We start from the raw sequence: 257,296 nt of genomic DNA on the forward strand, positions 1-257,296 counted from the left end.
TGTGAGGTCGTTGCTTATATGGCTGGGTTGGTGGCAGTGGTGATGAGGTTCAGTTGCGGGTGTTTAATAGACAGTTTAAATAACAATGAAGTTGAGTTAAATTACATTTTTAAGATCTCTCAACAATATTTGTATTATTATATATAGGTGAAAAATCTATTTATTAAGTAATTTATTATTCACTGCTGCCCTCTGTTGGCTGAAGTCTCACTTTACTCCTACCAGCACTGTACTAAGGAAGAACCATCATGTATTTAAATGCGACAGTGACATTGCAGAAAAGTACTTTATTTCTTTAAATTCGGATGGCAGTTGAGACACCAGTGCAACAAAAGCAGCATCACCCACAAACAAAGTATTGTTTTATCTCATAAACCAACAGTGTCTGAAATGATAGGGGTCTCAATATTTTATGATCTGTTTGTTAGATTAGGGGGGAAACACTTCATTGTGGATCCTTTACTAATAAAACCCAGGATAGAGAGGTTGAGTGAATGTGGTCTGGACTCTGTGGATGAGGGTCATTGTGTCAGAGACGCTGTAGAACGGCAAAATGGAGTAAGAGCAGTACAATCGACTGATCATTACATCCAAACAAACACTCAACAACCCGTCCCTTCCTTATGTCACTGATATGCAAACTCTCTCTACACAACACGTGAAGATAACCATGAAATCTGTCTGGATGATCAGGATACGGGAGGACTGTATTAATGTTAGTAGCTGCTGTGTTTCCATTAGACAGAGGATTGTATTGATTCACTGTGTTTAAATCCAGTTTGAACTGCCTGAAATCTGATGGAGAAATAAATACACAATTATAACAGTTTCACAAAAGTCGTAATTTCAAAAACAGTTTCTATAATTGAATTTTCCTTTTCATTGACTGTTTTCCTCAATGTTTATAATGTTTGATTTTATACAGATTATTCAATGAACAAAGACACATTTACATTTTAAGTCAGACAAATTATCTGTCTCTTATTACATCTTATTTTACAGTATGAGGACTCTGTAGGCATGCCTGAGATTAAACTGCATGACTGTTTGGCTCTGGCTGAAAATCTGTGTGTCTGTGTATGTGTGTATGTGTGATCTGAGCAAGAACAAACTTTCATGAAAACAGTCACATATATTAACATGCTAAAATCACACAGTCCAGTTTGAATGCTAAAAATGGATATTCAGAGCATGACCGTAAAACTTATACAGAGTCCAACAGTACAAGACTTAATTCTGATATCTGATATAAACTGCTTTCGGTCAGTGTCTCTCTCTTAATAAAATTAACATTCATGGTGTTATAATTACCTTTGAGCTCATGGTGACAGAGACGTAGCTGTGTTAGTTTTGTACGGACATGGCATGATTTTCGCCCAGTAGGGTACACTATGAATTAGACTTTATGAACACTAAATCCATGAATGTAGTTTACCAGTAGTCACTCTTGGAAACGTATATTTATCCATTCTCCAGTAAGCTCAGTATGGGAACATTCACTAAACAATATAATGTTATTTTTTATTTTCATTGTTGATTATGGAAAGTGGATAAATAAGGTAGGCTCCTGCCCTTAATTTCCAATGCCCTCAAAAGTTTCGTATTTAACAAAATGACTGCCTATCTCTCACAGCACAACCTTATGGACAGTCAAAAATCTGGCTTCAAGAATGGACATTCTGGATGAAAGCGTATTAAAACCTCTCTGATACAAAACTCCTTGTTATACCCATATTCCCCATATAATACATTTATATTTATGTTTTGTGCCATATTAAACACGCTTGTCAAAATGATTTGTAGCATTCAGGTTACCATGTTTTATTCGTTTTGAGCGGTTATTATCTGCGAATATCAGACCTTGGAATGCAGCGGTTGGACAATCAGAATGAAGTATATAAGAGCGCCAGGTAATAGTAATCAACATAAGAGACTACAGGACATTTCACCTCTGTAGGCTAAATACAAATAATTAGTTGTTAGAAAGGAACACATTACAACTGTAATTTTATATTTTCTTTTAATAAATAAATTCAAAATGGCAATATTGAGCATACCAGAAAAAGGCACTTTAAACCAAACTAATATCTTAAGCTTAGCACATGGGTGTTTTTACAGAGTATTATATCTTTATTCTTCTGGATTTTAAATTAACAACTTACTGTTGCATTCCAATACAATAATACAAAATGCAGGTCGTTTGTACCATTTAGTATTAGATATGAACATCCGCACATCTCCAATTCTTCATTTTCATTATAGATGTTTCCAAGGATCTCTTACTCAAAAGATTTTTGCATCATACAGCATCATTTCTTACTTCATATTTATGAATCATTACCACTTTAGATTGATGTGTATTTTGTTACAAATAATGTAAAGTGTGCCAACTGAAGACGTGAGTTTAACTAAGATTAAAAACCTTCATTTATGGATTTTGCTCCTTTCTGAGCAATTTATGGCGTTTTTCTTCCATACCGGAGAACTTCATACAACAGGATATCACCTGAATACACTAATACTCATCAAGAGCCACATGATAATTCAAAACATAATCCTTTCATAACATTTAAAAAGCACAGACAATATTTTCAGCTTTAACTTCGATCACTACACATGTGCCATTATACAAGTAATATGTTAAGCATTGTCTCAAAGATGTTTTTGGCATGAAATGCGTGATAGAGTCTATAAAAGTGAACAAGTATGCATAGATTATTACCAAACAAGCCACACTTTCTCAGTTTACTGAGAGAGAAGATTTATCCACTAAACTTCAGCATAAGTCTTTCTCTATCAATATATAATAACAGTACTCATAGATACTTCATTTAAACATAATGGGAAAAAAGTTAATATGTTTTCAAACATGACATTTGTTTTGTTGTTTTTTGGAATCTTTTGGGGATCCCTTTGCACCACAGGTTAAAGTCAAATCCTTTAAAGCTTCAAGAAAAGAAACATGTATCTGTTCTGTGTGAAAAGAGAAATGTTAAAATAAACAGATAAAAGTCTATACAAACTGTACACATTTTGCAAAGGATGAGGGGCAGACAGTCCTTGATAAAATACTGCTTACTATAACTACAATATTGTGTTTAAAAGAATAACATGAAAATGTGAAAAACAATGAAAGGGAAAATAAAGAATCTCCCCCCGGCCCATTCCTTCCAAAACACTCTTGAGGTTATCATCAATGTCCATTATTTGCCTTCGTATTTGGGGTTGATGACAGTTGTTACAGCGCTTTTATAAATAGGATTTTCACCCTGAGAAATAAAATAAACATTATATAATTAGAATAAGCAACAAATGTACAGTGCACTTAAACTCAAAACATCAACACATGCAGCTATATGTGTGACATCCTGCTATCTATAGTAAGGAACAAACGTTGAAGTATTGCACAGCACTGTCAAATGCCCATGCAGGAGCCGGTTAGTTGTTTCCACCCAATGCATAAAACTATTGCAAAATTTCGATTCAGGGATGATAAATACATTGTTTTATTAATGGTTGGAAAATATGGAAAAAGGACCTTGGGTACACACACATGCACAAACTGAAAAAGAAAATGCAGAAAGAGGAGAGTTATACAAACTTAAAGAGCAACAGCTTTACGTCCATAGTTTGGATTCTTGAATTTATTAATTGGACTCTTGTAAATTGGATTCTCTGTCTACAGGTAGAAAGGAGGCAGATATGAAGGACAAATAAAGAAATACAAGAGATAAAATGATAAAAAAGAAATATAGGACAAGAAGTACAATAGTTGTGATATTATGGAGAAAAGAAACAGTACGCAGAGCATGGAGAAGAAAAAGAGATATTGTCTGCATGCAAGACAGTGAACGTATACAACCTTCGGATTATACCTTTAGGGACAAAAAATGAATGCTAAGACAATGATCATTTCATTTTTAAGGGTTAATTGGTTAGAAAGAATATTAATTTACCTGTGTAAAGAAATATAACCCCTGCATAAAATATTGTTTTGTGTATAGACTATAAAGGAATATTAGCAAATGAAGCGTGATTAAACATAAAAGGATTATTTACACTTATTCACTATTTACGAAAAATAAATTAAGTTGTTTTTCATCTTTTGTGAGAAGATTTTGCATTGTGTTTGACTAAAACACAGCGTTTCAAACAGCAGGGGGCGGCAGTGAACCATCCTCACTGACCACAAAAGGTCCAGGCCACACCCAGACAAATGAGGCCTTGAAAATCCAGAAGCCTTTTCTCCCAGCTCCACATTTGCCTACAATCCGTACAGCTCCCTCAAAACACATTCTTTCAGCTCATTAATACCAAAACAACTAATAATGAAATAATCTGTCAATTCTTCAGATATCTTGATCCTATGAAATACAGACTATTTGCTTTTCGAACTCATCAAATAAATCTGTTTTTTTTCTAGCTAAATGTGAGCTTTCATACCGTGTCCCACTTGGCGTTCATCTTCTCTTTCTCAAATTTGGCAAATTCGCGTCGGTCGTGAATGATCATGAGCAGCTTCCAGATCAGCAGCAGGGCTAAACCAATCAGAACGATGCCTGCGACCACACCGGCCACAATGGGGATGATGTCAGGACCAGCTGGACACTCTGATGAAACAAAAACAACAAACATAAAAAAATACCAATTAAAATCTGTTTTAATTAGGATGTACACTCTTAAAAAAAGGTGCTTCAAAAGGATCTTCGATGCCATGAAAAACCTTTAACATCCGAAGAACCGTTCTGTTGGTTCCTTGTGGTGAAAAAGGTTCTTTACAGAAACTTGGACTGAATGGTTCTTTGTGGAACCAAAAATTGTTCTTCCATGGCATCGCTGTGAAGAACCGTTAAAGCACCTTTATTTTTAAGAGTGTAGAGCTGTTGTAGGATATCCACAATGTAACTACAGTATGAATACATGAAATATATTTTCCACAACCCCACCTAAATCCTCCACCACATGGACTTCCTTCTCAGTGTTGTTGTTAACGGCGTAGGTGTAGTAGAACCAGCAGTCATTGGCGTCTCTCTCCTTGCAGTGCATAAGGGGGAAAGCCTGGACGGGCTGAGGGAGCTTGTCTCTGTCCTTCACTTTGATGAGGTTAAAGTAACTACAATCTCTCTCGCAAGTGTCTTTCTTCTCTCCTGTGCCGAATGCCCGACACTGCACGCATTCCCTGTGACAGAAATGTGTTGTTAATGCATCCGGACAGCATGAAACTCACTTGGAATATCGTCACTTACTTATGCTCAGTGCAGACTCCAGGACAGGTGGGGCAGATCTCACAGGTGGGCCCCTGGAATTTAGGGTCCGTGCACCTGCAGGTCCCACACTCGCAGGTCCCTCTGCCGTTACAGATCTGCTTGTTAGAGGCTAAACATGTAGATGTGTCCAAAGAGCAGTCACAGGCACTTCCAGTGTAGTTAGCGTCGCATATGCACACTCTGCACTCACAACGGCCATGTCCTACAGGAAGGAGATAAGATTAATTGAATCAACATAAACACATTTGAGCTATTCACAGGTACTTTCTGTTAAAGGCTTGTCGAGTAATGCAGCGTCAACACTCGTGTCCTATTGCGCAAAAAACTTCCTGTACCTCCGCAGAGTTTATTGTTGGAACGGTCGCAGTTGAAGTTGTCGCACTCGCAGTATTTGCCGCTGTAACGTTCCTCGGGATTGTCCCTCTTCTTGCACTCGCAGGTGCCGCACACGCACTCGCCGTTGTTGCTGCAGATGTCTGTGCCGTTGTCCTTGCGGCAGTTCTTGTCCAGGTCCTCTGTGGACACCTCGTCTTTACGACATTCACACTGTCGGCCAACGCGTCCCTTATTGCACCTGAAAGGAACCCAGTAGAGAACTGTGAGTTTATTGTGCGTTTTTACCCATTCGGAAAATCTACATTACAACTGATAAACAGTTTTATATTCTACTCGAAATCTGTGTGGATATAAATGATCAAACTAGTGGTATCCAAAAAAACTGGTATTGAAAATGATCATGATATTAAAAAAACAATGATTTTTTATATTGTAGTACCCTAATACTACACATATAATAATATTGTAAACTAGATAGTAAAGTTTGAGAATAAACTAATACTACACATATAACTACACATATCATTTTGGAAAAAAGAAACAGTACGCAGAGCATGGAGATGAAAAAGAGAAATTGTCTGAATGCAACACAGTGAACGTATACAACCTTCCAATTACAAATTTATTAATGCTAAGAAAATTATCATTTAATTTTTTTAATTGACAAAGCCTGGCCTGAAGAGATTAAAATAGTTTGAAAGGTTTTAGGTTAAACATTTTCCAGCATGAAAGAATGAAATAATATGACCCGCGAATTATGCTTGTTTAGACAAAGTCGGGTCAAACTTGTAGCCAATCAGCAGTAAGGTGCACAGTGACCAGGACGGGCATTAGACGAGCGGAGCACTAACAAAAGCGAAAGATGGGGTAGGGGAGTGTTTGTTTTGGTGATTTGAACATCAACAACGGCTAAGAGAAATCGGACACCCCGCCTTTAAGAAAACCAGGCTTAGTATGTTGTTAGCTTTAATTAGCATGTCGTGAGCATGATGCTAACACCATTAGCATGTTGCTAGCATGACGTTTACACAATAATAACATGATGCTAGTCTTAAAAGCCACAATGGTAACAAACTCTTTGTCTGTCCGTATACCCACTTGAAGTGTGATTCATTGGCCCAAAAACACAAAATGAACAAGATTATAATTCAATATCAATTATATATAAAGACTAAACTAACACTGCAATTGTTATGTGAACACTCTCACCTGCAGGCTCCACACTCAAATGTTCCATTGCCGTTATGGCACAGGTCGCTGTTTTTAATGCCTTGTTTGTGACACTCACACTCGCAGATAAAGTAGAGCACAATCTCGACCTCCTCGGTAAAGCCCAAGGGTTTGATCTTAATGGTTTCTGACTTGCCTTGTCTCGGGCAGCCCTGAGCTGTGATATTAATGCTGAAGGATACCTAGGAAACATTTGAAATAAAAGTATGTATTGTATTTCTATTTCATGCACACATGAAAATGAGAACTTGCTTGAGAATTTGAGTATGTGGCAGATTTGTTCTCACCTCATCTCCAATGGAAATGTTGGAGCATCTCCTTCCATTTTCACCATCATTCACAATACCATTTTTGCAGTGTGATTGATAGGTGATGGTCACGCCTTCAGGAAGTTTACTGTTCTCTAGAATGACCTCTGAGGAGAGAGACTGACAGAGAGCCAGTTTTAGTGAGACGCTGTATATGGTCAAATTTCTTCAAAACACTGTTGATGGTTCTGATGTACTCACATTGTAGGCATCGATAATAAGATTGATAACATTGCTGGAGTTTGCCGACAGCGTGCCCACTGCAGACTTGGGAATGAGGTTTTTAAGTTCCTGTGGAAAGGGGAAACAAGAAAAACATTCAAAAACATTCATGGACCTCAGGCACAGAGACTTTGTGTTTGTTTTACAGCATTCCTACGGACAAGAAGGTTAAATTATGACTTTGTCTTTTCCAAGTTTGGAGGTAGAAACTATTTTGGGGGTTGTGGCTTTTCCAAATATAGAGAAGTGGGATTCAAACTGTTCAGATGCCTGAAACACATTGTACGTGGTACTGTTTTACCAATAATATCTGAAATATGTCAGATGCTTTTGTTATTTGAAGTTACCCATTTGGAAAGTCTTTCAAATCTACACAGAAAAACACTTTTCTGGAGAAAAAGCGACTTACAAAAGAGAGAGCATTTAATATTTTGTCAAATGGTGCAAAACGGTGATCCTGTCCTTGGCAAACCCCATAAGTAAATAAAGGTTTTATAAGTTTTGAGAAAAGTTTGAGGCATAGACAACAAGGCTGGTGGAAAATTTAAAATCTTATGGCTTAGTAGAAAAAAGACAAAATGATCTTCCTCGGTACACATAGTTTCCAAACACACGATTAAGATAGTGATCTATGTAAACCTACTTTGTAAACAGGCTGAAACTCTTCTGTGACGGCAAATATGGTCTGAATGTTGTTTTCGCTCAGTTTCTGAACCAAGTGGGCGATGGAGGGATAATCCTGGTAATGAACAAAAGACAGAAATTAAACCTCTGTTGACTTGAAAAACAAACCATCTGTCTGACAAACCAGAGAATGTCATATACATACATAATAATGGCTCATTGTGTACATGTTGTTTTCCAGGTGGCATTTCCCATCGTTGGGTAGAACGATTCCACCTAGTTTTCCATCTCCGGCAAAGTGGAAACCTGCGTCCGTAGAGAACACCAACAAACGAGTGACGTTTCTCCAGCCTATGTGCTCCTGAGAAAGTTAAAAAAGAAAAGAGCCTCAAGTCTGGATTCAAGTCATAGTACACCATCTCCCTGAACAAATTAAATAATGATGTAAAAGAACAGCACTTTAAAACAAACCAAATGATGGATTAATTTAGTTTTTCACTCACCCCACAAACAGCCACCTGCATGATAGCATCAAATCCTCCCTCAGGTGAGTCAAGATTTCCAGATATCTGTTGCTTGCCCACCAGAGTATTGAACTGCTGCCCATTGCTGGTGAGTCTCAGCACATTTTTGTAGCTGAAGGGACTGGTGCAGTTTTGGTCCCCAGTACAAGGGTTAAGAAGTTTGGCTGGAGTGGTGCTAATATAAGGCATGACAGTCTTCTCCACAAAAGATCCAAAACCTGACAGAAATTGAGTAATTTAATTTTTAAAGTAATCTAGCCTGTCTAAATACAGTTCATAATTATTTTAAATTAAAAGATGTCAAAAGATGTTTTACACACTTGTTTAAAGGCTTCTCCTAGATTTAACAATGTGAGAGGTCCTCATACAGTAGATATGCACATTAGGGCTGTCACAATATACCGATATGGTCAATAACCGCAATATTAAAAACCAAGATTGATAAAGACAAGATCGATATTGTGTTAATTGTACACATATTGCAATATCGTAAATATATTTCTCAGCATCCATAAGTAGCTTTAAGAGTTACAGTGGTTACAAAGTCTTTCTCTTTGCCTCCATACACTCCAGTATTATGAGTGTGATTTGTTGACCAAATAACAACATCTGATATCGAGAAGTTTTTACACTATACAGTACACTGTAAAATACATACATTGTATTGACATACATAACATTTTTAAATATATATTTACAGTAATTGCAAAATGCTGCCAAGGTTTTAAAGTAACCCTTACAAAATATATAGGAATGTACTAATAATGCCATGTATCAAAGTAATATAATAAAAAATAAATAAAATATTTCTTACATTTTTAATGTTTTCAATACATGAAACGCAACTATTTATTATGTATTATTCAATATATTATATTAACAATGTACTACAATTGATTTAATATTGTCTGTAAATATATAAAAATATGTTTTCTTTGAGGAAAGTATTGTTTTTCAGAAGTATTTCAAAAGACTCTCACCAATTCTGAAATCTGAGGTAATTTTGGACATCTCCAGCATCAAACTAGTTCCCAGGTTTTTGACATTCTCCAAATCATCCTTCATAGAGTAGGACAGGTCCATAAGGTAATACAGGTCAATGGGATAGTCCTCAGCCCTCTTGAACTTCAGTTTAATATTCTGAGGCTCACCTACAGGAATAACATCCATTTAACTTCCAATAAGGGATAAAAACAGTCTTTCTACCCAGAATTCTCAGCAAGGATCAGTAAAGATTAAATTAAAGGATCAATGACTCATAATAAAAATGTTACAGGTACCAGATCTGAGTTTCAAGCTGAGTTTTTGGGGCTGGATCTGTGTGATGTCCTCAGGTCGGAGTTTGTCGGCTCCTTTCTTGCGATTGGTCACTGGCTTGTTATGGGTGGTCCTTTGACTTCCACGAGGGTTCTCCACTTTGGAGACCACACAGCCTCTCTTTAGGAGTGACTCCAGCTCATCACAGCGGGCCGATGTGGGTTCTCCCTGTTTAAGAAAATCCTGTTGAAGACAGAGGGCGAAAACTGTTGGTACTGCACAAAGCTAAATTAAATTTGAAATCTGTTAAAAATACGTAGACGATCAGTGTTCAAAACTGTAAAGATTCGTTTGTTAAGTAATTTTTATTTAACGGTAAGAAAAGGGCGACTATTAATAATATATATGCATAAAAGCACTGTTTGTTTTGGTTTATTTGTGTCTTAATTCCATTGCTTGTCATTTGTTTCTTTGTTCTTATTTTGCAATAATTTGTTTACTTTATTAATTGCTTGGGAACTTAAAAGAATGTTAGAAATTTAGATAAAGGAACAAGTATTAGATTTTTCTGTAGTATTGAAATCAACATTGACTGGTAACAATCTTAACAGTGCAAAACATGCCTACACATAACAAAAAACATTAAATAAGAAGTTTAGTAGTGCACAATTTTATTTTTGCTAACAAATGAGTTACGCTCTCTCTCATAGTCCCCAAATGATGCAAATGTTCCAATGCAATATGATATTTTGGAGTCCTGTGCTATTTTCCACAACAAGCATTCCTAAGATGTACCTTGTTGTTCCAGTCTGGAAGCACGGTGGAATGTCAATCGTCTTATGTCATAAGTGTTATTGACGTTATTACACATATCTCATTTTTATTTGCCAACATGGCAGCTGAAATATCATGACAGTAGAGAGTGAACAAAAATGTGTCATCCAGAATGAATATGACCCTTGACATAACACAGGCTGGTTTGTTGGGAAAATTACTTTAAAAAAATGACAAAACTGGAATTCATGTGCCGTCAAAAGAAATGCAGTTTTATTACAGTGAGTAAAGAATATTCTTCCTCAAAAGAATACTCTCTCTCTCTCTAGCCAGGTTTCCATTACCCTTCAAAATGCTCAAGTGAAACACGCTAATTTCGCAAAAAAAACATATATCGCAAAAACTTTCTCACGCTCGCACAAGGTGTTTTTTTAGGGCAAAACGATAAAGGCATATTTCTCAAAACTCCAATAGAAACACTTTTGGTTGTGTTTACAAGCCTTATAAAAAAGTCACATGACAGTTCGCGGTACGTTTTGGCATAGTTTGGCATAGGACTCCAAAGATAGGATGTAAGGAATTCACATTAAGTAATATCTGAAATGATGGCCCAATTCAAGAAAACAAGTGAGTGAAGTATGGAGATTTATTAAGAGCAGTGAGGTTATTTGAAAATATATAAGGAAATATATAGACATTTCTCTTCACTCTTTCATCACAGTAGGTGGCACTATGCACAAAAGTTTGTTCGCAACCTGCCATTAAATGTACAAAGAAGTACGGCCAGAATTACTTATCGAGAGAAATATTAAAATACACTTTAATCTCATTACATCACTTAATGGAAACGCAGTCATTCCGCGATATCTAGAACAAAACGCTTAAATTTTGCGCAAATCTGTAATGGAAATCCGGCTTCTTTCTCTCTCTCTCTCAAAATAATTAATAAATCAATATATTTGGTTAGTGAATGTTCGCTTTAAATGTGTTTAAGAAAAAAAGGAGATCACTGTATTGGAATGCTACTTACTGTATCAGTGCACCATCCACATTTAGCCCCCACTTGTATGCACTCTCCACAGGATAATGCATTGGCTTTGATGCACTCATTGCCCTCTGCAGAAACAAGAGCCGCAGTCACATCCCATCATGCATTGCAAAGGCATAAAGTCAGCGTGCAGCACTCTACCGATGAACGAGAATTCATTTACATCACTCTGTCACACTGTAATTAATGCCAGCGATGAGTACTCCATGTTTTCCATTATGGGTAAAAGCTGGGTGGAGTGACGTCTGAGAAATGACATCAGTATTTAACCATGAACAATAGCCTTACTCACTTGAGTCAGGGCAGTTAGTTATCCTTCCTATAAATGACCCTATATTAATTCTGATTTAATTACAAAGTAGCTTTATAAAAGTGAGTGACTTGAATCGACTGAAACAAAAACACATCACATTACCTTGCTGTGCGCTGCTGTAACAAATAATGCCTAATAATGTTGATATGAAGAGTAGCTTCAGGTCCATCTGAAACGAGACAAAAAAAGAAGCATAAACATAACAACAACAGCATGATATTTGAACGTTGTAACGCATGGTAACAACTTGTTTTTTACATACCGATTATAGAAAAGTGCCATGTATACACACAACCTAGGTATCAATATACCACGGTATTAACCAAACATCCAACTCATCCCCCAAGTACTGCCTTGGTAGGGAAAATAAATAGTGTCAATGAGGGATGATATGAATGTTTGGTCACTGACATTCTTACAAATATCTTCCTATGTGTTAAGGCGAACAAAGAAATGTATGCCGGTTTGGAACAATCTGAGGGGTGAGTAAATGATGACAGAATTTTCATTCTGGGGTGAACTATCCCCTCAATAAAATAAACTTTACTTATAAAATAAAGTTTACTTATTTTGTAATGGAAGACAAATGCATATATCTGACAGAAACGTCATACAGATGTACACATCTTTACTGAGTGATGCCCTTGAGTAGCCCGAAGGTCAGAAACCTGCGCCCAGCATGGCTTGTCTATTCTCAGCCCCTGGAAGAGGAACCGCTGGCTGGGCTAATTTAAACCTCCTCTCGAATGCCCTTTCTGGATAAAAGTGACGGTCATTCAGCAGTCAGGTCATTTCCTCATAGCTCTATCCTCTGCCAGAAATAACACCGGTTCAATTCAGGTCGATTGGGACTATTTTGACATTGAGATGAATGTCACAGAACTATAACAGAACTGGGGTTCATGACTATAAACGACACGCTGTATAGAGACCATGAACACAACTGTGCTGTTTTATCCACAGTACTACACCACATTGACATTGAACTGACTCATAATGTTGTTTCATGACATATATTGCTATATCAAAAATCATTTTGTGCAGAAAGAAGTTCCTGTGAAATTGGCCAGTGATCTCTCACTTCTGAGCACTTTTGCCTGCTGAAAGCACAATTGGCTGTTCGCCATCCTGCCAGGTAAAGCATTATTGATTGGTGTGTCCCACGAGACTTTGTTGTGTCTGGTTAATAAATAATCCCTCTGTTTGGCTTCAAAGCACTTTGGACAGTTTAGCCGGGACAGCGGCGTCTACTTTAAAGGGAATTACTTAAAATGATCAGTAGCAGAAAACATTCAAATCAAGTTATCAGAATCATTTGCATTGACATTTTAGAAGATAACCCTTTTCTGATTCTTTTTTTAAACATTTCCTTCCAGGTTAAAGGCGTTGAACAAATCACATTACATTAATTTATCATTACATCACCAACTATTGAAATATTATAATTAGAGATGCACCGATACAAAATGTATCCACCGATACTGATTATTCAAAGTGATATCTGCCGATATCGATTCCGAAGATTAAAAAAATATTTCTAAACTTTAGTACGTTATTAATTCATATAATGACTATTAACATTGAACATCAGACTGTTGACGTTTCTTAACCTTTTTTATACACAGAGCACAAATTCATTCATTCAGTGTGAGTCTGAAACGGTATATTTCTCCTCCACCCGATGTAGTGCATGTGGTTTCCATTAGGCTCAATGGGCAGAGATGAGGTGGCTTTAGAGAAATTCCACTCTGTTGAACACGAAAGCGGGCCACTGTGGGAACTGTGGCAGTGGAGATTAAATCATAAGTAACCTTATAAAAGATTGTTACACTCAATCTTTCAACAAGCAAAGTCCAGAGTAACTCAGTCACTGGGAGTAAATGTGTGTGCTTTTTATACACACAGCGTGCAGACAGCATGTCGGACAGAAAGACCAGATTAGCCCGTGTGTCACCAAGAGTTTGCTGTAACTTGGTGAAGCCACGCTGGAGTTAAACTCGGAGGCAAGTCAGTCCTACAGCTTCCAGTTACACACTGAACTAGTCAGTGCCAGTAAAATCACTCGCTTTATCTGGACGATTTTACGCATATAGATGAAGCCATATTCAGATGTAAGTTTCTGAGTCTTGACTGTTTCATTGATTTGTCCATTTATTTGACCATTATGAGTTTAAAGGGATAGTTCACCCAAAAATGAAAATTCTGTCATCATTTACTCACCCTCAGATTGGGCATACATTTCTTTGTTCTGCTTAACACAATGGAAGATATTTTGAAGAATGTCAGTAAGCAAACAGATCTCTTCTCCCATTGACTCCCATAGTATGTATTTTCCCTACTATGGCAGTAAATGGGGCATGTGATCTCTTTAGCTATTGACAATCTTCCTAATATCTTCCTTTGTGTTTAACAAAACAAGTACATTTATACAGGTTTGGAACAATCTGAGGGAGAGTAAATGATGACAGAATTTTCATTTTGGGATGAACTATCCCTTTAACAAATGGAATGGAAAAGTCAAAGCAAGTTTATCTATTCACTCAGACAATAAATTATGACAATTTCTTGGACCCTAGTTAGGAGCTATAAGCCTATGAAGCACCGCGTGTCATCATTTTCGAACGTCTCTGTTTTCATAGTCCACACTGCAATGTAAAAACAGTGTTTTCAAATGTATCCACTTTGGAGTAAAAGCTTTGTTTTCATCAACAAAGTCTCAGTGCAAACAGAAGGTCAAAGCGAAGAGAAAATTATGCATTTTCAAACTAAATGTAGTGTGGACTAAGGAATAAGGTGTTGCGCAGAAAACAACACTATCTGTTTCTGTTCAGAGGTTTCACAGCTGGACACAGGAATGCAGGGGGGAGGTCACAAAAAGCATCATGGGAATGATATCGCCATCCACACAGTGTTGAAATGCCTGGTAGAGTTGTGGGGCCTAGTTGCATAGCAGATTGTGACCCACTGGTTGTTGAGAACATCGAAGACATTAATGTCGTGAATTAAAAGAAATGAAAATAAATCAGATCTCTTTTAGATCGTTTCGAACTGTTTTTGAACTTTCTTCTAGTTGTTTTCTTTGGCACATTCACAAACAGCGAGACTTAAGTCCCATTACAGTGAAAGCATATTTTGTCCTAAACACAAAAAAGGAAAGAAGATAAAATAACAGGAAGCCCTCCGCTCTGGGACACTGAGATCCCACCTTCAGTCCAGACAGACTTCAAATCCCCAAACTGCTCTGTGGAAAGATCTCTCTCTCTCTCTTCTTCACTTTCATCCTTTTTCTACTCTGGACTGGGAAAGAGGAATCAGACCGAATGCCCACAAATGCTCAGTTCATCCTCTTTCCTTAGAAGTGGGCCAAACACAACCATGACATAATATTCCTTAAAAAGTGGGGGAGTGTGTAATGAAGCCCAGGTTTAACAATCTGCCTGCAGCGTAGAGGAAAGTCTCCCTTTCCTCCCTCTCTTGCTCATTTAAAGATCTATTTTTCATTTTCTTATCACACCTTTTTGGTAACAATATCTAAACAATATATTTGGCTTTTAACGCGACTACGACTTTATTAGAGAGAATTCTTGAAGTTTCATTTTCTTATCATATCTTGATTTTAGTGAATGTAATAAAAATGTGTTAATTTAATTTTAATATTACCAAATTGTCCTCAACATTCCCCTAACAGGGATACGTTTAAGACAGGACTAGGCCTTGGCTAAATTGGGATATTTAAGTCGTTTTGAAAAACATACATTACAGAAAGGATTACTAGTCAAAAACAAAACAACTGCTTTGATATATTGTAAGACATAACATCGTCTGATAAAATCTCTACACACACATGTTAAAGAGCGGAAGCCAGGGCAATAGCATTAGCCATTACGCTTTTCAAGGTTGTAGGCTTTCCATTTAGTGTCTTTGGCTTCTCCCTGCAGTCTGCCGCTCACTCACAGACGCGTTTCCAGCACCAGGAAAGTGAGACTTTGCAGAGGCCATTTTCCCATTGAATGAGCGGTTTATCCAAAAAGATGCTTGGTTTGTCGTTATACGCATCTTCTGAACAAAAGCCGGGTCGAAAAAAAGTCACTAAATCTAGTGAAAGAGGTGCAAATTTAGCAAAACAAATTATGAATGGGAAACTGTAGCATCACTGTAGTCATGGCGGGGCAGATTTTTGGTGTGGTGGCCAGCAACGGCGAAATGAATGTGGTGGAAACACTGTCTTAATTTAGACTGGGATAAAATGTAATCTCTGTCTGGGAAACCGCCCCTTTATTATCCATATAAAGTATCAAGACAATTTGCTCTTGACTGCAGAGGTCAGTACCAGCTGACCGGTACCACTCCACACTATAGTGGACCAATCCAAAATCCATTTAGCATTACTAATTTGTTGAATTTTTGATTGACACTGTAATAACATGCTTTACAAGCTAAACTACAGTAAAATAAGACCATTGGAAGCATGTTTATTGGTGTAATAAGACAATTCTTGTTGATGACGAAAGAATTTTTTATTTTTGGGTGAACTGTTTCTTTAAGTTGCTACAAAAGGTTTCTTTACAGCGAAGAATAATTTCTTTCTTGCCTTTTTTATGAATAAAACCGTTTTAATAAAAAACAGAATGTTTCTGCAGATGTTGAATGGGTCACCCAAACATTTTTTAAATAAAAGATATTTTGAAAAATGTATTTGGTTTTGTTCATATACAATAGAAGTGAATGGGGTCCAGTGCTGTTCGGCTACAAACTTTCCTCAAAATATCTTCTTTTGTGTTCTGTGAGTAAATGATGGCAGAATTTTCATTTTTGGGTGAACTATCACTGTAAAGGTTCTTTATGGAAGTAAAGCAGTGAATATGGCTTTTGCTTTCTAAATGTCTATTAAAGGAACATTTAGGGAAATATTGATCATGCTAAAGCTAATGCCCATCCCTCAAAGTCAAACACTTTCTGCAGCATTGGACATTAAATACCCTGCCACAATTCAACATCGACATCAACAAAACTGTGTCTAAACATAATGAATGTTACAGTGTGTAAACAAGAAACTAGATTTTTACATTTGCTAACTATATCAATGATGGGTTGGAATGCTGTTGCAAAGGTTTTATGACAGTTTTTTAGTGGAGCAGTGGTGTCCTGGGCTGATGTTTACTGGCTCAAAGAAAAAATAATCTACGATTTTACTATCCCGCTTTAATATATGCCACACTGTAACCTGTGATCAGTCTACAGTGGTCCTATGTCAAGATTACATAATAGTAAAGTTGATATTTAAAACTGAAGTATAACTAAACTCCCACTCTTTATCCCTCCGTTTGCAATCTTGGTCCCACCCTGAGCACCACTCCTTTATTTCATCTGTAGCTAACCACAACATCAACCAAAAAATCCTGGAATCCATGAGAACAACGGATTGTAACCCCTCATTCCCAGCATCTCCACCAGTGCCAACAAACCATACTCAACTGAAATGAATCCAATTGAAGGCTGGATGGTTAGAATCAACCCCCATAAATGCTACCTCACATATAATGCATACAATACGCTGGCCGTGATTTATTATGCTTTTGAGACCGGTGGCAGACATTACAGGCTACATTACTGCCTGAGAAGTCCCTTTAAAACGTTGCATTGGCTTTAATTCTCTTGCTTTGCAGGAATCTTCCCCTAGGATCACACAGGAAAGCAGCATGTAGTCTGGCTAAAAGCCAGAGGCCCCCTTCTGTGAAACCTTGCCCATAAAACAAGACACGACCAGTTTTTTTCAAGGCACATACAAAGAACTTTGTGTCAATGGGACGTTCTAAATAATATCTATCCAACCGTCTGTCTGTCTGTCTGTCTATCTATCTAGCCAATAGATTATTAGATGACAGTGGAAATGAGCATATACTATTAAATTTTTAAAAAAAATAACGGTGCATGAAAGTTCTTCCCAGCGATGCCATTTGAAAACCATTTTTGGCTCCACAAAGAACAATTCGGTCAAAGATTCTTTAAAAAACTCTCTTTCTTACCTTTTTATAATCTGCAGAACATTTTTGTATTTACAGTATATTCAATGCAATGCACAAAGGAAACATGATTTTTGATCATTTTTTACACATTTGGGAACCAAACTCTTTAAATATATATATTTTTTAATTGAAATAAATTAAATTGAACTGAATGCAGTTTACATGAGGGTAACTTCCAGTCACTTGTTTGGTAACAATTCAACCATTAAAGTAAAGTTTATATAAGGTTAATGGGGCTGTACTTCAGCTGGCAAATAAAACTGTGTGAATATATAACATGCGAGAATTTTATTTGAGAAAGATTATATAACACAAATATATTATGTGTTATACAATATTAAAAAAGATATTGTTTTCTTGAGGTTAGTGTATGAGATTGACATGGCAGTCATTTAAACAGCAGAGAGTTTACACAATACTGCATTTACCACATGCCATCACAGGTCAATTTCAAGCTAATTTACTATGTGACCTTGGTGGGCCCGCGTGAATAGTGCTCACATTGTACACTACCGAATAGGGGTTCTTTTTCATTGGCTGATCGGTATAGAGCAACGAGAAAAGAAATCATGCAGGAGCGGACCGCTTACAGGAAACAGGGAGGGGACAAACAAGATCAGATTAGAAGGGGCCTGTTTTCTATGTATTCAACTGAACCTTCAACAGGGGTTGAATGAGATACGTACAGACTGTAGCACGGAGACAGCTCACTTTTAACCCACAAAACAAAATAAAATGTATACTTTTTAGAGAAAATAGTGATACAATAATCTATTAATATACATCGCATGAAGCACTCTAAAAACTAAAACACCAATAAGCTAACCTTCATTAGCTAAAACATATATTAATTCATTATTAAAACCAATGCATTCTCCTTATATAATAGTCTTTCACACACGTTTTAAGATTTACATTGGACAGCTTATAAAAGACCCACACAGACTACAATGTCTTTTATCAAAATAAATGTATTGAAATCATATACGTATATATGGTCATTAGAAAACCATTCCAGTTACATTATTTAACAGAATATCAACATATTACACTGTAAACCACATGGTATAACCATATTTCATTGGTGACTTGAGTGAGAATTAAACTTTGGTTTCAACTGTTTCAGATACTTCCATAAGTAGCCCTGCTGTTGAGAGTCCCTAAATATTGATGAAGGCATCACAATAGATGCTTAAGTTGAGCAACCTTTGATCAAAGCTCCTTTCAAAATGACTGCCAAACATTGTTTTTAATCTTTTTGCACTGTAATCTGACCTGCCAGGAAAACAATGTTTGGATCAGTTCCTATAAATATTTCTGCTGAGAGTTCAATAAATGCATAGGGAAAATTCTCCATAGATTTCCAGACTAAATAATGTTTACCGGGCTACATTCACTTTACTGAATTGACTTATGTTTCTCCTGATCTTTTGATATAAAGGTCTATGGTTATATCACACAATATATGACTACATTTATTTGATGTTATTTTAATTTTTTTACCATTTGAATCTTATTCTAAAATGTAAATAGTACTAATAAGAATGCATATCCAAACTGTTGCTGTAAAAGACACACTAATCTTAAACTTCACTTAACTATTAGTGTGGTATACTCTCTAAACGCTCCAGTCTGAAAATAAACGTTGGATCTCAGTTTGTTTATAAATTCCTTTTCACCCCAACAAAAACAAACTTCTTGTAAGAAAAACAAACCACTCACGAGTGACACTATCACGTGTATTTAAAGCTTTTCAGGAACAGTGAGACATTTTTGAATGACCAACTAAGTATAAATGAAAGCAGGACACATCTGCTCTGTTAAATGTCCAAGAATAGTTTTTTTTCTGTCCGTCAGCTGTCGTTAAGGTTAAAAGTCATGTATAGTCAGCTAACAGATGCAACTGACCACACAGCAAAATACACCTGATTTATTCTACCTACTAGAGTCCAACCGTCCACTTACATGATTAAAAAATCTCCTCTCCTGTCAGATGCACGCTTGTCCTACAGGACAAAGGAAGCAGACGTCCTTTTGAGATTAAAACGGGTACAAGGGTATAACTGAATCCAATGAATCAATGCAGTTTGTGCCTTGACATTACAAAGGATCCTGAGAGCTTTAGTGAGACTAAAATACCACTTTGGGATCTGCTTTGGTCCTATGTTAGAAACAGATTGTAAACAAATACATCAAATGTTTTCGCTTGTCCAACACATTCTAAATTCTGGCACCAGTCAACAAGAATAACAACTGGGTAGACCATATTTTACTATCTGGACAGTTAAGGATAAAAAGACATTTAGTAAGGCTTAGCAGGAATATTTAATGACTTATTAAGTCCAAATCAATACCACAGAACGTGTTTAACATACAAACACTTCAAAGCATTTCCCTGGGAAACTAATGACCAAATTCATTAGCTAACCAATTGAAGTCAATAGAAGCCTCAGTTTTGTTGCATTAGCTGGTTATTTATCATATAATTTATTGTTTTTTTATTGTTTTTATTAACAACAAAGTTCTTTACAAACATTCGTGTATACAATGAAATACAACATAACAAAACTTTGGGTCAAGCTAATGATTAAAACCTGTTTAATTTGCTGCATGACGTAAGCACTAGTTTATTGATACGTTAAATGACGTCATACACACGTTCAATAAGTGGATAAGTCACAGCTACTTTTTCGTATTAGGCCTACGTCATAAATAATACAAACAAATGAAGTAATGACAATTATTGTTAAAAATGTTAATTAAGGCCAGTTAAATGGACGTGAGATGGGTCAACACAATAAAAAATAAACATTGCCCTTAGCAACAAGTGTGGTTGTGCTACAGTATTGATGGTGAAAACAGATGAGACCTAAAACAATACAAAAAATAAAAAGTAGTCGGTCGATTTAGCCATTTGCAAGAAAAGCTAAATACATCCGAGACAAACGACGAAGCTGGACGTCTTTTTATAAACCCACCCAAAAATATCTGTAACGCGGACCGTTATTCACGCCTGCGCAGCGACACGAGCAACTTCACACACATTTGTCTCTTTACATCACGTAAACATGTATTTTACGCACCACTTTAGCGTTTTCTTTGGACGAATTCAAATTAAACGCGAAGAAAACGGTGTCATTCCAACTTTACCTTGTGGCTTTTTTTCCCCTCTTCACTTTCGAAGCCTCATAGGCGTCTTTTGTCAACGTGTAGGCTATCCGTCTTCTTATCCTCAACTAAAACAGCTCGTCATAAATCCTTCAGTGAAAACAAATCACACGAAACAATCCATTTTATACCCGTCCGCTTTAAAATACTCCACAAAGTTAAAAGGGCGCGTTTGATCGTCCGCGCGTATGCATTGGAAAAGAATACTTGATAAACGTCTGGATGAAAAAGTATGAGGTCGGCAGACCGGCGAGAGAGAGAGAGAAAGAGACAGAGAGAGCGAGAGAGAGAGAGAAAGAGAGAGAGAGAGAGAGAGGAGCCCCTCTTGCAGAGACCGCCCCTACAGGAAATACCTCACTGCGTCATCAGCTCTTCTTTATGACGTCACGCCCTCATTTTTTTCCAGAACTATAAAAACGTAGGAATTGTTCTGTTATTTGTTTGTTTCAGTTTGCTATATTGTATCCTTTATACATATTGTTTGTCGATTGTACTGATTATTACGTTCTATTTTTTCCTTCAGTAAAGAAGATACATTTTTTTTTCCCCAAACTGTTCCTATTTAACTTCAGTAAAAAAATGTTTTAACTAAGTCTAAATAATCAGCACATAAGCACAATATAGGCTAAATTCCTATCTTTTCTGTTGCTACGCCAGCCCACCTTTTCATTTACTGACCAACAAAGAGGCCATTTAGATCAATCAGCAGCATTCTCCATTCCTGCTTCCATTTGTTTATTTACGTAACATTTATCTTCTGTTCTGGTGTTTGAGCAGCAAATGGAAACAAGTCCGTATTGGCTTTACCATTACAAGGGAATTCATTCTTAGTTCATTCATGGAATTAAGACACGGTCCAGAACCAGATGCTTAACACATTGAACGACAACAAGTGCAAATGAAGCCTTTACATATTATGAATGACCAGCAGAAACATGAACATATAAAGTGGCCTCAAAAAGAAAGACCAAAGCCACATTTTATGAATTAGAAAAAAATACAACTTAACCACACTTAACATTACCACTTTTGAATTTATCCCACTGGAGATATTAGAGGAAATAAGTGCTATATTTCCGTGAATTAAATGCCACCTGGATTAAAATGTATTTTTACGCAGCCCATCATGACATTATTGCATTGTTCGATTTAAATGTTCAATGTCAAAGACATTGAGTGTCAAAATAATTGTAAAAATCAAGCAGAAGCAGAAGACAGAGACAGAACTGAAATAAAGAGGTGCTAAAAAGATAACTGACATCAGACCTGTTCAGTAAACCTGAGAGAACATTTTTTAAATAGCGAAGCTGAGCATCCTGATGACAGTATCGGGTGGATTCATTTTAAAGAGGAGAAACAGAAACAGATACAGTTGCTATGATTACTAAAGCAGAAGTAAAAACGCCCAAATGAGGCAATGTAGTTTTCACAATGAATGTCTGCATGAATACAGAAAAACATTTTAGTGTCTATGCAAGGGAGTCAGTTCAAACTCAGACTCAGTTAACAAGAAATAACGTTGGTATTTATTTTCCTACATAATTTCCCATTTTGTTTAACTTTTTAGGCTGATGATATTTTCCAGGAGCTAATACAAGCCTATAGAGCGCAAACTTCACAGACCAACATTACATGGTTTCAGATAGACTTTGTCATTATGTTCACTATACTGCCATCTTGTGTTCATATATGCGTCCCAAGAAAAGAGCTGCAATTAAATGTCTGTTAGAATATTAATCCCGGAGTAGTTAATAATAATGTCTAAATAAATAACTATATAAAGGTTAATAATTAAACAAAAAAGCATACGTTTTTTGTTAATTGAAGTTGTTTTAACTAAAAGTTTGATTTGAGTTATCGATTTGCAACCCAACCCGCTGTTCTTTATCCTCGCAATGGTTTTTGTCTTGATCAATAGCCTTTAGGAGCGCAGGGGCGGAGCCAGACGTAGACATTAGGGGCTTAGCCCAAATCAACGGGCATTTATGGAAGCTATATTACATTGTTTAAAATGTAATTGTTATTTGTATTATGATTTTGAAACCATAACAAAACAAATGTTCGCAATGACATTTTCTCTTCTCTAAACAGGCAAAATATGTCTGCTGTTACTATATAAGAAAGGTCCATTAGGAATTTGTGAAAAACAGCTTTACTAATATAGAACCTTGAAACCTGTTAAGTATTTTTATTGTCTGAATCTTACCATTTCACATTTTATTGTTAACCGTTGGCTTTGTTATATCTGCTTTCTTACGTTTCACCAGTCATCTCCGCACTGGAATCACGCATTGTTTCTTTTAAACGCCTGCTGCCGATTGGCTGAAGCTAGGTCTTCTTCAATCTGATTGGCTGACATTCTGCTTGGCCTCTGTAATTTGATTGGCTGGAATTGCGTAAACTCTGTCATTTTCGTTTGATTGGACGAGCGCTAGCCGTCCCGCTTCACCAAGTTATAGGGCACATAAGTCTCGGGAAAAGGTAGTCGGTAAAAAACGCTCACTGTTATTATATATTTATACATTGAGCAACATAGAATATTCGCCTAGTGTTAACATTAGCCATTAACCGGTAATATATGCATCAGCTTACATAACTATAAATTAGACACTGAAGCCACTAATGACCGATTTGTTTACTGTCAGTCTGTCAAAAGATTCAGCATCTTAATTTACATACATGTCATTTACCTTTGTTTTAATTCTGGAGTGGAGTTTAGCGCTGAATGATGCACCCAGCGTACTTTAAGAATTCGGAGCTTTTAAAGAAACATTCGTGGATTGAGCCCCTAAGCTTCCGCTCCGCCCCTGATGTTCTGTTGTGAGATAAATGCTTTTGTTATTTATTTACTTATTTGTACATGTAAACGCAACCTTAGTGGCATTATTGTGTTTTTAAAAGTGGATTTTGTTGTAAAATAGTTTTCTTCCAAACATCTTTTAAGAGTGCTTTCAATTGGAACATGGGTAACACAATAATGTTGTTTATGTTGTTTGCCCTTATTTCGTGTCTTACCTTTCTTATTTTATAGGCTATATGTCTACATTTGATATATGTGTATATATTGCATGATAAGATTGAGTTATAACAGCTCATCTAAAGGATATGTTGGTTTAAAAAAAGGTAAAGTTTAGTCTCTGAACGTCCTACGCAAATATTTGCATACTAGCTCAATATCGCCGCCTGCTGTTTTCCCGCAGTTATACACCTACTTACTGACTGTTCACTGTCCAAAGCTTAGTGCAGCTCACAGATGGTCAATACACTCTTACAGTGATTTCTACTTTTTATTTAAAATCTTAAAATTTTCTGAAACATTTCTAGATTTTTATTTTTTTGTGACGCAGATGTTCAAAAACACAAAACACTGCTGTCCATTTTTAAGGCCTTGCTGTTTTTATTCATTTTTTCCTTCCTACAACAGCAAATTACAGAGGCAGTATTGAAAATAAAAGTTTTTCTTTTCTTCCTCACCTTCTCGTAAAAAAAATCAGCACAAAATTTGAACGACAGTACAAAAACGAAAAGATAATCAGTCAGGTAAATGGGAACTTTACTATAGGAAATCTGTATACCTTTTTCAATAATGAAAACATCTTGATATTTGACCATTTCAGAATCGTATCACATATTCTGAAACTATTTAAAAAAATGAACACTGTCTTTTTTTATTTCCATTTTCTTTTTTACAAATGAATGCTATAAACACATAAACTTCATCAAATATATTGATCAGTGCAACATTGTTTCTTTTAGTTAATGCTACAGTACGCTTTCTCACAGAATCCTGACTGAAGCCAGTCGCCTTTATAGTTTCAGCTGACACACACGTAGCATCGACACGTGGATTCATGTATCTACCGGAAATAAAAGAAAAAGTGTGTTCGCCACAGTATACAACACAGTACAAGAACATAGCAAGAAACCTGTAGAAAACATTAGTATTGTCAGCAGTGAAGCCCTGTTACATGTGTAAGCCATTGCCAAGTACGAATTCTACTGCCAGGCCTCTCCCTTCTGAATCAAACAGTGAGTGATAAAGTCATGTAAACATATTAATGGATGTCAAATGTGTCCTTATTAGCTTGACCCCTTTCCAAATGCCGTCTTGAGATGCCTGGAGATATATGGGTGGTGACTGGACCCTGCATTTTGAGGCAACAGTCCTTTGGTACAGACACAAGGCCAATAAAAGATCTCCACTATGACATCACTCGTCCAACAATCATCAGATGATGTCACAAGCAAATGAATAGTAGGCAATGCATGATGTTCTGAAATGCTTTCAGCGGATATAACTTAAATAGCACCACTCTTAAAATTACAGTTCCCGCTGATACAAGAGTTTTATTCAAGACGGACTGATGGACAAATGAGCTCTTTGAAGAGAGGCAGATGAAATATTCTGGGATCATTTACTTTAAATCAAAGCAAGGCAATGATGATGGGTTTATTTTTTCGCTTTTTGGTATGCTGGTTGGACAGACAGACATTCTGGGTGTGATTATCTTACTATCGTTGTGCATGAGAGGCTTGAATGTTAAGATCCGATGTCCACCCACAAATCTGCATTCCAGGTAAATGGACCAGAAAATTGACCTTCTCTCTGATATTACAAAAAAAATCGCTGCAAGGTTTGAATGAAATGTTTGAGAGTATAAGATGATGTTCCCATCCTGAAATGGGATGTGAATGTGCACTAGATTTGTATTAACACCTGTTTTGAACAAGAGCTGCATCTTTTGGGAATGTAGCAAAAGTAACCAAACTGGACGAAATAAAGCACACAATTTTCACTTTCACAAAACAGTCAAACGATTGTATTTACAACATACAACCCAAGAAAAAAGGGATACTGCAGCTTCTTTTTTGTCCTTTTACTCATTTCTTTGAAAAGGGCATTAAAATATATTAAAACTTATATACAATATGCAGGATCTTTAACATTAAAGCGCTATGAATTTACTGGATCCGTTTCGCAGATTTGACCAACATCCTTTTTTAGGAACTAAAGGGTTAAAAACAACAAAAATCAACAGAGGAGGCCAAAAAAGATGTACCAAAGGCACTGACCGAACCATACCCAGAATGCAACAGGGCTGGATGATATTCCACCCCCTTTGATCCTTTTTCCCTACCGTGGGGTATTTGCCTTCTGTTACCCACGTATGGTTCATTTGGGGTTTTTACACATCTCCTTAAAGCGCAAAACAATCTTTTAAAATAAAAATAAATGATTTTTCCTCCTAGAAAAAACAAGATAAATACTTTATAACATTATTATATATTGGTCTCAACACCAGCATCCGATTGTAAAAACGATCAACTCAAATAATACAAAACCAATAAAATAAAAATTTAAAATAATCATTTCAATCATCTGTACATATGCTTATGGTTCATTTTTGATTTTTTTCTTTGAAATCCTTGTACTCAATGTTTTGTACACAGTGTCCCCTACTGGTAGGTTCTGTTCACTGCAGCTCCTGAGAAAAGCATGGCTCAGTCCCAGACGTCCACCCATCGGTTCCCTGAACCACAGAGCCTTGTCCTCCTCCAATCGGGTGGCGTCGGCAGTCCATTTAAAGCCCCGCCCTCCCTGAAGAGAGGTTCCCTCTCATTGGTTAGCGCGTTACGCTTCCGAGTACGAGTTCTGTGAGTTGAGCTTGTCCTTCTTTAACTTGACACCATCCACTAGCTCAAAGTTATAGTTCTCCAGGGCGGATAAGTTCCTGTCGGACATGCTGCTGTGGGAGCAGGCGCAGTAGAGAACCACGCCGCATATGGCGCCGAGGAAGACTCCCAGAGCGCTCATAGCGATGATGGTGATGAGTATGGGGTCCAACGTCTTCAGCATGTTCCCTGCTCCGTTGATCTCGTGGTTTTCAACAATCTCAGGGAAATCTGTGATGTCCACGACTAAACAGGAAATAAACCGTGAGTTATGAAAACAAGTCTGTTTCAGGCCTGACTAATAATTATATTATTAGGTTATTGGATTCCATTTGTGATGGATTATATTCAGCGTCTTTTAACTGATTGGTGTAGCGAATTTTGGAATGTGACTTACTGATTTCATTAAAGTCTTCTTCAGGTAGAATTGGTTCTGCTGGGACAGCTGGGTCTAACAAAAAACATAAAACAATAAGCCAACTAAGTCCAATGTAATGATCATAACAGTATGCTTGAAGTATAACTGAAGAATGCTATATGGCAGACCCTTTAATATAAAGCACTTACAATGCATTATAAAATGTATAGCATTCAAGCTATACATTTTGCTTTCTTCTCATTGAGCTACAAGAATGACAAATGCAATTTAACTCTGTAGTAGACTGATTGACTGACCTTTACAGTCATTAATGTTCAGATTTTCTAAGATTTTGATGTCGTCCACTGCAATGTCTCCCCAACTTTTCCTTTCCACTACACCTTCAATTACCACCTGAAACAACAACACAAAGAGTCAAATTCAATGTAAAACATTTTAAACTGCTGGACCAAAATACAGACCAACCACTACTATATACCTAAGCATATACATAAATTATTATATAGTATACACCAGTTCCACTCAAACTGTGGGCCGTGGCCCCCTGGTGGACACAAGATGGCCACAAATTTTGTAGCGTTGTATGAAATATAGACATTTATTATAGATTTTAATGAATAAGACCACCAACCAAAAGAATTGATATTGCAGCATTGAATAACTGAATATATGAATATGTGATATCTTTAATATTAACTGAATATGGCATTTTTGGGCAAAACAATAAAACAGTATCAATAAAATCATTTTAATATTTAAAATAATTTATTTACGTATTATACATGAAAATGTAAGAGCTGTTTCTCAAAATATGTCTTTATATATATTTATATGTATATATATATTTTGTTTAAGTACTCAAAATCTCATAAATAAGTTACATATAAAACTTACACTGGATGCATTTTACAGACAAAGTCACAATTTTCATCACACAATAACAACCAATTAAAACATATTTTATGTTTATGTGAAGGCACATTTTAAACCAATGAAATGTCATTGTGGGCGGTACTACCCAGCCTATATGACAAAACCCCTATTTTCATACCTGGTAGGGTTTATTAGAGTGCGGTATCAGCACTCGCCCCTCCCTCCAACGGTTGCCTTGGTGACCGCTGACAGTCCATAGCAGCACATCAGCTGTGCCCTTACTGCTCTCTCTGCGCTGCTTAATGTGCAGCGTGCCGATGCGGGCGCCGAACATGTGGTACCAGAAGGACAGGCACAGATCCGAGTCCTGTCCCGACACTGATGGACTCACTAACCGAGCCACCTCCGTCTCCTGTGCACCTGTTGCCAGCGTGTAGATGAAGTTTCCTGATCCGCCTTAGAGGAAAGAGTAAATGTGAGCTTTGGAAGCGCTGGATATCGGTAAGTTAATGATGCGCATCTTTTGCACGATGTTTGTCTCACCTGTGTGGTCCATGTTGGGGCCAGTGTTTAGAGTTGGAGTTCCGCTGGATTGGATCTGCCACCTGAACCCGCTGTCCTCTGATATCCAACCACAAAACGAGGGATCGTTCGCCCAGCCGAAGTCACAGGCAAACCACAAGAAGGCTGCAGAGAGATCATGTCCAGGTTAAGACATGGGAGTATTGTGGCAGTGTGACATTGCTCAACTAGCAACATAAATGCATTTTTTGTATATTGTGACTTTTCTTTCTGAAACCTCTTAAGTCCAAGTGAACTGTTTATAAAAGAAATAAATAAAAACACTGTACTTTTCAAAAGATTCAATACTGTTAGGGTCAAAGTAGACGAGCACTTTTAATATCTTTTATTGGTTTAATACCTTTATGACAAACATAAAGGGTGACTAAAAATAAGGGTTTATGTCATACTATGACCTAATATTTTTGAGGGAAAAAGCATATTTCTTAATTGACAGAGTTTGCATGCAACATATACATTTTGACATTTTCATTACATTATAGTAAATGTTTTGCCATAGAATGTTTTTGTAGGGCCTTATAAGCATCAAAAGGGGCCTTATAAGCATCATTATAAGCTTTATATATATTTGTTTCTGTCTGATGCTTTTCACATCACAGTGACACCCATTGAGATGAATGGGAACGCTTACTCCTTTTATTCACTTTACCTCCTTTATTCGACTTCTTGGGTCCAACAATACTTTTTTATAGATATAATGTCCACTGGGTGGCAGTAGAGAGTTACTTTACGAATTGACTAGTAAACGTTCACTCTATTGCACTTAAGCCAAACGCATTGAGGAAAATGTATCATATATATGCAAACGGAGGTTCTTAAGAAAAAATGCAAGAAATAAGAAACAGTGAAGCTTTAAAATTGAGAGTGATGGTGAAGAAATGAGGGAGGGATTTAACGGCGTTACACTGAGTGAGTGCCAGAGAGAGAGAGAGAGAGAGAGAGAGAGAGAGAATTGAGACGGACAGAGAAGCAGAAGCACATCTAGGATGTCAGTTACGCCAGCGTCTGCTCAGCATCATCGCTGCTCCTCCAGACAGTTTAATAAAGCTGAAGGCTGTGCGCCTTAAATAATGCCAGAACTCTCCGAGAGTTTCCGACGGTATTTGGGGAGGAAAGAATTTCCCATTAAAAGCCGCAGCTCGGGCACTCGGCCATCGCTGCAGCGTAAATGCCCGTTTCCAATTAAAAGTTACATTTTCCATCTTTTCGCATATCGGGGCTTCTCCAGTGAAAGGCAGCACGTGGATGCGATTGACCGCAGCCCGAAACGTTGAGCCGGTTTAATATGCTTATGATAGCAACGAAACCACATCCAATAAGCGCACGCGTCCAATCGACGCTGACCAGAAATGACCACACGCACGCAAGGTCACGTGCTCATTAGGAGCACGATTCTATTCCGTAGTTTTGATGGCGTGATGAGACAGACGCACGCACACACGCCGCCTAATTAGTCAAGGTCAGTTTAGGGGCATTTCTCATTTGCTCATTAGTGAGCAGTCTTGAATGGCTAATCATTCATTATGCTGAGTGAGCGAATTAAAACGCCTCCTTATAGACTTTCATGAGAACACTTTCATACTCATCTTTGAGTTTACGCACTGACCGATGTCAATCCGATATCATCACCAACTAGAGCACAAAATAAGTGTTTTTCTTAAAGGGCGAAGCGTCTCCTTTCGGTGCCATTAGCGGCACTTTGGAGTGAACTTGCGGCCGTGACTCCAGGGTGTTGTGGTGGGTTGCCAGATCGTAAATTCTAACTTTAAGTAAGTTCAAGGCACAGCTGGAGGTTTCCTACTCTAAAAATAAGAGACTAAATGCATCACCAACGGTTGTCGTGCATTCACCACTAATAAATGTTTAGCAAACAGAAAGTCCCACACCACTCACACTATTGAGGTCAAGCATTGAAAACACGTTGAACCAATGTTTTGAAAGTCAACTCATGATTCATGAATGACCCACTTATACTGTAGTATTAGCACCTCAAACTAGTATAGCAGTAGTAAACATTGAAATAACAACACACTTTGCTGTTACTTAAGCGTTTCCATTAGACATTCCAATATAATTACACAAATTACACATGCTGTGTGCAGAGAGAAGGTAAATAGTGTGAGCGAATATCTTTCTCACCTGGACCGGTGCTCAGCTCCGTGGTCATCTCTGGCACAGTGGTCCCACCTATAGTGTGGACACAGTGAAGGCCATTAGATTGAAAGTTGAAATAGGGGAATGTTTTATTTGGATAATTATCAAGAGGCGCGGATTTCTGACTGCCTTAATTCTCAAATGCTTTTTTTAATTAAGCTTTGAGACATGAAAAAAACATCTTGTTTATAAGGAAGGTTTACTTTGAACATTTTTAGACTGTAATTCTGCGCAACACACACACTGTGAGACTGCACTGAAGAGATTAAAGACAGAGTTTAGATACTAGCGTTAGCAGCTGAAGAACACAAGAAGCGTTTGTATTCAAATAGATGTAATGTGCAGATCAAGGTTTAGTGCAGAGGATTAGTACTAAGGCCATAGCTGTGTTTTGAGATGGAATACTGGTGTACGGTTTACTACATCCTATCTTCACAAAACAGGTTATTTTTATGTAAAGCATGTGAAACGATATGAATTATACAAAGATAAACTTTAGTAGTAGTGGCATGCTATTTTGTTATATAAAATCTCTGCAGCCTTATTTAATCCCATGATGATCCTCTGTGCTCATAGCTCTTTGATATAAGCCTCAGTGTGACTGTGCCTGGGTTTGGCCACAATATCCATTAAAAAACTCACTAATGTTCAAAATGGAATACCTCATAAAGCATGCTACCTACTAAATAATATATACTGCATACTACAAAGTATGAAGTATATGAAACAGTTTATATCTAAAAATTTATATTTTACATCGGAGTCACATGACGTTGCTAATATTGCAATTGTAAGTGCAATTCTATAAATTACTCAATTAAGATGGCATTTAATACTGCTTTTGGTTCATTTGTCTCTGTGACTGGGATTAATAGAAATGCAAGTGTGTTTGAAGAAATGCATTTGGCAAGGGTAATGTGTTTGCTAGATGCATGTAGAAGATCAGCATACTGTGCACAGTAAACATACTGTACATCACAGTGTATCAGTACTGTGCCAGTGTGCCATTCCGAACATTGTGTGAGCATGGTGAGGATTAGGATGGTGTGATTAGCAAAGCAGAAGGTGCAAGGTGCAGTAAAGAAGGGTGCAGTCTCTGCAGGCGGGTGTTAGCACCTGTCTGGTCGTAGTCATCACCTGTGCCGCTGTGGCAGTTGGCCTGCTCGTCATCACACTCATCTGATGGGGTGGTGGAGGGAGCGGGGGTAGTCGGGGGCACTGTGGGCACTGTGAGAGTGAAAGAGAGAGAAAAAGAGAGGAAAGATGAAAATGGGGTACATGTTGGACATTCTCTACATATTAAATTTCTCCACCGTTGATGACATTTTCTTTACACTGTTAAAAACCTGTGCATTGTGGCGCCAGAAAAACTATTGTGAAATAACTTTTTCACATGAAATAACATGATTTTCATGTTTTGATTGTAAGTTTGCAGTATTTTCTGATATTGGACGTTTAAACCGTATTTTAAATAGTAAAAAGCTGTAAAAAATTAACAGTTATTTCACGAGGCAACGCTTCCCCGTCATAGACTGAAATTTCTGTCAATTCATCTTTTCATGTCTCACATTTATTTGGTAGGGGCACTGTTACACACTTTCTGAAAGAGTACATCATGTACAGATCCAAAGAGAGAAAATACAAAAGTTTTTATTATAAATCTGAATCTGCACGATTGCCTCAGCTTTTTGTTGAAAATGTTGCATTTCTAAAGAAACTTACCTACAATTCACAATGTGTTCATTTTTTTATAATAAAATAAAATAGTTTATTTGTTTAAAAGAGAGGTTCTGGATATTAATATAGGATTTTTATATGGGGTCATTTTCATATTTTGTAAATGTTATAAAAATGCTGGTGCTGACTGACAACTTAAAAAAACCACTGGCGGTAAAAAAAGTTCATTAGAAAGTCACAAGATTTATTTTAGTCAAGGTTGTTTTAAATTTGATTGTGCCTTGCTGGGTGACCCCACCCACAGTGAAATCTCATTTGTCCAGAGTCCCTCTCCATACAGTTGTGTATTAAACATTAGGTTATAAGATTTCTTACAAAAAGCAAAAGCAGATCCTTTACAAATCTCTTTTAACACTAAAAAAGTACTATGGTAGTACCATGGTAGAGTTATGGTAGTCGTGAATGATATTCATATAGCAGGGTCTTCAAATGGTATCTTCACTGAATAACATTTCATTAGCATAGCGCTTAAAAACATGGTAAAACTATGGTAGATGTATATTGGTGCTATGACAAATCATCTTAATGATGATCCTCTGTGCTCATAGCTCTTTGATATAAGCCTCAGTGTGACTGTGCCTGGGTTTGGCTGTAGATGTTATGCTCCACCCTGGGCCGGCACAGCACGCAGAAACTGCAGTGTCCTCTCATTATAGCTGCTTGTGCCCCTTTGGATGTGGCCTTTGGCTGCATCTGCCTGAAACTCTGTGTTTACTCTCGGCTTGTAATGAGCTGCCTTTAAGCCTAGATGGCTTTCCCGGGACAGATAGACAAAAATGTGCGGGGGACAAGAGAGGGGTGGAAAAGGGGGAAACGGGAGCTGTCGCAGAGGTATCATGAGCGAACCAGGGGCAGAATCCCTTGAAGCCGAAGGGTCGTAGAAAGGTCATTGTGCAGGACTTTGGACAGCCCTGTTGACTCCAGACGTCTGCTAGGACTTAGCACCCTGCTGTTAGGAGCGTGTACATGTGTGTGGGGTCACTTGTTTGATTGAGTTTCAGCAGAGACAGAAAAGAAAATGAGTGCATGTTTCGGCATTAAAAGCGAAAACAAGCATTATCATCTGACTAAAGCTCCCGGTGGGACGCTGCGGCTTACACAAGCAAGTCTTCCGGTTTCGCAGAAATCCAATATGTAAATCCACTTAACGCTGCCTCGACAGAACACAAGCACCCCATCGGAGCTAAACTAATTCAGAGAGAGAAGTGAGATAGGGGAGCACATCAAGGACCTCTTCCTAATCCTTCAAGGCAGGTGGGGCAAAGATGATCTCCAGCTGTGAGGGGCCCTGTTATTTAGAAGCATTGAAGGCACATGGCTTTCTAGGTAGGAGATATCCTTTGAAGCGTCATCTGCTGGGCAACTAATTATGAAGAAAGCTAAACCGAGCCCTGTCCTGTTATCTTCCGTAGAGAAGTCCAAATTTAATCAAATAGCATCTGTGCCGTAAGACCACACGCTTGAGGATCCACAAGTGCCTTTTTCGATCAAAGGGCTATAATTTCATTTGTCTTGAGTTTACATTACTTTGGCTTTGGATGATGTCTTTGGATTTCAGCAAGATTGACCATTACAGGCATGAATCAGTGTCCATGTGGGAACTAGAAGCTACATTAAAAGCTACTCAAGAAAACTTGATGAATAGAAATTTAAGCGAATCATTTGTGAAAATAATCACAATGAAACTATAATAAACATAATTATAATGTACACTACTGTTTAGGGTCACATTACTGACATTTTTCTTAAAATATTTTAATTTGAATCTTTAAAAAAAATCTTTTATTTGGTACATTAACACATGATATCAAACAAAATGGTATCCAATTTCTTTTGTGGCATTCTAGCAAACTGTGATTGATGTCAGAGGACCATTCCAAGATGGCGGATGCATCTATGCCTGGAGCGCTTGAATGAGGCATCTAGTTATTTAAACCTTTGGGTGAAGCGGTCACAGCTGTGCTTTATCATGAATAAAACACCATCAGAATCAAGGTCTGGAACAAACTGTTTATATAATTCCCATAGTAACACTTATACCATTTAACACTTTTCCATAAGTTTGCTATTATTCTAAAATGTAGAAAAACATTATTAAAATAAAGTAAGTGAGTCGCTACTTGGTACTGTATTACCGTGTGGTTATGTACTTAAGTGTGTGGAAGAGTTTTTAACTTACCTTCCATTTCACAGCCCAGGATTTCCAATCTAAGTCCCATACCAGCAGGAGTGGCTCTGTCTGGATATACTCTAATATAGCGTGTCAATATAGGCTCCACGGTACTCAGCGCTGGTGTGTCGTAGTTCAAATTCCCCTCGAAAATCTGCCAAGATTAACAACAGGAGAAAAACAGTAGTTATCGGGCGAGCAGTGAGAACGAACTGAAAAATGGCAAGCTTTATTAGGAGCAGCTCGACGTGAGAAACTAAAGCACAGAGCTTTAATGATAGAACAAGCGCGAGGGCACCGAGCGCACACCTCTCTCGACTTCATTTCTAATGCAACAAAGCACCAGAGGAAAGAAAGCCTTCGACTTTACTTCTGACATCGTACAGCTGAGCTAGAGCAGAAAAGAACGGCTGTGGGCTAACACGGCCGTCTGCAACAGCAGGATACCCGGACCTTCAAAAGCATCAGCCTTTGACTTCACACTTCTGAAGTGCTCCAAACCAGACACAAGGTACCACAGGAGACCGACAGAAAAGACACGAGGATGGAATGATATTTGCCAGAGGTAAGAATGGTACAGGACGGAGAATTATGAAGGAATGTTAATGGCCATCAGCTAATGTGTATCTCCTTTAGTCCTTCAAGTGAAGAATATAAAAAAGAAAAGGTTTTGAGACACCTGGTACTTATATATTTTAACTCAGCTTTGATGGAGGATGAGGTGCATCACTTTATGCTCTCTTCCTCCTTACACAAAGAAATAAATGAACCTCCAATCAATATTTATCACCCTTTTATTTATTTATTTATTTGGTAGATAAGTAATAAGTATGATAATGTATAGTCATCATGTCTGCTTTGCATAAATTCTTGATCACTCTGTCAGGGTTTATTTTTATAACAATGATTGTCTGACTGTACATTTTCACTTACATAATATATCAAATTGTTTTGCATTATGACTGCTATTAGCTGTATAATAATTAGTAATACTGATGAATGTATTCGGAGGCCTCTAAGTGTTGTGCTCACAGCGTGCCCAGCTATATGCCGGGGGAAGAATACATTATACATCCATTTTCAACTTCCTTAAACTCATCAAAAACATCATAATAAACAAACCAAAGCTGATCTGGAACCAACAAAACACAACCATCGTGAATAAACATCCATATTTCCCAAATTGACATTCAACATTAATTATTTGTATCTCACCTTGGGTTTATTGCCAGTGTCGTCCATCACCATTTTCCAGTCGGATATGTTGTTAGTGTAGCCCAGTCGAAACTTCTTCATGAAGACCTTGTTATCTCGATATTTGCCTCCCTGGATGATCAAACCTCGGACCAGTTTCTCCTCACCCAAATCCAACTGCAGCCACTCATCCGCGTAGGGTTGAGGCTGTGGCAACAGCGTCCAACCGGAGCGGCTGGTCAGCAGACGGGCGTTCTCCGGCACCCATGTGCGCTCTGTGTGGGAGGAGACTGTGATCTGGGCATCTGTGATGAGGCCTGAGACCATTCCCAACATGCCTGAACATGGGTACTCTGTGGAGGGATGAAGGTGTAGTGTTAGACTCAAACCTATCAATGGGACTTGGCAACACAAACTGACAGATGTTTAGCTCAAAAACTGTTGTGAAACAGTCGTGTTTTGATGATGAGCTGTTTATGGATCATCTCAGATCAGCAACCAACTACAAAACCATACTAGTTTAATGTGATCAGTGGTTCTCAACAGGAGGGCCTCAGGATGACTAATCATTTAAAATGAGACAAAATGAGCATTGGAATACTATTTAAAACAAATAAAAACTGTGAAAAGGATGAATAAAGTGAAGGCCTTGGAGTCAAAAAGGTTGAGAACCCCTGATATAGTTTTTTGGACATGGTGGCTATAGCCAAAAAGCTATTGATCATCTTAGACGCAGTTTCCATCTTAAACTGGATTATTGAAGTGGAAGAATTAAACAATAACTTTGCTTTGTTGTGTGTGGCTGGGTCTGAGGAGACGAGAGAAGATAGAGTTGATGTTTTCACACCTCAGTGAACTGTAAATCCTTTTAGCAACAACCCAAAAAAGAACAGAAACAGGATAAAAAAAAGTGATGAACAGATATTCACGGCACAGGAAAGACGGATGAGGTGCACAAAAAAATGATAAGAAACGCTGGTTCTCTTATTGTCTTTCTTTCTCTCCATCTTTCTTTTACCACTGACCTTACATTTACTCTTTTTTTTCAAGCTATCTAATTAAAACCCCTCTCCGGTGCTTTTGAATGCTTTCTTGCTTTCGTCCTTGATCACTACTACTTTTTCCTTCTTTTTCGCCTGCTTTCATATTGGCAGCATCATTCCCGCATCCACTTTGTAATCTTTATCTCTCCAAGCTCACTTCCTTCAACAGACGTAATATGATTTTTCACGCTCTGCTTCTTTTCTGTAAAGGCAGGTTTGCTTTAAAATTATCGGATATATACGTTTCACTGCCTGTTTGTTGGCTGTCACAATTTTTGTACCTTCTCCGACTCTTGGGAATTCGTGACCTGTCACCAATACAGTAATCTACAATCGGCACCCGTGAAGCAAGGAAGCAATGATTTCGGGTTCTTCACAGATGGACCTAATGTCCCGTGAAATACCACCAGAACAGAGTTTTCATTCACAACGCTGCCTTTATACTGATGGAGGGAACTTCCTCTGCAGTTGTGGAACAGAAAGACCACTTGTCTGTGACCCCTTCACGAGTCCAAATGTGAGATCCAGACTCATAAAACAACAAATGCTTGAGTCTTTGTTTTTTCCACTGTTTATTTGTGGGTACGGTCACGGTTGTATTTTATTTACCCTGCCAGATTTGGAAAACACATTTGTGTATAATTTCTCGTACGAGCATGTTAAATTGTTTCAGGACTTCGATGAAACAGATCTAAACTGAGGTGGTTGGACCTCAGCGGCTTGGAAGTACACCAAGTTTATTTTCAATCTTTTGGCAGCCACTGTCATCGGGTCCTGTTTATGGGTCTCAGATGTGATTTGGGGATGTTTGGTGAAAGCTCCTGGTGTGGTAGACCCTGGTGGACACGCCCGTAGGGTGGACAGGGTCACGTGTATGGCATGTTGGGTTGTTTTGGGCGCAGCACATAGAAGCTGGGCGGCCACACACTCGCAGATGGTTTTATTTACAAACAGAGGGAGGAAGTTTATTAATGGCTGTGGGGATGTGGACAGCCTATCAGGACTGAAATGTGTGCGAGACCACCTCCTAACTGCCAGCCGGCTTATCTAAAGTGGGTAGTGTCACTGTCTGGTACAGTTGTGATAAACATCTATTAGCATCTTCTAATGATATCTGTGGTGATACCATAGTACAGTGATTAGTTAAAATTGGTAATACCATGGTACTGCTTACAAACAATAATCATTAATTTGGTTACCAAAGTCAAACCCATAGTCAAACATGAACGGTGACCAATAATTTATTAAAATACAAATATACGTGAAGTTATAAAATATGGAGATACAATGTTTCCACTCAACAGCTACAAAAAGTTTTTGTTTGGTATTGGAACTATAAAGGCTTCTCTAATCAGCCGCCAGCCTTTGCCGCATCACCATAAGGGAGCCCGATGTACACTGGTGATGTCATGGGGAGGCCCTCGCTCTTGTGATGTGTTTGAAATGCGGTCTGTTCTCTCGTCCAAAACACGACTGCAACAGCTGCGCTCCAGATCTGCGGCGAACCGCACACATACAAACAACCCGAGCTAAATCTGTGTATGCACACGGATTCCAAAAATAAGCCTCCTATGGATGTTGTGCATTAAGCAGATAGACCATGCATGATGGCAAACACACGCTCTCCTCCTACACATGCAGAAATTGACTCAGCGGGAGGCGCATTATGATACGAATGCATTTGCAATCAAAGCTCTTTGGGGTGGAGCCGAGTCAAAACATCTAGATGAATATGCAAATGAGGCCAGGGCCAGCTGGGGCTGAGTGCCGCTAGTTGGTGTGGATCTCGGCATATGTAATGTGTGCATCTGTGAGTGTGCGAGAGAGGTGGAGAGGTTAGGGCTCAGGGGAGGGGGATAGAATGAGAATTTGTGTTGAAGAAGAGAGGTTGGGAGAGCAACAGTAGCACATGCTGTTCATGGCATTCATGTTGAATGAAGTAAATTCAAACGGGAGGTTACACGAAAGCACAGATCTTTTTGTTGGCTTGCACACTTGTATACAACGCAAGAGCCTCTCGGCGCACACAGGACTCACAAAAGGCTTTCGGCGGCATGAATAAACACTTTTGCAAAAAGTAAACCATCTAATTGAGCGCTCATGCTGGAGTGGTGTGTTGACAAAACAAGACTTCTGTTTGGAGCTTTTTAGAGAATGTAAATTAACAATTTGCTTCTAAACTAAATATACGACAAATCGAACATGCGCCAGCGAATACCAACCAGAAATAAGCCTGATTTATTTGTAACCAACCTGAGATTTTGCATCCGTACACTTCAATACGCAGTGCGATGCCGGTCTCCCAGGCGTAGGGGCGGATCCTGAGGTATCGTGTCAATGTGGGCTTGGGAAGTTTGGCTTTAACCACATCTGTAGGGTTGGTGTTCCCCTGGAAAACCTGGCAAACAGAGAGCAAACATTAATTATTTACACTGTTTCTTTAAAGAAACCGCCAAGTGGAGACCTTTGAGGTCAGCAATCCAACAATCCGCTTCAGAAACCGAAAAAACGTCAGGAATGCGCTTAGATTAGCGTCATCAAAAGTGACAACGTTAATATAGAGACTGAGCTGAATTATCTCTGGAGCCAACTGTGTACAATACAAAAGCCACTTTATGATGTCAGAGTCTGGTTTACGTTGAACGTTTTGAACGATTCGGTTATACAATACAATGGCCTCTGTTGTTGCAGAAAGCAAACGTAGCAGACACTATGAATCAGCTATGAATTAGACAGTGTTATGTCCATGCTGCTGATTCTTGCTGACAGCTACAACATGTTCTCCCTAACAGAGCTTTGTCGAAGAAACAAGAAATAGCACCAAGAACTCAAAACTTTCTCTATCATAGCACATCTTGTTTCAGAAGTCCCAATACAAAGGTCAGCTGTGGAATTTTGAGTTTAAGGTTCTTGAAGTTTCTCTCTTTCTATTCCTTGATCCTCCTTTCACTTTCTAACTGAGATTCACTGGGGTATATTTTGATATTTTTAAGAACGTTGATAACCAAACAACATTAGCCTTAAACACAGAACCACTGAGACAAAATACAAAATATCTTCTTTTGTGTCACACAGAAGAAAAAGTAATATACAGGTTTTAAATTACATGAAGGTGAGTAAATGATGACAAAGCTTTTATTTTGAACTATATATATATAGATTTTTATATATGAACTATAACATGTTTTATATATGAACTATAACAATTGTAATGCTCCCACGATTCTAACCATACAGGTCAAACTATAATCCGTAAAGGAAGTGCATCCAGTATGTTGCTAAGCACCAGGCACGCAGCATCCGTCTATCCCAGAATCCATGCTGGTAATCGTGTCCCTAGGCAGTACTTTTCAAATGCATGTGTCTGGACGGGAGACACATGATGAGCCGTCCACTATCTTTAAATGTCACACCAATGCTCTGCTCTACTGCTCTAAGTAGTCAAAAGGCTTTCCTTTGTGCAACAACCATGCAGCCGAACTGCTGTTTCAGCAGTCTGGAAATGGGCCCTTTACCTCACAAAAGCACTTTAGAGCCCAGCAGACAGAAACAAGGCACTGCATCTTAAAACGCACGCTCTAAAAAGAGAAAGGTGTACTTTAGTTGAGGGTCGGAGGAGAAATTGGACCTCTGGGTATATTTAAGTCCAATCTTACTCCCAGGCATGAAGATGTGTCTGCACATACTGTAGACACACAAATACTCGGAAGCATCTAATTGGCTTGCTTAGCTTGACAGGTCGGTTTCAAAAAGGTTAGAGATGGCACGCAAAGGCGACAAACGTATAAACACATATAAATGAGTATTGCTACGACTCTGCTGTGAACCTAGTGCATTAAAAAATGGTCCACCCTAAAATAAAATTCTGCCATCATTTATTTTCAAACCTCTATATGACTCTTCTTTCAGTGAAACACAAAAGGAGATATTTTGGAAGTGCAACTCAACAGGGATCGATGTTGTTTGGTTAGCAACATTCTTCAAAATATCTTTTGTGTTAAAGAAAGTCATACAGGTTCGGAATGACTTGAGGGTGAATAAATAATAAAAGGATTAAAATTTAAAAACGCAACGTATATATACTGTATGTTGCTAAGCTAAAACAATTGCATGAAACGCACATACAAATTGAATAACATAATTATTAGTAAAAAAAAATGTATTGATGTATTCTTATTATTACCATCGACCAGCTTGGATTTACTGAGTTTGCTGCAATGCATTGTGGGATTGCCTTTCCTATCCAAGACACAACGTATTAGTATTAAACTTACCTATAGCCGCTGTGTCCACTGTAACAGGTCCATCTTTGTTAACCGTTCCATGCTGAAGGAGACATTAGCGAGAGCTCACCTGATGGCTAATCGATCAACATCTTCTCGGCCCTCATTCAATCCATCACAGGCTCAAGTGCGATCGACCAGCTGTTCAAAGACTCTAAACCCTCTAAACCTTCCCAGAATTCCTCATTCTCTCACCCTCTTCGTTTGCCACTCTCTGTTTATTAATTCCTTTGTTCTCTCCTTTCATCCCGTAAGGAAAAATCCCTACCACAAATGTTGACATCATTCTTTAAAGGAAAAACGAAAACCAGTCAAGACTACTGTGGTGGCTTTGGAGCTGCAGTTCGGTTTCTTTTTACAGAGCTCGCAAATTCAGTCTTTTAAGAGGGAAGATTAGCATACCACGCTGGGCACATAATGGAGTCGGAGAAACACAAGCCCTGCAGAACACAAGAGCGTGGCATTCCCATCTGGAGCTGGAGCTTGGATTGGTGTAATGGACGCGTGCATACAGTGCATAGCTACAATGTGAGGAGATGTTTACTGGGCTACCTGCCAAGAAGCTCTAGAAACGGACCTAGTTATAGATTACCTTTATGTTGGACTGACTAAAATAAAAGTTTTTTTTACCTGAGCTCCAACCAAGATTTCAATGTTTAAATATCACATGTTTTATGACCAAAAATATAAACCAAATCACCTTCTGTTTTGGGCCATCCTTAATAGTGATCCAGTCCTCCCCGTTTGAACTCACATCCACCTTATAGGACTTCACATAGTACTTCTTCTTGGTCTCTTGTGAGATGGCTCCCTGCGTGCCGATTGCAGATACAAAGCGCAAGAACCCGAGATCAACCTGCAGAGAAAGAAAACCTTATTACTTCTATATTACTCAGAACTGAGGGAGTATCACTTTAAAAGTAGCTTATCGGGTGTCAAATATTGAGCTCAGAAGAGCTCAGGTGAGTATTAGAATAAAAGATTAATTTTAATGAATCTCAATTTAATAAAGCATAGTCGATGTGACGATTTAATTTCCTGAATGGGAGACAAGAGATTATTGGATGAGGAAGGATATCTAACCACACAGATCATGTGTTAGGAAAAAAGTAATAGAAAAAGGCACGGAAAAGGAAACAGAATTTCATATGTGTGCTGTGTTGAAAAATGAATGCTTCATAAAAAAATCATGAGTTGTGATGTCATCCCCTCGAGCCTGGAAGGAGAGGGCTCGTTAGAGAATGGTCAAGGGTTAGTGAAAAGGAATAGATTGCGTCTATAAACAAAATTCCTATATTTTGATTCGGTCACAGCTGTAATACACTGTGCTCTGTGTTTTTTTGGTGTGTACTGTATATGTGCCTGCAGGAAAGAACAATGATAAATGAGATCTCTTTACTAGTTCAATTGTCTCTCCTAGACAGCAATAAGTGGAAATGAAAAGCATATTCCAGTATTGTATATTTGTCATCCAAAAAAAACACCTGCATTTCACATATTCTTTAAGAGTTTCAAAGGGGACTAAAAAAATTAAGACATATTTGTTGGGTGTGCAGTTGGTCTGCTGGACACCCTGTTTCCAACATGATGTACTGTCTCTTCTTGGACTTCTCCTGTCTTACATTATTTATTCCCTGGACATGGACAAGAGACTTTATTTTGAAGCTTGCCTGTTTGGCATGTGCATTTTTAAATCAGCACCTTTTATTACACACAGAAGTGTCAACAATTGAATGTAGTTGCATATAAGCAGCACAGGACACATTGATTCAGAAAAAGAAAAACACTTTTTAGGGAATGTGTTTTTTTTTACCAAAAGGAAAAAATTAAATAAAAACCTACTGGATGAGATTCTAAAGATTCCCAAGTGTGCACAACGTGTATTTAAAAACAGTCTTACCAATATTGAAAAAATTGTTCTTTGTTTCATATGTTTTCAGTACGGACTTTAGCATTGATTCTATGGACGTGCTAAAATATGCATGGAGAAGATGAAAGCTGCCGAATGGCCAAACATCAGAGATCATAAAGCCTGGCTGAAGAAGAGAGATATTGGATCAGTTTCACTCACATCAGCTGATCACAGATCAGAAATAATGAGTGTCTCATGAGTTATTAATGACTTTCTGCTTCCAACAGAGGAAGCGAAAAAAGGTTAGAGAAAGATGAAACATCCACATTATGGTACTGCTGTAATGTTCTGTAAATGCTAGAAATACATATACAATAAATATACAAGTATGTATATTTGTGTTGCCCCTTTTAACTTTAAAATCAATCCAGTATGAATTCATCTTAAAGGGATACAGGAGAAACAAGAGATTACGGGGAAGCTCCAGTTCCTCATGGGAAATCCCTGCTTGACAGACTTCATATTCTTGCTCCAAGAAAAAATATCCTTTCCAAAAAGCATATCACACTTTCTTATTAGGAAACAAGTACGTTTTCCAGACAGTGAGCCTTTCATCTCACAGATTATGACCACACAAACAACAACACTGAGGTATTTTGTTATTTTTAGAAATAAACCACATTGGACTTAAAACTGAGTTGAACAATATTCATACAGTATTTTGCAGGTTTAAAACAATCAGTCCGGCCTTGAACGTTGCATTAAGAAAGTAAAAATCTATGCGTCCCTGAAGAACAAAGTGTTCTCAAACCATGTTGATGCTACGAACCGTTGCGTGACTGTTTTTATGTTTTTTATTTTAGGGGTTATGTAAGAGTCCAGACTGATGCCATTTAATTTTCATTTACAAATACATTAACATCCCTTCCAATGATATCTACACATTCAATGTGTGTGAGGATTGCAACATGAAACTGTATAAAACCACATTGTTAATTTCCTTGCTGTCAAAAGCCAAAGTGTAGCTCAGGGTTTTAAATTATTTATAATTCTGCTATGGGAAAGTTTTGGTCCATGTTTTCCACACAGTCCATCTGTGAAATACCGACCTCAGTAGATATTTCAGAGCTAATTCAATGAACAGTGTGTTTTTTATTACATTAAAGCCTGTGAGAGAGTGTGTGTTTTAGAAGAAAGCGTTCTTGCCTGAGATATCAAATCTGCTTAAACTCTACTTACTGAACTAACTTACTGAAGTTTCTCATGGTAATTGTACTGAACTAAACAAGCTCAGGTTTGGTGGTCTCCAAAAAATAAAATACATTAAATAGAAAATCTCCAATTTGCTCTCCACAGAACACCTTCTGTCCAGAAGATACAGTATTTATAAGACATTAGACAAAGACAAAGTTGTGATCCTTTTATGAAAAAATTATGTCGTTTTCTTCCTAATTTCACCCTTGTCTTTCATAAAGTGGACAACAAAAATCCACAAATTGCTCAATCATTGAAACCACGACTGCTCTTGTGTATCTAAGGCTCATGCACCATCTGGTGCAGGTTAGCCGAGAGGAACTAAGACATTGAACAGACAGATGCCCAGTCAAAAACAAACACAAATGTGGGACGGCAGGTTTCACAGGGCAAAGTTCTACTTCATCCATCAAATCGCAGTTTCCTCTCCCCAGCCCATAACACGACACCTGGTCGCTCTGAAGGCTCCTCTGAAATTCCATTAACTACAGGTATAATTAATTCACATTTTCATGAAAATTTTATTACTGCCAGCTGAGAGATCTATAGGCTCCTCGAAGACTTCCCATTCATCACCCAATTTACCTGGTGGAATTAGCCCGCGATATTTTTAGCCTTCTAGTGATTTTATTTTTCTAAATTATGCACATGTGCCCGAGTGCTGATCATCTACTTCTTTGTCATGGAGAGAAAACCCAAACCAGCCACTAGTTGAGGAAAATCACCATTATGTTAATAGAGATTTTTAAGTGGGGCTTAAAAATACCATTTTGCCAAAGTCAGATAGGATGGACTCAACCTAATTATTATCATTAAAACGAGAAAAGAACATGTATTTTAGATATATATTAATATTTAAATATACCGTATGTACTATTTATAAATATTTAAATACTATAAATAATAAGTAAACTACTCATGTTAACAAAACAACCACAACATAATAATAAGAATAAGAATAATGCATCCATTACATATGAAATCATATTTACATTTACATAAAAATGACTGTTGATTATTATTCAAAAAGAAATAAGAGTTAAATCAAAATTCAAAGATCCTGGTCTTGTTAGCAATTCGTCTGTCATGTGTTCCTAAAATCTTTCTTTAAACCTCTAAAGTAAAGTTTTATTTTCATATGTTTTCATCAAGCCTTCTTATTTTCCAACCCCTCCCCTAAAACGTCTCATCCTACAGTGACCACTTTCATTACCCAATCAATTTCAAAGGCATATAATCATGTCCCGCCCTTCTTTTTTAACAATAATCTGATGGATAACTAATAGACTATTCTGTCCATTTTTAGAAATGGACTTCCTCAGAAAACTATCAGAACACAGACTATGGCCTCTATGGACCTTCATGTTTTAAACGTGCACCTGTATTAATATTTAATCACTAGAATATAATTTCAGATTAATAACTCGCATGAAGATGGTTTAAAATCATGGTTAAACCGTACCTCGTGCAGGTGTGTTGCTAGCAGGGTGGCCTAGCTTGACACCAGCTCTGTGGGCTTCGTCAGTAGAGACTCTCATGTTAATTACAGTCCCCCTGTCTAATTACTCATCAGCTGGCAGGAGAACAGCGTCGGCTCAAAATAGCAGCCGCTTATCCCTTAATTGAAGAAGGAAAAACCTTAGCAAAACAACGGAAAGCGGATGTAGATGACCATCGCTAATAGAAAACAACACATGCAAGACGACACGCAAACGAAAACAGGATACGGCAAATCACGCTGTTACAGGGAAAGACATTTCACCCGACGAACTCTCCCTTTCGGGCTATTTCCCTCTCTTCCCAGATATACTCGGGCTCACGTGGCTGAGAGAAATGTTTTTCTCTGAGGAAGTCTGTAATTAGTATCTGCTTGATAGTTCTGGAATTCCGACCTGTTTTTGTAGAGAAATGGGTCGGCGACGCATTGGCACAGCGAGCAGGAATACGAGGGTGGGGTGGTGGCTTAAAATCATTGTTTTCATCTAGCGACCTGGCACATTCCCTTCTCACCTCCATCAATCAACTTGATGGCTTTCTGTTGAACTGGCTGACACGAAACCCGGCTGGCACTCCACAGTCACGGACTTCGTGGCCCCTTATTGTTTTGGCCGCTCTGCCCTCTTGTCCGGGGTCTTTTAATGAACATGATAAAGGCAAACATCCTTCCTGCGACGTTAAAGACGACGAGCACTCATGTCTCTGGGAATCAAATCATTCAGCCGAACAGCAGGACAAGCGTATGCAGCAGGTTCTTAAATGAACCGCTGTGTATTCAAGGCACCATTGCATATATGCAAATGGTTGACGTGTTTTGGTGAACCCATGGATGAGAGCGTTTGGTAGGCGGCGGTTAATGAAACAAAACACGCTCTATGAAGAGTGACTTCTATGCAACAATGAGGAGCTAGACGGGAGATGCTTTCAAGTATTGACGATTGACTTTTTCCAAGATCTTAATGCATAATTCATAAAAGCTCTTTGATCAGTGGCCGCCATTCGAGTGGATGAGCTCGCATTTATTGCATCTTTTGCAGTATGCGAAATATCCCAGCAGGTCTACCAATCAGAATTCATTTGTTATGCCAGGCTCACCAATGAGCCTTCCAAAAGATTTCTCACAATACAGGTTACGCTCTTCTGTAAATCGGAAGTCTCCTCATGTGAGAGTCATAATGTGTTGTGCAGATGTAAATATCAGTCCCCGTCACGCTTTAACAAAGTCTTCCGATTGAAACCAGGCCATATCCATAAATACAGCACACTGGAAGTCTTCATAGCCAGACGCTTGTGCTTTGGAGGAACGTAGTGTCGGACGACCGGTGGTTGATTGTTGAGTTCATCAAAGCATTCAGAATTCAAACATACTTCGTCTGAAACAAAACTTAAGAAAGCCATGTGATTGTCAGGTACACATGGACAAAGATTACATTTCCTGACCCGGGACTAAATATCAGGAGTGGCATGCTGGGAGCATAGACTGTGATTTAAATTTTAAAAAAGGATTAAGATGCATGGCAAATGCGGCCTTTTTGACACCTTCTAAACGAAACAGTGATATTTAACACAGAAGAACCTTCTGTGAATAATATAAGTGTCCTGTAAATTACATTTGAGAGCGTAAATTTAATAAATAATGAACTGATAATATGCGTAGGACGAGGGAGCGAGTGCCAAGATGTGCGTGCCAAGTGGACTGTGCCATTAGTTGGAGAAAGGCTGTTGTGGAGGCTCGTGTTGCTTAATGAAAGCCAAATGAAGAATTCCACTCTTTTAATAACGCTCGTTATAATTAAACTCCTCCACAAGTGCCGGGCACGCGAGAGGGGGAGATCGAGAGCAGGAATTCTACAAATTATAAGTCATTCATCCTCGGTAGGAATCCGCCTTTGTTCCCTTGGAAACAGATGTGCGAGGTTCAACTTTGACATGTGATTGGCGGAAAGGGATTCACAGGGCACGGCCCGTGAGGGGTGTAACAGAATACGTTTGATTTGCCGAAATCTCTCCAAGTAAAAAAGCACCCTTCCCCTAATCAATACTCTTTGGAGAATTCAAAGCGGTTGTAAAATGGTGCTCTCTCCCGCTCTATACGGCACCGTGGGAGGCAAGTCATTTAGAGTTTCATTAATATCTGTAATGACAAAACAAGTTCAGCAAGCCAAGAGGGTGAACATTTGCAAAGTCTACTTAATTATCCTGAATAAAATATGAAGTGGCAAGTGTGAAATGATGTGGAACCGATTGGTTTGGGTGCTGGAAGAGAGATATTGCTCGGTTTCTCTTCAGGCCACCAGTTAAAAAAACTAATTCGATCCAAACAGATGCAGAATCTACCGACAACTTGCGAATACAAGCAAAAACATTAAGCATGCCGAACAAATATATTTGCCATTGTCTTTCATTTCAAATGATGGGTTGTAAAATGAGTTGGGACCAATTATTGACTGTTTTTCAAAGAACATACATGTAATGGTGGCGTGTTAGTATTGTTCATTGCACAAAACAACATTCCCAATCGATACCACATTGACAAAGACCACTAATCTATAGCTTTACCGAAGAAAAAGACAGAAATAGATTTAAACACAGTAGTCACAATGCTTATCTTGTCTACGTCCTTTGAGCTACACAAAAAGGAATGCGCTATAGTTCCACAAAATGATTTTAAAACCACACATGTATCTCATTCACAAGAGAACCAAGAATTAAACATCCGGATTCCTCTCTGTTGGTGAGGCGAGGCACCTTTCCCTAATTCAATTACGCTCTGAATCAGAACACGAAGTCTGAGACAATATTTTCATAGCAATAAAGAAAATCTGCTTAACAGACCTCCCCTGGCAAATATTTGGCCGTGGGTCACGTCTGTTATTAGCCCCCAGAGGAGACTGTTTGGAGCAAACTTTCCAGTCAGGCAAAGATGATAAAACAAGTCTGGGTTTTGAGGGTACCCCAGAGATATGGGTTACAGAAAAAACCCTGACATAAATGGCCTTTTGAGATGCCGCAATGTTTGTGTAACTAACACAATGACCACTGCCCAGACTTTCTCACAGATTCATGGAACCGAAATAGATGTGCAAATGATCTGTGGAGAGCTGCGTTTAATAGAATATATAGAGAGGGTCATAAAAATAATTTTAATCCTGTCATTCCAAACACTGATAAATTATTGTATACTTCTCTTAAGATTTTTTATCGTCAGTGTCCATTCACTTTTATTGGGTGTAAAAGAGAAACATGAATATTCTGCCATATCTGTTTGGGTTTCCAGTCATTTAAACTGGGAATGACTTGAGAGTGAGTAAATAATGGGTAACACTTAACTACAAATACATTTTTGTTTGTTAACATTACTTAATGCATTAGCTAGCATGAACTAACAATGAACAATACTTCAACAGCATTTAATCATATTTACGTTGTTTATAAATTTTAACAAAACAAATATTGATATAAAATAATATTTAATGAATAAAACTATATTGCCATTTACTTTTTCATATCATTTATTAACAGAAACCCTACCGTAAAGTTTTACTAAATGATGAAAACTACTATGTAAGCAGGAGTGAACCAGTATCCTTGTATCCTTAAACATTTCATAGACAAAGACTAAAAGCACAAGTATTATTGCAGGTCTTTGTTAGAGAATAATGTAGAGTAGAGAAATGTGAAGAGAAAGCCAGTAGCAAGGCCGCTGGATCAACTTTACTTAGATTCTACTTGGAGAAAGTTTCAAACACAGAAAGCAAAAGTGTGGGGGAGTTTTGTTAACTTTTCTTCTGTAGCATCGCTGCTTCTCTATTCTTCCAAAAATACCACAGCAGCGTCTCTTCTCTCTGAAGGACAGATCCCTCTTCCATTACTCATTAATGATAGATAGGTCGTATGAAAGATCTACTGTATATGCGGGCAAGAGACTGCAATTCGTGCGGTACCTGAATCCATTGCTTGTTCGTGTCCTCCGCAGGGGTCCAACCATTTTCAGGGCTGTTTAGTCTAGAACGCTCCGGAGACCAGTGCTGGTTGTACTGGGATGAAGCTGAAATCTGGTCTGAATGGATTTCACCAGTTTCCATGCCCAGGGGCTCAGTGCAGTCAAAGTCTGAGAGAGAGAGAAAGAAAACTGTTAAAATGTCATTTCATGATCTAAATATAGAATACATCAGATCACAACCTAAACCAAGGCCTTCCTCTTGGGAAAGGACCACTTAGCAACAAAGTACCATGAGTCTCCATCGCTTTGCTTGGAATGGCACACTCTATCTCTCTCACTCCTTACAGGAAAAGTCTATTTAATGGAAGCACATTAAGACGCAGAGCTTTATTCATAAAACATTCAGGTTAAGCTCTTAAGTCCAGCATAAAGAGTCATGAGGTACATAAAAGAAATGCCTTTGCAAGGGTTCCCTTTCGCCATGCAGTTGAAACATGGCAGGGCAATTTCTCCACGGTCAGGATTTGGAGAAATGGAAACGCAGAGACGGCTACAGGGTGTCTGTGTTTTCAGAAGCAAGAAACAAGGACCGTACGTCACCCTGCATGCCACGCCACCCACGATGGACTCACGCCTGATTGTTTTGTGACGTTATGGTGCAGTCATCCTGAGGCATGCAGGCCGTGTGTCTGAGACAAGCAGAGTTCATGCTCTGACCCCTGAGGGTCTTCAACCAGACGCTTGGGCACAGAATTTAGGGCTCTGAGACGCTGCAAATTCTGAGACTGAAGTAGAAGACACAGTCATTTATTTGCAAAAGGTCACAGGTAGCAGACAAACACAGATGCGCAAACACAAACTGTAGCTTTGAAAGGAAAAGAAAAGCATGGAGGAACTGGCTGAGCTCACGTTCACTAATATTTAAAGAAAAGTGCAGAGCATGCAGGTCACATACACAATTACAGACAACATGGACCAAATATGCAGGCCTCATGAACACATGTAGCAGATGGAGAAAGCATCTGTGATAGATAGACAAAAATGCTGTAGGGATGTTCCTGTTAAGGGCATTTAAGAAACATTTTCAGTGTTCAAAATGAAAATGTCTAACTATGGGCAAATTCATATGAAACAGGGTCTGAAACTAGACAGGAGGGAATCATATTTGATCTAATACTAAAAAAGGAACTAATTAAAACGGACAATGTACCTATAACCCTTTAAAATGCACAAATGTTAACCACAGTTTATATCAAAATGCAACATTTACAACAGTTATGGTTATTACTAACTCTGACTAGTTGGAATAAATAAATGTAATCAACAAAAGAAAAAAAAATGTCATGCCATGTTTAAACAAGATCCTTTTATTTATTATAGTTAAAGAGAACCGCAGTGATAGCATGTAGGTGGAAACTAGTACTACTATGGTGTAAATTGTAAGGGTATTTGTCCGTTCAATCTTTGTTCTTATTATTGTTAATTCTTATAATGTTTTGTGCTTTAGGCTTATTTTCATTTATATTTTGTCTTTGTTCTGAGAGGAATGGACGAAATAAGAATTTCATTGTACCAAAGTACAGAAGACAATCAAAATCTTGAATTGTATTGAATTGAACGGATAATGTTGTTACTGTAGCTTTTCAACATGCGATAAACAGCTTATTTTAATTGCGTCTTAAGTCTTTTATATCCTTCATATGCTTCTCTCTTTCACCCTTCAAATTTACAGCTCCACTAAATCTTAACACGACGTGCACCTGATCGCTCATTCTCTTCTGCTCTGTTTTATCTCTGTATCTCTCTATTAAGTCATCTATCTGCTCTCCACCCCTTTTGTTCTTCAAAACAATGACTTGAAAACAACCAGATCTCGGGTCTGATAACATCTGGCATCTGTCAATGTTCGGTCCCATTCCACTAAGACCATAAATCTGCAGTTCTCAGACTTGCACTTGAAAAAATCCTTAGCACAAAGACTTATTGCCAATATCTAATCTCCTTCTTTCCTGCAGAGAACAATATAGTGGTAAACACGTTGAGCTGTGAGCACGGCGCCCTCAGAATTTAAATTTATGGGGGCAATAAATAATTGATAGACTGCGACTGTTCGGCAAATTCCCCGCTGAGAACACACTGAAAGTATTCTTGTACACACCTTGTTCTGGGAGCTCAAGCTGAAATATAACATGTTACAGGGCTCTTAGTATTAATGGGCAACATATTTAAAAATGAGGAAACGTTAAAGCAAATCCCATTTCATTGTAAATAAAATCACAGTTTAACCAGAAACAGATTTCTATGTGGATAAAATGCAGCTAGATGTTACTAAAAGAAATACAGCAGATGTTTCTTTTTGATCCAAGTCAGTTTTTAATGATCTTTTGTTCCAGGCTGGTCTACAAATTTGATAGACTGCTCAATTGTAGATCAAGTCTCAACATATAGTGAACCATCTCAGGCAAGCTGGTGAGCGCTGGTAGATCACTACAGACTCAAAACAAACCAACAAACAGACAGGCCGAGACAGACAAACAGACAGTCAGCTGGTTAGAGAGAACAAAATGTCATTCATTCAAGAGATAGTGGTCTGTTCCTAAATGTAATGTTTGCTCAGAGTATTTCTTAAATTAGGGTGAAGAGGTGAACCCTCTGGGATTGGGTAAAAGTGTGTGTGTGTAAAGCGACCTCCATCGGGGAGGGCACATGGGCCATGACTCCTGACACATTCACTTAATGAAAGTGAGCCACAGCTGGGTGTGGCGTATTAATGTAATAACTTCCCACGGCACTTTATATATATGTGTGTGTGTGGGGGGGAGGACATGTTATTTGAGTTTTCAACCATTCACACTCTAATTACTCGCTTAAATTGAAAACACTCATTTATGAATCATACTGTCCTACCATCTGGAGTAAAATACCCAACTACAGTAAACTCACTGAGGTTCTGCATGGACATGTATTTAGACATATTATCCAACTGAATATGGTGGCATAACAAGATCAGTATTCTTTCCCTGATTTACACTGGTCAAATTATTTTTCAGATAATTTGATGAAATTTGGCTTCACAACATATAAAGATAAGTATGTAAATTGACCTGCAATTTTATGTTTCAAACAGAGATGGCGGTATAGCGTCAATAGTTATTGACTGCACCATTAAACAATGCAGTACTGACTTACCATCTGGGACCGTCCTTTCCAAAACAGTGAAATTAGCTGAGAATCCCTCTTTTGCAATGGCACTGTCTGTGTTGATTGTCAAAGCCAAGATCCCGGTGTAGGATATGATCCGTCCGGGTGTATTCTGCCCACAATATCTGCCAATATATGGACCAACTGGAGAAGAAGAAAAAGCAAAGATGAGTCATTGAATTCCTTTTCAATGACTTTAAAAGTTGAATTTTATCAATCAACCAGGTCAAATCAGTAGAATTGTTTAAACTAGAGTGACATCGGTCGACCTTGTACAACTTTGCTGAAAGACCAGAACGTACTCTTTACATCTTGTTGTTAATGGAAATGAAACAGCCACTGTCTGTTAGTTTCTGTGACCTTGGGCTTCTGTTTTCTGCGGTGGTCATAAATTCCAGCACTTATTGTTCAGTCCAGGGTCACTCTGTTGTGACTTCCTAGAAGCCAACCATAACCAGTAAATGGAGATGTATGGAATGCATTCAGCTGAGGATAGTAAACGTATAGAAGCTGTGTTGAGAAATAAGGAGAAAAAGGTTATTATGGCACTTAGTTTACCCTTTGGTTAATATCTTTTATAACCCCAGGTTATGACCACATTTAACTTTTCCACACTTGCGATTCTGAAAGGAGGGTGACATGGTCCACTTTTAACCTTAATGTTCCAAAGCGGTATATAGTGTAAAATAATGCAGTGTCAGAACAGGGAGTTTTTCTCAAACAACCAATCATATGTTACCTTGAACGTATGCTGATGCTGAAAGCCACTAACATTGCATCTAACATTTCCTTTGGTGTAATTAATTTGTACACCGTAAGAGTAAATGGCAGAATTTGTAACAGTTCTTTAATAATGAGAAAGATATTGAAAAGAACGTGCAAGATGTGAGAGTGGGCGACGCAAATAAATTAATTAAAATGAAATTGAAATCTTCTCTCAAGGTCTGTTGTATCTCTGAAGAGGAGCGCCATGATTGGCTTCTCATAAAGAGTCTTTAAGAACATGTCTATTACAGCCCAACAGAGATGAAACAGACCTGCCTGTTTGCGTGTAAACACCCAGAAAGTCGTTCTGTCTTCATTTTAATCATCATAAGTCTCCACAGGATGTAGAAGCTTTCTTGTGGCTCATTGGTTAGAGCATGGCACTAGCAACGTCAAGGTCATGGGTTCAATCACAGGGGATTGTACATTGTCAGAAACAAATGTATAGTACAATGCAATGTAAGGATAAACCATCTGCCAAATGCATAAATGTATATGTAAGCACGTTAACTTCATATAAATGCATGTGCTTCTGTGTATTGGAAGCTGCTGGGTGTGGCGAACCACTCGGATTATCCGCATGACTCAACAGAGCTATGAAATTTTAAAGAGCCCCTCAATGAACCCATCCTGCATGTCGGAGAAGTGTGCGGCCAGTTGGCGATGGAGGGGTGGGCCAGGGGGATTGGCAGTAGATTGAAGTCATAGAAGCCTCATGTCTTTCCACTCTAATGCACTATTGATTGGTGTGGCTCCACAGGTAATGCAGCTTGTGTCTGAACCATAGAGAGAAGTAACATCAAGGCCCTTGAGCACAGAGGCCTTTCAAAGCCTTGCTTGGTGCCAACCTCTAAGCCCTTTCTCTGAACGTGTGCACCAACATCGGTGGCATATTTTTCATGACAGATTCCTTGACATATGTCTATCGAGGCTCTGATGAAGCCTACAGCCTCTGTTCTTTCTGGCCTGCTTAAGAAAACCTAGGGTTTGGTCGAACTTGATAAACAGTTAGTTGTGTTAAATTCTTTTGACTGTATCTAATGAACTCCATTAAAATTCAATTGAAAAACAAACTGATGAGTAAGCTGCGTTTTCCAGATCAAAGGTGTCATTTTATCTCGGCTTCACTTCTCTGGTGAGACAAAAGTCGATAATGAAGTGGAAACAGAACAAAACCTCTCCTCACTTCCTTCCCATTTTGAGCTGGAATTTGCCTGTTGGGCTGCTGGATGTGTTTCTGCAGCCCGAGTACATGCGCACACACAACAAAGTAATTATCTTGAAGAAAATAATATTTTTGGTGGAGTTATGACAACAGTCTGCGTTCCAGACTCCCCCACCCAACCGAAGGAAAACCGCAGTCTTGTGTCCAGTGAGACAAACATGGAAGAGAAAAACTATTAACCGAAAATGATTAAACCACAACTATTAACAGAACAGAAAGCTTCGGGCAACATATTTTCACGAACAGATTCTCCTTTCTTATACAGAAGAGTCACATGTGTATGTGTGTGTCTAAATAAGACTTTTGTCCATAGTTTGGACAATTTGTTTTGCTTATGAAACCAAGAACTATTTTGGGGCATCTATTTTCCCCCAGAGATCAATCACAATGTGTTGTATTCAGAAACAGTATCTGGCTTCTGTGTTAAAGGCCACGTTCACAAGACCAAGACGAGGCCCGCCCGTTCACTTCTGTGTCTGAGGTGAAGTACATTAGTGTTGCTTTTGTAACTTATTTTTAGTTCTTCACTCGTTCCATAAAACATTTGTTGAGAAGCGCATTGTTTACTTGGCAAATGATAACCCGGACAAAAACCATAAGACATACATTGATGGAGGGATACAAACCATATCTTGCTAACTAGTATATCAGAAAGATTTAAGTAACTATGACTCCAAAAGTCACATGACTTGATAGCATAGCACTGCCCTGGCAACTCATTTTCTTCAGAAATTGTATTACATCCATTAGACTCCGTTTCTGTTTGGAATTATCAGACTTTATTATCGCTAGGTCTTTGAGCTGCAATTATTTGAAACAAACATCATCTGCTTCTTTGTTTCATGCATTGATTTTTCTGTTCTGTGCTCTCCGATGACTCACCTCCGGGGAATCCGTCCCAAATCTCCAGGCGGTCGTAGCGGCAGAACACTCCGGCAGGCGGCTGAGGGTCCGGCTCCAGCTCAAAGCTCTCAAACTCCAAAACGATTTCCGACATCTTGGGGGCGAATATCATAAAGGTGCAGTCCAGGTTGTTGGGGTACTTCTCCGGAAAGCCGGGAGACTTGATGACTCCGCCACTGGAGGTGAAGTTCCTGGAACATTCCGGACCTGAGATGGGGAGGAAGAGAAAGAGTACGCAAGTTAGTGTTTTCGATTTGTTGACAGAGACAACGAGACTAAAGGAAAAAACAAACAGAAGGAGAAAACCCGGTGGTCTGTGTTGTGCTTCATGAGTGTATAGTTTATGGGCCGTGGTGGAAGCCCACCCTGCCTGGAATTAGGTTTTTGCCTCCATGAAATAAAAAGACGTACAAGCACATATGAGACTTTACTTATTAAATGTTTTAACTAAAATGTTTAACATCACTGTAAGGTTGATGCATAAAATAACACAAGAAACTGTGGATCATCATCATTCTTATAGTATTCCTTTTACAAATGTGTGCACACACTTTTACATCAGCGAGTCATAACATTGGCAAACTGTCTTTCTGTTGATGTAGTGTATTGTTGAAGTTCACACATACATCACCGCTTTACACTTAACACGACTGCTGCCCCACTAAAGCTGTTGTGTGATGAATAGTCTCCGAGTAATTACGCTCTTGTTACAGAGCAATGCACTGGGGATCACCTTTGGATCAACAACACCCAAATGTCAACATTACGTTATAGTGCCTAATGTAGGGTGGAATCTCATCGTGGTTTATTACAGCAGGTGCAAAAGTTTAAAGTTCGCGAACCAGTCTAGAGATTACACATGATGAATAATGATGTCATCATGGCTTCAGTTTAAATATTAAAAAATAAAACAAATCTGAATTGAATTATTTGGGAATCTTGTTGGGCGCGTAAGCCATCAAAATCTCCATACACACATTTATTTTTCACATGTGCTCTCAAGCAAATGACCAGCATGGGAATTTGAGTCTAAAGTGAGTTGACATTTAGTGCACTTCTTGGTTGCTTTTTAAACAGCAGGACATAAATTCCATACAGCTGTAAAATTCCATGGCTTTAATACCTTTTCTTTTATAAATAAGAATAAAATATCACTTAGTGGATGTGGTCTTCCCAAACCCAACAGGCCTCCATGCTAATGCACTGAAACATGGGACATCTGTGTCTGCACATGGAGAGAAGCAGGACAGGGTAATTGCCTAAACACTTTATCGGGTTAAAAGCTGTTAGCTGAATGATCTGCAATCACAGTTTCCGAAAGCTTTCCAAGTTATCAAAAAGTTTGTAGATTTCCACCAGAACATTTGATTATGGAGTCAAAAATGTTCAACTTAAGTTTTCGTTTTAGCTGTGTCTGTTCCGGCACTAGCAGACAGACGCACTGAATTTCATAAAGAATATATTCAAGATAATCTTCAGAGAGAAACGATAATATCTGTGGCATTTCCACAGGCGAAAAGGAATTGCACTCTGCTTATAACATCATTTTTTTCAGTAAAGCAACTTTCGACAGCTTTCATTTTACGTATATTAGCACTTCTGCTTCTAGCCACACATGCTAGGTTTCATTCACTGTGTTCTGAAATGTCCTGGGTTCTTGTGCAACTTTGCCACGTACTTCAAAATTTCCCTTTCAGGTCAAGTACTTTATGGCAAATTTGAAAGAAACTGAAAAAAATAAAAGAGACCATGTGAATGATTGCAATATAGTTATTAAATAGAAAGAATTTTAGTTCAATAATTTTTGTGTATATATATACATAGCTTCATTCTTGTTTACATATGTGGTAGGATTGTAATCTATTTGTGTGCAATTGTGATTGTGTTTCTCATAAGGGTTCGGAGTCATGCCACTATTATTGCTAACCACAAATGTTTAAAACCTCCACAAATTCCTATGTGACTGGGTTGGTTTCTGTAGGTATTCGCAAGTCGTTGAGAAACTTTACAAGAGAACGACTGAAGAAAACTGAGATGAGAAACAGGAGGAACTTTCAAGCCTGTAAACCTAAATCAAACAAATAAAGCGTTGTAAGAACCCTCCAGCTACTCTCTCCTCTCACAACCCCATATACTTTCACGTCATTCTTTACTACATTTACATTTAAACAGTAGAATTTATGGGTGAATGGTAAAGTGGTACTGAAAGAAACAGACAGTTGATTCACAGATGCTAATCGCTAATTCTGACGTTAATGGCTAGCTTTAGCACGATTTATTTTAAAGGGCTTGATGAACAAATGTATACACAAAAGGCTTGTTTTCAGTAGAGTGAAGTGGCTAAAGCTGTCAACCTCTATGGATTTCCCCAGTTTATTTTACAGGCCAGAGGCAATGCTTAAACAAATCGCTTGCAGGTCCTCGCCTAATAAAAACAAACCTTCCGAAAGTGTAGATTTTAGCTTTCGAATACAAACTTAAGAACGTAGCTTTTCAACAGCACATAAAGGTACTCCTCAGCTGTAATGCTAAAGTTTGTTATATATTAATCTCTATTACAGCGCAGTGTTGAAAACACACACTAACACGGCTATGCTAACATTAAGAGTTTTCTCAGTGAATGGCATTAGAAATGCAACTGATCCCTTGGCACACTACTAAGTTTGTGTAATGCTGAAGCAGGAATAAAATGGCCTAAGGTGTTCTGGGTCTAGTGAGCTAATCGCTGTTGTTTATATTCTATATATCTTCAGGGAAAATAATGAATCTAGACGCATACATCCACACACTTTTCCTCAGCGTTTACCCCCCTGGCTACGCTGAGACAGGTTAATGGCCGCGATGAGAAGCAAAATTTGGCCGCACTTTCCAACAAACATTAATCTGAAATCACAGCTGTGTGGTTACCCGAACACACACTTACACACACATAATCCACAATTGCTGAAACATCATTTAGCCAGCCGGCGTTGCTGACGGTTCCCCTTGAGAATGAGAGTAGGCCTGTAACAGTTTGTGTCTTGGATTTCATTAGACCTGTGTGGTAATATAAAGGTAAAGCTGGGGGAGTATATAGAAGAATGACACGCTTTTGCCAGATGTGACCTATGCCACTGGCCTGTATAAAACAACTAAACTAGTAAGAAACAACTAAACTGGTTACGGACAGGCTGCCCTTTGCATGTGCATGCAATCCTTTCGTGTTGACACAGGTGCCATCGTAAAGATGTTCAGATAACAACTCTGTGATAAATGGCCTAGCATGACATGAGCAACACTGAGGATGACTTTCGGCATGGCATAGCAGGTCAATGTCTTAAGGCAAGTCAGCTTTTCTTAGTGATGATTGCGATTTCCCCTGTTTATTTATTTACAAGTGGTCCTCTCCTGCACTTTCTAGACGAGTTTAATGTCCTTCACTCCCACACCTACAATCCATGCATCTTCCTTCTCAAACATCTGCATCTTACACTTGATGTGGCATGGAAAATTGCAGAGCTGTTAACTAAAGGCATATGCCTCCTTCCTTCCACCCAATGAAAGGCCATTTAGGTGACTCCATGGCAAGACAAGATGACACAATAACTACATACTCCTCGGATGGGATGCACGAGTTTCAAAAACCATCCAAAAGGCTCTTGTTAGGTACGCTGTGAGAGGAACTCTGATATAAAGAATGTCATGTCGGCGAAACTGAAGAGGTATGAAAACCCCAGAGGAATGATCTTCATTAGATAACCATGCTGTCCGGTTCGGGTCAGGCTCGATTGCATTTGTAGATTGTAGCAGTGGTGAGATTCTCATCTCTTATCTTTACTGTATGTGTGTGTGTGTAGTAGCTCTCAGAATTTCTCTCTCTCTCTCTGTCTGTCTCTCTCTCTCTCTCTTCAGTTTCTTTGTCACCTTCACACTTTTTCTGAACAGATTTTTCTCAGCTTCTCCTGTAATCTTCACACGAACCCTCTCCTCGTTTCACATACTCGTTCCTCTACAATCTCTCTGTCTCTCCTCAAGTTCCACATTTCATTATTCCTTACAAAATGGACAGTTCTTACTCTAAAATCTGTTGCCTCTGTTTTTTTAAATCAAAAGACCAGAGGCAGTGTGGTACAGTGATTTTACCACAGCTAAAGTGAACATCGAGTGACATTCACAACCCACTTTCTCAATAGGCTATGTCGTATTTCATAGTGAATCAAAAAAATGAATGACTATCCCTTAAAATACAATGCAATTCATTAAAAATGTCCATATGTTGGAACCAAGTGTTGCTATATATGAAAAGCAGCCATGTATTTTTTACATTGACATTTTAAAATATTAACAATGTATTATTCTACATTCTGCTTTAGTAACATAGAGAAGCAGCAAAAGATTGCCTGTTTTTAAAAGTTTCTTGTTTTGAGATGAGCTTATAAACTCTATAAACGCCCCAAAAAACTTGCATAGCCTTAATGAGATATTCTACTGTATTGCTGCTTCGAGCCATGAAGCCTACACGCTGCGTGAGAGAGAGAAAGCTTGAGAGTGTGTGTGATATCGACTCCAATCCACAGATTACAAGTGCAACAGCAGCCTCGAAATTAGCATTATTTTGATTTAAACGATGTTATATTGTTACATCATCCCTCATTTGAATACTTGAACACCTGCCTCCACACCTGCATGTGCATAATCATACACACACGGATCAGATGCTGATAAGACTCTCTAATCACTCTCCCATTCTTCCCTTTATTCACTACCCCACCACTACCCCACTATTGTTCTCTCGTGCTTTAACTTCTTGTTCTCACTTTCCTTGCTTGTGTTTTTAATTGATAGCAGCGCTTACAGGTTGGCACAGTCATAACAAATTCCCACGGTTTAGTCTCTAAACACACACTGTTTGTCGTCCGGACAGGGTCTAGCGGCCCACCCGTGCTGATAAACTGAAAGTGCTTTTTGGAGAAACACACCCAGCACAAGGGCGCCCACCCTGGCTGAGTGTCTGGTAGACCTCATGACGGCACAGAGAGCGTCGATGTGATTCAGACGTCTTCGCCCCTCTCCAGGGGAACCTTGTTTCCAATCAGACACATCAAGAAGATGAGTTCAAGTAAACCAGGACTGAGATAATGGAAAACTGCGGGAGTTTTATTGATGTTATTGATGAGAGCCAAATTGTGTAGGCTTGTCTATGTCTGTGTGGGGTTGGGGGTCTATTTGGGGGATGGGAACCGGGAGCAGAATGTGTTACTCAGATGTTGCTCTTTTATAGCTCAGTAAAACCGAATGTCTGCGATTTATGACGAAGTATCATATGTGATGATTATGTGAAGTATCAAATTTGTCTCTTTAAATTCCAGCAGTCCAGAATTATTCTGATGTCATTTCTGAAATCATGTTATTCTATATAATGTGATCATTCCTGCTATTGTTTTTTCCCCCATCTATCCTGATAAATCAGAGCACAATTTGAGATCTTGAGATGTTTTCTCAAGCCCTACTACACACAAACACAAAAGATTAAAATAAGCCTGCTGTAACATCAATCTCATCCTGAGGTCACATTCATGGCGGTCCAGGGTCAATGTTTGCCCATGAAGTCTACTGCACCTGTCCGGGTTACACATACACACTCGCTCGCTCTCCCTTTCTCCTCGCCCTACCTCAAACACAGGAAACAGATTTAAACAACAGGAAATTTCTGCTTATTGCTGTGACATCTCCAGATAAGAGCGACGATCCCGGAGCGTGTATCTGTGCATGTTTTTGTAGGCCAGACAGTGCCAGAACAAGAGACCCTGAAGGTTTGAGTCTGTGCTATCATGTGATCTCATCTCCTCAGGCAACTCTCCCACCGGGACTGACTAAGAACAACCAGGACGTTGTTAAAGTGTCTCACTTACTTCACTCCTAGTATCGTCATTCTACACCCCTTCAGTAAATTCTTACCATGCCTGTGACTGTCCTAATAATGTGTTAAAAACCTGAAAGGTTTGATTCTAAAACCTGATTGGATGAGCCAAATTGGAATGTAAAATAGCCAATCGATATCTCGGAATTTAAATAAATGCAATTATTTGTTGAATAACACAGATTTTATTATCAGATGAATATTTGATTCACTATAGTGTAAAAATGACACTTTTAGTACAATAGGGTATTACAGTGATTTTAACACATTCAAATGGGGTTTTACCCTCACGGAAATAATTTTGCTTTATTTTACGGAGTTCTTCAGGATTTACTCACCCGTTTTGAAGATCTCATAGCGGATGGAGAAGCCAGCTCCATGCGTCTCGTAGTCGGACACAAACTTGATGAAGAGCTGGTTCCCAGAGGAGACCACCGGAGAGGGTGCGATCTTTCCGCAGTACTTCCCCACCAGCTGACCGCTCTCATCCACCCCGTCCCTCACTTCCACATAGTCATATCTGCAGAGAGACAGAGATGCTTTAATCTAAACTATTCATTAATAATTAACAGCATGTATTTCACTTGAATGGTTCGTTTCATTAAACCAGTATAAAAAAATCAATTCATTAAAAAAGTGTTCCAAGTAGTCCCTGCATTACATTTTACGGTTTATTTGTTAGAACATTGTTTAGGTTAATGATGCTGTTCCAAGGTTTCCAAATATGTTATTTATATTACACAATATTTATATAAAAAGAACTAGGTTGTTTACGGTTCCAACACATCATCCGCCTCACAGTTTAATAGTTGAACGATTTACGAACACTTTGCAACTCAGCAACAATCCCTTCTCCATGCACAATGGAGCGTGATGTATGTGTGTGTTTATGTGGTAAAAAGTGAAAGAGACACACAGACAGGCCCATATCACTATGACAATGACAGCAGATGGTGGTATTGTTAGTTGATTTTACATGACGATTTGTCAAGTACTTTTAGTGTCAAGTTTGGGGACAGCAGATATAGCACATGTGTTGATTCCACACACATGCACGCTCTACTTCACCTCAAAATAGAATTTCAAGCCTTAAGCAATTGGCTTGTGCCGCCACATAATTGAGTCAGCGACAGTTCAGAAGACTGTTGCACACGCAGCAGCACGTGTGCACGCAAAACACACGCACGCACACACACAAGTGCTAATATAGTTTTTGTAATACTAGACGGGACTGGGTGGGTGGTCCTGCCACAGCTTTAGAATGACACAGAATAAAAAGCCAGAGCCGAAGTAAATGGTAAAACACACAGATATGTGTCTGACTGTACGTTCTGCATACTGATATAATACTGCTGAAATGGGGGAAGGCTCAGCGTGTAGTATGATTGACAGCGGGGTCTTGTTTCCATGGCGTTTAATCACCCCTGACACCCACACAACTGTGAAAGCAGCAGGAAGAGTGGAGCATCATGGGGTTCTGAAACAATCCATTTCATTTCTAGGAATACTAAAAAATATTAGGGATGCATAACCAGAATCTTACGGCATGTTATGTTAAGAAGAGAACAAACACTCACATGTATTATACAAATTAGTAATCTGCGACAGAAAGACCCCCTGCCCTAGAAAATGGTTCGTTCCACCTGCTTCAAGTTATTGGGGGAAATGTGTGAAAATGTAACGAAGAAGTTGAAATGTGTGTCGGTGTGTTAGCTCACGTCTAAGGGGGTTATGGGTGGTGTTACAGTGGGGGTTTGTTGCATATGTATTCAGTGATATAAAGGTTGGTTTCTTTCTCACAGTTGGGGGTGGCATGATACTGTATGTGTGCAAAGGGACGGAATATGAGAAGCGTGCCATTCTCTGAAACTGGGTCCCCCGAGGGCCCGGTAATGTAGAGATGACTTCACCCGTGTCTCTCCGCTTGGCTGGTCTGATGGAGGAGCCTCAGAACTCCATCAGTCACAGCAGAAAACAGTGTCACTGCTTTAATACCACATACACACTGAAAACACATTTAAACTGACACATAAACCTAAAGGAACATTTTATTGCTCAGAGGTTGCACTTTTTATAGCGTGCAGAGTTCTCGCTTATGTTTCGTTTAAGTATCAACTATGTGTTGGATGTTTCACCCGAAATTCCCAAGGGCAAATAAAAAGAAGTCAATTGCTGACATACAGTACGGAGGTAAAACAAAATGAACACAGATCAGATACTTTGGTCTGTCATTATTTATTCAACCTCATGTGGTTCAAAACCTGCATATGACTCTTTCTTCAGTGAAACACAAAAGACGACATTTTCAGTAATGTGGTTGTGTGTTCATACAATGGGAGTTGGTTGTTTGGTTACCAACATTCTTCAAATCGAAATATCTTCTTTTGTGTTCAGCAGAAGAAAGAAAGTCATACAGGTTTGGAATGACATGAAGGTAAGAAAATGGTGACAGAATTTTCTTTTTTGGGTGAATTATCCCTTTGAATTGTACCGGAACGTTATAATCAATACAATACAAACATTCACACTTGCACACATATACACTCTTTGCTGATCACATGACATTTGCCGAGCTATGACATCACTCTGTTTGGCTTGGGTTTGCTATTTTGCGCTTGGTGGCATTTTGGCCATTCTGTTTTTCATTCCCTGCCCTTTTCCTCTCAAGGCCAGCTGTGGAAACAGCATTACTGCACCCGCACAAACAAGCTCTGTTCTCCTGTTCTCCTTTTATCAGTCTGAGCAGGAGAACAGCGTATTCCTTCAGCTCCATCATGGTACATTAACACAGGAATCCAGCCAATGCACTTATGCTTTTATTCTCTGGCTTTACGGCCCGCCGGCTGTAAAAAGTGTCCATTGCCTTTTCAAACATCTTCTTTGTTTTCTGTCATCGTTCTGGCTTGACTTTCTTAAGTTGGGTCAATAGTACAAAGTTCTGAGAGAGTGTTTCGTAAAGATTAAAGAAGACGAACAATTTCATTAGGGATGCTGATGACCATCAACATCTTTACTTTCGTGTGGTTCGGATGTAAACCTCCACAATTAACAACATCTAAACATGTTTCTACATTAAAATCATTTGTTGAACATTTCCATTGAACAAACACACCCTTACCCTTAATCCTCGAAACTACCCCTAAAATCAGAGAATTGGTTGAATGATAAGAATCTTGTTCAGGCCAATTGCTGATCCTAAAACAAAAACTTTAATAGGATTTTAAAGAGAAAGTTGCCATCTACATTACTTATAAGTTGATCTATATCACGGATTCTCATAAGAACTTACAGACAAGAAAACAGAAACACACTAAACAATTGTTGAAATGTAAAAGTAACATGGACGACATGGCCCATATAATATAGTCTTAAAAGAAGAAACATTGTTGATATACAGTATATTGGCTTGCTCATGTTAAGCTAAAGCAAGCATCCAAGAAAAATGTGTAGGTTAAATCATAACCAAATAAACACTTTATCCTTGTAACAAATGTGCAATACTCTTATTTATAAAGGCAAGGACTTAAAAGAGGTTTGGTGCAGCAATGTGTGAAGATCCCTGACAGCTACATCCCAACTCAAAACGGAGAGTAACACTCTTGTTCAGCTCTGTCTGTTCTGTTCTCTTTTTCGGCTGATAATTTCTCTCCTCTCTCATGGCTTGCTACTGATACCTATAGACACACAGAGACACGCACACACACCCTACTTTAAATCCCACCCAGGTAAACCAGAGCACATCCAAACCATGAAAAATGTATGCGGGCATTCTCCCACAGAAGATTTGGGGGAGGGTGAAGGTGGGACGTACGAATCAAAGATGTGTTATCAGATTGCAGAATTACACTCACTGTTGCACAAGCCTACTCACAGCAGAGGTAACTTTATATCGCACTACAATCTCTCCTCAAAACATACTTTTCTGCTCAGTCTCATAAGAACAGCAGGGAGATTTCTGCTTCTTGCATGTAAAATCTTTGCACCTTGAGAAATTCCATGTTTCTGGCATTTTTTAGTAAGGCACTTGCATCCTAACACAGACAGACCTTGTAAAACTTGTAAAGTGGGAGGTATTAGAATAAGAAGCAGACGCAGTAGTGTCCTTAAGGCTAGAGCAGCTCTCCAAAGAAAAAAAGGCATCTTTATGCATTCCAGCCACATTCCTGTTCACGTTTTTTAAACACAACTTGGTACAAGCTGCAAAGAAATCCAAAGCAGAGTTTCATCCCGGCTGTTCTACAAGCTCGGTGGATTTTGAGGACCATTTTAGCCTCCCTAATCATCTGAAGGGCATTATGGGATTGACTGCGAAGACAATTTTACATTCGGGGAATGACTTTCTTCTAGAGAGCGGAGACAACTATGCGGGATGGGATTTGCTAATCTATTTCTTTGGGAACTCACGGGGGTCTGAGAGAACGGGAGATGGAGTTTGCCATTCACCGAGCAAACAGCAGGGAGCGGTTTTAAAATGGACTTTGGCCCCCGAAGCTATTAAGAGAGGTGTACTGCTACCTCATCAAGTACAGAGTCCTAATTTCTCAGACCAGACACCTCTGCACCTGCCCCAGGTCATAAACCTCCTCGTCGCTACAGCCAGCATTCGCCAGCTTTATTTTAAAGCCCCAGAAGAGACAAGGGACAGATTGTTTTTAATGTGCTCCCTCGCTCTCTCCCACACTTTTCTACCTGTGGCCACTTCACATGTGCAAAATCTGTACCCTGCACTGCTGGACTCGTGTCTGAAGTCTTCGAAGCCCCTTCACGCACTCACACACACCATAATAACGGTGAAAATAGCCTGCCAATCCATATGGGGAGTTAAAACAAAAAGGATGAATCTAATTCTCAGAGACCTTCGCTTCGCTGACTCGCAGTATGTTGGCAGACAAGCCTGTCTGGAGGGAGAATATCGAACATGCACTTCAGATAGGTCAAATGGGACCGGTAGCTCCTATTCGCGTGCCTTGGGTTACGACAATAACTTACAAGCTAACAATTTATCTTATACTCAGGGCTTTGAGGACTCTATCCCTACCCGAAAAAAAAACCCTATCTCCATAGTCGGTCAAAGAAATAAAATACACCCACTCTGACGCCAATCTCTGGTCTGATCTACAATACAGCAGTTCACTTTATTTACCACCAAAGGGAAAGATTAGATTTGACGTGACCTTTTCGAAACAATTGCGCTTTTCTCAACTCTTCCTTTGAAATGGAGATGGCTGAGGGACATACAAGAATCACTGTTCACAAGAAAGCGTAAACAAGCATAGCTGTAAACGCTTGTGGTACTCTGACCCAAACGTCGAGTGTTCGTGAAAAAACATCAACAAACTGTCACTTACATGCCACATGCCGGACAAGGGTAGCATTTCCACAAAGCAAGCTGGACTTTTTTGCCATTTTAACAGCTCGAGCCTTCCGGGGACAAGGTAGCAGCTCACTCACCAAAACTGTCTACAGCTCTCTACGGCATGTGACAAGCATTAACCGAGTCTACTGTAATGGGCTCCTGCAGCCGCGAGCTGCGTTTGTAACGATAATAACCTCGCCGCTGTCACTCAAAATGTTGGTTAGACAGAGCCGTAAAGAAGAAGTTGGGGTTTGGGTCCAATGCTACAGTACTCCAGAGAATGAAAAAACTCCCTGATAGAGTTATTAACTTACACGCGACTGTTGCAGCATGTAGGGGTGGAGCCATGACCCCGGGCTATGGGTACAAAGTTGGCTGTGAGTTTTCTGATAACTGTAAAACAGCTTGCCATCTTTTTTTGCAGTATCTTCTATAATAGCTGCTCAAAATTGGTTTAGGAGGCAACCAGCTGTTGAGAAGAGCATCCTTTATGTTTCTCAAGAGAAATGAATATGGTTTATTTGATGAATAAGATACATTAGGAAACGGAAAGTCTATTTGTATCCGGTATGTGTTCAATGCAAATGAGCTTTGTCTCGTAAACTTTTCACTGTTATATTTGCAAACATCAGAATAAAAGGAAAAAAAGAGCTTCATATCGTGTTCCATAGAGATTGGACAGTGTTTGATGTGCCCAACCAAACCAAGGCAACCACCCGATTGCTCTTTCTTCTTCAACCCAAATGATTTCAGCAGCACTGTTAAGGGCTGGTGAAGGGTGTGGACATGTCAAGCGGTTCAATACTTTTCAATTCCGTGAAAGCAAATTACACCCACCCAGTAGCCACAGACGCAGAGAGAGCTCCTGAGCGTCGGAGACATATTTTTAGATGCTAATCAATTCTGAATGGGTGCGGCACAGGAGACCACGCCGCACGCTTTCATAAACAGCAATTATGATTAACATTGATGGATTAAGTGTGTCCGCTTTCATTAGTGCTCCTTATTAGACTGTTTGAAGAGCCACAGATTTCCAACAATCACAGGAATTAATTCCTGTATTTTGAGCACATTGTTGCACGCAACAATATTGGCAGTTTCCCTACATACACAAATATTCACTGTTTAAAGTCCCAGTGAAATAAAAAATCACAATGTCTTTTTTTCATGAAATATTGAGTTTATTGTAAACAGTTTATCAATGTGGGTCATTCTCTTTTTAAAAATCGTGTGCTCTCATAATGTTTCGTTAAAATCTGAAAATGCACTTCCATCTTGTAATGACTATCCATCGTAGATGACATATATTAGATGGTTAATCCCATAACTCCTCCCCTCCAACTGTCAGTCTGCTACCAGTTCTGTTTTAAATTGGAACGGTTGTTTTTATACATCCAATCAAATCGCAGAGAAAGTCAAGAGTCACAGACACTATTTTTCTCATTCAAAATTCGATTTCACTCGGAAATGCGTCAAAATACAGAAGTAAAAACACTGGGACTTTAAGCTTACTAATCGTTCTCTTATTTTGGGAGTGTAACAATACACAAGAGCAAATTATACCACTACATTACAGTTCATCCCAAAAAGTGTATGAAATGTTCTCATTTCAAATCAACACCCTGTTCTCATTGGTGGAAGGACCCAGTGTTATTAATTAGAGTTCTGCCGGGGGGCAAAAACGGCTGATATGCGTTTACTGATTAAGTGAAAGTCGCTGCACTCAATGAGCCGCAGCGTAGATCTTTCAAAGCTACATGAGAGCGCCACGCTTCCTGCTAATGTAAAGAATCCCCAAATGATCTGATATAAACACAGCTGAGGGAGTTTGAGGAAGTTCTGTCATCAGCCGGCAGGGCAGGATGGATATCTGTGGATCATTCACTGACAGGATATGATGAGGAACTGCACTAAATTGGTTTAACTTCACCTCAGAGATTTAGCCTCAATGCAGCGATGACACAGTGAGGGAAACTGCTGCAAACTTGCTATCATTTAAGAAGAGCTGACCAAGTTATGAGTTGGTGCAGAGCCAAGAGGACTTATGGCTATAGCAATCTGAAGTTTAGCTTATGGACTACAACCATGAAGCTTCCAAACATCATTAGCAAAACTGTTGTGAAAAAGATTGAATTCAACATATAATAAATCTGTCCATACTTTTGTTGTTCAAACGCTGTGTATTTAAAGGGATAGTTCACTCAAAAATAATAATTCTGTCATTATTTTTTCAACTTCACGTCGTTCTGTATATGTCTCTTTCTTCTGTGGAACGTAAAATAATTTTTTTTGAGAAAGGTCTCTGTGTTTTTGTGTCCATACAATAGAAGTCAATGGGTTGAATGTTGTTTGTTTACCAACATTCTTCAAAATATCTTCGTTTATGTTCTGAAGACGAAAGAAAGTAATACAGGTTTGTAATCACATGAACGTGAATAAATGATCAAATAAAGGTAGTCTATTACTGTGGTAGGCTATACGAGACCAGTTTTTGATTACACTTACAGTATGCTTTTGGGTTTCCAACTGCTTCCATTGTTTACCTCCTCTGTAAGTCGCTTTGGATAAAAGCGTCTGCCAAATGACTAAATGTAAATGTAATAAAATATATATTCTTAATTTCATTGGGATGAAAATTTCAGTACTATAAACACATCTGATGCAGTGACTTTGACTGGGTCCTCAAGCAACCCAAGAAAGTAACCGCTGATATTAAATCATAATATAAAATGCATCACATAATCACACATCTGTAATATATCTTTGCTATTGTTGTACTGAGAAGAAAGACAGAACAAAAATAAAATCACCGCGGTCCAAGAAAAGGACAATGGAAAAAGAAATTGCGCTTTGAGGTGTATAAGGGACACAGGTCTTCATTCGGTCCGTGTCAGGGACCCATTTCACTGGCCATTACTAAGAGAATAGCCACTATTTGTCCCGCCTTGACATCTGATAGGGGGTATTATTACTGAGACAGAGTGAACCCAGCCCTCTGAAGATGGCTCCATGCTTAAGAAGATGAGAAGTCAAGGTATAAAAGAGGTGGATTGAGTTTCAGGGAAGAAGGTGGTCTGGTGAGGGCATGGGGCAGACGTATACCATCTTCCATTAAAGAAACAACCTCCAAAGTCCACCACCTAGCAGATGACATGTAAGACCTCTCACAGGTCTGTAAATTGCTCTTATAATGAGGACTGGATTCTCGTACATGCAGAGAAAACCAGGGTCAGCCTTTAGGTAATACCTTTAGCTACGCTAATTACAATACTAATTATTTACAGACATTCTACAAGATCCCGCAGGCTGGAATGTCAGACCAGTGTTGCTAGTCAGACAGCAAATAGGAAAGGACAGGCTATAATTAAAGATGTATATCTATAGTGCTTGCGTTATTAAATAATCCAATAATCCAAAAATCCAATTTGGCACAGCCAACATGAAGGGCAGGAACTACTGACAGCAAGCACAGGGTTAAAGTCCAATGATGACTGCTCATGTACAGTATACAAGACAATGACTGAACAGCATGTATGAAGAGAAAAAGATCATTACTATCCTACACCGCTCATGTATTTACTTCAGGCTAATAGTGAGTAATGAACAGAATGCTGAGAGAGGTCAACAAGAGGTAAACCTGTGGGTGGCGTCCATGAGAGAAAGAGGAAGCGAGAAACTGAAAGAGAATGCACTACAGTCCCTCAGGTCTACGTCAGGGGTCACTTAAAGTTCTCTTCATGCATCGTGTGCAGCACATTACATCCTACAGTACATCACATTCCTTCTTAGAAAAACGCCCCTATAAGCGCACAATGAGTAAATCAATTAACTTGCTTTTTTTGACGGTCTTGTCCCAGTTTATCCCATTCGTCTCCTCATCTACCTCACAGAAAGTGGATGGGGGCAGGGAAGTGATATGTAGGGAACATCAATTTACAGCCAGACATTTTCCTCAATACCAAATGTACAACAGAGTTACTGTTTAGGATTAGTTATAGGCTGGTTAATGGTGCAATGTTACTGCTGGGGAAATATGAGCAAACTGTATTCTTAAAGGGATAGTTCATCCAAAAATGAAATTCATTTCAAACCTTTATGACTTTCCACATAAAAATAAATTTTGAAGAATGTTGGTAACTGAACGATGGCAGAACCTATTCAATTCTATTGTTTGGACACAACACCAATGCAAGTCAATGGGTACCACAGTGGTTTGGTTACCAGCATTCTTCAAAATATCCTCTTTTGTGTTCTGCAGAAGAAAGAAAGTCATACAGGTTTGAAATGACAAGAGTACAAGTTAATTATTAAATTTTAACTTAAGCTTAGATGTATGTGGGTCAATGTGACTGTTAAAGCCAAGCTCCATTTTCACTGGTAACAACTGAATCTTTCTCTCTTACACACATAAACACAAACATCTCTCAGAGAACAACAGAAAACTCACAGCTCTGTAAATTCTCCCACATTTGTTTCAACGTCTGAGCATTTGATGAATTGCCTCTTTCTTTGTGAGTCCTGTTCATTATCAGTTATGTTCTTTCTTTATCTCCTATTTCCCGACTGTCTCTTCAAAAGGGGAATGCTGCTTCTGAAATCACACGCTCTTAGAAAGCACACGCTGGGAGAACCAGGTGGCGTGTTGTTGTTCATCCGTTGCATTCTGCTGTAGGCCAGGGGATGTGTATGCGTGTGTTTGTTTCATTGTGTGGTGTCTTGTAGAGTGACAGTTTGATCTAAGTGCCCACGATGCCAGAGTTTGGAGGGCAAACTGACCTCTCCATTCACAAACTCACACCCACTCTGCCAACTTGGAGAGCTCACCAAAGATAATTAGCTCTGTCTGCGTGCCGTGTCTAGAAGACATGCTGGAAATTGGAACTTCCAACAGGATGGGAGAGGAGGGACTCGCAGAGTCATCAAGGCTGTGTTACAAGACCACTAACATCCAATCGAGCAGCTTTGTGACGTGTTCTTTAATGGCAAATTACTGAGTGAGAAAAATACCACATTCGCACACAAACAAACCCCCTATAACAATCACCAATCCGCTGAAAGACGAGACCAAGGGAAAGGCAAACAAAACGGGCTGCGAGCAACGTACCAACCGCCTCGGCTCAATCAGAGAACCCCTGCCCCATTCATCACTGTCTCTTTGCAGCCATCAAACTCACTACCAGCACCGTCGAGGAGAAGACGTAGATGGACGGCCCTCGATTACGCTCAATCCAGAGGGAGGGAGTGAGTGAGATGAAAGTTAAGTTCTCAAAACACAAACCAGAATTTACCACAACATCTTGAATAATACAGCCTGAAAAACTCACTTTGCCAACTTAACGTGGGGCCCAAGTGGAGCTGAACCATGTCTAACCCAAATCCCAGTCCAAACGGTCCCTTAAGCTTAGAGCGGTGTGAGCTGAACCATAGCTGGGCAGGAACCCATCAATCACAAATAAAGGGCCATTTGCGGCTCTGGCAGCAAACTAAACAAGGCCAGCATGTGCAGACATGGTGCATTAGCTCTCCAACAGGACCACATCAATTAAAGTTTAGACCTGTGTGATGTTCTCCAGGGGAGCTTAAAAATCAAGGTTGTCTTGAAGCAGATATTTAACCATTCTTGTAAAGACCTACATCCATCGGTTCCTCAACGGTGGTCATTTCTCTTCATTGACTATTTTTGTCAGTTGTTCTTGTAAAATTCCAGGTTAGGGGTTCTATTGACCTGTTTCTAATGAGGTTGATCTAAACAAACTCCATTTATCTTCCATTGCCTTCTCTTATTGAATTCAAGTTCAAACATGGACAATTTTTGTGTTTTTAAAGACCCAATTAAAGGCCACAGTTTTATTCCCTGTGTTGATGTATTTCCATTAGAAAAATTGTTTGTTGCATGCTATTGCTACAAAGAAGTAGACTTTTGTTATCGTTTTGGAGGTCTCTTTAAAGCTCTTTAAAACAGAAGTCACAGGGTCATCAATAAAATAAAATGAACAAAAAGTTATCAGAGTTCAAAACAGATCCCTAATATTTAGACATCTTTATCCAGTGATAAGATTAGCTACTTGTTCTTTAATCTTTTAATTTGTAAGAACATGAGAGCTGGAACAAAAGCAAAATAAGCAACAGGATTTTCCCAGCTCCTTCGGCTCACAGATAAGACCAAAAACTTCCATATTTGGAAGCTTGTTCTGACTGGAAAATTAAGGAGGGCTTTGCCAAATTCTCTGCAGAAGCTTCAACATTCTTATGTCAGCATAAAGGACTTTTGCTAATGTCTGCTATACTTTAAGTAAAATGGAGGAAGTTTGTTACTCCTCCACTAATTATTTAGCTGATTCCCTTTCTTCAAAGCTCCTCCTTTTTGTCCACTCACTTTCTAACACTCTCTCCCTTTCCTTCTACACGTCTGTACTTCATCAGTCTCTCCTCCCCTCACAGATAAGCTCACGCTGAGTGGCGAAGTGCCTGGTCTTTCTGAGAGAGAGACCGAGAGCGAGAGAACGAGTAGAACATGAATCAAGCCGGTGACAGAACAGCGGGGAGGACGGCAGATGTCACGGAGAGAGAGAGCTTTTCAATCAGCCTGTCCTTCCAACACGCGGGCCAAGGTGAAGCGCTTTAGTGGTGGAAAACTCCTCAACCCGATACGCACACACATGTGGAATGATGCACGCCTCTTTCATCCCCCTCATTAAGCAGACTCCTTTAAGACCTCCAGTTCCTCAGTGTCATGCGAGAGGTTAGAGGGTCGGGGGGAAATGAGGTGATGAAATACATGCCAAACAGTGAGACGGGAATGACCCGAAAGAGAAAAACAAACTTTCAACATCTTTAAAATGAAGCAATTTTTAAGGCCCTGTTCTTTCGCTGTTTTGAGGCTTCGGCTTTTTTGGGGTGTTTAACAAATAATGTTCATGTTTAGTGCATAGCTCAGTCAAATGTTTACAATCTCTGATAACCAAACACTTCACCAGCGGCTCTTCCTCTTCTCTAAGGAAGGCCTCGCCCCTTTTTTGGCATAAATTAAAAGCACTTGGAATAGTGACATCGTGTACCCAGGAAGTAGAGGGCTGTAGTCCAATTCCAGCCATTCTCTGTAGGAAATTCTGTTAAAGACAATATATCGCTTGGCACTGAAATTTGAGCTTTATCATTTTGCAGGTACTGTTTATGCTCTAACAGCAACATTACACACTACTTAAAGGTTGGAAATGCATCGCGGCGAATGGGACGTTTAAGAGTTAATAAAATGATGTGAATAACAGATAATGTGGTAGGGAAAGAATTTGACTCCATCACCTATTTGCTTGGGACTTCTGAGCAATGTTTTTGACCTTGTTGAGAACTCCTTTGAAACTCTTGAGGAGACTGAGAATTCAGCAAGTTCTCTTTAAAGCTTGCTGCCGTTTAGAAGAAACAACTGTTACTAAAGAGATCTTGATGGTCCCACGTCAGCGGTTGAGCCAACGATGCTACATCGGTTGGTCAGGATGGTTAGACAAACAGAGCAATATTTTGATAGCACCACAAAGCCACACTGTTTATTCTTTCAACACTGAAAAATTACCTTTAACTACAGCTCAGTTACGTTTTACCATCTCCCTTCCTTGGCTATACACATTGCTTATGTGGCCACTTATAAGTCTGTTTTCCAATGTTTACGTCTCGTTCCCCATCTGGACTGGCTTTAGTAACACCACCATATGACAGCTGTTGCCTCTTTTCCTCTGTACCCAGAATTCTGTGCACCACCATAACAAATATAATTTACAAGCAGTCAAGGGACAAGAAACAACCTCCAAAAACTGAAAAACTACTCAGAGTTGTAGCTGATGTCTCAGTCTGCTTTCTTTCCCCACTGCAACACAAAGCACATCAACGGTACTGTATTAAAAAAAACGCAACCTTCTTGAGAAGAAGCAGGAGCGGTACACCTGTTTTATTGTTGCAGAGTCAGAAAGAACCCTCTGTCTCTTATCAACAGCTTACGGATGGCCAGGGTCGGATGGTCAGCGCTGCTTTTGATCTGTGATGCCTCCCTGCGAATAGGTCGCCAAGCTCATGTTTGTTAACTGGGGCCATAAGTATTAAAAACAATTTCTGTCAGCCCAAACCTCCTCTACCGTTCAGAGGTCAAAGCATTCCCTGCCTTTAAAACCTCTCGTCGGGTGAGGATGAAAGGAGATGCATTGCATTCCAAACATCTTTAGTTTTCCCCTCCGTGACAACCACTGATGAATGTTCATGTCGTCCTGCTCTTTCACTGTTTACTTGTGATGTGGAGTTGCAGAGAGAGTCACACTAAAGGCAGGGAGAGTTACGGCTGTTCCCAGCACGGCTAGGTTAGTTCTCAGCAGGGTATTGGAGACCCATGTGGCCCCTGCTCCACACAAAACATGAACCAAGACCCTGCGTGAGTTAAGGAGCCGTGTTGATATTTAAATAGCGTACACAAAACAATACTCTTCTCCCCTTCTTCTTTTCATTTCTCAGGATCTCCTGTATTTTCATCTCAACAGCAGGGGATCTGAGAAACTGTATATCTATATGAAATGCACCTAATGCTTCTTTATAAAACAAGTCTTAAGTGAATCAAAGGCATCTGCCGTAAGTGTCTCCGTGACTAATCAGCTTTGTCCTCGTCTCCGAGCAACACAGACACAGGATGTGCGGTTTGTGTGCGGAGCCAAGAGTGTATTTGCTCGCTCTGCAGGATATGTGCTGCTTTGCGGGCTGACCCAGCAGGGCGGCGCTGAAGGTTGGTCACTATGAGGAGGAAAAACTGTGTATTTAAGGCTTAGGGTTTCGGCAGAGACACAGGAGGCGAGCAAGACACCAGGGGCCTTTTAGTGACCTTTCTTGCACCCACAATGGACTATTCTTAAGCAAGAATATTTGCCATCTGGGTTAATTGGAAGCAAACAGACCTTGTAATGCATTCTCAGGCAAGGTGCAGAAGGTACGACTTTAAATGGTAAAGCTTAAGGATTTTCATCCGTCGCTTGCTTTTATCAGCTTAAAAGACAGAAATCTAACAATTTGAAGCAAATGTTTCCAGTTTTCGTTTGGTCAGCGCATCGTGGAGCATCAATGATTCAAAGCGCCGTCAAGTCTGACACAACACAGGACACATACACACAGAGATACACGGTGACCTCACTCAAGTCCATCAGCTTTAATGAGACTAAACTGTGCAAACAACAAGGCAATGGTTGTTTTAAAAAAAACATTTGCATTCAAACCAATCAGCTCTAAAAAAAGAGAGAATCCAATATTTCTTAACAAACTGCTGTTTCTTGTTATAATAATTAAACTAGCTAGCCATAAAAATGCCACAAAGTAGCTATAAACTAAGCAAGCTGTTGTTCTGCCATGAAAGAAGTCAACTTTATTGAAGAAACTTATCATATGAGCAGACCCTGATAGTAATGCTGTGAATTAAATGCACCCATCTGATGTGTTATCATGGCACATTTGTAATTCATAAGCATGCTTTGACACATTTGAACGAAACCGAGTTTGTATATCTAAAATAATCTAAGCTCACATCCTTAGAAGGAATATTATACACAAAACTATTCTCCGGATCATTCACTCTCACTTCACCCAGGCAAAAAATAAACATCGGTGACACAATTACACACATGCAAGTTGCCTCCGATCTGCCGGTTGTTTTTTGTCACCGGCAGACACAATGCATTTCTTGTTTTCTTTGTTGATAACAGACATGTTATGCCGGGCATGTGCGTTCCATTTGCTGCTAATTAGATTGCAAGCGGTGCAGTGAAGCGTGTGTTGTCGCTTCTCTTCTTCCTCTGCAGTCCATCTGATAAAGAAGCCATTTCGACCATCAACAGTTTCCATTATGCAAGAAGACCATAATGTGTGTCCAGCTGAATCTGGGATTCAAGAAAACAGCCCCAATCAGAAACCAGATCCACCAAACAGATGTCTATCTGGTCTCCAAATAGAATTAGCGATTAGGGGGGCTGCTTGGGAAGTCCATCTCTGTCGCTCATAACTTTCAGCCAATCACGAGAGAAAAGAAAATCGACTTTGAATTTGTTTGAATGTTCTCCACAGTCATAAAATTACTGTACAGAGTGGAACGCTGAGTTGCCTGGAGGACCGAAAACAACCACAGCACGTCAGCACATTTTGAGATTGTTCAAAAGTCGATGACATCTCTCAGAGAAAACTCAGCGATGAGCGTTTCTTCAAGTTAGCGCTTAGCATAACTTGTTCTGCTGTTTTATGAACCGTGACCACATGCCCAGTCAAAATGGCTGGGTCATAAAAAGTGGGCTTCTATATAACACAATGGAGAAATATGGAAAATTAAGAGGAAACTGTGAGAATCAGTACAGTTTGATGAAAGATGACAAAGACTTTTTTATAATTTACACCACACTAAGCCATTGTGCACAATCGACCAGAAACGAAAATGTCCGGCACACTTTAAAAAGCCCATGTTCAACTCTGATAAAGTCATCTGTATCCACTGACCGCCTCAGGAGCTAAAATGTGCAATTCTTTAACTTGGCCTGTTCGAACACAAGAAAACAATTGCTGTATAATTTCATTATGTCCTCACTATGTGTCTATCCATACTCCATTCCCTCTCAGTATCCTCTGGTCAAAGTGCGCGCATGTGTGTGTGCGTGATTCTAACAAGACGGGGGTCTGATTATTTCTGGGCAGCGAAACCTGAACTCTCAAAAGAGACGGACCCCCTACGAGCAGACAGTGCGTGGTCATCTGGGGCCATAAATCTATGTTGGTTTACAGGGCCGTAAAAAGGTAAAGATCCTGATAAACGGTGCCATTAATACGAGACGTTCGGCGAACACAAAGAGCTCCAGGCGGAAGACTATCTGGGTGGAGGGGATACAGTAACAGAGCCGGCCACACTCTGACAGTACAATGACGTTCCTCAGACCTGCCAGCACAAACAAAGGAAACAGACGGAAAGAGAAGAAGAGAGAGGGCGAGGGAGAGTGGCACATACTGGAAACAGCCTACACACACCAAACCACAGGTCAACTGTTGAATCATGATGTAATATGAATTTCATCACGGCAAAAGAAACTCCAGCACTTAAGTGTAAATACAAACAATTGTAATTAGTCTTTTTATACACATTTACAGAAACAACACAATGTTATTTTTTATTCTAAACGACATTTCTCCAGCTCAATTGGTAAACCACCTTAACAGCACAAAGGCTGTGGGTTCGATACCCAGGCAACACATCCTGATCAAATGTATAGCTTGAATGCATTAAAAGTCGCTTTGGATAATGTGATGCCATGCACTCTACTCTGACCCAAGCGCATGTGAGACCCTTTCCTTTAAAAGAGCTGGACGTCTTGAACATTCTCTTTGACGGCCAGCAGGTGGCGCACCTCCACACCGAATATAACCAAGGAATACTCACTTGCACTCCCGGTCCTCGAGGTCAAAGTGCGGGTTGAAGTTGATCAGAATCCTCTGGTTCGGTCCGGGCGCTGTAATCACCCATATGCATTTTTGAGACGGGTAGTAAGACACCGGGTAACCGGGTGAGGTGAGGTAATTTGCGCTACTTATTCTTATGTTATCCCCACATTTGTCTGAAAGAAAAGAGAAATATAATAACATCAGCTGTTTGGAAACAAACCATACCAAACATGATTCACGCCAAATAATAATGCAAACATGCTGAATATTACCAATTAGTTCAAATTAGTTTTAACAGAGTTATATGTTTTTGATGCAGTTGTAATTAAATAACCAAATACACTTCATATTTAATGTGACACTAACAGGAAAAATGCTACAGTATCGCGACTTAAGTTTGGCATAAATAAATATTTATCTCAAAATGTTTCCTTGAACAGAAAACTCTCCCAGAACTTTGATCAATTTCCTAGCTCTAAATAAGTGTTGATACTTTCACCTACATGATCTGCCCGGACAGCATGACCTTTAATTCTCTCTTTAATAGTTTTATTCATTTGCTCTGTAATGTATATGCTCCACAGCTGATCATTTTATTCTATAACATTTGTCAACAACAATAAAGCTTGAGGAGTAACACATGGCGCAGTATGCGTTTGCATTTGAACCAGACTTAGTGTTTTTGTTGAATAAACGATATTACAGTCTTACAAAAACGAGACAAACTATGTAAAGATAAGTATGATACATTAACCCTAGGAACTATATATAAAAACAGCTCAATATATTTCTATTGACATCATCCCAATAGATAATTCCCCAGGTTTAAGTTTGGATCAGTGCAGTTTAACCCATTAAAATACAATTTCTACCTTTCTGTTTATTTCCAAATATATTTTAGAGACGGTGAGATTAAAATTGAGGAAATGCTTAGATGGCAAGTTAGAAGGATTACAATATGAATATTATATTCTCCAAAGCTCAGACTTAGGGTCGTGTTATATTTGAATCATTATTTAAATTTATGAATGCATTGGGAGCACTTACATTATTCATCTGTCCATGTGCTTTTAGGTGACTTGGAGAAACACTTGGCGTTCAAATATTCGTGCCAGTGACTCCATGAAATAAAGTTTGAAATAGCTATTCCTTCATGACAAATGTCGTTCATTATTGGGAATATACACAGAAGTTGAGTCGAACAATATAAAACAAACAGATACAAACCCATAAGCACTATTAATTCAAAATGACACTAAAGTTTAACATATATTACCATAATATTATTTTGAAGGACATTTTACACGAGGCAAATGCTAAACGAGAAAAATCGTATACAGAATAATATCATAATACTGTATTGTGTATATTAAAGTATTTTGCCGAGGTTATAGTTGTAGAGACAACGTGCACTTTGGGCGTCAGCATTAGGCAAACATACAACTTTAGTGTCACTTTATTGTTAGTTTACAATAACTTGAATTAATAACCTATTCAATTACAATATAATGCTTTACCGATTAATAAAGGAACGTAGAAATATTGGACTTTCATTGCTGTTTCTAACTATTTGAAACCACAGCTAGAAGTCATTGTAATATAATAATGCTTATTGAGGCAAATTATTATAAAGCGCGAAGAACATCCGGAATTAAACCATAACCAGCGCGCAATAATTATACAGTATAGATTAAGGTTATATAACCAAATTAGTATCAGTTTTGGCACAATAGGTTTGACTGACATGCTCGCGTTAGAAAACCCTCAGCAGGTGAGCGCAGGTGAAAGGTCTTAAAGTCTAAAACCTTCATCGATAGATTTTCTCCAGCTAATCCGAAAAAACATATTTCCTAAAAACCCCACAGTGAATCCGTTTCAGTTAACACTCACCATTTTTTAAAGCATTGACGATGAGAAAGATTCCCGTAAAAAGGATCAACACTAATCCACAATGCATCCTCGACTCCTAGAGTTCAGGGTCTAAAAAATAATAAAAACTGAAAAATGAAGAAAGGGGAAAATCCTTAAGTGATCGTGTATGGATAAATCCTTAAGCAGGTCTCTCGCTTGAAAGGAAGGAAACCAAAAGAACGCGTAAAAAGGCTCGTTGTAGAAATGTGGGGTTTTGTGCGTCTTCAGGTCGCTTGCATCCTGCCATTCAGCTCTGGTTTCCTCTGCTCTCTGCCAGACGCGGTCCTCTCTCCTTTGCCATTTCCTTCAGCCTGTTAAAGAATGACAGAAAAAACGTTGCGGCTCCTCAAAATAGACGACCAAACTGGCGTAATCCTGTGCGTACAGTGAGCAAGAGAGATGGAGCGCAGATCGTTTGTGTACTTAAGCTAAAAGTGGCTTGGATAAGCGAATGAGCCTCCGCGTAGTAACCGGCGTTCTGCTTAGTCTCAAAATCTGAGTTAGAAACACAAACATCTGGCGATTGGCTTGGCCATCACAGCGTCTTAAACAAGGGATACACCCCCTAAATTACAATCGCTTCTCTTCTTTCCAGAGTTTGTTGCGCTGTCTCGCTGCCCGTGTGTCAGACGCGCAAGGGATTCTCATTGGTTTGATTACACATATGCAAAGCCCGACCTATATGGAGCCCAACCTCTTCTATAAAACAGACCAGAGACCCTGCGCTCGCTTGGAGACACGGTTCAACCCTCACTCACCGCAAACCTGCGCGATCGGTGGACGGGTCGTACGGTTGCGCTCTTTTTTTATGAAGTTAAACCACAACGGCTGACAGTTAACCTGCTGGCCAATCGCGTTTACAGTAAACAAAAAAAGAATATGAATAACAACAACTAACATTTACTATGACTTTGATTTATGACATTTATACGATTAGCTGCCCAAAAATATGCACAAAAAGTGCATATTGTAACATGGAAATATTAATGTTTAATCCGGAATTGCAGTGAATATCGTGCAGAATTATGAATCAGGGAATAAATAAAGGCTTCAGACCAAACAATTGTTAACAATCATATTATAAATACAAATGGTTGTCACACTGAAATTAGCACCCATGCTTCTGTCCTTTTACTAAACGATGCCTTTTAATTTCATCCATGAATAAAAATAGGAAATTTACCCAAGAGGATTCCCAGCTTGCGCGGAACGCAGCACGGGGAAAAACACGGATACCATGGATGGATAAATGAATCTTAAAAGAACGATTAAGCTATTTCGTGCGCATCGGTGTCTTGCCAAACGAATGTCTAATTCCAATCTGATAGGACAAACAATCAACACTTGCCTATGAGCTGTCAAACCAGTTTGCTAAATAGTATCCAGAAAAGTACGATCCGGTGCGCGCGCGGTTGCTAAGCCCGGTATTTTCTGCCTCCCCTCCAAGCGATACAAATTCGTGAAATCAGACACAGCACGGATCACCTCTCCCTCTCCAAAGAAGAGTCAGTCTTTCTCAACTCCTTATGTATCATGCATGTCTCTGCTCTGCTTTGCGCCACACCAACCAGCCACCACCGACCTGGAGCGCAGAAAGCCCCGGTGCTATCGTGCAACAACCCGGTCTGGCTGCAGGCGTCCAGGAACGTGGGTTCGCCGATGCAGTTATTCACAGAGTTCGAAATCAAGACACGGTAACGAAGAGAATGTACGGGCACAGTTTGATTCAGTAGGCATCGGAAGTTTTGCGCTCCGCTGCGCGGCTTTGCTAGAGCGCTCCAGAAAAGCGGAGTCCAGCCAGATTCGCGAGGCTGCCCGGAAAACTGACTACAGATACATTTGCACGAGACAAACACATAGCATTGTGTATCAAGATTTCTTAATATCTTAAGTCACATGGTGATGATTTAACTCATTACAAGTAGGGCATACAACATCTGATCCCAATAAATATAATTTCTTACAAAATAAACGTATTATATTTTCTTTTCTTTGGGTCTATTGTTATTTAAGGAAAAGTGCATTACACGCAGGCAGAGAATGGAAAACATTGCCAGCTGAGCTGACACTATTCAGCAGTGTTCTCACGTATTACTGTAAATCAGGGAGAGAAGGTAATTTGGGATTGGTCCAGTCTTTGCCAACTGTCGACCTGATGTTTCTACCTTTCTGTGACTGACAGGTCAATTTAAACCTATGTTTGCCGAACCGATTGAATTGCATAAATGCTAAATGTATCCAGGATTTAACAGAATGAAATTCTCTAGGTAAACTCAATGAAAACAGATTTCCCGAACGCTGGGAAAAATTCACCCGAAATATGTGGTGCTTTGTTACGCGCATTCTTCGCGCTCCGGGCTATTTCTCACATTTGTGAAGTCCTTCCTGACGGCCCCCAGCCGTCAGACTATAACACATAAACGGGCTTCAGTGAATGTAATGACTCGCTGAGGGTAACCACACTGCCGAACAGCGGCTCAACTATGCGCTTTGTCTCCGCGCTGCGCTGCCGACAGAGGACCGACACAAGCAGCGGTCCGTCCTTAGGCGAAATAACCAACTGTACTACGGGAAAGGGTTTAGCTTACGAATAGTAATTAGGTCACGCTGACGTTGCTTGGTAACCGTTCTCGGCGTCCAATCACGTAACCTGATTATCATGAACCGACACCTTCGCCACAGTGTGATTCAGAATGTACGGAATGACGGCGCACTGCATGCATACTACAAGGACAGCAATACATGTGTGCGTTGTACACTAGACACTACACTATACACTACCTAAATACAGATACAAATTACGCGCATAGTACCCATTCTGCTGATTTTATCAAATAAATGCATTACTTTCAGTTGTGTAAAAAATCTTTAAAAGTAAGGAAGAAATCAAGGTTAATATTGCTGGTTGAGGAAAATGTTAAATCGAGGGACACAATGTTTAAGTAATAGTTCAGCTTCAAAATGGCCAGTCAATGGTGCCCAGAACTGTTTGTTTTCCAAAATTCTTCAAAATATCTTATTCTGTGTTCAACAGAACAAAAAAATACAATATTTGTTCCTACTGTGGTGGTGGAAAGTTATTTCTCTGTGTTCATCGGAACAAAGTAATGTGTACATGTTTAAAACAAACTGTGGGGGAATAAATGATGACAGAATTTTTGGGTGAACTATCCCTTTAAGTATTCCTTTGTGTATAGACCTCTTTGGATGACATACAAACAACGCATCATTTCTAACTGAATCATAACGTTAAACAAACACCTTTAAGATTTAATATATGTAGGATTACAAATAATTAAATAAAAACTGAAACCGGGACGTGCTTCTGGACCAGTGTTGCAAAGTGGTCTACACAGCAGCTTACGGCATAAATACTTTGAGTACTTTGGTAGTATGTCGTTACAATAATAAAAACAAAGTCCTCGCCGTAAAAAGTAAACTTTCTTAATTAGGTTTACATATCATTGAAGTCACGCAAATGAACAATATCAGCACGTATTTTAAACAATAAGAATAAAAGAAGCACACGGTGCACTTAGGATACCGTGAGAGGGTTTTATTGATCAGATGTAAATTTCGGCTATTGTATGAGGCAAACAGAAAACTGCTTATCTTGTTTTTTCTTTCCTAAAACATTTTTATTCTTGGTCGATGTTTGGCAGGAGCCGACCTCACTGATTACGCATTACAATGATCACATGTGGCCACATTGTTTTGTTTTACAGAAGGGAAGTGTAAATGCATTGGTCAGCATATGCTAATCATGTACCACTGAAGGGAACTCAGATCTTATAAACAAATCAACCTCCATTGTGATTATGTCAGGGTCATATTGACTGCTTTGTAAAGCAGTTCCTAGCAGAAACCAAACAAGCGTTCGAATATGAAAATATGTGTAAAGATATCCATTTCAGAATGTTCTATAATGAAAATCAAGCAAAGCACTTCAATTTAAACATCGCAAGGCCTCACGTGTTTCTTATTCACTCCATCGGTTTATTACCAATCACTATTAGTAATTCCCGTCACTTTGCAGATAGTACAGAAGGACGGAGACAGCAAGAGCCTTTCTATCAAATTGTATTTGACTTGACTCCATTCTCCGGGGGGTAATAAGGCTCTGTAACAATGAGATTGAGTAATTTCACAGAGTCTTCTGCTGCCATATCTAAAATGGTGCCGGTTCTGTGGGAACAATGGAGAGTCCATTTAACAAATTTGCTCCTTCCTGTCCAGAGTTATCTTTCATACATTCCTGAGGAATAATTAGCAACGAACAAAAGCGCACATTTCGTTTGTCTAAGTGCATTTGGATTCCGTCAATGTGCCTTTTCTTTCATTTCAAAAGGAACCACTCAAAAAGCAAAAAATGGTGTTCGTGCGATAATATAAACCAACTATGACTATAACGTTTTATGTATTAATTGAGCGTGTGGTCAATTGTTTTGGAAAAGTTGGCATTGCAATAAGACGGCCACCCATTTCGAAGCTTTGACTTTCTGATTTCAACCTCCTCATTAGTCACAATAATTTTAGTCTTGCCTCGAAATGAGAGGGTGTGTTTATTCTCATATCCCCTTTGCCGACATTGAAGCCACATGAAAGATTTGGTTTGTTTATTTTTGAGGTTTTGGACCGGTGGTGATAATAAAATAACATTTACCGCATCGAGTCTCTAATGTTCACTTGCATCGGGTATAAAACAGCACTATAAAAGCTTATATAAGTGACTGGCACAGAATATTGGCAGGAACTGCGTATGGATAAGTATGACTGACCTCTGTGTATTCATACACTTGCAAGCTTATTCCAATCACATAATGGCAGGGGTTCAGTTCGGTTAATGAAACAGAACAGAAGATTGATAGAAAAAAAAAGAAATGAGATTTTACACAATATCACAGTGACAACTCAATTACAAATAAGACCAAAGGTATTTTTACTGCACTAAAAATTGTATTACTTTCTATGATCCTGCACATCCTGTCATCCTGCATTTGTTAGGTAAGCAGCGGTTTATAGATTTGTAGATTTTACACGGATTGTGATTTGTCAGATTAAATGAACATGCTCCTTCTGAACTTTGGTTAAAACTCCATAATGTTATCCTAATGACTTTTGTACCAAAGGCCATTTTCCATCTGCACATGCTGTTTTTCAATGTGTGAAAGTTATTATGCATCGAGAATACCAGTCAAAATTTAGCTAAATTAGTTCACACCTTTGCCAGCTGTAGGTAATTATTCGCCTGAAACACTTCGCACAAACACAGACACAGAAACACACTTGCTCAAACATACCCGTCCTCACACACACCAAGGCAAAGTCTGAAAGTCTGTCTATATTAGAGGTGTAGGCATCACTATATGGTTCATACATAGGATTTAAAGGTCCAGTGCACTGCTTCATTATGTAAGGTGCTTATACACCTCTGAACACAAGGATGTGCATATTATATTGCATTTCTTTCAATAGATCATCCAAAAAAATCACATACAGGACCTTTAAACAAACCCCTTAATTGTTTCATATTAGTACCCATGGCTTGGGAAATATGCTTTTTTCTAAGACATCAGCGTCTCAACATTCAGAGAAAAAAATAGGAAAGGAACTTCTGTAGACTACCATTGGAGCATTTTCTAGGTTACTACACAAAATAACCAATAAAACAACCAACTAAAACACCCTGGCAACCAACTAACAACACCCTGGCAACCCGGGTTTCTTTGACTCTCTTGACTGTAGAGTATTTAAATATATACATCTCTCTGATCTAACATATTACACAAACAATGACGAAAACCTCGGTCATTTAATTTCACAAACATACAAGAGGGATTTTAAGGCCTTGTGCTTCAGACCTATCAGTAAAATCCACTCAGTACTTTTTTGCTCTAAGCGCAGATGCAAAGTCTACTGAGAATCCCTTGATTAGATAAAAGAAGAAAAAGAAACTTCCACCCTCTATTGATCCACCGGGACCCCAGCAGAACAAGACAAAGAGCAGTACTAGCAAAATCAGGACATCCTGAGAGAAAACCAGCTAATAATCTGCTTATGCAATGGCTTTGTTTTTGAGTTTTGCACCCTGGATATACTTTACGTGTAAATGACCAAGGCTAATAGTGTGTTTCGCAGTAACGTTCCTGAAATACCGACTCACTTTGCCAAAATTTGGTCTTTAACGCCGAATAAAATGACTCAAGCATGGAATGATCAGGCCTCAAAGGAACCATCCGAGTATCACATTGCACAGGCTTTAGATTTCACTTAATTGGATCTCAGACCCACCAAGCGAAAGCCCCACATGAAAAGTAGGCAGCTTTTCATTTCAACACATTTCAGCATTCTCTTCACCATCTTCTGTATACGTAGAGTCAGAGAGGATGAAATATTCCAGTCATGCATCAATATGCAATGGCAAAAATTCAAAAGGAACTTTGTGAATATCAGAATACGAGAGATGCACCTGACAGAGCAGGCAGAGAGAAACATTATGTAGGTGGATCTGTACCGAGATGAAGTGGTATCTGCTTAGACTGAAGGGATGGTTGAGGTTTTGTTGCAAATCCGTCCGACTCCGAAGATGAAGCATCACTTTTTGAGAATCAGCCTTTGAACGTTTCCCTCATGGCAGAGACAGAGCAGAGCTGCAAATGAGACGGATCTCCTTTTGATCTTTTTGCAAGTGTTATAAGAAAGGAAATGATGAGTTATGAGGAACGCGATGTTCAGAGACAGAAATGCATAACTTAAAATTTTCAATATGTAAAGGAAGTATGCTTGGCTTCAGATCAGAGTCAAAACAAGACTAGAACCAGAGACAAGAACCAGGTGGTCAGATTTATTCAACTACAAAGAGCAATTGCAAATTTATTTTTAAACGCAGAGACAAATGGTAAATGTGGCTAAGTTGTTATGGAAACCAGACAATGAGTAATGAGACAGTCTGGAGAGGTCTTAAGACTTCTCAAGACATCTCAATACCTTTGCATCAGACAGTCAGATAAAAGATCAGATGTGACTAGGGAAAGCATGCACAGCTCCCATTGTCTCAATTTATCTTTTGTTTACTCAATAATTATCTCAACAGGTGGCAATGCTAGGTCCCCCAACCACATCATACAGGAAGGTGGAGGGGGCTGAGAAATTGGGGGTTGCCCGAGACAGAACTCACAGCCAACACAAAGCCTACAGTCTCCGGCATCAAGCACAGGAAAGCCCCTACAACAGAGGCACAGCTAAGATAGTAAAGATTAAGAGATATTGGGAAAGATTCGACCCTGAAATGTGAGACTACAGCCCTCCCGTGGGTGTGTAAAGGGGAGCTGGGCACAAACTGTTACACTTGTAAGTGTGTGTGTTTTAGAGAAGGGATGTTAAGGTCAAAAGTATTGGGCTAATGTTTGATCTCTTCCTGTTGGACTTAAGTCACGGGGTCATATGACCCGGCCACTGTTTCAGTATGGGATCATTTGCACAAGATTGGAAAGATAGCTTGATTAAATTATGGGTTTCAAGGAAACGTGTGTTAGTCAGACAGTGGGTGTGGGCTAAAACTTAAGGCTGGCTTCACACAAACAATATAAACATGGATAGACATGTGGTGAAAAGGGAAGAAAAGTCAATGCACTGAAGTACAGATTAAAATATGTTTAGTTATCAACACTTATCCTTCCTATTGTGCAAATTTGACCAATGGTTTAATATATGATAAATGATCAAATTGAAATTATTTGCATTATTACCTATCTAACATTTGAAATAAAATGATTAGGAGAAAACATTACTAAGATTATTTTTAATGAGTTCTGTGAATTGAGTTCCTGCAGAAACCGAAAGAAGCTGTTGATTCTGATGCTTCAAATTCTTTAAAAACAAAACAAAGCGAAATTGAAAAACAAAACCCTATTTACACTTTATTTTCAGAAGGCATGAGAAAACACATATCACAATTACTAGAAACATTTAATATTATCATACATTTTCTAAGATTATAAATGTTTTTTTTCTTGCTAAATATTTTCATGGCTCAAGGTTTAAAAATACAATAAGGATGCTTTAAAGATGTCAAAGTTGCTTTAAAGATTTTCTGGGTTTAAATGTCTGGGTTCATTTTTCCCAGCTGTTAGGTTCGTCCCTTTTGTTACCCAAAGTTGGGTTGAAAATAACCAATTTTTGGGGGGACCAATTTTTTTTCCTGCATAGTAAAGGCTGCATACAATTACTGTATATGGTCAGAAAAAGAAAAAAGTATATTACATAATAGTCTGACTGTATACAGCATTATTAGACTATTTAAATAACACACAAACTTAAAGTTGCTCAAAACACCAACGCTGTGTCTGCCAATATATCTAATGTTACAGCCACGCAGACTATAAGAAAACAACATCACAAGCATTTCTTTCCCAGCGCTGACAAATAAGACCGGCAAATAGACAAATAAAGACAGACACACCATTCTGTCACTCTGGCCTATAGCTGAGGCGAAACACACACACACACAGGTTATCAGAGAACCACAGAGAGTTCTCAGAGGGCCACCGCGTCTCTCTCAGACGAACAATATCTCCCTCCGTCCGCAGGCTCTCTGTTTGTTGTTTTAAGGCCAGTGCAGATTGGATGCAGCAGCGTAATGTCAGGGCAGTAGAGTTTTAAATATGTTTCTACCGTCTGCCTATTATTTCTCAGCCTCGCTTGACTTCCCACACGGATGGCTTCGCAATACTAATAAGGGCATCTTTAAAAACAGGCCTGAACTGAGGTTGAGAAAGAATAAGCAAGAGAATCAGAGATACCCCATATGAGAAAACAAAAAATGAGAGACAGAAGAGCAGAAAAAGAGCATCGAGCGGAATATGTCTGGTTATGGATAAAGGTCAGACTGTTTGTGTGATTTCCATACTGAAGGCCTCTAGGGCTCATTTCTGCAGCACTGTGTTTCTATCCGTGTCCTGTTTGACTGATTCGTCCGATTCATTCCTTACAGCAGACCCCTGAACCCCAACAAAAAACTCATTACATTTTACGCCTAATTATGACACAAGCAAGGTTGTTTTAGAAATCACTGGGCGGGATAAAAGGAGTCACGTCGTGTCCTTCAAAGCGAAGATGAAAAAAGTTGTACATGTTCTTGGCACGCTGTTGTCGAAGTGATTTTGGCTCAAGTCCCTCTTGTGTTTCTTCCAGAAGTAAAGTCTTTTTTTTAAATAATTCTATGCAGCTTTCTATGCAGTCCTGTTCCGGATGACGCACTTGATGTGGACTTGCGGTGTCGTTGCCTCTGTTTTAGGCGCGTCCAAGAAGTCCACAAGTCCATAAGACCGTAGAGCGTCGGTTAGTTTATGGGTGTGCGTGATTTTGCCAAGCAGGATGTGTATCCAGATCAACTGGATTTTATTGGTCACTGCCATCTGTTGAGTTTTGGATGCTGATCTCCTTGGTAAAATTATGTTCCGGTCTTAACTACAGTCCTAAGTCCATCCAACCTGAAAAAGTATTTGAAAATAGACACAAGGACCTGACTATGTTCAACAAATCACAATCCATACAATCACTAACAAACACATGGTTCAAAAATGGAACATAAGGGTGAATCATGATTGAATCATGTCATGTCTGTTGTGTCACCGAAGGATGTAACTGTCTAGAATACCTCATGCTGGGAATGACACGTTGATGCTGTTGCTCTTCTTGACCCTATTTGTTTAGCTCATCCTTGTTTCAGCGCTGCCTGCTGTATCTGTCTGGACATGCATTCTTCTATCCCGTGTTTGTGTAGTGTAGTGTTTATAAAGCATTGTTAACCGATACCTTATCTTTTCCTTGGGACGCACTTAGAGTCAATGTCACGTTACATCAAGACACCAAATGAAGATAAACATGATCCTTTGTTTTGTGAAGCAGCTGATGTTATGGCCATCACGGAGAAAGTGCAGCTGTGACACTCGCTTAATTTGTCTCTCGCCTTGTCATTCGTGCTCCGGCCATTGAATGACCAAGCAACATGCCTTTTATTGATTACTCATCGTATGGCCCCTGACAGTGACACATGGCACCTCCATTATCATTTTGGCAAAGAGGAAAACACAAAAGCACGGTAATGTATGTCTTACATATGTCTGATGAGCTGCGGACAAACATGATGAATGAAGTGACCTCCATTATGTAGAAACTGACGGCTGCTTCGAATGATGCATGCTTGTTGTGTTTCTCGAGGACGTACGAAAAGATACGCCATATACATTTGTCATTCCTAAACTTGCATTTTTATTTGATAAATGAAAACAGTTGGGAACAGGTATGTTTAGGTATATGTACGTACTAGTATAATTATTGGTAAGTGTAACTAAAAATATTGCTCATATTTCTTATAATAATATATAATAAATTTAATAGCTGGATGTTTTATTGTTAAATAAATTACACTTGAAATAAAAAAATAAGTTTATACAGGATGGAAGAACTTGAGGGTAAATAAATGATGACAGCATTTTCATTTGAGTGAACAATCTTTTTAAAGAAAGGAGTGTGTTATTGAGAAAAAAACGTTTTTGAGCTTAAAGGGATAGTTCACCCAAAAATGTAAATTCTATAATCATTGACTCACCCTTTAGTTTTTCTGAACCTGTGTAAATTACATTGTTAAAAAAAGATATTTAGAAGTGTGTTTTTATCTAATCAGATTTCCTTATAGGAGGGGACAATTGTAGTCAATGGTGACCCAGAACTGTTTGGTTTTCCATTATTATCTTCTTTTGTTTTCAGAAAGAATTTCTAAAGTTTTGGAACAACTTTTTGGAACAACAGAATTTTGGGACAGTTTTGGTGCACCATTGACCACCATGGAAGTTTTTTATACTATGGTGGTCAATCATGCCCCAGAATCGTTTGGTCACAGACATTCTACCAAATATCTTTTTTTGTGTTTAGCAGGACAAATAAATAAATTAGGTTTGGAATAACTTGAGGGTGAGTAAATCATGATTGAATTTTGATTGAACCATCTCTTTAAGATAAAAGATACAAATCCAAATGAAATGTACAACATCACTTTTATAGAAATGTTGCCATGTTATATCATTTTATTCATTTCAACTGGCAATACTACACATGTGTAGCAAGCATATCTTATCATTTGGACAAGGACTCCAAAATGTTCTGACGACAAACAGTTTTTACTAAATAACTAGATTAAAATACTAAAATTGAAAGGAGAAACCACATTGTTCTTTAACAGGCTTTTGGATATGAGAAACAGTCAACATTGTGCTTTGCACAATTAAAAATGACATTTGGGATGTTGACCAAGAATGACTTTTTTAGGGTTTCGAAATATTGGCTATCCAAATGTCAACTGGATGTGTTCCACGCACATTCCAGAAAAATTCACGCGCAGTTACCTGGCACCGACAAATTCTGGAAATGGCAACCCATGGAAGTTATGGATGGTCCAAGAGCTACATTTATTCAGTCATCTTATCTGTTGGACATTTCACCGTGACACTGCCACTGGCCAGTCTGGGGCCTGACTGACAGAAGGCTTTTGTTATTGTCAGCCTTCCGGGGACTAGACCCTGCTTATCTCTTGCCCGACGGTGCCGAAATAAACTCACTGTCAGAAATTGCGCCAGTGAATAACCAGTGGGAGAGGCGAGACCTTCAAGACAGTGTTTTCTCTGGAATTGAAGTCGAAAGGTCATTGAGATTTTCGGCCAAAATATAAATGCATAATTTGGTTCTGATGTAACCTTAGTGGTCTAATTAAGCCTTTATAGTGTGAAATTTATGTAGATGTGTTTGGGGTGATGAATCCAAAGTTGTTTGCTCCCTAAAGATAAATCCCTTAGAATCGAATGTATAGGGAATATCAGGGTCCTGTTCACCCCTTATGAATTTTATAATTTAACATACAATTTTTGTTGTCAATTTGTGTATAGACACATTTCATCTAACCCACAACACAGGAAAAATATATTTAATACACATTAACCTTATAAGCTTGACTTCAGGTGGCCTTTACTTAACTGCAGCTAGACCTTTGAGTGTTGCTAGTGTTGAGTAGTTTAAATGTAATTAAATACAATTATACAATAAAATATTAATATAAATTAAATTTAAAAAAGTTATATTATAACCAAACACAGATCTGAAGTTAACTTCGGGCCAGGTGCATGTATCCGATGCATTAGAGTTGATTTAATCGTTGATTTGCATCATTCATTTAATTTTTCCACTGTGACAACTTGCCCCGGTAAACCCAATGTAGTTTTGCTTTCAAGGCAAAATTGCTATTCACAAGTTAATTTAGGACACTGTAATTTGTAAGAAATCAACAAGAGGTTATTATAAATAATTTAATTTCAAATGAGAATTTTTTATAATGGAGCACAAGAAGGACTTGAACATTTGAAATGATGGTGAAAGGGGGTCGGAATGGTTTGGGGTCAGTACATTTAAAAAAAATTCTCTCAGTGAGAATGTACTTTTATTCACATTGACTAAATTACTTAAGAGTCATAAAATAATACATTAAACAAAAATGGGGTGATAACAGTTATGTTACAGTGTAGCTCAAACTGAATTATGCAAAGGCATGAGTTACTTATTTATACGTTTCAAAGTATTAAAACATCACAGACTTCAATTTCATAAAAAAATGTGTCCAGAATTTTCTGCAGCCCAGCTGGTTTTCCATTACACAGGGACCTCTTCGAGATGAATTCAGCCTTTTTTTATGCAAGTTTTAAAGCTTAAATTCCTAATGCAAGCTTTAGTAATGTTTGCCTGGCATTTACTTAGTAGTGACACAATTCAGTGAGATGTTTTGCTTACTCTATTAAAGTTTGTTTACTTCAACCACACGGCACCAGCGTCTTTGCAATCACAAACATTAGATCCACTATAAAACTGTAAATGGGTTTTGAAAGATAGACAAGATTTGTTAATTGAGTGTGAAAGTCACTCGCTCAACAGTTTACAGTGAAGTTTGTCTCCTTTCAAGTCCTGTTGATGGCGTGGCGTGATACATTTTTACAGCTTACAGTGAATTACCATGCGCTGTCATAATTACTGTACATGACAGAAAATCACCCAGAGCTGTTGCAAACTCATCTAAATCTGACAGATTTCATGTACAAAATAAGTTGAAAACAGCAGATAGACTTGAAATTTTACCCATTCATAACTCACACACTGGAACTAAAATCAGCATGTTTGTTATGATTTCGATGTTTCATGTACAGCAGTTTTTTCTAAACCAAGGGGGTGGGGCTTAAAATAAGCAAAACAAATACAAATCAAGATATTTTTGTGTTTCGATCTAATAATCAACCTATTGGTGGTTCATTTATAGCCACCTTTGCACATGAACCCGTGAAACAAAGTTTTAACATCCCAAAACCTACACACTTCACCTTTAACTTTCAACAACCTGGTTCTTCCAGCAGTGTAGATTAACTTGCATGTATGTGTACGGGCAAATGTGTAGATGTATTTCACGTGGGTAGCGTGTAGACTGACTGTCTCACTCATCCGCCCTGGCTAATGAGTCAGACCACATTATTCTGCGGTGAGTGATTCCTGATGCATTTCAGCATGTGCATTTAGTGTCTGAGACCGAGACGCTGTCAAAGGACCTCGATAAAGTGTGATGCTCTTGTGGGCGAAACCACATTGCTGAAAGAAGCAGATAAAGAGGTGAGGTGGAGGGAGAAACAGATGGGAGGCTGGGGTGAGGGTCAAGGGTGGGTGTGATGCTGTGGGACTCGATCGCATTTAGCTACAAAGTGGTGAGAGATGTTTCAGTTTTTGGCAGATACAAAAATGTGTGCGCTTAGGCGGCAATTAGCTATGAATGTGAGTTAGAATCGGGACAAAAGTGGATTCTGACATAATACTTCAGTGCACAGATTAATATCTACTACAAAAATATATGTTTTATTCATGCAAAGTACTAAATTCACATGAAATATGGCCCACTCTACTGCTCCAGCAGGAAAAAATCTGCCCATCAAATATGTGTGTTTGGATGTCCAAGCATCCTTTATTAAATCTCTATTTACATACATTGTTTTCTTATTGTATTCTCCCCTCTCCTCTGTATATCGTGATATCTTATTCGCTTTAAATGCCACAGCAATAATGACTTTGGCTCTGCAAACACTTTTTAAATAACATTTTTTCCTGTCAAACCACATTAAAGTGCAGCGGTGCTCTTCTGTTTAATAGATGTGGAACCAAATCAAACAGATACAACCTATATTTAAATATCCCTGAGAAATGAATCCGGGAAAAAGGTCACATGAAAATGGCACAGGAGTTTAACGTTATGTTCATGAAATAAAAGAATACTTGCTGTCATTGGCAACGCCGTTACAATGTTGATTACAAGAAGTGAATGTTGTGTAAAAGTCACTCTTTTAGTCAAACATTCAAATTGTGTGTCGTATGTTATTACCGATATTGGGCTGTGGCTGTCACTACTGGAGGTGTTTTTGTTAAGTTCACTCCTGTTCTACATATGGATGATTGATGGAGTGTACCGTACATATACATTTAATATATCAAATAATATACAGGATATAGATTTGGTCAGTTAGCATAGCTGTATATTCTAAACATATTAATTTAATAATGAACAAGAATGAATGATTTTATGTAGAAACAAACACTGGTGAGTGAATCCTATTGCCTACTGTATGAAGAGTTAATTTTAGAAAAGAGTGTATTGTAGATCTAGACTTTATTTTACTACACATTGTTGAAAAAGATAACTCAGTTTAAAATGTCCAAAACTGCAGTTGCGTTGTTTTGATCAAGTAAAAAATACAGCTAACTAACACAATAAAAACATAACTTTAGATTTTTTGGCAAAAAAAAACCTTTTCATACTGTATGTAGTAAAATAAAATCTAGACCTTCAATAAATGATTTCTGAAGGCTTCTTATCACACTTTTCCCTTTACAGAAGAATTATTGCTCTTAACAAAACATTTTGCCTGATAAGATTACAGAAGTTATGCCCTGTTTTAAAATGTTACAGTCAATGAACTCATTCGCATGTGACAGAATTAGTAACACAGTGTGATAACTTTGTTTACGTATTCTGTGTCTGTCCGGTCTGCAAGCAGTGCCTGGTTCCTTATCTGAGGCAAGTCTCAACTTCTGTGAGGAGCCCGTCGGCACTATCTCGTTCTTGTAAACATGTACCGGCGTGTTCCACATCACACAGTCACTAGTTAATGGTTAATGGAGTGTTCCGGAGAGCCCCCTCAGGACACTATTCCCAGTCATAGCTACATTCCAGCAGCCTCTGGGAGAGATCTGGCTTTTTATGGAGGCAAGAGGGCAACACCGTCAGAACCCTGCCTGGGAAAATACCAGAGGAAAGGAAACGGTAACACATTGACTTAACGCAACTGAAACCCCCATTGTGTTCTATTGTAAGAAAAACACTTAACTGTGAATGTTCTCTACAAGTTCTATCTATCTATCCATCCATCCATCCACCCACCCATCCATCCATCCATCCATCCATATATATTTATATATATATATATATATATATATATATATATATATATATATAAAAAAATACATATATAATATATATAGTATATTACAGTAATACATAGTATATACGTATATTAATATACTATCAACACATGGGCTCTTATGGCTTATTTTTCAAATAATGATAACAACATGACACCATTGTTTAATAAATACAAACATGAATAAGAGCTAATAAAATACTGACATTGCATTAGCTGAACTGTCGGCTGTTTACATTCCCCGAGCAACTTGCATTACAGTTTTTCTCAGTCGCTTTGGTGCATTTCTTAGATCAAAAGTGCAATTCTTGATACTACTTGTACAAATTCCAAATCATCTAGTGCACATCATTATAGCAATTTCTTATTCCTTTGAACAAATTACAATTGCTTTTGTACATATTGCAATTGATAATGTACAAGTGTAAGCTTTTTTCCACATTTTCAATTGCTCATGTCATGTTGATCAAAATATAGTAGATGGTTCTCTGTTGAATAGCCTTACCCTTCAAAACATCTAGGCATTAGTTCCTTGCATAAGCCATTACATTGCAAAATTGTTGAACTATTTGTCATAAACTGTCAAGCATAGTTTTATTAATTTCTATTAGACCTTTTGTACATAAACGTGATTTGATGAAATTGACCCTCATTCATGAAGGAATGTAAAGTGTTTGTTCAACCAACAATCAACCAGTTGTCTAAATTGCTCAAAGGTGCATCTCATGAACAAGAAATTGGCAAGCATATATAGACAGACCACAACACAGAGTTGCAATTTTTTCAATAATGGATGGACCAGGAAACGAACAGGGTCAACAGCCAAGAGGAGGAAGAGGAGGAGGAGGAGGAGGAGGAGGAGGAGCAAGGATGCGTGGTGGAAGGCAAAACAGAGGAAGAGGCAGAAGAGGACATAGGCGCATATCTGATGACATAAGGGCCACTATTGTAGACCATGTTGTCAATCATGGCCTTACAATGGCTGAGGCGGGTCGAAGGGTGCAGCCGAATATTGGGAGATCAACCGTGTCCTCAATAGTTCAAACGTTTCGAAGAGAGAACAGGTATGTCCACCAATGTACAGTGCACTGTTACTGTATATAAGCAGTATACTGTATACTTCCTACAATGCTTCATATTATAGTCCACTTATATTTCACAGCATACAGAAATATACTCTATACAGATACATACTGCACCTTACATGCACCCACCTGTATGTTTTACAGTAAAATGTGTGTTTGCATAGTTTTTGTCTATGTGAAAGTGTGCGATGCATCGCTGCATTTTTCCCCACATAGGACTGCAAGATTACCTCAAACCGGTGGCAGAGGATGCCTTTTCACACCTCAACAGGGGGAGGCTATTTGCAACATGGTCCGAGCAAACAATGCCATGAGACTCCGGGAAATACAAAGGACCATTATAGAAGACAACGATGTCCTTGAAAACATCCATACGGTTAGCATCTCAACCATCGACAGGGTGCTTCATAGAAACCAAAGTATGTGGTCATTTGTGATAATGTGAGTCTCCATCGATCAAACATCATAAGGCAATGGTTTGTGAGCCACCCGAGGATGCTCATAGAATTCCTCCCACCTTATTCACCATTCCTTAACCCAATTGAGGAGTTCTTTTCAGCATGGAGGTGGAAGGTGTACGATCGTCAGCCACACACACAGATGACCCTGCTGGCTGCAATGGATGCAGCATGTGAGGACGTCACAGTAGATGCCTGCAGGGGATGGATAAGGCATTCCAAAAGATTCCAGTCTCTTTGAATCAATAACCCACATACAGTAATATGTAAATAGTACTGCTGAAATTGATATATGCCATAGAAGTTCAGCCTTGTGCAGTTTCAATATAGTAACTGTCATCCAAACTGTAGACTAAGTTTACATCAGGTGATACTGTCAAAGTACACACTTACATTGACAACATGCCTAAACATTTTGACGACCTTGTTCGTGAACAATGACTCAATGACTTATTATTCTGATGACACTGACATGATCATTGACATGAATATTTACTTTTGAGAGATGTACTAAGGATTTTTAGTGACTGACTAGCTTTAGAAACGTATCTATTGTATATTGCAGTTTGAACAAATTGTTCTGAGAAATGCACTTATTATTTTGCACATGTTAGGGATGAAAGCGACTGAGAAAAACTATAATACAGAATTCAAATGATATGTGGGCACAAGCGTGTAAGAAAGTAGCTTGTCCAATTAGATTGTAAACCAAGAACCCCTTCATTTATTAAAAAATGAAAGATTTCTGAAATTATTCATAGTGATTAACCACAGTCCTTTGTTTATTATCAATACAAACCTAACTAAATTATTCTGTGTTTACGGTCACAAAAATGAATCAAGGCACACATGTAGCGTGCTGAGATGCACATGCATGTGTATGTGTGTGCACACATTTAAATGAGGAGAAAACAATGGATGGCTGGTAACGTGGGGTCTCATCACTCCAAGAATTCCCATTTGCTTTTGCAACACAAATGACACCCCACCGGCAACTTTGTGATTACGTCAATTTGTTTGTCTTTGTTTTGATGAGCCTGACACACACAAACACGCACACAAAGTCATCATGAGCCGCAGCCCGTGGCACACTCGATCTATCAGCGCTCTGCTGTCTCCACCGTTCTTCCTGAAGAATCCGTTATTCCTCTCTGACACGCACACGAACAACATACCAAAACAAAACTAGGCACATTTTGACAGATTTTACTGTAAAACCAGATTTCTATATTCTGTTTACATTTTTTGGTTCTACGCTACAGTAAGGCAGATGCCAGGGCATTGCTTTGCAGCTTTTCGGGTTGTTTATAACATGTTGCTTTGTAGCTGCTTCAGTGTAATTTTGTCATGGAGCACTTCTCTCAATAACGCCGCAGAAGAGGCACAGCTGGCCTGACCTCCCAGTGCACCCCAGAGATGTTCTCCTCTCGTCTCCCTCCCTCTCGTTGTCTCTCTGCTCGATGGCTCGAGCTGTCAGACAGTGACAGCCCAGGGTTCACCACAGTATGTTCAACATCCAATCAACCGGCAACTAAAGCCGCTACACTTACTCTATGAAAGCAGAGCGAGAGAAAAAATAGCTATCATGCATCTTGTGGAGCCATAACATTTGTGTGCGTAATGCGATGTGCCACTTCCAATAGGACACATCTGTTGACTCCTCTGGGAAGTGTCGCAGGGAGAAAAATGTGTGCTTGATTACAGTATATCTAGCCATCGGCCGTCTCATCTCTAGCTGTGTTTTGCAAATGTATGCATCTTAATGTAGCTTCTATCTTATCAGAGGCAATGGCTCATGATACAACATGCTTTCAAGGGACAATTTACCCAAAATGAAAACTCTGTCATCATTTACTCACTCTTATGTTTTTTCACACCACATTCTGTAGAATGCAAAAGGTGACAGACAGAATGGCTTTTCTAAGCAATGAATGCTGTTGAACTGCATAAAAGTACGCAATACAAAGATATTGCATGCCTTCTGTTCCGGAAGCATGACAGCTTTGAAAGTTAAACAGATCAAAAATGTGGTTCTTCATAAAAAAACAATGAAATTTGGTCCACACATACAGTATTTACAAAATACTCAAAGGCATAACCCAAAACTACCAAAAGTTCACCCAAAAATGAAAATTCTGTCATGAATTACTCAACATCAAGATTTTCTAAACTTGTATAAAATATTTGTTCTGTTGAAAACAAAGATATTTGGAAGAATGTCAGCAACTGAGACACCAAGGATTTCCATAAAAATGGTTATCAAAGGTGTCCCAGAACGGTTTGTTTTTTTAAATTGTTCCAAATATTTCCTTTTGTCTTTAACAGAACGAAAAAACAATATAAATATCTACAATAATTATGTCTGGTAGTCAATGGTGCCCCAGCAACCTCAGTTGCTAACATTCTTCCAAATATCTGTCTTTGTGTTCAACAAAACAAAGCAATTTATGCAAGTTTAGTGGAGAGAGAGAGAGAGAGAGAGAGAGAGAGAGAGAGAGAGAGAGAGAGAGCGAGAGAGAGAGAGAGAGAGAGAGAGAGAGAGAGAGAGAGAGAGAGAGAGAGAGAGAGAGAGAGAGAGAGAGAAGATGAGAGAGATGTTTATAAATAGCCATATTTCTTTCACTGCCAGATGTAATTTAATCGAACAAATAGTAGTCTTTTGTACTGTAAATGCGTTTGATCAAGTTCATTTGTATTTATTTGTGTACTGTTGGCGTTTGATTCTTTAGTAGTTTGATCATTAATATGACATGTCTTTCAATTGCCTTTAATACAAAGTCCATCAAACGTAACGAAGATCTTAGTTGCTGGCAAAAAGGAAGCATTTGGTTTTATTTCATATTATTGCAAATATCTACTTTGAAAAAGAGTCCAATTCTTGCGAAGAGAACGAGTGACAGATCGCTCCAAATGATTCAGTACACAAGTGAATCGATTGAATCGTGAGCGCAATTTGTCAAGTTCATTATTCACCATCTTGATCATCGACTCACACCTGACGTCACTTCTACTACTGATTACACGCGTTGACAAAACAGTGTCGTGGAAATGTAACGTCGAAGGGTTTATCAACGTTTGCCGCTATCTAAAAGGTATAGTATTGAAAACCGACACCACCATGTTTCTTCTTCCCATTGGTGGTCGCGTTTCACCTTTTTATTTGGAAAAATGATCGAAACGAGCAAGATGTTTGCATTTACATAAAACGTTACCTGGAAATACAGTTCCCATTCAAACACGATCATTGATCAAGTTATTACGCAACACAATGACGTAATTCGTCAATTTAGTTTTTAGAGTCACACCTTTTTCTGTGTTGGTGCTTGGCCCATTCATTCATTCTTTCTTTCTCAGATCAGCATGCACTTTCTGTCTAACATAATCTTGTGCATTTTAGGAAAACAAGTCACGAGTTTGGAATGACATAAATAAATAAAAAATAAGAATGTAACTTAAATATTACAGCAGGCTACATAATAACTTAGGATGTGTGTTCGAGTGTTCATTTACTTTGAACTTTGTCTTTCCCCGTAATATGTCTTTTCTTAATGCACCCTATTTGTCTCTCATTCAGAAACAAAGTATAAAAACAGACTGAGATGTAATAATCATTTCCTTATTTCTTATTTCCTTTTCCTTCTCTCTCTCTTCTCCCAGCTGGGTGAGGTGGTGTTGTGATGGAGATAATTTTTCTCGACCCTGGAGGGCTGTTGTGTTGTGGCATTAGGCATGAATTGCGGTTCGTTCCAGCAGATTAGAAAAATTCTTAATCTCTTCTTATTCTGCCGCCTCCCATTCAAATGGGCTCGGATCGTCTGTTAATGTGCAATTCATTTCAAGTTTTTTTTCTCCTCCTGCTCTCCTGAAATAGCTTTACGTAGAATCATTTGAATAAGAGGGATTAAAACGTGTATGTCTTTGTTTCTTTTGAAATGCCTAAAGCGTTTTACCTGCATTTCCAATAGAGAGGTGAAAGCTTCAGCTTTATCATCTCAAGTATTTTTTTGTTTAGAAAGCTGTAGTCTGGAACTTTGTTTAAACTTTTACAGATTATAGAGAATTGTTTTTTCCATGTATTTAGTGTGCAAGAGCGTGCTTGAGGGTGATGCTTGATGCACTATTCACATTTCCTTAAAATAAGTCAAAATCTAGTTTTACTTGGTTTGGTCATCATGGTCATCACACTTTGACAAGGTTTTTCATTACATTGTCATTGAGGAACAGTTGAAAGACACACATACACTTTTTTTTAGACCGACCGGATAAAAGGATGGTTGTGTCATGAGTTTTTAATGAGCACCAGCCCATCTGTACCAGTCTCATGCACACACAGTCAATGCACCTGCTTCCACTTGATGACTACTCCACATTCTCTTCATTCCTCATCCGAGATCTGACTTTCTCTCTAATGTTCCTCAGGTTTGGCCCTCATGCACTGCAGGAATGCTGTATTCCAATAATGAAGCAGAAAACTGAAGATGTTGGTTCTCCACTCACTTTCTTATGCCCGGATCAAGTCAAGCTCAACCACCGCTCCATCTTAACCTCGACCTCCAGACGCAAGCCTCCGCCACTTTCTATTCGCAAGAGAGGGATCTCTGTCTTCATGCTGACCGAGTGTGACCCTCTTGTTCACAGGTATTGTCATTTTGAACCAGAGTTTTAAATGCAGTGTGGTAATTTCACCCATCTGTGCATTATGCTGGTATGCATTAAGGTGATGGAAAGCAGCTTTGGGAAGTGTTCAGTGATGTGCGGAGGTCTTTAGTGGAGGACATTTATCTACCAGAAACAGTCACAAGTTTAAAGCCGGCTAATCCCCGCTTTGATTAGCTTTCAGGCTCTCTGTTTCAGTTCTCACCTGTCCTCTATACATAACATCTGTCTTTACTAAATACTCACAGACTTTCTCAGTAACACTTCAAAACTGTCAAACGTTTTCAAGTGAGTTCAGCTTGTTAGGGAAATGAAGATGCTACCTCAAACAAATTTTTGAATTTTGTTTATTGGCACACAACCAGGTCAGGGGGAATACTATTTCTGTTACTGATGTTAATATGGCACCCTGAGCTCCTTCTTGGGGCAGTTCCTCTGTGGCAAAGTTAAGTGTGTAAATTCTAGAAGCATTTTAATATTGAATTACACACATCACCTTTAACAACTTTGCTCAAAAGCACAATGGTCTTTTGACCAGGATATTTTATATTCAGTCATTTTTTGATGATTGCCGGTGTGTGGCAGCAGTTAACCATGTTTAATGGTCACCTAAATCATTTTTTTTACTTTTTGTAGTTTGATTACTATACCTCAAGCCTTGGTGTTAAACACTGCAGAAGGATTTCTGTGAATTTTTGTCTTGTTTTTCAGTACAGATACTTAATCAAGATACATTGATCTTGGAAATGACAAGATATGAAGGCCCGTTTCAAAGACGATGCTAAAAACTAGACCTATAATAAAATGCATGCTTGAGCTGTCTTAATTTAAAACATCTTGCATTATTTTATAATATATATCCTTGCGATTGTGTTGCCTCAAGATGCACACCAGTACACGGCACAGTTAACAAAGCTTCTTAAAGGTCCAGTGTGTAATTTTGGGATGATCTATTGATAGAAATGCATAAAATACAAAAGTATGTCTTCAGAAGGTGTATAAAGAGCTTAGACAATGAAGTTTTATGTTTTTGTTACCTCGGAATGAGCTATTTATATCTACATACACCGGGGGTCCCCTTGCATGTAATTCGCCATGATCTGTCATCCGTCGTAGTGTTCTAGAACCCTCTTATAATTTCAAAACTTTATGACTTTCTTCCGCAGAACACAAAAGAAGATATTTTGAAGAAAGTTGGTAAGCGAACAGCACTGGGCTGGGTTTCCCGAAACCTTTTTATGGCTTTGTCATTCTTAAGTTATACCTTAGAGTGGTACATTTATATTCTTAAGAACGACGTAGTGATACGAAGGTTTCGGGAACGCCAGCCCTGGAACCCATTGACTTCTATTGTTTGAACACAAAACCAATGAAAGTGAATGGAGTCCAGTTAACCAAATTTTTCTAAATATCTTCTCTGCGGAAGAAAGTCATGCAGCAGGGCTTGTCAACTGGCGGCCAGCGGGCCAAATGCGGCACACCAATCGTCTTCACTGCAGGAAGGGTACACTACTTCAAGGGTTGTCTCCGATAATTGAATTTTTATTTTGTTACTATGTTCATTAAGTATGATTTAAACAGCTATATTTACGAAAAACAAATGTTCATGTCCCTCCAGAACTCGCACTACAAAGGATCTGCCCTTCTTTAGTGCGTGAGGCACACCAATGCTGTCATGATCCTGCCTCTCCTTGTCTTGGTTTTTTGAGTCTTGTGGCAGGATCATGTCAGTCCCATGTGTTTTGTGTGGAGAAAGAGCATTGTTTTGGTTTGAGAAGCCATGCTCTCTCTCCGGTGTCACGTCCTTTAGTCCCGCCCCCTTGTTTCCCTGGTTAGCGGTCCATTAGTGTTAGTCTTGTCTCCAGCCCTGGTCCATCTTTCCCTTAGTGTTTCAGTCCCCTCACCTGCCTCGTGCAATCCTCCTGTTAGCTTTCCCTTAGTGTTTCATCCATGTCACCTGCCTCCACTCTCCCTGTGTCATCAGTCCTTGTTAGTGTTTCCCTTTATCAAGCCCCAGTTTCCCTCTGTCTCTTTTCGGTTAATTTTGCACACTTTGCACATTTACCCTTCGTCTGTCTGGATTACCCGTGTTCCTGTTCCCTGGTCTCAAGTTTGTGGACTTAGTTTGTTATTCTTAAGACCTTGTTTGTTTTGTCCCCCTTGTGGGAAGTTTTAGTTTTCAGTCTTGTTTGTGTTCATGTTTTCCCCATCGAGGGTCTTTGTTTTGAAATAAAGTCTTGTTGTTCGACACATGTCTGCCTGCGCTTGGGTTCTGTCCACAACCATAACAAATGGGATGAATTTCACCGGAAGATGCGATAATCGCGATCAGTTTCTTGCTCAGATCAATCGATTCGCTTTGTATAAGACGTAAGTCACAAGGGGCAGGGATTACTTTTGTGCTGAATGTATTAGCCTTTTTTACTTTCATTGATATGACTTTTAATTCATTCAACTAAATATCTTCATAAATAACGTCTTGAAAACAATGCCACCCACATCTTGGATGTACTGGGGTGAGTAAATTAACAGCAATTTCATTTTTCTCCTTCATCTCTCCTTCAGTGGCATGACAATACACACAAAAGAAACAATTATTTCCTATCTCTCTATTGAAAATTACTTTCCCTGCATTAGCTAATTAACCGCATGCAGCAGGTATTAATGAGTGCATTGTTAAGCGCCATTACAGTGTTGCCACACTAGTGGCTCTTCACTCAATGAAGAGCTGTTCGCTTTTATATCAGCGTAATGGAGCCAATCATTTCAAAATCTGTGAAGTTCATTTCAGATCAGTTACAGTCTCTCTTTAAGCCATAGAGCGGGTTACATAGGCTCACATATAACGACGAATTGTTTAGGCAGAGTTTGGGTACATCCCATAGTGAAAGCTGGCTATGGCGGCGCTTTCTCTTTGTCTCCTTTGCTTAAAGATAATCAGGTATGATGGAGCTCTTCACTCGCCGCACAACAGAAGCAAAACATAGAGGAAATTGGCTCATCTAAAGAGCATGTTCACATGATTACATGATTACTGAATATGTCCTTGTGTCTGTTTGTCATTTAGAAGGAGAGGCAGATCATCAAAGTGAGCTGATTTTGCAGTCAAATGAGATCCTCTAGGCCATAGTTTGATTTATGCATGAGGATGGCGGAGGGAGCACGTACTGTATACAGAAAGCATTCGTTGGTGTGAAATGTATTGCCCTTGAGTTTGCTGTTATCTTTCTGTCTTGTCTCAAACATGCAAAGATACAAGAGAGGAATTTTACACCTCTATTTCACATCCAGAGCTTGTTAATCTGTTACTGTCACTTTTGACTCCTGAAGATTTTCACGGGGAGCGTGACGATGCAGATTTGTGTAAGTCGCCATGGAGACGATCCCTCCATTGGGCATGAGTTAATATGGCATCATTTGACGTGATTCTATACTGACGATCGGTACATGACTCGAGTCACTCTCTGTTGATACCAGCAAATTTTAGGGCACTAGAAAACAGATGGCGAGTTATTCAGTGGGAGGACCTGAATTCCGCCCACAGCTGTGAAAAACTACTATAGGATTGGCCTGAAATATTTTTCTCGCACATTACGCTGCTTGAGATCACAGGGTTAAATGTATTATACGGTTTGCTTATTGTGTCGATCCGACTTCTAGTGATCAGTTTGTTGACCAGGATATGAAATCAGACAATGTTTAGTCATTCTAAAATGAATGGAACGAGGTCAGCAGTAAATGTAACTTCATTAACCATCTTATGGCCTTTTGAAACCTGTTGTTTGATTTCTACTGAACATCTTATCTTATTAACTATAAGCCTGAAAGACTGCCTCAGATATTGACTGTGATAAAAAGGTCCCAGTGTCCGTCTTTGTAAATGATGCAGAAGATACAGGTTGAGGAATAGTTCACCCAAAAACGAAATAAAATTATTTTCATCATTCATATTTTGCAGTTGTTTCACACGGTTTAACTTTATTGTAGGGAACATAAGTACAATTTGACCCTGTCTGGGAAAACCCAGCGTTTTTTTTGCATGAACTGGTTCTTCGTAATGTAGAGAATGTTTTTTGAAAATTAGGTCATCTCAAAAATTGCTATTGTTGTGGTTAAAGTCAAATTTCGATGCTTGTTTTCTCAAAATTAGATTATGAGGCATTGTTATTATAGGCAAGTTTGCCTTTATGCTTTAAATCATGTTCCATCGAATACACTTGCTTTCGGATGAGGAAATTGTTATTTTAATTTATTGCACCATTCGTTTATATTGTTGAAAGGGAGAGAAAGACTAACAAAAGGGGCAGTTATTTTGTATAACCTGTGAAAAGCAAACACATGGAATAGCCTGACTGAGTGTGGTCTGTTCATATCAGTGGTGTTGTAAGATGAGCTTTCAAAGGATGTTTGTCCTTCCCGACATTCACTCCCACAACTAATAAACCTGAACATACACCTACTATCTTTCAACTAAATACTAATAAACCTTAACTTTAATAAGACACATGACCAGAAATCACCTCAAGATTTGACCTCGCTGGAGAACTTAAAGAATCTGTACCAAGTTTGGTTTAGTGTTTATGTTCCTAGTGTTCAGCTCCTTTATTTATTCTTAACCCCAAAATTCGGTTGGTTTAAGATGTTGTTTTGAGCAGGAATACACCACATTTTAATTTATTGTCAATGACTTGTAGGGATGATACTCAAGTGTCTTTGTCTCTTAACCGCAGAGCAGTAGTGTTGAAAGTCTCCATTAAAAAGGCAATAAATCACCAGAGATGGATTCTGACCTCGAGGAAACTCTTTCAGAGACACATTTTCAAAGAACCTCTGGTTAAATGTTCAGTTTGATGTTGTCATTTTATTGTTTCTACGCTTCCACTGAAATTGGCAAAGAATCCCCCCTCGGCCATTCTCATAAAGACGTCCCGTATCTTAATTTCTTACATCAGTGTGCTTGTTAGATATAGATCACAAAAAGGGGGATGGTTTTATTTTGCAGGGTTGTTTTTTGTTCTATTCTTCACCTTTTTCAGCATATTCCTAAAACCGCATTTTGACAACGAGAACTGATAAATAGGAGGCGTCACATCTCACGTCTTTGAATAGAAGTGTGAGAATCTCTATTGGAGTTGTCACATTCATCTTAAAACTGCTCTGTCCTCTGTGTGTTTCCCTGCCGATGCTATCTGAAACAGAACAAATGCAGTTCCCTGTTTTATTTTAGTACAGGCTTTCATCTGTGCCGAGCCTTATCTGTGCACGGAGAGGAAAATGGAAAGTGTTGTGACATTTAGCTTACTGCGTTTGTCTTCTTTCTTTATCTCTGCTCAGGAGATACTGAACTGTAAGTGTCTATAACATAAAAAAATGTAGATGGAAATCAGATGGAAAACCCTCAAAGGCTAAAGTTGCATCAGCGATGATGTTTTAAAATAAGATTTGTATTCGCGTAGACATGTAAACACGGTAGCATCTTAGCATTCATTTTTAAATGAAAACGCAGTAGTATAAATGCCGCTTTACCCAAACATGAGTTTAAACTTTCAAAACGCAGTGGTATTTATGGCTGTGTAGCACCTGTCGTTCGGCATAATCTTTCTAAAAAAATACTTTTAAAAACTTTTGACACAAGTGGACCTCTGGAAAAGTCGGAGTAGGCTATAATAAAAAACAATGTATGACAAACAGTTTTTTTCTGGATATCCAGCAGTGTGTTTGTTTTCTTTTCTACACCATATCCCAAACCATCCAGAGCCCTCATTTATCAACAGTGCGTACGCACAAATGTGTATGAACAGTTTCACGCAAAGTTTGGGATCTACCAACATAATACGTTATATGCAAATTACCATGAATGTGAATGAGCATGGCGCTTAAGAACATGTGGGATTTATCAATGATTACTCACTAGTTTACTCGGGTTTGATAATAAAGGATTTTTTTGTACACATTTAGAGTTTCATTCGTGGGACTAAATATAGAATCTTTTCCACTCACTGTTAATAAATGAGACCCCTGGTTGTATCGCCCTAGACTCCACGTACCTCATAGTTGAGGTGGGGGACATTTCCTAAATCATGTTGATTAAATTCAGACGGCACTAGAAAGAGGCTTTGGGTTGCTGAAGACGTTTAGCGTAGTGGACGCTAGGCGCCGTGCAGTTACTTTAGCTAAAAACAGGATACAGGATACGATAACAAAAGAAGGGATGAAGGGATAGAGAAAGCAGGAGTTTAAGTGCGGACATATCCTTTGGTTCAAGGAGAAATCTGCTTTGAGGGATGCGGTGCACTTTCGTGACGCATTTATCAAGTTGTCTTCAGGTTCAGCCCTTGAACAACTGCAGCGCTAGCATAGCAACATCGCCATTCGTCTTGACCGTCCAATCAGTGTTGTCCAACCACTCTGGTTTGAGCATCATGAAAAAAAATGTGTCCCCTAATGGTTTTCCTGAGTTTCAGGATCCATCCCATTTTATTTTATTCTGTTTATGTGTTTTACTTTTGCCGCCTCTTGTATTGTAGAAGTTTTTCAAGGTTTATGAGACACTTTCCATGAGTCCATCGTGAAGCTGTGGTGAGTCACTTCAGGATGTTTCCATGGAATCAGAGGAACATGAGTTTCAAGAGTGCACAGCCTGTGATCGATAGCGCACGTTGCCTACGTGATTTATTGCTAATGTCAAAGAAATGTCATAAAAGGTCTAAAAAATGAAACCGTCATGCACAAGCATTAGAAGCAACCTGTGTTCTGTTTTTAATGAAATGAAATGGAGAAACAAATAGCCTGGTGAGATGTGGTCCGTGTATGCGGAGAGTCTAAGCGTATTGATGTGCTTTATCGGACCGGCAGCAAACACGTTAATATATAGTGAAAATGTCATCTGTCCAAACAACACGCCCATCTACTCGACAAATATTGACTGACAGCTCCAGAATGAATGAGTCTGAGTGGCAGATGATTCTCATCTGCTCATGAGGGCATGTATACTGTAGGTATTTGTTCTTTTCATCTGCTTAAAACAGCAAAACGCTAGCTAACCGCAAACATTTACATTACGTTTTTGAATAGTTACGTTGATCACATGAGGAGCCATCAATGGTTTTACTTTGTTACTATAGCCATATTACATTGTGTGTACCAATACCAGTTAGCCCTCATTTAAGGCAAAAGTACAGTCTGGCCGACCGCGCACTGCCCGCATGATGTTATTTTCATCATCAGGAGGGTCTGCGGTCGTCCAAACGGAACACACAACAGCCCATGCACGAAATTGTTTTAATCAGCCGAGTCCACTCTGTGACTTACTGCGCATGTTTCGTACTCGTCTGTCTGTGCTTGTCTGCAATTGAGGATGCTCCAAAAGCTGTGCAGACTTTTTTTTCGGTACACGTATAAAAATGCTTTTTGTATGATATCTAAGCCCTTGTTTATACCCCACACACGTCACGGCTCCGACAAGGTTTTGTTCCATCCTCAATGTGGTGCCACTGTACACCAGGAGTGTCTCAAATGCGAAGTGGCTGAATTCGCGGGGCCACCTGGTCAGACAGTGTTTTTTCATGATTTGGGGTTTTTACCATTAGAAAGTTGGCTAAATGGTTATGTTTGTATGTTTATTGCTACGAGTCATGCTTTGTTCCCTTACAAAAATTAACCATGGCTTTGTTCGAGGATGAACCTCTTGTTTCTGGTCATATGTCATGGATATGTGATGTGAAATACGAATGGAAGTCTGCAAAGTGACTTTTATTTGTCTGCAAAGGTTATTTTATAAACGTATGTATTAGCAGCAACAAATAATCAATCAGAAGATGAAAGATTCTAAGAAGTTTTTTTCGTCTGATGATTGGCAGCTGCGGCAGGACGGCAGATGGCTGGGCGGAAGTCCATGACACAGGGGATGAGATACTTTGTGTCGCTGAGTGCCTGTGGCCTTTAGAGGCAGAAAAGAAAGGACATGGACTATGCTACTAACTGTAATCCTTGCAAGCCTTCATCACAGCCACCACAGACATTTGAAGGTATGAGGGTTAAAGATTCCACTGAACTCTAGTGGGCCGTTGAGCTGTAAACTTTAATGGTACAGTAAGCACACAACATTAGGAATCAATTAACGCATAATTACAATAAAACTATTTAGTTTTAGTCAAAGTAATTATTGCAATTTCTTGGATGCGTTATAATAGTTAAACCACATTATGTATAAAACATATTTAACACATTATTTAACATATTAAAACAAGAGTGAAAGTTAAGTAATTAAATATATGCCTATTTTATTATATTAGAAATGTTGCCTTGGCAATAACCATTTGAGTTGGTGAATAAAAAAAAAACTTTATAAATAAAAACTTAATTAAACCAAAACTTCAATAAAACGTATGATAAACCTATATGACGATCTAAGAAAAAATTATACAAAATGAAAGCAAATTATTTGCAAAACTGCTAAATATTTGACTAAACGAAAAATAAAAAATTATCCATTTGATTGAACTAAAATTACATACATTTTTAAGCATATGCTTGGAGTGCAAAGACTTTTATCGACATTGTGGAGGTACACAGTGTATCCCATTGGTCTCCAGAAGGTATAGAATCCCACGCACAAGCACACAAATAAAATAATTCATGTATGTGTACACGGAAACGTTTGTTAAATCCCTCAATATATTTATAAAAAAGTGTATATATATTTATTTATTTATATATGTGTTTGTATTGGTAATGTCCTTGCCATCATTAGAAAAATTGGATATATCAGTATATATAAAAACATAGATGTTTTGGTTGGTCGGTCCTTGCTTGTCATTGATAAAACAAAATAATCCTTTAAAATGACATTAACACACCAGAATAACTTCCACTATGCCCAAGCATTAGCCTAGTTTTGTCTTGGTGAGTCCTTCTTGCTAAAAGCTCCTCTCTGACCTGCTGAAGCGAGAAGATCTGATCCCAACTTGAGGTCAGGGCTGGTCCATGAGCTTCTCTGTCACACAGCGTGCCCAAATCCGGTCCCAAGACACAGGCCGCTCTCAACAACATGGTCTGCAGGCCTTTTATTGTGCTTGTTCTCTTTTCCCTGTGGATATCAAATGATGTGGGTGTGTGTTACAGCCTCTTCAAATGGCCCGTCTTGACAGAGCTACCCCCAGTCTGTCGTGTGTCCCTATGGCTTATACTCTTGCCCTGATGGAGTTCTGGGTATGTGACCGAGGGCAGAGCAGCTTGGCACAAGGAAATCAATAACTGAGCAGCTGCATTGCTTTCTTTATCTTCTCTATCACTTCATTCTGTTGATGACATGCAACGTCTGACCTTATACCAGGACTGTGAATTGCATTTGTCTAAAGGAAAGAGAGTACATGTCTTGGAGAAAAAAATTAAGCATTAAGCAGAATGAGGACGTCTCTGATTTAGCCGTTTCATAAAACAAATTTTCATAGGTGCTATTATCAGTATATCCTCCTTTCGCTTATTTTAAGCCTGTTCATCTCAAACTTTGACTCTCCGCAGATGTTACAGTCCCGAGGACTCGTCTTCCATCATGCAGATGAAAGGATAGAATGAGGGATTGTGTCAGTTTGACAGTACATCACAGAGGAGGAGCCAGCGTGCCATAAAGTTGGGCCACTAAACATGGAAGTAATAAAGGAAACCATTGCTTCTTATTACGGCCTCGGAAAGATAACTGGCTCCTCTATCCTCTTTGAAAATGAGAAAAACATGTGATGGATGGACCTGTGTTTTAATTCAGAGAAAGAGACAGGCGATTCAAAGAACTGTAGTGAGGATCAAGTCTTGTGCTTCGCAGAAGGGAGGTCGATTTTCCTGTTGGTTGGGTTGCTAGTGCCGGTTAAATAGTCAGCCTTGAAATACCTTCCACACACACAGACACGCGGTGACCGTATACTATAATGCATTTTGCTGAAAGCTTTTATTTCTTGTAAGATTTTAACAGTTGTGTGTTAACAGGATGACCCGAGCAATGGGTATGGACAGTGACCAAAGGCTTGTGAGGTGGAAACAGATTGATTTATTGTTTCCTCTTCTCCACAGTGCAAAAAGAATCCAGCAAACAGTGTAACAAAGTGACACAAAAATAAAATAAAAAATAAACTGTACAATATCTACAGGCTTGTTCAGCTAAATCCTATGGACCTGATCAGCTTCTATAGTGTCCAGTTCAAACTGTCTTTACAAAACACACCAACCTACTTCAACCACCCTGAGTGAGTGTTTGGGAGCCATTTTATATTCTAGGCCCCGCCCTTGGATCATACCATGTTGGAACAAATGGAGGTAGGTATATTAAGTACATTTAACATTTCAACATTCTAAATTATTAAACCAAATACCAACTAATAAAATAAACTAACAAATTACAGGTATAAACCTGGTAGACAAATACAGCAAACATCACCTGGGCACAAAGCAACAAAGTAAAGCAATTAACAGACATTAACATATATTCATTACACCAACACAAGTCCATATTTGTATGTGGGTAAATGGGTCTGTGTGTGTGTGTGTGTGTGTGTGTGTGTGTGTGTGTGTAGTCACAGTCTCAATGTAGCACTGTGACATTGTGCATATGAAAAATTTGTCAACAAATGTGGACGTCTTTGGAAAGAAAAACGATTTGAGAAACAAATGTTTCTTCTCAGATTCATTAAGCAACTAATAATCTTCCTTTTTTAAAATCTGATGTATATTTTGTCATAGCCAACACATTGATTTTATTGATACGTTTCTATATTATAATGCCATCATTTGTGTCTATTTGTATTTCTACAACACATTATGGATAGAAACATCAAAACAGAGTCATGAAACTGAAAACTTATTGTCTCTTTGAGCAATAAAAGAGCCCCGTCTAAACAATAAAGCATTCCTTCGGGTGCAGGCTTTGAAGCGCTGAACGCATCCCGCATCTGTGAAGTCATTGCATACATGAAAGAGCCCACAAAATGACTGCGTCTGATTGACAGGCCTAACAATCATACTTCACAATGGCTGAGTAGTCTAATAAATAACTTATTTACCGATGCGGAGGAGCGTAAGGTTGAGCGTGAACTTCAGACGTTACGCCTTGGCAGGTTTGATTAAAGGAACCTCGAGGAGCTCCATTGGGTCTTAAAGGTCCTCCATAGGTTTTTCCTTTCATCTGCATATACTGATAAACAAAAGATGGAGGAGCATCTACAGACGGAGGTTAAATGTGTGCCTCGATGCCCTTGATCTGAGACAGGCACTCGTGTGTAAGCGTCTACATTTGCAAGAGTGTTTATATGTGGGTGTGGGTTCACGATTCAAGGGGGAGTCGATTACATTACAAAAGGCGCCGGTGAGTAACCTGAGGATTTTATGGCAGATATTGAATGTGCTGTTGTCTAAATTTCAGCGTTTTCGCTTTTAAGAGACTTGTGCTTGAAGCGTGGCTTGCCTGAGGTTATAGTTTTTAACTCACGATCAGAGTAAAAAAATGTGTCTGCTTGAGTATGCAGGATAGGTCTAGAAGTATTGCTATACAGTTGCTAAAGGGGAATTCCATGCAAATATCAACCTTAAGATGAAAAATTTAACGTTTTAACGAAAGGTGTCAATATTTAGTGGTTCAAATATACATGTGAAGTCTTAACCCATTATTGGGGGAATATATAAAGATTTTCTGGGTTAATTTAACCCAACAGTTGGGTTTTGAGTGCGGTTTCTAGGGCATTGCTAGGGTGTTGCTACGTGGCTTTGGTGGCTTCTTACAGGGCAAGTATCCAAATTCTCTATGATATATTTATTGTTCTGTTCCAGTATTTGTTTCTTTAGCTGATGGTAGAGCATTGTTTGCATTGCATAAATGGTTCTCTAAGAATGAAACCCACCACCTTTGCACTGTCAAATATGTACGTCTATGGAAAATTTCATTGCCTACTTAAACGTCCAAACACTTAAGAAACAGAAAGTCCATCTGTAGATCTGAGCAATATTGGTGACATTTATTCTCCCTCAGTTGCAAAAACCATCAACCTAGTTAAGAAATAAAAGTGAAAGTACAGAGTAATTTGCGGTACCCTTTTTCTGTTAGACTAGAATAAGAACCAAAAATTAGCATCCAAACTCACGTTCGTACATTCCTTTGAAGGCCCATCAAACCGACTTCTGCTCATTTACTAATTAATCTTGTTATACATGTATTTATTGTCCAGAAATAAATTATACAGCAGAGCTCTCCATCTTTTCTGCCAAATCTGATTCTGTCAAATCGAGCAATACTTTGATCAGTGCTTAATTGGTGAAAAGAGTGGAAACAGGAACTCTATTCGGGCTTTGTGAATGCAACAGACATATGTGGTCCAGACCGGATCATTTATTTGAATACTTTGCTTTATGCAAGCTTAATTGGCGGAGAGGAGAAATGGCTAATTAATGCCGCTGGAGTGATTATGGACACAAGGGCCACAGCTTTCAACCTGTCAATTACACAAAAACGCCAACCGTCAGCCTTCTCCTGATAATGGCAGCGACTGACAGGAATATTCCTGCGCTTGTTAAAACCAGCCTGCGACGCTGGCAGACTGACATGTGCCAATGCAGTCATGGGTCAGGAGAAATGACGTTTCTATTGTGTTTAAATATAATTTAAGAATACCAATAAGTAATGCTTAATTTCAATCCATTTTTGCTGTCATTGTCTTTGTACAAATTCCTTTTAAATTAAGTCGAATAACTTTGCTTTCATATTGGTTACGCTCTGGCATCCTTGGAAAATTGTTCATTTTTTTATTTAACCATTTTAGTCTCTTTATTCTGTGGAACACAAAAGAGTTTATTTTGAGAAATGTCTCAGTGGTTTTGTGTTCATACAAGGAAAGTCAATGGCGGCCAATGTGGTTTGGTAACAAATGTTCTTCAAATATTTTCTTTTGTGTTCTAGAGAAGATGGAAAACCATACAGGTTTTAAATGACATGTGGGTAAGTAAATAATGAGTGAACTATTCCTTTAACCATAGTCTAGGGGTTTTACTTGTAGTTAAACCTGAAGAACCACCAACTGGCTAATGTTTCAGTGCAGTAACCATTTAGTAGTATTTTTATATTTAATATTTGTAGTTAAACTGTTGTTATAATATGTTACTTTACATTTACTTTAACAAAACCATGTCGTCTATTTGAATAGAGAATAAACTCTGCATGCTTAATCGAGAAACCTTGCACATATCAAAAACAGTGTGAATCTAATTCTGTCTTCACACTGGCGCATAAATATCAAGGTCGCATAACTTAGCATTGGCCGCAGTGACCTGTCTGTCTAGCAGTTCAGCTTCACTTTCAAGAGCGTTCTGTTCCTTCCTGGTTTCCATGGCAACCTGACCAGAAAGATAGTGTACTTTACAGCAGGATGTCGGCTGCTCGAAAGGGTTGTTTACTGGCAGCGAGGGCTACTATATTCGCCGCCGTTACGCCAGCGTGTTAACGCCCTCACTCATTCGTTCTGCTCACATCTGCGGAGACAGAGCATGATAATTACAGTCTCCATGGCAATGCCATTATGATTTTTTTTCTCCTCTGTTTTTGGAATTGAACATTTGTAGTTATGACTATTATCTTCAACAAGGCATCTGCCTTCATGTGCCCTCAAATGTAATTTTCACATAGGCAAGGACATCGGCAAATAACATCTGTGTCTAGCAATTTGCAGTCTGTTTGGGGTTTTTCAAGTTTTTTTATTTATTTTCCTATGAATTGGGTTTAATGGATTGCTGATTGTACTGTCATAATGGGTTCTTGGAAACACACCAGTATATATGATAGTTTCAATCATCTTTCTATACTTATACTATAGCATTGAACGTGCAAACCAAGAATTTGTTTGCTAGCCCAACAGGTACATTATGAATCATAACTTGAAAATTGTTTTGTGGCTAGCTTGATTGCGTGAAATATATCTTGTTGTATATGTGTTAGATTTCAGGAACAACATACGTCAAGTGCTTTGACAACCATGAATATGAGGTGAATCTTAATCAGCTTCATTGTAGGCCATGTTAAGTGCTAGTCAGAAAATCCAGTGCACTATAATGTTTGCCCTCCTTGTCTATGGCAATAGCCTTGTGGTTAGTGCACCGGCATATAATGCCAAAGCGCTCACGGCAAGTTCAATTTCAAAGGGCCCTTTGACGATCCCGTTGCTTCTACCCAACGTTTTCCTGTCTACTTTACACCGTCCTGTTCCATTAAAGGCTTCCAAAAAATGTTTGTTCCCTTAACAATCCCACTAAAAATCAGGGAGCATCACTGTTAGATGTGTTCCCTTACCAGAAACCCTGACATTTTCTAAAATATTCTCAGACCAACTCCCTGATCGACTAATCGAACTGCTGTAAAGACAATCCTTTATGTTTTAGAGCCCATTTAAAAAAAACCACCACTTGACGGGTAGGAAACACAATCTAGATAACGTTTAAATCAATAGCTTAAATGCTGCATGGATAAGTAACCAAAAAATAACTATGTTTCTTTCAAATTCGTACTTAAACCAGTATTAAAAAAAGAGTCAGCGAGACATTGGTTCTACCTGTTGTTGATAAATAGCAGTAGCGATGTTTTACAATACGGTTAAGTATTCATGTCAGGAGAACACAATTCGTCAGTGTCCAAATGTGTACTGAGCAAGGGTCCATACTAGTGCTCGAACCTGCAGACATGATAAGCACTGATTCACAACATAGGGGGCTTGTATTGAGACGGATAGATGGTTTGACCACATGAGATACCAAAAGTAAACTTTTAAATAAAAAAGAATAGAATATAGTAGAAAAGAAGAGATTCCCATTTCACGTATTTTCTTACTTTCTTATTATAATGGGTTCTAATGCGTTCTAATAGTTGTCTTTTGTCGCACTGCGCTGCATCCGGTGTAGACATGGTGTTTTTAAACAGATTTTTTGACAAAAACTTTCAGTTTTGTATACGACGATGGTTATCAAACTGGCCGTCACGGCCCTCTTAGAAGCCCCAAGATAAATCACAGTGTTTTTGGCATTTTATGAAATGTAGAAATGTATCATACATTTTGTGCAGTCAAACATCAGAAAATAAGACCACCAACCAAAAGAATTGATGTTCCAACATTGTATGATGGTATATGTTTTTGGTTTGATAAAAATGTTGATGTTGTTATTTGGGGGGCCACAAAGTGCACTTAAAACAAATGCGTTTGAGAACCACTGGTTTAAGATATATCTAACACAACTTTCCGAAAGGGATAATTCACCAAAAAATGTAAATTCTGTCATCATTTACACACCCTCTTGTCATTTAGAACCTGTCTGACTTCCGCAAAACACAAAAGAAGATATTTAGAAAAACTGTATTGGCTGAACAGCGATGGCAGCCATTCCTTTGCATTGGTTTTGTGTCCATACTTTAGAAGTGAATGGGTGCCACTGCTTTTCGGTTATCAATTATAATTTGATTATTTTTCAAAATATCTTCTTTTGTGTTGTGCTGAATAAAGAAAGTCACACTGGTTCGAAATGACAAGAGGGTGTTTAAATGATGACAGAGTTGCAAATTTTGAGTGAACTATCCCTTGAAGTGCACATTCCTCACTTAGGGAGTTCTTTTAGTTAATGTTTGTCTATAGTGCTGTTGTTATGTGTGGACACTATAAGGGTTGACTGAACTTTTGAACCCTGCTCAGGGGGCAAAGGGTAAACGCAGTCCATGTAGACAAAGAAGCTGTTTGTTGATAGCAGTTGAAGCTAATGTTTACTCTGCTTGTCTGTTCAGGTGTTTGGGGGGAAATTTTCTGCTTTTGGGGCCATTTTATAGCTATAACTGCGGTCAAACAGTCAAGGAAGCAGCAGGCATCTCTTTTTCCTTACAGAACCCAATGGCTTTTGACGTTTATGTGAATACCTGCAGAAGAAATCAAAGTTTTTTGAAAATGTAATGCAATACATCCAAACCAATGTGTTTTTACTCCACAGCAAACAATTAACAGGCAGCAACGTTACCAAAAACCCTGTTCACCCAAGTGTCCAGGTGCGTCTTTCAGTCTCACCTTCCTTGACCTTGGGAGGGACGTCCTACCCTAACCCCCAACCACATTTTTCCTTTGTCTTCACAGAAAATGGACCAATTAATGGGTTGCTGGGATTGGAGAGGTTAGTTTTATGGATGAGGGACAAACGGGGAGGAATGGGAGAGGGACTCAAAGAAAGAGGACGTTTGAAAGAAGCCACAGGGGTGTGGATTGAAAGTGGAGAACGTCCCAGAAGGTCAGGGATAATTAGAGACACTTTAAGACTCAACTCACAGCACCCGGAGGACACACACACGTTCACATTGAGAAAGACACACTCGCCCGTACACATATCAGAAAGCTCTTGAGGCGACCTGGCAAATGGGTCCAAAGTGCAACACTCTTGCTTTTTGCTCACACGTTCACATTTATTTTGGCAACACCTGGGGTGTATATAATTTTGCTCTTGAGAAACATAAGACTTAATAGTGCACTTTATGGGGGTATGTGAGATGAAAAAAAGGACAAGAAAAGTTGTATTGCTAATTACTGATCTTTTAGTAAATGAGACCACCCATACACAATGTAGTTCACCTACATATAAAAAATACTCACACATGTCTTTCAAAACCTGTATGTGACTCTTTCTTCTGTGGGACAAAAATAAGGTAATTTTGAGAAATGTTTGCACATTTTGTTGTCCTTATGTTGTTCCAATTGCTTCTATTATTTACCTCATTTGTAAGTCGCTTTGGATAAAAGCGTCTGCTAATGTAAATGCAAGTCAATGGGGTGTAGTGTTGTTTGGAAACCAACTTTCTTGAAAATATTTTTTTCCTTCAAAGGTCATACAGGTTTGTAATGAGTAAATTATGAAAAAAATTTTTTAAGAAGATTTAGATATTTCAAATGACGGCCAGTATGATTATATTGCAATATATCTACAGTTTATTAAAAGTATATTTTGTTTATGAAAAAGTATAAAACATTGTGGGCAATTATTTTAATGCACTTTTAATTTGAGCATTATGTATTTATAGTTATAGTTATTGAGTTATTGAGGAAATTCTGTTTAGGACTGTTTTGGAGGAGAAGATGAGATGGATTTTTTCGCCCTGCCCTATTGTGTGAAGTAGTGAACCCGCTTTGCAGAACAGAGCAAGGCAAGCATTTGTGTTTATCTAGCGCAACGATCGGTCATTTTCTAAAACAAAATACGTATATGCTTTATAATACCCTTATTCATTGTCTGGTATCGTTTAAAGCCCTTTGAAGCTGCACCGAAACTGTAATTTCGACCTTCAACCGTTTGGAGTCCATTGAAGTCCACTATATGGAGAATAATCCTGGAATATTTTCATCAAAAACCTTAATTTATTTTCGACTAAAGAAAAAAAATACATAAACATCTTTGACAGCAGGGGTGAGTAAATTATCATGAAAATGTATGTTGAAAGTGAACATAATTACGATAACTATAAAGATTATAGCTATAGATTATAAAGATTATAAACTATAACTATATTGGCGTCCACACCAGCAGACGATAAAAATAACGTTATGTTTATTTCAAGACTGCTCGCTGCAGCGTTCTCAGTCACTAAAATGAACGTAAAAGACCTGCTTCACTTTCAGAAAAATTGTTCTGAAAGTGATCCCAAAGATATCGTTCTCTGTATCTTTATCGTTATTGCGTGAACCCCGCTATTGTCCTGATTTAAATAAACTTTATTTTTTATAGTTATCGTTATCGTTATAATGTGAACGGCCCTTTACCCATTTTGTAATTTAGTCGTACAAATGAAAATCACAGGAAATCTAGCATAAATATACAAAACTTTTTAGATATACTAAATTTCACCAAAAGGCTGAAAAAAGTAAGTAATCTCAAGATTTTAGCAGTATTGCTCAGCTGTAACGGACTGGATAGGCTGTCCAATAACAGTTTGCGATCATACAGTCTAGAGATGTATAAATTATGTTGTAAAAAACTAAGCAGTTTCTAATAATTTGTCCTCCTGTAACAACTAATCTTTTTTCAGCCAAACTAAACACAAACAATAATGCGGCCCTGAGGTCTGACAGAATGTTTTTTTGCTTCACATTTAATTACATAGAAGCAGAAAGAGAAACATTTTTTTTCTGAAATCCTATTAGCGTGATTGCTTGCAGCCTTCCATGCTACAACTGTCATGACAGACCTTTCAGTTAATGAGTGTGATCTTAGTAGAAAGATTGAACGTAACACAGCCACGGGCATTAGCACCTTAATAGGGTTCAAATGTCAGAAATGATCGCAACTGGCTTCATAGCCACACTCATTTTTAGATTGTTTTTTATGCGTGTGAAAATTAATTAACCGTCTCAAGGAGACTTGACACCTTAGGTGAGGGAGTAAAACAACATCCACATTGTCTGTAATTGTGCTTACATTTTGCATTTTATGTTCTGATCAAATGGAAACGCCTTTCAGATTTTGTATTTTTAACCTCGGACACTTCTTGAAAGTTTACATTAAAACATCTCATATGTCATTCACCGTTAACCGGGTTATGTCTCCTGTCCGCAGGTTGGCAGGCATACACGGTTACATTGTTATTTCAACACATCTTAAATGAAGTTTGCGATGTGTGCTATTCAGCAGCCTGCCAGTCAAACGGGGACCATGACATATCCATTAGACAAGTAATGCCGTTCCTCTTGGAATCTGATCTGATTCGGCACAAGTCGACACCCTAGACAGGCACACAATCTCGTCATGTGTCCATCTGTGAATCTGGAGGGAATGCACTCAAGCATCACTCCTGGTTACCAGGGAAAATTTGTTAACTGTAATCTTCCCTCATCACAAAAGAGATGAGCAGTGAGCCAATAGAATGTGGCAACCTGCATCCAGATTTCTAGGTGATGCAAACTTGAAATTCACCAAGACTGGATATAAACTTTTGTTCCACGTTTCATTGTGTCTAGTATTTCTGTTTGCGGCATTTAATGAGCCCAGTGACGTTAATTGTTGGAGACAAACATCCAGGCCAGCGTGGACGACATTGGTGCATGGGTGATCGCATGTAATTGCAGAGATTTATTTAATCCAAGCTTAGCGCTTTGCATGCAAAAGCAACGGCACATGGCATGTAAATATCAGCTAAATGTCACATTCATTAGGCGATGAATAAATCCCTACGATTGGTGCCCCCAAAGCCAAGCAGCTACACTTGCACACATTTGCAAACACACCGAACAGAAATGTCTCTCAAACATACAGTTTTGGGTTTCAATTAGCGTTCGCCCCTCTTGAGGTTCAGCCATGAAACTCTGCCGAATGCATTATGCAACCCCATCCAGTTTTATAGAAATGCATGTGGGCGTGTGTGAGTTACATTTAATACACATCGATGTCTTTAATCAACATTGATCTGTAGGAGTGGCATTATTATGGGATGTTGATGCTAAATGGCACCGCAATTACTGATACACATCCCACACGAAATTCCTGTTCAAGGTTAAATAATAGGCCTACGCAATAATCCATAGCCTTGACAACATTCTGTTACTGTTAGACTTACATTGTGTTTTGTATGCAAGCAGGCACTTTTATTTTATATTCATTTTTTGTGATGGGTATTCAAATGCAACAAAAGTGTTTTCCAACACAAAATCGAGTAACGTGTTGGGACTTCATTTTATATATCAGAAAATGATTGAATCATGAATGGTTCTAAACTTTGAAAAAAGACGACTTCGCGAGCAGGGACTTTCTGTGGGGCAGAGTTTTTTGTGGAACTTGGTTTTGATCCCGGTTCCTGCAAATGAAACGCACAGAGTACCGCAACAAAGTCCAGAGTTCCTGCAGTGGAAAAGTACCTTTATTAGAGTAAATTGTTGGTATTAAATAGTTTTGACCCAAGATGAAAACAACACTGGTCCATAAACATTTACATTACATTTACATTTATTCATTTGGCAGACGCTTTTATCCAAAGCGACTTACAAGTAGTTTTTTTACAGTGGCACATTACTGCAGAGCAATCAGGGGTAAAGTGCCTTGCTCAAGGGCCCTTCAGTCATGAGGGCCCTAACCCTAACCGCTTCTTGTTTACTTTTTAGATGTTTTTAAAGAAGTCTTAAAAATGTTTATTCAAGATTCGCTTAAGTTCAAAATGTTCATTTGTGTAGTGGTCAAAAACTGAACACAAAGTGCTTCTGGACCAGCATTGTTCATATATTGCAAAAGGGTCTATACTATGTAATACCAAAGTTATTAATATTAACAAATGCGTCATTGAAATGAATGGGGAGAAACGCAACGCTCGATATGGGTATCCATATCAGTATTCCCATTCACGTCTTGTTTGAAATACGTAGTAACTGCCCAGAGGCCCATGGCGAAGATGGCCGGCCAGTGGCACGACTTGCCTAAACAGACTTTGGCAATACCCACAATTCACTATGAGCAGTTGAGACTCAAGCAGTTCATCGGTGCCCCAAAAAGAATGTAGTTTTCTTTGTTACAAAAAATAATAGAATAAAGCCGTACAGCATACTTGGGCTGCAATATATTGAAATAATCAAACCATGGCAAATGTGCAAACTGCAAAATGCATATCGCATTGATTAGCCATAACTAGATGAATTCAATACTTCAAAAGGTTATATACTGTATAGGTTAATCAAAATGTTAGAAGATACTGGCACACGAATGTAAGTATTGTTCAAATTCATTTTGCCAATCATTATTGTATAGCATATTACAATATTACTTTGTTTTGTTTTACGGTATTGAATTTTACTCAATATCGTGCAGCCTTAACAATGACCATTATCCATGCCTTAGACGTGTATGAGAACATAAACTCCGTGACCCGGCTTTCGATGTCACCTCATACTGATCACAACACGTCTCCACAAAACATTTCCTGCATCGACACCCCTACGTTTGCTGCGACAGTCTTCTCTTCCTTCCATCCTTCCTCCCTCCTGCGACGACTATGGGGTGCTAGGCACCACGCCTATATTTACCTCACCTCCTCCTGCTTCTCCACTCGGCCTTGACCTTTCCCCCCACAGGCGCCTGGCTTGTGCTGGGAAGGAGTGGCTGTGTTGTGGACCCCTTTCTGGGTCCTCTGAGTGCTGACAATTAGTTAAACAGAATCCTGAAGGCTGCCAAAGCCATCTGTTCCAACAGGGGGACAAAGAGGGGGTCTAACACCTTATAATGGGTCTAAAGTGTTCGCCTGCTGCAATTAGTCCATGCGCCACGTGAGGCTGAAGTTGCCATACTGGGCCCGGCGTGTGGAGGGGTGTGTGATGAGAGGAGAGTTTACATCTCGCTCCCCGTGTAAAGCCTTAAACTGTAAAGCCGGGTGCCTGCGGTGGTCACTAATGCTTCAATAACTTGCCCCATTTTATACCTTGCTTCCGATCAACTTCTGAGGTAAAGAGTGTTGATTGTATGATACCGCTCCATCCAAAGTAGTAGTTGCGGTATGAGCAGGGAAATTATTCTTAAATTTTAAAAGACTTGTGGCATGAAAGCAAGTCACACGACAGCCATCCGGCAATTCTGCCGTTGACATTGCAAGTATTGAATCAAGGAGCTACATGAATAGTGATTGTTGCTGATGACAGAGAATAAGAGTTGATATCGATCAATGGGCATGTTGTTTTTGGTCTATCCTAAAAACACACTGACTGGAATTGAACATGGTTCGAACGGTAGGGTATTTTTTAATAAAGAGACCTTTTCATTGTTAACCACCTCTGAAGAGCACTACTTACACTTGATTTGATTCAGGAGCTGAGGATATTGATACAGTCTCTTCAGCATGTAGCGGAAAAATCAATGCTACTGTGGACTTCATAAGATGAAGGTGGAAAACTTAATGGAACGATGAATTAATGAAAGAAAAGCTTTGAGGTTACATTCAGACAGGCCTCGACTAACCTTTCCGGAGACTTTAAATAGAGGATGTTCTTTTGTAGCGCCATCAGAATGCCAACAAAAAATCTTAAACTAAGCAAAAGTTGCTCTTAATAATAAAGGTAAAGGGCAGAGAAATGTTGATTCAGAGTGGTGGTGGTTGATGGGTTTTAGTTTAATGGTAAAGAATTAAAAGATTTTACTTGCAAGGTTTTGGCTGGTAGTCTTAGTAAATTCCAGAGCAAATGTCTCCGTTATGGGTTGGCAGCTTTTTGACAAGTGGGATAGATGATATCTAAAACAATCTTGGCGTTAAGGTCTGTAAGCATTTTTCTCATAATGAATCCCTGAGTCTTAAATTGATCTTGGATCTGTATCAAGGTCTTTGGATGACAAGTCTGCTTGCGAAAGAACAGCTACTCTGTACTCTGAGGTTACGGATACAAAAGAGGTCACTGAACCAGGAGACTGGAGCGATTTAAAGCCATGAAGAGAAATACACTACTCTTTAAACTGCTTATGAGCTGCTTAACAAACAGGTCCTCACGAATTTGCAGATCAACAAATGTACACATTTACTGTGCACTGTATCTTTTACTGTATTTAGAATCTGGCCATGAGGGGCCGTGCATTACAGTGGCACATTACAGGCACTCTGGGAAACCAAGGGATTAAAATATTTCTTAACGTAGTAAAGCAGTACTATAACACAGAATAATCAAATGTTTTGCCCTGTAATATAGTTTGACACATTTTCCAATTATTGAATGATGCTTGTTATTATACGCACTTTATTTTAATCTCAAAGTGGGAAAAGTGTTTGTGAAAATTACTTTGCTCTCGCGCCATTCTCAGCATCTCATGGCAGCTTTCTTGTTTACGTTTTTTGCGACATTTGGCCAGATTTTTTTGTCAGCAAAATGTTCAGTAAACATTCCAAGGGAGCTGGCGTGGATCCACTAAAATAGCATCCTCATCTGTTACAACATAAGGAAATGTATCAGTGTGTCAATAAACATTACTAGTGTTGTGATATTTTCAATAGTTTCACTATACCAAGTCAACAGTTAGAGGTGTAGTATGTACATTTTGGACATTTTTACAATTTAATACATAAGAAATTGGCGGAGCAATGAATATGTTACATTAGAAATAGAAAATGGTGTGTATATGCACTAAGTACATGGAAAGTTGGTAGTAGTCGGCCCCCTTGGGTTTGCCAACTCTCGGTTTGCTTACATGATGAATAATCTTTCATATTGTCCAAGAAAAATAGATTTTTTTTCTTCAATAGCAAGGCGATAGAATAGTAGAACGAAGGACAAAAATGGAGAAGAAAAGGTTGGCTGGCACCCCTCCGTTCTCTATCCTCCACACTCCGTATCTCGCCAAATAGCTCCTCCAAACATCGTCCTTTCACACACTAATAATAGCGGAGTGTTCAATTCTCCAGCCTCTTTGAAGGATAGAGAGAAATAGATGAAGAGAGAGAGCGAGAGACAGCAGTGATGATGGTCTAACACCATAGGGATGATAGATCTTGAGAGGGGGTAATACAGGAAATAATTTGCCCCCCGTCTTAAGGAGCACATTGTGAATTGTGGGGCCAGGATCCCGGAGAGCTGGCGAAGGGGGTTGGGTGGAGGAGAAGAATGCATTTCAGTCTATGTTGTTTGTCAGGATGCACACTGGAGCAAAATACCCAAATTGTGTCTTTTTATATGATGGGCACAGAATGATGCAGTTGCACTGAATAACACACAATTGCTCTTTTCCAAAATCCTATGAGCTGCCTGATGGCACCATTTTAAAACATCACGGACATGCTTTCACCGCAAAGACTTTGCCAGAAATGTGGGCAGCAATATTAAGCTGTGGATTCGAAGATGGTGGATTGTGAGATGCTGTGTATGTAGTACATTTGACCTTTTGCTTATGAGAATGTTCTTTTTGAGATTGTGGCTGCATCCAAACCTACTAACTAACAAACAAACCAACTACTAACAAAGTGGAATCAATTGAGAATCATTTCATGCAAGGAATGTCAGTCATGTGCATGCTTATCATAATTTTGTTTTGAGTTGTATTGTAGTTTTACGAATGGTTTTAGATTTATTAAGTATAAAATATTACATTTATTATCTTTTATAATAAATGTTATATGTGCTTTAATCATTTATTATTTTTTTATATTGCTTTATATACTTCATGTATTTTTCAGTTGTAGTTTATTTATTTTCAGTAAATAATTGAAGAGTTTGTTTTAAAACATGTTTTTATTGTGTAATCATTATTTATTGTTTTTTAGCTGTATTTTTGTTATAATTACTTAAATTTTAGTGTCTCAATTAATTGTTATCTTTGTTCAGTTTTCGATTTTCAACTTTTATTTAGGACAATATTTTATTGGATTTCAATTAACAGCAGTTTTTGTAAACTATAATTCTCTTAGTTTGCAGATCCACAGGTTTGCATTGGAGACATTGGGACAGTCAAATGATGGTAGACACACAATTTCCATAACTTATTCAAATCAAGGACCTTGATGTCCTTTTATACAATGTAAACATGCTGTGAAATACAGTATGATGTTATAGGGCATTTGAAGGAGCAATGATTATGTTGTGAGTGTATAACGCATGTAGAGCAGATGGAACTGAGAGAGAGAGAGAGAGAGAGAGAGAGAGAGAGAGAGAGAGAGAGGCTGGACCCCATGCCTTGTCTCTTGGTGACATTGTGTGAAAGAATGCTCATACAATAAGAGTTCTCACTTGTGCATTATTTCTCACTTTATTGCACTTGCAATCCAAGTCAAGCAGTGATTGAGCCAAAGTAACCATAGATACCTCTAATGTCCTCTTTGCTTTTATCTGCTCCAACACCTTCAGAATGTTTCTGCCAATGAATATTTTTTCTATCGCTGATATTCTACAGCTCTTCAAGGTCGTTGAAGCATACTGTGGGTTGCTGCAGGATGGAATTCAATGCCCGTTTTTTGTTTTGTCACTTGGACTGTCGATTTTAACATAATTTCTAGGTTGCTTTTTAAGCAATGCTTTGCTATGGCGAGGCCGCTGTCTGTATTTAAGTCACCCAGGGGATATTTTTTGTGCAGAAGTGTTTACATTTAATGAGAAATGTTAGTATTTAAATCTTTAAATTTGCAGACTCTACGCTGAGCTCATTTTGTGACATTATTAAGGTCTCCTCTGAAACTTTAGTGGATAGAATTAAAAGATCGGCTATCATGCTATGTCATGCAAGCCAACGTCTTTACACTGTTAAATAACTTTACACTTCTCATGCTTAACATGGTCAACTTGTTAAAAAACGTACAATTGGATGTACCGCTCCGACTTTTTCTGAATGTTTTTTATAATTCTGGATCCCTGTGTCGTCACTTTTAATGGGCATTCTCCCATAGTGAAGTTTAGGTGTATCTGTTTGTTCACGGCATTTCAGTGATGGCTGTTAAACGGTGGATATAACGCTGGATTTGAAGATAGTTTGTCCTAGTGCTTAAAGGTAGCAGGACATGAAATGCACGCGGTAAGTCAAACTTAGTCATGCGTCTGTGTTTTGGTGGCGATCGGCGTGTACGTGCATAATGTACAAAACACGAAGGGATTCATGGGATGATGTGTTGCTGGCTCGTGCTGTAGTTCCACCCCAATCTCCCCACTAGTCCCACCTCTAGCAGCTCGTGTTTTTCTGGAAAAAAAACATACAGCTGTATCTTTTATAAATTTTATCAAACGAAATACTCTTCAAAGATACAACATATGCAACACTACTGTTTAGGCACTCAAGATTAATATGAGATTGGTAGAAACTGCCTGTGACAGGCGATCTTTAAAGTTTCTGTATATTTCTGTGGCAAAGTTTTAGGGACACAGTAGACTTAAAGGAACAATACAGGGTTTTTTAGGAGGATCTATTAAAAGAAATGGAATATAATATACGAAACTATTTCTTCTGAGGTTTTATAATACTTTAGAATCAGCTATTTATATCTACATACAGAGCGGGCATTCATACATTGTATTTGCCGCCATGTTTTCTACAACAGCCCTAAACGGACAACTCTACAACGCGCATTTCCTCTCCCTGTCTCCACCATCGTGTTTTGGACTGAGAGATTCGTTGCAAATCTATAATAAAACGCTAGTGGGCTCTGTAAATCATAAAATGCGCCTTTAAGCAAGCATTTGCTCTCCATTTAATACAGACACAGTTGAGATATTAAAGAGATTGATTTAAACAAAGCCTAAATCTTATGTATTTAACTTGAACTTGTAACTTGTCAAGCAGCATTTGTTTTGTGGACAAACAATACCTTACACCTTTTTGTAAGGTATTCTGTAAAATGATTCCATGATTACTTTTCTATAAATCCCGGGGGAAGATAATCCCATAGAATTACATTAAAGAATAAATCCCCTATAGGGACCAAAATATCATCGAGACTTTTGATGGGCCTTTTTTTATCCTGGTCTACCTTAGCAGCCAGCATACATGGAGATAAGTTGGTCATTGACAAACATTCACCTCACGCTTTTCTTTTAATAGAATCGTCAAAGCCTTCTCTAATAGGTGTTTATTGAAGTCGTGATGTTTATTTTCTTAAACACACAAGTGCAACATCATTAGCTCAGTAACGTCACTTATAATTATTGCGTCTTGTAAATAACTGCTTTATCTTGAAAGCTCCTTGTGTGACGATTTACCTGGAAAGTGCATTTGTTATGGTAAGTGTATTTTTACCACACACTATGGTGTTTTATCACGTAAAGCAGACGTGTCTTAAGCACTTAAGCGAAGGGGACATGTCTGGATGATTGACAGACTAAAGTAGAGCCTCATGCCATGTTTTTTTTTACATGGCATTATTCCTGTTGTGGGGTCAAAGGTCATTCCCCAAAGGGAAACAAATAGCTCTTTCGTGGAAAGCACATTCCTGTAGTTATTCGAAGGATACCTGTGAACATTTGTTCTGACATACACTTTTGGTGGTCCGGTTTTGAAAATTGTTCACTAGAGCCACATATCATGTGAGCTCCTTTAAAATTTGGGGAAGGTACAAGGAGAAGATTTTAGGAGAGATGAAAGCCGGCTCTGTGGAGACTGAAGGTCAAAGGTCACATCATACCCCAAGGAGGTACACGACAAGGATGTTATAGGTTTCCCTCACCACCCCACCTTCTCTGCTGCCCTTTCTGAAGGTTTTGCCCTAACTAATTTAGGGGTTAGGGTCACCATGTATGCCAAAGGTCTTGAACACTAAACTAAAAAGGTCGACAGTTTCTCCCATGAGGTCTTGGACATTTTGAAGCAATAGTTCTTGCTCTACAGGAGGATTTTTTGCTCTTGGCATTTGTCTCTGACAGCAGTCTGCTCCCCTCTGGTAAAACGCAATTCAGAAGATTACCATATTCTCGTTCGGATGAGGGAAAGTTGAATGTTTTCAAAACAATCAGTGTTTTCTAGTTTCGGGTTTCAGCGGGTGGCGGCTGAACGTGTCTCGACCGTGAAGCATGAAAACGGTCCGTTGGCTATGAATAAACACTTCGATCTGAGCGTGATTGGACTTGCTCGTCTTTGTTGGTGGGAATTATTTCTGCTTAATTTAATTCAAAATGATTTTCAACATATTACAAGGCTAAAGCTGAAAGAACCAACTTTCAGCTTTACGCTGACCCACAATTCTGTAGGTGTCAAGTGGTGCTATACAGACTGAATTTTAAGAGCAAATCCATCACACTGGGAATACAAAATATTTGATTTGTACATTTTAAAGACTGAATCTGAATGGTGCTTGTTTTTGCTAAACTTATTGCAACACTATAATGCTGCTGTATGCTTTATAAGCTATATTTAAAGAGCCCCAAATTTAATATCTCTTAAATATGGTTTAGGTCCCTTCTTAAAATTTAAGAGGTATTGTATTTGTTTTTTAACATATTTTCCGATCGCAGGCAAGAAACAAAATCGTGCTTTACAATTCGCTACATGCTTTGACGTACCATTACTGTTTGTAGACAATTAAACACTTATAGTGCACTAAATTCTACACAATGTTGTGCTTATATCGTAACTTTGTTACGGGGTGGTTCATTTGTTTCAATTTGTACGATCTCATTCGTACATTTTAGTACGATTTGCTTTCGTGCAGTGACGGGGTGGGTTATGGGTGGTTCTTCAGTTCCCAGTTTTAGTAGTTTTTGAGCGATTCACAACATACAAAGTCATACGAATCAGCCATCTCCTAAAGTAGTTACAAATTACTGTGAGATCAGGTTGACTAAAATAAACTTGATTTAATTACACTTAGAGCACTTTAAGTACACTTATGATAGTGTACTATTTTCAAACACAAATTATTTCATATACTAAATATATGGTCTTTGATCATTCTATTCATAGTGTCTCAAAATAGCACAGTTAAGTACAATTAAATCTTAGATTTACTGTATCTTAAAAAGTACTAAAATGGAGCATATTGAATACATTCAATTCAATTTTAGGGCACTACTTTCACCTTGGCTAACTTTGAGTATTAACAATAAAAAACAGTCATGCTTGCTTTACGAATTAAGATCCCATCACAGATGAGTTGCCAAAACCTTTTGCTATTCTTTTCAACTTTGCCAGAAGGCCATTTTTCGTTTTCTTTTTCCAGCCATCCTTTAAGGCAACATATACATGTGGTGTTATAAAATATGTGTTTCACTTTTGTTAGTCTTACATGTTTACTTGAACTTTCAACCTAGCACTTTTATTTGCGTTTACAAAACACAGATCTACGTGATATTGATTAAGTGATCTCACCGCCATTAACTATACATGGAGGACAAGAAATGCCTCCCACACCTTTCATTTGAACGAATGTATTGCCTCTATCTCTGCATTCTTTACCTCTTCACACTGAGAATGAATTGCAGTGACAAAATGAGCAGAAGTAATTCTTAATGAGAATTTAAGGGAAGGTGACAGAAAAGGACTGTTGGTGATGGGAATGAAAACATTCGGGATACTGTGGTTGAATGCAGGCAAGACTGACAAGATAATGTTTCTGTGGGTGATAAATATTCTATGTATGTATTTGTCTGGGCCCAGATACAGCGATATATTTCGGAGATTGGTAGAAAACCTTTCCAAGTGACTACTTGTAGATGTACATGCCCTTTTGACCACTTATGTCTCTTGATCATATCCCTTACGGAGGGACTATGGCTCTCCAGCATTTCCAAACCACAGAAAATCTATGTTATTTACCCAAATCCCATAACCTCTTAGGGTGGGTTATCGTCATTCCATTTAAGGGGAAATTGACAGGACTGTAATATAGACAATTTGATGCGTACCCAGCCCTTACATGACCGGTGGCCAGACGTAACTGTGGGGGGTATTTTTCCTACATTGTTAAAGCATGTGATGTCACATCACTGGTTGACACTTGCATTCCCAGCATGCTATATCATTGCCCTCTGGCCTCGAAACCCCCAGTATCTGATCACATAGCTTGTAAATAAACCACTGTTGGGTGGACTGAACAGCCAGAGCAGCAGTACACTTTAACCAGCCTGTTTCCTACTGAGTCAACAGATTGTGTGATATGTTGCAAAACACTCAGTTGTTTGGCTAATATAAACTATTCCACTCTAAACGGTCTCTCACGTGTACCCTCGGAGCAGAGATTTCTGGGTATATTCTTGTTTCTTAACTATTTGCAAGGAGCAAGTGTGAGAAGCTTTTGAAATTCTCACATTTACCAACTTGTAAAGGACGTGTTTTACCACATGCAAATTTGGTTTAAGCAGTTGTGATACATAAAGAGTTTTAATGAATTTGTCATAACATGGTGGAAATTATCTACAGCATTATTTTGGGATGTACTAAAACTGGTAGTTAAAGATTTAAAAACAACACATTGAGGAACACTTAAAACATTGCACTTGTAGAAAGGTAAGAGTAAAGGAATGAAATACAGCTCAGTTCTTAACAGAGAACATTTATTGATTGGAAATAACCAGAAAATCCCTCCCTTAACTTCATTGTTGACTGCTGTTATCTATAGACATCTTCTCATAGTGTCATTCACAACACATACTGAATTCCTGGGTTAGCATTAATGGGTGAATACAATTTTATGAGACCGTAAAGTTTTATACTGTTATTAACAGAGGGAAATACATTATTATGGTATCATACAAGGCTACAACTGTTTACATAGAGTGTTTATGTAAAACAAGCTATTTAATCACCCACCAGGGCATCTGAAGACCAGTCTATAGTCCTATCAATAATAACAGGCGCCTGGGCATTCTATCACTAATGGATTTGCCCACACACACAATCTGCATTGTTTTTTTCCCCAAGTTTACTGCACTCAATGTGAAATAAAAAGTCTACTAAATTCTGAGGGGTCTTCTTTAGGATTTTAATAACAGGCTGTAAATTAGTGTAAAGGATTTTGTGATGATGTGTGGTGATACATTTATAGGTTTTCATTGCTGGTCAATTTATTTTTTTACTCTTGGTTTACATCCAAAAAAATAATTATTAGGAACAGGCCCAATACTAGGCTGGCTGGACTGAGGGGGGTATAGTGAATATAGTAATATTATCGTAGTTGCGTTGCATGCATTATTTCACATTTTTACTTTTTCTTTCACTTTTTTAATAGATTATCAGGGATGTTTAATGTTAAATAATATTCAATCAATATACATGAGTTAAGCCTGTCCTCCAGTACATTCTTTGCAGGTCTGCTCCAGTTGTTAAACATTTAATAAACAATCCACATTAAATTAGCTTCATTTGTTTACATTTAATAAAATAAATATGGGTGTTATATTTAAATAAGTTTATAAATACATTTTAGTACTTCTGTGTAGCTTCAAAAGTATTTACAGTTTTACATTATTAATATTATTATTATTATAAACATAATTCTTATAACATTATTCTTATCATAAATTATTTAAACGGTTTAATAATTTCATTAACACATTGATTTGGCAAGAACTCGGTATAAATGTGGGTTACAAATTTGTCTGAATAAAAAAAACGTATGTACAACTGCTAAAAAGAAATTCATGTTACATTTTATTGGAGACTTTTTTCATGTGGTTTCCCATCCTCAATACCATCAGTATTCAAAATATTGCTGGGGTAGGCAAACATCTGCGCCTCATCCCTGAATTTGGTTAGCTAAGCATGTGCATGGTACATAATGACATCATTATATGGCATTCTCCTTCTCATAACTGCCTAACCCCACAGCACAGTTTGAAGCGCTTTGAAAGATTTTTGACAGTAAATATTGCCCTGGGACTGAAAGTCGCTTTGACTGTAGAGATACACATGAACCGTATTAGTGAAATAACTTGTGTAGCTGCCCATAATCATAGTGAATGAGACACTAGCAACAAAACAAGCTCATGCACGTCTGGTCCAATATGTGCTGTCTTGACAGCATGTCCTGAGGCCTTGTGTTAATGTTTTTAAAAGTGAGTGATAAATTAGACCGGGGAAATCTGATGACAGCATCAAACAGTGTCGTAGTTAAAACTGGCAAATGAACAGTGTATGACACCTGAGTGTCTCGACTCGATCTCTTATCGCTGTTTCCGCCTTGTTTACTCTAAAGCGCCATAACCAACAACAACACGACAACATTCCAGCGACAAGCCATTTGAAATTTTTATTATAAACTTCCACAAATCGCTCTTTATTCATGTTTGAGAGTTAAAGGAACAGTTCACCCAATCACTGTCTTCATTTACTCACCCCCAAGTTGTTCTAAATCTAGTAGGAAAATTGCTTTTATACATTTCTTTGATCATTCTAACACACAAGAAGATATTTTGACGCAAACAGTTCTTAACATTTTTAATTATGGTACTATGGTAGTCAATAGTAGCCAAGAACTGTTGGTTCTTGGCCAAATACCTCTCTCTGTGTTTATCAGAAAAAAGAAATTGAAACAGATTTGGAACAACTCGAGGGTAAGTAAATTATGATTTTTTTGGTGGGGGTGGAAACTGTCCCTCTAAAGCCCCCCTCATCCAGAAAATGCACTTTAAAATGTTGTTTTAACATATGTGTGTGTCAGGAGTGTGTGTACAGAAGAACCACCCTAGAATGATAAAAATCCACCCAATTATTTTCTTTAAATCCCCAAACCTCAACAGTCCTCTTGAACGAGCTGTTGGAATTCTCTCAGAAACTTGACGTCACATTGATTTAGCCCTCCCTTTGACTGCTGATGGACTCTGCTGTCTCCGCCCTCATCGAGTTGTACACTGTCCGCCATTCTTTTTCACGCTGGACTACTTACAGTGAGCTTCAAGAAGGTTTTGTAAACAAACAAGGTGTGTTGTTGTTGGATGCAAGACTGACATAAGTCTCCATTTACTCCCGACATCGAGCCTCTTAAGATGCTGTGGATTCGTTTTTTTCTAAACGGAATGTGCAGAAGACACAAGGTGAAGTCACTTTACACTGGGATGCTTCACAAACGAATGTTAGTTAAATGCTGGATTCATAATAGATCATGTTTTCAGTTTTTAAACATATGAAGCATTTGTCCCATGTTTTGTCACGTATAGAAACAACGTGCACGTTTTAAAGACATATTGCGAAGTGCATTCACTCAAAGAGAGCGTGTTTTCACAGACTCAACAGAGTTGATGCAACGCTCTTTCTCAATGGCTCTGCTTAATGGAAACAAAGCGAAACCAATCGAAAAAAAAGTGTGATGTCATTCTGTGCTTGTACCTGTCATGGCTGGTTAGGAGTCAGGACATGAAGGCTGATAAACAGGGAAAATATTGCTCGCCCCTTTGTCATGCCGCAACATTGAAGTTCATATGGGGATAATAATGATTCACATTGAACTGACCTACAACTTAAGCTGTCTTTGCTGTCTGCTAGTCTAAGACTGAGATGTGTTTGTTCTCGTGTCTTATAATCAGCAGACTCGTCACTAAATAGACGAGTGTGAGTTGGCAGAGTGGGCAAAAATCTGCAAACACTGCATTTTTTTCTGCATAATACAACCTGTTTTAGGTGCCAACATTTGCTGATGAGGCTTGTAGGCAGAATAGCAATAACAAAGAGATGGGCAGAGACATCTTCCGGCATGTTTCTGAAGTTTGCAACATACTGTTTATTGTAGAATTCTTGACAGCTCTCAACTTCCCTCAGCTGTGTTTTCAAGATCAAGTTTGCATGGCATCAGCATCTAATGACAAGCCTTGTGTCCTGATGAAAAGGGTTTAGCAACACCACACCTCTCCTGATAAAATGATTTTTATTTAAGGATTACTTGAAACGACCTTATCATACCTATTTATTGCTTAGATGTTTTGATTTATTGCAATATTTTTGGATGGTAAAAGAAACCTTGGGTATAGAGAGATGTATGGCTTAATATGTTAATAACGGCATTGACTTTTTAAATGTGCAATTAAAAGACAGCGTGACTGTCACAGTATTCATAAACTCGGAGGCCGCCATTTCTTTTGCATCAAAATCTGTGACGTCAAGTGATTGCAACCTAATCCCCGTTCTCTTAACGCTACAGCGAAGCACAAATGTTTTCCATATTTATAAAAGTAAAATTTGAGACGTCAAACAGTAGATCAGATATATAAATACACAGGGACAGTAGGTGGTCGGATGTCATCTTGACACAAGCCAGCCTGCCTGCCATAAAAGATGAATGCGTTTAGTAAGTGTCTGGTCAAGGTAAACATGCATTCATTCATAGCTTCAAACTCCCGTCTTTAAGATAGTTAAGACTATTTAGTACATCATCCCACATTATCGTATACTTTTTACATTATGATAATATACTGATAAACACAATAATAAGATGCTTGCGGTTTGGTTGTTGATTCTGTATTTGAGCACACATGAATATTAGCCCCCATCACCTAGTGACAGCGAGAGAGAAGACAATAGGCTACTGATCTTGATAAATCAACATCAAAAAGTCAAAATCGAGATAAAATACATTTTATAATTGCTCAAAACTTTGTGTATATATATTTTTAAATATATATATATATATTATTTATGCAGGAAAAAAAAAAATATATATATATATTATCCTGCAGTACCTTATATTTACTGAAGAACTCATTTGTTTGTCTCTGTTTAGTTTGCCTCGCTGTTCATGCAACCATTTTACATCATCGAAAAAAAGAACATGGCAGCCCCCTTAGGTTAAAATGAATTTTAGTTAATTTAGTTACATTTAGTTTTTTTAAAGAAATTATAATATTTGATGTGTTTCTTACAAGTAGTGTAAGGCTATTACAACGTGTTACATCTCTCTATACCTTGAGTTCCCTTTAAATCTATACAGTATATATCATTCTATATACAGTATATTATTTTTAATTACTTACTTTAAGATTTATTATTAATGTATTAATAATTTGATTTATAGTCCTTCGTAGCTATATCCTTCAGTAAGAATTCTAGGAAAATAAGAGAAGCGGGAGATTACAAAATAGAAATGAGAATTAAAATTTGCAAAATGTGCATTTCAGTTTCTCTATAAATATATCCTGACATGAACTCCTGGCACGATGAGTTGAGAAACTTCCTCATGACCTCATGTGCAAGTTAAACTCCTGCTCGTGTAGCGCATCACATCTGTTTGGTCTTGTGCAACTCTGATGGAACTTTCTGGCCTCTGGCTGTGAAGCGTCTCGCTCATCTTTGCTTCCTCCATCCTCATTCATCAGCTTTTGTGCACCGTTCTCTTCCCCTCAAATTTTCTTTTGCCGCTGTTTGTTCCTTTGAACCAGCTGAGCTCTTGTGTTTTGCCAAAGGTGAAGATCCAGAGACCCACCAGTTCACATGCACCTGGCAGCTTAAAATCATGACTCGTATTTCTAGACTGACTCGGAACGGTTTTGTGATTGATCATATATCTGCAATTGTGTGCTTTTATTCACATTATGTTCCAGACCGATTAAACTACTGTCCCAACATGTTTTCACATGTGATAAGCTTTTTGTAATTCATGGGGTTTTACAAATAGTCTAAAAGCAGAGAAAATTATTGTTTTTATTTTCAGCTTGATTGGTCAGTATCTTTATTTTTGCATAGTTGGCGCAAGAATAATGTTCAAAGTGTGTATCAGAAATCGCTGAAATAGGTGTCCTGTGAAATCACACTTTGACTCAAAGTTCTGTGAACTGACCACATTTTATATATGTATGAATGTACAGCCGTGGAAAAAAGATTATTAATATGATTTAAAATAATTTTCAGAATTTACTATTTACATGTATGCGTTTTGGTAAAAACATAATTTTTGTTTAATTCTTTGAACCACTAACAATATTTCTACCAAATTTCAAATAAAATATTTGTTTCAATTTGTATTTATTTGTAGAAAACAAAAACTTAAGAAACGGCTCAAAATAACAAAGTGCGTTTGTATTTTTTCATACCTCTAATACTGCAAAGAAAACATTTTCCTGTTCAGTTTAAGCAATAGGGTAGTAATACTATATTTGTACATGTATTTAAAAGTTCAAATGTGAAAACATGGATTTTTGTTACAGTTTTCATGTCTTGTCATGCTGTCAGTCTTTTACATTTTACACTGTTGGGTGACTGAAATTTCACAGAAACCGGACTGGCAACAATACATCTAGAAATGCGGAATTTTTTTTTTTTACGCGGCTGTAAAAACGAATATGTGCGTACTTTGTGTAATTCGGTTTGGTGCAGGTAGTGGCGAATAAGCATTGAATCACAATTTAGCACCCCGTCACGCTGTCTATGTATTTGTCTTAGTTTTTTTACTTGAGGGGATGAAACATCTAACTTTTCATTCATCATTCTGTTTACACTGCAATATGCTGTGTGTTTTTCAGCAGTGACAGGAAGCTCAGCTGGCAGGCAGAGGGGAAGTAACCCAGATACAATCGTCACACAGTCCAGTCTGATGCGGTCGGGCTCATTATGTAACGCAAGAGGCTCCATCAGAAGCCCACAGCACTGTCACACTAACCTCACAATCTAATTTCCATTCACATTTCAGAAGCATTTATGCAATATTACAGCTATGTTTTAATGAAGCATTGTCTTTTGACAGCTTCCGTAACTGTCCTCCATTTACAGATGAGGGAGATGAATGTAAATGTATGCTATTTCAGGCAAGGAGGGACTTACAATGGCAGGTTAATACTATTCAAAATGTTGGTTACGCATTTAAAATGCTAAATGAATCCAAGCGCATGTACAACAACGGCAGCGTAATAGCCAAAGAAACTCATAAACTTTGAGTTTACAATCCGTTTATGAAAAAGTTAATATTGTGTGTAATTTTGGGATATTTTAAAAACGGCATGGGTTCGGTGTTTTTTAATAGCTTATCTAACAGCTTCTATTAAATTCAAACAGTATGCAATTATTTTTCATGCTGTGAATTTCATTGACTGCTTCTCAATTTGCATGCTTTAAAGTACAATACTTCCTTGGTGATGACACTTTTTTTAGTATGTAGTGGGACTGGGACAACAAAGTACACCATCCATCTACCCGTGGCGTTTTATTTTCAACATCAACCTTGCATGCTTTTTAGGTCAGCATGCACAAATGACATAATCTGTTTTCAATGTATCAGACGCATGACCAGCATCAGCACCATGAGTAAGCTGGTTCTTGATTCAAAGGAGACCAAGTCAAAGCGACTCCCAGCAATCAATCAAGAGTCTGGATTTACGAACGATTCTGAGATGGGTTTTCATCCAGGTAATCTCTGCATCAACAGGCACGACCGCCTGCGGAGAAGAAACGGAAGTCAACCCACCCGAGACAGATCCTCTCGTTTCTGTCGTCCAAATTAAACAGCGACTGCCGAAGTGTAATTACTCGAGACGAGTTTCTTACCGCCCAATAAGCTGGCACGAGGGCCCACGTGTTTCCTTGGATGAATTTTTGAATGTTTCAAAAGAATGCTAATAAACCAACAAACAACGGCATCCCTGACAAAATAACGTTATCAAAAGACGCCGGCCGTTGCCGAAAATTAACAGGCACTGTAAGCGGAGTCAAACGAGACAAGCTGTGTCGACTCGCACCGAGGAGGAAAAAAACACCTTTTTTTCTTTTTGTCTTGTTCTCTTTTAAAAGGGACAAGGGAGTAAGGTAGATCGTCTTTTCACAGTTTTCTGCCTCAGATGAAAGACTCAAAGCCGCACGTTATCGCAAACACACACGTTTGGTTTGGCAATCTAACGTTTCAGGTGGATGGGGTAAATATTTCTCGCTTTGCTCTTGGCAATGCAGCTTCCCTGTACTTTAAAATCGTCCCTTTCTTATCTAGCCATCTTTCCTTCACTGTTTGAAAAATAATGCAAACAAAAGTATTAAGTTTGTAATTTCTAGTTCACAGCATTTAAGAACACTTGAATGAAATGCATCTCTGCTTCTTAATACAATTACTTTTTAGAGTTCAGGTAAACCTGATAGATTTTTAGCAAGATTTATTAGTTAAAGTACAGATTTCTCTTCTTTAAAGATTAGTTTTTAGATGTCTTTACCATTTTGTGGTTTGTGTGGCATTTTTAAGTGATAGTTCACCCAAATTGTCAAAAGTCTGTCATCATTTACTCACCCTCTTGTCGTATTAAACCTGTATGACTTTCTTTCTACCCCAGAACACAAAAGAAGATATTTTGAAGAATGTTGTTACGGAACGATGCCGTCACCCATTCACTTCTATTGTATGGACCCAAACCAATGCAAGTAAATGTTGTTGTTTGGTTATAAAAAAATATCACTGTGCAGATAAAAGAAAGTATTACAGGTTTTAAAGCTCAAGAGTGTCTGTAAATAATGACAGAATTTTAATTTTGACTAAATTACGTGTGTTGCATTAAGAAAATGTATGCAATGCACACTGTTGCTTGTTCTATATCTTAATTTTGTAAGACTCTTACTTGTTTTCGGTGTCTTAACAGATAAAAGAAAGCACACGTCCCTCCTGGTTTCATAGATGCAGTCTCATGCAAATACAGGCCTGGGTCAAGACGGCCTTCCGTCGCTGCAGACCTTAGAAAGGCATCTTGGAATTCCACACATCCGACACCCATTCCTTCAGTTCCTTCCTGTCATTCAACACAGCAGACATTTCCTTTGGTTTCATATTTGGAATTTATTAGTTCACACATTGGAGATGATCTCTGACCTAACAGATGTCCTTTGTGCCTTTAATCAAAGAGAATTTTCCCCACATGCTTTCAGCGATTCCTTAATGAGTCTCTGAATTTATTTTTTGGTCTGGGAGATAATAATGGAGATGTGGGCTGAAGTGAGTTATCCGAATTGCATATATTAATTACAGATTGATGGTTGGTGAAAGAGCTTCAATGTAATGACTTCCCAAGGGCTCCTTATGGAAATTCTTCAGTCCTTAGAAAAACAACATTAGATGTCGGATCCTCTGAGTACTACACACCATAATATCGCATAAGGATCCTTGGTAAACAAGCCTCTGAATATTCACGCTTGGTCAAGAGAGTTTACTAAAAAAAAAAATTTGGATTGGGAGCTAAGGCCCCGGTTGTTTGATGTTCATGAGGGTGTTGTAAAGAAATCGTAAGTCAGCCATGATGGAATGTACATAAGCTTGCGTTTTAACACTTCAGGATTTCGATTGTAATCGCGAGCCAGGCTGTCAGTTGAGTCATCTGACGGAAGATCTTTGTGAGGAACAGACCATGAGATGATTATAGAGATCCCACCTGTTGTCAACTGAGGAACAATCAGATGAAAGTGAACAATGTCGTAATCAGGCAAATTCCAATCGGATAAAACATTTGTAAAACATCGAGTGTTAATTCCAAGGTTAACATAGGTAAAAAAAAAATGTAAAGATATTTTTCTTGAGTTATGGGTGTGCATAATTAAAATGTTTTTTTAAAAGGTTAAGAGCTTATCATCACATATTTTTGTTGACCATTTTGTTGAATTTCTAACATCAAATCATACACCTGTATATCAAAAGAAATAGCTCCATAATCTGGGTTTCCAACCAAACATGAAACTAAATCTTTTCAAAGTTCGCAAAGAAACCAAATGTTCAATACGTGTTTCCATCAAGTAGTTTGAACGGATGACTGTGGTACTTGTAGTAACCAATAGTAAATCAAACAGATATTTAGTTGCATGGATTTAATGTTCACTGGGCAGAATTGATTTGGCAAATGTGCTTCTATCTCACATACAGTAATTTGTACTGTTACTCTTTTGGTCAAAAACAAACTCAAGTGAGCATTAAAACTTTTGCGAATTAAGGGATTTATTTATTTGTCCATCGTTTGCTTCTGATGAGATACTTAAATGTGCATAATATTAGGGGGATGGAAACATAACTTTAGTCATTTATGTAATTTATATACAATGTCTTAACTTCTATAATGCTGTGTTCACACCAAACGAAGTATCTCGTTCCTCACTCTTATTTGTTGGAATTGTTTTTTTTTCATGTGACGGGCAGCATCAAATCGAAACTACTTGAAACGGCATCTGCTATCAGAAGATACCAAATAAACGCTCGTTCATACCAGCATTACATGCTAAGAGCATTAAATTCACTCCAGTGTTAAAAAAGGTTAAATTAACACTTTGTTTAAGAGTGTGGATTATATATACACAGTAAGTGTTAATTTTGCCTTTTTAACACTGCCGATTTTACTGTGCAGTGTACAAAAATCGAGAGATCAGAGAGCTTTGACATAACAGCCGGGACCAAATTCCTCCTCAAAAGTTTCCTCACTTGATTAAATGCAACAGCTTTGGGGAAGTAAACTGGCATAAATAAACGTTTTTACTCCACAAAAACAAAAATGATAAAAAAGGAAAAAAAATAACTTTGCCTAGTCAGACTTTGATTACACAAGTGAAACTGGTGATTTGTAGGAGCCATTTTTCAAATGAGTGGATGCAGATGTTGTAGCAGAGGGCTTGGGTTGAATTATCTGTCTATTGTATAATCTGATGAATGAGCAGGGATCTAATCAATACAAACTCTACGTCTCCATCAATTTATGGAGAGCTTTAGCTCTCGCTAGCGCAAGGATCATTTTGTCTTGATTGTGATCAGGGTTCGACTCGCAGCCGGTCTGGAATACGGCTCTCCAATTAAACAACCCAAATGTGCTCACTTCACTGTCTCATTCTATCAATATCTGCAATCAATGGCTGTGACGGCGCTAATTATTCCAGAGCGATTTTATCACGCCGGTGAGAGAGTTGTAAAATGGGAGAGGATAAATCAGTCCAGCAGATAAAATGATTCCTGTTAGACTGAAATATCTGCTCGGTGACTGTTTTCAGTGGGATCAGGAATGACGTTGGGTTCAATTATTTCTCGTGTTTAGAGGGGAATGTAGCTAGAAATCTTCATTCATTTCTCAGTCTGCTTGACAGGAATGGTAATACATGATGGCTGTCATGTCCACACGCACCAATGTGTAAAGTATGCCAAAAAGAAAATTCTGTCAGAAATACCACAAATTAGTGGTCAATATTAAAAAGCATTGTGGTCGATAAGAGGCAACACAAACGCTATACGGTAAATGAGAGACACAGAAAATTGGTGAGACAAAATAATTTCATGGCTAGTTAATAGCACGTAGCTTAGCATTAAAACAGAAGGTGCACATGACATCACGTTAATCTCAGCAAAATGTTGCTAAATATGAATAAAATAAGATGAACTAAAGGGATGGCCCACCCAAAAATGAAAATTCTACTTACCCTTGTGTAATTCCATACCTGTATGAATTACTTTGTTCTGATGAACACAAAGATATTTGGTTGAATGTTTCAGTTCAGAATCATCATTGACTACAATAGCAGGGACAATTAAATGGTAGTCAAAGGTGCCCCAGAACTCATTGTTTTCTGAAATTATTCAAAATATCAGAAAACAGAAAAATAATATATAACAAAAATTGTGCTATGGTAGCGGATGATGTCTCGGAAACTGAAAATTGCTTAAATTCTTATTTTTGGGTGAACATTCCTTTAATATACTTACCATAACATATTTGGATCCACCTTACACAACACATTCAACTTTATAAGGAACAAAATGCTAGCATGCTAACAGGACAAAATATCATTCGATACTAAAACGTTATCGTCCACTGCGATTTATCGGTATATTACTACCTCAAATCTTTCTTTAGGAGGAGCACAAAGAAAGAACTGTATAAAATGGACACACTGTTTTCCCTAATACTTCGTGAAAGAGAGTGAATTTTGACCTCCAAACAAGCACAAGCACTAGTTTAAAATTCCACCTTTATCCATCACTCTAAATATATGTTCTAAACCTGGTGAATCACATCTGTTTCATTAAAGCAAATCATTTTAAATGCCCAACAAATCAGAGTAGCGTTTCTAATAAAAATCCTTCTTATTTATGCTGCCTACCAGGGTCAGAGAGAGAAATTAAAGGCAGTGGTGGGCAGACCGATAATGCACACAAATGAACTGAAACTTTTCAATCACACAGATGGTGATGCAGTTCCGCCCACTTCATGTTCAGACTCATCAGCATACATAAATTGTCAGCAATACTTGACTAAATGCAATTCTGCCATTGGTTTACTTGGAAACATTGCATTGGTCGGTCTATATTCCAAACATTGATGTTTATATCTATTCAAGATATTCTCGCATTAATTGTGATTACTGATCTTTATCACAATGTAACTTTGATTTAGCCCCAGCGATGCCTTTTCAACAGTGATTCAAAAATGAATGTTGCTCGCGGTGACCAACTTACCTTAAGCATGGTTGTAAATACACAACCTTTGGGAATTTGTGTGGATGCCACATAAACTGAGCCTTTGTGATATAGACAGTGGCTTGTTAGCCTTGTTTATGGCTGTAGTTATGTAAATAACAGTGTTCTCCTGTTTATAGTCTGTTTTTTTAGGGGTTTGGTATGCAAGACCACACACAGCCTTAGGGACTGTTATACCAGTGGTATTCACAGCACAAAACTAGGAGGATGCCATTAGCAAACAATAGTACATTGCATGGGTTTACTACCTGCATATTTTAGTGGACATCTAAGGAGCCTGAATAGAAGATAGGTAGCACACAAACCTCTGGGCAGCACACAACGTGCCAGGATGATATTGCGCTGACCTGTAGGCTCCATCACTTTATACTGTAATGCAATCGTTCAGCAGTCATTAATGTAAAATAACTTTTGGCCTTTGATGAAACTTGGATGCTAGATATTTACCAGTAAATCGCGGCGGCATTGAACAGCAGTCATTAAAAACATATAGCGCTAATGGCATACAGCCTGATATTAAACTCAACACCTGTTTTCTAATGAGCCATTATTCTGTCTTCACAATTCACTGATGTACAAACAGAGGGCTGCTTTCATCATCACCATTATCGTGAAGCTGGGCAGAACGCAGAATGAGCTGAGTCATAAGGTGCGAATTTAAAGTACATCATTGTGTATGGGGGCTTCCATAGAAGCTCTTCATGGCTGGATGGGCATGAGTGGGTTGGACTGACTTCAACCCTTGTGTAACTACCTGTCCACTATACTCACTAATTACAGCGACCAAACATGTTCTGCAAAGGCAGACAACAATGGGAAATCAAACGCTGCTGTTTATCCTACAATGTTTGATTTAGATTGAGGCCGCATTTGATGTTTTTGCCAAATGCTGCGTTCACACTCCCAGCGACTTTGTTGCTCTTGAAAGTCATTTGAACTTTTCACAACTTTGTTGTGTAGCTGCTGGACACGCCCACTTCCTGCCACCAACAGTCACTGTAGCTATTTTGCCATCTCAGAGATGGATTGTACAGAAGTATATTCACTTTCAGTCAAGTCATTTTTTTTCAAGTATCTGTTCTTTTATATGTGTGTTTTTCTTAGAAAACATTGCAACGAGACAAGTAGTAGTAAGTAAGAAAGAGAACAAGGTTGGCTAGGTTTTATTCAACAGAAAGAGTCTCAAATAATCAAAACACACATGGCTGATCCTTCAGCTGCAAGATTCAATGTAAAACTGAAAGCAGAGTCCTTAAGTAGATTCCTCTACGTGTAGTCATTCGTGGCGACACTCGTATGGCCCATGCTCAGTCCGTGACTCTCAAAATCTGACTTTGGGCCACGTGCTCTTTATATGCAGTCTCTACGCGTCCTTACTGGAACGGGACACAGGTGCTGATAATTTGCAATTTCCCTACTTACCGCTTTTCTCCCGATGCGGACCTCGCTGAACGACTCCCCCCCCCCCTCGCCACAAGCATATATAATTTAAATTTCCTTATAAATAAAATACATTTTTCTTTATCTGTGTGAACAAAACATCACCCTTCGTTTTAGAAAAGTTAACAATGTTAACAAAGTTAACAAATACTATTTATAGTTAATTTAGATTAACTACAAATATCGTACCTTGGTTAAGCTATGGTTATACTCGTCAATGGTTACTATGCTTTTACTACAAATAAAACAACAACATAAAAAATATGGTTAATTATCGTTCACATATTGTATAGAGAATGTGAAATTGAACGTCTTATGTTGCATGTTGCGCCGTCATCTTGGGAGGGTCATATTCCACTGCTATTATTGTTTTGACATGTACCGTTACTTGTTTTGTTTGATATATGGAAAAATCAAAAGTGAAAGAACCATGGACTTTTCCTGGACGAATCTGCTTAATGCTATTGCAGTTTTTAACACAGCAAAACTGACCATAGTTATATTTCCTAATCCAACAACAAAAACAAAACACTGCATTCAATGCACAAGCAACGATCCTCCCAAGATGACGCAACATTCAACACGGCGTGACATAGATTCACATTCTCTATATATAGAGAACACAAAGAGGCTTTTGATGTTTTAATAACTCATTTTGTGTTCCAAACATGGATTTGTTTTTTACTGGCAGTTGATTCTAACAGAATTGATGTTAGCAGATGTTGCTAAGCTAAGACAATAATAACAAAAAATCTTTCTCATAAAAAAGTACATCATCATTCGAGTTTCATTACGATTTATGAAGTTATGTTTACTCTATCATGTTATTCTTGGCTACAGTCACAGGATATGCCACACATTCTTTAGCGGTCAAATCTTGAAAGTGCTTGGCAAAAGCAGTTTACATATATTGAAAAAATCCACAACCAAATTGAAGACTGGGCCTGAGACAATCTGGGGACCAGAACATCAGAAACTCACCACTCGCATTTAGTTGTTAAACATATTTTTACGTTTAAAATGCTTTTGTAAATTGTTTATCAACCCTACATTGGTGACATCTGTAAAGCGCTTTGATTCAGGTTTCTACTACTAAACATGCCATCTTATGTGGGTGTCTTCTACTAATCCATGCAGTCCTATTTCAAAGATGTATGTCCTCTCTCATCATTTGTTTTTTATCTCCTCATGGCCTGTCTTTCATTATCCATGCCTAGAAATATCAGATCACAGAAGCGCTCGGTGACAGAAGACCCTTTATTGTGGTTGTGACTGTGGCCTGAACGATCCTAAATTCCCTTATGCATGTACATTTTTCTTTCCTATCGCCTGTTGATGCCAAAGTTCCAGATAGAAACAGAATCCCAATATGAGGCGTTGTGTTTCCGAAGACTTAGCAATCTGTTTTCAATGATCCACATTTATCGGATGTCTTTAAAGTGTAAGAAGTTTGGATTTCTCATACGTCTTGAATTTTCTCCTCGCTGAAAACAATCCGTCACTCTGAGTGTCTTCCACATCCTTTCTGTGAAAGATTCTCTCAGTGATCAGGTTTGTTTCCACCTTCACAGCTTGGTTGGATTTATTAAAGTCTCACGAAATAAAGGCTTTGCCTTTGTAAATACTTGCTTGCTGCTCGTGACGCCCAATGCGCATATTTAACTACTCAATGCAAGTAACTTAATTGACTTTATAAGCCTTAATGTAATGTCTATAAATAATGACAAATGACGAACTTTTCATTTGACCCAGTGTTTTCATTATGATCACCATCAGATAAATTTGATTAATTCAGTGTTTCTGCATGCGTGAATGCAAACAGGGTATTTTGCGCGTGTCCATGCATTCAACACGCACTAGTCTGAGAGCAATGAAGTAAACAACAACGTCAGCGTCATGAGAGATGCGCTGAATACATTTTATGTTTATATACTTTTATGTTGCTACTTGATTGTAGTTCATTGGATAGCGATTCATTCGATTTGTAGTTTTTACATCAGTTATCAACCAAAAGAAAGGACTCTTGATTCAAAAATCACACTTTAAGAAAATCGTTACGACCCTAGTATTTAAGCAGCCTCTAATGGTTATTAAAAGGATAGTTTACACCTAATGAAAATTCTGTCAACATTTAATCACGCTTGTCACCGCAGATCTGTAAAATGTTTTGCTTTTAGTCCAACACAAACCAAGATGTTTAACAGAATTTTGACTTGGCTTATTAACATACAATGAAAGTGAATGGTGACCCTGTCTGTCAAGCTTTAAAAATAACACGCATTATAAAACTATCATGTAACGCATGCTGTATATTTCAAAGCTTTAAATAAGTTTGTCTTGATCCATTGACCACTTTTGACTCCTTTCAAGGTCCTGAGCACCATTAACTTCAATTCAAAAGATCTGCATGAATATCCTGTCCAACAACTTTTGTGGTCTACAGAAAGAAAAACAAAACTGTGGGAAAAGAATGAAATGAGGGTGATGAAATGACAGAATTTTCACTTCTGTCTGAACTATCGCTTTGATTCATGCGGGAGGTGAGAGGATTTCGGTAGACATTATGTCCTGTAAATCTGTCTGTCTTGGCTCATTGAGGCGTGACTGTAGAGGTGAATCAGGCAGATCATTGTTGAGAGCGACTCGAGGACATGTTAGAAGAGGTAAACGCGTGTTTGACTTCTTAGTGTGTTTTTTGAATGATTTCTTTTATATCAGATTAGTCACCTGGCAGCTGCGTCTCATGTTTTTTTTCTCCCTCGAGCTGTGTTCTTGTGTATGATTCCTGTTCCTCCCTGCATCACACGTTACATGTAAGAATGAAGAAGTGTCACTTACATCATTTTCTTATTTCAACACGCTGCTTGTCACAGGTTTGAACTTTTCACGGAGCCAGAAAGAGCTCGCAGCAGGTCTTCTCACAGTGGAGAGAGAGAGAGAAAGCGACTCTGTGAATGTGTTTATATATGATTTGAATTTATATTTTAATAGAAGTTGCTCACTTCTATTAAAATAGAACATTTACTACATTTTACTGCATTTCGTTACACTGTACTTGTATATGTGTAATGACAATAAAGTTGAATCTACATTTACATTTACATTTAGTCATTTAGCAGACGCTTTTATCCAAAGCGACTTACAGATGAGGAAACATTGGAAGCAATTATAACAACATAGGCAACGAAAATACATAAGTGCATCAAACTAGTCCATTAAAGCCTAGCACAGTATAAAAGCTAAGAATAGTGAGGTTAGTATTTTTTTTTTTTTTTTTTTTTTTTTTTTTTTTTTTTTTTTTAAGAAGGAAAGGGAAGAGAATTAGGAAAAACTCAATCAGCAACGTGTTGACGGAAGAGATGCGTTTTTAGGTGTTTTTTAAAGATGGCAACCGAGTCTGCTGATCTTGTAGCAGCAGGTAGATCATTCCACCAATGTGGAACAGATCCAGTGAAGGTACGGGAGAGTGACTTTTTTCCTTTTTGGGATGGTACCACTAGTCGTTGTTCCTTTGCAGACCGCAGTGATCTGGCAGGAACATAGATCTGCATTAGCAAGTGGAGATACGATGGTGCAGATCCGGTGTTGGTCTTGTAGGCCAGGAGCAAAGCCTTGAACTTTATGCGGGCGGCAACAGGGAGCCAGTGTAACCTGATGAAGAGCGGAGTTACATGCGCTCTCTTCGGTTCATTGAAGACCACTCTTGCCGCCGCATTCTGGATCATCTGGAGAGGTTTGATTGTGCAAGCAGGAAGTCCAGCCAGAAGCGCATTGCAATAATCCAGTTTGGACAGGACAAGAGCCTGGACTAGGATTTGCGTAGAGTGCTCCGACAGGAAAGGTCTAATTTTCCTAATGTTGTAGAGGATGAATCTACAGGACCGGGTGGTGCTGGCAACATGACTTGTGAGGTTAAGCCGATCATCGATTACCACTCCCAGGTTTCTGGCTGTGCTGGACGGTGTAATCGTTGATGAGCCTAGTTGAATGGCAAGGTTGTGGTGAATCTTTGGGTTGCCCGGGATCACAAGCAGTTCCGTTTTTGCAAGGTTTAGCTGCAGGTGATGATCCTTCATCCAAAGCGAGATGTCACTAAGGCATGCCGCGATGCGAGCAGCGACCGTCGGATCGTCCGGTTGAAATGACAAGTAGAGTTGTGTGTCGTCCGCATAGCAGTGATAGGAGAAGCCATGCTTCTGAATGACCGAGCCGAGGGATGTCATGTAAATGGAGAAGAGTAGCGGTCCAAGCACTGAGCCCTGTGGCACCCCCGTGTTGAGCTGTTGGGACGCGGAGACCTCATCTCTCCAGGATACTCTGAATGACCTACCCGAGAGGTAGGACTCAAACCATTGCAACGCCATTCCAGAGACACCCATAGCACTGAGAGAAGCCAGGAGGATGTATCAATCTAATCTAATTTAATCTCACTTTAGTTACAGATCACCGCAGTTCTTTCAAAACCTTGGATGTCCAAAAACATTTACATTTTAAATAATGAAATACATTATCAAAGTTACAAGGACTTTTTCATTAATTTATTGGTTAGATATTGCCAAAGTGACTGACATAAGGGTGACTAATAATAATGATTTGTGAAAAAATTCATATCACAAAATATGACGATACAATGTTTCAAAAGGACAACGGCAGTTTATAAACATACTGTATATACTAAGATGTAAAGAATGACACAAGAAAAAAGTATTTTGAGTAATATTGTGACTTCGGTTTATGGAGTGTCCAACAATAAGTTTACATATATAAACTGTGTAAAAACACTTACATTATCTAATAATACGCAGTTGTTATTATATTACTTCTCGGCTGACTCTCAAATGATTCTTTCCGCTATTCATGAAATGTCATTTTAAGGACATTGTAATATTTCATCTTTAAAGGTATACTTCACCCAAAAATGAAAATCCTTTCTTCATTTATTCACCCTCAAGTTGTTTCAAATCTTTATAAATGTCTTTGTTCAGATGAACACAGAGAAAGATATTTGGAAAAGTATTCACAACTGACAGTTCTGGGACATCATTGACTTTATTTTTTACATTATTTTATTTTAACTTTCTCATTTTATTATTTTCATATATAATTCCATAAGCAATATAGTACATTGGTCTAATTGTATGCTGATTACTGTTGCCAAGCTACATACTTTTCATAACACGTATAGTATAGAACAACAAAATTACTACTGCATACTATTTGTCAAATAATTTGACTATGGACGAATTTTTATCAGAAATGTTAAAGTTCTTAACATGCTCAGATTTGCCAATACCAAAATCTGAAATCATATCGGGACATTTATATTCTAAAGCAGGGGAATGAAGAAAAAGTTTCCTTCTGCTCTCCATCTAATCTCATTGCTGTCCAGTGCGATATAAATGAGACAATCGAGACCTAATTTGTGAATTTCCTTTTCTTTAGGGATGCATAATTCACACATTGAGGTGTCAGGTTAGCCACACAAATGTAAAAATCTCTTTAGGTATGTTGGATGCATGAGAAATACACACAGGCCATGAAAAATGCATCATCTGAGTCATGAAAGATCTATTTAAGCGAACCTTTCCCGATCGGCCATACTGTTTTTTGGCCAATTTTTCTGCATTAATCTTCCAGCACCGTAAACAACAGTCACCACACCAGCTAATTTATTATTAGCAGGAGACCGGCCTGCCTCCATGCTGAGCTGGACTCCCGGGCAGCGCTGATCCCAAGGAAGTTGAGAGTGATAAGAAACGTCAGCTCAGACAAGAAGCGGCCCCGCTGACAGATGACGGGAGCAACAGGCTGCTTCTTTGACATTCACTGCGACTGCACAAACACCACTGCCACAGGCAGATAGCAATGAGAAAAATGCTGCAATAACAAGAGAATGAGGGGGAAAACAAGATACAGAGCGATGCTTCTGCTTGGGACCACTCCAGAATTTCACATGCAGTTTGTATCGTGCAGGGATGTCATGCAAGTAAAATGTAGAGATAGTTGGTCGTCAAAGCCTCTGTTTCAGATTTCGTCTGACATGCACACCTGCTTGTGTTACGGGGATGTCAGTCCTGTGGTTCTGCCATGATGGACGAACCTCAGTGACATCTGCGTGGAATACAGAAGAGTTGAAGAATGGTAGCTTTCTCTTTTTTTTTAATCTTTAGTCAACTAAAGTTAGTTGAGATTGGAGTTGTTAAGGCTTTTGGTAAGTGCTCCTAATAAGTGCTCCTAATTTTTGCTTTTCACAGGGTGCTGCGTGTTAATAAGGTGCAAAACTTCTCTGTTAAATGGTTTCATGCTGTTAACAAAAATTTGATTGAAAAACATAGTGTGACTGTTTTTTATGGGATTTTAAATAAAAGCTTGCTAGGAAATTGTTAACTTTATCCGACCAATCACTGCACTTGTATTCATCTAGATTTTTCGAGTTTCTAGAGGAAATGTGAGTCATGCTTTACTCTTGTACAAAGCTAGCATGTAGGGTGCCAGCCAATGAGGGAAAAAGCTTTTGAGAGCATTTTTTTAAAGAAATAAAGTAATTCTTAATTTAAATGCACTTACACTCTTAAAAATAAAGGTGCTTAAAAGGTTCTTCACAGCAATGCCTAAGAGCGATTTCTGGTTCCACAAAGAACCATCTGTTTCTTACTTTGTTTATAATCTGAAGAACCTTTTTTTTCGTGACACAGAAAGGTTTTTCAGATGTTAAAGGTTCTTTGTGGAACCAAAAGGTTCTTCTAAGGCATCGGTGAACCGTTTGAAGCACCTTTTATAAGGGTGTACAAATGCTTTCACAAGTATCATTGACTGTAACCTTTCCCAAGGTTCCACTGTCATCACCTTTCGTTTAGTTTGCCATCCCCAAAACACCCCCAACCCGTTCTGCTCTCCCACACCCATCCAATCACGACCGCTCTTATCTGGCTTCTCTTGCAGGGCTTATCTCTCTCCTCTGTCCTGATGGCAATCTCTGCCACGCTGCCTGTGTTTGCGTCTCTTCTGCCTCAGTGTCGACTTCTACTCCTTGATAAACTTGAATGTTTTATTCAGCAGACCCTGAGGAATCTCTGGCCTTCCCAAAAGAAGTCCATCTAGCTAGGGATTTGCTCGTGGCTGATGCCTTGCCTCACTGAAGTGATTCCGCAACACCTTAGGCTTTCAGTTTGATACGCTTTGCATCTGGTAATGTGGAAATTACAAATCAACTCAATCGAATAAACATTTGGAGAGCGCCTCGGTTTGCTTGGCAGCCATCTTGAAGATCATTTTCTTTTCATTGAAGTACAACTTCTTGTTAGTTATGCTTATATTCATTTGTCAAATTAACCGTTATCTGTTGTCAATTTTAATGGCAGAACTTTTGTTTCTATGGCCAGCGTATTGAGTGTTGGATTGTTTTTATCCAATTTGAGTTCTCCATCTTCTCATTACTGACTCTGGTGCTTAAATTTGTATCTGTATCAGGTGTTCTATGATTTGCTGAGGGATTTGGCCAATAAATGAAGGCGCTGAATTGGAGAATCTCATTTGACCTGACAGGTTTCCCAGAATTCCCAGTAGCCACACATAGTCACTATACAGAGGTAGCTAGCTACTGGTTGCCAGGTCCCTCTCTTGCGCTCTGTTTTTCTGTGATCTAATGTGGGAGTTGTAAGATGTCAGAGTGACTTAGAGCTTGCTTGGGAAGGCATTGCTGGGCCAGAGCAGATGGTGAGTAGTGTTGGCTAATGGCACCAAAGAGGGAGGACATCCCTCTACCATACGAAAGGGCTATTCTCTTCAAAGCTCAGACATACCCATTAAATACTCATCACACACTCACCAGGATTGTGTGGCGTTCAGTGTACAATTGAAAATGCCAATTCAACTTGATTTGTATGAGAGGTAGTTTAAAAAATTGCAAAATAAGGTAGTAAACTTAAGCATTTGGCATTTGTAAAACGATTTGTATTGTTTCAAGCGTACACCTCACAAAATTTCATTGTATTTTGTTTTTTTAAATGTGTATTGTTGTAACACGAGCACCCACTATGATCTGTGTCTACTCTCTCCATGGCCGGGGCTGTTATTCATCTAGCGCTGTTATTCGTCTATTCATCTGATGGCTTCTCGTGCTTCTTTTTAAACGATTGCTCCTATTACCATTGTAACATGTTGAACATAATGACCAATATTGCATGTAGAAAGGCGTTTGTGTGATTCGTCAAGGGGGCTTTACCCTGTTCGTCCCCCCAGGAGCTGTTCTCTTATTATAAAATAATTTTCATTTATGGGTGAACTATACCTTAGAGCATTCTTACATCGCGGGGGGTGTAAGAATGCACGAATGTAAGGGGGTGTAAGAATGCAAGGGTGTAAGAATGCAAGGGTGTAAGAATGTAAGAGTGGGGTGCGGGGGGTCGCTTAATTTATTTATTTATATGCTAAAAACGGTTGAAATGAGGTGAATATAAATTTAGGATAATTAAAATAAACTGGAAATAAAACTTTGTTTGCTCTGATTAATTATGACAGTGTGACGGCATCAATCACAATTTACAGCACAACAACATGCGCTAGCTAGCTAGATGCACATTTGGTGTTTTGCTAAACAGCGATCGGTCTATTTTGAGATCTAAACTTGATAAAAAATGAAACTGGTTATTATCATCAAAAGAAAATGAGAAGGGAGCAGAGACATTCTCCGCGCTGACTTACATTAAGAGTAAACACAGGTCACGGCTTAACGTGGAAGATGATCTGCGGGTGGCGATCTCCAAAATTTAACCTAGAGTGGACCTGCTTTGCTCCGCGCACAGCGCCCATCCATCACATTAGGCATTTTTTCTGAATACAAAGTTATTGTTGTATGCGTGTAACAGGCAGCTTGTTCTTATTCTGTCTGTAAGCATTTCACAGTTTTGGGATGAATTTGTTTTTGTCCATAATTTGTTAATAAAATAGCATGGCTTATAGATTGTGTTCTTTTTTGTTTTAGCTCTGTCAGAATGTAACCAAATCGCAAATCCTCACAAGCTGTCTGAGGCAAACACAGAGAAGAGAAAGGAGGGGGAGGAGGGGGGAACCGCGGGTCGTCAGCAGTCTTATATTGGGGGTCGCGGTCTGAAAAGTTTGGGAACCCCTGCCTAAGAGGATAGAAAACTTCTGCCTTATTTGAGTCCTTTTGGGAAATTTACCCTAAATGGGACAGTTCACCCAAAAGTTCTGTCATAATTTACTCACCCTCAGATTGTTCCAAACCTGTATACATTTCTTCAAACACAAAGGAAGATATTTGGAAGAGTGTGTGTAACCAAACAGATCTCCTCCCCATTGACTCCCATAATATTTATTTTCCCTATAATGGCAGTGATTGGGTGAATGAAATCTGTCTTGCTGACATTCTTCCAAATCCATTTTTGGATTAACTATCCCTTCAAGGCACCTCACAGTTCCCGTATGAGATGTTGAAGAAAGCTAGGGAGGAATTGAGAGATGATACACATTGAAAATGTAAAGTGGTGAGCTTAGTAAAAGGTCATCCAAACCGACAAGCCATGCCAATAGCTCACTCTCTTTCTTTATGGGGCATTACAGTCATTTCAGTGTGAAGGGGCGTTCAGTTATCCTGGAGTGAGACGCTCAACTCTTTTCAATGTCCTGTTAGGCTTGATGCACAATGGCACTCCAGATTCCACAAGTGAAGCTCACCCTGCAATACAATCGCTCATCCCAATCGCCTCAAACTCTCATTTATGATGCCCAGGAGGAGCTCTGGACACCGACTGGATCCATTGACATTTACTGTGAGGTAAACAAGAGGCCAAGGAAATCTACACATATTCACAGGGCTGTCTGCATGTGAGTGACTTAAGTGTTCACACCCAGTAGTGAATTTGATTTACACGTAACTATATTGTTGGGATTGACTGTCTTGAACATCGTTCGCCAACAGACAGCAGGGTTTTACCTGCTTTTACACTTGGGTTTGCTATTTCGATCCGAACTCAAGATTGATTTCGCTTTGCCATGACTTTTTCACACGGTGTTCTTTTTTCAGAATCGTATAACATTTGTGCCATCAATATCTGTACAACTGTGAGAATAAGTGGAAATCAAGAATTGGTAGTTGGTTTTACTTTTGAGCCATTAAGCGCTGATTGTCTTATTCTCCTCTCATGATGAGATCTTCCATAAGATTATGAATGTTACATGAGGTTGTACATTTCGCAGGGTTTTCTGGCAGAAAGAGAGAGACCATCACCCCAGACTCTAGATGAAAGCTTGGCCTGCTTTCAAAGTTTCCGTACAGCAAAGCTTGCAAAACACCTGAGAGATAACGCTACTGGGGGATTAGCCAGCGTTTCATTTCTCCCTCCTCTTCCTTCTCTCTCTTTCGCTTCCTTTTCATGTGGCAGGCTTGCAACAGACTGCGACTGTGCCGTTCCTCCTTGGCTCCGGCGGCCCACTTTCCGAGACCATTCATCCCCCTTAGCCTCTGGATTTGTTTATTTAAGCCAATATTTATGCAGTGTGTATTAGAGCAAATGCAAAACAGCTTGCCTGTGTAACAAACTGACACGCCGGACCAGGAAAACAGAAGAGAGGCGCATTATCTGCAATAAAGCAGGAAAATACCGTACCGAAACGACGGGAGGGAAGGCTTTGCTGCAAGAAAGAAGAACGATAACCTAACCTTCACGTGGATTATAACCATTGGAAAGAAAAACACTGTTTCCAAAATACATTTGCTTATTTGTGTGCTTCGTAACTAAAGGACAAACCTGTTTAAAAAAATGAATAACATATTTCAGATTTTGTGTAAAATATTTTTTTCTTATAAAATCTTCTTTACACATGGGGCTCGGTTCACAGTTTATTGTTCTCACAGCAGTGCTTATTTTGGCTGTAAAATCAGACTAATGACAGGCTCAAGATTTAATCTCCATGCTCGAAAATGTATGCCGCGTCTAATCACTCTCTAATGTCCTCTCTTTTCACCAAGCACAGAAAAATCCAAACTTAATCTTTTACACAAACAAACCAAGCGCTCTGTTTAGCTCAAGCTCTGCTTGTTTCTCAGAAGACCAGAGCCCAGGCTTGGCTTTCCTCCATTAGAGTGTTATCAGGGTGCCCGTTGCTCCCCGGTGTCCAGATGAAGTGTGCAGTACCCATCTGTTTTTCACTGACTGCATGATGAAGAAGAAGCACACACATGCATACAGAGCCAGGGGAGGTCTGCTTTGAGGGGGCAGGGTGTTGATGATGAACCCCTGCTACTGCTGTTAGCAGAACACCACAGAGCAGGCCGTGCTATCACTTGTACCATTTGAAGATGGCACATTTGGGCTCGGGGTTGGCAGACGTCAGGCGTGACCCAACAGCCTGTCATTTCTCTGAGTTCTCTCGACTGCGAGTCGTGAATGTTCTCCACAGTGAAAAAGCATTGTGCTGTGTGGGCAGCTTGGACGCTCAGAATCATCTAGAAGTTTTTTAGGAATATATTTTGTCATTATTTATTCATGAAAGTACAGGGCAATGGTCCGTATTTTATGAAGGTAATATAGAATGCAACGAGGCAAATATGAATGCCACTATTAAATAAATTAAGCACAATTGACAATTGTTGTCTTAAAGAGAATTAAAGTAAATTCAACTCGTACAAGACTAGTTACTGTAATATGTTCATCTTGAACCCTACTAAATCTATTTGGCTTCGAGTTGTTTTTTTCACGACTTATTAAAACAATATTGTGAGAACCCAATATACTGTATGTCCCTGCACTCTCAAATGATGTCTTAATTATTATCACATTGTTTGTGTCATGCCATGCAACCCGTCATTTTACCACATTTTACGTTTATTTTGTATTCAATAAACGGAAGGGACAACACAGGTTGAGTTCAAAGTAACGCAAAATCTGTTGTCCCAGAAATAACACAGAGATGTGTTTTGTCCTTAACTGAACACAAAAATGTGTTGTTTTTATGTTTTATGTTTAATATATATAAAAACAAACACCAATTAGACAGTACAGATAGAGTATAGAGCTATTCAGTAGATGTAGATTGGAATTCTTTTTTTTTTATAGTGGATTATTAACCTTTGATGGCAGATTTTGGTATCTTGCTAAGTATGAGCACAGTTTGTGATTTGGAATCTCTTCTGACACATTTCAAAGGGATGATAAAAGGACGATTCGCCCAAAAATATATAACAAACAAGTTAAGCAGCAAACGACTTAAGCAAAGGTCACTCTTTACTCTCCATGTAATTTCATTTCATTGTAGGAGAAAAAAGCTCCTGTTAAAGAGATCTCATTTTTCTTTCACATTTAAGTTTTCTTATAAGAGCATTACAGCTCTTATGAATTTAATACTACAGCACATTCTGTAGAAATCATATTAATATCCTCAAGTACAGAATAAAATACTGCTCTTCAAGGGTGGTTAATAATGAAAAGGTCTCTTTATTTAAAATACCACACCACCCTGAACGTTTGCTGTTCAAGCCAATGTGAACTAATGACCGAACAACAGTAACTCTCATGCACATGATCAAATACGATCTCTCTTTCTCAGGGAGGAATGGGCTCATTATGTTGAGACACATTCTTGGAGGCAGAATCCGATTGGCAGTCATGTGTCAATCAAAATGTCAGCTCAGGAGGGGAATGGAAAGGAATTCCATTCACTTCTCATAAACCCTCCCTCTTTGTTACTATTGCTACTATTCTTCCTGTTTTACTTATCCCGCAAATTGTTCACACATTTCTTTCTTTTAGCTCAGTGTAAAAAATGCCCCTATCTGTCTTTTGTCTATCTACCACTTATTACTGCACTTAAATTGAGCAGGGGTTTAGCAAAAATCACTTTAGCACCTATAACAACACCCTGGAAACCATTTATACACTTAATCAAGCACCTAGCAACACCATAGCAACCATTTAGAATACTTAAAGGCGGGGTGTCCGATTTCTCTCAGCCGTTGTTGATGTTCAAATCACCAAAACAAACACAACCATATTTCGCTTCCGTCAGCGCTCGATGAATGTCCGTCCTGTGCGTTGTGCACCTTACTGCTTTGTCTTAACAAGCGTGATTCGGAAATAAGACAGCCGCCTTTAACCAAGCACCTAGCAACACCCTAGCAACCATTTAGAGCATTTTAGCAACCAGGTAGAGCACACAAATAACTGTTTATCAGTGCCCACCCTTAACAACACCTTAGCAACTACCTAGCAATAGCCCATGACGCTGTAGCAAACAGCAATGCACAGATAAGCCTTGAGTAGTTTGAAAATCATTATTTAACCTTTAAGCTTCAAATCTCTCTCTTTTAACGCTCTAAATATTCAAACAACGTAAACTCTGCTGTATAAGCATCAAATTAAACTAATATTCAAACTTTTAGAACTTCCAGTCAGGTCTTTGCCAAACCAACATTCAAAGTTTGTTTTGAAAAACCTTCCTCTTTGAGTTAGTCGTCTTATATTTATTTTTTATCTCTACCCAGATTTGACTCACGGCTGCTGCAGAGGCCAGAAACACGTTTACACATGTTCACTCAAATCTCTTTAAAAACACGTCACAGTTCATTTTCAGTAAACACACAGCCCTCCTGTTTCCCAAGTGCAAAAAGAAAAAACCTCCCAGCCCACAAACAAACATAAACAAATGCACGCCGTTCCGTCACGTGGACAGCAAACGTTACGGCGTTTAAAATAATTCGCGTCGAGCTTAATGAGTCGACTGAAGGCATGTATTTATCATCAAAGCATATTGTAATTAGCACGATAGCTGAACTTGTTTAGCGCCCGAACATCGCAGTAGTCTTTATCTGGTATCTATTGTGCCTGTGTCGTATGTGATACACTCCTGCTCCATAATCACAGGGTTCAGGCAATTATGAAAAAAAAACGTAATGAGAATATTAATTAGAATTTCTCATTAGCCAAACTCGTTGAGTTTGGCAAACGGGTTAATGACATAGAAGAGCTCCTCTCTTCGTCTTCCGTATGAGTGGAACGAACCGCAATTCCAGGAAGCAAGAGGTTTGGACCTCCAGCAAATGGTATGAGGGAGAGAGAGAGAGAGAGAGAGAGAGAGAGAGCAGTGTGGTGCACAGATGGAAGCATGTATAATTGCTAACAGCAAAGATATTTACATTGTTAATTTGTACCTCAGAAATTCAAACCCGCCGTGCCTTGAAAATGATGCCTCTTTTTTCCGCTCACTCCTTTGATGGTGTGATGCGGTTTGGAGTCATATGGGATTGGAGAATCCTTTTCTGTTTCTTCTTTATTCTGACATGGTAATTAATATGGTATTTTTGTTATTTTCTTGTTGATTTGTTGGTGTAATTAAAACGAAATTGAATCCATGCGGTGTTTATTCAGCTAGTAAGTTCCCGGTGACCCAGATCTCAAAGTTTGGAGAAGTTACACATGTGTATAGGCTCATGTTTAATGTTTGTAAGCTCGCTCCGCTTTATACAGTAGCTCTTTTCCAAACCCTTCTGGGTTGCATCCAAAACTGAAAAGGAACCCCCTACAGTAATTGACTTGGCAAGTTTTATGGCACATATAAGATTTTTTAAGGGGATCCTATACAGTTTGAAGTTAACAGACTAAGAAAACATTGTGATAAGCCACTAATCTTAAAAGTATATTTGAAGAGTTTTTTTCCTAAAACAGCTAAACTTTTTATAAATATTAATAAACATTTATTAACATTTATAATGTTATTAACTGCAGTTACGGTGCAGTATATGAGTTAATGCAGTTATTAAATTTACGGTGCAGTATATGAGTTAATGCAGTTAATAGGTTGCAGTCCAGAAGATGAGTTAATGCAGTTAATAAGGTTACAGAGCAGTAGATTAGTTAATGCAGTTACTGAAGTTACAGTGCAATTGATGAGTAGATGCAGTTAATAGAGTTACAGTGCAGTAGATTAGTTAATGCAGTTATTGAAGTTATAGTGCAATTGATGAGTAGATGCAGTTAATAGAGTTACAGTGCAGTAGATTAGTTAATGCAGTTATTGAAGTTATAGTGCAATTGATGAGTAGATGCAGTTAATAGAGTTACAGTGCAGTTGATTAGTTAATGCAGTTACTGAAGTTACAGTGCAATTGATGAGTAGATGCAGTTAATAGAGTTACAGTGCAGTAGATTAGTTAATGCAGTTATTGAAGTTATAGTGCAATTGATGAGTAGATGCAGTTAATAGAGTTACAGTGCAGTTGATTAGTTAATGCAGTTATTGAAGTTATAGTGCAATTGATGAGTAGATGCAGTTAATAGAGTTACAGTGCAGTAGATTAGTTAATGCAGTTATTGAAGTTAAAGTGCAATTGATGAGTAGATGCAGTTGATAGAGTTACAGTGCAGTTGGTTAGTTAATGCAGTTATTAAAGTTATAGTGCAATTGATGAGTAGATGCAGTTGATAGTTACAGTGCAGTAGATGAGTAGATGCAGTTGATAGAGTTACCGTGCAGTTGGTTAGTTAATGCAGTTATTGAAGTTACAGTGCAATAGATGAGTAGATGCAGTTAATAGAATTACAGTGCGGTAGATTAGTTAATGCAGTTATTGAAGTTACAGTGCAATAGATGAGTAGATGCAGTTAATAGAATTACAGTGCAGTAGATTAGTTAATGCAGTTATTGAAGTTACAGTGCAATAGATGAGTAGATGAAGTTAATAGAATTACAGTGCGGTAGATTAGTTAAAGCAGTTATTGAAGTTACAGTGCAATAGATGAGTAGATGCAGTTAATAGAGTTACCGTGCGGTAGATTAGTTAATGCAGTTATTGAAGTTACAGTGCAATAGATGAGTAGATACAGTTAATAGAGTTACTGTCACGGTTGTGAGAGGAAGAACCCAGTGGCAGGCAGACACGGCGATGAAGGGGTTTAACAGATAATTTATTATACAATAAGACAGAAAACAAAAACCCACGAGGGGGTAAAACAAGACAGGATAAACAATAGGGACAACCAGGACACAGACTAACTAGACTGGGAAAACAATACTAAGAACAAGACTAAACTAACTGACCAAAACACTAGGACTAGAGACACGACGCAAGACTTATCCAGAGCATATAACATACCGCAAACAAGGTACAGAATACAATGAACGAGCACAGGACAATGAACACGAGGATGTTTTATAGGGGAAACAAACAGAGGATAATTGACAAGGGTCAGGTGCGGGTAATGACACACTCAGGGAAGGTTAACGAGGAAACGAGATGGCGGGAACAAAGACACGGACCAGAGAGAGAGCATATAAAGCCGATAGCCAACATCTCTCTCTCACATAAAACACAAGGCTTTGTCATGAATCTGCCTCAAGACCAAGAATAGACATGACATGAAGGCAGATTCATGACAGAAGCCCCCCCTTTAATGAACACCTCCAGGTGTTCATCAAGGGGTAGACTAACAAGACAAGGCAGACTGGGAACACAAGACAAGGCAAAACATACTAAACAAGATCAAGGGCAGACACGAATACATTACAAAAGGGTTGGGATGAAATAATAAAAATAACAAACAAGGGAGGGGGGGAGGGGGAACAACAAAGTTCATGGGGGGAAGTCCAGTGGGACAAGGGGGGAACAGTCCTAGTTCCCGGGGGCGCTCGAGAGCGTGGAGTCCCCGGGGACTTGATGGAAGAAGTCCTCGGGAGAACTGTTCTTGTTCCCGGCATAAGTGCCGGACTGGGTACCGGCTGGAAGGCCGGCTGAGCCACATGCTGGAAGGCCGGCTGGAAGGCCGGATGAGCCACCGGCTGGAAGACCGGCTGAGCCACCGGCTGGAAGACCGGCTGGAAGGCCGGCTGAGCCACCGGCTGGAAGGCCGGCAGGGCAGGACTTGGTGCAGGACTTGGCGCCGGCTGGAAGGCCGGATGAGCCACCGGCTGGAAGACCGGCTGGAAGGCCGGCTGAGCCACCGGCTGGAAGGCCGGCAGGGCAGGACTTGGTGCAGGACTTGGCGCCGGCTGGAAGGCCGGCAGGGCAGGACTTGACGCCGGCTGGAAGGCCGGCAGGGCAGGACTTGACGCCGGCTGGAAGGCCGGCAGGGCAGGACTTGACGCCGGCTGGAAGGCCGGCAGGGCAGGACTTGACGCCGGCTGGAAGGCCGGCAGGGCAGGACTTGACGCCGGCTGGAAGGCCGGCTGGGCAGGACTTGACGCCGGCTGGAAGGCCGGCTGGGCAGGACTTGACGCCGGCTGGAAGGCCGGCTGGGCAGGACTTGACGCCGGCTGGAAGGCCGGCTGGGCAGGACTTGACGCCGGCTGGAAGGCCGGCTGGGCAGGACTTGACGCCGGCTGGAAGGCCGGCTGGGCAGGACTTGACGCCGGCTGGAAGGCCGGCTGGGCAGGACTTGACGCCGGCTGGAAGGCCGGCTGGGCAGGACTTGACGCCGGCTGGAAGGCCGGCTGGGCAGGACTTGAAACTGGGGTGGGTGGACTTGGGACCACCGGACTTGGGACCACCGGACTTGGGACCACCGGACTTGGGACCACCGGACTTGGGACCACCGGACTTGGGACCACCGGACTTGGGACCACCGGACTTGGGACCACCGGACTTGGGACCACCGGACTTGGGACCACCGGACTTGGGACCACCGGACTTGGGACCACCGGACTTGGGACCACCGGACTTGGGACCACCGGACTTGACGGGACCACCGGACTTGACGGGACCACCGGACTTGACGGGACCACCGGACTTGACGGGACCACCGGACTTGACGGGACCACCGGACTTGACGGGACCACCGGACTTGACGGGACCACCGGACTTGACGGGACATCAGGAGGCCCGCTGGACGGGGCCCTCCTGCCCGTATGACGCCCCCCCAAAAAATATTTGGGCTGAGTCCCGGTGTTCTCCTCCGGCTGGAAGTTCGGGCTGGAGATTACACCCCTCCTCGGCTTCTTCTTCTTCTTCTTCGACCGGCTCACGGTGGGTGTAGCCGGTTGCGGAGAAGCGGTGGGGAGCATGACTAGCTCCGTGCTGGAAGAGTCGAAGGGTGCAGAGGGTGAGGAGAGGCCCACAGCCCCGAGTCGCAGGGTACGGCCCTCGGGGATGGCGGCCAGCGGGGGGGGAAAACTGGGCTGGACTGAGACCCTGGGCTCCGGCCGGTTCATGGCATACCTGATAAGGTCAGTGAAGCCCAGCGGTCTCAGCATTCGCATCTCCCACCCCGCTAGAGGTTGGTTGAGGCCGCCATTGAACAGGACCATCTGTTCCTGCTCACTGTGGACCATCTCCCCTGCCACCTCAAAAAAGCGGTCCGCAAACTCCAACACATCTGAGTGGCCCTGGCGTAGACGGAGTAGGCGATGAGCCTGGGTCGCTCGCCTTGCCTCCATCTTGCCTGCTGGGTTCTGTTGTGGCTCGTTCATTCTGTCACGGTTGTGAGAGGAAGAACCCAGTGGCAGGCAGACACGGCGATGAAGGGGTTTAACAGATAATTTATTATACAATAAGACAGAAAACAAAAACCCACGAGGGGGTAAAACAAGACAGGATAAATAATAGGGACAACCAGGACACAGACTAACTAGACTGGGAAAACAATACTAAGAACAAGACTAAACTAACTGACCAAAACACTAGGACTAGAGACACGACGCAAGACTTATCCAGAGCATATAACATACCGCAAACAAGGTACAGAATACAATGAACGAGCACAGGACAATGAACACGAGGATGTTTTATAGGGGAAACAAACAGAGGATAATTGACAAGGGTCAGGTGCGGGTAATGACACACTCAGGGAAGGTTAACGAGGAAACGAGATGGCGGGAACAAAGACACGGACCAGAGAGAGAGCATATAAAGCCGATAGCCAACATCTCTCTCTCACATAAAACACAAGGCTTTGTCATGAATCTGCCTCAAGACCAAGAATAGACATGACATGAAGGCAGATTCATGACAGTTACCGTGCGGTAGATTAGTTAATGCAGTTATTGAAGTTACAGTGCAATAGATGAGTAGATGCAGTTAATAGAGTTACCGTGCGGTAGATTAGTTAATGCAGTTATTGAAGTTACAGTGCAATAGATGAGTAGATGCAGTTAATAGAGTTACCGTGCGGTAGATTAGTTAATGCAGTTATTGAAGTTACAGTGCAATAGATGAGTAGATGCAGTTAATAGAGTTACCGTGCGGTAGATTAGTTAATGCAGTTATTGAAGTTACAGTGCAATAGATGAGTAGATGCAGTTAATAGAGTTACCGTGCGGTAGATTAGTTAATGCAGTTATTGAAGTTACAGTGCAATAGATGAGTAGATGCAGTTAATAGAATTACAGTGCAGTAGATTAGTTAATGCAGTTATGGAAGTTACAGTGCAATAGATGAGTAGATGCAGTTAATAGAGTTACCGTGCGGTAGATTAGTTAATGCAGTTATGGAAGTTACAGTGCAATAGATGAGTAGATGCAGTTAATAGAATTACAGTGCAGTAGATTAGTTAATGCAGTTATGGAAGTGGTCCATTAGTGCAAATGAGCATTCAGTTAAATATTCCTGGTGTGCAAGTGAGCAGTATAGAGTGCAAATGATGCTGTGTGTGTGTAAACATTCAACGTATTCATTCGTTGAATGATATTTTAATTTATTTTAATAAATTCACTTGATTTAAATATTACATAATATGCTAAAAATAAATATTAGCAGATACGTCGACCTGTAGCGAATATTTTTTTCTATTTATTCTTTCAATCAATTGACTCTTAATGTTGTTTGCTATATAATGTACGCAGCGAGCTGCTATGGCTGTGTCATTCGACAACGGGACAGTCATGAGCTCATTCCCTATTTTCTCACTATTCATGGCCACAGCAGCGGACTTTATCAGGTTCCCCTATAGGAGGTTCCCCTATTGTGTGTGGCATTTTGGTCTGCGCAATTAAGTAGGCCACCTCATATGCCACCAGAGCATTAGAATGAATGTGTTTTTGACCCTGTAATTCCTTTTCTTTTCACCGTCAATAGGCTTTTCAATAAGAGAAGGATGTTTTGTTTGCGAATTTCTTTGCATTTTGCCTGGCTTTCATGGGTAAGTACTACTGAAGAGATTACACATTGAGGATAATCTACGTTGCTGACAGTAGAGCAAGTTAATCCATACTTTATGATGTCTTCTTGATATTTCTGATGTTTCTTACTTTGGTCTGATTGGGTATTGCTCTTCTGCTTAGTCGAAGTACCCGGTTCTGATGACTCAGGCAATGTGTCCACAATTTCCTCAACATTTTTATATCTGCGAATTACAAATGTATCCATCTTTGCAGTTGCAGATTTCGCGTACAGGTGTGGGCTGTAGTGATAACTAGTGGCGAGTCAGTCGCTGCACAGTGATGTCATATCTTCGAGTCGCGAAAAAAATATTTAACATTATTTTTAAAGCACTTTAAACAGTAATATCTTCAAAAATCTGAGAATATTTACATGGAATATTGAAAATATTGATTATTATCACAAAAAATGCCTCTCACGACGCTTTGAAATTATTACACGACCCCCGCCAGGGTTGCCACCCCCAGTTTGAGAACCACTGATCTAATTTAAGGTTCTTTCACCATCTTCTATCTCTCTCCAAGTCTCTTCAATGGCCTCATCTCTTTTCCTGCTTTCTCAACATGATGTGCAATTCTAGCTCGCTTCATTCAGAAAATAGCAAACGCTACAGTGCTAAATGTGATTGTTTCCCTCCATCCGTCTCTAGTGAGATCAAGCAGGTTTGGTATAATCAGATGCTAGTCTAGCGCTCTTGTGAAGTTAAGCTGGAGAACAGGGCCAGGTGCTCTGATTCTCAGTCTAATTTATTAGTGAGACTTGATCAGTATTGAGATTTATTCTGTTGCCACAGCTGCTCTTCCTCCAGTCACTTCAGGAAAGAGTCCCAGAGCGGGAGCGCTGCTTTCCTGTCTCTCCTCTTCCTCCTCCTTCTGCTCTCCCTCGCCTGTCTCTCTCCTCCTTTTGGCTCTAGTTCTCTCCTCCTCCTCATTTTCTCTTCTCCGCCCTCACGTTCTTCTGCTGTAAATTCTCCAGCGCCCTGAATTGATGTTGATGAAAACTTGAACCTTTCAGATTACCTGTAGGACCTCAGATGTTTATTCTGGATTTGTTCACCCTCATGTGGTTTGAAATGTGTATATGAGTCTCACTTCAGTGGAACACAGAAGATGTTTTGAGAAATGTCTCGCTGGTTTAGTGTCCTTAGCTGGAAGTCAATGGGGGTCAATGATATTCGGTTACCAACTTTCTTGAAAAGTTTCATCTTTTGTGTTCGACAGAAAAAATACAGGTTTGGTACCACGTGAGGGTGTGAAAATGATGACAGAATTTGATGCAAACCAGCCTTTAAAATGAAACATCCGTGTGTCCCATTAAATGTGATGAGATTTAAAATAGCAATTTCTCTCTATTATTTGTCATCTTTCTTCTCTCTCAATTTTTTTCCTAATTATTAATCCCTTTTATCCCCATCATTCGTGCCCTCTTTTCTTACCCATTATTTCGCCTTCTGTGTCAAGATCTCCATTTCTGAGTTCACACCTTTCACACCTCCGTGTCCCTTGATCCCTTCCGCTACAGTACTTTCTTTCCTCACACTTCCGCTCATCATCCTAAATTCCCTGATTTATTTTCTTATTTATTACTTTTCTCTTTGTTCCCCATTTCTCATCTCCTCTCTTTTCTGCTCGCTCACCCGCATCCGCTCCAATCGCCCCGCTCGCACATTTGCAGTGAACGCCGTCATGTGAGCGAACCTTACGCTTTGCAAAGAGAACCTCAATGAGCATGATGCAATCCTCACTGTTCCTCCTCACGCAGCGTGTCAGAATTCAGCCTTTTAAGATAAATGAATCAAACACGGAGGATGCCGACACGTCGGTACACGGCAATATCAAAGGCGACAGTGTTTGACTTTGAATCTTCTGGATGGCAGAACAGGAGGATCTCCCCCTCCATTTCGTTTTGAGAAGAATCCGCGTGATTTAAATAAAGCAGGTTTAGATGCAGGCATATGGTATGCAGGTGTACGTCGCAGGAACTGGGAGTGGGAAGGCTGCCAGTTTGTCAGACTAAATACCCTCAAAATAAGCTAAAGTCTCATCAACGCCGCCATTGAGGCCGCTAACCATGTTTGCCACAACATCCTTTCATCCTTTGTAAGTGGCAACAAAAGAGTCAATTCTGTTGTCGTTTTCATGGAGAAATGAAACCATGAATGAAAACGAACCACTTTGAGAGGAAAAACATTCGTGTCGTGTTTCAGTACCGCTGACAAATGATTACTTCAACCCTCCATCATCATATAACAGACAGTTTTTGAAACACGTCTCCTTTTCCTTATTATGCTGCAGACAAAAATGGCAGTCTCAGAGCGGCTCCTCAGTGGTCAGGCAGTTTCTGATCCAAACGTTTCTGTGGCTTCAGCTGAGAAAACACTACATGATGGCCAAAACAAGCCCTGTTTTTTAGCACCGCTGGCTGGATTGATGGTTGTAGACCCTGCCCATGGAAAACGTCGGCGGGAGAAAGAGGGCTTAATGTGTCTTAAATGTCTTTCGGTTTATTATTCCATATATGGACATCCCTGTTGAAAAAAAAAACATATGCTGGGTAAGGTATGTTTTGATGCTGGTTTAAACTCGTCATGTGCTGATTTAAGATGGTCCTGAGCCGGTTTAAGCTGTTGAGAAACTAGCACGTAACTACCTTAAACCTGCACATGACCATCTTAAACCACCACATGACCGGCTTAAACCAGCTAGTGACCAGCTTAAACAAGCGCAAACCAGCATCAAAACATACCTAACCAAGCATATGCTTTTTTTTCAAAACGGCACACAAAAGGATTGAGTGTCGTGAAAACAGCCAACAACATGTCTGGTTCATATTTCACTTCAAAATCATAAGTGTTTTTTTAACTAACTAAAAACTAATTGAATGTAGCAACGCTAACATCTTCAGCGGAGTGAGAGAAGTTCGGTTGTGTTCATAATAGTGTCGCTTTCCCAGTAGCAAATGACTTTTTGTGGTGTAGTGTAACCAAATCACTGTGTTCCTGTTTTTCATTTTACTGTTGCTGCCGAGTGAGCTGTGGTAATATGAAAACATGTCTCTTTCCCATATAAGTTATTGTAGCGAATAGGATCATGTAAATAAATAGTTAAAGACTAAAGAGTACCTTGAGTGTCTGTTCGGACAGAATGGTCTGATTAAATTATAATGTTTGTCGTTGCATAATGTATTTAAAGCCACATTTCCAAATTACATACAGTAGCTTCACCGTAAATGTTGCTAAGTGCTGTTTTAAATGATTAGCCTGACTACAGCTTAACTGCTTTAAATAAGTAGATTGTACTTTGAAAAGATGCTGTTTCAAAAGCTGAATGAAATAAGTATTTTTTAAATCTTTTGTGTATGACCATTAAGGTTAATGGGATGCTAGTTTTAGAATTGTGTCAAGTTTTGTTATAGATGCAAATGTTGAATCATTGCTAGAATCCAATTCTTGTTTCAAAAATTTCAAGTCGTGTATTTAGTTAATTTCACAAAAAATTGTTAGCACAAGGCTGAGGTGAACAACAAAAATAAGTCTGAATGGAGTCTGAAGTGCTTTGGCCTGTATTATCCGCGGACATTTTGTGGAGAACAAAAAGAAAACATATATCAATACAATGCTCACCGTGCAAGGAAATATAGCTAGGTATGGGCCGGTTACAGGTTTCAAAGTATACTCATGGTTTCAAAGCCACTAGTCTCGGCCTCACAAGTCACGCCCTTGGACTGTTTGCTGAAAGTCATATGCTTTAGTCACACTTTTCTGGAAAAACTTCAGCACATTCGAAGAGGTCATCTGATTGGTTGAATTTGATAGGATTTCCGCAACCTGCGTTCTTTATCAGTCCTCCTGCAAACAACACAAAGACGTCTGATCGAAGAAGTATGCTGACATGTTAACATCGTTTACATCCTAAACATGACGTGGCACAAAACCTGATTGGTTGCTTTACCTGTCCGTCATATGGCTTCTTGGGCCAAAGTTTCCAGACCTATTCAGTCAACAATTTCTGTGATAACATTTCTAAGGTACAAGCTGTTTTTTCACGATATGCATTAAATCACTAAATTGTGTAATTCGATGTTTGATTCTTACATTTAATATATATTAGAAAAATAGGCCAACATTTTTTTTAAGAATATTGTAATTTACATGCTTTATTTTGACCAGACATACATGTTTTATATGTTGCTTTAAAACTAAATGTATTGTGCCCAGTTGAAAAGTTGTTGTTTGTATGTGCAGACATTTGAAAATAACACATTTCAGTGACTGTATTTGTGACAATATAGAACATTTCCCTCTGTATAAAGTTTAACTCTTTAATTGTGATGTAAATCAATCATTTATTCCACTTTAAATACAACAATACACACTGACGCACGCACACATACAGACCCATACAAATTATGGAAATTAGTATTTTGGGTGGGGGCCGGTGGCAATTAAAAATCACAGGTGACCGCTTTGTGATTCATCTCTGTCAAATACCTTTTGTGTGTCCCATAGACACTCGCATATACATTAGCAGGTGAAAAGCTGTCTGATGGGTACTCACTGGGGCCAAAATAAAGTGTATTAATGATAGTGTCACGTGTTTAGAATTATTCCCTCAATTGAATCCAGACAATATACGCCTCATAGTACAGGTATCATTACAGGTTGTTGGTATATCTATATATATATGCTATTGAATTGTCCGTATTCATTTTCAGGGTTTGGCTTCATGGATTGAAACTGTAGTGCAGTCCTTCAAGTATCTGATAAACTGCACTCACATAAAGCTGCTACCAATCAAAAAAACGAGCTGAAACAAGAGCGGTCCATCAGTCATATGGAAGGAATTCCCTCAAGCTCTTATCTTTTGATGTGGTGCTGGCTTGTGACATGGTGGAGCGAAACTTAAATAACATTTTGTTTATTTAAGCTGATTCACTGAAACGTTTGCAATACGTAACATTAGATCAAAGCAAGCCTTTGGCGAGCCAACCTGCTTGAACGGTGACACGAGACACTGTGATCCTAAATGGAATAAGCTCACCTAAATTTGTCAGCTATTATTTGACAAAGGCTCGGTCAAATTATCATAGCTCTATTATGATGTTAGCTCTGTCATATCCTCTCACACCTTGTACTGTTTCTCTCTCTTATAAATGGAAGTTGCTCCTTTCATGTTGACCTTGCCAGGATCAATTGATTCGGTTGCTCTGGGCCCAGGTCCACCAGGGGTTGTCTGGTCTTATTAGCGGACAAGACTACGCTCTTGTAGCTGGATGAGGACTGGAAGCAGACAACCATGACATTCGCTAGCGTGTCATAGTTCCTTTCAGCTCTCCAAGGTATTCAGGTAGTCAGCTAATGGCCTTTGACAGCTTCTCAGAAGACGAAATGCAAATGAATAGGTTTGTTCCCGTAGATTCGGCTGGTGACATGAAAGAGAATAAAGGTGATTCTTGTACGAGATCAGAGAAACTTGTCATGGATGGTGAGGTTCAGAAAAATGTTTTTAGGGGAAAAATAAATGAGAAATGAAGTAAACAGGTAAAACATGTTTAATGAACCTTTCCTAAATATTACTGGGGTGCTATTGTCATAAGGTTTTCGTAATTCTTTGTATTTTCATAACACTTTTTTTTTAGATAGTTATTATTGTATACATAGTACATATATATAAATTTTTGTCTGTCCATTTTGAGCTCTCGATGAAATTACCTTATTATATATGGGAAAAAAATCATATTTTACTTGAAAAAAACACTGTACTGTCTTTATGGGCCCCCAAAAAAACCCTATAATTTTATTATTTATTATATTACCGTTTTATTTGACGTAATGTTCACGTATTTTTAAAATGCAGTTGTGCGTAAACAGAAAGGTAATTTTTCTGATCCAATGTTTCTATTATACATTATTTTGTATTACAAGTCTGTTAACAGCAAGAAACTCAAAATGCTTTTCCAAACACCCTCATTGTCATTTATCTGCACACGCACAGCTGTTCAGAACTTCATTGCCTGAACAAGATCCAGATGCACAAATGTATAAATAATCAACAAAACTGAAAACTCAGGACATTAATTCAGCTATTAAAAGATACTGTTGCAAATAAGAACGTCTTTGTTTACATCATTTTGCATTCACCAATTTTCATTCATTTTCCATATGATTTTGTAAAATCTACACTGTAAAACTTTGCTGTAATTTTGCAGCAGGTTTGCTTGTAACTTACTGTATTTAATTACTATTGAATACTACTCTCCTATTATTACTTTTTTCAATTTAAGTTTAACTTTACTTTAATCAAAATTAAAACACTTTGACTATTGAGATTCAAAATGAGCCAGAAAAGACTCATTTGGTCTCATTACTGACATTAGCAGCATCACTGCAGATATCACATTCTTCCTAAGCATTTTTGTCTCCTTTTCTACTAAAACTCTTTAAAACTTCTAAAATTACGATGCATTTACAATAAAAGAACTTTGTAAGTTTATGTTTAAAATATAATGGTAAATTCAATCTACAGTAAGTTACTGGCAAACCTGCTGCAAAGCTACAGCAAGGTTTTGCAGGACGTTTAATTTTTTCTGCTGAATTCAAAAGGTTCAGTGAACCTATACTGTAGCTGGAGGTCATGCTTGAATTTGAGTTTGTTGGGGAGGGCACTATTACACTTATTACAATTTTTTATGTTTTTCATTGACCAGAAGTTTGGAAGTGGCTTTGAGCCGATTATTTGTTTGGAACTTGTCAATGGTGGGCAAGGGAGAGTGTTTGTATTATATTGTTGCCAGGTTTAGCTGAATCTTCTTTAGAGAACGATAACATGTAACTGGATGTAGAAGCAGGGGCTAGTTTTCTTCACAATTTTAAGAGTGAATTAAACAGACATCAGTTAAAAGATGAAACACAGCAAATATTTAATTAAGTTATACTCACTTTCTTCAAGCCATGGACTCAGAGGACTATTACAGTATATATGGAGAAATGATTTAATCTTACCCAGAATGTTAAGACATCACAGTCTTGGACTGCGTTTCTGCATTCTTAAAGACCGTTGCACTTCCCAGTTACTGATATGGAAAGAACTGCTGAGATAGTAACTTCGGCCTCTTTATGGCTCTTGATATAACTATGTGTATATTGAGGAACAATGTGAAATGCATTGGACAAATTAATATGCTGTAATGTATTTTACGGTATAGACCCAATGGAGTCTCTCTTTAGTGGGTTTTGAGTGGACCCTCTTAATGACTAATTCAAAACAATTAAAAATGCATAGAATGCAATTTCACAAGCGCATGGACATTCCATTAATGGAAACTCTCTCTTTTTAGGCTGAACGATCACATGATTCACAGCAAGGTCCCTTAAGTAGTTTTAGTACTGTAAAACCTTGCCTTAACCCAAAATGGGCCAATTATTTCACAAGCCAGCTCACACTCCACACAGGACCTACATCATTTAGACATCTAGTAAAAGGCAGTTCATTATATATAAATCATTAATGTTAATGTAAAAATACATAAGTCAAACAATCAACTTGATTCTGCTCTCAAAAATTACTTTTTTGCTGATGTCACTAAGCCCTCCACCAACCACCTGACTCCCGTCTTGTATGTTAAAGGGACAGTTCACCCAAAAATGAAAATTGTCGTAATTGTTTCACCCTTAAGTTGTTCCAAATCTGTATACATTTGTTTGTTCTGATGAACATAGAGAAATATATTTGGAAGAATGATTGTATCCAAACAGTTCTTGGCCACCATTGACTCCCATAGTAGGAACAAATGCTTTATAAATGGTTTTGTTCTGTTTTGAATAATGTAGGAACGACAACAGTTCTTGGGGCACTTTTGACTACCAATGTAATTTTTCCTACTATGGTAGTCAATAGTGGCCAAGAACTATTTGGTTACAAGCACTCTTCCAAATATCTTTCTCTGTGTTCATCCGAACAAAGAAATTCATACAGATGTGAATGAGTAAATAAAGACAGAAATTTCATTTTAGGGTGAACTGTGCCTTTAATATAAGGTTATGTTTTTTCCATGTTGAATTCCTTTTTAATCTCAAATATGTGACATTCCAAAACGAAAAGAATATTCCATCCTGATCAGTGAAATAGTTAATACCCTGTTTTTATGTTACATGTATTTCATGTACTTTTAATATTTCACACGATTCTCTTCTTTTTGGGTTTAAGTTCTGCTCGCTAGACATGAAAGTCAACTATTGTTAGGGTGACCAGATTTCTCAGAGTGGAATACGGGACAGTCACAGAACCCACAGACCCATAACACCTACTGCACACATACAAGTATTTACACTTAATAATATGGTTAGCTATGTAAAAAAATAAATGTAGAAAATTATCAATTTTGCAGTGCAGTGAGCTGACCAAAAACTATGGCCATGAATAACAGAATGGTGTGCAAAAAGTCCTTCACTTGCATGTACTTTATCAGATTCGCAACTTTGCTTCACAAAAAATTCGCTGACACTTAGAGTAGCACACTTACTTTTAGCAGCATCCATGTGCTTTTTTGTGTGCATATGCTGCGTAATGTCGGCTCGGCCTCCGTGAGTAATAGAAAAGCGAGCCCCACAAATGTCGCATCTTAATTTGCTTGCCTCTGATTGTGACTCTCTTTCGAGAAATTTAAACTCTTTCTGAAGATCGTCGTTGAATGTACAGGAACGCTTCTTTGACATCTTTGCACTTGAGTGAGTCAATTAAGCTTATCCGTGGTCTCGTCTCGTATACATTACACTTGATGTCGGATTCCGCCTTCACTAACTAGCTGCAAGTTGAGAATGATTGGGGGAATTGTGATTGGATGGAATTGAATTGTCCTTCTGCCTTCTCTTATTGGATGAATTTTTTTTCTCGAAAATATACTATGAGGTGATTTGCTAGTTTTATTAGGCTATTCCGTATGAGAGGAGTAGGCTACTCAGGCACGCTATCACTCAGGAAAAAAATATATATATATTAACAATGAAATACGGGACAAATCATGCTTTTTTCATAATAAGTCGGGACACTATAATTAGAGTTGAAATACGTGACTGTCCTGGGAAAAACGGGACGTCTGGTCACCCTAACTATTGTAGAGTAAATGTACCTGATCTACCCTGCTTTTCTTTTCTTTGGACTGCCACTTCTTTATCTCTTTCCTTCTTTTTGTTGTCTTGAGATCTTGTTTTGTGAGATGGCTGTAAGTTCCGCTCCATTACCGCCCCTCCTCGCTCACATCTTAAAGTAAACGCACAAACAATCCAGATCAGTCAGTCAAAACCTTCTCACTGAGCTCTTGCTGAACAGAGGGTTCATACAGCTGTCACCAAAGGCAACTGTCATGTCAGCCATTGTAATGTGGTTAACACAAATTCTCCAGACATGTTGCGCTGTGGTGATGGTGCTAAGCTGATGCGGGCTGCAACAGGTCTCAGTATAAACTACAGTTTAAACTTTGCTGTCTTTTGCTGCACAGAAATTAAACCACAAATGCCTGATGGGTAAAATCAAGTCTCTATTAAGTCTTACAACAATGGATTGGCAAATGCCATTTGAATATGTAACTCTTTGTACATCTTTCCTGTCACTCAAAACACTTTAGAAATATTGAGTAAATGAAAATGTGTTTAAATAGTATATGGGATACCATTAAATGAGCAGTAAAACTGTTGCTCAAATGCGAGTGATGAAAAGATTTATTTCAGCTCAACATTCATTTGATAGTCCTCATCGTTTCATATTATATTCACATATCTCCCTCTCATGTCTTATATCAAAGTTTATGAGGACTCATTCAGATCCAAACCCTCATGTGCGTTTTAAGGGAAAATGGTTCATCATTTTAACTATCATCATTTCAGCTGCACTCTCGGAGGTGAGAGAAATGTGTAGAAAAGCTCAGGACAAATGGAAAGGGAAAAGCAATTGATGTATCATGATAATGATATCCTCCAGTCATCTTTTCAACCAGCTCCACTATGTGCAATTTTTATTTCCTGTATTATTTTAACACACGCTTTTTGTGTGTTAGTGCTAAAGCTTAAACAACAGGCAAAATATTTTACAACACATTGTCACATTCTCAGTAGTTTGACAATAATAGTGGTCACAAAACAACACAAGCTTCTAAACAGAGAAAGGGCCACAGGATTCGGTCAGATTTCACATTCATCGGGCTTTGCTTACTTGTGAGACTGCGTTCACCCGTTTCTGTAGGGGTCGTCATCTGTTTGGAGCGTAGTCTTTTGCCAAACAGATGCCGCGCACTCGGCTTTGTAAGGGTCGGTCAGTGGCTGCAGGTGCTCTCAGCAGCTGTGTCCCGCCAAATCACTCCAACTGGACATGGGGGTAAAATTTGGATGATTGCTTATCACTGAAACAAACACTCTGTCTGAAAGGCAAAACAAACCTGAGGCCAATGCAGCAGGGAAATCGAGAATGACTAAGCTGTTTTTTAGTAGATAGGAGTCGGTGGAGTAGTTGTGTGACAAACAAGTTTATTTATGGTATTATTTATCTAGTTTTCATATATTTTACGTTTAAATTAGGACTGTCATGATATCACTACACGGTGGCCACATAAATTCACAATAACAATATTATCACTATATACAGTATATACTCATATTTATTAAGAAGTGCTTGTCAACTTTGACAACACATTATTTAATCATTTAAAAAGTACAGAGTTTTTTTCAATTTCCTAAAAATCTTCGAATTGAGAGATGCAAGGTCTTAATAATAAGACATAATAATACATAAAAGAAAAGCACACAACTATTTACAATTTTATCACATGTGTAGTATTACCATGATATTGGTAATTGTTGTTTTTGTCATTACCACTATGTTCTAACCCATACGACACCCTTGGTCTACGTGCATATGTAGATGAACATCTTGGACAACTCCAGTACATATTGGTATTTTTACCATATTTTACCGTGTTGCAGTGAACAGAATATATGAACCTTGCACCTTTTTCAGTTCCAAGTAAGACCTCAAAAAATGTATCACATTCATGGAGCAACTACAATGTAAGAGGCCGTATAACGAGGCACGTGGACCCAGCTTAAGATGGGATAATTTAGCCCGTATGTGCTGTATGTTCAATACCACAGCCAATTACACAGACATGGCCAAAGAGAGGCAAAGAGGAGACTGATTAGAGAGCAGAGGACAACAGCGAAATCTCTGAAAAACATGTCATAATCACACAGGCGGGAATCACAGCGGTATGTCGTCTGTGTTCCACTGAAGATGCCTCTCAACGCAGACAATCAGCTCTACATTAAGAGCACAGAGACCTCGACAGCGGGCTCCGCATCCCCATCACCACGGCAACTAATTTCATCCGTAAACTAAAAGCTGAGGTCCCATATGATTTTGGAAAAAATGTAAAGCGAGGGTCTTTGACATGATAGCAAAAACATCTGTTGATAATATTAACAAATGTTTTTTTATATTCGAAATAAAATATACAGTATAGTGAATATAAAGCACAAGTAAAAGTGTAAATCAGCATTGAAGCACAAAGCCACAGGGCAGATCTTTGACGATTTTTCCATATTTAATCACCTTTTAGCCCTTAACTTTTTTACAGTCCACTAAAATAATCCTGTGGTGTGACTGAAAAACGGATTCAAACTACCGTCACCATTATGAGCACATTGCATTCATTGTGTCCCGCACATAACCACTAAACCACAGCTTTAACATTTTCTCTGCAAATCTCACAGGAACCGCTGAAATTCTTCTCCTGGAGGGCTGAATATCAAATCAAAGAATAACACTGAACAGACATAGTCTCATTGGGTTGTTACATGAATTAAAACACTAAATTAACAATTAAATATGGCAGCTCATACCCTCAACATGATATGTACGATATGTTCTCTGTAACAGAGATTAGCGGGATAAAGTTAAAACCGGAGTTCATTCTTTCAGAAATGTCTGAACAGAAGTTTGCTGTTCCTTGTTGAATAAGTCTCCTCAGGATAAGTGTAATGTAATGTCTGGAACACCTGCCGAACTGAATGCCTCATGAGAGTGTCTTAATGGTTTCCTCTACATTTTTTGGCATGTAATTTAGTGGAAAGTGTGCAAAAAGGAGTTATTAACCTTTGACATTTCAGACGTCAGTTCATTTCCTCTTTTGCACAGTATTTTTCCCTTTATTTTTCTACAATTTTCACTCCATGATGAAAAGTTCTCATAGACTACAGACATTGAATACCATTAATGTATCACAGTACCTTCCAGTACCACATCTAAATGTAAAATGCTGTGGTGTTTTGGATAGTGAATGGGTCATGGTTATGTGCTTGCGTTTGCTAGGTCTGCTCCTTTGTTTTTAGCATGTTGCTATATAGTGGCTGTTGGTTGCTACGGCTAGGTTGGCTCGGTTTCTTTTGTTTTCTTTTCAGTTTCTTTTGCCAGTTTTATCCTCTACCCGTTGAATATCATACGTTTGTTCAATGAAGCAAGCTGTGTTACATCTCTCCTCAGTAAGCTACTTGACTTGCAGTATCATTGACTCGCACAAACAATCCAAGACAAGTTAATTTTTAACAATTTGTTTTATGTAAGCGACAATAACTACTTAATATTGCTAATTCTTTTGTTCACTGGCCAAGTTTTACATTGGAGTGTAGGAGCTGGGCTATATACAGCAATCGTTGACTGTACGGTATATAAGATGGATGGCGTGACACCGTTTCATTCCATTTTAGAAAACGTAAAACGTCCAATGATGGGCGCTTGCATGTCCCGAAAAAACACAGTTTGAACCCTGGGCATGTGCTGAAGAAATGGTCACTGGCGCCAGATTCTGCGCAGTAGTGAGCATGAAGTGGAGCGCTGTATCAAGTTCCTGCCCATATTCTCTGATGATTCAATCATAAATGAAGAAATCATGTTACCATTCCCCCTTTTTTATAACATATTATAACTAACTAAGACCAAACCTAACCTTAAACGTCTGTCCCCTATTAAAAGTTTCTGCGTGAGAGCGCCCTCTGTCTTTAGGATGTTGCGACATTTAACCGCAATCCATTGAGGAAACTGAGTGTGTTTGGGGGGTGCATCTAAAATGTCTGAAGTTACACTTCTTTACAGAATTGTAGTGAGAACTGGACAGATTTAAATGTGTGCTTATGACAAAATGGGTTGCACCCTGAAGGGAAGAGAGTAAGAGGGAGATAGGGCTGGAAAACACATGAATCACAATGGCAGAACATGAGAAAATATGGAAATATTCAAACATCTGGAGAACAGAGAGGAAGTGGAAAGCTGAGGCAGGTGCATATGTATGCTAATGCTAAAAAACAAGCCGAGACAAGAGACATACCTTTAGACGTTACTACAAGACGCTACCGATCAAGAGAGTGGTTCTTTTCATAAACATCTTCTCCTTAGCCTGCTGGAAATAAAAAAAATTGCCCTAAGTCTGCCTTAGCTATTCATTGGTGGCTGAAACAGTAACCATGTAAAAAAACAACAGGTGTGTTGCTAATACAGCAAACTAGCACAATAAAACATAAAACAATAAAAAAAATGATCAATGGATGAACATGATCTTGTTTAGCAAATAAACTCTATATTGTTACCATTACTCGCATTGTAGGCCTAAAGTATACCGAAGTATATACATCTGTACTATTGTGCTACCATGTTTCATTTCTTTGAGTCAGCTTTCTGAAAACATTTAAAAATCACAAATTCATCCAAAGATTTGTCTATGAAGATGTCTGCTTTGTGTCCACCAAAGTCTTGTCCTTTTTGGAGTGCTCTGAATTAGTTAGCACTGAAAACAACGGGATGACAACCCTGAGATTTTGACTGTTTTTAGCCCTCAGGTCTGATTTTAATATGAAAGCTTTGACACAATACGAGCATGAGATCCCCATATATCGGTTTCAGTCATCAGTACAATCCTCAGTGTGTACTCTCCAGACACAACCACTGCATAATAGACTGTATGTTTTCCATATATTACACACAAACAGGTATTAGAACAATGAGGTTTACTCACGACTGCCAAGAACAGTAAATGCCATAGGCCTTTTCAGTGTAATGTGATGCTTGTTTTCCGTAAAGTAGGAAAGTAAATTCAGAACCATTAAACAGATTTACAGTGGCAGCACACTTTGCTTGGATTGTAACTAACAAACGTTGTTAGCTTGAGTGTCTTTGCTTTTGGCTTTAAACCTAAATGTAGCTTCTAAAGATTGCGACCAGAATATATACAGTAAATATATACAATTAATGATTAACATAGTGATGCACAAACATACACATTTCAGCTTTCAAAGTATTGCAAAAGTATGTCATGAGGATTGTGGGTCGATGCAACCGCGTAATATGAAGGTCTCTGAACCTCTTAACTTTCGTTCTTGATCAATGAAAACCTTCTTTCACTTGCATGTTCTTTTGGCTCCAACTGTTTTCCTTATTAGCATTGTGCGCTAGACAACTATCTCCACCTTTAAATAACATACCAAAAGCACTACTTTAGAGTACTCGGAAGCCATTGTGATGTTCCAGTCCAGTGTAAATATGAGCCAGCTGCTGTTCAGTGACTCTAGATGTCTTTGAAGCGTCCTGCTTGGAATTAGCGATAAGCTGTTTTGACTGATGGCTTTCAGCTCTGTCCTTACAGTTACACAGGTGCTCAAATTCCAGCCTCCCAACAGTATAGAAGTGAGGGTTATGGATTTAGCAGGCTGACACTTGGTATAAATTCCCTGCTAACAAATGCTAATCTTGTTGGAAGGGGGTTTGTGAAAACAGGCCATGTACCAAGAGATAGAATGACTGTGTTTCTCTTGATGACACCCCAGTTTCGTTCCAACGGCAACTTTCTCTACACTCGCGACACATGCTGGATATTAATAGACGTTCGGCTGACAGGTACACATCACTGTCAGTAGCAGCTTCAATGGGGAGTAGAACAGAGAAAGGTGGTGTGGCAAAAAACTAAAACCCAACATATTTTTGCGGGGCCACTAACAATTTTTTTCTATTCGTCATATTATGTTGGCTACTTTTAAATAAAATATTTTTTAAAGCACTTATGAATCACAATATAGATATGTTCCACGGTATAATGTCCAATATACTGTAATAGGTAATGTGGTGCCACCTACGTTTTTTTAAAGATCTTTGAAAATTATTTTTCTTAAAGTGTATAAATTACGTTGCGAGAAGATTACATAGAAACTCAATGTAATGACGCAAATTGGTTGACGTAATTGCAGCAATCATACAATATTTGTAGGGATGTAATAATTCACCGTCAGCCGATTGAAAATCGATTATCAAATGTGACGATTCAAGGCGATTTATGTTACATGAATCGCAACACATGTTTTGTACATCATGGGCTGCTGTGTTTACTGCAAACCTATTTTAACTTGAGCGGTAAATTTGCAAGAAAAGAGTGTTTTTTTTCACGTCCGAATGTTGCGCATTGTTTTTGCTTTGTTTTTGGTGTGAACACACCATCAATCCTTTTGTTAAAATTTGTCCCTCCTGCAAGTAAAACAGTCAAACAAGATATCGATATCGGTATATTCTTACTGTATGTTCTTTATTTTTCTGAATTCGTTCAGAATTTTTTTTGAACTTTTTACATTTAATGAACAGAAATTGCATGTTTGTGTTGGTGAATAAGCTGCAATACAGATCCGACCCTTTGCTCCCAAAGGCCCAGCTACACGAGACTATGAACTATGTTGAGAGCATTAAAAGCTAAGTCCTTACAATCTCAAATATATACACAGGTGTTAAGACAATAGGCTCTAGAATCTGAGACCTTCAGGAGGGGTTGAGGAGCAGATGCTCATCCATTGTTCCTTTGGTTTATGACATACACAGTCCTGAATAAGGATCGCCCATCAGCCCCCTAATGGGGTAATGCTTTCAACACGTCACATAAACTTTCATTACAGGGGTCTCTCGGTCGGGCCACGAACCACTTCTTAGCTCAATTAAAAGCATTGCTCAAAGAGTCCATGGCTGTTCTGAATGTTGGGGGTCTGGATCTCCTCCTGCGATTTGATTAGGAAGGAGATGGGTGGGAAACATGATACGGCATCTCGTATCCATCGCAACACAAAACAGGACATGCTCCATCCACTGAGCTGTCGGTTCAATGTCATAAATTACAATTACTTTTTGCCAGAAAGGTTGAAGCAAACCACTTAGTATCTATCAGTCAGTCCATATGGTGAGGAGATTAGCCAACCATGTTTTTTTCAAGAGCTGTTCTTGATAATTGTATTAAAGAGATTCTGTCATTTATTCACCTTCATGTTGTTCCAAGCCTGTATGTGACTTTTTCTTCTGTGGAAAACAAAATAATATATATTTTGATAGTAGAAATAATATATATTATGAGAAATGTCTCCGTGTCTATACAATAGAACTTAATGAGGGGCAGTGTTGTTTGGTTACCAACGTTCTTCAAAATCTTCTCCCGTGTTCTGCAGAAGAAAGAAACATAAACAGATTTGGAATGGTATAGGGTTTTGTGTGAACAATCACTTTAGTAGAAGGGATTTTAAAAGAAATATCAAAATGTCTCAGATTCCTCCACCACCATTTCCTCAGAAAAATGTACAGTAGCATACTTGGTTGTGTTTGCTTAGGATTGTGGCCAAGGTTTTTGAAGGTATATTTCGCTTTGCGCACTGAAGTGTGAAATTCCTTCTTTTGTTTGAGAGCTTTCTCGCCCAAACGCCCCTCATTGTTTTGTAAACTGTTGGCACATGATGTGTGCCTTTTGTCAATGGACGGGGTGACGACAGTGCAGATTAATGGCGTATAGATATCAGAATGGTATCTGTTTTGACTCATTAAACCGCACTGTAAATTGGTAAACAACAGCTAACACGTTTCTTAATACAACGACAAAATACTTTAAAGGAACCATTTATACTTAAACTAGAATTCGGTCATTAATAACACACTCCAATGCTGTTCCAAACCTGTACGTTGGTATTCAGTTTGAATGTATTCCAAGTCCTCTGAGGCTGTATCGCAGCTTTTTGTTATGAATAGACCAAAATTTATCGGTGTCCAAAACCAATTATGAAATGGTAATTGACACAAAAACAGCATTGGCTTGTGTACCACTGATTGCAAAATTATGGTGACTGTATGGGGGGTTTTATGTTCATGTGAAACTTGACTACCCCTGGTCGCTATACACCGCCAATACTTTCTTTTTTTGTGAATTATTCATTTGATGCATCTGAATTGACCATGATTCTCTTGGTCTGCTCAAGAATAGCTCTTGAGAATACAATGCAACACGTTTCCAATTATGAAATGATAATTGACACAAAAACAACATTGGCTTGTGTACCAATATGACTGCTAAATTGATGTGACTGTTTGGAGGTTTTATGTTCTTGTGAAACTTGACTACCCCTGGTCGCTATACACCACCAATACTTTCTTTTTTCGTGAATTATTCATTTAATGCATCAAAATGGACTATGATTCTCTTGGTCTGCTCAAGAATAGCTGTTGAGAATGCAATGCAACAGGTTGAACGTTACCTTGGAAATACAAATTTCTCATTTAGTTTTGAGTGTTCTCATTGGAATTCTATCACATGCAGTCTGTCTAGACAAAATTACGTTTTTATGTTTGCCCAGTTCTGTGGATATACTCAACAGAATAATACACCATACATTTCTATGTATGGTTAAGCATGGCTTAATCCTAAAAGCCAACACATTTGGGCATTTTGGAAATGTCATTTTAAAATTGAGTTTCATTTATTCTGTTAAAGTTAATTTACAGTCATACATGTCAGAATTTTTGTCATGGCAGCTAGTTTCATTGGGGGATGCCAGTCATTCATGTGATTTCTTGGCTCGCTCCTCTGGACTGGTAGCAAAAAATTGTGAAATTTCTATTCGAGTTGTCTACAAATGTCTTGTGTTTTCCAATTTGCATTTAGCAGAATTGTCCAAGTCTTGTTATGATTTTAGCCAAACTAAATTGGCAACTTATCGTCTTACAGACATTTTTGACTACAATGACTCCGTTTCGATAACAGGATGCTAATAAACCACAAAACAAATCCTTTAACAGCATGACAGAAAATATGTCTCTAAAACAAGTCTCTTTTGTGCAGTATGTTTCTCAAACATTAAAAATGGGGATTGTTGGAAATATGAGACAGGAAACTTCCAAAGCAGCTCAGTTATGAGTTTGTCGGAAGAAATGTCTCGTGCCTGGCTCATGCCCAGTAGCTCCACACATACCACACATACAAACATACACAAAACACACAATTGTCTCTTACGTGGCCAGAAACCAGAGAAAAGACTATCCGTTGTGAAAAAGTATTTTCCTGCCTCTGTGGTTCTGCTTCGAGGACACTTTGTAAGCAAGTGTATCATAATGTGACCGGAAAACAGACCTGAAATCTGCGGTAGGTTACGCACACACTTATGAACGGTTCTCCAAATTCGAACCATAGACATAAAGAAGCTATTGTCAATTTATATTCCTGGAAAATCAACCCACGCTTTTCTCTCCTTGTTTTTTGATATTAAAACAACTTAGCATTTATTTGAATTTGCAGTTGCTTGGAGATACTACTTTACATAAAGAGTACTTTTTATTCACTGGTTGCCATAAATTAAAACAAAGCAGGTGGTCATATAATGCCGATCTATAAATAACAAAGTCATGTGTCTACCTGCAGCTAAGCAACTGTTTGTTTAAATAATTACATAAGCCAACAAATGCCTCTCTGAATGTTTAAACAACACTAGCCAAACCATATATCTCAAGAAAAAATGTAATATTGAAACAATACACTCAAACTGTAAAACGAATGCTTAGAAACGATCAAAATACAGATATTATAGGTCTCCAATTATCTTTTTATTTCTCAACGCATCGCAATGTGCTAAAACAATTTTGTGGAAAAATGCTTCGGTGATACCTTTTTAAATTTCATACTCTAGGCAGAAAATCAACTTGCAATGCATTCGATGTATACATATTTTTCCAACTGTGTTTGCTCCGAACACAAAGTCTTGTGACCTACAACATTCATCATGTACCCAGCATGCAAGAACCACTGTCATTTTCTTCAGAATATCTAAAAATCTAGTTATTGGCTTTCTCTCACACAGCCATGCATAAACACACACATTTCCAGTCCTGCTGTGAGCAAGCATCCGTCTATTTCATAAAACATTCTATTTCACAACAGCCACCTGACAGAAGTGTGGCCAAATGAGTCTGTTCTGAGCGCTGGGAATTCTCAACAAGACCAATTATAAACTTGGCATTCATGTGGTCAGATGCACAGACCGGTGCACAGGTGAGTCTCTCCAAGACAAAGGGTCGGTTGCACCAAAAAGTATTAAAGTAAACCGAGTTTAGAGCTAATCTAGGGTTTGTTGATCCTAGATTATTTTATTTTCTGTTGTGTTGCACTACTTAAAATTTAACAAAGCTGACCAAATCATGGATTCAAACTTGTATTTAAAACATCATCTGCGATAAATTGTATCTGCCATGATGGATTCTGGAGCAGACATGAGAGAAGAGTGCAGTACGGGGGTCGTCCTCGGTCGTGTTCGGGGCTGTAACACCGCAGGCTAAGGTCCGCCTGTTCGGGACCGGACCACAATTTATACAGGGCGCCCAAAAACCGGTGCCACTGGTCACTTGGCTTAGGATGTTGTTCTTTTCCCATTAAATCAAAAACGTTGTGCTTGTATGTATAGGATTAATAAGAAGGGCATCTTGAATTTGACACTTCATAGCCGACCACCCAGATTATCTAACCGCCGTGACCTTACTCTGTGCTGAGGTATTTTATTTGTTTCCATTTTTATTTACAATAGATTAGTGGTGAAACGGATCACGGTTACTTTGTACTGATCATGCTCTACGGTTCGGAATGCATGTGACCCGCAGACCAATACAGTAAAAACAAGTTTTAGCACGCATGCGCTCTTGCTCTCTCTCCAGAATCAGAATCTCGACGAGTGCAATCTGAAAGCACATTCTCGTGTACATCTTCATTTAAGCTGCTGTGTAAGGCTAACTGTTAAAGTAATGTTGTGTTTTGTCAAAGCGCAAATGGCGCTAACATATTTTCGGTGCGATCTATTGTCAGCTGTTTACTCTGAATCCACATTTATTTAATATTTAATTGTTATACATATTTTTTTAAATCATGCATGCATGAAATGAATGAATGCAAAGTAACGTAACGTAATGCAACATAACGTAACGCAACATAACGTAACGTAACACAACGTAACGTAACACAACGTAACGTAACACAACGTAACGTAACAGAACGTAACACAACGTAACGTAACACAACGTAACGTAACGTAACACAACGTAACGTAACGTAACACAACGTAACGTAACACAATGTAACGTAACAGAACGTAACACAACGTAACGTAACACAACGTAACGTAACGTAACACAACGTAACGTAACGTAACACAACGTAACGTAACGTAACACAACGTAACGTAACACAACGTAACGTAACACAACGTAACGTAACACAACGTAACGTAACGTAACACAACGTAACGTAACACAACGTAACGTAACAGAACGTAACATAAAAATATTCAAAACAATTACTATTACATTTGCCACACAAGTTATTTATGCTGCAATGCTTGCTGCAAGACACTCAGCATTTTTGTTCAGCATTTTAAAACTGTTTAGGCTAGTTGGAACAACATCTGGGAAATATTGTTGTAGCATGTGTTTGTATGCAGATTCAAAATATTTCACATTTTCTATTATGTGTGATTTAAAAAAAAACATATTCTGGATCAAACGTAATGGATTTGTTACAGTGTGCATCTGTGAATATTAATGTGTGAATGAAAGCAGCATGCTTCAGTTTTTAATCTTGATTCCTCAGACTGTAAGTATTTCGTATTTTGTACACAAACAACTGGATCTTAATGAATTTAGTAGGTTAAATAGTTTGGTTCACTTTCATGCTAATGAGAGGCGAGAGGAGAGACGTTTCATTTCTGATGTGTTGCTGAGATAATATATTGACTTCTCCCCTTGAGACGTATGCAGATAAAACAAAGCAAACTCGCGTCAAACTGATCACCATAGCAACAAATGCAGCACACTGTAACATATTCACCTCATGCACGCATCCTTGAAAAATCATGTTATTCAAAATACCTGTGTCAGTGTCCACTGATGAGAAACTCACTCTCGCGTGACGTTGACTACAGTATGTTTGCAATAGCACACAATGTATACTGTGCACATGAATGTTCTGTGTGCATATAATACCTAAATGACCATATGCATAATTCTGAAGTGTGCATCACAACGCATTATGCTAAATATTGTATCCCATGTGCAATGCGTTCTACTTGACATTTCATTTTTCCACTCTACCATGTTTTTCCTGGACTCCTTATATATTTGGATAAAAGCGTCTGCCAAATAAAAATGTAAATATAATTTAAATGTGTGTGTATTTTTAAATATATACAAACTTGTTTATAGGCTGTATATGCTGTTAGATAAATAATTACTCATCTAGTATTTCCTTGGACACAGCTATTTATACATACACTTGAAGCAGTGGGCATTGTTTGGGCAACATGCGTTGGCACATGCGCTGTTGATGCCAGCCAAACAGTGTCCATTGATTGCTCTGATTAACTAGAGGGCTCAGGATCCCCTCTCAGCCTGTGAAAATAATATAAAACTGCTCTCCAAGCGAAAGAATTAAAGATAAAGAGCAAAAGTTTGATCACTGGAGACTCAAATGAAGAAAAAAATCCATGCATGCAAAAACAAACACATGCCTCCGTCATTTTCCCCATTCAAAGATACAGCACCGTGCCCTATTAATGATCTTCCTCTATTCCCTAGTCTGGTGTTTCTCTCTGTTATGACCCGAAGGCAGCTCACAAACTGATAAATGAGCTCAAAGCCTGAATCAATTGATACAACACAGGGAAAGCGGCTTGTTCGGATGGTTATCATAACACAGTACAGAGTTGTTGTTATGAGATATTGCATTATACTGTGGGTCAATGAAACCTTATGTGGTTAGTTTGGCTGGATTTATCTGCGCTTTGAAAAAATGATCATGGGGAGATGAAGCTTGGTATAACAGTTAAGCTCTGTGATTTAAATTAGCCTCATGGTCCTGAAACTGAGTTTTTGGGGATTCGTACTATATTTAATAATGTACATGTATACATGTAAATGTATACTTTTGTATACATTTTATTTATGTATATATTAATGTTGCATAATATCAAATTACATAATGTATTTTTTGTGTACCTATTTATTTATTTACATACCATACCACAATGCATTTATAATATTATATATAATTTTTTTTTATATATATTGGCTGCGGTTATTTCCACTAAGTGACAATAGTGACACATGTTTAAACTGTTTAAATAGTAGTAAATAGTAAAGTTTAAATAGGTTCTGTTTACACTAACCGAAATAGCTGTATTTTCTTTGGATTAAGTAGAAATAGTAGTAAAATATGTAAAATAGTGGTAGATAACGTTACTATTTGCACCTCAGTATTGTTGTGCATTAAACATTATGCAATCGTAACAGAGTGTAAATCATTATATTTACATTCAAACATTCAAAAGATGGCAACTTATTGAGATATTAAAGCCCTACACCCCTTACCATACCCTAAATCTAAAATTGATGTGTACAAATACCTTTATGATCTGTAAAGTGGTAGAAAAAGGCAAAAGAGCGTTTTTGCCAATAGGTGGATTAGGACCCCGGTCCCCTGTGTTTATTATATATATATAATAAAATAGTAAATAAATATTAATGTGTACAGTACTACAATGTATATATACAAATAAATATATATATATTTTTATTTGTATATATACAATGTATAGTACTGCACACATTAATATTTATTTATTATTTTAAATCATATTAAATTACATAAATAGGTGTACATAAATATATGTATGTAATTTAATGCATTTAAAATAAATAAACAACATAAATATATGTGTGTACAGTACTATACATTGTATACTGAATATATGTGAATATATAATTTTCAATATTATTATTTATTTATTCATTTACATAAATAACGCATTTACATCAATTCAATAGAAAATATTTATTCGTTTTTTATTTATTTACATTACATAATGCATTTTGTATACCTTTTTATTTATTTATATTTACAATTATATATATTCAGTAAAGTACGGTAGAAAATAAGATTTGATTCAGTAATTTGATTTATTAGCAACCAAAGTCTAAAAGCTACAGATAAATAGATATGTATGGTTTCAGTGATGTTAATGGTGAACAGGTGTTTGTGGTTTGACCGCCTGACAGTCTGGTCACAGCCCTCTTTCCTTGAACTCATGTGACATTGTTCAATTCAAAATATGGATTAATGTTGTGCTCAATTATTTATGACTTTATTTGTTGAAACGCAACATATGGGCACTTGATTTGTCTTTCTGTGATTATAAACTGTCTAATAGCTAGATTTGTCAATGCAGAAGTCATTGATTTTCATTAATAAAAATTACACCAGTGTTACACAGTATTATTGGAAACTTTTGGGGATAGCAATTTGTATAACAAGGACACATAGAAACTTGAATTGTCACATTTCATTTCACTTATAAATGTTATCAGTAAATTGCAATTTGAGAATGCTTTGAGATTAAATCGCCACACACGACGTACATTCAGCTCAATGTCAAAGTTCTCATTTACATTCAATACATAGGGAGAGCAAATAGGGTCTTTTTTCGTAAAAGCGTGTCTCTTCTGAGCTCTCAAGTGTGGAAATTGGAAGCGTATAAACTTTGCCAACTGCACACGTACCGCTTTTCCACCAGGGCTGATAATGGCACCGGAGCTGGAGCCGGTTTTCAGCCGACGATGGCACCATTCAGAACCGGCTCGCATTTCCACTGGCAAGGAGCAGAACCCTCTACGTCAATCCCAGTTTATATTTATTTCCATGTTGCGCAATGGCGCCTTTCAAACTGCAGTATCCAGAGAAAGCTCTGCCTACTGACGTCGTAAGTTCCCTTGTTAGAGACCAGCAAGGTTTCGGGGCCAGTTCGGAGCCAGGATCTTGGCGTGATCTCAGGATTGAGCTCCGGCACCAGCACCGGTGGAAAAACTGTATCTGTGGTCAAGGATTAAATTATGTCAAATGAGGTTTATTTATATTGAGTGAAATTTATGCCAAAATGATCATGCTGATTTTCCTTCAGTGTCGAACATTTAGCTCCGGTAAACAATTCAAACACGTTGACCTTCAAAATGACCTTCACTAGAGCTTGTTACACATTTCCGAATTCTGAAAGTTACAGATGAGCTGTGTTTAGTTTAGTTTTCGTGAGTTCACAATTTTCCTGGAACCTACAAGTGTGCTTGCAGTAATACAATATTAAACTAAACTAGTGTACTGTTACACTTAAATTATGTTTATAAAAGTATAATTTTAAATATACTTAAGTGTAACTTAAAGTTCAAGATTTTGGAAAGATAATTCCAATGCCGTTTTAGCTTCATACTCATAGCTTAAGGTGGTTTAGCTGACCCCTCTTAAAAAAACAGCTTAAAACTATTTCCGGTTACCAGTTTGATACATAGTGTTGTTTGGTACTTTCGTATTTGTTCAGCCGGTCACTCCCATGACATTTATGTATGTTTTACAACTAAAAAGAATAGGTCAAATCTCTTGCTGAAATAATATCACACATCTCCAGTTAACATGTCCTGGCAAAAACAAACTGAGTTATTTATATATTTAATACTCAGGCAAGCTTTGTGGATAAGGATATTCAATAATAAAAACCGGTTATAATAAAAGTGATGCTTGTTTAAATATTTACATGCTCAGGTGTTTTGCCATTGTTTACACACACAAACAAACAAACAATTCTTCCTCAGGTGTCTCTCTCTGCAGGCACCTCTTTATTCTCGCAAGGCTGACTCCAAAGTGTAACCTGAACCACCTCAACGTCTAACAACGGCGACTTCAACATACTCAATGCCTGGCTGCGTAGAACACGCACAATACACACAGTCCCCCGCTGTTAAATGGCATGCAGGGATTCTCTACTAACATGACAGCTATCCCCCACACTATTAACCATATCCTGAAAATCACAGACTCCTTTCTCTGACTGCGTCCCACCATTCCACAGAACAAAGAGACACAGTGCATGTCCGTCCACCGGAACATGAAAAGAAGCGCTGGCGATTATCCCGCTAACTCCATTCATGTCTTGCATTATATTGGCGCATTAGAATGCACCTCAAAAGGCACTTTATCTGTGTAATAAGGCACGGCGAATGAAAGATCGCCCCCCTCTCCTCCTCTCATTTCATTATTCATGAAAGGTCCCCCTTAGTTCTTCCTGGTCACTCGCTGTTTCTTCCATCCATCCGCCAAAAAAGACGCCTGTTTGGCGTGGAAATGGACTCCGTTTCTGATAGTTATCAGGTACTGTATTACCGTATTCATTAAGCTCAACATGAGCAAAGGTCGCCGCTGTTTGTGGAGGCTGACCCTCGGTTAGTCATTCACTGGCAGAGCGCTTATCCTTTTTTAATGTCACTTATCATTAAAGACGCAGTCACACAATAGGACGTCGGCACCAGCGACAAGAGCAGGAGAGAAATGATAGACAACAAAGACGAGGGCCTTTCTACGCCTCTAATGCTAATTCACCCTCGCCGACAAAACAAGGGTGGAAAGGAGATGAGGTGAAAAAAGGACGAAAATTACAGAGGGAGAAATGCGTATCAACACCAAGATTTATCTTGCGCTCGCCTGATCCCATCCTCGAGCGTTGCTCGTAATCAGTTTCAAAGCACCCAGAGATAACTTTCGTAGCCTATTTCTTTTTGTTTTGTTTTTTATCTGCCTGCTGGGCAATTTATAATATTATTTAAGCGATTTGTCTCATTCTTTCTCTGTGAAGGGCATTGCATAAACCATACTGTCATAAACAACAAGACTAGACATTTTGCATTCCCCTGTGAAATTTTAAATTCAGATTTAAGTTGGAACTCCTTTCAGAGAATTATGGGAAATGATTCCCATTGGATCAATATATTGCAAGAGGAGACAATCAGGAAGAAGGAAGCCCAGCAGTTATGTCAACCCTGATGTATTGGATGAATTACCATTACCTCAATGACTTCCTCCATACAGTAAAACCATTTACACAGATACATTTAAATGACAGCTATGTGTTAGTCATCTCACTTTTTCCATTTTATCATTACCTCTTAAAGCACGCATCATTACTAGTGGGATTTGATCAAACCTGTAACCCTAAGTTTTTCATTTTGTTACGCAACCTATTCGTTAATATGAATGCTTCTTCAAATTGTGTTTAAAGGCCCAGTGTATGGAATTAAGCTGCATTTAGCGGTGAGCTTGCGAATTGCAACCAATGGCAGACTCCACTAAGGTGGCTGACACAGAACTAATATGTCGTCATGTTTTTCGAAGGAGATAACGTATTTACGAAATGCGCTCTCCAGAGCGTCTTGTCTGTTTAGGGCTACTGTATAATCAACAATGGCGCATTTCATATAAAGGGAACCCGCGGTGTATGTACATAGAAATAGCTCATTCTAAGGTAATAAAAACATAGCGCTTCAATAAATCGGGAATTCGTACCTTTGTTTGCGAAAATAACGATCACGAGTTGAATCCCATCTTGTCTCAGCTGTTTTGCTTGAACGGCATGGCCTCCATCATTGTTCCCCCGCCAGACAATAACCTCATGGAAATTCTGCACACCTCAGACATGTTTATCATTCATATTTTTTAATGATATAAAGGTGTTATGCTACAAATTTTAAAGTAAAGAAGCTTTTGAGAGAAAACATGTTTGGCAGTTTTTAATAAAAATGCACAAACCAGATAATACCAATAATGCCAAACTAATAAGGTACAGGTGACTCTTAATAGAACATAAAACAGTAATATTTTCATGTGCTAAATCATGCTTTAAAACTTTAAGAGAGACATCATGTGAGTATATTCAAACCACCAGCTATCAGTGTGTTGAAAACCTTTGGTAAAAACACTTTTTAACAGTTAGTTTGACAAATGCATGGGATTGCCCTTGGGATCTTTTTCAATTGGCACCCATTTCAACGTTTCTCCGAATCATTAAAATCTACCTCATGTTCTTACAAATGTGACTTATACTGTACAAACCTCCTCGCAACCTCTCTGAAGAACCCTTTAGAATTCCTGCACAAACACAGACGCCCTTTTGTTTCCGAGGTGCAGCATTCCTGTATGTTGGCCTTGGACGGCTGGTTCCCTCTTAAACACACTGTGCTCCATCAGCTTGGCACCTGATCTTTCCTGACGCCGCACCCGACAGAAAGCCAGTCAAGGTGAACGACGCCACACAAGCTCCCAATTAACCCTCTCCGCTCGCAGGGCCTCTCGCGGCCATTCATCATACCATTTCAATTAAAGCGGCTTAATAAAATGATTAAATAATCATTTTCATCAGCTGCGGCCTAATTGAACCATATATTCTTGTTAGGCAGGCGCGGCTTGGGCGTGGAAGGGGACGTGCGACAAGCATGTCATGCGTTGAGAGGCGATTGGCTGTTCGGTTGTGGCAAAATGCAAATGGTCGAAATAAATGCGAGGTGAGGAGACGGGGAAAATACAGGGAATGGAAATGACTTTGTCCACGGTCTGCCTGGTATCTCTGAAGTCACCGCCGCGAGACCCATTTAACGTCACTCACGTGTGCAGACAGGATGAAAGTGGAAGGAGAGCGGCAGGCAGGAGAGGAGGTGTCGGCTCATCCACGCCTGAGCGAGCTATGAGCCATGAAGGGAAAAATATTGCGACTGTTTGTTTGTCCAGGGGCAGGCGGCGAAGGCATGCTGCTTAGGCTGTCGATTATAGGATGGGTGGGGAACCCTCGATAAGTGGGTTAAAAAGTCATACGCGTATGGGGTTGCGGTAATGAGAGTGGAATATTACTCCCAATTGTGCGTGATAAGCTTTTATTCTGACCCTGGCGGGCTCTTCATCATACTTTGGCCCCTGACCAATATCAACGAATAATTGATATTAAAGAGGCGCTACTAATCGAAGGCTTTCAACTGATCGACCCTTGAAATATTCTCCCTCACAATGCCATTCTCTCGGCCCACTCGATGGCGCCTGCCAGAAGCAGTTGATAGCTTTAGAGGTGGGGGACATTTTGCCCCCCTATTATTGGAGTAAATGCCCCCCTCCTCTGCAATTACCCGGTGCTCCTGAACGCCCCCTTTCCATTTAGCTGCCAGCCAAATCACCAGTGTTGGGAGGTGCTGTGCTGACATACATCAGCCTTGATGAGCACCAATCTTATTTGAATCACTGGGCTCTCAATCCCCCAATTCCCTAAAATGTCAGGGGAACATTGACTGTTCGAACAAAATGAAAATGCTTTCATTATTTACTCCTCTTCATGTCATTTCAAACCTTCATGAATTTCTTTCTTCATCAGAACACAAAAGAAGATATTTTGAAGAATGTTGGTGACTAAACAACATGGACCCCCATTGACTTCCATTGTATGGACACAAAACCACTTAGACATTTCTCAAAATATCTTCTTTTTTGTTCCATGAGTCATTGAATGACATTTAAGCAATGACAGATTTTCTCGTTTATATTTTCTTTGTACCTAGAACTGTATCGCGAAAATATTTTAATCAATTAAGTTATGAGAGGAATTTCTCATCAAATGCAAACCTCCTCAATGCCGAATCTGTCATTAAACACCAGCTGCTCAAACAAGCAATGACATTTCAATACCCACATCCAAAATATAGATTTTTTACAACTTTGGACACCGTCAGAGCAGTGTTCTGGTGCATGGCATTTTGAAGCGTTCCTGGGACGTGTGTGGCAAGATCGTCCCTGCAGCGCTCCGCCTATAATCTTTTAGGGAAAAACAGGTGGTGGGCTTTTCAGGGCGAAGATGCTATTTGCACAGGCAAGCTGACAGTCTCTCCAGAAGGCCGGTTAGGTTTTCTGAGATGGGCTCCAGAGGAACTGAAAAGAGGGAAACGTTGAGAGGATGGGTTCAGATTTAGGTGCCACAGTGTCACTTGGGAGTGAAAGCCAATCCTGGATGGGTTTTTTTTACAATAGAACGCGCATACGTGAACGGGTGGTTTGATAGCACATGCTTTGCTATTGTGCGTGGATGTGTCTGCTTCTTTTTTTCGCATGGGATTTCGATACATAAATTGAATTTCTAACTCCTCAATATGGGCATTGTCAAGACCGAGGCTTTTGCATTATCATGAATTACTCAATAACCTTTTTATCACATGTATGTAAGTGCTGGGGGGTGAATGGCTGCTTTAAATGTGCACCTTTAAAATGGTTTATCTCTGTACTGATAAAACATTCATGGTAAGGAATTCTATTTTTGTCGTGTTCTGCCTTAGGGCCAGTGACATGTCCCTCACCAGCATGGAAATCTTCAGTTCTTGGCTTCAATTAAACAAGATAATTGCGATCCACACCTGACAATTAATTGCCAATTTCACAACAAGTCTGTTATCCCTGGTAATTTTCCTCTGTAGGATATTCAGGTTCCAATTTTTCATAGCTAGGAAAAGTAGGAAATTCCCACCATTCTGTGACACCCACTGATCTTTATAAATTATGGGATTTTTCATGACGTCATTACACTGAAGCTACCGCGCCGCCATGTTGGTATGCACAATGGCTATTAAATTATTAGGGAGTTTTCACATATACTAACGATACGTCTCAACATATGACAAATGTGCTTATTCTGAAATCTTAATACAGATAAATACAGGCTGTGTAGGATCTTTAAGTCATGAAGCTTTATTTCTAAACATTTACACATTCTAGGGCTGGGCGATCTTCCCAAAAAAGCATGTCATGATCTTCATTATATAGAATGTCAATCCATGATCTGACCTGAAAATAGGGCTGTAAACTTTTTTGCAGGTTTAAAGTTTTGTAACACAGGCCAAACAGTTAGGTAGTTACATGTAGCACAAGTATAAAACGTCTGTTATCATCTTTAAAGAACACAAATGCAGGCCATCACATAAATAGACTGGTTGTTATATGTTATATACAAATGGATCAAGTAGGGTGATATCATTTATTGTTCTGTGTTGTCCATTTTCTACTATACAATAGTTATATATCTGTCCATATAAACAATACTGTAGTATACTACAGTATTTACTAGGCCTACAGTAATTTACAACAAGAATACCACAATTTGCTATACCAAATACTATAGAACACTAAAGTATTTTTTCCTTCGACCGTTAAGGTAAAGTAAATTAGCGGTGCGGCATCGACTAACGTCACACAAGGACAAACACACTTCACACAAACAAGCCGCTCTGTCAAATGTACTTGCAAAACTGTATCGTAAAGCGTGCTACACTGGTTCTTCTTCGCACAGACCAATTATATGTTGCACGGTACAGCCCTTCTGAAAAACACTTTAGCGTTACTTTGTACCAAATTCGGCACAAAATCTTGGAATCAAGATGGAAATACTTTATTTAGAAAAATAAAGATAAATATTGGAATAAACATCACAAGTAACAAAAAATGTCAATACATACTGTATGTGAACTTAAAACTTATCACGCAACTAATAAGCTGAAAAACTGTTTATTTTAGACTGGTATTTTGACAGTAGGCAATGCCGCTCTCGGTAAATTGGGCATACCAAGATTGTGGCGAGATCGCTTACGGTGGATTCACCTCTTGCCGTTGGTTTAGCGTTCTAGGCGCAATCCAGTCATTTATACAGATCAATGGTTACACCTTGTCTGCACTGAACATGAGAGGCATGTCATATTGCATTTAAAAATATATATTATATTGTTAAAATGCTACCGAACTTTACTAAATACTCTAAAATCACTAAATCCGAGTATGTTTAATCATAATTTTGCTTTTGTAAATATATTTTAGGTTGTGACGTTTCTGATTCTGTTTCAGATTTCTATTCTACTGTTTATCACTTAATAACATAATAATAAAAACAACAACAACTAATTATAATACATTTAAGATTATTATTAAGATTAATGTCAATATTAAAATGTATAATATTATTATTAATACAAATGTTTACCACATTGTTACCTCTCTAGTCGACATATTTCTGTTGCTAAACTCTTCAAGCTAACGGCTAAATGTTGCATGTTATAACTTCCTGTGTACACGGATTCAAGCAGCACGTTTCATGGTTGAATTTTATTTATCTCAAGAGATATCTCTGTTTCTAAAAGATGCAAGAGACTCTCTCTTGAGCAAAGCTCAAGCGCTCAGATATGGCTCAGAAAAGACTCTCCGGGAATCCTTTACTGATTTTCATTGTCAGTATTTTAGCTCCCACCTTATACTCTGTGTATTAAGAAATTCTTAAAACAGTACCTTCCTAGTTTAACACCAAAATTTGTAAATTTTACAGTATTTATTTGTCAAACCTTGCCCTTGGAGGGTTTAAATTTAGGTCTTCTGGAATCCATGACGATTGTGTGCGGGTGTGTTTGTGAGGGATTTTACACCATAGCTTAAGTCGTGAAGGTCTTCGATGTGTCACCACCTGGCTCCTCAGAGTTCTGCCAGCACCCAAGAACAACAGAAGAGCATTTAATATCTTGGAAAGTTAGATGAACTCATTCATCTTTCTGTTACGCTCTCTTTGTCTTGGTGAAATTTCCCAGTGGCCGGTGTCTTGATGAAGTGTCAGCTTCCCTGCCCGTTAGTCTCGCCGCGCTGGCCAACTGTCCACACGCATGAGCGTCTTCATCCTTCAGATAGCGCTGGTGTCAGACGAGTCTGACGTCTCAGGGCCAGAGAGAAGAGCTCTGGTAAATCCACGTTGTAACTTTTATCACATTGCAATCAAATAATTCAAGAATATTTCACCAGTGTTTTTGTCTCTATTGTGAGATCGTTAGTTCCTGGCAAAGGGTTTGTTGCAACATGCTTGAAACGATACAGAGATTAGTGAAATCTTTAAAGTCAACCGCTTTTACGCTGTATGAGTCAGTCTTCATGAAAATATCATGGTGCAACTGAAGTTCCCATTGTAACGTTTTACATCTGCACATGACAGCGCCTACGCCTAAAGCGTGTTCTGCATGTTCTGCACTATGCTGTAATTACACATAATTCTTTAATAGCTGCATTCATACAAATAACACATAACTATAGATAGCAGAATGTCATAGTTCCAAGTTAAAGAACAGCATGTTTAAATCTTGTTTGCTTTGTTACTGACTTGTAATCGTAGAGCTGCGTGTGTTTTGAACATGTTTACAATATGAAGTTGTAATTGTCAATGTAAATTTTTTACTTCAGGTCATAGCAACAGGTGTTGCATATTTAAAATCCACAACTCTGTTTGTTTGACAGTATTTGGAAGTTTTATTGATGTGCGTGTTTGTAGTTTGTATAGCCCATGAGTACTTTCACTTAGGTCTAGGATATGTACCGCATTACTAAACGGTTGCAAGTTTTTGTCCAAAGAGGAAAAAAACGTAAAATTACATTCATTAAAGCCACATTTTCAACATGCACCAATCTAGGATTTTGTGTATTTCACAAGGAATAAAAGACTATAGTTTTTCTCATATACTTCATCATTGAGGATTACATAAAGATCTTGTCTTGATGAACACAATCTGTCTCTCATTTCGTGGGATAAGTGTCTCGTCACACCCCTAGTACATAACTGTCAAAATTTTTGGTACCAAATTCCGGGAGACCCGCAATCGGGGGGCCGGGAATGGTGGCTGGGGTGTTCTGAAGGGCAAATAGGACACCCCTCTGTTATAAATATTTGTACTTCTTTTAATGACTTAATAAAATTATTGTAAATCCATATATTTAGTCAAAATAATAACACAAACTGTTTCATGCAGCGCACATGGCCATGAATCCATGAATGGTACATCTGCAACGTAGATCAGTTGTTTTAACTTTGTTTATTAATTAGCAGAATGTTTTTAGTTTTTATTTACACGGATGGATGGATATAGCAGTGTTTTCATATTTCAGTTATTATTTACAAGAACCGCTTATGGTCACAGTACGTGAAATATAGAAATGAACTCTATATAAGAGGTCTTCAGGTAGGTCCCGGGACCGGAGGACTTACATGAATGAAATAGGATCACATCACAGTCAGGGAGGCAGAAGGCCACTTACAGTTTTTTTTTTGGCAACTTGTTTACGGACTAAATTTGCTGTGGAATATGTGCCGACCAGGTCGGGTCTGGTGGGTCCAGCCTGGTTCGGGTCCAGTTTTCAAATACTATTCGGGTTTGAGTCGGGTTCCGGTGGTAAATTTATGATTTTTTCGGTTGTGCATGGGTCCGGGTCCAAATTCATTAGATGGTTCCAAGTCAGACCTGTGTAGCACATTCACAGGTCTCTTCCGGTTCAGATACACATTTTTGGACCCGTGAAGAACTCTACTCTTTATTACCTGTTTTATTCAGAGTTGTCTGCAGAACACAACACTTTTTTTCCAATCAAGACATACTTTTAATTTTTGGGTGAACTATCCCTTTAAAGACTTCATATTCTATTTTCCATGGAGTTACACTGCAGTTAGTATGGACTGAAGTGTTTAGGCTTTCAAAACAAAGAAGCTGCCGAAACCATCAAAAATATGGTATAAAATACAAATCTTTCATTCAAAGTATTGTCAATTCATACTATATCTGAAAAAACAGAGCAACATATTGTTACGCCATTCTAGTAGTATGTGAACTGTCTCTTTAAGACTTCAAAATAAGTTGAAGTTCACAATAAAGATTTGTTTTCAGTTTTAGCCCATATGAACTTTCATGTAAGAGACTGTGGGAGCTGCAATAACGCCGCCTCTCAAAGGGTTTTGAGCGTTGAGAAACTCTTCTAGCAACACTTCAAAGTATGATTTAATGGAATTAGGCGGTCAATAGTTAAGAGGCTGGGGAGCGAAATGTCAACAGATCTCATCAACAGAGAAAGACGGAGGAAAGAGTCGAGAAACAAGGCGATGTTACATAATATATTACATTAAGACGGCGGGTTAGTTTGTCCTCTGACTTTCATTCGACTGCTTGACAGTGCCTGAGAGAATGCTCATAATTAAAAAGGGTTTTGTCCGCCATTCTCTGTGGTGTTTTACAACTGGTGTCACTAACGCAATTACATCCCTAGAATGATTCCTCATAAGAACATGATGTACCGTGGGGAAAAAGAGACTAAAGCAGAAAAAATAAGTTGATAGGTGTGAATCTTTCTCAAAAACATACAACGAAGGAAAGGTTAGTGTGTTTTTCAATAAGTTTTTGTTGTGAAGCAGGAGCTCTTGAGATCAAGAAAAGTGGAGATCACAATTATCACTTTTTTCATAGCATTATGAATTAAATTAGCACTATTTTTTTATATAACATCTCCCACTTTTGGTAGTATTCTAAGAGAACCACCACTGCGGTGACTTTGTAGATTAACTTGGCGAACTTCCTCCGTTTTTTAAGACATTTTATTCATTTCAAATATCCAATACAAAGTAAACAGCATCTCAATTGATAGCACATGATGATGTAAACATGATTTGGATTTGCAATAAACCCACAACTGATGAACTATCATCATACAGTGTACTTCTTACAGTAACTAGAAAAACTGGGTTATAATAACTAGGTACTAACCCTGAACCCAGCCCTAAATCTAAACTTATACCATGTGGTTACCTTATACTACCCAGTACTTTCTTAGGTAAGTATACTATAGGTACACGTACTGTAAAATAAAGCGCAACTGAAAATGCTGTAATGAAAAACTCACCATCTAGTATTTCCTAGCCTATATAAATGTATTTGTTCGGCTGAACACAAATGAAGATATTTGGAGGAATGTTAGCAACTGACAGTTCTTGGGCACCATTGACTACCATTTAACTTTTTTCTACTGTGATAGTCAATGGTACCCCAGAACTGGATAAAACATTTCCTTGTAACGCCACACTTTGTAACAGCATATCCATAGCGCTTTGAGAAGCACCGGCGAGGAAAACAAACGAGTGTCTGTTTTAAGCTTTAATTAAATATGATGTCTCAATTTGAGTACAATTGCACTTTACCGCAATTATGCTGCATTTTACGGAGACCAAGCAGAAGATGGAAAATTCCCTCAATGGCTGTTGACGCTGGCAGAAAGCTCATTAAAAGACAGCAGAAAACTGTCGTTTTTAAGTAAGACTTTTCCTTAGGCCCCTTGAGGACGGTCTCACTGTAATTTATCACAGACACTAATTATGCAAGGTTTAAGGCACACTTTTTTCAAAGGGGTGGGAAAAAAAAGAATAACAACAATAAAATCATCACCAGAACCAGAAGCCGTGGATAAAAGAACCATATGGGGAAAAGGTGAGTGCTGCGGAATGATTAGAAGACACATTTCATTCGCAGAACCGAACGGGGAACCGAGCTATTTCTGTTCTTTGTTCCACGTCCAAGCATGTGTGTCTTTTGAAATGAGAAATAAAGAGCTGAAAACCTGAAGAAGTGTCAGCTCGGGTTAATTTTGAAATTCCTTTTTCATCAACGTCTTCTGCCTAATCACAGCGACGAAGGTGATTGTTGTTTCGTGCCAGAGAAGCTGCAGTTGTCATGGAAACAGATACACAGCCGGAGTTTGCCGTGTGAGGAATATTCACAGGTCACGATGTTAATTACAAGGAGAATCGAATGATAAACGGGCCATAGTATCGATATTGTGTTCAGTGTTCCATGCACCGCTCATAAATACGTTTACGTGGAGAGGGGACACGTTTTGTAAAAGAACAAACTGGTTAAATCAAATAGGGAACATTTTTTGTTTTGTCAAAATTGTGCATTTTCTACAGCTATTTGGTTTATACACGGCAGTGACTGCACACACCCTGGTATTTATTTAAGAAGCATTTGTGTGGAAAAAAATCAACTTGGCGCATTAGTTAAATGAATGAAAAATGAGCACAGTTTGTTCTATATGCACGTCAGTAAGCACCTGATACAATACTAACAGTGACTTCTCATGCATACCTGCAGACATTGTTATCAGAGGAGAGGAGGGAGGCAGTGTGTACATGAAAACAACATTTGTGTCACTGTGTGACAAAAATACATTTTTCAACTGAGAGATTTTCATTTTCAGCATGAAGTCACACGGAGTGATCCTATTAATTAATAACCAAATTGTTTATCTGGGTTTATATAAAAGTTAATTTTGCAATTGTGAAATGCATTAATTCTATTTGTTTGGAAATGGTTTGTCTTTCAAAGACTTACCCATCAGGAATTGATTGAGTTATGAAATTGGCTGAAAATGTAAGTTGCATCGCTGTTATTATTTTCAACAAATAAAGCATTCACAATAAAACGATCAAAGTGTATTAAGGGCACTTTAAAGGTCCAGTGTATGCACAATGAAAACAATGGCACCGATGTATTTTAGGATATGTCAGGGCAAGCTGGTTTCATTTTAGACAGCTCTAACATTGAACTTGGTTTGGCACTAGTCTTATGCCCTGTCAGGGAAACTGCCCCAGTGTCTTAAAGCTTCCTGTGGAATTGTGGGTAGATACGCAACAGTGGCATCCCCACAGGGCATCTGAAATGGACCGTGGCCAGATATACTCTGATATCAGAGGGGTATTCATTATGGTCACCAGAAGTGTTAGAAAATTGAAGCTGATTTTTAGAAGGTGGGCCAAAGCTTCAATGTTATGGAGACTTAAAATAGACAGTTATTAGCTTTTATTCATACACAAACTAACCGCAAACTGAAGCCATTTGTCCACCTCCACAGTCTTCAGTAACAGTTAAGTGTATGTGTGCGAGCGTGCGCCTGTGTGCGTGTTTGTTCGGTAATTACAGAGTTTCGTGTTTCTCTTTGTCAGTGAATGAAGTGCCCCAAGTACCTGTTTCCATCACTTTGCTTTGAGTCAACAGAACCCAATAAGACCTGTCAACATCTTCATTACCTGAGTAAGGTGAAGTACAACGTCCACTTAGAGCACAACGACTCTGGATATGATGTTCCTCCACCCAGGTTGTTTAAACTGTTGACACAGTGTGTGCAGCACACCATAGTCCCTTGAAATCAATTCAAGTCACTCGATCCGCAACCAAAGGTTAGCTTAACATCTGTCTCTGTCACACCCAGTGAGTTAATATTGTTGAAATACACCATTAAACTATGGTGTAAAAAAATAAGAGTGACATAGAAAAATAATAATCGGTTCCACAAAGAACCATTTAGTCGAAGGTTCTTTAAAGATCCATCTCTTTCTTACCTTTTTATGATCTGAAGAACCTTTTGTGAAACAGAAAGATTATTTGGGTGTTAATTGTTCTATTTCAAACCATTTAGACAAAAAAGGTTCTTCTATGGCATCGTGAAGCACCTTTATTTTGAAGACAGGATTACAGTTATAATAACTTCACATTATTTATCAGCTGCTGGGTTGCTGTATGTGCTGATGACAGGCCATTTAAAATAGTAAAAAGAAATGTTTTCGGTTTCAAGTCTTTAATATGTTTCACTAGCTAATGTGATGTTGCCTGTGTGCGTGCGCACACTCAATTTAAAATGACTGTTAATAACTTCACCTTAAGCTGCATATGGTATTTTTTAGTCTGTATTCCTTTGCCATAAATATGATTTGCTATATATGTAAACTCTTGCTAATACAATGTTTTGAAGCTTTATTTTTTAGCACATATTAAGCAAAATCTAAAGAGACTGTAATGATATAATACAATATAATATTAATAGTAAAATATTTGTATGTGGAATGGTTTCTCAACATGAAGTATTTGTCATTTTACTGTAATAATGGTTTAACAGCCACAAAATAATTTCTGCATGGCCCTTCATTTCCATGTCTAATGGAAAAATAGTGACAAGTCCTCAATTACTGAACAGCCATACATAGAATAGAAGGAAATGTAACTATGAATTCATTTTCTCAGTGGGTTTTATTGAGAAAATGAAGCCGCCAGTTACCTGGTGTGATTTTATCTTGAACAATTTAGAGGTGAGACTAGTGCTCAGTTTCATCTGAAAAATAATGATCCTACACAAGTGTGAGGTGGACATGGGTCTTTGTTCTTGGAAGTTACTCATTGATTTTGGATGCTGATTCCATCATTGGTGTGCTGGTATCCTTGCTAGAAATTTTAACTAGATTAACCAGCAATATGATCTGATTTATAAGCTCTGGTTGTGGCTCATGTTTGTACTTGCAACTGGCGTGTCAACTACACCAGCGATACCCAGCGTACGACTTGATATGCTGAGGTGCTTTGATATTCTTTTATCTACACTGTCAAAAAGAATTCTATAAACTGGAATAACAGAAATATACCGTTAAATATTTGTTCCCCCTGCAAAATTATAGGATATAAGGATATATATTAAGTTTTATCCCCCATTTTTCTGGTAAATGCGTCGTCTTATTCTGTCCGTTTTTTTACCGTATTTCAAAAATAAACTGTAAAAAATAATTCTTGTAAAAAAAACTAAAACGTATGAATGTTAAATAAACTGTTGCCTGTTTTTCTTGTAAATTTGTGGTCTCTTTCTCTAAACTTTTTTGACTGTATTTAAAAAAATAATGTGAAATTACAGGGTTTTTTACGGTGTAAAATTTTCTCTTTGTTTCTCCCCATTTTAGGAATGTAGGTTGGGAAAACATTTATTAAAACATGACAAGGCTCATGAGGGGTCTTTGATCACACTCGAGCCCCTCTGTTCATGTTCATTGTCAACTAGTGAGTCAAAACCTCGCAGGCTGTCTCGCTGTCTGTCTCCATAAGCAGCTGCCTTTTAATCATCATTTAATCTTAAATGTGAGTGATAAAATACTTGACAGCAACCAAGCACCTCACATGGTAGACTCAAATCGCAAGACATTATGGATCAGATTTGACTAAAATACACAGGAAGCAATTCTAAACAATGGGAACATGTTCCACTGACACTTGTCCATTTTATCTTTCAGCGAGAAGACTCGAATCAAAAACACCAAAGGGAAAGTTCACCCAAAAACGGGAATTTTACACCATTTCAAACCTGTATAACTTTATTTCTCCTGCAGAACATCAAATAAGATATTTAGAAGAATGTTGGTAACTGAGCAATGGCTGTACCCATTCACCATGCAAGTCAATGGGTTCCGCCGTTGTTTGGTTACCAACATTTTTCCAAATATCTACGTTTGTGTTCTGCAAAAGAAATAAAGTAATACAAGATTGTATGACAGTACATGGGGATAAGTTTTCATTATGCCCTCTGTCACTTTATCTCTTTATTTGGTTTAAAAGGTTGCAGTAATGAGTGGTGCAACGGCTCTAGAATTACATCTGTAAAACCATACAAAGGAAATCCATCTCTCTGAAGAAATAATTAAAGCATGCTGCTTTAAGGACACAAGAGACTATCCCTTTGGTGCTATGCAACTTCAGGCCTAGCTGTTAAATCTCCTCCTTACATACACCATAAACATGATAGATGCCTCGGTTAAAGTCTTTTCAAAAGACCATCAAAAACTGAGGCCTGATTTATATCTCTGCAGTGTATTTTGGCAAGTTGTAATACTAAAACTCATCTATGCTGTCTTAACATATATTAAATTCTCAACATAGTCTGGCGTTTTTTGTTTTGCCATGATATTGGTTTCCTGCGCCATAAATCTGAGGGGTTTGATGTGTAACACAGAAATGTCAAGTCAATATCATCAGAGAGAGTTTAAATGAGCAGATCGTACTGACACGTATCTTTCATCTACGGTTCTCTGTGACAACTCCAAATGATTCATATTTAATAGCCCATCCATTTCACTCTTCAAAGGCTTGTAACCGGCTTCACAAGTGGGATGCAAATCATTACACTCCTGAGTTTTATAACAAGCTCTCCAACAGAGTATCTCTCCATCACAGATATAATCTAATCACCTCTACTACAAGGATTCATTTAACGTAAATGTGGTCTCATCTCTTTTATAAATGTTATTATTTGGGAAACTGTGAAAGGGAGAACGGGCAGTCAAGGTGATGTTGGATTCTTGGGTTTGTTTACAGAGGTGGGCGACGCGCGCAGGGCTGCCAAATTCTCCTGCAGTCGCAGTGGGAGTGTCGAGTTAGTTCCCCGTTGTGTCTGGATTCTGGCCATCTCAAACTTCTGCTCCCATCTGAGATGTGGAAGGAACCAAACAAGGTCAGTTATGAGTATATGCTTGAAGGGAGGGACATTGCATTGACACAACCTGATGGTGTATACACCGAAAGCATCAAAGCGGTGTGTCACTTCAGTATGTTCACTAGCACAACATATAGGAGCTGTGAGAGCAAGGACAGAATTTGACAACAGTACTATACTATAATGTGTTTTTGGGAAGTTTTACCATGGTTCTGAACATGGCACAACCAGAACCAAGGACCAAAATTAACAGGTTTACAAAGATTGATTTTTGCCCTATGATCTGTTCTTTTTATAACGTGAGATTAATAAATGAGGCCACAAACACGGTTTCTATCTGTCATACACAAGTCTTTCATATTAAAACGAGTCACAAATTGTGTTTACGAGTCACCCATCCTTCACGTAACCGTGGTAGAGTTTGCAGATAAGATCTGGCACCTGTGATATATATAAATATATATATATGAGTCTCAACAGGTCTGAGTCCATGTAAACCGATATCGCTAATCCTTACTTATAATTCATCTCTGCACAGTTTAGTCGTTCCAGAGACTGGCGGTCCATAAATATGGTGTCACACTAGGAGTAAATAATGCATTATCTGTTCCATCCATCTCATGAACAGAATATAGCCGTCCATCTGTTCATCTTGGTGTAGGTCATCGTAAACAGACCAACAGGATTATCTCGCACACAGTAGGGAATGATTTGACCAGCTTACCTCCGAAATACCTCTATAAAAGACTAGCTGTCATATTCTTATGGATAAGGCTATGAAACAACTTGAAAGAGAGTAAATTTGGGTTTCCTTTTTAATGTTCTTTTGTGAGGAATGTACAACAGCTCTCAAAATATAATATTGTAATTTCAGTGTGAAATATTAAAATTTACAACAGTTTTGAAACCAACAAACCCACTCATTGTGAAAACACGCATAATTGGATTTTGACTCATAACCTGATATTGCCATTGTAATGACTTTCTCGTGTGATAACTAGCTCCCTGTTTAGTTATTTAGTCATTTTAAACGTGTTCTGAATTGTCGGAGAACTGCAGAGCATTTTTACAGTCCTTACGTGCTAATTTGAGACACAGCCCATAAACTTTCTCTCTTACAATCATAAGACTTTCTACAAAGCCACTTTTACACTCTATATATACAAAAACAGCCCTGCAATAGAAACGATGGCAGTGTTCTCCCGCAGGTGTGCTAGGCTCAAACATACACAAAACTCCCTCAAACTTCATCATCCCGGAAGAACCGTGAACAATTGAGCAAGAAATGGAAAGGGTGATGCTAGATCAACTCGCTTTCCAGCTGTTTGGAGGTCAGACCCCTTTAAATCTAAGGACCGTAGGGGAGAAACATATATAGATCTCCAACCACTCCCCCATATACTCATCTACAGTAAATTAAGTGGCACACCCCCTGGTATGTCTGGTTATTATATTGATGTTAGCAGAGAACTCTGCAAAAGTCATTTAACGTAGTTGTACTTTGTAGGGCAGAACCTTTCGAAGAGAAAGCGAATCATAACGAATAGAGGCAGATGTATAATATAGCCTGCTGCAAAACAATATTAAAGCTCCTTAATTGCTAGATATTGTAGGTTTGTACTACATCCCATATACCGTTGGAGCATAGTGCAGATTCTCGCAATATGAGTTCCTGAACCGCTACTTTAATGCTGAAATAAATTCACGATTAATATGAAAATTATAGATGAAGAAATGCATTGCACCGTTCATCTCACTGCCGTCCGAAACCTTGCATCTCCATATTTCATGATTTAAATATTTTGTCATTAATCATTATTGTTAGAGCCGGATAGTAACTGATCTGGATTACGTCATCAGATTCCAAAAATCAAGTACTTGTAAATGTGTTTCATTTTAAAATACTCTTCATCAGAGTACAGTTACTATTTTATTGTTTCATTTAACATTACATAGATTACATTACAGATTACTATGCAATTTTTTGATGAGCCTTCCACTTTAACCATTAAGACAACCAACCCAAGATAGCGAGCCTGACTTGTTTTTGTTTACAAGCATATATATTCGCTATGTATTGTTCAAGAACAGTGTTAATCTTCACAATCTAGCCACAATAATACTATGGTTTGCTTGGTTAGTGTAAATCACAACATTCATTGCGAAACCGCATTAGCCGTACATCCAAATCGATTTGTGCTACTGAATTGTCCTTGCCCAGCATTCACAATATATCAAGTGTTTGTTCACAGAGGTAATACATGTGAAAAATATTGACATATTTTTCATTGTTTAAATAGGATTTTGTATTAAATAATCACAAGCACAGTTGGGTGATACATTTAATCATCTGTTGTTTTGCGACTGTGTACCTGTCATTTGTAATCCATTTTCTCTGTTGTGCACATTTATATTTGCTATTAACAAACCAATACTAATGTGGTTCTAATACATGCAGGTATTTATGAATCTAAATGATCTATACTGAATACTTTTTGTTTTCCCCATCACTGCATGAATATTACATTGATTTGGTATCTACACTGTATGTCCTTTTTTTCTATTCGTAAACCATTTTTATTGTTTTTTATTTGTATAGCAGTCATTCAGTATATAGGCATTTGAATAACTTCTAGTACTTCATGTACTTTTATAATTTAATTTAATATCATTTTAATGTTTTGAAATTTAACAAGAAAAGGGTTGTGGATACATAGATACACCAGGTAAAGATAAGACCGGGACTAGAAATTTAGCCATGTAGTTTGTAATCATTAACCTATTACAATTCCCAAGTAACAAATAAAAAAATATTAAGAAGTGCTTGTCAACTTCGACAACACAGTATTTGTTCATTAAAAAATACATTTCCGAAAAAACAGTGAATTTGGACAATCAAGGTTTTGGAAGGACAGGGATAATGTGTAATGGCATATTTTAAAAACCAGTTAAAGGTGTGTGTTTTTTATACTTTTTCCCATCTTAGTTTAAAGGGACATTTCACCAAAAAATTTAAATTCTGTCATCATTTAATCACCCTCAAGTTGTTCCAAACCTGTACACATTTATTTTTAGAAAGATATTTTGAAGAATGTCAGTAACCCAACAGATCTCATCCCCTTTTACTGCCATAAGCAGGGAAAATCAATACTATAGGGGTCAATGGGGAACGAAATCTGTTTGTTTATTGACATTCTTCCAAACATCTTCCTTTGTGCTTAGCAGAACAAATATATTCATACAGGTTTAGAACAATCTGAGGGCGAGTAAATGATGAAAGACATTTTTGTACCCTTTAATATTTGTAGACGACTATTGTATATATTGATCATCCCAATAAGTGTAACCAGTTTGACTCCCAAAACTCTATTTGAGGGTCCTTGCCACAACCTAAGATTTAAGAACATTAGGGCCTATTGTTTTGTAAAAGCCTTTTTAGTGACATGAAAGAACACTTAAAACTAAATAAAAATGTTTAGAACAATGTTGGGAGTCTTGTAAAAACACAGCGGATAATTTATAGGGACTCATGTGCCATCTAACTTTTCAAACAACTCTTTGACGAATACATGTAAGGTCACCTCAGAGACAAGAGTTTAAAATAGCCTGTCAACAAAAAATCCGAGGCATTTCCGGACCGAACACTCCTTTTTGTTATCTCTTAGTTTGATCACTCTACGAAAATACCATCGCATTCATCAAAGTCGGAAAAAACGAAAAATGGGTTTTGAAACCAGATTGAAAATACGTTTTTCCACATCATTAATAATGGAAAACTGTTTAACTGTTATTTTTGCTTTCAGTATTGTGATAAAACTGTGTAGGACAGACTTTACATTTCCTGTTAATAAAGTAAGTAAATAGAGTGTAAATGGAGTAGATCAATCAGATTCTTCTGAAAACTTTGTTCTCCACACCTATGTTCTTTGAGGATCGGTCAATACCGCACTAACTCCTGTGAGCAACTATGATGTTGCTCAAAGTTTTTTTTTGCCACTGTGGTTGATTAACAGCACATGAATGCAATTACAATAATGTTTGTTGTCCACACGCTCGCTTTGCGCTCAAACGCTCAAGAATCATGGGTCTAGTTCAGTGTATCTGGCAGGAGCACTAGAGACTGTCTACTTCCGATAAATCTGTGTGGCTGCCTCCCAACATCCATAAAACCCTTCACTCCTTTTAATTATAACAGTCTGCAAGTGCCGGGAACAAGCCCGGTGTAATCCCTCTTTTGTCGAAACTTTCTTTTCCTCACACCTTGGATTTGATTCTTAATAGAGACTACCGATGCACTTCCAAAAGCAGCGAGTGTAAAGGGGACCTGAATAAATCATAGCAGTTTCCCGTGTCTACACTTTCTCTTAAATTTAGCGACAGCCTTTGAACTAATCCTTGCAGGCTGACGACTGATTATTTATTCATCTGTTCGTTTGAACAGTACTCTCATTATTGTACCCACAATGCCCTTTAAAAATAAGCAAAAAGCTTCCACGCTCCTGCCCTCTCCTTCTGCACGCATCGCTTTCAAAGCGTTGTCAAGTGGGCCAAATCTTACTACGGCATTTCTTGAGAAGTAAAAACCCTCCGAATTATGAGGGCAAATGAATGATGTACGCTTTCATCCTGTATTATTGAGTTTAAAACATCAAAACGGTATTTTTAGCAGTTGATACTAATACCAATGCATTTTCTCAGTAAAAAATATTCTGGAAAATTTCAAAGCAGCATTGGGCCATTGGCTCTCCTTTCAATTTATAAACAGATCGTTTGGGTTGGAATTGTATGCGAGATGCATTTATCCGGTTTCGACACAAATCAGATTTTTCCTCTGCCTTTTTACATCCCAGTCTATAATATTCTGATCAAAAGTATGTTTTGATAAAGCAAATATTTTTGTCATCCTTTCAATGTACCGTATGAGTTAGTTGTGTTCATTTCTGGTGGTTGGGAAGACATATTACGTGGAAGCTGTTACTGGAAGACAGACTGAACTCAATGACTTTGATAAAGAGCATGAGAGCTGCGAGCTGCTCCTTAAAAATGTTGTTTTTATATAAATAAGAAAGGGTCTAGCAGATAAGAAAGACACAGAAAAGCTGATGAATAAGACCTTCATTTGGAGAATGGGAGAGATAGCATCTGTGGTTCTTGAGACGGCTGCACTTCTGGGAAGCGGAGCAGAGGTCTTTTTTTATAGAATACTTCTCTGTCCCTCTTACGGCAGTAAAAGGTTTAGATTGGTCAGTCTTTTCCAATCAGCAGAGCTGAAATCTGATTCTGTTAGACTACCAGAGCTCAACAAACAAATCAACTGCATATGAACCGTAGGCCAGATGAGTTAGCGGGTGTCAAGTTCTCTGTTCTCTGTCAAGGGCCACATAAACATCTCAATAACCTTTTTATTACAGTACGTGTATGAATACATATGTATGTACCAGAGTTATTATAGCTTTGTTTCATATTTATGGTAGTTGTCTTTTTTTTGATTTGTTATCAAGTTTTCATTTGATTATTTATTAGTAAATTTTTCTGTCGCTACAAAAGTTCGTTTTTTATTTTAGCTTAGTTTTTAGTTCAGTGAACAGTTTTTACTGTTTCTGTAAAGTAAAGTTACAAGTTTTTCATGTTAATTTACACCCTTCTGTTAAATTTGCAGTCTATTTTTCATAGCTAGATATTGTTTTATTTGTGAGAGAAATCACTCAAATAAAACAGTAAAATTCCATAAAATGACAGTGTGTTTTCAAATAATAATTTTAATGCCTCCGAGGCAACCCTTTTATTTTTTTAGTTTAAGATCGATACTTTTAATTGATTCAATAACCTTGGTTTGTACGCTTGCAGTGTACATGGTATGGATGCATATGACGTATGAACATGTGGGAACAAAAAATTAAAGCCTAAACATGGTAATAAACAAAGTGTCAGGGTTTTATTAAATGATTGAAAGAACAAGGAAACATGCTGGTGTAAAATTGGCAAAAGTACAAAAGGTCAAATGTCCTTGTTTACACTGAACGCACAAGATGCTCTTTGGAATATTCTCAAATCATGCTGGGATTACATCGATCATCAGGGTTTTTAACAAACCAGTAGAATCAATGCCAGCTAAGTAAACGTTTTCACTAAAACAAAAAGGAGGCAAATGCAAAGCATTAAGAACCAGAACTTTCCTAAGCAATATCAATTGCTAAAAATATAAATGATTTAATATTAAATGTTAAAACTCAAAACGGAAACATTTTCATTGTGGTCAAATCTGGATAACAAGCAGATTGAAAGTGACTTTTACTCTTTGGATTTCTTGGAAGTAAAAAAAATGGTTTATAACTGTTGGAGACGTCACGCAGAAGAGGTTGTATGGAATTGTACAAAATAAGATTAAAATGACCACATAGTGAAATATTAGTAATGCACAGTTTACCATAAACATTCATTTCTTGTCATTCCCTCATTAAATATTCTAATATAACTTGAGCTACTCTTTGGATTTGTTTCGGCAGATTTTGAATTGCAGTTTAAATGTACACACGTGGTTTTATATGTAAAAGATAAGAACAAATTTCTGTCTAGATTGTTCATAAACCATGTTTCGGTTGTCAAGTAAAGAATGATTTTGCGACTGTATTTTACAGTTTTTTGTATAATTGCCAGTATAAATGTATGTTGCGCAAGTGTTATAGAGTTACTGTGTTGCATGCAAGCATATGAATAGTCCAGATGTGGAAAGTGGAGACAGTTGGATCGAGTCAAATGTTCTAATTGGTCTTAACATGATGCATAATCAGCTTTATTGCAAATTATGTCCTGCATTTCTATGAAGATCACAGTTACTGATGGAGCCATGTTCCTTCATGAGTTTTTGCTTTATTCTTATGGGCCAAAACTAAAATGTTTCCCAGATAAAAGAAAAGAAGCAGAACGTGTTCAAATCTGAGACACAAAAAATTGCATTCCGGACTATTGGTATGTAATGTAATTGTGTGATTTAAATCAATAACATGTATACATTTTAAAATCTAGCTTAATACAAACACTTGTTAGGCCCATTACATATATTTGTATACGCAGACGGGTCTTTCAGTTAAGCTCGCAGCTACTCCTCACAGTTTTCACTTCAGAAAAACAGGTTTCGTTTAGACACGTTTGACAGCGATAACTGTAAATTACTGCACTCTGCGTTGGAACGAGTTACGACACTCCCACTGGCCCGGGGACACCAGTCATTTCCATTGTGTTAGTTTCTCGTGTTCATAAAGAGCATATCTTGGAATGAAATAGCAATTATATTCCATCTCCATGTTTGGCAGAAGAGCGGAGACTTGCTCTATGGCTTTCTGCATCATAAATCAAACAGGCTCTTAATTATGTGAGCTGAATGAGTTGACAGAGGCCTGACGCGACCTGATCTGTCTTTTCAATACTCGCTGGCACTTTTATAGCCACTAATAATGGAAAACTCACTCGGAGCGGGGCGGACTGATTCGGGTGGCCTAACAAGAGTTGGCGATTACATTGACGGTTCTGACCGCAATCGGTCTTAAGGCGTTTGGAAGCTTTTAATGTGTTTAACACACCTCCTGGATTCGGGGCGTGTGTATTCCCGCATTAAAACGGTTTTCTTTGGTCATTAGAGGTTTGTGTGAAAAATGGTACAGCTCACTCCGAGAGGAAACATCTAGCCCTGCGTATCCACGATAAGCCACGACTCAACCGTGCATGCAAGGCATGATAAACATGCCTTTGAAACATGACTTCCTGTGACAGTAGCCGCTCTAATTTCCCATGATTATAGCCCTATCCATTACTTGAAAGAGCGGTCCAGGGTGTGGTCTGTGTTGTGTTGCGCAAGGATAAATTCTGAAGACAAATGGAGATGGAGGTCCCAAAAACAAGCATGCGATTTCCTCAAATGCAGTCAGCTTAGACGCTTCACGTCTGGGGCCAACAAATCAAACTAATAAGCAACGGGGTAATAATATGCAACCCTCTAATCAGCCAGCGGTCTTCTTTAATGACAGCCTGGAGATATAGCGTTCCACCTTTCAAGACAAGCTGATCTCGAATGCATACGTGCAAGCAAGTAAAGGCAAAACCCAACAGAGACCACAAATCGACTGGAGGCCTGATCTCTTCTCAGAGCAGAAGCAGTTTCATTCTAGATGGAAATAAGATTTGTAAATTTGGATGTGAGTGCATGTGTGTATATAGAAATCAACGAGGGCTTCTTAATTCATCCGACATGGCCAACATCTGGACTGGGCACACTTGTAGATGGAGTATTGAGTCAAACTTGTTGCAGAAGGGCAGCTCCTTCAGCGTCCTTGATGTGTGGGTGCAAATCTCTGGAAGTTCTCACAGCCTGAGGGGTTGTTTTATTTCTCATTTGCTGTTAATCCATCATCTCCTACGAGTCACGCAGCACGCTGATTGATTCTGTTGCCAGGTAGCGTATTGCAGGGACTCTGGGATAGTGTGAGTTCGTGTTTGTGTTCGCATTTGCACCAGAGAAAACAAACACCTCAGAGAACGAGTGCGAGCCGTGGAAAATTGGAGACTGATCGCACCCGAGAGAACAACTGCAGCAGGCCTGGAGCTTATTCAGATAGAATTGGAGAATATTGATATATCTGACAAGTTTAATAGGCTTCTGTGACTGCTAAATATAGGTCTGTGAGATTTTAAATTGAGGTGTGTAATTTTTCTGATGTTAAAATAGTTTCTCACATCCCAGCTTGAGAACATATAATATATCTTAGAACAGCGTAAAGATTCTGACTGCCCAAACCAGCTCAAAGAGATTTTTCACCCAAAAAGGAGAATTTTGTTATCATTTACTCGCCCTTATGTCATTTCGAACCTGTATGACTTTCAGAGGATATTGTGAAGAACATTGGTAACCAAACAACATTGGACCTCATTGACTTCCATTATATGGAAGCAAAACCACCGAGACATTTCTCAGAATATCTTCTTTTGTGTTCCACAGAAGAAAGAGTCATATAGATGGAACGAGATGAGGGTCAATAAATAATGACAGAATTTGTATTCTTGGTTGAACTATCCCTTTAACAAAGCAGCTGTGGCTCAACCAATGGTATGATTGTTGGAGTGGGGTCCATGTGTTTCTCCAATCAATGGAAGTCAAGGACTTTATAAAAAGTAATTGCTGTATTATAAGATGACCCAACAAGATCAGAATGTTAATATAATTTATTTCGATAAAATTGATTTGCTGCAGTAGTGGATGGAAATACAGTATGGACTGTGTTTCTCCATCACTCTCTCACTCACATTGAGGAGCACACAAGCTCTTAAAACATTACCATATTAAAGTTACAATCATGGGGAAAGAAGTGGCTGGGAAAACAGATGGTCTCGTTTTATGCAGTTGATATTATGCAAACCAGACCCTGAGGCTTGCCCCTATTTTCCTTGCTTTAATTGGCAGACTTGCGTGTGGTGCCAGACAACACAGGTGGCAAGGTAGCGCACTCTCCTGTCATCTCCAAAGAGAGAATTATGCATTTAGTTATTTCCTCTTCTGCACACAGAGGGCTTAGTTTATTCAGATTTATTTTCAGATTTATCCTTTAATGTATACAGTGGATAATTAATTGTACATCAACAACTAACTAATTGAGGGTCAATTTTTAAGTGCTACATGAGGGATTATGTCACTTTAAAATAATATCAATGACTAGGAGTGAACGGTTGGATTTGCGGGTTGCGCTTTATTTGACAGTCCGTGTACCTACATGTATAGTGTACCAAAAAAACTACTGGCTAGTATAAGGTAACTACATTGTTATAAGTTTAGGTTTAGGGCTGGGTTCAGGGTTAGTACCTAGTTATTACCCAGTTATTATATTTACTATAATAAGTACAAAATGTACATGCGAAACAGGACTGTAAAATAAAAGTGCTTCTGAATTGTTAATGGCTACAGTGTTAGCTGTGTGTAAGTACACATTATGCAATGAGATTGTACTGTAAGTGTGTTGAATTTATGTAAAATTTGATATTTTGAACCATAAAATTATCTTGTGCCTTTTTATAATGAAGAATATAATGAACTTCCATATGCAAATAAAACCTTAATTTTGAAATTGAGTAAATGTATATGATGTAATAAATGTAGTGTTATAATTAAGTTCCGAGCACATTTAAAAAGTATTACTTGTAAAAGTAATGCTGTATCTGAATCATAACCAAAGGTGGATTTCTTTCAGCTTGATAGAAATGGCAGCTACAAAAAACAATCACAAGTTGGTAGAGGCAGGTACAGAACTTGGAGCAAGGTCTTAACCAGCCTGTTTTTATCAAATTTTCTAAAGCTCACCAAGGTAACCTGGTGCACTACAACTAGTGTCTGTGCATTGAGGAAGAGAGGCAGCAACAGTACTCTTTTCATTTTTCTGGGCCATTGATTAACTGCGATTTCCCCCTGCAAGCGTGCTACGTTAATAACAAAATCTCAATGGCCCTTTAGCCTTCACGGGTTATTTTTTGAAAATGTGCTGGTCAAAGAGAAACCATTTTGCTTCAGAAATTGGACTCTATCCAATAGAGAAATTGGGACTATCTAGAAAAATGAAAAATGTGACAGCAAAATGAGCTTTGTTCCTAAAGAAAGAGCCACTTGAAAAAAAGAAAGGTTAAAATATTAAACATCTGAGGCTAAATGAAAGCCAGGACTTTGGTGTATGTTAAATTAAGAGATTTCCTTTTGAAGAATTTCCTATATTTCCGTGCACAATGAAATATGGTCCTCATCACTTGGATTTGAGTTATATGTTATCAATAGCGGGCTTCCTGAAACTTCTGAAGATACTTCATCAGTCATCTAGAAACTCTGAAAATCATAGGATTAAGTCTTGGCTCAGTGCTGTGGAAAGACCCTTAAGACAGAGCCAAATTTACAACTCACATCTGCATGACAAAATGAAAATATTTTCCACAAAATGTGAATGTCTGCCATTGTAATGCCATTGTTTTGAAAACATTCGAAGAACATTCGTTTTTACTTATTTCTTCTGATAGGTCAACCTGATCTCACAGGAATCCATGACTATATTACAAGGTGGCTTTTTCGTATGAATTCAAAAGTTGTGAATATTACAAAGACGTACGATTACTAGAAGAAAAAGACTGAAGCTCCATCCCTAATCTCACCCCAACCCTAACTTTACTGGCACAAGAGCAAATCGTACTAGAATATACAAATGAGATCGTACGAAATCGTAAAATAGTTGCATTTTTGGTCGGATAGAGAAGCATGAAAAGGCACAGTTGTATTTTATGAGCTGCAAAGTATTCCTCTGGCGAAGACAAAATAATATCCTAAATGATTGGGGCACAACATGCTGGCCATGTTTGTGCTCCTGCATTCATCCAGCAGCCTGGAAGGAACAACTCCATACACGAGACATATTCAGAGATCAAGCAAAGGTAGAGAAAACATGGCTCGCAGTTTGGTTTATGTGTGTTAGCAGGGGGTCTGGCGGCTGAGGGTGTATGAGCGAGCCTTGTTTCAAACACGTTCTCACCTCTCCCAAGCCCTCCGGCAGTAAACACTTTAAATAAATGATGCCTTCTGGGATTCTCATTGGCTGATTATTGCCATTTGCTATGCTAGCTCATTTATTTATTTCCTGCTAGAGGTGAAACGATAAGTTCAGTTTCCTTTCTGGCAATGACTTGAACAAAAGTTACTTGGCAGAAGAATAACGTGTTTCATTTAGACGTTAATATAATCATAAGTAGTGTAGACATACATTTGATAATAAAGCTGTTGGCATTTGAATGCCTCTGGGGCATTAATGCTCTCTTATATTTTTGTTAACTAGTGTGACCCCTGACCGCAGTATTGATTTTTGGCACATAACTGGTCCGGTTATTAAATGAAAAAGTGAAATGCGTAGCTTGTTGGAATGTGTTGTAATTACTGTATATTTGTAAGTGATTAGACTTGGTCGTAATATAACAACTTAGTTTATATTTAATTTAGACTTACATTAATTAATATTAATATTTTATTGTATATTAATTTTATTCAATGAAATTAAAACAGTTCTTGATTTTTGCGGAGGTCTACCAGAAGTTAAGTTTGGGCCACATAACATTTGTTCATGTTGTTGCCACTAAAACTGTCTATAGATATTGCCTGTGGAAACACATTTCCATAGATTTCACTTAAAGAAGTGACCCAAGACATTTGTTTAGTCTAGTTTAGTCTAGTTTGGTTTATTCATTTGAGAAGGTACCATGTACTATTTGAAACATACATATTACCATTTCTTGCTTTGTTTCAGATTTAGATTAGATTTTCATCCGCAGTCCCCTGTTAGGTCATTGCTAACATAACAAATAACGCAATTGCTCAAATAGAATCAAACATCTTATCAAGGCTATAACAATGCTTTTAAGAATCGATAAAAAAAAGAGTTTAGCTTTATTTTAAATGCACAATATATGCCATTTCTTTATGTCCTCTGGTATGGCGTTCACTGAGAACGACGACAATCCAACAGCAGAGTGACGAAAGGGAACAACATCTCTTGTGGATAATAGCCAGATCTATGTAGATAGTTTTGCACTAGCAAGAACTAGTAAAGTTACCTCAATGTAGTTTCTGTAGTTGAGTGCTTTCTGTGAAATTGATGACTAATCCAATCCTTTGATGTGGAAACGTTAAAGGTAAGTTTGTATTTAGATTTTTCCTGGTGAACAACTTGATGACTCATTATGACGACCATCAGGACATTGTGTTTTTGAATCTATTCATGGAATTTGTACATTGCACTCTTCAATACGTAGCAAACGACTCTGGGCCCTTTATCGTGCATTGATTTCCTCCATTTTCATTAAAAAAACTGCCTGCAAAATCCAATTTTGTGTGCTCCTCGAAATGAAATTATAAAATTAAGGCAAACATTAGCGCCAGCTTGCAAACCCATTTCCCTCCTTACCTCTACTTAATTGCTGATGGGCTCCATGCATTACCAGCCATTTAGGCAGAAACAAATTTGGCAATAAACTCAGTGGGAGCGAGAAAATACGTGTTAGCACGGACCATAAAACCATCCTTTTTCACCCCAAAGGGCACGAAATGAACTCTGGGACAGGGAAATTAATAACCTTCAATTCTTCTGAAAGCTTTCACTCATAGCCCCACTGTGTAAACAGGCCCCGGCAGGAACGGTCCATATTAAGAACTCTTTTCCCAGAGATGGTTTTGTGGTGGTGTTTGTTCTCCAGAGAACAAACCACATGAGCCGGCTTGTGTTGAGACACCTTTAAACCTGCAATTAATCCCACGAGGCAGTTATTCAATCTGTTGAGTCCCCAAAACAATATAATGTAGTCAGAGAACATTGAAATTAAGTTTTGAACACTTTGGTAACGCAATGTTGTGGGTCAGAGGATAAACACGAATATTTAGCGGGCCCAGGACAAAACCTGTAATATGAGCCGTAGCCAGTCGAGCAAGAGTGTTAGAAAGTAAATCAAAAAGCGTGTTATGCACGTAAGACAGTACACTTTTTGGCCAAACATTACAAACCAGCTCATCTGTCTTCTGATTTGAAAAAACTGGCGGATCGCACACGTTCTCTTGCCAGGAAGATGGATGCAGATGTAGCAGCTTGGCTAGCTCCTCAGCTTTGATTACACTCGGTGTGTGAGGTCTCAGGTCTGTCTGTGCCTGCCGAAAGCAATATGAGAGGAAGTGACAGGGTGTACAGATGGGCATTTATTCAGATGTGTGGATCAGAACATCGCTAATGAGCAAAAGCTCTCAGCAAGCAGTCCAGTGTATGTAACGGTTGCACTCTGATAGAATTTATCATGTGAATCTTTAACATTCGTGAGTCGCTTTGGACAAAATAATAATAATCTGCTAAATCATTAAATGTAAATTTTGTGTCTGCACATACAACCAAGGGCATAAGCTTGATATGAAAAGCTCATGAATAGGTGGCATGAATTATCAGACTAATATCTCGTCTATTTCTCCTAGACGTCAATGAGATTCCATTGAGAGCAAATAGAAACTTTTGCAAGTCTCCTGCATCTCCGATTTTTCTCCTGAGAAAAAGACATGGAAATATCACAATTGTCAGTTTCAGAAGATATCTCAGCAGTCTTCTGAAACTGACAATTGTGATACTCAGATTTGTCGAGTCTGCAATAAAAAAGTCAATATTATTGGAGATCTCAATATGAACTCAAACATTTCTTATTAAATCATTTTTAACAGTGTCCACCCAGTTGTTGTTTAGAGGTACCCAGTTGTTTTCCAATATTCTAAACCCAGCAGCAGTTGTGCATGTTATCAAAACTGGCATTTGATATGATATACTCTTTATCTTTGCACATTTTCTTTACCCAAGTAAAACAAAACTGACAATATAATTATTTTCCCAATGTAACTTTAATTCCACGTTGAACATCAAATGAAATCAAGCTGAACCGTCCAAACCTTTTCATATCCCAAGTGACAACTAACAATCTGCCATTACGTTTTCCCAATACACTAGAAAGTATTTATTTTAATTGAGATTTGTTGTAATTATGGGGATGTTTGCTAAACTTGCTTCATTGTTCATGCTAGCTTTAAGGTCAGCTTCCTTATTAAAGGTACCGGCTAATTTGAATACAACAGTAATTACTATTGCGTAGAAATACAATAAAATTACCAAAATTCAGGACAGTAAATAATTTTCCCCAGACAAGAATTAATGAAAAGTTTGTCAGGCCTTTAAAACCGTAATTGCTTTTACAATATTCAGAGCATAACACTCAATACAGTCTCCTAAATGATTTGCGATTAAATAAATGAATACATGGACGACAGCTCGGCTTTCGCAACGCTTAATTCAATTGTTCCGCTTTCAAACGCAGTTTCGTCCTTTGTGAATAAAAGGCTCCGGTGGTGAGTTCCAAAATAAATAAGGTGAGACTGTGTACAGATACTGTGAGGTTGGTTTCAAAGCAAAACATTCCACTTTCTGTGCATGCATAATAAGAGCGCTGGAGGGATTGAGAGAGAGACTTAGTCTCTGAAAAAACTGCTATTCTCTCTACCACTGTCTGCCTGCAACCCATCCTGCCCTATTTCTCCTTGACAGTAAGTCCCTGGCACCCACTGTAGTCAACACACTGCCAACTCAGACACGCAGACGGAAAGAGAGAGAGAGACGTAGGAGGGGCAGACGGTCCTGTTATCGTCTGCTGTCCCTTTCATCCACCTCCCACATTGCTCCTCCCTCACTTATTTACTCTCATTGTTGCAGGTTTAAGTGAGAACCGTAATCTTCAACCACCCAGCCAGTCTGTTCCCGGCTTCAAAGAGAAGGTCCAGATACGTCTGGGATGGAGCTGGGATATCTGCTAACTTTCTTCCGTCAGCCTCAGGAGATAATCATTTCAATCCGGCCCGGGAGAAACGTTTTAAAAACCCTGTAAAGGTGACGTCTGCCGGGCTTATCGGGAGAGGCAGATGCATCGAAAGGAGGGCATGTGTGCGAGGTGATGAAAAATAAAAGGGATAGAGGAAAATAGAGTGATGAATACGTCCAATCTTGTCTTGGAGAAGTGTTTTTGAATTTAAAAATAAAGTTTGGAAGGGGAAGGTCAGTTAGCGTTGCGTTCATGGACCAGTAAAGCTGTGCTGGAGATGCTGGAGGACCACCAGGGTGTTCATGAAAAAACTACACCATGGCTAAAAGACGATTTAGTGACCATAAATATAGTCAAAGTATGACACATTTGTACCTGCAGAACCGCTCTGTGTGCCTTTCATGTTGTGAGATAGATGGACACAGCAGTCCCTGTTTTCAAAGGCCTGACAGAGAGCTTTACACATGACCTATATAAAGGGCCACCGGTTACAGACTTGATGTTTCGTAGTCGCTGCCATCTTTTTGGGTGAAGTTATGAGTCTTTTTATGTGGGCTGGTACAAGGTGGCAAAGGTGATCAAATGCATTTTCTGCACTAAATTACTTGATGCTTTGGCCACATGGATTGAAAGTTCTCTGTAGCGTTGTATCTTACTTCTCCCAAACCTGAAAATTTTGTTTGCACTGGATACAAATAGAGTAAAGGTAAATTCATTGTAGACCCAAGTCTATTTGTTGTTAGAGTTTGGTACCTGTTTTGTACATCATGCATTATTGCAGCTGATATGAAAGCAGTGCGGTTTGATTTGCAAGTGAATCAATATTTACGACACACTGTATGTGACGGATAAAGACATGCGCAATTTTTCTCTTTTGTCTTTGTATGTTTTGTTGGTTGAATCGTAAGTGACAAAAACACGAGTTAAAAGGTTGTATGTCCATCCTCCAAACACAACAGTTAATAAATAACCATCAGAGACATGTCAAGTATGACCACTCATGCAGGAAAGCGTAAAACAGTTATGGTGTCTCCTGGATGCTGTTTGTTTTCCGAGAAAGACCAAAAGATGTTGTAAACCATTTATTCTAATTGGGTAGTTGGGTGTGTAATTTAAATGAAGCCAAAAACATTTAATTACCCAATGGTGAATCATAATTTTTTTTGTTTGGTGTCCCAATTTTTCTGATGTTTGATTACACTTCATTTATATTAAATGCTATATTTCATAAAATGGCTCAAAACGGTGCTCCAGTGATTTAAAAAAATGGACTAATGTAATACTGTGCTTGTGTCCAGAACTTTCCAAAACCTCTTACCGGTAAGACACACTTGGGTTGCTGGCAAAGTGCAATGCAGAGCGATCCTGAGATAATCAATACATGTCAGGCCAGTGAGTCCAGGATTACACCGGAATAGATTTATTTGCAATGTGCATTCAACAGTACAATGACAGAAATCTCCAGGTCAGTTTTGTTTCTCTATGAACCGCTGTTAACCAGTCTGCTTACCAACTGATTTTAAAAAGCTCCCTCATATACTGTACACACAGACACCCACACATGAAAGAGCAAACCACTGTGAAACAATTCTACTGCTGTGTGCTTTCCAACTCAAGGACATGCTCTTTATTACATGCTGGGGAGGAATCACAAGGCCAGGTAATGGAAAATGAAAAGTCAAACTTTTTTCAAAAGCCTCGACCATTGTAACAATGTTTTTGTGTATTTTTGTAAAGGTTTCATGTGCAGCCCATATCTATACTCTATGTGTGCAACATTTAACTGTTTGAGAATCATTCAGCCTCGGTATGGATCCATCTCTATATATCGATGCGTCCTTCCAGAAACATAAAATCCAATTGATCAATATCTATTTACGACTTATACTCTAACGTTCATTTGTCAAGTTCTTTAAGTGGGAGAGCGTTATGCTTGTAATGTATTCAGAAATTCACATTAAATATTGAAATGAGCAATTCACAAATACCGTATGAAGTGTGAAACAAATATTGAATCCTTGACTCATGCACAACCAACATATCACTGCGGGTGCCAGTTTCTATATAGCACATGAGCATATGAGCTCACATCTGATGCAGATGGATTTGTAGTTTATTTATGCCAATGGCACATTTGGGAAGGTTACAAGGTCAAGTTAAGTGCTATCTACAGCATCTGTGCCATCTAAAACGAGTAAAAACTCAATTACATACAGCAAATTATTTTAATTAATGCCTGTAGGGCACGCCATAGCAGTAGAATTAACAGAAAATTCACAGATTTTTTAAGTATAGCCGCAAGATGTCAAAATTAGTGAATGTGCTAAATAAAACATACTTCAGAAGAGCCTGTTTATTCAGTCCTGTCATTCATATATATATAGACAAATGCCTAGCATCCCACCTCCTCCCCAACTCCTCTTTCACTCTTTTAACTCCGTAAACCACGCAACTTTTTTTCAAAGTAAGGAACAAGTCAAATTTATAAACTGTGGAAATCAAACTTGTTCTGAACTCGGAATAGTATTTTATCATGTCCTAGTTGGAACAGACCTGCAGGTCAATAATGGACTGTCTGCACACAAGTATAAAAATACAGAGTAAAGTGAAAGGGCCACATGGTTGGTGAGATGATAATTTTAGAAGCAGCTATCCTGGATGTGATGTCGAGCAGCCTAAGGCCCACTGTGTCCTTCTGTGAAATGTCACAATGAGATGAACAAGAAGGTAGAGTTTTGTTTTATACATGATCATTGATACATGAGTTTCAGAGCTGGCCTCTGCATATGTTAAACCCTTTGGGAGGAATTCTCTTTTAACAGTACACACACATAGCTGGGATATACCTGTGAACCGCTGGATTTTTCATTCGCTGGCAATCAGATTGCACTACAACTAACCAGCCTCTTCCACGCAGACTCCACGTGTCAGAAGATAGATATTTATCAAACAATAAGTTGCCCGGTCCAGGATTAATTTTTTAAAGAAATGGATTTGAAAACCTCCCCTAAATTAACATTTTGATAGCTCTCACTTTACTCAAATCCATCACTACAATCTTCCTCTCTCCTACTTCTCGGAGGGATACAGCAGTCAGCAAACTAAGGATGGAGGATAATGCACAGCTAGACGCGGTTAAGCCGCTCATGATTTTTTTTGTCTGGGTAAAGTCTAGCTCAGCAGCGGCGTCACAACCTCAACTCATCCAAGCCTCCATTCTCCTTAACCCCTCCCCCTACCTGTTTGCTGTCGTCTTTTTCGCTTGCGCCCGGGAGCACATCGCTTCCCATACCGATTCGCCCAACTCTCTAATCCCCCAAATCCTGTGGTGAAATGAAACCGGAAAAACTACCACTCAGCCATCTTTTCTAACAAATCCTCTTCCACTCTGGCTCTCATTTGCAGGCCCTGGCCGGCCGTGGAGGAGATCGTAATGGAGAAAGTCTGAGTGACAGTGACGCTCCTCACTACTCCTCATTTAACCACCAACTATGAAGGCGACGTGCCTGCAGGGTGCTGAGAAAACACGTCTGTCCCCGGGCCACGTAATTACATTTCACAGGCACGTGAGCAGCTTTCTGTCGACGCCGTCAATCACGTTTAAATGGAATCCTCAACAGGACAAATCAAAGCCAGGGGAGTCACGTGTCCTTGAGTTTAGATATAGTTTACGAGTCTGTGTATGCGTATTACGAAAATTTTGCGTAATTCATTGTGCGAGCAGCGATGGAAAGTATAGAATACATTTCATTTAAATCCTTGCACTTTAGGTTGAAACTTAAAGGTGCTGTAATTCATTTTAAATGAAAGGGCGAAAGAAACTTTTCTATCAAAAGACTCGGTAGTGTACAATAAAAATGTACAACAGAATTTTTAATGTAGCCAATCGGAACACTTTAATGCACTTTTTGAATGTTTACAGGACACATGTTCCCAAAAAAGAGGAGCGGGAAGCCAAAAGCATTAGTATGTGCCGAAACTCCATTTTGCTGCAAATTTGGGTTTTAATATTTCTTTTGTGTTGCATTGAGATGATGCTCTGCTGTTCTTCAGCTCCATCTCGATCACATCGACGTGACGTGATCACCTGAGAAGTATTTAAAGATAACAGGGCTCGTTGATGTCAGCGGAAATGCAAACTTGTTTTGGAGGCACATTTGTTTTTTTTTAAATGTGTATTTAAAAAGTGAACTGGTCATCATATAAAATTACTATTAAATGTCCACATCGGCAAGGTCGCTTAAGGTCAAATCAGTCCTCCTCTCTTCCAAACTTCCACACATCACTCAATAATCTCAACACACAATAAAACAACTGGATTCCTCGGGTGAAAAACCAGCAGTGACAACCAAGCCGCTCACATTGATTGGTTAGGTGGAAAGCTGTCACCTGTCCAATCAAATTCCAAGAGGCAACTTGACAGGATCATATATTTCTATTAGGCCGGGCAGTTCTAAACACATCTAAGGGTCTTTGAACATCTGCATCTCGATTTAGAAAACCACAGAGGTTGCGTGGCAGGTCTCTGTAATTTGCACACAGTATAAAATGCCATGCATCAGTAATCCTCTTCCCAGAGCTTCTCTCGGGACTCTCTATTGCATGTTACGCAGACTTGCAGTAACAGAGCTGAAGAATACGTGTGGAATATCAATGCAGGGGCTCAGGGCTTTGAGCATGTCACATTCTTTCAGATGACAAGACGCAAGGAGAATTAAATCCGTGATGTTTTTATGGTATATATTTTGCTATAAGCTGCTAAAACCGTAGTCTGATGTTGGGTTGATTTCCAAAGTCATTTATAGAAGATCAGGTGTGTTTTTAATCAGTCAATAAAAAGACTCAAGATTGTAATGATGTGGTATCCTATTGAGCTGAAACCGTGATGCTGTCTCCACATAAAACACAGGTTGCATGTCTAATCTTTAAAATCGGAGCCATGTTATTGGTTTTGATGTACAAATCCAAATAGCTTATTGTGTACGCACATTCGTAGAAAAGCTGAAAAGCACACCAATGCTTTCCGTTTCAAGACCTGTCTTTATGTTTTGTTTTCATATGCTTTTTTTGGGGGGTGGGGAACTTACACCATGAAATTGTATGCAGTAGCAAGAATAAGTGCACACTTAGAAGGTGACAGGAACAGAGAGAGAGAGAGAGAGAGGGTGGGTTCCCTTCAAGTTCAGACAGGTGTCCCAGCTGAATAGCCACAGGTGTAGTTTATTACAGTAATTAAAGCATTAGTTCTCCCAAAAATCATTTTTAAGGAATATTGCATACGTTAAAAAGATTTCCACTCGCTAATTTCATTTCGCAAGATGTTGTATAGATTACTTGCACGATGGATGTGCTTTTTGGAGCTGCAAGGATGTCACAAGGGCGAGTAACTTCGTGTTATTTTCCAGTGAACAATTTCTTTATTTTTACACGGCTTGTTGGAATGCTTGATTCTGATTGGCCAGTCGCGACATTTGCAGGTTTGTTATTCCCAGATAACAACCACTCAAAACGAATAACACACGGTAACCCGGATGCAGCAAATCATTTTGACAGTTTTTTTTACAAATTAAATGTTTTAACAACATATATGACATTTATATTTATAAATTATTAAACCAAATTGCCTGTTCGTGACATTTGAATATTGTTTCTTACCTTAAGTTGACCTATTTTTAATAAAAACTTAAGTGTCTGCAACTTCTGTAGCTACATAAAAAAGGTAAAGGGACAGTTCACTCAAAAATGGAAACCTCTTACGTTCAAACCCAAATGCAATATGATCCTTTATGAAAGACAGGTTGTATTTCAATCTGGAAGTATTTGTATAGAAATAAAAAATTGACCATGTGTTTACTTTCATTACTGATAAACATGAAAAGACAGAGATGGTTTTAGTAAATGTTATGTAATTTGCACTCCAAAAGTTTTAAAATGCAAAATGTCAATTTTTAGTTCGGGATAAATTCAGTTTTTTGACCTCGGTATTTCCAAAATCCAGCATACGGCCCTGCTTACCAGTCAGTTTTAGGGGTGACACCTCATGACATAAACAGTTCCGTATTGGTGTGTTATGCCTTTTCCCTCTTTTGTTTTAAAGGACACAGTTTCCCTCTTTGAGTTTGAACCGCCAGCCTTGTTCTGTCAGATAAAACACAAAAGACACTAAAACTCTTTACTACCATCTTTGGCCCGGTTTCACAGACACGGCTTAGCTTTAGCCAGGACAGCTATTTATGTCGCTTTTATGAAAATGCCTTTACATACATTACTGGTGTGCCTCTTGAGACAAAACAATGGCACTGATATATTTGAAGATATTGCTGGTCTAAAGTTAAATTGAGTTAAGACAGGTCACAAATTCATTTTAGTCTGGGACTAGCTTTAAACCATGTCTGTGAAACCGGGCTTTTATTTCAATATTAGTCTTCAGATGAGGCAGCAGATGGGTGCGATTTCCTGATTGGATTTATGTAAGTCTAATCAAAACTAAATCACTTAGTGATATGCCACATACCCGACCTTCACGTCCACTTGGTTATATCTGCAGTGCTAACAGATGAGTGAAGCTGATACTTTTTTCACTTGTGCTCGAGAAACGGTTAAGACTAGAAGGAAATGGTGAGTCATTTAAATCATTCTTATCTCATGCAACACGTTTTGGATTGCGTATGGACGCTATACACTTCATGGACAGTAGCAAAGAATGAAGGGTATCAGATGGCTTATCAAATACTGCTTAGTGTGTACTGTATTTACATTAACCTACACGCATTTGGCAGACGCTTTTATACGAAGCATCTTTATTGAACCAACCATTTTATCCAACCATTTTTTTACCCGCTTGCATTCTGTTCTTGAACCCATGACCTTTGTGGTGCTAATGCATTTCTCCACCAGCTGAGCTGCAGGAATGTTGTGTACTACATACTCACTAGGGCTGTGTATTGGCAAGTGCCTTGCGATACGATGTGATAGATACAGTATCACGATAGACGAGTCGCTGTATGATATACATTGCACTGTATGTCGGTGCGATACATAGTGCAAAACTTTTAACATAAAAAAGGGAAAATGGAGTCAAAAAGTACAACTTGCTGTGGACCACCTGAGGTATTTTTTTAACACGTCACCAATAGAATCCATCACATACTAGTAGACACTATTATAGTTTCCATTAAAACCAAAACAAATCCCATTATAACAATAACGCCATTCAATTTTCTGCTGTGTTTGGTCAGGGTTATATAATTTTTTTCAGCAGAGATGTTTTGGCTGCTCTTAAGTTTGATAGCGTTAATGTCAGTTTGTGCATATTTTAGATTGCTTTTAAGGAGACAGAATATTTAATAACTCGCAGTTATTGATTTGCAGCGTAGCTCGGGGATAGTAGAAGTTGGACTATCGATACAAAAAATGCAATAGTTTGCAGTATCGATATAGTTGCACAGCCCTAACACTTACTGGCCCTACTGTATGTAATAGCACCCTCTCGGCCAATTTTACTATTAAAATCTAGAGCAGATTAATTCAGCATAGAAGATACATCCTAGCACCATGTATATTTGAATTTGTTTAATGTTGCCCCAAGGTGGCATAACTACATTTGCACACGATTCTTGAAGCTAGAATGTCCATCATCATCATCACTTTTATTACAGACTGGAAGTCCAATTAAAAGAATTACATACAAACAAATGACAAAAAAACTATACAGCAGTAACCACATAAGAAATCAATGTATTACATAAATACAGTGATACCAATGCCTGGACTGATACTGGGTAGATCTTACACTTATATATATATATTTCATTTTTCGACTCAATAAGCAGACAGATACATTTTTGACTACATTTTGTAAAACAGCCTGAAAAATATTTACTTTTAGTCCCACAAACACTTCACTTGCACTATGCCACCTAGGTCTCCGCAGCTAAATTCTCATTGCATCATTAGAGGCTACTTGGAGACTTTGCAAGCTTGCGGCACTATACTTTGACCATAAGTGAGCAGATGTAATGGTGTGCAATATGCTTTAAACGATAATATTTTCACTTCATCCGAACAGAAACCAAACTTACGTAAAAGTATCTTAGCCTGTATATGCATCATTCGACGTTGCCTGTCTATATCATCCTCATCTGTCAAATGCTCAGTAATCAAATAGTCAAGATATTTTACTTTCACACCCACCATTACATTCATATCAGACAGTGTGAAAACTGGGAAATTGTGTCATAACGTTTACGCATTTGGCAGACGCTTTTATCCAAAGCGACTCACATTGCATTATACTTTACATTTGTTTCTGATTATGTGCGATCCGCTGGGATCAAACCCATGACCTTTGTCTTGCTAGCGCCATGCTCTCACCAATGAGCGCAGGAAATGCAGTGCGTGAGATTTACATGGAGTAGCAACATGTTAATAAGACTAAGATATTAAGAAAAATAAACCTTTTAAGTATAATTTAATTTTATTTTCCAATTTGTCCGCATCAAATAAAAACATGCAAACTAAAAATCAGAATAACTGCACAGTCTTCAGTAAAACGGCTATTATCATTATGTATTGATATTATTATCATCAATTGTTCTTGTTATTATTATAATAATTCGTAGTATTAGTATTAAATGTAGATATGTATATATATATATGGCAAGATGAATGATACTCTAATTATCTGATTTCATTCACATAATTTAGGGTAAATTGCTAAAGCTGATAAAAAAGACCGAAACGACACAAAATAATTTTCTTGTTAACACACTTCTGTCTCCCGAGGCAATCGTCTGCCATTTTTATGCCCAAAACACCTCACAATAAACACTGTTGTTGTCTCAGACAGCAACCTGAAATTGATACATTTCAAATATGAATAATAGGCAGTTGAGATATATTTCCTTATATCACAAACTGTCATCATATTCTTTTCCTCAGCGAAGATGATGACATACTGTTGCTTTGACACTGGTGATGAAGTCCCGGAGAGATTTATGATTTATATCATGCAATTATATCGTGTTGCGGGCGTCTTTCTCTTTTCGAAAATCACATTGCTTGCTTACAGACATTGCACAACTGTGCTAATACTATTAAAAATAAACAGACATGTGATGATAACAGGTGACGTAGAAGCAGTTGCATTAGTCTTAATGCATTTATACGTCAGGTGTATTACCTGTGTTTTCTCTAAACGGCATTATTGATTGTGCGCCTGAAAAGAGAAACAGGTAAAGTCCATTTGTCACCATGGCTGCTAAAGCATCTATTTATTGATTCTGGAAGAACAATAAGATCGGAGAGTATTGCATTGAACCGTCTGCATGCATATGGCCGGAAATGTCGGTCTTTATGACGGCTTGACAGTTTAATCGACTGATTATTCCAGACGAGTTGTTTTACGGCAGCGTGGTCAATCCTCACAACGCTGACGTTGGACGCTTAATGGGTCAAGATGTGGGATAAGGATTAGATTACACGCTGGCGACATCGTGGCCTTCGTAACAGCTGTCATAATTCATCTCGTGACCATTATAACCAATCAGATTGCTAACTTGCGAGATTTATGGATAGATTTATAGAGCAAGTAAGCTTTATCGATTATGACTGGCAAGCAGTATTGAATGTCTCAAATGTAGCGTAAAAGCTCAGAATGAATGTTTATCAGTAGAATGTTATAAGAGCCTCGAAATCAATAATCGTGCCAAAAACTGATGCCCTTTCAAAATCCAATCTCCAGTTCAACAAGATTATCTAATTTCGAATGATTGAAATTGGATTTGTTTCAACCCACATACACACACGCATCAAGTCTCCCCTCGTCTCTGCAGTTTATACCCATGATGCATTGCAAAGAGCAGCATGTGTCAATCATCCGTCTCCCCATCAGCCGCAGTTCAGCCTCCGGCGGCTGAGATAGAGGACCGGTGCTGTGAGGTCACGGCGATCATGTTTTCATTCCTTTTCCGCCATCTCTGCTTCTGGGACTCCGCTGCTCCTTATTTCCCATTACAAGCGATGGCGTTCTCGCCGGAGCTCCGGTATTCTTTCATCCACACGCTCTCGTTCCATCACTCGAGGGTCAGGCCACAGGTTCCATATAACAGAACAGCGGCGCTTTGAGAGCCTTCATCTGCTAGCTGCCTGATGTTATTGTGTTGAGTCGTGTTCTCCCTGAGGAAAAGTTGCATGATTCACTTTAGACATCACACACCATGTTGTGTCATACTGTCGAGAGGAGAGAAAGGTCAACCTCTCAGTCCCACACAAACTTTTGTGTAACGCACAGAAATGTAAGGTTTTCCCTGTTTTCCTTTATTGTAACGTCTTTGTTACACATACATCTGTAAAGAATTTCTGTAGAAATTACAGTATTACTGGCATCAGTTTGCCTGAAATTTACATTTATGTTATTTACTGGCATCAGTTTGTTCAAAGATAAATGATCATTAAACACTAACAAGTCTTTAATCCTTACAGAAAATAACTATAAATGACAGCCTCGTGCAAAGCATTCTGGGAACCAAAATAAAAAAAACCTGAAAAAGGTTTATGTTGATTACTGATTCCCAGAATGCTTTGCACATTAATTGTTTTTGTTTCTGTAAAGACGAAGACTTGTTAGTGTTTAATGATCATTTATCTTTGAACAAACTGTTGACAATAAATTAGATAAATATAAATCTACAGTAAATGACTGGCAACTAGCTGCATAACTACAGCAAAAATGTTTACAGTGTACAGTATATGTGCAATTTTATCATAAGCACAGTCCATCTAGTGTCCATGTCTGTTCATGTAAAGATTACGGGAGTAATTTTCTTTTTTCATGTTATTTTAGACCTAGTTTGTAAATTTGCAGTCGGTTTCTGTAATTTCACTTTCTTACAGCATTTCAAAAATACAGAGAAAGTTGCAAAAATAAATCCGTAAAATTTAGTTTTTTTTACGGTGTATGCAAATGTAAAAATGTCAATAGTTAGTAAAGTAATAACCGTAGCAATGTGTTGCCTGATCTCACAGGAATTCTTAACTATTTTACAATGTGACTAATTCCTAACCTAACACATAAAAATGAGATCACACGAATTCACACAAATAAACCATTAAAATACATTGCATTGTTTTTAACAGGTTCAAATTGTACATTTCAAAATGATTGTGTCATAATTTCATGTCTAAATACTTTCTCCTATTGAGAAAACTGACATTACAACCTAATAGCGTAATACTTATAGTTAATCATTAAACTAAAATGAACAGAAGTATTTTAACATACAAATGATAAACTTAATTGGATATTTCACCCAAAAATTTAAATTCTGTCATAATTTACTCACCCTCAGATTGTTCCGAACCTGTATACAAATGCTTTGTTCTTCTAAGGCAAAGGAAGATATTTGTAAGTATGTCAATATCCGAACAGATCTCATTCCCCATTTCCTCCCATATTATTTATTTTCTCTACTATGGCAGTCAATGGGGGGTTTCCCCCCATTGAATTTCCATTTTTTGGTGAACTATCCCTTTCATTTAAAGATGCTACACAAAACGTTATAAAGGAGGCTATAATTCAAAGTTTATGCATATGCCAAAACGATTTCAGTTTTTCCCCGTTTATTTCCATTACTGGGAGAAGAGTTCATTTGAAGAAATACTTACACACATACATTTTCCGACCAGGACATTCCTGAGCAAAGCTTTCTTCTTCGCAACATAACTGTTTTACACCAAGTTGTACAAGCCATCCCGGAACCTAGATTACAGCAGATCTTTAGGAAGGTTTGAGGATTAATTCAACACCAGGCAGGTCGTAGACAGCAACAAGAAGGAAAATGTCTCTTTGGTTAGATTAATTGCTCAGTCATTCAAGAGGAAATCAGATTATCGGCTTATCCAACATGTAGTTTTTTTTCCAGAGGTTTAGTTAATCTTTTCATTCCTTGGTTCGGTCTCAGATGAGCCTTCGTGTCTGCTTGCATGCATACATATATGTATAAATACCTCAGCTTCGACTCCTCCGAGCTTTATTTCCAAAGACAGGTGAAATGAAAGGAATATTAGCAGAAGAAATGTCAAAAGAAATAATTTAAGTGTCAAAACTCAAAGGGAATCATTTAAGGTGACAAATAATCACAGCTTGCTAAGATTATATGCATTTCAGCAGTGACAGGGCTGGATTGTAATAAACATTGAACTGAAAAAGCAAATAAACAAAGAAACGTTTGTCGCTTTAATATCTTTTATATTTACCTGAATAAAGAAGTACATATTATGTGTTATGAATCCTGCACGTCTCAAATGGAGTTTAATATTGCTCTGTGTACAATGTAAACAGATTTTAATTAAAGAGAAGAATGTAATTACCGCCCGCATGAAAAAGGAATAATTGTGCGCAATATTCTGTTGATCAACTTTATTTTTGATAAGATGTGAGAAACACGAATTCCCTGAATGCTAGTGGAATATTATTATGAGAACAAAACATTCGGCAGATTCTGCATTCATTCGTTTGTTTCGCTTAGTTCAAAGAGAGCATTTCCATTTCAAAAGAGTCTGAAATGCGTCTTACGCCATATCGAAAAAACAACACAAGGGGGGAAATGAACACTTTACATCATTTCAACGCATTAAACACAGCCATACGTTAAAATAGGTAAATGGGCAACATAAAAGACAAGGCTGTTTGTGAAACAAATAAGTGAAATTCATAATGTAAACTTTGGAAAGAGGCTGTCAGGTTGAATAAAAGCGTCTCCATGTGTGCTGGTGTCACACTTTCAGAGTGTGATGTTGGTTAAGGAGAGCCACTACCGCAGATGTTTTAAGGACAAAAAGAGCCATTGTTTCCAAATCCAGACCCATTTAGTTTCATTTAGTGGGTTTGTTTGTTTTGATGGCTGTTGATTACGTCATTACTTCAAGTCTGTCCGTATTTACACCCTTATGCTTCCAAAACCCCGCTGGACTTTTGCTAAACAGAAAACTCTTTATTGGGTCAAAATTGTATAGTAATAGACGTGACAAACCAAGAAACGGCGTTTTATGGAAAGCCCCAAAGGGGAATTTTTCTGACAAAGCAGGGCAAACAAAAAACCCACGATTGGCTGTGTCCATTGAAGCTTTGAAATAAATTCACTCTGGGCTATTTGGAAACTGGATCACATCTACATTTGAGGCCATGAGGAAACTGATAGCTTGCCTGGACATAGAAAGTTAAATAGCAACCTGTATTTATAAACTAATACATTTTGCAAAACGAACTGAACACTGCCTTATACACACACTGACCTCAAAGTGTTTGGACACTCCTGCCAACTGTAAGGCATAATCTATGGTGAATGTATAGAGTCCGCTGCCTTTAGTTCACACAGGTGTCCTGGCAGTGTCAAACTGCCGTATTGGCATTTAATACTTTATAGGAATAGTTTCGGTCATTCTGTCACAAGTCTGTCATCATTTATGTCATTTCAAACCTGTATGACTTACTTTCTTCTGCAGAACACAAAGAAGATGTTTAGAAAAATGACCGAAAATCTTTGCTCCCCATTGACCTGCATTGAGTTTGTGTCCATACAATAGAAGTCAATGGGGACCAGTGGTTTTTCTTTACTAAAGTAAAAGTACAGGTAACTAGTCAGTAAAAATCACTATTTTAAAAATGACTGGAGTAAAAGTAAAAAAGTATGCACTTAAAAAACTACTAGTGCTAGTTACTTTGTATCCGATTATATAGGTTATATACATAATATATGATTATATATATATATATAACATTTATATTAAAGGCAATATTTTAATATGATATTTAATCAATATTTGTCATTATTATCATCATAAGCAGATATCTTTGCAATATACACACAAACACTAAAGAATAGACAAACACAGAAGAGACAAGCATTTCTGTCAATTTAATCTAGTCCCGATGTACATGTAGCCTACACAACTACCACTTATTTAGAATAACAGACCATGTCAAGTTTTGTGTTTACAACTCAACTCAGAGCATTTCCTAAGATGATCTAAAACATCTGCAGTGCTCTCTTATTTGAAATACAAACTGATGTTAGACAAAATTAATGTTTTCACATGTTGTGTCACATGTTGTGTCACATGTGTGTGTTGTGAAAAGCTCTTACTTGTAAACATACAGTAAACCGTGTACCACACGTCCATCAACAAGTTTTCTTCCTTCTGTTCCTTCTGTGTCTAGCAGGTCGCGCGCATGTTGCTGTATCTGACGAACAGGTTGCGCGGGTATTTATCATTGTTGGCAAACAATATGACACATTTACAAGTTTAGATTGGATAGATATAGATTCATATAAAAATGTAAGCATGCGCCTTCAGATAAAAACCTTTTTAAAACAATGAGAACGTGTTTAAAGCCTTTTGACCGGTAGTGTAAATATTAAGAGAGAACTACTTAAAGCAGTACAAACACTCAAGAATTATTAAATAAATAAATACAAATAATTAACATAACATAATGTAATAATTAGCAATATATATTAAATAAACACGATTCAGCTCAAACTGCCATAAACAATTACCACAGTTATACTATACCTTTTGTAATCTTATCCAGTAATATTCAAGCATGTGTGGTTGCTAAATGTTTTCTGGGACTAATGTAAACACACAACACACAGAATTTCCTCTTTTCCACCACATTGTTGTCGAAATACCAAAAGCCATTTTGGCTCGACAAATGGACCAAATTATCTACAGACATATGAAAGAGTGAAAAATGACTGTCTGTCAGAGCAGATCAATAGATACATTGTGTGCGTTTGTCACAAACTGTTCCACAGCTAGCCATACAGTGACCTGCGTCTGTAGCCCGCATGCATCCATCCGTCTCCTCTCTGGCTCCGGTACTGGACTCACTGAGACACATACTGTACGTCTGGAAAGGACAGATATATAAGTAGGCCAGGAGCGAGGCTAAACACAGAGGTTAACACCATTGACATTTTTGCTACAGTTTCACAGTGCATTTGGCAGGAGAGAGAGAGAGAACCAGCCCTAGCGCTTATCTATCTGATGCAGTCCACATGTGTGCAGTCCTTCTCTCTCGCTGCTCTTTAAGGTTCATCGAGTGTGACCCGTTTTCCTCGCCCTCTCTGCTGCACACCCTCACGTAATGCACCAATTTAAACCCAACTCCCATATGTTAAATCAGGTGTATCTTTGCACAGGGGTAGGCAGTGGGTGGGAGGGTACAGGGGAAAGAACGCAGGCCACAATTTATTTTCATAATGTTTGAAAGTTTTTTTCCTCCACACTCCCGGCGAGGGCCCGGTGCCCCAGAACAGGTTGTTTAAAACAAAACAGGTGACTCATGACCGTTCCTTGGCGAGAGGGAGCGGCGGGGAAAAGAAGAAAGTTAAGAGAGAACATATGGGTCATTAGCGTGAAGTCGTATCGCACCGACGCATCTGCTTTTCATATCAATGCACTTGCGCCACGACCAGAGCAGCCTCTGAGGGACCTCGGGTTAAGACCACAAAATATACACGTGAAATCAAATCCTTATATTGACAGCACCGGCCTGCTATTGATTAAACAGACCACAGAGGTTTATGGGATGTTACGGGACCGGTGTGGAAAGGAGATTTAGACTCGCATAAACACTGCGGTGTGAAAAAGTAGAGAGCATCTTGGGGCTACAGACACGTTTACGACCCCCGCGGGGTCACCCACCTCTGACTGCACGCTCCGGCAAAATGCAGGAATCAAGTGCACGCAAGGGATATCATGCCACGTGTGGATAATACTGTAAAACAATTGAAATAGCATACAGGACAACACAGAGATTTGTGTTACTCGTGTATGGGTGCTATTAGCTGGGTAAACTATTAGAATTAATTGGTGACTTGAATTTGTTTACACCTTAGATACAAATAAATTATCAGGTTTGGATTCATCCTAAATTATGGCAATACACACAATGAACATCAGCATTTTCGCAGCCAATTATATTTTATGTAAAATGCTAAAAAGCTAATAGAATATAGACTCCCGGTTGAAAGCAACAGGTTGAGCTTGATGTGCCTTCCTATACTTTTAAAAACGAAAAGTAAGAAAGTGAATATCCAGATGACTTTTTATGTAGCCTACCTCTCAAAAATATACTTAATCCTTTGATGGAGATATACTTTTAGTTTGAGTACAAGCATAGGCCAAATATACCTTTATTTTTCTATCAGTGTAAGTCAAGTATGCTTATGTGTAATTTTAAGTATAAGTACTATTTTTACACTTAAAAGTATATACTTGAGGTGTAGTTTTATAAACTAATGATGGGCCAATTTAGTCCAACATAGTATGGAAATATACTTACAAGTTTACTACTATATAAGTAAACGTAATACATAAAGTACTTCAAATACACTGTATAACTTTATCTTACAGTGTAGTAAAAATGAAGTATACTCATTATTTAGAAAGAAAATGCAGTTAGAGTACCATTATAAAATATGTGTGAACATTGACAAAATAACATAATATATTTATCCATCTGACATGCTGTAGAAAGGGTGTTAAGGGTTCCCTTCCTGGGTGTTTCATGGTCAACTTTATGGAAGGTTTTTTGTTGTTGCAGAATAGTTTATTCATAGGGTTGTAAGATCATAGCTAAATATAAATGAATAAAAGTGAATATCTATGTTTATGTGAAATCGTGCAGTGATGCACATTTTGATTTAGAGTTTGGAGCTAATATTCTCCTCTCTGCACCTGAAACCCTCGTAGAGTAACCCTGCCAGGCTGGGACAGGTTCTGTTCTCCCCTCCTGTGTTCCACTAAAGCTCATCTGTCTTGGTTTCCTGCTGGTTTCTTTCAACTTCTCTTTGACACATCTCTGTGTGCCTGCGTGTCTCTCACGCACACACACACACCTCTCTACAGGCTCAAACAGATGGACATTTTCAGTAGGTTTCTTGGCGGTTTCTATGAGAAACAGGATGAGAGACAACATTCCTAAAACTCTCACCCTGACCTGAACTTCATAAATTTTATCATACACTTTACACTTCCCATTAGAGAAATTGCCAGCTGTGTCATAACCGGCATTAATGAGAAATATGGGATCAGAAATAGATTAACATGGGGGAGAGGGTTGCATATCTTCCTCTTTCTTTTTTTGACTCTTCCGCCCCTGAAATGTGCTCGCCATACCAGGAGCACAAAGGTTAAAATGTACTTCTCAGCATCCGGTTTAGAAATGAGTGATGTTTTTCAATTCTAATCTTAACATGGCGGAGAACGATCTCAACAGATTAAATATGTGAAATATGGAACATTGCAATGCGGTTGTCAAATGGTGTAACCAAGAAATCATCTTGGTATTCATGTTTTCAATACTTTTTATTTTGTATTCGCGTAGAGGTGGATGTGATGCTTGACAAAAAATACAGTTCACTGTGTATCAACAAACTCCCAAATAGCATTAAACGTTTTACTAATGTATGACATTTAACAAAAGTGAATCAAAATGATAATAATCAACATCAATATAATAAATCATAATTCAGTACGTAAAAGGAATACTGATCCAACACGAAGCAACTTGCATTTGAAACAATTTGTAATGACGTTATGATGTCCATTGACCCAGCAAAGCCCAATAATGACAAACACTTATGTTTACTGTAAACAGAATGAAGAAACTGTTTATTGAATATAGATTCGATATGTACAGAGTAGCTTTGTGTACATTTGGACACATTAGGTAAAAACTGTGTGTAAAAAACATATGCACTCATACAGGAGCTATCAGAACACTATTGTACCTTTGAAATACATAAACAAAGATCATACAAATACATTAAAATGTGCAGATTAGCAGAATCCTTGATTACAACAAATGCAAGATCATGAGAAAAAAATCTAAAGAAACAATCATTACATTGTAAAAAATGTGCATTCGTACGACGTTAACTTTCAACATATAAAACCATCCCTTTTCATACACAGGCACTTCCCATCAAAAACAACTTATACAATGTTATATCAAATAGATAAGCAGCCAGCACCACGCACGTTAAAAAAGGATCTGGAAAATAGTTGTCCACCCTTTCTGTTCATAGATTCAATACTATAGTACATCATGTCGTACCGCAGAACCGATAAGAGTCTAGGGAGGAAGTAGCGAACCCTCAGAGAGCAGGAAGCTATCCCTCATTGCTTGGTGTACAGAGAAGACGTACTGAATGTTTCCACGATAAATGGACGCGAGACAAAGAGAGACGCCAGGAGGACTCGTGTTCCAAACTCACTTTCAGAGACTTGGAGGAAAGTACATCGGTCAATGGGCTTGGCCTTCCTTTTTGTGAGAGCTTACTGCACTTTTTCAGCTTTCGCTCTTGAAAATGTGGCCAAGTGTTTTATGTTCCTGCCAAGATACAGTTCATAGACAAGAGGGACTTGTGTTACAGGCACTGGTGTGATACACAATCTCATACAAACCCCCCCCCCCCCCACACACACACACACACACACATTCTGTACAAACGGATATCAAAAGTCACATTTGTTAGATTTTGGAATCAATAGTTAAAAAGACCTGAATTTAAAGACACAGTTAAGCCAAAAAGGAAATTCAAAAGTGTTGAAGGACTGCGTTACTCTTTTATAACAACTCCAAAGGATATGCTATGAATTACGTTCAAATCTTTCTTCTTTTTTGCCAAGCTCCTAAATAAAAACACCATAAAAGACGACATTGTCAAATTGAAGAAGCTGTTTATTAACTCAACTTTTCGATTTGTAGACGCACCATAGTCAATGCCATTTGAGGTCAGTGATGTCAACCGTGCGTGAGGTGTCCAGGGGCTGGATTCACAAAACATTCTTTAGAGGAAAATTCTGCTTAACTGCCTTATTTTTTTACATTCGAATAAAACAAATGTCGGAATTGTTTGTGTTACTGAAAAAACGAAGACGGTTCTTTCAGTTTTTCTCAAGATGATTTACAAAGCATGACATTTTATTCCATTGAAAAAAACTTGAGAATATTTTGTCTTAAAGGCGGGGTTTCCGGTTACCGAATTATGCTTGTTAAGACAAAGTTGTAGCCAATGAGCAGTAAGGTGCACAGCACGACATTACTCGAGCGGATGATGGGGTAGGGTTGTGTTTGTGCATGTGATTTGAACATCAACAATGGCTAAGAGAAATCGGACACCCCGCCTTTAAAGGAGCTGTATGTAATACTTTTCCTGTATTAAATAATCAAAATACCTTAGCATGTTTCCTAAATGTCTACGAACATATTAAGTTCATAAATTGGTTTGTCCAATAAACAATGCTATAGGCGGTTTTTCCACTCTGCGATGTCCGTGCCGAAATGTCTGTTTTTGTTTTGGTACGTGTAACTCCGCCCACTGATGATTTACCTACTACTGTATTTCGACAGCTTGGTTGCCAGTTGACGACAATCCCAGCACATTGCAGCAAACAATCGATCTGGGTCAGAGCAGATTCCACCCTTTTCGGTACTATTACACAGCAAACTCAGAAATAATACTATATTATTTTAAAACTTACGAGGAATAATATACAATTTAATAACGGTTATTAAAACGAGACCGCGATGTGGCCCGTACATGTGACGGAGGACGCGACCTCTGAAACGAGCTGCTGATCGAGTTATATTTGCAAACAACAAAACCACTGCAAACGTATAAATTATCAGATTAATTTACAGTGTAAAAGTTGATGCTTTCCATTACACTCCTGTACGTGTCTGGCCGTCAGCGTCGAGTCTGAGGAGGGGCGGTGAAAAACCCTCGCCAATATTTTGAAATTGGACTGCGATACATTACATACGGCTCCTTGAAGAACAGTTTTGTGAATCCGTCCTCAGATGCACAAAGTTTAAAATTTGTACGACCATTTTTTATAAATCTAAATCAGATTTTGTTCAGAGTTCAAATATATGGGTGACGTTTATTATTTAGATTTTTTGGAGCATGTCAGAGCCTGGTCACTATCGACCATCACTACATGGTAAAAAAGCGTGTGATCATTGGCTTTTTTAATGAAATTGAGCAAACGATGACAGATGTTAAATTATGATGCGAGCAATTCCTTTAAGCGGGTTGGTCATTGTATCCGTGGCTACTGGCGGGCGCGCTGTAACCTGAGCTTATTGTGGAACATCTGCGCGAGCAACTGTCCATTTACCTGCACGATAAATGAAAAATTGGAACCGATCTGGCCTCTGTGTCACTGAAACCGAAGACGGTATGTATGGGGTAAAAATCTACTTGATGTGTCTAAAAGCAATGAGACACTTAAGCACACTATATTGTAAATCATATAAATACATAAGCGGTTAAATTGACTGTGGTTACTTTAATAGACATACTCTAATGGTGTCACTAGTCTCATCAGTGCATGTTATTTAGAGGGACAAAATAAGGAAAATAGGAAGCATTTTAACCAATTATTTAAAAAAAACATAAAATGTTAGTTAACCACCACAAATGGTAAATTCCTGGGCTGGGATAGATGAACATAAGACAGGATGAGATCTTTTGAGGAACATGCTGAAGACAGTACTAGTAATGAGGTGGGTGGGCATAGCTAGACAATGCGTACATGACATATGATACGTACTCTTTTCTTTTTTTTTACGGTACTTTGAAACAAAAATGATAAAGTATATCATTCAAACTATAAAGTAGTTATACATAGTGGTAGTATCTGTTGTAGTGCCTGTTAATTTATGCTCATCTTATTTGAAAAAAGTAAACAATAAGACTTAGGGTAATATTTACTGTGTACTCCTGGAGACCCACCAGTAATATTTACTGTAACAGTAACCTGAAAATGATGTAAATTGTAACTGAAAAAGGCGATAATTGAAGACCTCACAAGTGAAATGTCACTTAAGTCAGTCATTTTACTGTTCAAAAGTTTTGAAACACTTATTTTTTTATTCGTAATTCTTAGTGTTACCACATTTTAGAATAACGTATTAATAAAAACACAACAGAACTAGAATAACACAATTGTAACTATAGAAATGATGTTGTCTGTTGGCATAATTTTTATAGTTATAATTATGTAACCTGACCTGTGGTTCGGGTCAATGCGCTCACGACGGCCCGAGTTCAATTCCCTTCTCAATTCCAGTCTTTTGCCGAACCCGCTTCCCCATCCCTACCCAACAATTTCTTCTCAGCTCTATACTGTCCTGTCCCATAAAAGGTGAAAAATCACTATAAATATAATAAAAAAATACATAAATTTTTTATTCATACTCACATCTGAGAAGCTTTATTTAAACAATATTTAAGGAATTTCCATCCATTATGGGCTCTTATTGGCTGTTTTTCTTTATTATACGGTCTAACCCATCCTTTTCAAAAGAATGAAAAGTGAATAACTTTCATTCATGTTGGCACAATTACATCTTTGTCTACAAACGTAATTTCAAACATTTACAGTAAGCGTACACCTTTAGCCGAAATAATGTTTAAGATCACGAGAAACATTTCACAGTTAATTGTTTCAAAACTCCTGAACAGTATGGTGTGTGCTATTTTTGGAGTGAACTATGAACGGCTCTTGACAGGTTGCATGCTCATAGCATGCATACTCGCTAAAACCCATGATATGTAGGTCACAATACTGTGGGAACAGTCATGAATCAAAGCCTCAGGCGGGCTGTCATGTGCCCCACCAAGTGTCATAACGTCAATGTATTCAAGACCAAACGCATACACCTGTCAAAGGCGAGGACTGGAGATGAATGGCAGACAAAGATCTTCAGTGTGTACACATTTCAATTCATATAAACGTTGGAAAAACAACAAGAACAAGGGTTAAAAAATGACAACCAATTACCCAGAATCCTCTAGCTAGTCAGCTTTGTCTCCCTCCACACACATTATTGCTGTGATACAGTTTGTCTTTCTTGGATCTCTTGTCTCAGGAGTAGAAAGGATGGCCCTTCTCAGGGGTCTGTATGCGGTTGAGCCGGGCGAGTTGAGTGGGCGACGGGGGCACATCTTGTCGATACGGTCCTTTGGGTGTGGTGGGAGCAGAGGTCTGAGGCTGGCTTGGTGTCTCCAGCATAGTGGAGAGCTTGGTTTTCGCCTCCTGCTCCTTTCGTCTCTGCTCCTGTCTCAAGAGCTCTTGGGTCTCCAGGAGTACACGAGCGTTCATGCCCGTGGAGACGGCGCCTAGGTAGCCGTTGGTATTGCGGGATCCCTGGTAACTGGAGTAGCGTGGGTTTTCTTTGGCGGTCTGAAAGACCTCGCCAGGAGGGTAGACTTTATCCCACGAGTCATGAGACACTGTGCTGGGGTTTTTACGAGGTTGTCTGCGAGGAACAAAGAGACGGGTCAATTCAACAAACGATAGCAAATATTGAACTTCATTTTGTGCCATTTTTACTAGAGCCTTATATTTTGCAATGTTTCGGTGGTTTCGTCGCCATACAGTGAAAGTCAATGGGAACGATGTTGTTTGGTTACCAACATTCTTCAAAATTTCTTCAGTTGTGTTCTTCAGAAAAGTCACACAAGATTGCACAGACATAAGGTTTTGTAAATGATGAAAGAATCTAAACTAGCATTGTTTTTGGTTTGTTGGCGGATGAAATTCATAATATGATCATTTGATAGACTTGGGTTTGTGCCTTTTGAATTAGGCCAGAGGAACCTACCTAGCAACAGCTCAGAACACCATAACAACACACTAAAATCCGCACACAACACATGAAAGAAGAAAGATTATCTTATGTTTTTGAGGTCCACGAATACTTGGATGATAATGACAGATTCAATGTCCACCCATATCAGCCATTCAACCATGTAACCACTTGACAGACCTCTGGGGTTAGAACCTCTAAAAATGGGGGAAGCGTCAGTCATTGTGAGGATGTGTATTGAAAGCATCTTTACTTTGAACCGTTATTAAGGGCCATTAAGTTGGGAATGTGTAGTAGCTAACATGCCACATCCCTGTGGCTCACACCTAAATGAAGCCCGACATGCACCTCGTGGCCTTGCACGCTTAAAAGCCTATGTGCAAAAAACTGTGTTTGTGTGTGCTTATGTGGGGATTCCACACATGTCCTCACACACGAGAGAGCAGGAATGCTTTGAGTGCTTTCAAAGGTAGACACACCAGCTTCCTGGAATCCTTCAGAATTCAATGGTGCTGATTTTTGAAGAAAAAACTCCTAATATTTTTGTATATCCATTCTTTCATAACCATTTATCGGAGTAAAGGTGAGCGGTTCTCTTAATAGTTGTTTGTTACGGGTGGTTGCCGGGGCATTGCAATACAGTTGCTAAGGCGGTTGCTCATTTCTGTTTGTAGCACAAACGGCATGAGACAAGTTATGTAACAAGCTTGAATACTTGGGGGAAATGATTTGGAACAAATGCCTAATGCTAAGTATGAGCAATTATAATTGCGATTCCTTCCTTGGCAAGTGTATTTTGTGTATCCGAATATAAAGGTTACAGTCAGTGGGGTTTGGAAATGAATACATATTATGTTCATTCCCGCCTAAGGCGTAACATTTAAAGTCAAAAGGCTATGAACCTGTTTTTCCGAAGTACTTCAAAGTGAAAATTGGATGGAGCTCTCTGGGATCTGTGGATTGAGGTATATTGTTCTGCTTTTGTATCAGTAGTGAAAATAGACGTGTGAGCCGAGATGAGATAAGACCACATGAGCAAAAACACATGGCACTTCTCACGCACGTACACGCCAAAAATGTGTTCGTGTGGGGAATATTGTACTTTTCTTCCTCAATCTTACTGTACGGTCGTGACTACGGCGACATTTAAAAAATAAACTTGCAAACAGTATCTTAAGTACGACTTAACAGACTGTGACTTCAACGACATACAGCAAATATCATGGCTGTCCCTCCAACACTTTGTATCTATGCATTTTTTTTTTTGTCATGAATCACGATTATTAGTCATTTGTAAAAACCGAGCCAATAAAAACGCGCTTGACAACGCAGTATTTAATTATTTAAAAAGTACAGTGTTTTTTTATTTCCTGAAAAACAGCGAATTTGGACATCTGAAGCTTCGGAAGTGGACTGACTATTTCATAAATACATTACAAGTATAAATGTATAATAAATAATTTTGGGATAATCTTCGTGTGAAATCATATTTTAATTTCAGGGCTATTTGAAATAGACATGGTTTATTATGTATAGATTAATAACAAATGTACAGTGACTGTTTCTGAACTGTGTATTTACAGTAATTCAACAGTCATAGAACATACTGGGTCCTAAAACAGTGCAAATACGCTTTTTATTTGTGAAGAAAATGACTAAATTTGTCACATCACAACACAGGAAGGGCAGAGAACCAAAAATAAGTATTTGCTGAGAAGCGGTTTCACGGTGCCTGACTATCTAAAACACAGCTGTTGTGCATCACGGTTTATCAAAAGGATAACGCACATACACGCAGAACAATATTATCTCAACACCTTGAGTAATGTTTTCTATTTGTTAACAGCAAGCAGAACGAGACGATGGAATGTGGGATCATCATCTTATCTCTGTGCGCCCTCGTGCATGTGTCGCATTGTAACTTGCAGCTGTTGCGTGAAGCTGCGGCCCGTTTCACATGACTTCCATTACTTCTAATCAGCGTTCACTTGGCTTATCTGACTTATTCTTTGCTCCTCTAATCCACCTCCCAAACCAGAATCCCTTCATTAGCCAAGTGCTAAATCTGAACCCATAGGGTAAACACATAGTCGTATCCCTATAAAGCTGCTTTATAATCCATGTGCCTGTTGATCAATTCAAGCTGCGCTGTGATTGGTGGAGCCCATCTAAGGGGTGGAATCTGCTAAGACTTTACACCGCTAATGAGCGCGCCCGTCTGACGCATCCAGGGGTTATTTCACATAGGCTTGACCAGTGCTATGAGATTATGAGGGGAATGCGCATCAAAGGGCCGCGGGTCGAGCGGAGGTTCCCTGGGGAAAGCGTCAGAGCTTGTCGAGAGTTTCCTCGGAAACCCAGTCGGTGTTTTCGTCTGAAGTGCGCCCGATATAGACAGAAACACTGATAGTGCTTAAGGCAGGGAGAAATAATGGAAGCTGATTGGTCGCATTGATTTGCTGTCATTATGTTCACGTCCCGTGGAGTCGTGAATGTCAACCTCTCTATCGACCCACAGAATTCCTCTGCCGTCTTGGGAAGAATCGCACGAGTGAGGGAGAAAAATAGAAGAATTGGGATTTTGGACCTTGTGAAGTGTGTTTGGGCTTTGCTCGAGGGGGGACTCATTCTGTAATTGTATATATCCTGGTTACAACCAATCAAAACATGATTCAGACGTATGTAGGTAAGACCACACACACACCTTCATGTTCAATAAATACTGTCACAATACCTGCAGAATACAACCTGATACTCTTGACAGTGACACCTTTCTGTATCTATCAATAGTATTGATAGTATTCAATACTGATCTAATAATTAAACGGTCAAGGTCAATATAGTTTACTAAAACATTTTTTTTATTGAAATCAAATACAATATTAGAAATATAGCCTTTAACATGAGGCACTAAAATTACAGATTATTAACCGGAAATAAACAACAAAACTAACTAAAATTTAAAAGTGAATGAAATGTATACAACAATATAAGAATAAACAAATAATATATTTTTGAATAGTTTTTGCTTAATAGAAATTTTTTATAATTTAAATGTTTTTAGTTGTTCATGTGTGATGGGGTGTTTTGATGTGTGAACTGCTTCTCTTATGAAACTTTAAGGTTCGAAATGTGTGTATTTTAATGAAAAATATTGGGTGCAGCAGTGGCATCCCGCTCTGGCCGCTCTTAATCTCTAATCTCTCTCTCTCTCTCTCTCTCTCTCTCTCTCTCTCTCTCTCTCTCTCTCAAGAGTTTGGTTCCAAAATGAAAATGTTCAAAAATCATGTTTTTTTTTATAAAGCATTTCCATTAATATCAATCAAACTGCAGTTAGTTTGTTTTGATTTAAACCTTTATAACAAAAGATACATACATAACAAAAACATGATTTTAGATTTTTGGAACCAAACTCTTTATATATATAGTTAAGACAAAATGTATGTTTCATCTTAAGATACATTTACATATAGTCATTTAGCAGATGCTTTTATACAAAGCGACTTACAAAGAGTTCGGGGAGCAATAAGCGATATGTCATACAAAGAGCAATAGTACAATAGGTGCTAATATAAAGTTACTAGTTTAATAGTCAAGATAATAGTCATATAGTTACTATAAATTATTATATATATCATTACGCTAAAATGTATATTTAATTTGTAAACGATTTCATCATATACAGTGAAAGAGTAGCAGACGGTTTTATCCAAAGCGACTTACAAAGACTTCAGGGAGCAATAAGCGATATGTCATACAAAGAGCAATAATACAACAGGTGCACTAGTACACTAATACCTATTGTATTAACAAAGTTAGGTCAGTCTGGAAATATTGCCTTGTGAATGCGAACCGTACAAAGATGAAATCGTAACATTGTAGAAATTTAACCCTCAGTTTCGGAACAAAGCAATCGATCTACTGGTCTTGTAATTCCAAGGGGACGATATAAAGATAAGCTCTGTGAAACCAACCTCCTAGAAGACCCTAGCAACCACACATACACCACCCACAACACCTCTGTCGTCACAGAGGCAGCTATAAGTTGTTTGTAGTTTTCTGCTGTGGTGTAAATAGTGAGTCGAACTTTATCAGCAGCGCCTGCAGGCTTTTCCCCCTTCAGTTAAGTATGTAAAGCTCGAGCTCTGGATACACTTGGAGCTTTCCTTCTGCTGTCTATTGCCTGGATGCTTTGCATGAACTATAAGGCAGATTAAGAAGATACCAATGCCTGCAAGTAGAAACACTGATATCAAACGCAGCCCGCGGGCGAGATTCTAAGCTTTATTGACATTTATGACAAATATGCAAAGGGGAGGGGAAGAAAAAAAAAGAGTGAAGAGAGAAGATGAAAACAGATGAGGGATGGGACCGATATCCGGCCAGAGAAAATAGGGGAGCCCTATAGACTGTGGTTGCCAAGATAAACTTCCCTCAACAAACAGGTTCACGGGCTGATCTTTATTAAGTTTAGGAGGGGCACATTCTCTTAATCCTATGAGCATGAAGCCAGACCTTGTTGCTGTTCTTGAAGGCTTAGAGCTAAAACGGCACCAAGCACATAACAAAAGGCTGACTTCCGCTGAGAAATGCCACTGAGGTCAGGTGCGAGACATGAATACGAACCTGCTTTGATTTGTGATCATAATTTGCATTGATTTATTAATGTATTGTTATTGAGAGACCGTTCAAAATCGTCATGCAATGCAGCATTTCTATGTGTATTGTGTTCATTCCAGTCCAGCCTCTGCTGAATTACAACAAAAACATCCAACAGCAGGACAAGACACGTGAAGACTGTCAAAAAAATCCTGGTTGTACATGTAGAAATATTAGTATTGTATTGCTTAAAGGTGAGTATGAACTCATGAAAATGCAGAGCATCTTTTCTGCTATTTTCACCTGCATCTCCAGTTTTTATTTTTTGCAAATAAATGCAAATGGTAACAATATTTTTATTTGAAATCTTGATCAAATATTGTTAGCAGTTCACAGAATGAAACATACCCAACCACATACCTATAAATAGTAAATTCAGAAAACCAGAAAAAAATTTTGTAACGGTCTCTTTGTACTCTTTTTTTTTTTCTCACACCGTGGCTGATAATCTGCGAATACAATGCTACAGTAATAGTTTTAAATTTAATAACATGGTACTGTGATATTTACAGACTATATGTTTAAAACCCTTTTCAAGACATAATTGTATCGGTACTTTGGTTCCCAAAGACTTTGGAGACAGTAGATGTGTACAATGCACAATAATTGTGTTAAATTAGAACTGGCTTCATTAGAATTAGACAATGTTTTTATCGTGTTAGTCAGCTGTATTTTTGGAATGATGGCTTTAATAAAAATAAACCTAACTGCAGTTTGATTGACATTAATCGGAATGCACGATTAAAAAACGTTTTTTTCCTCATTTTTTCCCATTCCAAACTCTTCACATATATTCAAATGCATAAGTTAAATGTATATTATAAAGGACAGATTGTTTGGGAAACATAAGGTAATCCGATATATTGTGTGCTTGTCTTTCAGTAGTTTGTGTATAAATTGTGGCTTCACTTACCGTGGTAAGGAATTGTATTGCCTCTGGGCTTGAGTGAAGGAGTCCTCTCTCTGTCTCTGCACTTGGGTCTCCACAGAAACCGAGTGGCGTCCAGTTGGTGTGTAAGACCCTGCACTGGCCTGAAACATAAATACACACAAACCGTCTGTAATTCACAATTATAAAGGGGTAGTTCTCCCAAACAATGAAAATACACGATCAAATATATTTTTGTTCAGAGAAGACAGAAGCTCTTAACGTTTTCAGAGACAGAAATTACATTAAGGCACTATCAACCAAAATCACTGAGGGTTTTCTGCTTATTCGTAAGTGACAGGATTCCTATCGAATTTTAAGCAGGTGTTGTGTTTTCTGCATTCACAAGTGTAAAATATTTAACAAGCACAGCATCCTTTCAAATTTCGTGGTGAGGTTGGGCTCTCATAATTGTTAAGGGAGACTTGATCATAACCGATTCTTCACCAAACGCAAGATGTGCTAATGAGATACGTGACTACCAAGCCTGAACACAATCTCCTGTGTGACAAACAAGCAACCTCTGCAAAAACACTCCTTTAATTCACAAAATGAAAGAAAAAAAACCTCCTGGTTTATGTTAAAAACAGAATTGGGCAGTTTTACCTGTGATGAAGAAAAGGCTAAATATCCACAGAGACGCATTTTAATACTTAAAGGCCACACAAATTGCAAGCTAGTAACATATTAAGCCAAGAACCGAAAAGAGGAAATGATTTTATTGCGAGCCAGAAGCAACAATGAGGTAATTATTCACAGAGAAGAGATGTTTTAATGAGATTTGGGTTTGGGAAGAAACTGCCACAAACAAAAACCAGGTGTGTGCAGTTAAGAGAGAGAACCATGTACACACTGTAGTTACGTGCGATTCTGACTCCTTTCTTAAATGCTTAATCCTGTTTTACAGGTGAAGTTTGTTTTTTGCAGTACTAACTGATATTCTACAAAAGGAATTTGTCTTAAAAGGAATTATTGACTCTTCTTGTAGTGTTTTGTCCTACTGTGGGAGTCAATGGTGACCCAAAACAGCTAATAGTTAAAAACTCTCACTAAAATATCTTCATTTGTGTTCAGCACAACAAATAAATGTATACCGATCCGTACCCACCTGGACGTAAGCAAATGATGAACTATTTACTGTGTATAATTGCATTAAACACTTAAGAAATAAAAAACATTCAGACAGATTCAATATTTTTGCACTCAAAAGCACGTTGTACCACTCTAAACCCACTCCATTGGTTGAGACAAAATCTCGCCACCCAATCAGGCCTTAAAAACGAACGGACTGTAATTTTATGCTAGTTGCATAGAAATGTAGATAGCAAATGCCAGAGAAAACGACTATACAAATCCACCTGATCAAACAGTGTGTGGAGACATATATAATTATGAAATCATGTTTGTAGTAATTCTACAGCTGGACACAGAGTGGAGGTAGCCCAACGGTTCCAGACCTCCAAATCACAGATAATCGTTACAATTACTGCGCGGCGTGACCCATGAGCTTTTAATATCAAAGACGGGTCGGGCTGGAGGTGCACACACATTCTTTACCTCCATGTGCAACAATGTTTACTGCCCTATACACTCCGACATATGGATTTCATTTTAAGATGATGCACTTGACCGGGTGAGTGCACGATGAGAGGGAAATATAAAATGTAGCTGCCAAAGCGACAGAAAAACAGAAGGAGGGAAAAGAGAGAAGGAATATAAGAAAAACAAGAGGAATTTAGGAACTTAAGGCTTGTTTTAATGAGTTATTAAGAAGTTATTTTTAGGGGTGTGACAAGACACTTATCTCACGAGATGAGACTGGAACGAGACGATACTTTTTCTTTTAGTCAACTTAACACAAAATGCTAAAAATGTAGGCATTATAAAATCAACTTGTACTTTATGAGACACATTAAACTTCTATTTGAATCAATTATACTATGCAGTAATAAACGATATGTAAATCTGCTAAATGTTTTGTCACAAACAGTTGTTTTAACAGGTGCAGATTTTAGTAAAGAGCTGTGGTTGTTTTCAATATATGCTTTTGCTTAGTGCTGTTAGCAGAGGTGGCGATCATATCACAGTGTCAATCCTCCTCCCTCCACTGACTGAACCCTCATAGCCTTCGGAGAAACAATTAAAACCACATAAACACATCATGTTTAATGTTTACATTGCACCCAAGTAGGAGACAGATGATCCATTTTTGAAGAGGTTTGACTGAATGTAATGTGAACTTGCAATTGCTATACTTGTGGTAGAGTCAGCTCAGCTGCTGTTCAGCCTTGCGCGAACCGGCGTAAACACAATGCTTATGCGCGAGGCTCTGCAGATGCGCACAAACGCTGAAACCCATCAGTCTAGCACGTGTTTACATAGAAAATGGTGGGAAAGTACACCACGGTTGTCAAAAAATGCCGTGGGTGTCACGGCAATGCTCACGGCACGCACATACTTTGTGCAGTTATTAGTGTGTTCTGTCCAGTATGAAAACAGGATGTGCACTCACAAAAATGCTCGCAAATATATTTTGAGGTCGCACAGGTTCAATTTAGGGAGAATATGCCACTACAATGGTCGCAATTTCGAGCCCAGCATCTCGGAAATCTCGTCACACCCCTAAACTACATTTATAAAAAAAACTTTTACAGCTGATTCATAACACGGAAACTGAGTTTTAACTATGTGTTCAGAGGTGTGTAAAGAGCTTACACAATAAAGTGTTATGTTTTTATTATCTTAGAATAAGCTATTTCTATCAACACACACTGCGGGTCTTCTTGCATGTAATTCGCCATGATCTGTCATCCGTCATAGTCTTTCGAAAGGGAGGGGTGGAGAGAGCCGTTGGTTGCAATTCGCAACCTTGCCACTAGATTTCACTGACTGGACCTTAAATAATATTGAAAATGTATCTTTTAATTTTGTTGTATGCTTTTGTTGCTACTATATATAAGATTAATGTATTATTCTTGTAGTTTGGTTATCATCATACTTTTAGTGCCTTAAACTAAAATTTAAGTGTTGCCTCGGATATAAACTGAAATAAGTTTTTCCCAATAATATTTAGACCAATATTATTCAGAGTTAAAATTAAATAACTTAAATAACCTTGTACTGTACAGTGTTACCTGAACAATTATTGACAGGTTTTATGTTTTGTAATAGTTGCGGAGAAAAGTGGTTTCCAGATCATGGTTTCCATAATCTTTACACCATCCTTGACACCTGTTCACCCGTGACTGTATGATGTCGAGATCCACTTCTTCAAGAAACTCATACACAACCATTACAAAAAAGTGTAATTAAAACAGAGGATGGTAAATCTTATATACTATTACACCAAGCCATTAAGAGTAAGAACAGTCCATTTTCAGACTAAAACAAACCTCTAAACCTTAAACTAAACCTTTTATTTTAGTGGGTTTATAAGCTGCGAGTCTTTCTCTCTGTTTTGGGGTCATTAAAACGGTCCAAGGTCTCTCTAAGAACTTGAGGGAAGTGACTCTCTACTACAATTGTTTTTTTAAACATTTATTTCTCTCGTCCATCGTAGATAATCTCAATTCCATCATCTGACTCTAAATCTCCTGAACAGTTTGAATATATAATGGTAGGGAGGCAATTCACACAGTCTGTACAGGAGACACAATAATCTCGACCTGCAGTGGATTTATCTGCCCACCGCTGGCTTATCATCATGTGCTACTGTTCTATTCTTCAGTATCCCTAAGCTTACAGTGTGTTTCCTCAGAGGTGATTTAGCATCGAGAGATAACCTTGTCTGACCAACGGCCATGATGGGTCGAACTTGCGAGGACATGAATTCTCCTACAGTTATCCTACATGGTGGAAATAATATCTGGATTCTTTGGCTGCTTAAATAGAAAAATAAAAACACATCAGTTCCTCTGAATGCTGAAATCAGGGGCATTCTTTCAAACCAGGACGGCTTCCTTAAACGCTCAGCAGCACCGAGATTCTCGTAAAAGAGAAGCAAAGCACATTAATGCGGGCGTAATGAAAATACTTGTGTGTGATCCAGGCACCAGCATAAAACGTCCTTCCCTCCGAGCGTCTTAACAAAGGGTTGATTTTTATCGGCGTAGACGGGACGGCAAGAAACACGCTCTTTATAACAAACACCTGGAAAAGCCCTTTTGAAAGTCACAGCAGAAGAGATGGGTGTGATATACAAGGATGGAATAACAAGACAGGTCTAATTGTCTGTTATCCGGTGGAGGTCTGTGACAGGTTTTGGCCACGGGGCGATTATCAGCTATCTGGGATGGCAGCGTGGAAAAACCTGACAACAGCTTTCCTTCAGTCCTGGGGGGGATTATGAACGCAGGGAACGCACCTTAATCACGCTTCTAATGTGCACCATGTGCTGTCAGAATTCACGCTGTGTTTATCTGGGGCGCACTTAGACATTTTTCTTCATAAGGCGTTGGATGTAAAGTTTTGCCACAAAGCAACGTATTAAAAAAGCAATCAATCATTGTTTTGTGCCACTTAGATTTTTTTGTTCTAGTTGAGGGACGCTTTACAATGATGTGCGGGTATACAGTATTTATAATCTAAGCTATAACTAACAACTTGCTAAAGAAACGCTGAGTGACTGTAACTAGGCTGGAAAAAAGTCGATGATATGATATAAATTGATATTTATATGACACTCTGAATTATCATGCTATGCATCCAATATTCATGGTTTCAGGTCCAAAAAATGGTTCATATTAAAATATGTATCATGTAAATAAAATATTATCATGATGCTAATTTATTATATAAAAAATAACCAAGTCTTAGAAACATGGCATTACCGTAGTACTTAAACTTAAAACTGTAATTCCATTGTACTGTTTTCTCAACTTAAAGGGAATTTCACACACACGTTCCACGGCTCCTCAGATGTCATGTCTTAAGGCGTTTGGTGTGACATCACAGCTGTGCACCCAAACAAATTTATGAATGCTCTCCAAGGACTGTGATTATGTTATGACACTTTTATAACACCATTATATCAAGCTTACGACAGCAGGATCAACAAGACTGTTATGGCTACAAACGCCTCCCATGCGCTCTCTTACACTGTTTAACCATCATTCTCTCAAACCCGCAGCTCCGACCGACGGCTGTTTATTTCTACAGGCCAACAGGACCACAGCGCTGGCTGGACCTCTCAGACGGTAACTCAACGTCAAATCTGTTTGTATTCGCTTTGATGGAGAGTGTGTGATTCTAATGGGACGCAGCACCTGGACCACCTGATCTGTTTTTCGAGAAGTCGTTTTTAACACGGCCGCAAACCCAATGACATCTCTGTAGTTCAGGACGGTGGTTTTCAATGAGATATAGTATGATATTTAACATTTACTCGAGCTCATGTTCGACTAAATGCTTCTTTGGGTAACCAAAAATGGCTTCTCTATGAGGAACATTGGTTAGCATCTTCATTTTAAAGAGTGTGTTGTATGGCAGACAGCCTAAGTCACCATTTACATTTGCATCCATTGGCTGCTGTATACAATAAAAGAGAAACATATTACATGATATCCTCAGTCACCATTCCTAGAAGACAACAACATGAGGGCACGTACAGTATACGATGACAGATTTGAGTGAACTATCCCTTGAAACTAACATTTGGCCTCGTCAAACTTATTTGATTACATCTTTGGTTTTCAGTTTGACCAACGTAGCCAAGAACGTGTATCCCTGCCACATTAGCACAAACACCTCTCAGCTTTAGTTTGACATAAAGTGCGTTAATTACTGTTTATTACTAGTCAATAACTCAGCGGCTCGCAAACTAAGACATACGAAAGCTCAGCTTGTGCAATTTTAAACAATCGCCCCACATTTCAAAGATGAACAGAATGAAAGTATTTTAGCACAACCCTGGGCATGAGTCACGACAGTGGTCTAACCTGACATATACACCACAGACTCCTATATTAAGACTCTAAATCAAAGGCATTCCTGGGTTTCATGTTTTGTTATGTGAAACTAGGCCTTTCCAACCAAGAGGTCGACTGATCAGCGGTTAATACAGTAGACCAGAGATGCGTGTGGGAGGGAGCGTGTTCTATTACAGCAAAACCTCTCTAGTCTTTAAACAATGTAAACTATCACAGGCAATTAGGCGACATCCAGCTTGACTCCATTGGTTCGGCAGTGCACAAACAAAAGAGCTTTTACCTAGAAACAATGCAATGAAACAATGTGATGCTATTAGGCATTTATCCATGCTGCAAACAGAATAATGGGAATTTACTTGGGTCGTGTGTGTTCTTGAACCGATACAGTTGTCATAACTGGATCATAAAAGTGAACTGTGTGTTAGTCATTAAGTACATATTCGTCTTTCAATGGGGCACTTGCTAAAGCAATTAATAAAAGCATTACATGTCAAAATAAAAAACTAAACTCATACAGAATGTTATGATATTGCTTTCTATATAAAACTGTTAATAATTATAGAAGTAGTAATCATTATTATTTATTACTTTATTATTAATAATAACGATAATTTTGTTATTATTTGTATTGGTTTTTTATTATTATTATGATTCATATGATTGTTGTTTTATTATTTTCAATCTTATTGATATTAATATAATGTATCAACATTATTATTATTAGCCTTGTATTAGTATTAATCTTATTGTTTTTCACATTAACATTATTTGTTAATATTATTATTATTGATATTATTAATTTCTGGTCATTTTAAATTAAGCTGAACAGAAATTAGACACTTTAAGCCAGTACAGTTTCATAAAGCATTTGTAATTAAACTTTGATAAAGTGTCTAAGATGCTGTTATTATTTTACTCTGCTGCTCTCAAGACCGGGCTGGAAACTGGAGGCCAAATATGTGGCAGAAAGGACAGGGTCAGAGAACTGACCTCTAATTTAGGAAATGGTTCTATTCCTCGAGGTAGTTAGACTGTCATCTTTTAAAATCCCCTCAGTGCCTTTAACAGGAAGTCAAAGGAAAGACCGCCATGTCTGGCTCGGCCCATTACACAGCAAAGATACACAGCTATTTGACCTTTGACATGTGCAACTCTGTTCCCAGCCTCTTGAGCAGTGTGTATTATTTTAACTTGCTGATAAAGATAAAATAATGTCCAGCCTCCAACCCCTGACCATTAATGAATCACTGACTTTCAAGGACGCGGTGTTAAAACACATTCGCCTCAGTGCAGACCTAACAAACACAAACAGGGTTTGAGGGCGAATAAACTGAGATGCATTTGTAAAACAAGACGATGAAGCTGACAGCAAATGCACTTCAATCCACAAATTTATAGAACAAACATTTATATAAAAAGAATCATAACTATATTACCCTTTGGCCCATAAAGCAAACACATGAATGGTTTACAGTATTTGCGGATACACGTCTAATGATTTAAGCTATGGTGATGTTGGAATGCAGAAGGAAATATAAGGGTTTGCTCCGTCATGCGCCCAAAACCAGTTTACTGCAATGCAAAGTTAGCTTTGATGACTCATCACGAACTACACAGATTTGTATCCAATCTATTCCTTCTTTAGTGAGAATGATTATTTCCTGTAACCAACCAGCAAGTGGCAATTCTGTGAGGTCATTTCAAGAAACATTCCTATCCGTCAAATGCTCCATCAGAACTTTCTCTAGCGTGTAAGCAACCATACTCCAATGCATGCTGGGAAGGATAAAGGGTGAGGGTCAGGGTCAAACCTCATGCTAAGCTG

At 38.5% G+C, this 257,296-nt stretch overlaps 4 protein-coding genes across 7 annotated transcripts in view; 1 reads left to right on the forward strand and 3 right to left on the reverse strand.

Annotated features, from left to right (window-relative positions):
• Window positions 1-1,799: 1,799 nt before the first annotated feature.
• itgb1a (integrin, beta 1a) lies at window positions 1,800-21,367 on the reverse strand. Of its 2 annotated transcripts, none has more exons than XM_079487902.1 (16): window positions 21,080-21,367; window positions 12,006-12,072; window positions 11,573-11,658; window positions 9,792-10,011; window positions 9,492-9,662; window positions 8,491-8,729; window positions 8,193-8,348; window positions 8,007-8,102; window positions 7,343-7,432; window positions 7,121-7,261; window positions 6,813-7,015; window positions 5,603-5,841; window positions 5,247-5,469; window positions 4,947-5,179; window positions 4,444-4,610; window positions 1,800-3,269 (listed from the first exon to the last, which is right to left on the reverse strand). In XM_079487902.1, exons 2-16 carry the CDS (start codon window positions 12,070-12,072, stop codon window positions 3,204-3,206), a joined length of 2,397 nt encoding a protein of 798 aa, XP_079344028.1. In that variant the 5' UTR covers window positions 21,080-21,367; the 3' UTR covers window positions 1,800-3,203. The 2 variants fall into 2 exon arrangements, with proteins under 2 accessions (XP_079344028.1, XP_079344029.1); XM_079487903.1 differs by lacking the exon at window positions 1,800-3,269 and adding an exon at window positions 3,495-3,679 and having other exon boundaries at window positions 21,080-21,317.
• Window positions 21,368-24,472: 3,105 nt separating this feature from the next.
• On the reverse strand, window positions 24,473-81,108 carry nrp1a (neuropilin 1a). 2 transcript variants are annotated; one of them, XM_079488339.1, is made up of 17 exons: window positions 80,413-81,108; window positions 78,521-78,695; window positions 62,063-62,244; window positions 55,805-56,032; window positions 52,921-53,076; window positions 49,733-49,899; window positions 41,886-42,041; window positions 39,156-39,300; window positions 35,881-36,212; window positions 34,675-34,819; window positions 31,896-31,985; window positions 30,744-30,791; window positions 28,566-28,709; window positions 28,201-28,478; window positions 27,446-27,542; window positions 27,168-27,221; window positions 24,473-27,016 (listed from the first exon to the last, which is right to left on the reverse strand). In XM_079488339.1, the coding sequence occupies exons 1-17, from the start codon at window positions 80,477-80,479 to the stop codon at window positions 26,730-26,732; spliced, it is 2,751 nt and encodes a 916-aa protein (XP_079344465.1). In that variant the 5' UTR covers window positions 80,480-81,108; the 3' UTR covers window positions 24,473-26,729. The 2 variants fall into 2 exon arrangements, with proteins under 2 accessions (XP_079344465.1, XP_079344464.1); XM_079488338.1 differs by having other exon boundaries at window positions 31,875-31,985; window positions 80,413-80,951.
• Window positions 81,109-100,409: 19,301 nt separating this feature from the next.
• Window positions 100,410-226,137, forward strand: LOC306912149 (uncharacterized protein). Of its 2 annotated transcripts, none has more exons than XM_079488027.1 (4): window positions 100,410-100,625; window positions 101,953-102,171; window positions 205,763-205,898; window positions 224,691-226,137. In XM_079488027.1, the coding sequence occupies exons 2-4, from the start codon at window positions 101,993-101,995 to the stop codon at window positions 224,778-224,780; spliced, it is 405 nt and encodes a 134-aa protein (XP_079344153.1). In that variant the 5' UTR covers window positions 100,410-100,625; window positions 101,953-101,992; the 3' UTR covers window positions 224,781-226,137. The 2 variants fall into 2 exon arrangements, 1 of the variants encoding a protein (XP_079344153.1); XR_013788304.1 differs by lacking the exon at window positions 224,691-226,137 and adding an exon at window positions 221,180-222,522 and having other exon boundaries at window positions 100,520-100,625.
• A 15,795-nt stretch (window positions 226,138-241,932) lies between these two features.
• Window positions 241,933-257,296, reverse strand: part of pard3aa (par-3 family cell polarity regulator alpha, a) — a 348,067-nt gene continuing 332,703 nt past the window's right edge. Inside the window, exons 22-23 of the mRNA XM_079487989.1 lie at window positions 249,530-249,674; window positions 241,933-243,627 (exon numbers count right to left, since the gene is read on the reverse strand). Coding sequence (XP_079344115.1) covers window positions 243,234-243,627; window positions 249,530-249,674 — 539 coding nt within the window. The 3' untranslated portion in view covers window positions 241,933-243,233. The remainder of the gene's footprint in view (window positions 243,628-249,529; window positions 249,675-257,296) is intronic.

Source organism: Barbatula barbatula (assembly GCF_947034865.1).
Source record: "Barbatula barbatula genome assembly, chromosome: 23".
Lineage (NCBI taxonomy): Eukaryota > Metazoa > Chordata > Actinopteri > Cypriniformes > Nemacheilidae > Barbatula > Barbatula barbatula.

What these genes read in the sequence shown, in the direction of transcription:
- LOC306912149 (XM_079488027.1), top strand. Translation starts at nt 101,993, where the DNA reads ATGAAGCAGAAAACTGAAGATGTTGGTTCTCCACTCACTTTCTTATGC. An exon ending in TGTGACCCTCTTGTTCACAG is followed by an intron (nt 102,172 to 205,762) that starts GTATTGTCATTT and finishes GTTTGTTTACAG; the next exon opens with AGGTGGGCGACGCGCGCAGG. An exon ending in TGTGGAAGGAACCAAACAAG is followed by an intron (nt 205,899 to 224,690) that starts GTCAGTTATGAG and finishes TCTCATTTGCAG; the next exon opens with GCCCTGGCCGGCCGTGGAGG.
- itgb1a (XM_079487903.1), bottom strand. Translation starts at nt 12,072, where the DNA reads ATGGACCTGAAGCTACTCTTCATATCAACATTATTAGGCATTATTTGT. An exon ending in TTACAGCAGCGCACAGCAAG is followed by an intron (nt 11,659 to 12,005) that starts GTAATGTGATGT and finishes TTGTTTCTGCAG; the next exon opens with AGGGCAATGAGTGCATCAAA. An exon ending in ACACAATGAGCCATTATTAT is followed by an intron (nt 8,103 to 8,192) that starts GTATGTATATGA and finishes GTTCATTACCAG; the next exon opens with GATTATCCCTCCATCGCCCA.
- nrp1a (XM_079488338.1), bottom strand. Translation starts at nt 80,479, where the DNA reads ATGCATTGTGGATTAGTGTTGATCCTTTTTACGGGAATCTTTCTCATC. An exon ending in CGTCAATGCTTTAAAAAATG is followed by an intron (nt 78,696 to 80,412) that starts GTGAGTGTTAAC and finishes CTTTTCTTTCAG; the next exon opens with ACAAATGTGGGGATAACATA. An exon ending in CCTGGGCTGTGAAATGGAAG is followed by an intron (nt 31,986 to 34,674) that starts GTAAGTTAAAAA and finishes TCACTCTCACAG; the next exon opens with TGCCCACAGTGCCCCCGACT.